Source organism: Neomonachus schauinslandi, chromosome 12 (assembly GCF_002201575.2).
Source record: "Neomonachus schauinslandi chromosome 12, ASM220157v2, whole genome shotgun sequence".
NCBI classification, from domain to species: Eukaryota; Metazoa; Chordata; class Mammalia; order Carnivora; family Phocidae; genus Neomonachus; species Neomonachus schauinslandi.
In genome coordinates this window covers 102,941,880-103,200,932 of record NC_058414.1, presented here as the reverse complement: position 1 = coordinate 103,200,932, position 259,053 = coordinate 102,941,880, and the positions used below count along the sequence as shown (strand labels likewise).

The window sequence follows — 259,053 nt, the reverse complement described above, 5'->3', positions numbered from 1 at the left end:
CCCCAGCACCCAGCACCCAGCGCCCAGCACCCAGGCCCCAGCCTCCAGCCCCCAGCGCCCAGTGCCCAGCACCCAGCACCCAGCGCCCAGGCCCCAGCGCCCAGCGCCCAGGCCCCAGCCCCCAGCCCCCAGCCCCCAGCACCCAGCCCCCATGCCCCAGCGCCCAGCGCCCAGCACCCAGCACCCAGCGCCCAGGCCCCAGCGCCCAGCGACCAGCGCCCAGGCCCCAGCCCCCAGCCCCCAGCCCCCAGCCCCCAGCCCCCAGTGCCCAGCACCCAGCACCCAGCCAACACTACTGGCTGTGCGCCCAGCCCTTCCCCCGTCGGGTTTCCAGCTCCGTGGCCGGCCACTCCGCGGTCCGCGCCGAGGGCCTGGGGAAGCTCCCCGGGCAGGCGGCTCCAGCCCTCGCGGGCAGTGCCCCTGGCAGCCTCCCGCGTCCCTGGCGCTGTCCCTGATCGCGTCAGGCTGAGTCTAAGAGGAGGCCGGGAGCAGAGGGGGTCGGGGAGATACGGGGTGCTGGGCCAGCGCGGCACGCCGCCTGGGGCGCGGGCCCTTCAAGGTCCCTCAAGTGCCCCCAGCATCAGCGCGCGGCCGCCGGGCTGGAAGAACCTGCCCTGAGTGGAGTCCGAGCGCCCTCTGCTGGTCGCCGTGCGCAGAGGCGGGCGCTGGCACCTGCGCGGGCGGCCGGGGCCGCTAAGGCGGTGGACGGTGACCAGCCGGGGGGCTCATCAGAACAAATCCCCAAGTGTCCTCTAACAGTGAGCGAGGGACAGCAGGTCAGGCCCCAGGGAGGAGGGTCAAGGAGACGTGAGGGCTCCGGTTGGAGTGGGCGGCGCGGGCCGTCCGGTGCAGGCCGAGCGGCCTGCCCCCCTCCTGCCCTCCGTGACCCAAATTAAAGCTCAGCGGGCCCAGCCGGCCCAGCGGATCCGCCTGGGTCGTGGGTGGGCACGCTCCCGCGGGACTTTATTCTTGAACACCAGTGGTCAGAAGGGACGAGCAAAGAGGACTCCTGTCTGGGGACCCAGGAAGGCAGTTACTTCTCTGCCGGGTCCCGGAGCAACAGTTCTCCCCACTCTGTCTTAAGTGAGGTTGAGCGCCCCCCCTTTCTGGGCACCAGGCCCTGCAGAGGGACGGGCGGCTGCGGCCGTTTCCAGAGCTGAGGGGTTGGGCAGGCCCTCCTGTGGGCCGTCTGGGCGCCTGGAAGGGGCGGCCGCTGGGTGTGTGGTGCCTCGCTGGGCTGCGCGGCTGGGACCAGGCCCCTGGTCTCCACAGCCCTCGGCTCCCCTCGCCGGACACAGCTTCGCACGCCTTGGGGTAAGTGGGCGACCCGAGGGGGGGTTTACGGGAAGCACGGGGCCACACAGGGGCACAGTGGTCGTAGGGGCCCCTCTGAGAAGCCCTGGGCGCCGTAGCCAGGCTCCTCTGTGTGGACTCAGCCTCACCGAGAGGGAGCCAGGGACTGGGGACCACTGCGGCCCCACCACTGACCGCCCTTGGGTTTGGGAGGGCCGTGGACACTGCTGGGCCTCCGCCCGCTCACAGGGAGGTGAGGCGGCAGACCCACGGTCCCTTGCAACCCAGAAATGCTCCCGCTTGAAGGCCAGCCGGTTGCTACAGCCAATAGGCTCCACCTGGATCCAGGTGAGGCTGAACAAGTCTGTCTACACCCAGAGAAAACACAACACTGGGGAGATGAAAGTACTCGGATTCTCTGAACAGACCCTCGAGGTCGCCCTCAGTGGGGTCGCTGCCGTTGGACACCGGCTGTGGCCGCGCGGGGCTGGCTGCCGCGGGCGGACACAGAACAACAAGGTGATGAAGCGCGACTTCCTTCTAGGGTGACCCACGTGGAGGGGACCGTGCGACCTCAACAGGAAAGAGAAGGCGGCCTTCCGCCAGCATGGGTGTCCCGCCGGGTCGGTCGGGGGCCAGTGTGGCTGTAAGGAAGATCCCGCCCGCTGCAGTCCAGGCCCGGCGGGGGCCTGAGCAGGGCTGGATGTTGGATGCGGTGTGGCTGGGGACGGAGGGCTCTCTCCCTCTCCAGGCTACTTCCTTCCAGAAAGCACTTTCCTCCCGGGTGCCCCTGATTAGAGCCCAAGGGTCACTTCAATGCGGACCCAAGGCCACGGCGAATCTCTGGGCGGCCTCCAGGGCTGGGGTCAGGAAAAGCATCCCCCTCAAGGTGTTCTCCCTTTTAAGGAAGAAGTTTGAGGAACAACAGAACATCTAACAGACCAGCGCTCATCAGATGTCCAGAACCTTCCGTGCCGGAGTTGGCTGTAACTCTGCGCTACGCCTGACCTCATCTGAACCCCACTGCGAGAAGCACGTCCCTGGAGCGCAGCCCCCTCCTTCCCGCCCGCATGAACTCTGACATCTGCCATGCTTCCTATCCAGACCAGGCCACGGGCTGATGTCGGGGCCTGCCCACGGGTTTGGGGAGCAGCTAAGGTCACCGCTCTGCATCCCCCCGGAGCCATATCGGGGGTGAGAGAAGGAAGCCGGGGGGCACCGAGCAGTGCGCCCCTGTCCTCGTGGGGCGGCCCGGAGGCTCTACCCCTCCGTCCCATCTCCGTTTAGCTCCCGGTGAAGACCCCTGGTGCGCACCCCTGCGAGAGGCCTGGGCTGTCCCACGGACCCCTTGCACCCCGCGCCCCACAGCAGCTCTTCCTTCCTTCCCTCAAGGGAATTCCCCTTCTCCCCTAGGCCGAGGCCGGAGGGGCCAGGAGGAGGTGAGCCCCCAGTATGGGGCCAGCACCAACAGGGAAACTGAGCCAGCCACGCCCGGCGCCTGGGGAGTTCCGCAGGCGGGACAGAGAGAACTGGCCTCAGCTGAGAGAGCACCGTGCATCATCGGGCAGGACTGACTTACCACTGTGGGAAAATACAAGTAAAACCCAGAGCTCCGAGGCAGCTCATCACAGAGGTGGGAGCAGAGCCGGGGATGCGCGGCCCCCCTGGGCCCTGGCCGTTTCCGAGACGAAGCGGCTTTGGGGGGTTAGCTGGGATTTGAGGGACTTCAGGTAGGTGCAGATTTGATACATTTTCTGTATTTTCCTAGTTCAGTGTAAGGAGCCCACTTCCCTTGCTCAGAAGAAGAAACTTGTTGTTAAATTCGGGGGCTCAGGTCCTGCCCTGTCATCATGTGGCTGCAGTTGGCGGTCCGGGCCCACCGCCCCCCTCCCCAGCCGCCGGCAGCCCCTCACCTCTGCAGGCCGAGATGCCCACGGCCGTCCGTGCCTCCCCTGAGGGGGCAGGACGGGCAGCAGCGGGGGGGCCCCGGGGGCGACCGGCACCGGTCCACGACGAGCCCCAGCCCACGTCCTGCCGTTGAGAACAAGCCAGTGCAGCGCCCCCCCCTCGCCAGGACGCCCCGCGCCCGGCCCCCCGACACCTGCAGAGGCCGGAGCTGCCTCCCCAGCTGGAGCGCTGGGCTATTTATAGGCAGTGCTCCCATGTCGGTCCTAACGACTAGGTGTTCAGTCAAAAAAGAGCCTTTTTAGGTCAGGGAAATGAGCTTAAAAATACTTTTGTCTGCCTGCGGGTATACCCGGCAGAGGGCCCCAGCTCTGCCGTCTCGAGCAACCAAGGGCTGGGTCTTCCAGGTGGGCGCGCTCCGGCAGCCCCGAGCCCCGGCTCCTAGAGGCTGGGGCCTCCCCACCTGGCCGCACCCGCCCTCCGGCCCCCGTGACCTCTGCTCTCCTCGGGGGGGCGCGGGGGGCCCGGGCGGGGTCCGCAGAGGCGGGGCCCCCGCTGCTTCCCTTCGCGTGCACACCTGGAGAGGGTCTCCCAGCGCGGCTGTGTGTGCCCGTGCATGTTAAGTGTTCTGTGCGTGTGAGCGCGCGTGTGAGGTGAGTGTGTGTGTGGACGAACTGAGAGTGAGTGTGCAAGCACGTGTGGGTGAACTGTGGGTGTGCGTGGGTGTGCGTCAGTTGTGTGTGTGTGAGTGTGCAAGAGGCAGGCAGTGGGCAATGGGAGAGTCTGGGACGGGGGTCTCTCTTGCCTGCCGCGCAGTGAGGAGCGGCCTTCCTCCGAGTTGGGCATCCCGCCCGCCAGACGTCAAGGGCACCGAAGGTCAGCGAGCAGGGGCAAGCTGCCTTCTTCCCGCAAGGAGAGCTAGCTTAGACTATCAGTGCTAAAGCCCTGGGGAATCAGACACTGAAGTCACTTCTTAAATATCAAATCCTTCTCTGAGAACAGGTTTTGAGAGGAATGGGACGGGGAGGGTGACCGCCCTGGGACAGGCATCGCGGGGCCGGGGGGACAGCGGAGAGGCGGGGGCAGGCGGGGGGTGCGGGCAGCCCGGGCCGCGGGCTCCCATGGGCGAATGCTTTCCCTTCCTGCCCTCGTGTGAGAGGCAGAGAAAATGGGGCACAGAGGGAGACAAAGGGGATTCTGGATTTTTTGGTTTTGGTCAGTAAGTTGGTCAGTAGGTATCTTAGGAATTTATAAGGCTATTCTAGGGGCTAAGGAAGATCTTAAAGAATTCATGCACTCGGGGCACCGGGGCGGGGGGCTCAGTCGGTTAAGCATCTGCTGTTGGCTCGGGTCATGATCCCGGGGTCCCGGGGTCGAGCCCCGCATCGGGCTCCCTGCTCGGTGGGGAGTCAGCTTCTCCCTCTCCCTCTGCCGCTCCCCCTGCTTGTGCGCTCTCTGACAAATACATAAATCTTAAAAAAAAAATTCACGCACTCTTCAAATTTCCTAGCAGGAATGGAAAAAGCCCACATTATTACCCGTGAAACGCCCAGAGAGTGGTTTTTCTTCCCATCTTGATCACCAGTAAGGGACAGCAGCTCTGCACGAGGCTTTCATCCTTCTACGGCTCGGACACTGCTCTTCCCTTCACTTCACAGATGAGAAGAGTAACCTGCAGGAAAGCAAGTGGTTTCTCCCAGATTGCCCAGCTAAGGGAAGGGGCTGGGATTCGAACATTCGGCTTTGGAGCTTCTTCAGTCTACCCACTGCAGGGAGGGAAGGAGGAGACCCGCGCCGTCACCCTCCCCGGGCCCCTCCTCCCAGCTCCTCTGGGCCTGGCCTGCCTCCCCCTTCCCACCTCTTTAAACTCTGCCTGACGCTCAGCCCCCAGTTCCGCAGAGTAAATGGTGGGAGAAGTGGGAAGCGGAAGAGATTTTAACACATGGCATATGTAGGGTTGGCCCGGGATTGGGGTAGGACGGCCGTGGGGATTAATGTCACCACGGCAGCACTTGGCAGCAAGTCACCGAAGCCTGGGAATTCTGCGTCCGTTGGCTCAGCATTTCTGCTGTTGGAACTGACACCAAGGAAACAACCAGATTTGCATATGCTCAGGGTCCTGTCATGCTTCCGCCGTGGAGTCCGTAGCCTGCAAATCTGGGCAGCAGCTTCCGTGTCCAACACTACGGAATTAGTTCGGTAAACTCGGGAGCGTCATACAACATACTCAACTTCATGAGGAAATATTTACAACACATCATACGGTGAAAAACAGCCGGTTCCAAAACATTATGCACACTTCGGTCCCACCTCCGTGTGTGTGTGTGTGCACGCGCGTGTGTGTTTTCTTAGAAAAACGTTTGGATACACGCTGAAATCTCACCAATGACTGTCTCTGGAATGGCAAGTGACCTCATTTCTCCCTTTCGCTTATCTGTATTTTCCACATTTGTCTCAATGACAATTTAGTACTATGTAAGCAAAAACAAAGTATTTTAGCTTGAAAACGTTGAAGAAATTCTTCGTTCTGTTTCCTACCTCTAAATCCATCCTAGTGACCCCGGGGGTCACCAGTAAATCCCGGAACAGCCGCCAAAATGCCACCCAAGGGGAAGTCCTAGAGATCTAGGCGCCTGTGCATTTGCTATTGCTTCTAGAATGTTCTAAATGACCAGGAGTCAGCGCCTTGTTGAGTTTGGGATGGAAATAAGTAAGGTCACATGCGTCCATGAAGTGGTGAGGCGCATTTTACCAGGCTCAAAGCCAGCGCCCAAACGCATTGCCCAAATGTGCTCACTGGTGGAAAAAGGGCTTTTCCCCCAGGCCTGGGGCCTCCCCGCGGAGGAGCACCGGGGACGGGAGAGCGCGCTCTGCTGTCAGCCCCGCACAGCCCCGCGCGGACCCCACAAGCCACGGCCGCGCCCACGTGGTCTCCGACCCGCCGCCTCGGTGCCCGGGCAGCTCCGGGCCTGCGGCTCACGCGCACGGGGGCAGCGCGGGGACGCTCTTGCGCGAGGCTCTGACCTCGGTGGCCGGCACGGCGGGGAGGCCGTAAACACTGAACGAATGAGTGGGCGAGCCCACCGATGAAGACGGCCGGGGCCGCATCTGCGCCGCCCGCCCCGGGGGGAGAGCGCCATCTGCCGGGGAGCCGGGAAAGGCGGCCCTTTGCGGGCAAGCGGAGCCGGCAGCTTCTGGAGGAGCCTGCACCCCGCGCCCCCGCAGCACCCGGCGCCCCCGTGAGCACCCGGGGCCCACCACCTGCGGGAGACACTACTGCAAGCACCCCCGACCCAGATAAGCCCGGCAGAGGATGGGTGGCACAGGAGACTCGCCCCTGAGGTGGGAAGACCCCCCGGAAACAGCCCCCCCAGAGATGCCGGGTGTGGAGATGTGCACACGCGAGAGCGTCCCCCGTTAATATAATGTCCCATTTTCAAAAGTAAAGGGGGGTCCAGAACATGGAAGTCACTAGGCATTGCCTTCATGCCCAAGACCACAAAGCCACAGCCCCGCTGTGTGTGGCTCGAGCGGCTGCCGCCCCGGGGCTTAGGGACACGAAGGACATCGGTGCCCACGCCTCACAGCGCCATCGCGGCGTTCTCCGTCGGCTTGGTGTCGCCCTGCGGCAAAACCAGCCAAGTGTGGCCTTGCCCGCGACAGGCTGAGGAGCTGCCGTGTGGATGGGGGGCCGCCACGGGCAGCACCGGGGGACCCTTCGGGACGCCGAGGGGCAGGGTAGAGGAAGGAAGGGTGTGGCTCCGGCCGCAGCAGTCGGATGGGGAGAAGTGGGGTTGACGCTGAGCAGAGTCCCTGGCCCACCCTCCTCTTGGGTCCCGTGGGGAAGTGAGGGAGGAGGAGCCTTGACTTTCTCTCTGCTTCCAAGCTTTGCTTTTCTGTCTGCAGAGGGGGAGGGTTGTTCTCAAGACTGCAGGTTTCCAAGCGCTCGTCCTGGGCCCCCCCGTGCTGGGCGTCCCTCCGTGATTAGGAAACCCGTCTAACCCGTGGGACAGAGCTGGGTGGCTTCCGCTGGGGCGCTAGCTGTGGGGCCAAGGGAAGGGCTGAGGCCCCAGACACTCCTGGCGACCGCGCTGGCCCAGTAACGGGCCGTGTGTTAGACAAGGAGAGAAGGCACGCTGACCCCAAAGCTTGGGGCCTGAGCGTCCTTAAGAAAGGAGCTGCCACCTACTGCGATGGGGGGACCAGGCGAAAGATCAAAGCTCCGCGTACTGAGTTTGAAACCCCTGCTGAACATCTAAGCGGAAAGGGAGGTCTGATTGCCTGGGGTCACACAGGGAGAAGGGGGGGAGGTCCGGGGGCTCCCCCCTTTGGCAGACAGGAAGACAGAGCACCAGGAGGACACAACCAGGAGACCAGGAGGCGGATCACAGCGAGGCAAGACGGAAGAGGTGTTGTTCTGGAGGCCACGGGAGGAACGGGGCCAATTTTCCTAAACTGAAGGGTCGACATGCGTCCTGAGGCGCTTCTGCCTCTGGCAATATGGGGCCCCTTAGAATTCTCGGCAAAGAAGATGCGGGGAAGTGTTGGGTTGACGAGCCAGGTCGGTGTGGATTCAAGAGGGAATTTTAGGGAGAAAATGCAGACAGCAAGAAAAGAAAGCCAACCTTGTCGGGCGAAGCGAGGGGGGTCTGTTTGCTAGTGGGAGACAAGGAGCTGTGGGCCGAGAGGAGACTCGGCAGGTGCGAGGTCTTCAACAGCGGGGCGGAAGGGGGTGCAGCACAGGTCGGGGGCTGGCCCGCACAGGAGCCGGGACAGCGGGCGGGGGGGCCCTGCGGGCAGGCTGGCGAAGCTGGTGGCCGGCGCGGCGGGCAAGCTCCTGGTGAGGCCACCTGAGAAAGAGCAGGGACGACGTTGTGCGCGGTGCAGGGTGGGAGCAGAGAGGAAAGACGCCCCCATGGCTGTGACGGGAACTGGGGAGGACTTCCCTGGAGCCCCCGGGGCCCCAGCTGGGACGCAAGGCTGGAATCACGGAATCCGAGTCCTCCAGACGAGCACCACGAGCCCCAGTTCCGGGAGAAAAGACAACGCAAAGCAGCGAAGGGTGCTCGAGGAGGCGGTGATGGAGGACAGCCCGCAAACCGACGCGGGGTGAGAGCGAGACCTGCCATTTCGCCCCTCTCAGGACAGCACCGGGAGCCGCCTCCAGCCCAGACCCGGTGCCTCCCGCGCTGGCCCTTCTCGGAGCCACACTCCCTACGCACTGCACTTCTCCTCGAGAACTCACTCTCCACTTTCTCCCTTCAGACTCACCTGTAAATCACCTCCTCCAAAATACGGAAACGTGCGTTCTGGTAAGAGCGCCTGTCGGAGGCGGCGGACAGAACCTGCCGGGGGTGCGGACCCCTGCCGCCTTTCCTGGGCAGCGATGGGGCAGCCCTCCCAAGCGCCTGCCTGCCTGCCTGCCTGCCTGCCTGCCCGCACGCACGCACGCACGCACGCACGCAGACCCCTCCCCAACCGCCGGGGTGCAGCCCTGTGCGGGGACCAAGCGTGGAGAGAGAAACCCCTGAAGGAGCCCCCTTCCACCTAGTATGTCCCACTCGCTACCTGACACCGAGAGGCATTTTCAGCCCCATCTTCCGCAGAGATCCCATCACTCAAAGCCAAGGCCAGGTTTTAGACAAAGAACAACTTACCCATGGATTAAAACGGAAGAAACATGGTTTTGGCTTTCTTTAGTCACTAGCCATCTTCAGATTCTGATTTAGGGTTAAAAATTCCATTAGGTCGGATCTGAGAAATTAATCCAACCGCACAGACCTCTGATAAGCATCACTTCCTGCTCAGCTTTCCCCCCAATTAGCCTCTTCTCTTGCCTCCTCTCCTCCCCTCTCGCCTCACGCCGGGAGAAGAGCGGTGGAGTGTACCATGGGAGGTCTTCAGCAGAACAGTGAGGCCCTGGCGGGTGCTTGGAGCAGAGCCAAGGCCCTCCCGCTGCCCGGCCTCCTGCTCGCGGGGGCACCATGGTCATCCCCTCCGTGTTGGCCTTTGTCACTAGGATTCAAGTAGCCCACACAGAGGTCAAACGAGAGAAGGGACCTCGGCCTTGAGTCCGGCCACAGGGGCCGGGGTGGAGAGTGACGGTCACTCCTAAGCTAGAACACGGGTGGTTCTCTTTCATGCCACGAAGGGCACGGAGACCTCAGTCAAGTGAGCCCCTATCACCCACACAACTCGAGGGACTGCCGGGGCCGGCACGGGGTCACAGGTTACCAACACTGTTTCGCTTGATCGTCACAAGATACGCCCCCTTCCCACAGGTGAGAAAGGCGGGTTTCGGGAGGTGAGGAGAGGTGCAGCCACTAAGCGCCTCCCGCCTGAAACCCGTCCCAGCACAGGGGTGTGCACGCCAACACCTGGGTCTCCTCAAAGATTTCCTGCAACGGCTGGGGCGGGGTGGCGGGTTATTTTCAAAAGACTTTGTTTTCAGGACAGACCGGACATTAGGAGCGATCTGTAGCAACATGGAGAGCACGGATGACGCAGGAAATGGGATACGGACACCCAGCAGGGCGCACCGTGCGACTTCCCGAACGGAAACCGGGCATCACACGCAGCGGCGGCACGTGGGCGTGACATTACGGATGACCGTTCTCCGGCTTCAGTGTACAAACGTCCCTTGAAGAGTTTAACAATTATTTGTAATGCCTTAAAAAATATAAAAAGAAAATATAACTCGCCCACTTCCAACAAAAGAAACATACTGTCAGCTGAGACTTTGCAGACCGTGGAACGTGGCTGAAGACGAGCGGTCGCTCTGACCTTACTGCGGGTCCACTAATTAGAGACCATCCCCAAGCCGATGCCTACAGCAGAGGGGGCACATCTGCGGGCCTGGGGACAACCCCCCACTCCTCAGGGGAAACACCACCCGGTCTCCCACGGGGCGGTCGCAGTGCTGTCTGTCCACGTGGCTAAGACGAGGGACTGACCGCGTCTGAGTGGCGAGATCAAAGAAAAGCTACAGAACAAAAGCAGGAACTGCGAAGTATTTTATTAACACATCTTCCAAATTACAGTACAGTTCGAGACACGTCTTGGTATGGAATCACACAAACGATACACACACAATACATTTTTTCCAACCATGTCACTACTGTTCTTCACATATATTCCTTATAAAGCTGTCACAGCCATCAGGGCACAGTGAAAACTGGGGCAGAGCAAGGCAATGCCATCTCCCACAACGGTAAGTGTAGTGTTTGGTAGAGAACATGAAGGAGACCAACCCAGAGGAAAGCAATTCAGTCCTCTGGTGGTTTCTGAACTCTCAGTGCACTCCCAATAAACACAGCGTCAGACTCCACCTCGGAGCCGGCAGAGACCGGCTCGGCAGCGCGTGCGCATTACGGTTAGGAAGGATCACAGCGAGAGCAGTAACAAAGGGTCAAACAGGCCGCCACTTCCAGCGGAAAAATAGGCGCACCACAACTAACACTGAACTCATGCACAAGAGGTCCTGCAGAAGTAGAGGGTGAAAACAAGGGGGAGATTAATCACACGCTCCCCGCAAGCGGCACGACGCCGGCGGCTGGGGGGCCACACACTCCTACAAGTCAAACTGCAAAATAATAGAATTCAGACGTTATTCTCTCCAACAGAGACCTGGGGGAACAAAGCATGAGTAAAAACCTGTCAAAGCAAAGGATAAGATGCAATCGATTTTAAACACCGTGCAAAAATATCCACAACATTCTCGTAACCACCCCCCCACCCCCGCCCCGAGAGGAATTCTAAATGTTAAGACGGGACAGAGGAGCAAGAAAGAATGTAGCACCGTCGGCAAATGGAGAAGTCCATCACCAAAGGCAGGTGGGGAGGAGAAGAAGGACATCCAAAGATGAGGAAGTCAAAGAAAGTGATTTTCCAGAAGGGGAAAGGAGCCCTCAGTGGTGGCTGGTAGACGGGTTTTGGGAAGGAAAGTGCAAGAGAACAGGAAGGGGGGGGGGGGCACGCGGGCCCCCAGAGGATGGAGGCGCCCAACACGGAGAAGCAGCTGGGAATGGAAAGATTTCAGGCTTCGCTGCTGTTGAACCTGGAAATTAAAGTGTAGAATTAAAGACGAAGACGGAGAGTGAAAATCCTCACAGAGGAAAAGCGATTCTGGATCCCATGCCTGTGAAAAGCAAAGATGGATTATCAACATGAAGTCTCACTCGCCCTTCAGTTCAGAGTATAAATGTGTGTTGCTGATTCAAAGACCTACGTTAGACAGTCTAAGGTAATACTGCAGGGCATAAAACTGAAACAGTCCCTTAAAAATCAGCTTCCACTATGTGTGCCCTTACGAAGAAAACTAATTTTAAAGGAAAATCATGCTAAAAGAATGTCAGGGTCTACTTTCTAGAGTATATTCTAAATACAGAATATATTAAAATAGTACATCTGTCCACTCTGTGCAATGTATTAAAAATTTTAAACTACATTGTTTCTTTTTAAAGGGCCTGTATTTTTCTACATACGTTTTAAAATTAGCAAAATAAAACAGAGCAAAACACCAACATGATCTTTTTACAATTTAGTTGGTTAGAAATAAAAGGGAAAAGCAACTTCTCACTAAAGAAAGATACCTGCTCTACCTGCCCATCTTAATGAAAAGATTTCCTACCACAACACGGCACAGAAAAGAGAGAGTTAAGAGTTTTAAAAACATCCTCTAGAAAAGGCAGGTTACAACGTGTAAAACCAATGATCCTTCCCAACCATACGCTACCAGAAGAAGGTATACCTGGGATCCAATATGAATCAGTGAGTTTTGCTTTGGTTCTAGGACACAAAACCATGGGCGCTTTAAATGATGACAATTAAATAGGTTGCAAAAAAACCTTACACAAAATCCTTAGGATTTACTAGTGATTCAAGGCCAAATGCCTTTGGAGAGTTCATATTTACGAATGTCCAAAATAACACTTCATTTACAAGTTTTAAAAATAGTTGAAAAGGTTAATCGAAATGCTCATGAAACACAGTAAAATATCTAAACTTTACCCTACATGATCTAAGCCCCTGTGGCTCCCGTGGGGGGGGGGGGGGGGGGGGAGACGGACAAGTGGCTCCTGGCCCCGTCTCTATCACCCGCCCCCTCCTGCCGTTCAGGAAATTCCCTTTTAGAATGATGTCACTTAAAAACTTGTAAAGAACCAAGGGCTACCTCTCAGAAGCCCCCCCCCCAACTCCAAATAAATAAATAAAAAAGGTGGGGGGGGTGGGACTCTACCTGACTAAAGGAAGTAAAATTAGGTCTACCAGTGAATATGTGAAACCAGAACAGTCCTCCAAGCAGGAAGGGAGGAAAAATTCAAAATGACCCCGAGAAGGGCAGTGTGCCAGTCAGGGAGCCCAGAGCCATCTGCTGAGGGCAGCGCAGGCTGACGGGGGATGCAAGTCCTGTCGGCGGGGCGCGGGGGCTCTCTGAGGAACTGCGAGGGACAAGGAGGCTCGAGGGCGCTCCAGGCACTGGGCACGCAGGCCTCTACCAAAACCCGACCGTCCACAACAGGGTCCCTGTCAGTCCAGCGGTCTACCAGCATGGTGAGCTTACCTTCAATTAAATAACAAAGAAATTAATTAAAAAAAACAACAACAACAAAATAAACAGAACAAAACAGAAAACCACAAGCCAAAAAAAAAAACAAAGAAAGAAAGAAAGAAAAAAAGAACGGAAATGATAGGTTCTCAAAACCAACCCTCTGAGCAAGGCCCTGCCTCCGTGTATCTCTACCCGATGGGAGCCAGTCCAGCCTCCTCCTGAGGAAGAAGAGCTCAAGGCCCAGGCAAGGAAGGGTGGCTATCCCTGACGGGTGGACACCCTCCCGTCCCCCAGCGACAGCCGCCTGCGAGCCCACTCTCCCGTCTCCCAACATGACTGGCTGACTCCTCTTAAAAGAGTCTGTGTGTCCAAAGTTCATTATAATACTCATTACAACTCCTCATTCTGCAAAGCTCTCCTCCCCACCCTCTCCACCATTCCTCACTCCGTCCACCCTGGACAGCTCTCCCAATCTCCTTCCACGGGCAACAAAGTCTTCTGTTTGCAAACTGAGGAAAATGCTCTTTGAAAAAAGACCCCTGGGTGCAGGATCTAAGCTGTCACAATTCAGAAATGCTACAGAACCAAGCGCCAACAATCGTTTATCCAGGACCATTACAAATCAAAAGAATGACCCAAGAAAAGTAGTTCTTATGAAGCCCCCCCAACCCCTCCAGTCCCCCCTGGGGCAAGGATACCGGCACCTACTTATGATGCTGCCTGCCCAGAAAGGGGGGGGAACCCCTCAACATTTCCTTTGGGGAAAAAACAGGATTTCTCCTTTAGAAAAGTATCAGTAGAAGGACTTAACAAAGTGGCCGGACCAATGGTAATGCAAGGTTATGCTCAGATAAGCGGCTACGTGATCTTATATTACAGCACAAAATCAAAACAAGACAATGCAAAAAGAAAAAGTAACTTGGCTCCACATAATCACCTATTACGTTTACTTTATGCGATATATTGATATTTACTGACTTTAAGCTTCTTGAACTTGGGAACAAATAATACACAGGTCAGGATAAATGTATTGACTTACTACCATCTTTATAAAAATCGAATATACACACAAACACATCAACAGTTATGGAACTGTATCCATGTAACTCTGATAAGACAACACAAAAGAACTAACAAAGAGCTAAGATTGTTGCTGAATTGAAAGCATTTCCAATAACATTTTAATTTTAAAAGGTCCGTATTTACATAGTATGTTAAATGCTTCTGCATCTCATTTTAAATGCATGATAAATAAAGAACAAAGATAATGGTTGCAACAGATCTTCCAAGAGGGTTCAGCTGATGGTGGCCTGATTTCCCTGCGGAAAGCGCACCGACCACGGCAATAACGTTCCTTTCTAATTCTGCTTCTTTCCTTTTCCACAGTCCCCTTCCAGGAAACTAAGCCTTTGCTCCAGGGCCGGGGCGGGGGCGGGGGCACCGCCGGGGGCCGTGCCCGATGGCTGGGCGCACGGAGGCGGTGGCGCTGAGCCTTCTAACCCCCTGGCCCAAGGCCTTCAAGACCGTCACAACAAGAGAAAGCTTCCGTGTGTGCAGACAGTTACGGACACACACGTCCCGGACACCCGTGTCCCACTAGACAATGCCAGAAGCAGACCTGAGAGGAGCCACAGGTCTGTCTTTGACAGCGGTGCCCACGTAGGACCGATTAATTTATCGGCACTAACTAGAAGAGAGCGTGTTTCTGTGCCTACTTTCCGGACACCACGTGCAGCTTTTTGGTGTCAAGACCACAGCACAGACTACCCCATCTTAGGCATCAGTTGGTCCTCAGTGATAAAGGAAGTCCATCAACTGAAAGCCTGCGCACCGCCCCGCATGGGGAAGTGCTCTGAGCTCTCGCAAGGAGAGCTTCCAGGCTGCCAAGCTCTTCACTTCAGTGCAGCTCTTGGCGGACTGAACCAGATAAACTACGCTTGTAAATCCATGAGCACATCCATATCTACTTGTGACAAGAGCGGGCAGGACAGCCCGTGGCAGCCGGCTGCGGGCAGGCGCGCGGCCCTGACTGTGGACCCTCCACTGGGGCGGCAAGGCAGCCCTGGCGCGTGACACCGCCTTCCGCAGCTTCGTCGGGGCCTTCGGGAACCAGCGGGGCCGGGCGCCTCGGCTGGAGGCTGTTCTAGCGTAGCCTAGGAGTGCCTATTTGTTCCTGGCCCCAACATCTTCTGAAAAGCAGCCATCTACAACCACTTCATCTTCCGGGCTCTTACCACAGGACCAACGCTGCAGCAAGCCTCACGGGGTCTGAACACGCCCCTCCCGTTCAGGTAACTTCAACTGAAAAGACACTAGAAAATGTCACCTTTGGGAACAAGGCAACACAGGTTCCCAGGGCCTGTATCCCAGCCCCCCCAGAAGGCGGAGAGGCGGGGGACGCCTGGCCGCGGGGGCTTCGGGGTCTACGGCGGGTCTGCGCTGGGCTACCCGGAGGCATTAGGTGGCAGCGGGCTACTGCTTCCTCTAATTCTACTATTAAACCTGACAGGAAATCTTAGGTATAAAATACAGCTAAAAAGTCAGAGTATGCCCTAGTATCTAATACTTGCTCAAAGAGCTCAGGTCCACATTAGTATAAATCCACAACAGTGAAATCTCCTTCGTGAGCAGAAATACTTAATAAGGCACTTTTTTAAACATTTGCCCAGAATGCATTTTACTAAAGGGTTGCTTTATGGGGAACAAGTGTCTCACCTAAAGGAACCTACCCAGAACTCCTCAACCGGGCTCACTGGCGCTACGAACCCATGTCATTTCCACGCCGGGCTTGGCGGTCCCTCAGGCCACACTCCACGAGGGGGGACCTGCTCCTAGTCTGCAAAAGGACGGTGCAGCCCTGCTCCAAAAGCCTTCCAAAACAAGGAGTTAATCGAAGCAATGATAACCAGGTTCCGAAAGAATGTCCTATGTCGCCGAGCCAGGGACATAAATAAGCCCCTTTGGGCTGCATTTAAAAAGAGGGGAAAAAACCCCACACAGGTCTGTTCAAGCTCCGGGCCGTCCCTCCACCTCGCGCGGCAGATATGTGGTGTCGCCCGCCCGGCAGGGGACTCCGGAAGGGCTGCAAGGTGGCAGCGCTCCGGGCACCTTCTCTAGGGCCGGGGAGGCGGGGCGGGCCTGCCAGTACTGCTGCCTGATTCGGGAAGGGTGCAAAGGGGTGGGGGTCCCGTCTGGAGCTGGGGGCACACAGTCGGTGCTTTTGGAGTATTCACAAGAAGCAGAATCTGCCACACTGGCACCGCTCCCAACCACCCTCATACCCTGCTTTCCAGGGTATGCAACTGTCAATCATAATCACCCACATTTTCATCTACGTTTTTCCAAGAGCCTTTTGAGGGCTTTCTGAGAAGACAGCGCAAGTTACGCTTGGCTGGGAAAACAATTGTCTAGCCTGCACTGAAGATAAGTGCAACCATTATCAAGTATTCTTTGTTGTGAAAAACTACTTAGAATTTGTGACGTTAATGTTCCTTCCTGAATCTAAGTCACTGTGATCGATCACACAGTACGATCACGAAGAACGATGTCTACATGCATTGTGAGCACTTTGAAAACAAAAGAAAACGAAAACTGTAGTTCTCTGTGGTGACAACAGAACGTGAAGCAGTCTAACAGCAAACCCCAGTCCGCCGTGTCCCCAAGTCCAGCTCTGCTGGAATCAACACTGGGCCGTGCGGCGCTCCACACAGCAGTTACGCAAGACTGCGGACGGAGAGGCCTACGCTTGTGGGGATCCTATGCTGCAGCTCCCTCGAAGAAATCCCACAGTGCGTGCAGCGTCAGGTCAGCGTCTCCTGCTAGAAATCACTCAACAATCAGGGCCACATTTATGTGGGACAAATCTATCATGTGCCTGTGGAAATGCAAACAAACAGTCAACATCAACTGAACTCCACACATCAGCAGTCAACTTAGCAAGGTACAAGAAAACTAAAGTGGTGGGTCCGGATTAACGAAATTATATAAAAATGCAGACAGACAGAGAAGATCAATACAGAAACGGGGGGCTGATGACCCACATTACAGAAGGGTGCACCGTGTGCGCTCTTTCCTACAGCAGCAGGTGGGCACACGCACGCGGGCCAGACCACAGCTGCTTTGGCGGAGAGGCTCCCACCCACTTCCACAGCACCCTAACCACGGAATACACCGGCTACCTGTGGAATTTCTGTTGAAATGCTAACGCATGAGCTGGTTCCTTGAACTTAGCTATGGCTTTCCGTTGCTGGGGAAGCATCTGTAAACTCTAGAGGAAGAAAACAGAAATGTTTTAATATCATGTTGTACCATGCTTAAAAAAAAACCCAAACACCCAACATATTTATACATTAGCTTTAACACAAAATTCAAGTCCAGGCTGACACTTGGATCACTGAGGAAAATTCTATCTCCCTAGCAATTTTTCTTATCCAGATAATCTATCCCAGAACGGTCATTCCCATGAATGGCATGGGAGGATTCCCAGCCTGGTGTTTGTCCGGCCATGTGAGCCACTCAGTCTTCTCCCTCAACCTTCTTTGTGAGGCCCGGTGGCAGACACTCTTGGAGAGTCACTTCCTGTCCACATGCCTTCCTGCCAGGCAATTCTCTGCAGGGCCCTCACTCAACTTTTTAAAAGAGCAATACTCATCACACAGGAGGAAACTGCTGTTTAGCAACGGGACCCCACAATTACCACTGGGGTAAAATGAGGCTCTTCTACATCTAGCTAGGTCCCAACGAGGCACAGCTTCGCCAGTGGTGGCTGTTGGCACAATCTGCTCACATTTTGTACTGACAAGATGATTACTAAGTGACACTGCAAATTAAATCTTCAGGAGCTAAAGCAACCATTCCAGAGGACACTACTCTCTGCAGCAAAAACCAAGTTAGTTTGTGAAGACGACAGGCGGAAAGAAATGATCCAACAAGTGAAGAGAATCTTACTCGTCTGAAAGGCAAGCACTGGACAGAGGTATCTCATGCCTGGTCCTCACACCTGCCCGGAGGAGGACCCATGGCTCTGAGTTTTCCCTGAGGCCTTGCGGTTTAGGATCCGAGGATTCCGCAGGAGCAGGTCAAAGGTGGAGACCTGTGTGATCTCTCAGCCATTCCCACTCTCAAGAGCCTGATGTTTCCCAAGTATCCTGGTGACGGAGCCAGCCCAGCACGTGTATCTGGGGCACCGTGCAGGCTCTAGCCTCCGCAAAGGGCAGGGCACACGGCAGCTGAGGCGGGACCCTTGCTCACCCCAGGACACACTGCCCCAGGGAGAGCACAGGACTCGATGCCTCAGTGTCTGGGCTTCTGTCTAGTGAAGTAGGGCAGCCAGAAAAAAAACCTGATGGTAACACATGACCTTTAAAGTGTTGACCTATGAGACTATTTAATTTTAAAGCATGTGTCAAAGATCTACAGTGGAAACACAGGGCTAAAAATACCAAGTACTCTTCATTTTTGTAACCACAGAACGTCTATCAGTTAACACAACTAGGGGAGCTCTAAAAAAGTAGCCACCTTCCCCAAAGTCACCTTTTGGTGTTTCACAAAGAAATAAACCGTTTCAAGTCTGCCAACTACATGGCGCTAAGCTGTGCACACAGACCCCTGGAGGACGAGCAGTCAGCCTGGGGGCTGGGGACACTGCCCCGACCTGACCACGGACCAGGAGCGTGGACGCGCAGGCAGTGGGGGCGGCCCCTTGGGCAGTGATGAGCTGGGTCCACCCGCCCACTGTGCTGAAGCAAGCTTAGCAGAACACTAGATTCCTCCTCTTCTTTGGGATATAAAAACCGGAAGACGAATTTTCTTGACGATTTCACTTATCATTAAATTAACAGCACACCTAAAGCGCCATAAGGTGGTCTTTAATGATGTCACCGACGCCTCCTTCTGGGCTACACCCTCGGCAACGCAGCTTCCCTGGCCTCGGACGCACGCCTCGAGTACCGGACAGAGGCCCGCTTTCTCTTCCAAGCCGCCTGCCTCACCTCGCTGCTCACGCCGTCCATGCCTCAGCCCTGAATGAGTTCCGGTTGTTGCAGCTGGAGCTCGGTCATCGGGTGGGGCGGGGACACTATGGGCGAAGAACCGAGCCTCGGTTCGCGGCAGAGCCAGCTGCAAATCCCACCTTGCCCCTGAGCACCCGCACAGGGCCCGCTGCTAGGCCCTTCTTTCTGGTCCTGTGTGCCTTTGGCCTGCTCTCCTTCCCCTCCGGCCACAGTGTCGCAGGCGCCGAGGGCCAAGAGCGGCGCCCCCACGGTGACTGCGGCCAGCGCTGGGACAGACCTCATGCACGCGTCAGAAGACTTACCTAAAGTCACCTCTAAACCTTGAAGAACTGTATTAGGAACAGACAGGAAAAACTAATTTCTTACTGGCATGCAGGGGGAAAGCACACCAACCTTCATCCTGACTTCTCATTTTCAGATGTGAGACCACTTCACTTCCTGAGAACAACTGTGCTTCTCTAAGGAGCAAAATGCACGATGAAACTTCGGCTGGCAGCTGCAGCTGCCTGCCACCCCCACGGGGCCGGTCCACTCCGCCTGACACGCAACAAGGCAAGCAGTGACAGGCTCTCCAGCCTGCGGCTGGATTCCAGAAGATGTCCATGTCGCTCAGAACCCCGGCCTCTTTCCCCAATTAGGAAAAGTTCCTTGTCTTTCTAGGAAGTGCCTGTGTGTGTGCATACGGTCAGATAAATGTCACAGAGACACTAACAGGGTTCTGCAGCTCTGAAAATCTGTTTAGACTCCTTCCCCTCCGGGGACGCCTGGCTGGCTCAGTCAGTTACGCATCTGCCTTTAGCTCAGGTTACGATCTTGGGGTCCTGGGATCAAGCCCCACACCCCCCTGTGGCCCTCCCCCCCAACCCCTGCTCTCTCTCTCTCAAATAAACAAAATCTTAGAAAAATAAATAAATAAGCTTCTTCCCCTAGCACCTTCAGTGATTAAGCCAAGAATTGTATCAGTTGCTTTAAACACAAGTGAAACTGCTTGAGAGCAGCCCCACTGCAGCCCTGACCTAGACGCCCGCGGGTGGGCGCCCCTCTGAGGCCAGCCAAGAGCCACGGAGAGCGCAGAAGCCCCCCCGCTCCCGGCCAGTGCCGCCGACCTGTTCTCCTCCATGCCCGGCAGGCCCGTGTCCCCACGCGGCGGCACGCAGCACCGATGGCAGCAAGTGTGCCCCACACGGCGGGCAGCCCACGGGCTCCTACGCCTCCCAACGCACACCTGCCGCTGCAGCAGGCGTGGTCCGGTTCCGTCTGCTCCAGTGCCCAGCCGGCGTCGTTCCCAAAGTCCCAGGGCTCCGGCTTGCCCACCTGTGGCTCCGCGTCCTGACGCCGCTCGTGCTGATCCTGATGGTCCCCTGCCTCTCCCCTCGCTGCTGTTCCAGCCTCCTTCCGCTGCACACCCCTACCCTTCAGAACCCATGCAAGCTCTTGGAAGAGCTCTCGTGCTGTCACACTGGCTCCTGAAAATCCGTTCTTCTTTTCAGTTCCTGACGGTGTTTTCAGGACTTTTTTCTTCCCCAGTGCAGGTTCAGATCATGTGTCCACATCTCTGTTTTCTTTACACCTCGTGGCGTGGGTCTGTCGTCCGTCTACGCTGACCATACCTAGTGCTTTCTTTCCCAGATGTCCTCAACTACAAAATGACTGAACTGCTTTCACTCGAGATTCACACCTTTTCTATTTCACCGACCAGACCTCCTTGGTGGGTCAGAACGAGATGCATCTTCAGAGCAGGTCAGACTCCCCCGACGTGAGCCTACCTCGCAGAAGCGCCCAGAGGGGCCCCACCTCGCTGCGCAGGCTGAGATGCGCTCCAGAATGAGACACACGGGAACTGCAGTGTCAGGAGGCAGTGGGCAGACTCCGTGGGTCCCGGAGGGCTGTTCAGGAGCACGCACCATCTGGGCCGGCAGCCCCACTCCGAGAGCACACGCAGACGCTGGGCGCGCCCGCACCTGCAGCTCGTCTCGTCCTGTCTCGCTCGCTGCCCCTCCAGGGCGACATGGAGGCTGCCGTCTCTTCCATCCCCCGGGGTTTGCCAGGGCATGACAGAGAGCTACGAAGGAGCAGGGTGAGTTCTCATGTGGGTGACGAGAGTCTGACGGGAGGAGAAGCGCTCTGTCCGAGAATTACACACCAAGAACCGGCAAAATCGGGACTTGCCCCGAAGCCTCGTCTCGGAGCCGGCTGCGCCCCCGGCTGCAGGGTGAGGGCCCCGTGCAGCGCCAACAACAAGCAGCGTCCACCTCTACTCTCGTCCCAGCTCAGGAACGACTCACAGGACTGCCGGGAGAAGCGACCACAGAGGGCGGCGGAGAGGACGTGCACGGCACGGCTGCCCCGCTTATGTGGGCGATGACCACCACGGGGAACTGGCCGCAGAGTCCCATTAAGTGATTTCAAACATCCTGCTTTTGTGAGGAAACCACTTTATTTTTACACCATGACATTTCACTGATTCATAGGACAACAAGTTTTCTTCTTGGCACCATTTTAGGCATAACCTAGCAAACGGGGAAATAAAGACAAGCAACAAAGCCACAGGTGTGCTAACCAGCTTACTTCCTGACCCGAAGAGCTCCGTTGGCTTCTGCGTTTCGGGACGGAGCAGGAGGTCAGGGTCACTCCTGCGGGAAGCCAGGCAGGTCACCAGGGGGCAGATGCCTCCCGCTGGGTCTGGGGACCGAGGCACGGCCTTCTCGCAGACTCAGACTCGCACCATGGCTGCTACCGAGTGCCGCGCGGCCCTCTCCCCTGCAACTCTGAACACGCTCCGGTACTCTTCCCGCCGTGGCTACCTCCTGCTTGTAACGTGTCTACAAAATCCTTCCGTCTTTCCTTACTCTGTGAAGACTGAGTCCATACAGGACTTTAACATGGACTTTCTCGAGAGGTCTCTGAGTACCGTTTAAGGGGATAGCGCACTAATCTGAGAAACGTGGCCAGCTCGTCACAGTGCACTGTCACCCTCAGAAAGCCTCCCAGATTTCACAGTTCAAGAAGCGGAGCTCACACGCTGTGATTTTACAAAGGGCTAGACACCACCGGCTATTACACCAAGTGGACGCGAGGTGGCGCCAGAGTCCAGCGCACACAGAAGCTCCACACAAACCTACCTCCTGTCAGGACCGCAGAAGGTTTGGGTTACCAAGCGCCATCCTTTCTCCAAGTCTATTTATACTTAAACCGTAAGTGAGTCTTGTTAAAATGTGTAATCAATATCACTCTTTAGCTATCTAACACTCGCAGGGACGTGTTACGTTGTTTTATTTTTTTTTTTTTAATTAAGAAACTTGACATTCTGTGAACGCGGTGTTTAAAAATTTATAAACTCCCCCTCAAAACAATCCCACGGGACTAAGACTGGCAAGACGCGAGCACTCTGCTTTGTTCCCGCCAGGGTGGAAGAACAGGCCCTTATCTAAGTGCTAAATTCATCATTCCACAGGGGTTTCTCCAGGGGCAGATGGAAGCTCACCTTCCACCCCATCTTAAGGGTAACTGATGGAACCTAGAAAATTCATTCTCCACCTCCTATAAGGCATTAAATAATCCAACACTGTTTTTGTTTGGCTTTAGGTTCCCTCAATCAAACTTTATTTATAACATACTGATCTCTAATACTTTTCAGAACAAAAAAAGATAGGCCCCAAACGCAAAATTCAAAATTCAAGTTTTAAGGTGGGTTAAGACCAGAGTTAGGTGGCTTAGCAATGGCTCCAAGCAGCCCATGACCCTGCACCGCTATTCAGACACGGACCCTGAAAACCACATCCTGGCTGAGGACGCTCAGAATTATCAAGACTATGTGTGAGGAAGCAAAGCCACGACCACCAGCGGATCACGTGTGGAGGGCGACCAAGCTGTCACCCCCCAGCGCACATGGAAAGAGACTGCCCGCGAGCCCTCACAGAGAACACCAGTCCTCAGAACTCCTGGAGTAGGCTCTGGTCTGCTAGTCCGGACTCACTGTGAACTGCAGCCCAGATTCTCCACCACCACGTGTGGGAGTCTCAGGCCAGGATGAGCACGCGTTAATGCACCTACAACACTCCAGTGTTGCCCTGCTCCTGCAAGTCTGTCCCCATCGCGGTGACCCGCGGGAAGGGGCTGCTGGCCCCACGTAACCGGCACTGGTCTCTGCCGCACCACCGCGCGATCGACTGCACTGAACACGGAAGCCCAAGTGTTAACTTTCTGTTATGACACACAAATAGAAACTGACCCTCACCATCTCCCTAGGAATCCGGAAATGAAGAACAGGGTGGGTTTGGGAAGGGCTTTCATGCACTCCTCACATTTAGAGACTCTCAACAGTAGACAGATTTCAAACATGTTAAAAATTATTTGTCTCAACTCTAGTCTGATGTTTCCCCATTCACTCATGCAGCAAGAGGCTAGAAAATTCCCTGAAAGGAAAGCACGCAGAAATCTGATATTCACACTCCACGTCTCGCCCACGTGGGACCTGACCCAGAGAGACGAGAGGCTCAAGGAAAACCAGGTCAATCCGCTTCTCTGCTGGTTGACCTACAGGACTCAAGAAGATGCAGAGACCAGGGGTCTGAGTGGAGAATTCTGTTTACTGCAGAACTGGAGACAATCTGCAGCCAGCTCAGCAGAGACTGTTGAGCATTCAGAAATAACCCGTTGTAAAATAAAGAGATCAAACTATAGTCTACGTTATTTCATGTTTGTAAAATCTAAACCAAGTTTCATAGTTGTTAACATGTGAGCTATTTCTGGAAATTATGGTTAAGAAGGCTAAATGCTTTAAAAGTTTTAAGTTACTACAAACAAAAGTGTGTGACAACAAAAAGTATGTATGTACAGATGCCTATGTAAACTTGAGGAGAATAGGAGGACTAGGCAAAATCATTTCATAAGTCTCGTAATTGAGCACCTGAAAATTTCCAAATAATCTAACTCTAAGGCAAAGTTCTGATAGGGCATGCCCAGGAAATAAAATATGTCTTTCTTCTCGAATGTACTATTTTAACATGAAGTAACCAACACAGAGGGAATTTAAACCGAGACCTGAGTCTTGCGGAAGGGCCTCAGGTGACGCACCTGAATGGGGCCCACTGACATCAGTAGGTTCTTCAGCTGGACATCAGTGGTGGACGAAGAAAGGCCTTCAACAGACACGACACAGGGCTGAGGCTTACACTCCACCACTCGGAGGTTCTGCTTGTTTGGCATCAGGCGTCCCCGGCCCATCGCTCCTGCCACACCTCGGCCTCTCCCGTGCATGAGGACCTGGCAACAGCAAAGTATGATTTGACTTTTAAGCTTTGGATTTTCTTCCCACAGCTGCTAAGATTATACAAGTGGGCAACGCAACTCAGAATCCATTACAATATACCACGAGCTCCAGGATCCTCTGTACTTTTCATCCACTACCAGAGCAAGGTTTAATGTTGAAGTGAAACCACCCCAGCAAGTCTGGGTGGAGGCAAATGAGGGAAAGAGAAGAGCTAGGTGTGACTCTAGGTCCATACCAAGTGCAATACGGGTAGGCACTTGCAGTGTAACCACTGTTGGCAGATGAAGCAGCAGGATCAGAGGGGCTGAGAAACTTGTCTGGGTCTCGTCCTAACAGCCCCACAGCCCAAATTTCTCCCGGCGTACTCCAGGCCACATCCATGGGGACTGGTTCCACCACAAGCCCCAACATTATGGACCCAAGTCTCCTCCTGACTCTGTGAGGCTGGCACCCTGAGAAATCTGAAAGGCAGGTTCTGTAGCTGGGGTCACCTCGCAGCTGCTGCACGTCACCATGCCGCACATCACAGAGCTTTAACAACACCAACAAAATCCAAGCCACAACAATGCCCGTGTTCCCCTCCCCACCACACAGCGATGATGTCCCTGGTCTAAAGCAGGGCCCAGACCTCAGGAGATTTTTAAGTCGTCCAGGGGTTCAAAACCAGTCTTTTAAAGAAGAGGAGACAGCTGAATCTTTCTGGTATTTTCTAATTAGAAAATCAGATAAAGCACCAAGTGCCAAATGCTTTCTCTAAAACAAAACTCCTCCTCTGCAGGTCAGTGGTGAAATGCAGGAGGCAGGTGGAACTGAACAGCACCAGGGCTTCCAGACATCCTAACCCAAATTCTGCCCTAGAACCTGGGTACAAAGGGACAAAAATGACCCCCTGTTCATCACAGAAAAAGGCAGAGAGGAAGGTAAATGGAAATCAGAACGGAACCTTTGCACATGAACGGGCACCAAACAAAGGGAAATGCATACAAAACATTTAACACTCCCCAGAAGGCAACAAAACTCCGCCTGGGAAGTGAGTTTCTGAAAAGTGCAAAAGGGTATTTCAAGAGAAGTCACATTGGAAAACACATCAAAAGGTGCACGTAAATCACATCAATAAGATAAAAACCATATGATCATTTCAACAGATGCAGAAAAAGCATCTGACAAAGTATAATGTCCATTCATGGTAAAAACCAACAAAACAGGTCTAGAGGGAACATACCTCAACATGATAAAAGTTACATATGAAAAACCCACAGCCAACATCATACTCAATGGGAAAAACTGAGAGCTTTTCTCCAAAGATGGGGAACAAGAAAGGGATATCCACCCTCACCGCTTTTATTCAACACAGGACTGGAAGTCCTAGCTACAGCAATCAGAAAAGAAAAAGAAATAAAAGGCATCTAAATTGGTAAGGAAGAAGTAAAACCTTCACTATTTGCAGATCGCATGATACCACATACAAAGAACCCTAAGACTCCACCAAAAAACCACTAGAACTGATGAATTCAGTAAAGTTGCAGAATAAAAAAAATCAATGTACAGAAATCTGTTCATGAAACAACATAAAGAGAAATTGAGAAAACAATCCCATTTACAGTCACACCAAAAATAAGATACCTAGGAATAAACCTAACCAAGAGGGGAAAGACCTGTTCTCTGAAAACTATACAACACTGGTGAAAGAAACTGAAGATGACACAAAGAAATGGAGAGACATTCCATGCTCATGGCTTGAAGAACAAATTATGTTAAAATGTCTATAATACCCCAAAGCAATCCACACATTTAATGCAATCCCTATCAAAATACCAACAGCATTTTTCACAGAACTAGAACAATCCTAAACTTTGTATGGAACTACGAAAGACCCCCAAATAGCCAAAGCAATCTTGAAAGGGGAAAGCAAAGCTGGAGGCGTCACAATTCCAGACTTCAAATTATATTACAGAGCTGTAGTGATCAAGAGTATGGTATTGGCACAAAAACAAGACACCTAGATTAAGGGAACTGAATAGAAAACAGAGAAATAAACCCACAACTATATGGTCAATTAATCTTTGACAAAGGAGGCAAGAATACGCAATGGGAAAAAGAAAGTCTCTTCAACAAGTGGTCTTGCGAAAACTGAAAAACCACATGCAGAAGAATGAAACTGTACCACTTCTTACACCATACACAAAAATAAAGTCAAAATGGATTAAGGACCTAAATGTGTGACCTAAAACCATAAAAATCCTAGAAGAGATCACAAGGCAGTAATTTCTCTGATATTGGTCATAGTGACATTTTCCTAGATATGTCTCCTGAAGCAAGGGAAGCAAAAGCAAAGATAAACTACTGGGACTACATCAAAATAAAAAGCTTCTACACAGCGAAGGAAACAATCAACAAAACTAAAAGGCAACCTACGGAATGGGAGAAGATATTTGCAAATGACATATCTGATAAAGGCCTAGTATCCAAAATACATAAAGAACTGATATAACTCAACATCCCAAAACCAAACAATCCAATTAAAAAATGGGCAGAAGACATGGCCAACAGACATATGAAAAGACGCTCAACATCATGAATCATCATGAAAATGCTAATCAAAACAACAGTGAGATAATCACCTCACACCTGTCAGAATGGCTAAAATCATAAACACGAAGCAGCCCAAGTGTCCATCGAAAGATGGAGAAAAAATACGTGCTGTATGCATATGTGTGTGTACACATGTGTGTGTGTATATATATATATATTACACACACATACACACACACACGGAATAGTACTCAGCCATCAAAAAGAATGAAATCTTGCCATTTGCAATGATGTGGATGGAGATAGAGAGTATTATTCTAAGTGAAATAAGTCAAAGAAAGACAAACACCATGATTTCATTCTTATGTGGAATTTAAGAAAACAAATGTACAAAGAAAAAAAGAAGCAAACCCAGAAACAGACTTAACTCTAGAGAACACACTTGTCAACAGGGGGGAGTGGGTGGGCGGATGGGTGAGACAGGTGACAGGGTGAAGAGCACTCTTAGCACAATGAGCACCGGGTCATGTATGGAATTTTGCTGAATCACTATATTGTACACCTGAAACTAATATAACACCGATGTTAACTACAATGGAATTAGGAAAAAAGAAGTTGCAAGTAAAACTGGCTGGAAACCAGCAGTAAATATTCTTATGTTCTAGCTATAATGTCAGAATATTAATAACAATATTATTATTAATGTGTATTATTTATCATGTATTATTATTAAGGTGTATTCCTTATACACCAGGGACCATGCTTTTTATATGCATCTTCTTATGAAATCCTCCCAAGAGCCCACATGAGCTAGGAAACATTGCTGTCCTCACTTCATAGGAGAGTAGACGAAGGTTTCAGATGCACACAGCTGTACGGGGAAGGGGGCCTCTAATGTCTCTCTCCTCATGTATCGGGGGACAGCCCCTGACTGAAGCTGGTTTAGACCTGAGCAACCTTCAAAGACTGAAGTTAAGATTTAATGTCTGTCTTCTGTTGCAAAAGGGGAATAATTTTGTTTGTTCCTGCATCATCAAGTGCTTATAATACAGACAAAGTCATTTAAATACTTCAAAGACTCAGAATGGCCTTCATATTAATACTATTACTACTTAGTATCAGTAGAAGGACAAGCAGATAGGAAGAGCTAGTAGACTGCAGAGCTTTCTAGAAGAAACTCAAAAGCAGGTGTTGCCGCCCTGCTTCCTCCCTTGCATAATTCCACCAGACAAGGGGCATCTGACTTATACACCAAAAGGAGACTCTACTGTCAGGCAGAGAGGTGAAGGCTTTGGGGAAGCAACAGAGACAGCTCCCCTACCAGCTGAGGGGAAGGGCGCCCTACTACGGGGACATAACGGGAGAAAGTGGACACTCCTCTCCTAGGGAAGGTTTTAAATTCAGTGCGCAAAAGGAGAACATGCACCTCCACGGAAGGCGTTCTGGATGCCCCTGTCTCTTATCACACAGTCAGAGTCAGAACCCCTTCAATCCCCTGGGCGAAGGAAGGAGGAAAGAATCAGAGTCAGGGCCACTTTCTTCAGACAGGTCCTTCACCCCCAAAGGCCTCGCTTGCCCACTTGTGAACTGGGGTAACAGCAAAGAAGTGGCTGAGCAAACGTCTCCGACGGGGATCTAGGAGCACAAGGTTGTCTCCAGGGCACGGGGCAGAGCTGCAGAGAACAGCCACACCCCCGGTTGTGCGGTCTTTGCCCAACTTCTCCCATTACAAAGTCACGAGAGGAAAGTCCTTTTGTGAACACATGAGCTTTCGAAGCCAGAACAAAGGGGATTACTGTTCATTTATAAACTGACTTGAGCCCTCCTACTGTGCACTGTAGGCACTCCTGAGAACCGTCCAAATGCCGACCGCTGTTAGGAGAGCTAGGAGAGCATCTACTCGTTCGCGGCGCTCGGCCGAGGTAACAGGCAGTACCTTCTTGGCCAGATGGACTCCCTGGATGCTCTTGATGCCCGGAGGGCCGGCCGAGTGCACGTGGGACGCCACCGGTGCGTGCTGGGGCTGCTGAAGGGCCCCCTTGGTCAGCGTCACCTTGCGGGCGGGCTGCTGCCTCACTTCTGGGGGCTGCGGGAGCCGCTGGGGCTGGCCCTCAGGATGAAAAAAGCCGTCGCTCTCTCCTCCCTGCTGAAACAAGGCAGCGTGCTGGTCAGTACCTGCTTGGCCGGGCGGCCGTCCCCGGCATCGGGGAGTCCGCCTCGGTTAGTGCTCAACCGAGAGCAAAACTATTTCAAACAAGTGAAAAACCAAACCTGTCATTTCACTAGAGCCACTAAGGAAATTTCTCATCTGACACTGTTTGGGTTTTAATCATATTTTTGAAATTTAAAACATGAAGATCTTTAATTACTGTATCCACTCAAGAGGTCTGTGATTAAAGTGCTGTTTAGCCCAGTGAAATACTGCTTAACTTTAAAAATACTTCACACTCAACATGCATTTGCCACTTTCAAGAGTGTTCTTGTTAAAATCTGACCGTTTGCACGGGCAGGGGTTTTAAACTTTTAACCCGTCTTCAAACCTAACGCTAAGTGGACTGTCCTCAGGACGCATCTCACTGGCTGTGGCCATAGGCCCTGGGGACATAGCAATGACCCCTAGTCCTCTCCCGCCCCCACCCCGCCTCCCGCTGAGACACAAATGCCTCACCCTCTCAAGTCAGTGATTCAGGACAGACTCGTGGGCCCTATTACAGGCTTTGCAAGGATCAGAAATCTAACCTTTTGAGTTTTACTAACAATCCCTTGTTTCTTGACCTTAAAAATTGTTGAATTTCTTAAAAGGAAAACCACAGGCCCAAAATGGTGTCACTTCGAGCTCCCAAACTGGGGCTCACGGAATAATCAACCTCCCCCAGAAACATGGTCTTCGTTGGTCAGTCAGGAAGTTTTCAATCAGCACTAAAGAGCAGGCCACAGGGGCCCTGTCTCATCTGCATAAGACAAGCACTTTCCCCCTAAGGGAGAGCCACCTGCCTGAAACCATGCTTTTCTTCTGCCAATAACTTTCTTGCCCTCTCCTCCTTCTATAAAAATCTCCCATTCTGTACACCTCCTGGGAGCCTCCGCTGCTTGCTGGATGGGATGCTGCCCAATTCACAAATCGTTTAATAAGCCAATTAGATCTTTAAAATGTTCTCAAATGTTTGCTACTGAACATACTCAAGCTGTACTATTTATGTTTATGATACCACCAGGCAGCATAAAACACCTCTCCGGATGGTGCTTGTTCAGTTAAGTGCAGCGTCTCTCCAAGAGAGTAGTGGGTGACCAAGAAAGTGTGGACAGCAAGAAAATCCTATCTTGCCCTGCTAAGTTACATAATCTGAGCAGAAATGGATGCCTGCAAGTGGACAGTAAGATTCTGATCTGGACAGCACGAGGCTCCACTCCTCACGCCCACAGGAGCTCCGGTGAGCGGTCAGTGAGCCCCAGCCTGCGGCCTGCTGGGCTGCACCAGTGTTTCCAAAAGGAGCTGGCTGAATCAGCTCAGCAGCAGCCTGTGGATTCTGTGCCTCGCTCCCCTCTATACTTATCTTTTAGAGACAGTTTAATGGAATGAAGTGAAGGGACAGGGGCTGGAGCAAGATAGGTGTAGATAAGATTTGTGTAAAAACTGCCCAAAGTAATTGGGACCCAAGAGAAATGGGATGAAAACTGTCACCTGTGGCAGGGCTTCTGGCTACGGCAGCATGAAGGGGATGGCAAATCCCCCTCCCTCCCCCCCTGCAAATAAATATCTGACAAAACCATCCAGAACAAGCACTTCAGGTCTCTGGGAGTCAACGAAAGTGAAAAGAATCAAGGACCAGCACCTACTCCTGAGACCTGGCGTGCAGGGCCGCAGCTCGGGCCGCCACGGATGGCAGGCCTGAGAAGCCTCAGAAGCAAACTTGGGGGGAAGGGAATGGGGAACGCCCACCAACCTGTCAGCCCGGGGCCTTTCTGGAACAATAGCAGACCAGCCAGTAATCGGAAAACCACGATGGGAAATCCTGGAAATCAAAGAGCTCCAAAAGGCCTAGGTAAGTGCCAGGGAGCCAGGGAAGCTCACACGGGTAGGGAGTGGGTAGGGAGGACGAGCAGAGGGGGGCTCTGAGGGCCAGTGCCCACCCCCCCCACAAACCACTGGCCAATCTCTTCCTGAATGACTGTCTGGCCAACCAACAAGCTATGTAGCAACAGGGTCAACCCCTAGGAAGCCAGCTAAGAAATGGAATAATAAAAAAACTCATCAAAAAATATTCTGAACTGAATAAAAATACAACAAATCAAAATCTAGGGGATGCAACTAAAGAGTTATGTCAGAAAGGAAAAAAAAACTTGAAATCAATAACCTGAGCTTTCATCTCAAGAAGCTAGGGGAAAAAAAGGAAATCAAACCCAAAATACGAGGCAGGAAACGATAAGATCACAGCAAAGAGCAATGACACAGGTAAGAGAAAAATGAGAGAAAAATCAATGAAACCAAAAGTTGCATTTTTGAGATCAACAAAACTGATGACCTCTAACTAAACTGATCAAGAAAAAGGGAGAGACAGGGCACAAATGACCAGAATCAGAAACAAGAGAGCAGAGGTCATCACGACAGGCCCCACCAAAATGAAAAAGGACGTCATGAACAACTTTATACCAACAAGTCAGGCCACTGAGGTGAAACAGACAGACTGCAAAAGAAATGCAAAACACCAAGACAGATTCAAGAATGAGGAGAAAATCTGAAAATCTGAGAAGACACTGAATTGGTAATGAAATTACCAATTTCATTCACTGTTTCAGGAAGAAGACAGGAGGAGGAAGAACCTTCCCACTCATCCTCTGAGGCCGGCACGACCCGGAGAGAAACGCTGAAGACCTCACAGGAGAGGAAAGCCGCCAAAGCACACCCTCACAAACGTACGTGAAGAAAGGTCCCTACCAAAATATCAGCAACCTGACGCATCCACACAGAAAAGGGACCGCGCCCCCTGCCCTAGCAACACTGACCCCAGGAATGCAAGGCTGGCTGGACACTGCAAAACCAATGAATGTTACCGAGCCACATGATCACCTGCACTCGTGTAGGAAAAGCATGCCTGATTAAACCTCTCCACAAACGAGGGACAGAAGGAACCTCTGTCAACCCAGAAAGGGCATCTACTACAAATGGGCAGGTCACATCATGCTTGGTGAAGACGAATGAGTGCTTTCTCCTAAGGACCACTTGTATTCTCATTGCCCCGACTGGTCAGGGACACTCAGTTTACCTATCAGTCACCTGGGGAGAGTTCTAATCTGAGCCATCCTGGGCTTTAATCCAGAATCCATCCAATAAGACCCCGTGGAGCTGGGACGCAGAAAGGAACGTATTTTAAAGGCTCTGTGGGTGATGGCTGTCCAGCGAAGGCTGCGGATGGCTGAACCAGACAGGGGTCCCCCGTGCTCGGACTCTGTGCCTCCATCAAGTGCATTACCACCGCCAGCTGACAGTCACTCCGACCTCACAGAGGAAGACCCCCAAATGACAACGGAAGCGCTGTGGGAAGATCACCATCCACAGAAACGTTTAAGATGCTAGTCTGTGTTTCTGAAAGCTGTCCCACAGCTCTTCCACCCAAGGTGTGAGCTGGTGCCCGAGCCAGGCAGGGGCCGCCTACTCTAGCTGCATAATGTTTCAAAGTCTTTACCTTAAAAAGCTACGTGACCTCTATTTTTGGATATGCTTGAATTCTTTTCTTTGGGGAGGGTATAGGGAGGGACAGAGGGAGAGGAGTGAGAGGGAGAGAGAGGGAGAGAGAGAGAATCTCAAGCAGACTCCACACCCACTGCAGAGCCCGACACAGGGCTTGAGCCCATGACCCTGAGAACATGACCTGAGTGGAAATCAGGAAATCAGACACGTAATCGACTGAGCCACCCGGGCACCCCTTGCATTTTTCTAGGCCATAAAGTTGAAATATTTAAGGACATATACCACATATCCTCACCTTTCTCAAGAGCCAGTGATCCATCATTTATTAATTCATCTAAAATCCTGAAATTCTGTTAGTACAGGATTCACAGATCTCCTATGCATATGTTGAGTCAGGCAGTCCTTAGTAACACTCCTCTTTTTCCTGTGAGCTGACACTTCACACTAAGCCCCAGGCCCCCCAAGAGGCTGGGTGTTAGGTACAGGCAGGCCCAGCTCAGCTACACAAGAGTCTACCGACTGACTCTCCAACTTCCACCCTGTTCACCCATGTGAATGAATGAACTGGCTAGGTTCTGGTTAGCTCTATGGGAAAGCCTTCCATTGTAGGGACTTCAGGGGTCTAAATAAACTCCCTGGGAGCCTACCCGACGAGGTAAAAGTTCGAGGATCCCTAGAGCATACACTATCCTGCAAGCATCCACAGAAACCAGAGGTTGAGACCCTATCATCCTGTTTTGCTCACCAAACCAAAATTTCTTGTATACATCAAAGGTACTGAGGTTATCTACTGAATGAATCAATAAATAGTGCATCAGACTTTTAAAAACTGAGTAGTTCTCAATGTGCTAGAAAAAAGATGATAGTATCAGGAACTCTAGGTTACAGCCACCGCCAATTAGTACACCGGTATTTACTCAATGTCACCATGATACTAAAGAGGCCAGCTTCCAAGGCCACAGCACTGTCTTGTGCATCAGAAACGATTATGCCACATTGCAGAACAGATAATTAGCCGGTATGAACAGCCTAAAAGGGATGATGTCCATATATATCATAGACAAAAAGAACAAATATTGTCATCATGTTTTTCTTTAGTAAGCCAAAGCTAAAAACATGATCTAGATAGTGAACTTTAATTTAAAAAGAAGAGCTTGCACCGAAAGTTAAGATATTATAACTTGATGGGGCGCCTGGGTGGCTCAGTCGTTAAGCGTCTGCCTTTGGCTCAGGTCATGATCCCAGGGTCCTGGGATCGAGCCCCGCGTCGGGCTCCCTGCTCGGCCAGGAGCCTGCTTCTCCCTCTCCTGCTCCCCCTGCTTGTGTTCCCTCTCTAGCTGTCTCTCTCCCTGTGTCAAATAAATAAATAAAATCTTTAAAAAAAAAAAAAAAAAGATACTATAACTTGACTATTTTGAGGGAGACAATGTGTATACCTATTTGGATGACAAATATACAACACTGGAGATTTGATGGTTTTTAAACTGCAAAGTGAATTGAGAATATAAACATTTAGCCAAGAAACACTCCAAATAATAAAAATTCTCTTCACTGTTATATTGGGCAAGAGACTGGTGGTAATTTACTGTAAGAGGAGACGCTAATGTCAGATAAAAACCCTGAAAAACAAAGTTCTGAACTTTCATTTCCTTTCAAGAAAAGTTTACTTTTTAAAGTAGGCTTGATCCCCAAAGTTTAGGAAAAACAGGTACCACAAAAGCCTCTCCTTTCCTCATTTGTGAAGAGAAAAACTTAACTTTCCTTATGTAGAGTGGAGTATGAAAGCTTGTGACACCAAGAAAGGGTCCCAGTCATGGTGTAAAGGCCTCTTTCAGGGTTTTCTAAGAAATCACCTGAAAAGACACAGTGATGACACCATTTCTGTGGATCTGCACCTCATCTCCTACCGCTCTGGCCCCAGGGCACAATCTCTGGGCTATGGGGTCTCTGTCCTCCTCCCCCCTGCCTGGTCTGCATCCTCAGAGGCCCCCACAGCACTCTCCTCCCCTGGGGCTCCCAGGCCAGGAAGCGCTTTGTGCTTCTTCATACAGTAATCGCCACTGCTGTTCTGCTCCCGTTAGCCAGCAGGGGACCCCTGGGAGGCACTGCTCCCCACAGCATCCTCAGGAGAACAGAACAGAGCAGGTGGATGACAAACACTTGTTGAGTTAACGACGCACACAGAAAGGGGGATGTTTCAGGCAGGGATTATGACGGCTGCCCAGCTTTCAGGGAAAAAAATTCCTATCAGCTGTTTATTGGAAAGTGGGAGGAAGCCCTAGGTAAGCTCTGGAGTTGCTCATATTCGAGGCAATTTTTTATACCTTCTACAGCTGTAAATGACATAATAACTCTATTAACATAAATTTCCAAGGCACTCCTAGGACCCTGATCACAAGAGTTTTGGTATGATTAACACATCCCACTGTCGAGAGGGTGGGAGGAGCTAATGTTTCTGGAATGTCTGCAATGTGACAAGCAGTGTACTGTACAGACATCATTTTCTTTCAATCCTCCCTTCAAGGTAAATACTATTATCCTCATTTTGCAAATGAGAAACCGGAGGCCCTTGGTCACAGGGTACCTGCCGGAACTTCCTGTGTCCGTGGTCCGACGCTACTTCCTAAGGGAAGGACTACACCTGAACAGAACTGTTTTCAGCAGAAGTTGAAACAAAAAAAGACTAGCCCTCCTGCAACTGCAGGAAGGGTCACTATGATGCTGTGCGTTTGTTTTTCTAAACCACACAGCTGAGCACTCAAGGCTTAAATAGAAGTTATTCCATTTTGTAAGAAAAGTGGAGAGATTTCCTTTTTTCAACGGACAGAAAAATTATTCTCTTTCAAATCAGCACGACGAAAAGCTAATTCTTACATTCCAGAATTATTCCAGTTACCATGTGGAAAACCATCAGTGCATTCCTGACTAGGTTCTGGGCAGGAACGTACTGCTAAGACCCTCACACTCACACAGACCCAGACAGCGGTCAAGGAGAAGCAAACTGAATGCACCCATGCATCTGCAATCTTCTGCAACTTATACAAACAGTTCCGGCACTGAAACAGGTCCTGAAATGATTAGTACTTCGGTATATACATTTGAAAATACTGTTGAACTCAAATTAGGAATTTCAGAAACCTGCCAACATTTACATAGGAAATAACTGGTCGTTTGTGGACGGCAAATGACGTCCTCTTCAAAAAAAGGTCAGTTCACTTTGAAAGTGCATCTCTCTAGGTGGCCCCGCTCTCTTTCACGCTCCTTGCACAGCAGTGTGTGTAGATGCGATTGTAAGGATCTGCCACTTCCTCTAAACACAGATGAGGTGAAAAAAGTTTAGCCTATCTTAGAGCCAAACCAGAAATATTTTGTTGGTTGTCTTCACAAATGATTCTCTTTTAATGAATACTGTAAAAATGTCTTTTCGGAGTCGTTTTTCTTTTTTAAATACAAGAGGTACTACCTGAATTAAGTAAGCCTAGGGAACACTTTATATCAGCTTAATCATTACCAAAAAATGAGGTTTGTAGCCACCAACATTAGCAGGACAAATTTATTTATAACAAATGGTTTAAATGTATAGATAAAAATGCCCATTGACACTGTCAGGGCTTCCTGCAATTTGACAGATCAAATCTTATTTTCATTCTTAAACCCCATGAAGAAGTGGTATCACTGACTTGCATTCACTAGTGAGCAAATTGATTAATCCCTCTCTATAGAAATCTCAACTCTTGATTACACCTATCAGACGTTAAGCAGCATTATTCTAGAGTGACAACACTTGACAAATTCCCCAACCATTTTTCTCAGCTTTTGTGGCCCTGCTAGCTTGTATTAACCCTGATGAAAAATTAATTTCCCTTATCTTCTTCTAAACCCCAAAATCCAAATCCGCCAAACTGGCAACTCTTTCTGTAAAGGTATTATGAAAACCTCTAAAAGATTAATTGCATGTCTTCAGGTGACATTAAATTAATTTCTGTACTCACGACAGACATTTGATACTCCGTACTGAGAGGACAGATAACATTGTCAGGACACACACAAGGACAGTGGTTAGGGTCCCAGGGCAGCCTCTTATGAATTCTCCTTCCGATAAGGCCCACTTCACTGTCATGGCAATGCTGCTGATCTCACAGCCCACAGACCTCACGAAACAGGTTTCTATTAACTGCAACAATGCTGGGCCTAGCCCTGTAATCTTTAGAAAGCTCACTCAGAATCTGGACAATAAACGATATGCATGCTACGTGAAGTTTCTAAATATAAATACATTTAAGGCTCTATTTTCTTTGAAGACTACTCTTTAAAGGAGAAAAAGTAAAATAAAATAAACAGGCTAACATTTTTTTTCCAGGTTCCTAGGTCAATTCTCTAATGAAACTGTTACAAAAGAACAGGAGGTGAGATTATTTTATATTTGTTGATTCTCTGCCATCAATTATCCTTACATGTAGCAAGCATGCAAAACATGTACACAACTTAAGTCTACAGTGCTTCCCATAGAATTTCAGTAATGGGCCCACATGGGTTGAAGTGAAGCAACATCTCTCAGGTTAAAGAGACCAGGGCACACAGACCCTGTAAGTGCCCGGGCTTCCTGCGACGAAAGGACCTGACTGGCACATATGCTGGACTCTACGGTATGGTACTGACAAGGCACAGGGGCCCGCGAGTGCCCGCCCGCCTTCTCTCACCAGCCTACCTTTCGGAGATGAGTCAGGTTTGGGGAAATCTTTTAAAAAATACAACTGACTGGCCCTTGGGGGAACAAAACAAAGCCCTGAGCCTGGGGCGGTGGGGGCCTCCTGCCCAGGACTCTCCAACCTCTCTCGCACGAATGGACCCCTCTTGAAAGGAAAGGGCAGCTGAGGGTGAGACAGCGGGGCTGCTGCACGCTCAGGCTCTCCAGGCAGCAGGGCTCCTGTGAACTCGGGCTCTTCCAGCTGAGCCTCCCACTTGGGTGGGGCTCCCAGCCGGGGAGAGAAGCTTCCAGCTTGCCCTGGATGAGCAGCTTGGAAGGAGCTACTTCCCTGAGGAGGTAACATGGCTCCTATTCTTGGCAGTTGTTGCAAGTCAGGAGAGGGAATTTACCCAAGACACTGGAGACAGATTTCCTCCTCTGCTGGGGAGAATGAGTTACCACATCCTGATTCCTAGTATACATGAATTATTTCTGATTTAAGCATTTATTTACTCCCCAACATCATACCCCTAAAAAACCCCAAAAATGAACGTAGAGAGATTGATTCTAATGAACGATTGCTGATCTTGCCCAAATTTAGAAGCCACATGTTTAAGAATGCTTTAAAAAGTCCTTTCTCCGAAAGTTATTAATTCTGCCACTAAAGCATTTCAAAGCTCTTAAAAACAACTATTTATATACAATAGCTTCTGCTCCAAAAAGAAGTTTTTGGAATATACATATTCTCCAAGACGTGACTAATCAGGATTTATGCCCCAAGTCTCTTCCTCTTTTCCGCGAGTTGCCTTCGGGCCCTTCTACTGCTTATGAGCACCTGTCACAGGGAAAGGACCTCGCAACCAAAGAGGCCCACCTCCACCCCATCATCAGACTCCCCCCTACCAGAGAGGGATGGAGCCTGCAAGGCAAAGGTCTGGGCTCACCCTCGCCTCCGGCCCCCAGCCCTCCTGGCTCCCCGACCTGGGTTAAAGCAGCTTCTCTTACACTCAGTTTCCCCGACCATCTGGTCTTCCCAGAACCCTCCTATGCCAAGTCCACAGCAGCTCTGTCCTTTCGTACCTCACTTCCAACTCATTTCCACCTGACTCACTTCTTCCTGATCCTCAAGCGTGGTCTCAGCTCCCAGAGACTGCCTGACACAGCGTTAAGCTTCTGCCAGAAATCAAGCGAGTCAAGAGGGCCGTGAGGCAGCTGAGCACAGTTCACGGGGTGACCTCCACAGCGTGGGACACGCTCCGCCTTGGCCCGGGTCTCCGCACGAGAAGTCCTCACGCATACCCGCCACTCAGCACAACCCAAAAAGCGCCAAACTGTTATGTACAACATAATCCCATTTAGTACACTGAATAAAGAAGGGGTTTGCAAGGGAACCATAAATGTTAGTGTGAAAAGACAACCAGAAGAATTAATAACAAGAATTAATGCTATTTTTTCCCCATTTTGCTAACTGGTGCCGTCCAAATGTCTGCAACAAACAGCTATTACTTTTACAACCAGAAGTATTCATGGAAAAAACACTGTTCTAATTCCTTCTTCGGTATTTCATTAAAGAAACCATACACAATGTCCAGATTTTTAAAGGGAGAAGATACTTTCTCAATTATTTCAACAAATGTCTTCTTAAATATTTATAACGTTCTTGAAACCGTCCGTAATCCTGGACACAACAAGTGAACAGAAGCGCAAGACCAGCCTCAGTCAGCAGCAGTAACCAGGAAACAGCTCCGCAAGCCCGCGGCCGCGGCAGGAGCGAGCGCAGGGCAGGTAGCCGGCGGGCCAGAGGCGGAAACAGGCCACATCCGGAGAGCGGGAGGCAGTGAAGGAGACCAATCCCAGTCCTACCTTCTGTGCGTAGGAGCTGCAACTCCTCAAAGCAGGAGTCCCCAAAGGGTGACAGATGGCTCCAGGATGAACACTTCGGTCTCTAAGTCCAGTGCTCAGGAGCTGTGCCTAGGACTCTCTGAGTATTAACACTAAAGGTACAGCCTCAGAAAAAAACAGCAAGTAAGCACTAGCTTAGAAATATACTTTTAAAAAAAACAAGGTTCAAATACTAGTCCATTATCTGTCTGCTAAAACTTTCCAGTGGCCCTCACTGCTTTCTAATGATCAAGATCCGAGACCTAAAACATAAAACAGCCTATAAAGCCCGTCTCCAGACTTGTGTTCTGCACTCTGGTCAGGCTGGCCTTCCTACAGCTAGAAAACTGGCCATGACTTCCCTGCCACAGGACCTCATCAGTGCTCTCCCCCATCTGCCTAGAAGGCTCTTTCCTTTTCACCCTGCCCTCCCTGCTGCACCCAGGTAGCTGCTCCTCTTCACCCAGAGTCACTTCATCAGGTCTCCCTATCCTGCCCTCACCACGCCCGTCAGGGGCTGCTTCACCTGCAGTCAGGACCTCTGCCCACACAGCACCTGGGCTGCTGAGCAGCTCCTACTCTCCTGATGCAGCTGAAGTAGCTGTTACTGCACACAGGGCTCCTCAGCCCCAAGTCACATCTGCTGGACACGCTCTATCAGCAGCTGCCCTGCTCATGAACGCCGGCACCAAGGTGGGACCCCCACCCCAAAGGTGACTGAGGAAGTGACAGCGCCCCCTACAGCTGCCGAAAGCCGTGCAGACATGCACAACAGAACAAAATGCAGAACTACAACTTCGGACCCCTGCACATGCCAAGTCCACCGGGCCCCTGCCATGGAGGGGGGGAGCCCTCAGACACCCTCCCTCTTTGTACTGTGCACCTCAGGCACTGCCAAAAGAACATGCCTTGGCTAGCCTCCTTGTCCATCAAGACCCTCATTTTTAACATTTAAATAGTGACGTTACATTGTCTCGGAACTGCCACACAAGAACAATCCAAAAGATAAACTCAACACAGCAAAAAGTCTATTTTATTCATGTCAATGACCTGTTTCAAGAAATGTAACATACAATAGAATCTCTTTTTGATTCATTCATCTGTCTTTGTAACTCACCGTGGAAGTCTGGGCATGCACGGACAGGGCCCGGAGCAATGGTGCTCAGCAAACATACCCAGCGCCGTCTCTCCACTACACAGAGGCGGGACTGACCAAGGAGCTGAGCAGAGAACGTCCAGCATGAGCCTCATCATCTCCTTGCACCAGATTTCAGGATGTGTTCAAAAAGTGATGGAGACACATCAACGAACACAGAGCCAGCCTGAAGGGGCTGTCACTGGCCCATCTGGGACAATTCAAACCTCAAAACCAACAATGGTGTAACAGTTTACTGGATAAAGTAAGAATCCGTAAGCCCATATTGCTGTAAATAAATGAACCAGTAAGTAAGCGAGAGAAAAGAGGAAGCTGTCACAGTAAGCACAGAGTGCTAACATTATAAAAACATCAGGGCTTACTAAAAACAGTGAAAATCTGACAAGAAATGCGACATTTCCATAGTCTCGAAGTATCTTTCCATAAATTAGTTATCAATTACAAAGAGTGGGACCGTAACCCTAGGGAGAGAGATTTGGCAAACACTACCTGGCTCAAGTGATCCGAGTTGCCAACACTGGACAAATGTGTCAGGGGCCTCCCGACAGGACCCACCGAGCACACGATGTCCTTCTGTGGGGTTCCTGCCGAAAGCACATAACCTGAAACAGCACGAGGGAAAGTAAGACAAACCCAAATTAAAGGATATTTGACAAGATCATGAGCCTCCCAAGGGCAAAACACACAAAGGCCAAGGTGTCCCAGAGTCCTGGGGACAACAACACAACACACGCCCCTGCACCCGGCCGGGACTCTGGTGCCGGGCTGGGAGAGGTGCGCTGTGTCGATGCTGCACCTCCTGAGTTCTGATGATGTGGGCCTGTGGTTGTGCAAGAGGACAGCCCACTGCTGAGGAGACACGTGGCGTGGCTCCAACGTGCTCCCCAGCGGCGAGAGAGGTGTGTGAGTGTGGGGAGGGCGGAGAGAAAAAGCGGCAATGCAACGGGGCAAAACATAAACTGGTGAATCTGATAAAGGGGGCGGCGCAGGAGTTCCTTATACCATTTTTGCAACTTCTCTTAAATTGTAATTACATCAACATAAAATGTCCTCCACCAAACACAGAAAAATCAGGTACGTACGTGTTACCTCTTCTACCACCTTCCTAAAGAAAATCTGAGAATAACTTCTGAGCGGGGGAGGGAGGGAAGGAACCGACAAATACAGTCCAACCCCCAAAAGCAAGCTCACATATGCAAATAAATTGGGACCTTTTGCAAGCAGCATTTGACAGCCTTTTAAAAATAAAATGCGTCTACTCTACCAACCAGTAGCTGGGTGGCCCTGGGCTCCCAACGCAACCTCTCTGAGACTTTTATTTTTAAAAATAAAAAGAGTATCACAATTGGACAGCTGGCTTTCCTGCTGAGGCATTCGGGCTTCTCCCATTTTTCTGTGTGGCCAGCAGAACAAAGGACTGTTTACTTAATTTGCTGCCAAATTCTTAAAATTTTAATTACCTCAATTAGAATAAAGCTGCTGAATTCAGAGTTTGCTTTCATTTTCCTTACAGAGCACTAGAAACTGCCGCTCTGACTCAGCCACTGCCCCTCCCTGGGGCTGCAAGGAAAGGGTGGTGGGTCGGCCTCCATGAGCGGCTCCCACGCACTCGGGTACCTGGTGGCTCCTCGCACCCGCCCTTGCCTTGAACGCTCCCAGCCAGCCTGGGGGAGCACGCCGCATTTTCCTGAGGAGACCGGGACCCACTGGGGCCACGAACCAAGGTCACCTGAAACTAGGACCCAACGCGTCCTACCTGGACACAGAGCTGCAACCCTGATGAAAGTCCTTAACAAGGAAGCACCATGTGGCACATAGCTTGTTCTAATTCTCTTTTTCTGGTGTGTGATCAAAAAGGATGGCTGGATGACGACAGTAAGTTTACACTGAGTTAAACACTTTACATTTTTGTATTTGCTCTGATATTCCCTGAATAGTTTTCCGGGACTATGTATTGGTTATGAACAAAATTATGACTTAAAAAGATTGCTCTTTTGGTTTCTGAAAATTAAATACTTAAGTAGCTTTCTGAGAAATGAGCAAATGAATTTTTCCATATTTGAAGTAATAAAAAAGAACCATTCCATCAAATACAGCTCTTTAGGTAGATTACTTACATATAAGTAACCCTCAGGGAGGCATACGAAATTCTGGAAATATTCAACAATATCCAACACTCTTCATAAACCACCACTCTACACACACTTACTTCTTTTGTAATCTCACCTAGCAAAGCCAGACCACAAAACAGGAAAACTAAAATCCACAGATACATTGGTGAGCCTCACAACACAGGTCTCTTTAAATAGCCAATTCCCCTAGTTTTCACCCCAGTGTTTTATATACAAAATGCGACCTACTTTGACTAACACAGAAATGTTCAAAGGTTCATTTAGAGCACATGGCAAGTTACAGCTGCACAGAGCCAGGATACCCCGTCCCTCACTCCACCGGGCCAGGGGTCTTGTGCTTACACACACGTCAAAGTGCTAGAACAGGAAGGATGGAAACCCGGCCACTCTCCAGTCCTGGATCCACATGACTGCTGCTATGCACCCATCATGACACTCTCCTCCTACTTCGGAATCCTTCTCAACACTCTCCAGTCAGTCACTACCACTTGGGGTTGGCAAGTGAAACCTAACCATCACCCTCATTCGAGAAGCCCCCACTAAAACTTTTCTGAATCAATTCTGCTACATACTCACTGGAAACAGAATATCATACCTGATCGAGAATTAAGGAACACTCTGGAACAAGGCAGCAGCAAAAAACAACCGTTGTAAGTACAAATACTAAGAACCTTAGCTCTGTCAACCCGTAGCTGGGTGGCCCTGGGCTCCCAACACAACCTCTCTGAGACTAAATCTAGTCACCTGTACCATGGGAATCCAAGTATCTCCCTCATAAAGGTGCTCTGAATACATGCTAAGCACTGATGTGTGGTCAGCACTACTACTATAAGGCATGAAATCAGACTGCATTCCTGGAGAGGGCCTTAGGAGCAGCCCAAAAAGAAAGCAGACATTCATGGAGTGCCTTCCACATGCTAGAAGGATCATTTACTCATTCCCACAACCACTTTATAACCCGGTCCACAGCCTGGAGACTGGGGCTCAGAGAAACGGACTGACACACCCCCATGCAAACGCGGGTCCTCCTCATGCAGAGCCACACTGTTTCCACCACGTCACCCCACCACGGACGGATGGACAGACGGAAGCGCTCTGTCCTGGCAAGGGAGGGCTTCGACCGCTACCTTTCGCGAAAGGGAACTTCACAGCGACCAAGGACCAAGAAGATGCCAACAGAGAGCCCCCCATGAAAGTGAAGAACCACTCTTCGAGCTTTACCATGCCGCTGGTTGCCATGACTGTGAGAACCAATACCAATGAAGAATTTTTATTAAATTCTTTTTGAAAACGCTTCCTATGCCCGTGATGCATTAGCCGTAACAAAGAGAAACGATACAAAAGGACGAGAAATTCTCTTATGACGATTAAGGTGAATTAAAACCGCTTTAAAAATAAAATAATAAAAAGGAAGATTTAAAAAACAACTACTGTCTTAAGCCTCTGTTCTTTCACATATGAAAAAATCCAATTTAATAAAACCCAAAGATAAATTATTTGATTATAAATAATGAAATACGGAAGTAACAAAAGAGAACTCTATTGATTCACAAGGTAAAAATACACCTAGAAAATCCAAATTAAGTTCTAAGGTATTTCCAATTTTTTTTTTTTTTTAAGATTTTATTTATTTATTTGACAGAGAGAGAGAGCGAGAGCAGGAACACAAGCAGGGGGAGTGGGAGAGGGAAGCAGGCTTCCCGCGGAGCAGGGAGCCCGATGCAGGGCTGATTCCAGAACCCTGGGATCATGACCTGTGCCGAAGGCAGATGCTTAACGAATGAGCCACCCAGGCGCCCCAAGGTGTTTCCAATTTGTATGTCGGAATAAGAGTCCCAAGACATTTCTGCTTTCCTAACCATCCAAGGGACAGCGATCTGAACTTTGATTCTCCACCGGGCCACTTTCTAGCATGACGCTATGCACTGCCTTGGTCCCATGTCCTCTCTAGAGACCAAAGAGTAAAACTAGAGGAGGCCAATGAATGGAAAGAATGATTTATTTTTTAAAGATTTTATTTATTTATTTGACAGAGAGCGAGAGAGAGAGATCACAAGCAGCCAGACAGGCAGGCAGAGGGAAAAGGGAGAAGCAGGCTCTCCGTTGAGGAGGGACCCCAATGCAGGGGGCTCGATCCCAGGACCCTGAGACCATGACCTGAGCCGAAGGCAGATGCTTAACCGACTGAGCCACCCTGGCACCCCTGGAAAGAATAATTTAATGGCATATATTTGATGCCAGTTTAGGCTAGAAAAAAGTAGAGGAAACAAAACTGACTCTCTCCAGAGTAAATCTCACTAGGAAAACTCATAAATACAACATACTGTGCCTTTGTACTAACAGGATGTATAGAAGTCCAAGGCTCACAACAAAATACAAGAACATGAACAGACAACGAGATGCTTTTATTCCATAAGTAATTATAAACCTGAAATGCATAAATACGATTCTGCGTGGGTGTGATGGGCTAAGCCTGTCAGAGCCTTCCCGGGGTGCTGGCTGAGCCCCTGGCATTAACGCCACAGCCCACAGAGGAAAGAGCGAGGGCCAGCAGGGCCAGAAACAACAGTCAGGAGAAATGTGAGCTCACCCAGCACCCAACAAAACAGTTTCCTCTTTGCATTACCTGCACAATTATGAACATGTTCTCTTAAGAATAGTTCCTACCCACACAAAAAAACCCAAGGCCTCCAGGAAAATACGATTTTTTCTGGTTCAGAGAGAGACACAAGGGTGATCCTGTGATAAGTTGAAAGTTGCCAACATGCTACTGCAGGACTTGTTGGAAAAAATCCCAAGATACAGAACATGTTGGTTAGATAACTTAAAACTTAAGAATTAAAAAGAGAGGTGCGCCTGGGTGGCTCATTCATTAAGCGTCTGCTTTTGGCTCAGGTCATGATCCCACAGTCCTGGGATCGAGCCCCGCCATCGGGCTCCCTGCTCAGCGGGAAGCCTGCTTCTCCTTCTCCCACTCCCCCTGCTTGTGTTCCCTCTCTCACTGTGTCTCTCTCTGTCAAATAAATAAATAAAATCTTTAAAAAAAAAAGAATTAAAAAGAGAGCTAAAAAGTTGTTCCCAATTTTGGTAAGCAGCTGTTTTCACACAGCATTCCTCTGTTGTTTCTCTGTGTATTAGAAAATTATACAGCATGATTCTGGAATAGTCTTATAAAAAATACATTTTTCCCCAGTGGAGAAAAAAACAACAAAAATTTTAGTAGCTAAGTTATTTTAAAGGAGAGATGTTCATTAGTTTGAAAGCTGCTCTCTGAGAGCAGAGCAGTGAACTGCACCTCCCAGCCCGTGAGAAGCCCTTACTTTACACCAGCCACACCACACGCACCACCAACCATGAATGCCACGGGAAAAGGTCTGCTCCCAACCGTGGCTCCATGGCCCCACGGCCCCTCCTCGTAAGTTTTTAACTCAAGTAAAAAAATGAGACATTGACAAAATCTGCCTAAACAAGACTTTGACAAAGTCAGCCTGAAACAAGGTCAAAACAGAAGATCACAGATACCATGAAGCTGCTTAATGCTTGGGTTCTCGCCTGAAGAAAACAAATTCATACAATGATAAAACAAGCTAATGTGATAGAGGCCATCTGCTTATCCACACTCTGAATCACAATGAACGGAGATGAGAAAAAACAGATTTGAAAAAAGAGCACAGCCTCTGTTGAAGATGGAATTTCCAATTCATATTATTCTCTCAAAATTTTTCTTACCGCCCATGAAAAAGTCACTTTTAGTCTACAGACCTAGAAATGAAATAAAACTCAACTCCTTAAACAACCAGCGACGAGCTGTTCCCCAGCCAGCTCAGCCGCGCCCGGCCACATCCTTCCCAGCCGCACGGAGAGCGATGGCTGTCCGTCCGCTTGGGTCTCGCTGGCCCGCTCGAACAGCCTGCGTGGGCCGTTCCTCCCGGCTTCCTCGACGCACAGGACACACGGCACGTGCGGGGGAGCGCCGCCCACCCTGACGCACGTGCAGGGCCGCGAGCGGGTCAAGAGCACGCGGCACGGCGAGGAGGTATGCGTGCTGACAGAGCATCTCCCACGGGGGCATCCGCCTGCGGCAACGGCGTTACCGAGCCGAGTACAGAACTCCTCCAAACCCCAACGCCTGGGCCTCACTAAAACTGCTTTAGAAGGGGCAGCGCCGTCCAAAAGGAAAGAAAGCAACGAGGCGCGCCCCGCTTCTGAAAGCATGTGGTTAAGATCATGCCTTATTTCCCTTCAGAATTCTGTTGGTCCTTTTGTTTTTTTACAAGTACGGGGGAGATGAGCGTGGAAAGGGAAGACCAGAAACAGCCTCCCAAACAATGCTGCTTAAAAGGAGCCACTCAATATTTTAGTAGCTAAGCCCCCCACCCACAGGTGCTCACTGAATCTAAAGCTACACATAAAAGATTACTTGTTTTGTGGTAAAGGAAATTTTATTTTTAAAACAAACTTGATGGTTCTATCACAAATTCCCTACAAAAATAAGCTAAAACTGAGAAACACCTAGTTTGGGGACTGTCACGCTGGTCTTCCGTGAAGACTCCAGACAGACAACACGGGTCTCAGTCGGAAGGAGAATCGAAATGACAACTCTCGTCACCGACCGCAAGTGCGGACGGGCTGGACCACATGACTGTGACAGAAGCGGTTCTGACTTCCCTTTCTTCAAAACCCTTCTCTGGGAATTAGGACATTCTGAGTGAAGCACAGATTCCAAGAGGTACCAGTTACCTCGTCAACTTACCCCGCCTGACAACTTAATCACCCTGACCTTGGAGCTGACGTGCGGCCCATCTCCGCCACCGCTGTTTGCCCGGTGCATGACAGTCCTTTTCGCGCCGGGCTTGGCGTCCGGGGGCCGGCCCTGGAGGGACGCCACTCGAGCGGTCTGTGAGGGGGGTGGCGGCCCCTCCCCGTCCGCAGGTTTTACCTGCAGGACTTTGTGCTGAGCTGGACTCTGAGGTACGGTTCTGGCCTGTCTCAAAGGTTTCAACGGTTTCATCAGTTGTCCTTGATACTGCATGTTAGCACCAGATGGCACAAAATTTGATGTTTTGGGCGGAACATTGGAAAGAGTGACATCTTGGTTTTTCACGAGAAGTCTGTTTTTCACGTTTTGTCTGACCTGTGCACCTGGGAAGGGTAACAGTGGGTTTCCATTGGTGGGCGACGGGGAGGCCGCCGGCTGCTCCGGCTCTGCCGAGGCCGGGGGCAGGTGGAGCTGCTGCTGGGCCAGCCGCTCGAGCAGCTCCTTCTTCCGCGCGCCCGCCTGCTGCTGCCGGCGCAGCTCCTTCTGCTTGAGGATCTCTTCTCGGAGGCGCTTCTGTTCTTCGATCTTCAAGCGATACAGCCTTGTTTCCTCGTCTTCGTCAGGAAACTGCAAGAGAACACAGGCCTGCTTCAGCGCGGAGGACGAGGCGAGGGGGGCCGACCCGGTCTAGCGCAACAGACTGAGAAAATGCACCTTCCAAAAACGATCCATTCAGGATCGGAAAGAAGCCATTCAAACTCTGCTTGTAGACTTTAAGTTTAACTCCTCCCTCTGGGGAGGGGAAAAAATTACACACAGCTCAAGCTAATTTGGCAAATCTTATCAGAATATTAAAAACTATTGAAGTAATGTAAATTTCCACTCATTTACAAGTTTGAAACCAATTAAACTGTTCATTTAAGATATCAAAATATATTTCGAATGGAAAGGCAGCGGTAGGGAGACCATGCTGTCACAGAGGTTTTATCTGGCTCTTCTCTGACGAACCAACAAAAGGTGGGTGTAAATGACCTGAAAGGGCCTGATTAGAACTATTGATTTTTCGTACAGAATTTTCAGCCTGATCTCAAACTCATTTGTCACAGAATAATTGGTTATAATGAACAGCACAAGTCAATCTCTCTGACCTTGAACTCATGCACTCTCCACAGAATCAAAATGCTGCCAATTGCAGTATTGGAATATTAATGGTACATAAGGAATGCTTTTAATATGCCAGCCCCAAACCACTCTGAAAGTCTACCCAAAAAATCTTTGAGAAAGTTCAGTAACTTTCATAAAAAGCATCCCATGAGGAAAGTTTATTAAAAGTTAAGCATTTATTAAGAATTACAATTTTCTTTTAAAAAATCGCAAATAACCCTAATCCAGAGATCCTTTACAAAAGAACATAATAGGATTTAATCTCGCTACAATTCAGCTAATAACAAATAAACCTTAAGAATTAGGAATTAAGACCAAAAGGCAGCTGAGGAGTCCGTGGGTGCTCCTAGAACCCACGCAATGACCTACAGGACAGAGTCGGGCGTCATGAGGACTTGCCGGGCATTTCAGAAGCCATTCCAACCACCTTGGTTATCTACTTTCAAAGTCTAAGACAGAGCTGAAACAGCAAATCTGAAGGCAGATAAGGGCTCAGGGAGGCATCCAGAGCAAGACACGACGTTAAGAGAAGACAAACAGGAGGATGTGGACAACAGCTCAAAGCGGGGCCGTGGCTTTCAGGGAGAGGCAGACTGCTGGGGGAAGTGGCAGGTCCAGAGCACTGCTGTTTCAACACGGGAATAATTCACATTCTCCAAGGATTCTCCCCAAACAATCAAGGAAGAATTAATGTACGTTCAGGTACATAGGAGGAAATACCTGTACATAGATCTGTGCTTTATTATATCATTACCAATTGGGTGAACGTAAGAAAATAAACCACGTTTACCCAAGCCAAACAAATACAAGACCTCTTAAAAAGTAAAACGCTCTCACTCTTGGTCCCACTGCATGTGTCCACAAAATGACAAGCGAATACATTAAGACGTAAAACTTAGGGGCGCCTGGGTGGCTCAGTCATTAAGCGTCTGCCTTCGGCTCAGGTCATGATCCGGGGGTCCTGGGATCGAGTCCCGCATCGGGCTCCCTGCTCAGTGGGAAGCCCGCTTCTCCCTCTCCCTCTCCCCCTGCTTGTGTTCCTGCTCTTGCTATCCCCGTGAAATAAATAAATAAAATCTTAAAAAAAGACATCCAACTTACGCTACGGCTCCCTGCAAGTCTCGCTTCACATACAAAGCACCTGCTGGGTTCTACAGAAAACTTCCCCAGAAGCCCGCTCCAATCAACTGCTGTCACGAGAAAAGCCCGAAGTGGCCAGTGGTTTGCCTAAAGCTCATTTCGCTCATTTTATTCAGCCACTGTTACTAGAAAAATAAAGTGTCACGAGACTTAATTTTTCTGAGCCAAATCAGGTTACCTATACAAGGAGCTAGCTATTAGGACTATAAGCAAGATAAAATTTTTAGCAAAAATTTCTTTTTATAAACTACCCTGACCCACTTTATAAATCTACCTAATTTTTTCATATACTGATCTTAAAATAAAAAAACTCACCCCCCTTCTTCTAATATGATCTTAGTAAATACTAACACTGTATTTTGACTTTGTGTTTACGTCCTCATGTGGTAGCATTACATTACCACTGCTGCAAGAATTTATTAGGAAAACCTGGGCACTTGAGTGGTGTAGTCGGTTACATACCCGACTTTTTTTTTTTAAAAGATTTTATTTATTCATTTGAGACACAGAGATAGAGAGAGAGCATGAGCAGAGGAAGAAAGAGGCAGAGGGAGAGGGAGAAGCGGGCTCCCCACTGAGCCGGGAGCCCGATGTGGGGCTTGGTCCCAGGACCCTATGATCATGACCTGAGCCCAAGGCAGACGCTTAACCATCTGAGCCACCCAGGCGCCCCTAAACATCCGACTCTTGATTTTGGCTCAGGTTGTGCTATCAGGGTCGTAAGATCAAGCCCCGAGTGAGGCTCTGCACTCAGCAAGGAGTCTGCTTGGGATTCTCTCTCCCTCTCCCTCTGCCCCTCCCCTCCACATGCTCGCTCTCTAAAACATAAATAATAAATCTTAAAAAAAATTTTTATTAGGAAAATCTGACCCCACCCCCAAATTTCAATGGAAAGGTAACTGATGAAGAAAACGTGACTTACTCTTTCACACCTATATTACCTAAGGAAATTCTTCACGCTGATATCTATATTATGTTAATAAGTGATACTAACTTATTACTATATACGTTCTACATGGTTTTTAAAAATATTGGTGTAACTTCCACATACTGATCTTTTCCCACGTCCCAGACACAAAGGTCACTGCTAGCAACAGTGGACCCTTCCCTGGGTGTGTTACTAACCTACGGACAGCAGACTCCCATGCTTGGTTAGGACCTACGTCTCACAGATTCTGCTCAAGTGCTGCATCTGTATTTCTAGGGAGCAGCCTGGGACTGAATGCCCATCGCACGGAAGCATCAGGCAAACAGATTCAATAATTTGCTGCTCCCCCCACCCCAGGAGGTAACATGTTCTACAGCATCAACTACAACTACACAAATACAGAAACACTGCCTAACATCATAAGGATGTGAGGATGAGAGTGTGTCCCACATGGACAAGGCTGTAAGGTTCAAAGAAGGATGTGGTTGGACAAAAGTGAAGGTTTTATGAAAAACTCGCTGGACGAGAGTACACTAATAGGTACAAGCTGATTATAAGGCTTCAAGTATTTTTTAATGAAAACGGTCTTACCTCTGGTTCTGTTTTTGCCTCCTCTTTGGGCTGAACCACAGGGCTGACTGGCTTGACTCGGGCTTCAGTCTTGCCCTGTGAGCTCCTGGGCCCAGCCCCCGGCCTCGCGGGCGGGGACGTGCTGGCGATCGGCTTCCCAGGAGCTGCAGGTGTGGAAGAGCAGCGGCTGCTACTCATTTCCATCACGTGCGACGGTGCTATGGGCAACTCGCGCAGATTACTGTTTCTCGGAGCGGTTGGCTGCATCTGCTGCATTGGCCGTTTGCTTACATTCTGAGTTGTATTCTACCACAAGAAGGAAGAAATGTGAATTACAACTGGATAGTTGGAGAAAGAACATAAAAAGGAACATTATTAGATAAAAATATTGTAAAAACCATTTTAGTAAGCGACTTCTCCTTCTGGGGTGCGGATCACTTTTCCACGGTGAACCCTTTCTTCCATGCGTAACGTTCCCGCTCTACGGGGCAGCACACACTACTGCTGAGGGTCAGGGCTGGTCCAGGTTACCCTACTGGTCTACAGATAGGCTCCTCCTGAACAGAAATTTTACACCAGGGGACTGCAGCTGGTGCCTGAGGATGGGGACTGACATTTTTAACAAAGGACTGCTGGCACCACTTTTACTGGGCCCCTAAATTTAAGGTGGAAGAAGAAAAGAATCAAGCAGTAAGTCAGTATCCTAAGAAAACTACACCCTGCAGAAGAAACACGCTCAAAAGTTTTACCCGAGAGGAAATTCTTAGTCATGCTCATCCCCTGGATTCTTAACAGAGAGCCAACAGCTAGAGGAGCGTACAGGTAGGAGGGACGGCTGGGAGAGGACTGAGCTCTGAGAGCACCAGGTCAGTGTTTACGGGTACAAGGCAGGGGTGTATCTGCCACTGCTGTAATAAAATGAAGCCTCAGTTACAAGGCACCTCTCCGAAAGTCCTTCCTCATTTCTGCTATCATGTTAGTCTCAATACTACTTTAAGAAAGAAAGAGGCTGGTATGAGAAAAATTGAAATTAAAAGTAGCTAAGTGACATGCTTGAAGCTGCAGGTCAAAGGGACAATACTAAAAGGAAAACCCAACTACCTCCCCTTGGCCCAACACTCTTAACCATTCGCCTCTTTACGGAGTTATTTAATGGAGAACAAGGCAACAGCAATGACTACTGTCTTGTGTTTACGGAGCAATCAAGCACGTTTCCTAGTTTCCTTCAATGCGAGACGAGTCACACCCTAGCTGATGGTACCTGAGCCTCTACCCTCATAACTACATGCACTGTTAATCTCCCACCATTAAATACAGGCTTCATGGAGGCAGGAAACTGCTCTCTTTTGTTCACTGGTGCGTTCCCAGGAACTGGAATGGTGCCTAGCAACAGAGGCTAGTCAGACAATTCTTCCTGAATTCATTTACTTATTTATTCAGAGCCCAAGGAGATAGAGACAATCTCACCATCAAAAGTAGGCTACCGGCAAAGGCAGAGTGCCCATCGCCCACAAGTATTTGCCAAAATTATGTGTCTACGAATAATACCGTCTATCACTATGAAAATATCTCCATACACAAAGTAAGATGAGGAAGTACAGAGTAACAATGCAGTCTTTCAGGCACAAACGGGACATCATTAATTTCTGTAGTCAAAAAAATCCCGTTTCCTAAGCAGTTTGTGAAACATACACTCACTTTAGAGAAACGTACTACACGTGTTCAGTAATTAAATCAGAACTGGAAAACAGGCCAGCTCCCGGGTTCTGCCCCCGGGAAGACACTCACATGCCGCAGCCCCTGGCGCTGGGGGCACTGCATCCGGCCGCTGCTGGGCGGAGGCTGGGCCGTCTGGACGTGAGGCCTAAACTGGGGCTGCGACATGGGCATGAGCGGCGGAGGCGGGACGGAGAGGTGGTGGTGGTGCTGGTGCTGCGGCTGGTGAGGTGGCTGTGGGGGCGGCTGGTGCTGCGGGGGCGGCTGCAGCGGAGGCTGGTGCTGCGGCTGGAGCGGGGGCTGCTGCTGGGGCTGGGGCTGCGGCTGGTGCGGAGGGGGCAGAGGGGGGTGCAGAGGCCCCTTCCATGCCAAAAGAAAGAGAAACAACGGCTTGTAAATGTGTATACTAGTGACGTTCCAATTCGGCCATCCCCTTAAAACCCCCAACCAGAAACCTGAAGTGGTGCTGAAATTTCATTTTAGAATTTGTGGATAGAGGTAATATGATCTTAAATGCAGTATAAAGCCAAAAGCTATGCTCGTGCATTTTGCATTTGCCCTAAGTCCTCTTAACCCCAAAATTCCAGGTATTTGTTCTAAGGAAACAACTAAGGATGCAAACAAACACAATGTTAAGGGTGGTGCCCGCAGCACTGTTTCTAATACCAAAGTACTGAAACCAGTAAACAGGTCCAAAGAGTAGTGGCCGCCATGAAATGTAAACTCGTGCAGCATTTTTTAAGTGATGCAGTGAGAGCTAATTCACGAACAGGAGATCCTGCTCCTGTGTTAACAAGGGCACGGTGACAGGATGCACTAGGACAACCCGGGAAACCACAAGCACCAAATGCTGGTGGTGACTGTTCCTAGACGATGGGATTTCTCAATTTCCTTTTTAAATACTCAAATATTCCTGCAACAGAGCTGTACTCATATTTTTTCATCATATTTTTTAATAAAAGGAGAAAGGAAGAAACATTTTATCCTACTTTAACACATGAAATAATAATTTTTTTTCCCTTAATTTCGATAGTCTATGTGTTTCTAAATAGTTGATTCAAGTATCATCGTTCTGTATCTTAACAGTAAGCTTAAATCTGAGCAGAATCATACGGGGCAAGAAGGATCTCACAGAAACTCCCAGCCCCCCATGAAACACAACCTACAGCAGAGGGCACTCAAATCTTTCAAACAACGGGGGAACAGCAACTCCGTTTTCCCCTCCATGCAAAGAATCTTTCTACTACATTTTGCAGGCACATAATTTGACAAAGAACTTTATTTCCATTGGTGAACCTTTCAGGAATCTTGCAATGATGAGCCAAAGTATTATCCAAACATGTCCTAACTTTATTAGCAGTACCACCTTTAAAAAATCTGAATACTGAATTTTTTCATTTCCCCCAAAATGACAATCACTTTTTTCCATTTCTCCTACTATTAGGGAAAAAAACAATATTGTTAAGAAAGTTGCCTTTAATAAGTAGCACGTTGAAGACTAAACCTTTATTCTTTACATCATCTCCACATTCTAGAAGACTCAGATAGCAACAGGAAACTTCCATTTTATGAAACACAAAGATCCAAAGCTCCAGGTGCACCCCTCTTCCATGCAGCCTGCCAAGATCCATACCTGCAGGTTAGGCTGTGCGTGGGTGGGCAGAAATGGCTGTCCCGGGCCAGGCAGGAAGGGCTGCCGAGGAGGGATGAAAGGCCGCGTGGCCGCTGAGCCTGGCTGGCTAAAGTGAAGGATCCCCACTGGACCTGGTGGCTGGAGAGTCGGCCTGACGGGCCTCTCTCTGGGGAACACGGGCTGCTGTCCCTGCTGATTAAATGCTGGTCCAGGCTGAGTGAACGGTAAGGGACTAGGGGTGGGCACCGGGTGAGTGCTGCTAAGAAGCGTGGGGGGCGGTGGCGGCGGAGGGGGGCTTCGCTGTTCCAGAAAAAGATGACTCGGGAACCTTGGTTCACCTGAAACTGAACGGTGGTGCAACATTACCCTCGGCTTGTACACAACACGCCTGTCACACAACAGCAGTTTTATGTACCATCTTACTGAGAACAAAAATTACAAGTGGTGGGTAGGAGGTAGATGCTACATTTTACAACTTATTTCTAGATTACTTCATTACTCCTTTTCTATAGAGGACTGCCTCCTTTGTATGAGATTCTCACATTGTAGATACCAACAATGTCCAATTTTAGCATCTGAAATGACAGGAAGTGCTCTGGTACAAAAATCTGACAATCTTCACAAAAATCTCCTACTGGAAGCTCAATTCAGTTTAAAACATGAATGTGTTCAGGCACATCATCACCCAGTACGACTTTGTTCTGTGAGCCTGCACAGTCCTTTACCTCCTAAGAAGAAAGGGTCTCGCTCCTGTGGCGGGGGCGGGGCCCTCCACTGGTCCTGGAGGGGAAGTCGTGGGGGCTGGCTGAAATTGCTGGGTACAGGCCCAGGTGCGTGCTGCGGGAACTCTGGAGGGCCCTACGGAACAAAGGGAAAACAAGATGAGAGGCAGGAAAATAGTCGGCCATTTCCAGAAATGAATACATACGTGGTTCCAACCTGAAAACATCCAGTAACTGCCTCCTGTAGCCCCCCATATATAACTAGATGTTATGAAGTGATCCTACCGTTAATGAAACAGTCAAACATCAAAATGCAGCACTGAAACATGAATTCCATGTTCCAGTATCACTATAGCAGAAAAAGAACATTATCTTTAAGCTTACTGAAACCTATGCGATTACTGACCCTTCTTGCCCATTAATCTAAAAGGCTAAATGTCTACCTCCATCGTCCTTGGCACTGATCTTCTTGAACATGCTATAATTTGCTGCCTTTTGAACACAACCATAAACTACAGTTATGAAGCCGCTTTATTTCTAAAGAAGAAAAAGACCCTGAATGTGTACCATAATAAACATCAGCAAGCTCTGATGTAACAGGACAATGTGAAATATTTAAGAAACCGTACCATATATGTATTGCTACAAAAGACATGTTTCAAAGTCGGATTCCACTGGATAAGACACTTTGAACTCGTACAGATTAACATTCTTCCACTAGAACTCTAGAGAGAAACTAAATGACTTCATTTTTTAGTTGGCCTTTTAAGTATTCATAGAGATCTTTAAAAGCACCACATTTGCATTCTTTTTTTTTTAAAGATTTTATTTATTTATTTGAGCGAGAGAATGAGAGACAGAGAGCACGAGAGGGAAGAGGGTCAGAGGGAGAAGCAGACCCCCCGCTGAGCAGGGAGCCCGATGTGGGACTTGATCCCGGGACTCCAGGATCATGACCTGAGCCGAAGGCAGTCGCTTAACCAACTGAGCCACCCAGGCGCCCTCACATTTGCATTCTTTCTTTGTTTTTTTTGGGGGGGGGGTTGAGGCATTTAAAGAAAGCCTCACCAATTTTTTTCACTTCCCCAGAAAGAATTCATTAATTATACAGATCATCAAAATAACTGTCATTTAAAAACATCTTTGAAACTCAGCATTTCTAAACTTTTAAAAATCATGCTCCTTTCTCATAAACTTGAAATTCTAACTCCTTTTCTGTCATCTTATTACTAATACATTTAGCTGTTGCCTCTAAATGTGACAGCATCTTACAACATTGAAAATGTTTTTGCAAACTACATTTACCTTCCCTCTCTCCTTAAAAGTCTGTTCTCCCTGTGGCATTGTAAGAACAATGCACAGTAAACGGAATAGCACCCATGAAAAGCTCCAGAAAAGCCCATCAGGCACGGCAATGGCCCATCGGCAAGAGGACTGTCACCACTGGGAGAGTCCAAGAGAACCATCCTGGAGAACAGTGGGATCCAAGTCAACTCTTGGGAACACTGGGTCTGTCCAAGTTCTGAGAATCACGTAACAAGTTTAAAGACCAAGTCATAACACCTGGACTAGTGCTAGAGCGACCTGCGAGGGAACCTGTGGGTCTGCCTGCATGCAGGGCGTGGGGGCAGCAACGGGACGGGCCCTGGTGAGGGAGACTCGGGAAATGGACTGGTGAAGTGCTGGGTCTGGAAATGGGTGGGCTACCTGGATTCAATGCCAATTCTCTTGTTCCTCTGGCTGGTCTTGCAGCCCAGGGGAAGCCAGGTCAGGAGCCCAGAGAACTGAGCCAGAGCCCAGGGCAGGGTGTGAACCAAGGCTAAGGTCTAGTTACTAGCAAGCCACAACGGGAGACACTTCTGCTTTGCACAGACGCCCAGCCTCCGTACACGTGAGCCAACGCTCCGGACACAGCCCCTACGGCACAGTGACCAACGACTGCAGCGATCTGCCCAGGATTTCAATAAACCACCTTGGTAAAGCCAACGTGAGCCAGTCGAGGATTGATACTGTATGAGCACCGACTTCAGAGTAAGGGCCAATGGGCACTGGGGGCCCTGAGTCCCTCGGCACAATGGCCACAGTGGTCACTGGTGCCTTACATACTCCACACCAAGCTCTGTGCAGAGCCCCGACCACCTGAGCTCACGAACTCAAAGCACAGCAGGAGCGCAAGACCCATTTCACAGCCAAGGAAACGGAAACTCAGGACATTAAATAATTTGCCCACGATGACATCATTCTATTTTCTTTTAAATTTTATTTATTTTATGATTATCATTTTTTAAGTAGGCTCCACGCCCAGCGTGAAGCCCAGTGTGGGGCCTGAACTCACGACCCTGAGATCAAGACCTGAGCCCAGGGCAAGAGTTGGACACCCAACCGACTGAGCCACCCAGGCGCTATTTTTTTTTTTTTTAAATCAGAGATTTCAATACTCAAGAAAAACAAGTTAAAAGCTCCCAAAGGGTTCATTTTTTTCTTAACATGAAAATGAAACACAGGAAGTTTCAACCCATATGATATAAATCTTATCAAAATTACTAAATTTGGGGATTTTAAAAAAATCAGATTTTCTCTTGACTCAGACATGAAAACAATAGCCTACAGTCAACAGAACTGTGAATTCTGGAAACCATCACGTCATACAAAAACTTCCATATTTCATACCTCATCCCCGTCTTTGGAAAATTTTCACTCTACCCGCTATCTCAGCCAAAATGCAAAATCTCTACAGAGAAGGGCTTCTCCGGTAAGTCCTCTGTACAGGCACTCCATTTTCTCCTGCCCTACTTTCCTCTCTTGCAGCTCCGTCTGGCCGGCTCACGATTTCAGGAGATCTGCCCTGCACATGGCCCATGGACCATGTACCCACCCACATGTCCCACTTCTCCACACACCACTGAGTGCTGCTGGATAAAGCTGGAATCACTAAGAGTGTGGATTTCACTTTAATTGGCCTATCAATGTCCCTCGGCAGTTTCTCACCTACTGCCCAGGATACTCTGCCATCTCAGAGCATCTCCTGGTCCCTCCGCCCTCACGGCTCTGTCTTCCCTAATGCTCCTACCACGTAAGGTGCTTCCTCCTCTGGGCTGATAGGGACTCCCAGTCCTCTCACCCTGCAATGCTCTCTGCATCCTGTGTCCTATCTGCTTTCATTCCTCTCCATCTACATAGAACATTCTAGCATGAATAATGTGCTTGCTGCTAACGTTCACTCTATGATGACACTGCTCAGATTTTTCATTAAAAAGTAGGAACGGTACGCTAAATTATGACCAGGGTTGAAAGTATTACACTACTGATTTGTTGGCAAGCTTTCATCCTGAATTTGAGTCAGCACAATTCAGGGCTCGTAACTCATGCACTGCATCAGTTGAGGAGCTGAAAAAACACAGACGCAGGGACACAGTTCAGAGAAGAGGACAGACAGAATAAAACGTACTTTCTTAGAAAGAGGGGGAGTCCTAGGGTTATTTCCACTCAGCCCTGAGGTCCTGTGTTGTACCAAGAGCTGGAAAGCAGCGGCATTCATTGTGGGAACTTCTTACAAACGTACCAACTGTTTCACCCACTCCAACAAAGGGGAGAGCAAAGTGTCATTTCTCCACGGTCCCGAGCCACTCCCGGACCAGCACTGCTGTTGCCTGCCCCAGGCAAGCCCCACCGGCACTCCTTTCCCGTGAGTGCCCTACAGGACCCAGTGTGCACAGCGTCTCCATCCGTGTCACCCACGCCTCGGATCGGAGGCACAAGTCGGGCCCAGGCAACTGCCTCTGGAGCTGGCACTCCTTCACACGGGGACCAGCAGTTTCTCCTCACCTTCCATCCTGACTCTACTCATAATTACGGGAAGCGGAAAGAGGCTCCTGACTTTTCTGTCTTGACTAAAAACCATGGCTTTCTTCGTGATTTAGTAGGTGAAGGCCCAATACTTCCTGCTAGTTTTCGCGCCGGGCTTACATCATGCAGGGTTTACAGAGAACTGGAAAATACTCGGTTTCTTCTAAAATCTGTTGGAAGCGATAAATTCCACGACTGCGTTATACTGCCCCACGTCCCTCCCCTGCTGAGGAAGTCCCAGACAGGACTGGCCACATGGCTGCGACAACAGGGCTCTTCACAGCCTTCGTTTTCTCCTTCCATTAGAGAGTTAATTTCAAGGCCTCCAAAAGATAGGTTTTCTCATTATAGATAAGGCAAAATGTAACTGGAAAAGTAGACTGGCTTCCCTTCCATTATAAGCAGAAGGTCTGCTAAGTTTTGATTTTGACTTTGCTACAGGTTGAGATCAGGGAAAGTATTCTCAACCCCCTTCATCCGTTTCTAAAAGGAAGCAGTTACTGAATTATGAGAATGAACTCAAAGAGAAACCAATGTGGTTAGTTTTCAACATTCCTGGGAGATTATTTTAAATATTCATAACTAGTTCTAAAGACATTTTTGTATTAAACTGAAATACACTGGGATCATAAATCTTGCCCCCTTTAGAATTCTAATATTGTGATTTTCTTCTCTTTCCAGACCTTCTTTCCTTTTACTAATTATCTACGTGCTGCCTGACTGCATTTAGACACAAGCATTCAAAGGTGAGCAATACGTAACGAGGCCCTCCCATACCCTTTCTTCATCAGTCCCTGTTCAGCCAGAACCGGTCTTCCAGCTGGTCGTCTCTCCGAAAGGCGCTGGCTGGCAGAGGCTGAGTGAGCAGGTGGCAGCACCCGCCCTCCCATCACCTAGCACAGCCCTGAGGACGCAACCGAGCCTCTCTGGGCCTCCGTTCTCTTATCTAGAAAAGGCAGGGATACTGATGGGACCCGCTTCTCAGGGGAGGAGATGAGAGAACACATTCAAAGTGCCTAGGACAGTACCCGGTGAGTAAGAGAAGTTCACAATGCCCGCCGCTACTGTCATCCATACGTGACGTTTCTGCAGACAGCATTCCATACCGTAAGCCTAACACAGAGCTGCTGACGAGCGCCATGTCTCCTCATACAGCGCAAAACAGACCAGCGCAGGCCCCCTTCCTGCAGTCTCACCCGAGTCACAGAAGGAGGCTTCGCAGCGGAGCCGCCAACACCCCAGCAGGCCCACGCCTGTCGCACACCCACTCCACTGCTCTCTGCCCTTCGACTGACAGGCCCGGGAGGGATGAGACCATGGTCTCTTTTATTCACCAATGCATTTTCATGCTTGGCACAGGGCCTGGTACACGACGTTTACAGGTATTTAACAAATGAATAAACCGCCTATTTCTAATAGCAAGGAAATCCCAGCCCCACATTTGAATCTAAAACACTACAGTGGGTTAAACCCTGGCTGCCCACAGAGCACACAGACAGTAGATGGCTGAGTGCTCTAGGACGGACATAAGGGAGGCTGAAATAGACCGATGAGGCACTGGGCAGCGAGCCCCGGAGGCTCTTGGGCCGAGCAGACTGAGAACATACACAGCGCACCAGGACCAAAGAGAAGCCAACATCAACAGAATCCAGTTCTCTGACTTAACTATAGGATAGAAATCATTTTAACTTGCTCTACTGTGATGTAAAATAGAGGAAAAGTGAGATGAACAGGGACTCCTCCATCCTGCAACCATCCCATTTTCAGAGAACAGAAAATGAAGAATGAAAATTAGACGGACGGTCTGTGGGCTATCCTTCCAACGCTGCTGTTTTAAGGAGCACAGCCCAGGCCAGTTTCCTTCTGGGCTGCAGACTGAACTTAAGAATCATACACCCGTGGGGCGCCTGGGTGGCTCAGTCATTAAGCGTCTGCCTTCAGCTCAGGTCATGATCCCAGGGTCCTGGGATCGAGCCCAGTGTCAGGCTCCCTGCTCAGCGGGGGGAGCTTGCTTCTCCCTCTGCCTCTGCCCCTCTCTCATGCTCTCTCTCTCAAATAAATAAATCTTAAAAAAAAAAAATCATACACCTATAAGATGCAGGATACTCATATAAACCACACAGAAGAACCAGAGTAAAATGAAAAGTAAGTAAATAAATAACCACTTCATTTTACCCAAATGGTAGTACTTAGCAATAATCGTGCACCACACATATGATAACAAGGCATTTTTACAGGGTCAATCCTAAAAGTAAATACAGATCGACAAGTTAGAACTATACTCCTTCAGCCAGAAAATACTCAAGGAAGAGTAAAATAAAACATGGTGGGAGCAAGTCTGCATAATGGCAAACCTGACCATAACTACCCTAACAGCATGATAAATGTATCCATAAATAAAATGTAAATATGTAAAAATAAAAAGCCATTTGTAAAACGTAAAAAACTAAACCAAAAATTATATAATATAAAAATAAATGCCATTTCTAGAACTGAGACAAATCTGGATAGATCTATATGGCAATTTGTCCAAGTTCAAAGAAGTCAATAAGAAAAAGTGAATGTAATTATCTTGTTAATGTCGCAGGATGCTCATGAAATACAAATCCGTTATTTATGAGGCTATTTGGCTTTATATAAAAATTAGCCGCCTTCCTCCCCGCCAAGGACACAGACCCCTGATGTTCCCGTCTGTGCCCACATCTTCTTCCTGAGCACCAGCCAGGCTACCTTTCCCAGCCAGTCCTGCAAGGCAATGTGGCTGGCCACGTGACCATGCCTCAGCCGACAGCATGTGAGCAGAAGTGATGCAGGCCAGTTCCAGACCTGGCCAGTTACAAACAAACTCCCAGGACTGACCCTCACCCTTTCCCCACCATGCAGAGGCCTGTGGGGCCCAGAGGAAGGAGCCCAGAGGGCAAGGTGAGTGAGAAGAACACTTCGCAGTACCGAGCCCGTACAGGCTCAGGGCTGGTCAGTCACTGCACTCCAGCTGATCCTCCTGTGCTGGACACTCTGGGGCCATCACCAGGTCCCCTTTGCATGCAGGCGCCACAGGCCCCAACTGTTGCAAATGCTGTCCTGGCCAATGGGTGCTGCTCCTCCAAGACCTGCCTGTGACAGTCCATGGCCCACTGCCCCAGAGTGGACAACTCTGAGGGAGGGCTTATGCTCCAGAGGCCCCCCTCCCACTCGACCCCCCAAGGATCAGGCCAGGGCCAGAATCTTTGACCTGAAACTACATAGTAGCCCAGTTCCACCCCCTTCCATCCCCAGCGCCCTTACCTAATCCTGTGCCCCCAAATCCCCATCTTGGGCTCTGCTCCTGCTGACCCAAGGTTACCGCCCACCCTATATACTGCTGCTAGCTAACTCTGCAGGGGACTCCTCTGCTATCTCCTTCAGTCCCTAGAATGCCCTATGAGGTAGGGATTCTGCTCACAGAATCTTGTGAGCATTTCAATATCTCACACCCAGTACACGGCTAGAAAGTGGCAGAGCCTGGGCTCACTCCCGGGTCACCCATCTCCACAGCACACGTATTCACCCACTGTGCTTGTTAGGAACAGTTATTTCATGTTCCGTCGTCTGTCTCGCTGTTTCATTATCACATATGTATATGTAATTGTGTGAGAGTATGTGAGTGCTGTGGAGTCAAAAAAAACCAATAAATACTAAATCAAGTCTAGAGTCAGACAGCCATGGAAATTCCACGGCTGGCCTGAATGGTAAGAGAAATTAGCAGTTCTTATCTGATCAACCTATGAGAAACTGATAAAGGAGGCAGGACCAGAGATGTTATCTACAATTTAGAAGAAAGTGCTGACTCAAGTTGAGTAAACAAGGAAATTTCTGGCTTTGGTATTTTGTCCAACAGAATAAGAATGGAAGAAGAGGGTTTTGCCAGAATAACCTTGAAACCACAGGCTGACACCAGCCAGCTGTGATAACCTGGGGCAGCCAGGCGGAGGGCAGTGAGCACCAGGCAGGCCTGATTAAGGCGCGTCGACCAGGCCCAACGACACTGGCAGGGGGAGAAAGAGCTTTATTGACACCTGCATCAAATCCGACCAGAAAGAAGCCCATTTCCAAGACGTCAAATGCCTGCGTAAGGGCCAGAAGGTAGGAAGATTAGAAAAAAGGGGCAGATAATTCCAAGATATTATTCAGAAAGAAAGTCAGTGGCTGATACATGAAATGAAGCAGAGTGACAAATAGTTACTTCTCCAGAGGTAGCAGATCACGACAGACACAAGGGAGAAATCATCTGGGGAAGACACCGCAGGCCCCTCACTGCGTCCACTGGCCTCAACGGATAACAGAACCTGAGAATTTGAATACTTACATGAACTTTAAAATTTTTAAGCTTGAAGATCCTAAAAGCTTCTTATTGACTATCATCAGTACTGCCTTTTTGAAATAGAAATTAAACAATTAGCAGGTATCATGAAGCTCACGGTGCCATTTTCCTCACTGGTTTCTATTTCACTTTGAACAGAGGTCACTTTTTTTCCCTTTATTTACATGAATTCCGGCCGTAAGTTTTAGCCATGTGGAAATGACTGCTAATTGCTTACCACCTAGTATAAATTCTCACTCCTTCCTAAGTAATAAAAGGGCTGCACTGCCCACCTAAAAATCCTTGAACTTGTCACAAGGGTAGCCGTGTGACTAGGTTCTGACCAACAAGACTTCGCTGGCATTGTGGGATGGGGGCCCTCGGGAGGCTCCTTAGGGGCTCGCCTCAGGGGGTACACACCTTTCGTCCCCATCCTTCCTCCTCTTTTGGCCTGGAATTTGGGTAGAAAAATATATGGGTCCCTGTAACATCACAGAATTGCTATACCAACCCAGAACTTTCTCGTTTTTATGCAAAAAGTAAAGACACTTGGTTTAAGTCATTGTTAAGTGAGTTTTCTGTCATGTGCAGCCTCATTCACACCCTGACCCGGAACCAGTCAAGTACAACACCGTATCTTTCACAAACACGGTGCCAAGAAACAGGCACAACAAACAACTTTCCCTTTAAGGGATGAAGAAACTCAGGTTTAGAGAGTTAAAAGTGGATTAGCCCACATTCCACTGTCCACACATAACTCAGGACACGAAGGCCCATTTTCGGACTCTTGCTTTATGAAGTGCTCTTTCTGCTGTCACACACTGCTTTCGTCCGTGACCAATGTGTCTTCAGGTAATGCTGAATAAGCCATGGTTCCAGGCTGGCATTCCCCACCTTGGAGGCTCTCCTGATGGGAGCATTCATTTAAGAACTTCTATCATTTCACGGGTATAAAAGATAATAAATTACCAATTCCCTCTACCAAATGCACAATTATTTTAAGACTGTTAGTGAACTGTGAATACATCATTTAACAGAACTTTCAGTACTAATTCGTCTGCCTTTTGAAAGAAAAGGCTACCTTAATCCTTTCAACTAATTGCTCTATTTTGCTTTTCTTTATATCCCTTTAAGAGTCTAAGGTAAAAAAATTATCATTCTCATATAATTCTTATACAAACCGCACTCTCACGTGTTCCGCATCTCTTGTTAATTACATGATGTTATCTGTGTTAATCCTACTCAGGAAGAACTGACAACTTCAACCACAAAAAAAAAAGATGAGAACTCTGCATAAATTGCTTAGCCCAAAGTTAATCGTATAATGCAGAGAATAAAGAGGCTCTAACAGCTATTGTATGACTTATCAGCTTCCCTAACAGGGTCACTTGGTATATTTTAATAAGACTAATTAAATACCTTAACAATGTCATTGAAACTTCATGAATCTTTCAATGAATTACAACCTTTCCTTTACAGCATGTTTTCATTTATTAATCTCACTTAAAATGCAAAGAACTATATAAGAGACCAACAGACACTTAAGAACGCCTCTCAGTTAATTCTGATTAAATGTGGGTTAAATGCAGAGAATAAAGACCACTAGTGACCCCTGACATAATTAAAATTATGCTCTTCTATCACAATATTAATCCTCTTATTTTAGTATTTTCATAGATCTTTTTTCTTTCACATTGTGCCTTGCTTAATACCTATTTTTGTATTGGGAGATGCTTTCTAAACATTCTGAAGAAGCACATACCCAGGGCTGAGCACCAGCCTTCACAGACGGGGGGCAGACCCCACATGGACTTAAATACATGAAGATAATGGTATTGCCTCAAGCAGTGAAGCCAGAGCACGTAGTACACATTATAACATCTTTAACTTAGTACAAAATCCTGCTCTTGATGAACACACTGAAGCCTATTTGTTTCTTATTTCATACAATGAAAAGCCCTTTATCCCTGCACCTTACCCCGCCTGTTGTCCTCCCCAAACAATCCCACCCAAGCACAGTACCAGCCCTCCCAGCTCTTACTGACAGTCACAATCTTTTTTTTTTTAGATTTGAATTGCATTTATTTTATTATGTTATGTTAATCACCACACATTACATCATTAGTTTTTGATGTAGTGATCCAAGATTCACTGTTTTCATATAACACCCAGTGCTCCATGCAGAACGTGCCCTCCTTAATACCCATCACCAGGCTAACCCACTCCCCCACCCCCTCCCCTCTAGAACCCTCAGTTTGTTTGTCAGAGTCCATAGTCTCTCATGGTTCGTCTCCCCCTCCGAATCCCCCCCCTTCATTTTTCCCTTCCTGCTACCTTTTTTTTTTTTTTTTAACATACAATGTATTATTTGTTTCAGAGGTACAGGTCTGTGATAATTCACAGCGCTCACCAAAGCACAAACTTAAATACAGTTCGGATCCAATCTGCCAGTTTACTCATGTGCATTTTAATACTCAGAGAGAAATGGGCAGGTACACCATGACTAAGAGACTCGGACTGGCACGCCTGCAACCCCATCTCCTGCACCCAGTTATGTGAACTTGAGCAACTGAATCTTTCCAAGACTCAGTTTCCCCATCAGTTAACTGGAGAAAATGTTCCCTTCACATGGCTGTTGAACACAAGCTCCGAGCAAACTCTACGACACAGTAAGCACTCAGTAATTGTTTCCTTTCCCAATGATTTTCAACAGTACATGCTCGAAGAAGACTATTTCCTCACTCAAAAAAGGATGGAGCAGCAGCTCTACCAACTAAGAGCATAGTCTGTTTAAAAATTCTCATCTGTGGGGCGCCTGGGTGGCTCAGTTGGTTAAGCGACTGCCTTCAGCTCAGGTCATGATCCCAGGGACCTGGGATCGAGTCCCGCATCGGGCTCCCTGCTCTGCGGGGAGCCTGCTTCTCCCTCTCCCACTCCCCCTGCTTGTGTTCCCTCTCTCGCTGTGTCTCTCTCTGTCAAATAAATAAATAAAATCTTTAAAAAAAAAAAAAAATTCTCATCTGTGAATACACCCACCACATGACCCACAATCCCCACTCCTAGCTATTTACCGACAACTACATTCACACAGAAAACGATGCACACGTTTATACCAACTTTATTCATAAGAACCAAAGACTAGAAATAACCCAAACGTCCACATGGTGAATGGATAAACAGACTGTGGTACATCCATACGGTAGAATAATACTTGCCAATAAAAAAAGACGAGCCACTTACAGGTGCAACATACTGGATGAAAGAATCTCAACAGCACTGTGGCAAAGGAAAGAAGCCAGACTCAAACCAAACATGCCACGGGAGTCCACGACACGATTTCAGGGACAAGAAACAGATCTGGATGCCAGGGGCTGCGATGGGGAGAGGAGTGACCACAGAAGGGCAGCATGAGGAAGCCCTTCGGGAGACAGGACCGCTCTCAACATCTTAATTGTAGTGATTACACAACTGTATGTACTTGTGAATTTTCACAGGCTTGTGCATCAAAAGGACCAAATCGTAAAAAAGTTTTTTAAGTTTCTAATCTTTTGGAAGAAGTGCTTCCTAGTCCTTTATAATAAAATAGGACCTCTTTCAAAGTATCTTAAAAATGTATTTTAACAGACCTATAGGTCTTCAGAAACGCCAGAGAAAGTAAGTATTAAAGATAAAAATTGGTGTGCTTTGCAGGATCCATCAGTAAAAACAGGCCATAAAGATTTTCTTGGCACACACAGGAGGTTCTGAGAGTTTGACAATCTGTATTATCGTCAATCCCGCACTGGCTGGATTGTTACATTACAGATTAGGGTAAACTGCACTCAAGAGTTTTAGTCTACTATTTATGAAAGGATGCATGAAAGGTTTTCATTTCAACATTAACAGTTTTACTTAGCCAAAGACTCAACATGACAGTTTAGCACACACTTTTAGAAGGTAGCTTTTATAATGTGGCCTACTGGCTCACTTACTGTACAAGAAACCCACTTCATGTAATTTCAGTCAGGAGTCCCAGGGCTCGGAGTTATGTGTGCAGACGCCCACCCAGCCGATCTCTACCCGGCACACACAATGTGCACTGGCAGGACGGCAAGTCAAGTCAACGGGGCGCTGAATCTCATAACCACCACACTTAATAGCTGTTACCACAGTGTTTAGCTGTTCCTGTTCCTGCTGCAGATGGGAATTCATTGATATGATTAAATTTGATGGTATGATAATATATGGTAATCATGATTAATCAGAAACCCACTAGCAAATGGAGGATGTTGGGTATTATGTCACCTGCATTTTAAACTGCATTCTCTCCCCGCAAGCCTGACAATGTTTGACAGCTGGAAGGCTCTCGTCCTGTACTCGCCGGCTACTACTGGTAGATCTGATAAGAGAAAATGCCCATCATTCCTTCCCGATCTTAAGTGCTAATAATTACAAGGCATTGCAGGCAAGTTGTAAAAACAGTTAGGGGTTCAAAAGAAAGGCTGGAATAAAGTCTAGATTCACATCTGCAAGGGCTCTAATCAGAAAGAAACGGAATTTGAGGCGGCAGTCTCATCAAACATGATTTGCATGAAATGCCACATAAAACACACCCAGGACGTGTCCATCACCACCACCTGATACCCTGCACCCGCTCCACGGAAGCAGAGTACACGCAGACCTACCCGTGAGGTGCAACAGCCCCACGGGAAACACAAATGGAAATCTTACTGGGTTAGCCTAAGTAATAATGTAATTGCTAGGAAGACTAATTTAAACTTACTAGTAGTCTTTTTTTTAATGTAATTTTTAGTTTTAATTCCAACAAAAATCACTCAGAAATTATTCAGCAGCCAAAGTACTTGGTATTTAACTGGCTACCCTGAAATACCAGCTTTTACCCAGTACATCAATTCAAAATCAATGACTGAACAGGTTTTTAAAATACCCTAGGTCAAGAATCTTCACAACCTGAGTTACTCAGGATTTACCCATATGCTTAAAAATAGCAATTACACCAACACTTAAATTAGGTTAGCAAAATCTCAAAGCAACACTTTAAAATATTACTAACCAACATTTTAGTGTTACCTTTTTATGTGGGCAAACTTTAAAAACAATAAACACCTCTTTGAGGATAAATAACGTAACTGGAAAATATACTTACGGATAAAAACAAGACTTCAAACTTCACGTTAGTGACAAAAACATCAGGGACAGCCTTAATGGAAAAGGAATCCTATCGGACTAACACGTAAAACAAAGAGCATTTGGAAATGAAAACAGAATTCAAACTGACACAAAGAGAACAACTCATGTGCAGAAAGGTAAATGAGCCTGCCCACCTCACTCCCCCACAAAAACAAAACAACAAAGAAAACCACAAGTGTTCTGTGAAACTACATTCAAAGGTCTTAACATGAGTGAGAATGCTTCATGAGAGCATGAGGGACGGCAGGTGGTAGATGGCAAGACCGGACGGAGCGTACAGAGCGGACACGGAGGGAGGGACGGGCCCTCACACAGCACTTAAGGGCAGACGCTTACTTCCTGTGCCCATCAGCTCCTGTGAGGACTCACTGTTTAGAGAGCTGAGACATATTTTACATTTGGCAGAGTAATAATGTGATATTAAAAGGAGTATGAAAAGAATTCATTCTCTGATAACGCTATCAATTGTGATACATTTTTGTATTTCAAAGAAAGATTCATAACTCAGACTTGAAAAAATAAAACACCCTGGGAATTAAAGTTTGTGATGAGAAATGTTTTAAAGTACAGCACTAAGAGCTGTATCCACAGTGAAAATTAAATACACGGATCTAATTCTTAGATGCAAACCTAAATCACAAAGCACTTCACCAAATTCCGGGGGGGGGGGGGGGGGGAAGCTCAATGCCAAGAGCTAAAGCAGTATTTTCCAAAAACATCAAACATAAGGATACTTTTCTTATGATATTTACTACTTTGACATTCAAATCTTTGTCTTAAAAACTGTTTATTCAATTCTCTCAATAAAATTCACCAATAGGAAATAAAAATATTAGTTCTCCTACTATATCACGCATAGCCTAGAATACCATATTTTCATCTAAGATTTGAATTTTTCAAACAATCTTAAGTAATTCTATGAAAAACAGGTTTAATATTAGGTTGCCTAAGACTTCTCTGATTTTTAACTAAAAAACTGGAGGCATTTCCACCTAATACAATTTCCAGGTGTACTAGTTCTAAATTAAGAATTTCTGAAGTTTTCATAAAATTATCAAACAAAATGGATTTTTAAGAAAGTAAAGCTTACCACTGTTGGGGAAGAGCAGGAAGAACCTTAGCATTAATACCAACTAGATACTAATTCCTTAAAATTTGGAAATTTAGTGGTACTTGTACTGACTGCCTTTTTTACTCTTTAGTCAGATGGGTAGAGCTGAATTTCTGTACACTTAAGTGAGCGTGATGTAATTCTCCAGAGCAAATTCACATATGTATCATTGAAAACAACAAGTAAAAAACTAAATTACATACCCCTTCTCCAAACTATTCATTTTATATAGGGTTCATCATGGAGTCTGAGTCAGTAGATGTCCTTGGCACACAAAAGGATGTGAATTACAGAAATGTACTAAGCAAAGTGAAGTTCACTGCAATCCTGTCTTTCCCTGGCTTAAGCTCCTTTAATGAATCCCCACTTCTCCTAGGACAGGTGGAGTTCTTGCTGACAGCTTCAGGAGTCCCTGATCTATGTCTGCAGATCAGCTTCTGTACAGAGTCCTACTCGCCCTGTGCCCAAGAGAGATGGCCTAGCCCTGGGCCTTGTGCACACGAAGTGCAGATAAATAGCGGTTAAATAAGTGACACAGAAAATTAATACTGAGAGATCTTGCTCCAAGACTGCAGTGAACTTCACTTTGCTCAACAGATCAGTGTAATTCACATCTGTTTGTGTGCCAAGGAAGACTACTGATTCGTACAGACTCCATGATGATTCCAAAATTAGGCTTCCTAACGTGAATGTTTTATCAGTCTGGGGGTCATCTTACAAAGCAAAATTCAGTTTAGCGAAAGTAACAGGCAGACCCCAGGGCAAACTGCCATCAGTAAGAAATCTCCAAGGGTCTTTGTTAAAACACAGCAATACTATCCCCACTAGTTTTATAATTTTACTCGGCCAAAACTGGCTTCACTGAACTATGCTAGTCTGTTTTATGGTTTAGGACCAGCACTAGGGCAGAAGCACTTGGCATGAAGGAGAAACTCACATGCTCACAAAACTACATTTACACTGACAGCAACCAAGTTCAACCTAGTAGAAAAGGAAAAAACAATAATAAAGATCTGGTCTATGTAAAATAACAGGAGATGGCCCAGAGTTGGTCCCCCTTCTTAACGATATTTTAGTGCACTTTTTAAAACATACTACCTCTTGTGTGTTTTTAAAAAAAAGAAATCTTTTTACATCATCTCTACGCCCAACGTGGGGCTCCAACTCACAACCCCAAGAGCAAAAGCTGCATGCTCCACTGCCTGAGCCAGCCGGGTGCCCCCAGCTCGCGTCTGTTCTTTAAAAATAGATTCCACATCTGATCACCTTCTTTAAGGAAGACCGAGTACAGAAATAAGTAGAGCACTGCACTTTTAAGACCACAGGTACACTGTAACCACAGGTTAAGATCCAGTATTTGGGACTTAACAAAAGGTACAAGACATGTAAGACACCAATAGACAAGCGAGCTAAAGAGAGTCTCCTACCGTAGCACAAACGTAACTCCTGTGTAGCCCAGCCACTTCCTGCCACCCATACATATTGCCCATCTCAAAAATAACAACAAAACCAGACATCACACCTTGCAGAAAACTTTTCCAAAAGCAGTTCAACAGTATTTACTATCCCCAGAGTACTACAGAACTTAAAAATAAGTTCACAATTTCAGGGTGCGTGGCTGGCTCCATCAGTGGAGTGTGTAACTTGGTCTCAGAGTTGTGCGTTCGAGCCCCACGCTGTGGGTAGAGACTACTTAAACATAAAATTAAAAGGGAAAAAAAAAAAAAAACAGCAGCAAGTTCAATTTCTCAAAGAAATATTCTTTTAGGGGCGCCAGGGTGGCTCAGCAAGTTAAGCATCTGACTCTGGATTTCAGCTAAGGTTATGATCTCAGGGTCGTGGGATTGAGCCCCTGGGTCAGACTCTGTGCTCAGTGGAGAGTCTGCTTACTTTCTCTCTCTCTCCCCCTTTGCCCACCCTGCTCATGCTAAAATAAATAAATCTTTAAAAAAAAAGAGAGAAAGAAAGAAAAGAAATTTTCTTTTATGATCCCCTTATCCTCCAGTATTATGCAGTTTGCTTCTTCTAGAATTAGATAAAATTGTATTTGCAGAATGGAAAAATAGAAGTAGATGAAAATTACAAATGATTATCTAATTTTATATTAGTAAACACATTTTTATAAAAATATCAAGTACATACAACACTGCTTTGTTTTTCTTAAACTACAATTGGTTTTCACATCAAATTTTATCTCTATAATGCAAACAAAACACAAAAACATGGGCGCCTGGGTGGCTCAGTTGGTTAAGCGACTGCCTTCGGCTCAGGTCATGATCCTGGAGTTCCGGGATCGAGTCCCGCATCAGGCTCCCTGCTCAGCAGGGGGTCTGCTTCTCCCTCTGACCCTCTCCCCTCTCGTGCTCTCTGTCTCTCATTCTCTCTCTCAAATAAATAAATAAAATCTTTAAAAAAAAAAAACACAAAAACAAGTCTAATAATGATTATAACACAGCTGCTTACATTTCTGAAAAACAGCAAAAAGTACTTAAAATATTAGAACTTTATAGTAACTAGCAGTTAAACTACTTCACCAGAAAAAACGTATCTAACAACTAAATCACGTGTGCTTATCACTGGACCATGCAATTAATAAACCCTCACTATTATAACAAGTGCTTTGAACAGAGAACTGTACTCAATAAATACCACTTAATTTAAAAAACCTAGTTTTTAGTACTTCGTAAGTAATTTAAAGGAAAAATTAGTCAATATGGGGGAATAAAACCATTAAGAATCAGTTTTAGAAAACATAATTCATAAATAACTACAAATCAAAGACGTTTCTAAAAAATATTCTGAACTTTAAATCCAATACTGATTTTATTTTTAAATAATCTTCTGACTATACACCTAGAGCCTTCATTAAAACTTTTTTGCTAAACGCCTTATAATAAATAAGCTATCTACTTAAGTGTCAAAGCTAGGGTCAAATAGTCTTTTAGATATTTCCTGAAATCAGAGATTATTCAGTCTCAACAAAACTTTATCTGTTTTACATAAAAATGATACTAAAATTTTATGATCTGGTCCATTTTTTTTCAACACTATAAAAAGAACATGTCCTCAGTGATTTAACGAAACCAAGAACTAGTAACAAATCCAACCCAAAACTCAAAAAAAAAAAAAAAAATTTATTTAAACAGATACAATTATTTAACAGACATTTTTCTTCTAGTTAAAATGTATTAGAAGAATGGATAAACTTAAGGAAAGCATACCAAAGTATGGAGGGGGGAGAATCTGTACTTTCTTATAAAGATACTTTAAAGAGAAAACCTTCATTTTAAACTATAAAACCATTAGCTCATTAAGACTTTTGAGGTTTGTTTTAAGCAAGTAGAGATCACTTTTTTTTTTTTTAAAAGATTTATTTACTTATTTGAGAGAGAGCATGCATGAGCAGCGGGGGGGGGGGGAAAGGGAGAAAGAATCCTAAGGCTGAGTGCAGAGCCCAATACAGGGGCTCAATCCCAGGACCCGGAGATCATGACCTGAGCTGAAACCAAGAGTCGGAGGCTTAACCGACTGTGCCACCCGGGCACCCCAAGAATTCATTATTATTCCCTAGAATTTCACACACATACCCACACGTACACAAATTCACATGTGCATGCGTGCACGCACACATGATAATAAAGCAAGGCCCTTTCTCACTTAACGTACGGCAATAATGAAATCAAAATTCATACTCTTTAAGATGAAAGGCACTGTATGATGATCCTGATTCAACACTTTCACAGTTAAACAAAATTAATTCCATTCTCAAAAATCCATTGACCTTAAGCTTTTAACAAACATTTTCCACTGCAAAAATTATTGTCAATATTTACAAATCTTTAAACTTATATTTAGTTGGAACCACTTGTATTTGCTGTATTAATATTTCTTAGTAAATGTATGCTCATCCCTATCAGAGCAGAAGGAGCAGCTGCTACTCACTGGGAATCTCTGAGGCCCCACAGCAGGTCTCGGCTGGCTCGGGACTGGCAGCAAGGGCACTAGGAAGAAAACACCTCTGGTTACCAACACCGTTTACTTCACAAACAAACCCACTGAGAAAGGAATACAGTATGTTAAGTTTAATAAAAAATATATACCCTGTGTAAAATACATGTAATATATTAAGTTTACACTTAACCTAAATCCCATACAAGGGAAGGGGAGAGCAGAAGGCTTGCCAGCATACAACGGCATATGCAGAAGCTGGAATTTCAGCAGGGAATTCCTATTTAGAACTAAAATGTTTTGCAATAAAAAAAGAGCTTACTCCTCTAAAATAAAAAATGGCCTTGTGTTTCACATCCATCACCCAGTTATCCAGACTATCTACTCCAGTTACGGTTTCTGACTCCAATCAAATACAAATGTAAATCTAAATCCTCTAGAATCATGGGGGGTGGGGGAGAGGAAAACACACATACCCATGGTAGTGTTACAAAGAACAATCTACTATGCCAAGACTTTCAGTTTGGTTTTGTTGTTTTTAAACAAGCAGAACTCCAACCCATCTACCAGAAGAACACGAAATCATAATTTTATTATTTTTTTTTTAAGATTTTATTTATTTATTTGACAGAGAGATAGTACAAGTAGGCAGAGAGGCAGGCAGAGGGAGAGGGAGAAGCAGGCTTCCCGCTGAGCAGGGAGCCCGACGTGGGGCTCGATCCCAGAACCCTGGGATCATGATCTGAGCCGAAGGCAGCCGCTTAACCGACTGAGCCACCCAGGCGCCCCAGAACACAAAATCATAATTTTAAAAAACAGACATTTTATAGTAAGGAAGAAGCCACATGTTAGTTTTATACCCTGGGGCTAAATAAGGTATGCTCAAGCTACTTAAAACATATGCATTGTACTGATCTAGATTTTGGAGGAAAAAAAAAACAACAAAAACAAACCACCACCCACCTAGGGACTGCTACACGGTGCTGCGTGGTTATCTTTCATTAAAATGTGCTGCCAGATGCATGTAGTAAGCTCTCAGGTGGTCAGGTGTTACAGGCTGAACTGAAGCCCCCTCCCAAATGTGTATGCTGAAGTCCCAACCCCCAGTCCCTCAGAACAGGACTGGATTTGGGCTATGGACCTTCAAAGAGGTGATTACAGTAAAATGAGGTCATGTGGGTGGGCCCTGATCCATTGAGACTGGTGTCCTTATAAGAGATTAGAACACAGACATGCAGAGAACAACCAGCCATATGATGCAGAGAAAATAAAAAAATAACAATATCACATACCAACTTTTTAATTTAAAAAATGTCTGCTGAATAAGAAATAGATAAAGGTCAAAATTACTTTAAAAACAGAACACTAAGATAAATTTTATTTACTACAGGTACTCAAGGAACTCTAGACATCAAGCCTTATAATGAGGGTCAAACTTCCTCAGGTTCAATTTAAAGTGATAGTGTTGTTGGAGCAGACTCACGACCCATCAAACACAAAGTGTGGCTAAAAGAAACTTACCTGGATAAAATGTAAAATGGCAGAAATCCTGAGAGAGAGAGAGAGAGAGAGAGAGAGAGAGAGAGAGAGAGAGGAAGGGAGGGAGAGCGAGCCTAATCCAATAAGTCGAAATTTCAGAATGAGGTCAATTTGAGAGACTTTACATAGAACAGGATCCAGCCCCCAGATCTATACAGCCTCCTAAAAGGCACTGGGGGAGGGGGAGGAGTTCATCAATTTATCTGAAGCAAAACAGTAGATTGTGAAGTGGAGAAAGAAACAATTAGAGTATCTCTGACCTCAAAAGATTATAACGAAAGCGAAAGAGAAATAAACTACATATTAAACAATATAAAGGTGATGGTTTTTAAATTAAGTACCAAATATAAAGTACCCAAACCTTCAAGACTATGTGCCACTAATTTTTAAACTTGGCATTTAAACATCAATTCCTGTCAGAAACCTCGAATACAACAAAAAGATTAAAAAAAAAAAAATAGGTCTCTTTAACTGGGGGGAATGAGAACAAGAAAGCTAGGAGCGATCTCTGGGAAGGAATCTGATTATAATTAACAGATTTCTTACACAGAAGCCTCTGGTTAGTTGGCCTGCTTTTCTTTCTTTTCTTTTTTAAAGTAAACTGTAAAAAGCAACAAAAAAGAAAAGAAGGGAAAAAGAACGAAAGTTGACAAACGAGAGCACCTAAGGACAGTGTGAGAGGGGCAGATCAGAAATCCAGCCGGGAGAGAGGGCCTCGGTCAGACTGCCAAGGCCTCTGCCAAGTGTCCCTCGGGAACTCTGCAGTCTCCCGGGCTCGTGAGCAGGGGACACTTCCAACTAGCTGCCTTCCTCTGTGCCGTGACCAGAAGAATCTGATACTTGTAACACACCATTCTAGCTGAACTCTGTACTCGGAATATTTGATATTTAACATTTATCTTTCTGTTGCTCCGTGTACTTAATGGACTAAACTGAGTAAGTTTTTAACTCATTACAACAGTTTAATAGGGAAAAATCTAGAAAACAAGTTAAATTTCCATCAAAACTGGTTAATTATAATATGATGGAACCCTCTTCATCCCTGAAAATGTGTGCCATCGAGAAGAGATGTGCTTACGCTGCTACTTTTTTAAAAACATTTTCATGTACCTTTCAATGGCCTTGTAGCTCTGAGACCCTGGGGTCTCAGATGCCCTATGCACAGGAGACACGCAGACACCGGCAGCCTCCCTCAAGAAGAGCTCGCTCGTTTACTACGGACACTCGACTCTTTAATGGCGCCCTGCGTGTGTGCCCAGCCAGGACAGGACTGCGCTCTCTCCCCTCATCAGCCTAGCTCAAGATCAAAGGTACGCTAACGAGAAGGAATGGGGGCTCTATAGCAGCCAGCTTCATGGTGCAAAATCATTTAGCAGGTTCGAAGAGTGTAAAAACTACCGTCAGAAAGCTGATCTTACATTTACTGAACGATGAGCTTTGTGGCGCAAGGCCTGCATTCTGTATCTGTCAGGCTGCTGACTTTTTGGCAAGGCACACTGTTTTCGTATCTAGAAGACGTCCTGGGGTTTCCTTGGAGCTTTCCCACTCCGGACTTCTAATACTGTTTGTTTGTATTAGGCTGCAGGAAGTCTGCGCGCCCTCCCAACTGCCAGTTTTCCACTCAGTGTTTATGAGGAAATACCCAGTAACAGATGCTGACCTCAGTAAAATTCCTCTGAAAACCGACACCGACTGCAGGTGCCTGTCCTGGGAAGCCGCCGTGGCAAGGGCCCCTCTAATGTGGGGGTTCGTGCATCCCGCAGCTGCTGCCGGAGACACAGGCCAGGCGCCAGTCACAGGACGACGGCAGGGAGCGCGGCAGCCGCACCGCGAGCCTCAGGAGCGCAGAGCCCCGGCAGAGGACGAGGCCAGCAAGAGAGTCCAGTAGGAGGTGGGGACAGGCGGAGCCTGCCGGGGGGTCGGGACCCGCTCTGACTCTGCCTCCCAGGTGTGTAAAACAGGAGCGGTCTCCCGGAACACGCCCGAGGCCAGCCTGCCGCCATCACCCTCACAGCTGTGCTCCAAGGGCAAAGCACAGTCTCAGAGGGCCTCTGCCCACACTTCAAGTCCCATCTCCGGCTTCTCCCCAACTTCTGCAACTACGGGATTCCAGGTTCAGTGTCAGCGGAGCCCATGGGGGCCTCAGCCACCCCCTTCTTGCTCAAAGGGAAACCGAATGCTCCCAAAGATGAGGCTGTTTTCCTCCTGCCGGCTCTGCAGGTGGGGCGGAGGCCCTCAGGGCTGTCAGTGCTGTTTCAGACCCCAGCTCCGGCTCTCGCGTCACCCGATGGGTCACACCTACCCCCAGCGGCTGTCCGGCTACTGGCCCAACTGCGGCTCTCGCGCCCCAGAGTTCAGCTCCTGTCTGACCACTGTCTCCAGCCCTGTCTTTTAGCCTTGACAGAGACCATGCTTCCCGAACCCGGCCTCCTGGGTCCCCGACTACCGTCCTCCATCCCTCTGCGGCCACATCCAAGACCTGGTCGTCGTCAGTGACCCACGTTTCCGCAATCTCTACGCAGCTCCCTTCGACCTCACCACCTCACTCTCTCCCAGTGACCGCTCCTCCTTTTCACCCGTGACAAGCAACGCCATCCTCTATTGCTGTCAACACCTGGATTCTGGCAAATGCAAAACTGTGTCCATGCCACATACCCACGCTGTGATCTGATGCCAAGTTCACCACCACACAGCTCAAGGGGGCTTCAACACAGCCTACTGTCCCCCGCCAGCCCATCCACTCCTCTACTCCCCTAGACAGAGACTCCTTAAACACACACTGCTTAAACTCCTCCAGTCACACCCCATTTTGCTCAGAGGAAAAGCCACGGCTCTTAGAAGGGCTTGAGGTCTTACGTGACGCGGGTCCCATGGTTCCTCTCTGCTCTTATCATTCCACTTATGTCACGTCATCTCTTTTTGGTTTCTGGAACACCCAAGGCATGGTCTCACTGTCTCTTGCTGATCCCTCTGCCTGGGATCCTCTCCCCTGAAACAGTGACATCCCTGGCTCTGCAACCTCCTTCAACTCTGACATCTGCACCAAGTCCCACCCTCGTGTCCCAAGTTACACAGCCGACCCCAGGCCCTTGCTCTGCTCTCTCTCTGTCCGCTAACAGGCTGCACACATTCTTCCCGTGACGTCTCCTGCTCACTGCCCGTCTCTGCCAGAAAGCAAGGTCACCACTGCAGAAAGCTTATCTGTTGTTTTTCAGCAATATCTCTCAAACGTCAGAGATAGAGAAGTATCTCAATCAACGTGTGTTCAACAGCTGCATGAAGATATGCTCCATACCCACTGCTCCAAAGCGGCCTGCTGGCTTCGGCAACATGTGTCCGTAGTAACACCGGCGGTCATACACTGAAAATGACAACTAGCACACACTGAGTGGGATGCACTCAGTGTGGAAATATTCCCACTAGAGAACGTATGAAGAATACCAACTCAGGCACTTGCACAATGACCTCTGCTGCCCTTGAAATTTAGAAGCTGCTCAGTGCTTTCCACCACATCATAAGAGGTACAAATTCTTGAGTAACTGAGCTCGGCCCATCGAGTGGGCGCGTGTCTGGGGGGTGGGGCGCAGCAGAGAAGCCAAGCCGTCCTTACAGACCTGCTCGTGAGCACGGCCTGGCCACGGGAGCCCGCGGCCTTCCGACAGCAGAAGAGACACGTACCTTGGACGGGCGTCACCACCGCCCCTTTGAAGTGGGGGTTGATGTGTATGTTCTTAGGCTGCTGCGGGGTCACGGGGGGCGGGGTCAGCATCCCCCTCGGGGCCTCCATCTGGGGCGGCACGTGCACCCCCGGGGGCGGCGAGGCGTGGTGCGGGTGCTGCAGGGGGAGCAGGGGCTGCAGCTGCTGCTGCTGGAACAGACTTCGGATGGGCTGCTGCTGCGCGGGCGGAGGCGGCGGCGGCGGCGGCGGCTGAGGCTGCGGAGGGGGCATCAGTCTTGGAGAGTGCGTCTGAAAACCACGAAAAAAGAGAGACAAATTCACAGAAATCAACATTCAGAAGAAGAGTAAGGGAAGGCTACCGCCTTTACAGACTCACGCTGGCTCGAGAGTACGCGTACGGCTGAGAAGTACGTTCCCAGCGACAGCCTGGACGAAACCGCGGGGCCGGTAAGCCGCACTGCCCGTTCCCAGCAAGCACCACCGCCTCACACTGGGACCCAGCCTCAGGGCAGAGAGGGAAAAATCGTGGCCTCGAAATAATGCGCATGGATGCCAAAGGTTTAAAAACTCCCGGTTCAGTCAACCAACCCGCCCAAAGCAAGCCAAGCACCGCGCTGCAGGCAGAGCCCAAGCTGCCCTCGGCCCCCCTGCAGCCAGGCCTGCTTCTCCTCCTCGGAAAACCAGGGAAGAAAGCCGGGATGGGCACAAGCAGCCGTGCCCGACACCAGGCCTCCGGGAAGAGCCTAGCTCTCCCCCGAGGGGGTGGGAGAGGAGGTGGGAAAGGGGCAGAGACACACCTGCTGGGGAAAGCAGGACAGCAGGTGGCCACAGCCATGGAGACAGAAGACGGGCGGAGGCAAGGGTGTGAAAACAGACACTCGAAGCCGTCAGGGGTCCTGGGGTGGTCCGGTCAGACAACATTCCCGAGGGGAGGGAGGCGGCCACAAGCGCAGCGCCCGCCGAGCGCAGGGCCACCCCGTGTCGTTAAGCACCCATCGCATGGTCCGAGTGCAAAGTAACTGGCTTCCCCCTGACAGTGCGCTGAAGGGGGTCCTCGTGACGACCCTGCTTTTACAAATCAGGCAGCTGGTAAGCAGAAGCCCTGGGAGTAGAACGCAGACCACCTGATTCCACTAGTCCCGCTCACGGCCGCGCCTGAGACCGGCCGCACTAAGCAGCAGAGGCGGGGCCGCACGACAGACCACGTGGTCCAACGCGCAGGCCACCTTCCCTGCCAGAGCGCCAAACGACAGAGGCTTCCCAACTCCAGGGCCGCCGCAGGACCCGTCACTCCGGCACACAGCACGGGTACGAAGAGGACTTACGGCCGGTGACGTGGCGGACAGAGTTGGCAGCGACTGAGACAGACCACTCAGCAGACTGCGGCAAGAGCTGAATGGAAGAAACGGCCAAGGCTGGACCAAGAGCAACAGGGAAAGAGACATTTCAGAGACACAAAGAGAATTCTGAAAGCAAACCGTCTATGGCCTTGGTCTCAGAGAGGACTTTTCCAGAGATTCCAGTGTCAGCCTACATCCACGGCTACGTGTGCTCCGAGAACCCAGTGTGTTCCCTCTTCTAACTCGTGGCAGGTGAAACGTGCACCTCTGCATAGGACAGTTAGGGATCCTGTCTTATCACCACGAACAGAGGGTCATCTGAGTCAGATCTGAATTGAACTTACAGTGAACACAATGCAGGGTCATCCACTCAAGAACACAAAGGCGTTTTAAGGGAATCCCGTGTTTGAAACAAGTGAGGTTAGGGGCTGTAGACCACCCGTGTGGAGAGGCACGGGACAGCCAGAAAGCACATGGGGAACGCAGAGCTGGCAAGAGGTGAGGGCTGGAGACTCAGACTTGCACAGAGAGGGCCGGAGGCAGGAAGGCGATGCCCCCGCCGCAGGAGCTCTAACCCAAAGGAGGGCTGACAAGAAGGCAGCTGAAGGAGACAGAGGAAGGAGAGCACAGCGCAGCCCTACGTAGGAGAGGCTCAGGGCGCAGGAGGTCAGGGTGCCCGAGGCGCCCGAGCGCGGCAGGAAGGACCAGCACAGGGGAGGCAGCGATTCTCAGAGCACCCTCAGGAAGAAGTGAAGGGAGCGGAGCCCAGGCAGCAAGGGACCAACCTAGGAGAATATACACTGACGCAAGGACGTAAGAATATTGTTCCCAGAACTCTGGAGAGTCGAGCAGACAGGCAGCTCTTGGGTGGGGAGTAACCAGGATCAAGAGCATTTGTGGTCTGAGGGCAGACACAGGTGGGAGCAAGGTTAAGTTCATCTCCGACAGCTTTGGTCCTCCCAGTAAAGTGAAACTGTAAAACACCACGACTAGCAAAGGTGGGCACAGAGCTTACAGCCCAGAGCACCAGGGGGCCGAGCAGGTCATGCCACAGGCTTATCCCCAGTTCACAGTGACCTGCAGAGCCCACCTCGGCCGGCAAACCGTCTATGGCCCAGGCCATCTTCCACTTGGCTAACAATGTTGAAGCGCTCACAGTTCCTCTCAGCCCAGCCTCTCTTGCAGGGGGCTGGCTGGGCACACCTCCTCTCTTTGTGGATAAGAAAAGTTACCCTTCCAGGATCACAGAGACACAATTACACAAAAACAGGTCCCCCTGTGTGGCTGCACCCCTCTCCTCCAAGGCCAAAATAACCAAATTGGCTGCTTAATACATGGCAAGCGGAGGTTAGGGGTGAGGGTATGGAGCAGGGAAGAAAAAGAAGAAACGAAAGGTCCCGCCTTTCTGCTATGTGAGAAGCTTAAGAATGAAAACAGTTGCTCTACCTTATTTCACAAGTGAATGCATCCTACCATTGAATATTTCTACAAAGAGGCAAAGTGTGACTTTCCCCTAAATTCAGATAAAAATGTAGGAGGGACATGTGGTAGATGGAGACTGACTTCTAAAGGAAAAAGCCATAAAATCCCAAAGCTAACCAGAAGAACATAAAAATCACTACAATTCCTTTCTTTGCTTCTGCGCTATCTCACCTTTGAAAGGCACGGGAAATGCAAATTGAGCTGAAATTCCAAGTAGATGATTATGGACAGGACAGGACAGGACAGCTACTCTACGAGAAACCGCTATACTTGAAAAACCGCTGGTAAACAGTATAAAGGAAAGACTATTTTGAAAAAACACACACCACCGCCTGGATTCTACATGTGACACAGCCACCGTTTTGAGTAGGGGTGCCCAGGAACAGCAGTCCGCTCCAAGAAGGGAGAGGACAGAAGCCAGGCTCCTCTGTGGTTCTTGTCACTTGAAGACTTAAGCCTCTTGTTACTCCCTTCTCCGTAAGTAGCTGTGTACGGAATTCTTCTTGTACTACTCGAATACCAGGAGGAATGAATTTATAAGACCACTGGTGAGATTGCATTATAAAGAAACTTTCGCCATTATTCCTACTACGAAACCTTCATTTCAGACTAGGAGACACACACCAAGTACGAAACCCACAAAGGCACATTTTCATTTGTTTCATTTGTCCTAAAGTCTCGGACTATCACAATAAAACTAGACATTACCATGCCAGGAGGCTGCGTCGGGAGCAGGGCAGGTCTGTGATCTTTTATTCTCACTCGCTCGCTGTTCTCTCTCCTCTGGTCTCCCATTCCACGACACACCACAGAGCCTCCTCTCCTTCCTCCCCGCCTCGAACCATAGCGCCCCTGCTTATGCTGTCGCTCTCTTTCTTCAAATTCAAGCAATGCAGCTTTGGCTTCCGCTGAAAGCTCTATTTGAAAAGATGCATATATGTTAGATACCTTCAAATAGCCTAAACTAGATTTACAGGGAAAAACAGGGAAGATACACATGACCAGACAACCCAAAACAGCAAGTGCCTCACCCCCGGGGAGAAAACTAGACTGGCGGCAGCAAGCAAGGTCCAGCCAGCGACACTCACAGCCCGTTACATGAACACCTGTTAAATGAAGACATGCCCCTCCCGTGTACCGTGTAGTGAGGCACAGGAGCCACGGTATTTTCACTTGAAAGCACAAAAATGTGCAGAGGGAAGCTAAAAGGAAGGGGCCGGGGCCCGACTTCACACAGCCCTCAAGCTGCTGCGATCCCTTCCGCACGGCCGGCAGGCTGCGTGGCAGAGGAGCGGGCTCGGCCAGGCCCACGCCACGCCAGCACAACGGCCACATGAGACCAGCACAAGCAGGACGGGTGCGCGGCAGCACACAGACTCCAAATGAAGAAATAAAACACATTCCTGCTTGTTCTGACGTAAACAAACTATTAATGAAAACACTCGGAAATCAATTTCCCACAATGGAAAACTCATTATCACTTCAGATTTATCAAAAAAGACCTTTACTCTGTGAAAAAAGACTTCTATCCATGCAGTCTGATATGGAAGTTATATCGGATGAGAGCAAAGTCACAGAAGAAAAAACTCATTAATGCAAATGCTTGTGGGACACCCATGAAATGCTCACCTCTCTGACCAATGCTTTAAGGTCACAAAAAAACACGGACTCTGGCCCTAAAAAACCTCACTTGGCACATTATTCTTAATTCCTAAAAGAGAAAAGCTGACTTATTCATATACGGTTCCTTTATTTTAAAATATCTGAACTGTGATATCTTACATTAACAAATATACACCTTCTAAAGGTTTCACTGAATCCCGAAAGACATTCTTACACCTTCTTCCACAGTGAAGGGCAAATTTTAAACATTACCAGTTCATCTCCTACCTTGGATTCCCTAATCATCTCCAAACTCTTCCAAAATCTCTAAGCCACATCTCATTTTCTTGATATTGTTTCTATGGTATTCCCCTCCCCTTCAAATAAATCTAGACCCCATTCAAAAGAAAATTTAATCTCCTCTTAACAAGCACAGACTTTTACTCTAATCTTGACTACATGATTGGTTCACATACACATTTTATGCGGTGAATCAGCAATTATTTTTCTAGTGGTTCTAAGTGTCAAGATTAATTTCACTATCCCCAGTAATAAAATGGTTTCAAATGACATCTTTAATCAGCAAGTAAAAATGCTTTCCTCCAATTGAGACAAGCTGTCACAAAAGGTCACCAAAATATGACAGGATGGAAATTACATTTGTAACTTCAACTGAAATGTCAATTTCCTCTTAAGTGTTTTCTGAACTATGTCCATATTCTAAAGTAAAAAGATATAGCTCAATGTAACAAAGTTTTACACTGTATTGTCCTTTTCTAAAACGTGCTTAAGAAAAACATTTGCATACAAATAATTTTTATAATAGCTGGACTAATAATGAATAAATATTTGGAGAATACACAGCTTATTTGGCAAAATAAAAATAACAAATGATAGTCTGAATTTTTTTTTTAACAAGAGAATGTGAATCAAGCAATTTGTAAAAAACCTTGCTCGTAATACAAGCACCACTGCGTAAACTGAAGGCAGGATCCGACTGCTGCCACTACCAATCTTGAACTGTTTATTACTAGATGAAGATATTCTTCCCACAGATCCTTGGCCTTAAAAACAAAAGTAACTAAGGGTGTTATGTGGACATGATAAGAATGTTCTTTAGGTTAAAGCAGTAAAATACAACTTAACATATGACATGGGCCAATGAAATTTAGAGTATTGCAAAATCTAGATGCCTACTCATAGACTAATGCATAAAAAAGGCCTAACTAACATGAATGTAGTCTTTCGGGTACTGCACGCACTCCTCTCAAAGAGAATCTCAGGTCCACCTCCGAGGGCCAAAGAACCCACAGCTCTGAACTTCTGTGCTGAGACTTTAGAAAAACCAGTCACTGACACCCACTTTTTAGAGATGGCTTTTGACATTTCCATTCAAAATACATCACTCCCTTACACAAATCAGTTCTAGAAACCCTTCTCAGCTGGGTCCCACAGGAGAGTTAAGCCCTTAAACCCCAAGGCATCCCCTGAACAGAAAGAACGAATCTATCTGCTAAGCATGTGGTTTTGTACCACCCCCAGGGAAACTGAGAAAAAGTCACATTTTCTGAAAGGCTTAGTTCCCAGAATGCTGGTTGAGCTCCTTACTTAAGATCTTAACCTACATGAAAGCCCAAAATTCTACCTGAATTCAAAATACACATCAGTGACTGTGTACCAGGTTCTGTAGCTGTATACAAATCCGTGGTCGGCCCACTGAAGGACAGCGTCCCCAATGTGAATTTGGGAACACCTAAGAGAGACCCAACAACACTCTTGTAGGTTCTGAAGGGAACTCACTACCCACATGCAGACCAAAGGGTCAGGAACGGGGGATGCCAGAGCATGATTTCAGTCTTCTTTTTAAAGAGTGGAAGGTTCTCAACATTAATCGATGATATAACAAAACCAAAAATTTTTATTTGTATTCAAAATGTTAAAAGACATCATTTGTCAAGAAATACATAATATATGAGACGACGTAGGGACTCTGGTAGCAAGATATTTTAATCCCATTACAAAAAGCGGGTAAACAGCTTTATACAGTCAAATAAATCTAAGTATTTCTATACAGAACCTGAAACTGATATCTCTATCACCAGGAGCATACAAATAAACTGATGGGTAAAACTTATGCAGATTTCTAGTTTACCAAATACTGTAGCAGCTTCTCTTTCTCAATCAATATTTTCTTATATGTAAAACTAACCTTTTGTTGGTGGGTGGGAGTGGGATCAGGGTAATAAGAGTGCACTGTTTTAGGAAACCAATCTGTAAATGGACAGAAAAATCCTTTTTGTACTGGGAATAAGCCTAACTTTGAGTTACTAGAAAACTCATGTTTCAAACACTAAGCTTGCTTATGTCAGGGCTCACTCATACGGAGCAGAGGAAGACACATTTAAGCACCATTTCCACTTGCCCTATTACCTGGCCAAATCTGCACGAATGCATTATTTCTTAATGTTTAAAAGAATGGCAAATGTCCAAACTGTTTATGCTTACAGCCCCTCTGCCTCCAGACTCTCTTCCCTTGTATTTAAAGGCTCCGGCTTGCCTACCACTAACCCCTTCCAACCTCTTCTCTCAGAAGGTACAAATGACCCTGAAAAGAGCAAAATGAGGCAAAGGTCCTGAGATGTAGGAATGGAAGCAACACGGATGATAAACACAAGCAGGAGGGACACCTCAAGATGTGCTGTCAGTGCCTGGGGCAAGTACAATGCACAGAGAGAGATGACCCCAGCTCAGGACAGGAGGTGGGCAGAGGCCTCGAGGTTCAGGGGAAAGTGACCCCCACCCTGGCCTAGAGGGAGCTGGCTACAGAAGGGAGAAGCCCTTCTTGGTGTTTGCCAAGTGATTTCACATCCTTAGAACCTGTAGCTACCCCAGTTATTATGGTTTGATATATCAAGTTCCCCAACTTATGTAGCAATGCCACAGCCAGGACAAAACCACCCGAAAAGTGATGAATTCATCCCCAGCCCCAACCCTGTGCCGCTTCTCTAGTAAGATACTGCCCGCTGCCCTCCGCCGTTCAGCCAGGGGCACCCACTCTCCCTTGTTAATCTTACTCCAGCCCAAGCCTGAGAGGTCTGCTCCAGTATGTAATGTTACCAATTCCTCCCGCCAGAAGATACATTTTTGTTTTTTTCCCCTCCTCCTGTTTTCCCAAGGCCAACTTCAGATCCTCTTTCTTAGAAACTTATGTTGTCCTGCTTCAGACCAACAGGCAACTTTACAGCATAACTTGACTGAAAAGTCCAGGGAATTCTTGGGTCAAAAGCTAGAGGAGGAGGAAATCAGAGGGCAAAGAAGTAGACCGCCAAGAGTCTAACAATCTCTCCATAAATCTCACTTAGTAAAGTAACATGGTAAGTAAGACTGGCTCACTACTGTTAATTTGTACACACTGGGAGCTTGGCGTCCTCAGGAAGAATTCACATCTGCCACTTACAGATCCGTGCTCATATTTCCAAATGAAAAGGGCCAAAATAATGGTTTAAGAAGTAGTAAATGTAGTGACTGTTGGGTAGTTTCTTGATTTTTATTTTGACCAACACCCGAAAGCAGGTAAACGTTGTCCTCTCACCCACCCACCCACCCTCCTCCTCAGAATACAGTACAATATCCCCGTAGTTCTTAAAGTACAGGTTCCAGAGCAGAGGAGCAGCATCACCTGGCAGATCATCAGAAACGCAACTTCCGTGGGTACCACCCTAAACCTACTAAATCAGAAGAGCTGGGAGTGGGTCCAGGAATCTGTTTTAACAAGCCTTCTAGGCGATTCTGTTTGAGAACCACCGCTTTATGCTTTGCAATGGACGCTGGAAAAAAGAAACCACTGGGGGTAGGGTAGGGTGAATTGTGAAAAAGGCTCTCTGCTGATCAGCAACAGCCTGCTGTAGATCTTTAAAAGCAGGGTTTGCTCAGAATGATGTTCAATTGATTATGTCTATAAACAAGTCACCTTATCTCATAAAACATGGAGAGGAAATGACATCGAGAAAAAGAAAATAGAAAAACGATGGTTATGACGACACTCACAGGTACAAAATACAAATAGTCTGGTCCAGAATTAGCCCTCCAGAGGGATCAAATGGCTCTGCACCATCCCTACACCACCTTTCCAGAGCCAGCCAAGACCTGCATGGTATGCATGAGAGTAGGTCCAGGCCATCAGCTCCAAAAGAAAAAGCTATTAAAAAAAAATAAGCAATCAAATATTTTATTCAAACATTTTTAATCCAGAAGACAGTCATTTTTATAGAATTTATAGAATTACTTTTACAGCACCGTAACTCAGCTCTAACTTCACACAGACCATCCACTCTCTAGATGGCACAATAATCTATGAAGTCGAACTGTTTCTACCTATTTGATTCATCGTAATAGCACTATGGAGGAAGCTGAAATGGGAGTGAAGAAGGATGGGAGACAGGCAAAAAAAAGTTACCCAAAGTTTCTGGAATGTTCCTTCTCTCTCTAGTTACATCTGAGAGCCTAATAATTGTTCCTTCTTTCCTTTCAGTTTTGAAACGTAATCGTCCAGATTCTTCATCATCATCATCTTCTTCATCTGATTCTTCTTTTATGTCCTTCTGTAGTTCCAAAGTTTCCATACCTCCCTACAATGCAGACATACAAAACAAAAAGGGAGGGAGACTGAGTTCACATTCTTTTGATTTAAATACGGAAGCGTGATTTTATATATACATATATAAAATCACATATATATAAAGGATCTTTATATTTAAGATGTAAAGATATTGTAAAATGTTGCATGACAAGGCCATGTAAAACATTAAACTGATTCTAGGAACAAATAATCTCAAACATTAAAAAAAAAGTTAGAAAAAGTTCAATTCCTGCTTGTAATTAATATACAATATATACTGTTGTTACTTATACTTCTGAGAGAAGAAACATGAATTTCTTTTTTTTTTCCTATTTAAAAAAAATTTTTTTTTAAAGTAGGCTCCATGCCCAACTTAGGGCTCAAACTTACCACCTCGAGATCAAGAGTCGTATGCTCTACCAACTGAGCCAGCCAGGGGGCCCAAGAAACATGAATTCCAAAAAGGCCCTGCTGGCCTCAAGTCTGATCCAGATTCCAGCAAAATTCAATATATTCATTAAACTAACACTGGAGTTCCATGAGTTATATAACTTATATTTGATGAGAGCATACTCCTTCCTGTCACATACGCCCAACACTTCCAGAAACTCCTGACCTCATCTACCATGATTTTTATTCTAGACACACACCAAACCTGCTGTTAGGTTGGTTGGTTTCTTCAGACTCCAAAATCTTTCCTCACTCACTCTTACCCTCTCCTTTATTCCACTGTCCAGAGTTCATGCCATCGCTGCCTCTGGCTAAGAATACTGCAACAGCAAACTATTCTTTTTCAGTCACACTAAAACCAGCTTTTATCTTTTATTTTATTATGTCAGCATTCCTACAAAAATAATGCCTAATCTTGTCCCAACTAAAAGTAATTTCTTCATCAACAGTTCTTACTTTACCCCTGATGTTCCCTTTGATACTGACCACTTTTCCCCTTGTACTAGGTCTTAGTGGCCTCCTGCGAGATAAGACAGGGACTTACGAGTGCCAAGTTCATTTAAATACTTTTTGTACATGTAAAGAAAACAGAATTTGCCCCTTTATTCTCGTAATTCATAATTTTAAATGTCCTTTACTCTTTAGAGAAACAAAGATGAACTACTTTATTAAAAAATGCACAAGAAAAAATTTAACATAAACCAAAGATACAACTGTTTTGTATTCTTTTCCCAACATTTTCTGTGCAAAAAGATCAACTACAAATGCACACACTCATTGCTATAAATACTTCAAGTCTCTCACATCTTCAGGGGTTCAAATGCCTGAAGATAAAATGATGAATGTAAACTAGATTTTAAGCCTAATAACTATGATACCACCGCCTTTCAGTATTCTGACATTTAGTCTACCACAGAATTTTACAGTACCAAAGTCTTGGCATTTTGTTGGTTTGAGATCATTGCTTCTGTCTTACTGAATATCTGAAACCAAAATGAGTAACATATATGATGGACCCAGCTAGGTTCATGCTGTACTACACTCAAACAAAGGTAAACTCCTTTACAAAGTACTCTTCCCCACTTCCATAATGCTCCAAAGCAGTGCTTCTCAAATTTAATGTTCATACCCATCACTGGGAATCCTGTTAAAATACAGATTGTGATTCTACAGGTCCATGGTAGGGCCTGAGACTCAGCATTTCTAACACGCTGGTCCAGAGACCACATGTTTGAGTAGCAAGACCACAGAGGAAGAAAAGAAATGGCTACCAATAAAGCAAAGATTCTACTTCCTACAACGGTCATTTCTAATTCAACCATTAACAATAATTTCAGTTCAAAGTCCTTCCAAGCAAGTTTAACGTGAAACATGAAAGGCTGAAATTAATAAAGCTTATTTTGCATCCAAATCTCCATTTAAGAAATCTAAAGAGGACGAGTTGAAAATTGTTTCTTTGAAACAAATACTACAACCCACCAGAGACAAACAAATCCAGTCTATGACTCAGCAATCGATTGCATTCCTAGATATTTACCCAAGAGAAATGATCATTTATGTTCATGTAAAAAACCTGTAGGAAAATATTTACTGCTCTCTTTTGGATCACCAAAACTGGACCAACAATAAGTGAATGGACACATAAACTGGATCCATCCAGTGCTGATGAGCAATAACACAGAATGAGCCATTGATACACACATGGGATGAAATGGCAAATGCCATGTGGGATGAGAGAAGTCAATCACAACACACTGCCAAGAGTCCATTCACAGGACGTTCTCCAAGAGAAAACATCATACTGGTTGCCAGTGATTAGAAATGGAGGGAAGGCAGGACTGCAAAAGGACGGCATAAGGTAGTTTTTTGAACAATTCAATTCCTGGAATGCAAGCTTCCGGTCTAAGTCTCAGAGTCCAGTTAAGCCTTGAACTACACGAACGACTACACAAGCCCAGAACTCACACCAAAGCAGGGCCCGGCCTCGCTTGCCTCAACTACAGCCTACTACTTGACAACCTTCACTGAGCCAGACTCACGCCTTCAGGCACTGATTACTAAACACTGGGCTCAAAAAAAAAAAGCATCTCTTTTGGCCATATGATTTACAGAATCAAATAACCTATCTGCCAAACTGCTGACTTTCTCCACAGTTTTTAACAAGTACTAGCTAGTATTCTATTCACAAATAAAGCTCCAATGAAGGGCAGTGTCAGTGACATAAAAATCAAATTATTCTATTTTGTAAGAAGTTAAGTATGTGTGTATATCCGTGATCTCATTATTAGGCTTTGCCAAAAATACTCAAAGGCTTGATTTTTAACTACTTAATTATCTAGAAAACTTGAAGATGTAATTGTAATTCTTAACAGAGGGTACACATGAAAACCATCATGAAAGTTCCTTAAAAATGGACAACTCTATCAAAATCTTCTCACATACAGCTGGACCCTTGAACGCAGGTTGGAAATGCACAGGTCCACTTATATGTGATTTTTTGGGGGGGTAAATACAGTACTGTAAATGTATTTTCTTTATGATTTTCTTAATAACATTTTCTTTCCTCTAGCTTACTTTATTGTAAGAATACAGCATATAATACATATAACATACAAAATAGGTATTAATCGACTATTTCTATTATCAGTAAAGCTCCCGGTCAACAGTAAGCTCTTAGTAGTTAAATTCTGGGGAGTTAAAAGTTACACGCAGATTTTCAACTGAGCAGGGACCAGTGCCCCTAACCCCAGCATTGTTCATGGGTTAAAGGTATACATAAAGAATTAGAAAGTCTAAGGTGAAGCAAGACCCAGACCTGCACATATTAAGTTCTCCAGATAATTCTGAAATGAACCTGTGATTTCAGCGTTTTAAATGAAAATTCAATATTCTTTCCCAAACCCAAGGGGAAAAAAACAGGTAGTTCTCTGAAACGGGGGGGGGGGGGGATAGAGAACAGTTTTAAAAAACTTCCCAAAAATTTTTAATGCTTACAGAATATTTAATAGAGAATAATTCTTTATTATACCATGAAATACAAATCAAATACAAACATTAATTCTACCAATAGTGAAAATTTAGGGGCACCTGGGTGGCCCAGTCTGTTAAGCATCTGACTCTTGATTTCGGCCCAGGTCATGATCTCAAGAGTCCTGAGATTAAGCCCTGCATGAGGCTCCGCACACATCAGGGAATCTGCTTGAGATTCTCTCTCTCCTTCTCCCTCTGCCCCCTCCCCACTGCTTGCTCACTCACACTCTCCCCGCTCTCTCTCTCCAAAATAAATAAATCTTTTTTTTTAAATAGTGAAAATTTACAAGTTTGAAAGATGGAGCAATCAAATTGCACAAAAATTCTAAGAAAATTACAGACCATTATTCTTCATAAATACAGACACAAAATTCCTTTAAAAAATAAAAGCACATGTAATCCAGCAAAACATAAAAAGGAAATATATCACAACCAAGTGAGGTTTAGCCAGAAGCACAAAGTTGATTTAAGATTCAAAAAAAAAAAAAATCGCTCTTTCTGCCCTCTTTCCATGCCGCCATAATGGTGCACATGAATGTCCTGGCAGATGCTCTCAAGAGCATTTCTCTGTGTGTGTGGCAGTTTTAAGTTATTAGTTTTTAAAATCAGTACTTTTTAATGGAAACAACTTGACCAAAAATCTGTCACAGAATTTTGAGACCCATTAAAACAAAAGTTTAATGAGAAAAAAAACAATGCTGAGAAAAGAGGCAAACGCCAGGTTCTTATTAGTCTGTGCTCCAAAGCCATCGTCCGGTTTCTCACTGTGATGATGAAGCATGGTTACACTGGCGAATTTGAAATCACTGATGATCACAGAGAGGGGAAAATTGTTGTGAACCTCACGGGCAGGTTAAAGTGTGGAGTGATCAGCCCCAGATTTGATGTACAACTGAAAGATCTAGAAAAATGGCAGAATAACCTGCTCCCATCCTGCCAGTTTGTTTTCACTGTACTGACAACCTCAGCTGGCATCATGGACCATGAAGAAGCAAGACGAAAACACACAGGAGGGAAAATCCTGGGATTCTTTTTCTAGGGATGTAACAGGCAGGAAACTTTGTGCGGTGTTACTGTGAGCACCTCCAGCTGTATTAGTGCCACTGGAATAATAAATTTGATATGGTAGTGGAAAAAAAAAATAAGGTTCAAAAAATCAATTTAACTTTCTTACAGAAAAATTCCAAATACATGTAGATTGCACCCCTGCCCCCAAACCCTCCTCCAGAGGTGAAAGTCCAGTCCTTCCCCCCTTGCTTTAACAGCAGACTACTAGGGACTTGCTTCTAGGGAATAGAGCACAGAAAAGGAAAGACCACACTTTACAGACCTACTACCTGTAATTGGCAAACAGGACACGACCACATCATCAAGAACATTGCCAGGGAGGTTCTATACCCAGTGGTATGATGGATGAGAAGGGCACCGAACCTCTGTGGCGTTCCAAAACCCATAACCCCAGTGTAATCATGAGGAAAGTATCAGACAAGCCCAGACTGAAAGACATTCTATAGGATACGTGGCCAGTGCACCTCTAGACCAGTATGGTTGTGAAACGCAGGCAGACTGACAAACTGGCACAGACCAGAGGAGACACAACAGTGTGGGCCCCTAGACTGGATCCCAAAACAGTAAGAAGACATAAAAAATGTCTCGTTAAAAGGATATGAAGTCTGGAGTATAGTTAGTAGTTTTTAAAAAGTCAGTTTAATTCACATTAATAAAAGAAAGGATAAAAGCCACAGGAGTATCTCAAAAGATGCAGAAAAAGCACTGACAAAATTCAACACCCATTTCTCACTTAAAAAAAAAAATCTCAACAAACTAGATAGAGAAAAGAGCTTCAATCTGATCAAACAAACACAAACCTCCAGTGAGCTCCTATTACTTACTTGATGAAACACTGAGCACTTCCCCTACCATCAAGAACCAGGTAAGAATGAATGCCTTCAGTATTTCTAGTCTTTCAAAGAGGTCAAAGAAATGAAAGCACAGATAGAAAATGAGGAATTAAAGTGTGTTTACTAACAGGCAACATGATTATTAAGGTATTAGTTTTCCCCCAGTTTGATGGAAAGATAACAATGTGTTCTCTATCAAAACCCCCATCAGATTTTTAGTAGATATTGACAAATCAGTTACAGAATTTATATGGAAATTCAAAGTACCTAGAATAGCCAAAACAATCTTGAAAAGAAAGACAAAACTGATTGATTTATACTACCTGCTTTCATGCCACAGTAATCAAGACAGTGTAATATTGGCAAGGGAAAAAAAGAGGTTCCAGAAAGAGACCCAAACTTAAATGGTCAATTAAGTCTCAACATAAGGACTAAGGCAATTCAATGGGAAAGGGAAGGTTTACAACAAATAATGGCGCAACAATCAGATAAACATACAGAAAAAACTGGAACTCATACACACAACACATAAATATATTAGTTGAGAGAGATCACAAACCTAAACTACAAATAGTTAATACTACAAAGCTTCCAGAAGAAAACATAGGCTAATATCTTTGCAACTCTGGGACAGTCAAAGATTTCTTGGGTCACAGAATTACCTGGTCTTCATCAAAGTAAAATTTTCTGCTCATGAAATACATCTTTAAGAAAATTAAAACACAAGCCACAGGCTCAGAGAAAATATTCACTATACATATAAACATCTATCTGTCTATAAACATCTACCTGTCTACCTAGGGGCACCTGGGTGGCTAAGTCAATTAAGCGTCTGACTCTTGGTTTCAGATCAGGTCACAATCTTGCAACTGTGGGATCAAGTCCATGTCGGGACTCTGTGCTCAGTGGGGAGTCTGCTTCAGATTCTCTCTCCCTTTCCCTCTTGTGCTCTCTCTCAAATAAATAAATCAATCTTGAAAAAATTTATCTAGAATACAGTCGATATAGATATATAATATATTCTGTGCAGAACATATACACACAATACATATTCTCTATGTGGCGTATATACACTATGTATAAGACGTATGGACAAAGATTAAAAAGAACCCTCATTTTTTAAAAAAGACTAAAAATGGACACAAGGAAGATCTGGAAGTGGAATCAGCACATGGAATGGTGATCAATATCATTAGTTATCAAAGGAACACACAGTAAAACCATAATGACACACCAAGTCAAAGGACTACATGGAAACGACTTACACTATCAAGTGATGGAGAATGGAGATTCTCGGGCAGGACCACGGGGAATACAAAATGATACAACCACTCTGGTTGTTTCTTACAGAATTAACTTCTACTCTGTCTCTCGGTAATTCCATTTGTAGTTAATACGAAGGAAAACAAAAAGATACATCCATTAAAAGATATATAAAATAATCTTTATAGCTAATTATTCATGACTTTAAAAAAAAAAAAAGGAAACCCGGGTGCCTGGGTGGCTCAGTCAGTTAAGCATCTGCCTTCAGCTCAGGTCATGATCTCAGGGTCCTGGGATCGAGCCCCGCATCGGGCTCCCTACTCCGCGGGAAGCCTGCTTCTCCCTCTCCCACTCCCCCTGTTTGTGGTCCCTCTCTCACTGTGTCTCTCTCTGTCAAATAAATAAAATCTTAAAAAAAATAAAATAAATAAAAATAAAAAAATAAAAAAAGAGCAAGGGCGCCTGGGTGGCTCAGTCATTAAGCGTCTGCCTTCAGCTCAGGTCATGATCTCAGGGTCCTGGGACTGAGCCCCACATCAGGCTCCCTGCTCAGCGGGAAGTCTGCTTCTCCCTCTACCTCTGCTCCTGCTTGTGCTCTCTCTCTCAGATACCTTTTTAAAAAATATTTTATTTATTTATTTGCCAGAGAGAGAGAAAGCACAAGCAGGGAGAGCAGCAGGCAGAGGGAGAAGCAGGCTCCCCCCTGAGCAAGGAGCCCGATGCGGGACTGGATTCCAGGACCCTGGAATCATGACTTGAGAGCCAAAGGCAGATGCTTAACTGAATGAGTCAACCAGGTGTCCCATAAATAAAGATCTTTAATTAAAAAAAAAAAAAAAAAAAGGAAACCCAAATATCTATTATCAGGAGAATGAACACGAATGGTATATCCCTAAAATGGAGTGAACTACTCACATACACAACTACTTGGATGAGTCTCAAAAACATTATGTTGAACAAAAAAAGTTAGACACAGAGTAATAATTACATACTACATGATTAGGAAAGACTAGTATCAGGTGACAAATAAGAACACTTTCTACCTCTGAGAAGTCAGGACTGATGAAAAAGAAAGAAGGAACGTGCTGGGGTCACAGAACTGCTTCTGACCAGAAGAAGGGCAGTAACTTGAACAAACACTGAACTGTACACTTCAGATCTGTGCCTATCACTGACTGTAAACGGCACCACAATTTAGAAAGTAAATATTTTAAATAGTGCACAGATTTCTTTTCACTTCTCTCAGTACTCCTCCTATACATGAAGAAAGTATCTAATGTAGGAAGCCTGTTTAAACCACGTGTGAAGACAACAAGCACAACTGGCCCTGGGCATCTTTGTAATTACATCCTTCTCATCTGTGGCGAGTACAGTGATTTCTTTGTTCTAACCAAGCAAGAGCATTAATTAAGTAAGAGGAGTCACCTCAAGTAGGGTTTCCAATTGAAATGACTCCTTGGCTGCATTGTTCCGATGCTGCTAATATGGACTCAGAGCTCCTAGAATGAGGTCATCTGAAGAACCGCACCGTGCACCGTGCCTCCTTCCTCAGCTCTAAGTGCACCCCGGAGCCATGTCCCCTCCAAAAACAGCTCTCTCTCCAGAAGATACTTGATAATGGAAGGCAAGATTACCATTTTTTTAAATAATAACCCACTTGTGCTTTAATATTTTAATGAATACAGTTCAGAGATCAAAGTGTGAAATACCTAGATCTACAAGTCAGACCCAGAGGGCACTTCCAGAAGGCACCCAGGCAAGGGTAACACTGCTTTTCTTTGACTGCTTCACACAAAAAAGAGTTTGTATCTCCAGAGATCACTGGACCTTTTCTCATTCTAAAGTAGCCTATAAACACAGCATTATCAAAGGGTAAAGAGACTATTACCTAAAATACTGGAAGAATAAATTACAGACAAATACCAATGAAATTAATTTTCCAAACTCCAAATCCCACAAACTAATAAGCAGGACACGGACTGGGTTTCCCTGTCAGCTGTTCACCACTGGGAACGATCTCGGCAAGGCCCAATCCGTACCTTCCCCTTCTCTGCTTTCATGGCTTCTTAAGGGTTCTTTCTTGGATGTCTTCTGCCTGAATCAGCCTCTCACAGGTCTGACCTAGATGTGCTCCAGGCCCTGGAGCAGGCAGGACGCAACCTGCACGCAGCTCTGGTTTCCCCGAACCTGGGGGCAGCAGCTGCTCGGGGCAGTGGTTCGTGACACAGAGCAGTCACGACGAGAGGAACCATCTCTAATTTAACATCTTCTTCAGCTCTGTCTTGGTTCCTTGTCCTGGTTCCTTCTACAACTGGAGAATCTGGGTAAAGAATTCTCTGTACTATTCTTCTATATTATTCTTCTATCTTTTCTCTAAGTTTCAAATTATTTCAAACTAGTAAGAGACAGAAAGCACAAAAAGAAAAATCAAATTTAGCTTGTTAGGGAGGAGAAAGGGTATGTCCTGGAAAGTGCGCACAGCGTACATGCTCAAATACTCTGCGTCACAGCACTGTGTTAGGAAAAAGTTAAGAGTAAATAAAATGTTCTGTATACTGAGTTTCTAAAGCACTGGCAAAGGTACCTAAGCCACTGAAATACCACTTTTCATGATCTTTTTGGAATAAAGAGGGGGGAAAGTTATTACGGAAAATAACTGAGAAAAGAAACATTAATAAGAAAAAACAGTTTTTAGGGGCGCCTGCGTGGCTCAGGTCATGATCCCAGGGCCCTGGGATGGAGCCCCGCATGGGGCTCCCTGCTTGGCGGGAAGCCTGCTTCTCCCTCTCCCTGCCGCTCTGCCTACTTGTGCTCTCTCTCGGTCTGTCAAATAAGTAAAAAATCTTTAAAAAAAAAAAAAAAAAGAAAGAAAGAAAGAAAGTTTTTAAACCAACAAATCCTAAAGCTATAGAATGATTTTATGGCTTACATGCTTGGCCCACCAGACAAGTTCTAAGGTTGGAAAACTGAATTTATTAAGCCCTATGCCTCGTACCACCTCCATTCATCCAAACGACATCTAATTTCCAGACCAGCCCACAGGTCACCTCTTCCACAAAGCCTCAACGTCTTCCCACCCACTTTCCCTAATGGGCTCTGAGACCCACTCCCAACCGGATGGCCCCTCCGTGAGCCCCTGAAGCAGGGATTGGAGCCTCTGCTGGCAAGCTTCACTTCCAGGCTTATGTCACAGGGGGCCAAGCTTCTCAACCACCCTCCTTTAACACCTAAGACAGCACCTAAATACAGGAACCTGGAAGTATTTTTGTAATGATGATCATAACTAACAAACAGTAACTAATTTAAAATGATCACAGCACTCCTTTCAAAGCACTAACACATACATCACATTTTTTAAAGATTTCTACCCACGCCCCCATAAAACACTGAAGACATTCTAACACTTAAAGGGCAAACAGCTATGTGGAAATCACAGCTCACCAGAACTCACTGCCCAAAGACTCTAGAAAGCTCAGGCTTTTTACTGCACTCATAGTACAAAGAAGAGATGTTATCAACTTTTCACTAATGCTAAAAAAAAAAAAAAATGCTCATTTTAAATCTGGAAGGAAAAAAAAAAACCACCAAAATTTTGGACTCTTTTTAAAAGACGAACAAATACCTCTTCAGTTTCAGGAGCAACCTGGGGGTCAGTAATCTCATCTAATTCATCTTCAGCAACACAGTCTTCCTGCTCTTGCAGCCCTTGTTGCCCACAAGCCTGCAAGTATTCTTCATCCTAACAGCCATTAAAGAGAAAATAAGTCTTCCTCATATAGCTTTGGGTTTTTGAAAGCACTTTTCATCTTCACGACTCATGCTTCATTATTTTAGCAAATTTGACTATGGCAATTACCCAACGAAGCAGAAAGCATGAAGCACGCGCATCGAATGTGGCCTCCCCTATGTTAATGAGGACAGAGTGCAGTATGCTGGCCCCATCGCTAAGGTTAGTGACACAGCTCTGCTTCAGCCCCCAAGCGCCCTGATAAATAGCTCTTCTTATAATCAGCACTGAGGAAAAGCAATCTTCAAACGAATGTGCGTGTGCTCGCATAGTGCAGCTCAGCAGCAGGAAGGGAGCTGAAATCACACCCAACGTGCACCATTTTTACAGCAATAGAAAGTAACAAAAGTATAAGCCATTCAACTCAACACAGGAGCTTTATTAAAAATCACGTTAGAATTTGCTTCTCCATCAGCCCATCCCTGAATTAGAGGGGTGATTCCAGGTTTGTATGAAATGTAAGGGGCATGTCAGCAGGCACACAGCCCCTGAAGGGCATATGGGAGGAAGCAGACAAGGTGGCTAGAAACAACTTCAAGAGAAGGAAGGGCTCCTACAGATACTACTATCAAGTAACAAGAACATCGGGTCCTACGCGGGGGAGCTGAGCTTGCCAGCAAACCCGCTCACGGGCTGAAACAAACACTGGTTGGTTACAAGACAAACAACCAAGAGTGAGCACGTACACAACCTGAGCAAACTACTGTGGGGGACACTGAAGCCACACCTACAACCCCCAAAGAAACCAGCTGTATTCAAGGTGACAAACTATCGTAGGTCCCACAAATGTCTCTCAAGGCTATGTGAACACACTGTATCTCACTCTCCAGAAGAAACCACCCCATCAAAAAGAGAAACTATCACTACCCACAATTCACTGACAGCAGAACTGCCGGATTTCAAATAAGGCCAGACGATGCTAATCAAAATTTTCAGCTAATATACAATGGAGAATAGTCTATGCCACTGGATCCTCCCCAAGAAACAAAAATCTGCTACCCTTTACATAAGTTACCCATCTGAAATTGTTTTTACAGAACAATCTTTTATGAAATCTCAATTTCCGGTAATTTTTAAAACCCCGAAAAGATTGTGCTTAAAAGTATACATCACCCAACAATTTTCTCGTATTTTGCCAAATAATAAGGATCATCTCTTAATATAAAAGTACAAGTTTTTAAATCAAATCCCAATTCACTCTCAAGAACAGGACTGGCAAAATTCACAAAACCCAAGGAAGGTCTTACTTTTGAGTATAACAGGAAAGAACATGGAGTTCTACTACCAACTTCTAAATGTGGACCTCAGCTTCTTCATATGCAGAAATGTCCCTTCCAATTGTAAAATTCAGTGGCTTTATGACTCCATTCTTAGTTATATGCAAAATCCATCCATGGGATTTTAATAGTGAGCCCCAATTGACAGAATGTGCTCATGCTCCAGCATGTCACCGAGCTGGATTCTAGCTTTAGAGGACAAGTTAACAATTCCCAACTAGGACATGAAACACAGTGAAATAAACCATCTGATAAACTAAAATGCCACTGGGACACACGGGCACACAATCCACTGGTTCGCCTGGTTGGCTACTCATGAATAATTCCCTCATGGTGCACCAGGGGCAGCCTGCGAAGGCAGGGAGCCTCCCTGGCTCCGGAGCTGGAGCCGGGTGCCAGACGAAGGCCAGCTCTCTCCTCCGTCCAAAGAAAAGGTAATGGCACACTCCACCATGCTAACTATGAAGAAACCAACAACCCGAAAGAAACAAGGAAGAGAGAAAAGAGTGGCCATGGCTATGAAGCTACACGTGCTGAGGTGAGCGGACACGGCTCACAGGACACTCGCCTCACCTTTCAAGTTTACAGCTCCCTGTGAAAAATATCAGGGCACTTTCAGAAATTCTAAGCAAAACTGTTTTAAGACTTCTTCTTAATTTTGAAAAAAAAAATTCATTCTGATGTGGAAAAGTACTGTAAGTATACTGAACTGCCACACTGTTTTTCTTTTTGATACTGGACTCTGATCTGAGACCATAAGATGTCAGATAACTAAGTTGGATTTTTTACAAGCAGGAGCCTAAATGTAACCTCTACTTTGACCACGGAACACAAGAGAGGGAAAGTCCTGACTTAGGAGAATTCTCTCAACAAATTCGGCCAGAAGGCCACAGTGAGAAACACGTCCTATGCGGCACCCTAGTGCTGTCAAGCAAGCACTTTGCACACTTATCTGTTCCACTACAGAAGGCAGGGGCCATGCCTCATGTCTCATGTTTTAGCAAAACTGGTGCCCCTGGTGCCTGGACAACAGTAAAGATGTGCTGATGAATTTACAAGGGAAATGGACCCACATACGATTAACCAATCATCTTCTCTTACCGATGAACGAGAGAAATAATAAAATGCTCTAACCAGGGAATAACTAGGTACATTTTTAAAAGATCTTGGCTTAATCTTTAAGAAAATTTTAAATTTATAATATCCCACTTTCAGATAGTATACAAACACACCAGTAAACCAGCAGAGAACCTGTCCACACCAGTGAAGGATTTACTACCAAAACAAAATTACCATTATCAAATGAACAAGTAGCCATGATGCCTTTTACATGATTCTACTTACCAAAACGACACACATTTTTCATTACTGTATCTACTAAAGAGAAAACATTCAAAACGAATCAAATCTGAAAAATAACTACTGAGATAAACACAATTATGATTAGAACTAAATATTCTAAGGTTCCTCATAAACGATCCCTTTCAAAATTACTCCCATTTATATGTATGTATGACCAATGACCAAAATTCAGACTTTGAATTTTTTTCTCAAAAGCAAGCTTCCTCTGAATAAAAACATTAAGAGATTAAAGGCAAAGCTAAGAGCCCCAACTCTGCACGCCTCCACCCAGCCCTGGAGGGCCAGCTGACAATGCACCCCAGTGGAGCGACAGTATCATGAAAACCCTAAGATTCTACTGACGAATATCATGTCCTTCACACACAAATTTCATTAAGTGCTTATTTTAAAAACAAGTATCTTCTAATGATGAATCAGTAAGACAAATGAGCAATCTTTCACTAGTACCTTTTGCTTTCTTGACAGTTCAACTTTAAAAATAGCTACCTATCAAAACCATCTTTCTGAAACAGAAATCAGCACAATCTTTGCTTCCTGATTACAGATAACAAATTATGTGTGACATTTCCAAAACTAACTTCCAATCTCTTTATTCATGTTTAGACAGTTCTCGGTTACAAAAAAGGATGAATGAACAGGACATCAATCACTCTGGAATATTAGCACCTTAAAGATGTCTTTAGCAGGTCAATAATCTTTTCACCTTGGAAGGACTTTATCAGATCTTGTCTAAAGCCTGGATAAAAGCTCTGCATTAAGTACTTCTAACAATTGACAGTGTATCTCCACCACACAAAGCTGTTTTCTTCCTTAAGGTGCAATCCTCAAGGTCACGATTCTGTGCAGCCTTCCAGAATGACAAAGGGGCATTACCTCCAGCCAAACAAGCTGTCAACACAAACTTTGTCATAGCTCAGATAAAGAAACTGGCAGACAGTGATAATAAGGTCTAATTTCCCTCCCTCCCGAGGGAGGGAAATAGATTTCAAATCAGTCTAGAAACCTATGCCCAGGCAGCCATGTTATCTTCGGCCATACAAAGGAAAAGACTCACTGTGAACTCATCTAAAGGCTCATTGATCTCGATGTCTAACACTTCATCATTGTACAGCTGCTCCTCCTCGGGCTCCTCCACATACTCCATGTGGTCCTCTGTCAGCTCAGCATCGTGGCCTTCATACTGTCCTTCTTCTGGGTACTCGTGAGCATACAATTCAGATCCGTCGGATTTGTGATAAACAAGTTCATCCTCTCCTTGTTCATACTCAGATTCCTGTTCTCCGGATTGGTCATTAGTGTTGTCAGACAGTTCAAATGATGTGACCATGCCAGATGTGGTATTTAAACTAATTGTGACACCCTGAGAACTAAAGAGAACAAAAATACAAAGAAAGGTGCCCAATTAGAATCAAGCTCGAAATTAAATCACTACCTAAATAACTGTTACAAAGATGTAGACCACGACGGGTGAAAAGTTGTTCCAATGACTAATAAACACACATTACTCCACTGGTGACCGAGAGCAGAGCTCAGCGTGCCATACTGAGCCTGCACCCCACACTCCTAACGCAGACAGCACCCGCACTGTCATCAGATGCAGGTTATTTGCCCAAAAGAATCAGATCAACGAGATGGGGAAACAAGTCTGACTGGCAAAACTCCAGGACTGAAAACAGACAGACTATATTTCATTCTAACTTCCAGAACGAAAAGGGTGGTATCTGTTTTCCAAGATTCCAAAGTAAAAACAGGTGTATTATTCCATAAACAGAAAATCAGAGATCGAATTTTAGAACAATTCGTTCTTTTTAAATCTATGATGCAAATTATAAACTCCTTTTTAAAAAAATCAAAATATTAAAAATGTGTGTGAAAAGACATTTCAATATTCAAATAAATAAAATTTGTACTAATCACCAATTTCAAAAAAATTAGTTTATAATTTCTGAGTAAAATACCAAAGAGGGTTTTAAAACCGCAAAAAAAAAAAAAAAAAAATTTATTCCACCTACTGAATCACAACAGCTACACACCAAACAGTAAACTGCAAGATAACAACACTTACAGTGCAAGATTTTGTAGAAAAACCTTAAGTGCGCACATATCAATTAGGTTATCTAATCCTAACAAGAAACCTGAATACACCACACAGATTTGAAGACATTACTTGGCTAAAAACTCCAAATTGCCTTATTTTGAGGGCAAACAACTCAAAAGATCAAAATATAATAATGATGTCAAAGAATGGAACTGGGAAACTTAAATAACTGGGAGAAAAAACTAACTTAAAGCTGTATTTCTATCCATAAAAATTACTTTAAGTTAGAACACGTGTTCAATAATAAATGGCTTATATTTATTAACCTCATTTATAACCGAGAGAGGTCTCTCTGAATTTTCACTTTAGGTTTCCTCATAACATTGAAAAAATTACTCCACCTACCAGAGTGTACTAAATACCTCTTCCTCTTACAATGGAGCTTACTAGTCAACAACAAAAAGACATTCATGACTGCTGCGGACTGGATATTTGTGTCCCCCAAAAGTCATCCTGTTGAATCCATAACACACCCAGTGTGATGGTGCCCAGAGGTGGGACCTTTGGGAGATGACTGTAAAGGTCATAATGCTGGAGTCCCATTGATGGGATTAGTGCCTTTACAGAGAGGGCCCCAGAGAGCTCCCTCACCCTTCAACCCTGTGAAGACCTAGCAAGACAGCGCCATCTATGAACTAGAAAGGAGAAACTGACCATGCTGATGCCTTAACCTTGGACTTCCTAGCCCCAAGAACTGCGACAAATAAATTTCTGTTATGAACTACCCAGTTCATAATGTTTTGTTAAAACAGCTGAAAAAGACTAAAGTAACTATGTTCACTAAACAATTACATTCAGATAGTCAACTCGAGTCTAAGGTACAGTCCAGGGGCGCCTGGGTGGCTCAGTCGGTTAAGCGTCTGTGTTCGGCTCAGGTCATGATCTCAAGGGTCCTGGGATCAAGCCCCGCGTAGGGCTCCCTGCTCAGCAGGGAGTCTGCTTCTCCTTCTGCCTCTTCACCCCCACCCCTCAGGCTCACTTTCTCTCTCAAATAAATAAATAAAATCTTAAAAAAATAAAAATTAAGTACAGTCCAAAGGAATTTCCAAAATGGCAATTCACTAAACCGATTACATATCAATAAAAAGTCTAAAGTAAAAACAAAAGCAGCAACATCAAACTGCAGCCGACAGTAATAAGAGCCTAAGGCCATTGCCCCCATCCAAATAAAGGAATTCTTCAAAAGAGCAATACATACCTTTACTGAGTTTTCATAACCTGCATTCAACAGAACTTAGAGAGGTCATCAAATGCAAGAGCAATACCTATTTACACAAAAATATATATGGCTTCCACATAAGAGAGTTATATTAATATCCTGTTCAAAATAAAATCATGTTGAAGAAATAACATCACATTATCAATTATATTCCATTGTAATTATAAATTACAGTTACTAACAATTTAAAGAAAATTTTTAATGAATAATGAATACCTGAAATTTTCTTCATCCTCATTATCACTCTGTAAAAGATCATCATTCAGCTCTTCATCTGACAAATCCGACTGATTCTAATTAAAATAAGAGATCTAATTAATGCATGCCACTTCCACAAAAAGACTTGTTACAAATGTGCAAAATTACGTTGACTGAATTATTTCTAACCTTGTTATTAAAGCATGTGCCATTCAGTAAGCTATCTCACTTTGATATGACCAGTTGACAATTGAGAAATTCCACATATGGTGTACTTGTGACCCCAGAAATTTTCAGATGCAGAGTCAAGTAGTAAGTATAGAAACAACAGGCTTAATGATCACATTTATTCTAAATCTAACAAAAAAGGAAAAAGGAAGAGTCCTTTAGCAGTATCCTACGAACATTTTTCCCTATCATACACAAAAAAAAGAATGGTATCCTTAAGATTTGACTAAATTTGATTTCACTCATATGTGGAATTTAAGAAACAGAGTAGGAAAAATGAAAAAAATAAGAGGCAAATCAAGAAAGAGACTCTTCACTCTAGAGAACAAACTGACACTTACCAGAGGGGGAGGGGGGGGATGGGTGAGATGGGTGATGGGGGTTAAGGAGGGCACTTCTTATGATGAGCACTGGGTGGTGTAAGGAAGTGATGAATCACTACATTGTACACCTGGAACTAACATTACACCGTATGTTAACTAACAGGAATTAAAATAAAAACTTAAAAAAAAAGATTTGACTAATTTTAACACTGTTAGTATCCAAAATCTGAAGACTTTTTAAACAAAAAAAGAAGAATTTTCTAAATAAGCAGATTTTAGCGGCGCCCAGGTGGCTCAGTCCATCAAGCATCTGCCTCCGGCTCAGGTCATGATCCGAGGGTCCTTGGGATTGAGCCCCACATCAGGTTCCCTGCTCAGTGGGGAGTCTGCTTCTCCCTCTGCCCTCTGTTCCTCCTTCCCGCTCATGCTCTCTATCTTGTGGTGCTCTCTCTCTCTCTCAAATAAATAGACAAATAAAATCTTAAAAAAAAAAAAAAAAAGGAAAAAGCAGATTTTAGATAAGTGGATCACCAAATTGAAATGGTAAGGGACTAAAACAAAACTTGAGTTTATTAATAGAGATGACACATGAAAATAAACATGCCTAGCTCAGGCCCTCACCCCTGCTCTCAACAGGCCTGTGCATTCATCGCACCAGTAGGCAGAGGAAGCCTAGTGATTTTGTCAACTGCTCAACTTTCCACAGTTCCAGGTTTTGTTAAATTAAATATATACAAGTATTGTACACTTACACGGGGGGGGGGGGCCTTCACATTTTCCTCCCCTATTCAAATTTTTTTCATGGTATACATAAATTACCACACCCCCTCCAAAAGAGGCCCCATGAACACACACATATTAGGAAAAAAGTAAAGATAGAAAAAGGAAAAAGAGAAAGATTTTATTTTCTACTTAAAGATGAAACAAACAAGCAGTCTTTTCCTGGCATTTTATAGCTTATAAAAATAGGTTTCTCAAACTTATCTATTCATTCTTCATTATAGTATTTTTGATACAAGCCAAAAAATATGAACCTTATTAGTTCTTACTGGTCTCAAGGGTCTCTACTTAATGGCTGACAGTATAAGATAAAAATAAAATAACATGGGGTGCCTGGGTGACTCAGCCAGTTAAGCATCCGACTCTTGATCTCAGCTCAGGTCTTGATCTCAGGGTCACTGAGTTCAAGCCCCAAAACTAGTAATAATAATAACATAACATAACACAGACCATGTAGTTTTCTTGAAGAAGGGAGAACAGATCTGTATGAAAAAGAAACAGACTGCTTAATAGGGCCAAAATAAAGTTTTGCTTAGTTGCCCGCATAATCTGTCCTCTACTAAAGGAGATGAGCCAGGCCTGCCTAAATTTAGCTGTCCAATTTATTAAATAAAACCACAGGAAATCTTTAAAAATCTTTAAAAATTAACAATTCAATGAAAGCCAAATTTCATTAGAGGCTGCTTGAGTTTTAAATTTTTAAGTATTTGTCAAAAATTAGTGAGCAAATAAATAAATTACCAAACAAACAGAAAGGAATGTATGTTGTGTTGCGCCCTTATGGTAATCAGATCCTACTTCTGCATTCTAAAGATTCAACTTCCCATATGGACTCTGAATGTGATGAGTAATATACACAGGAGGCAACTGATCAAGATACCCACTTAGCTGATAAAGCGGAGGTGGAGGGCTAGACTCAATCTCTGAGACAAAAACTGATTTTCAACCACATCCCAAAGAACTGAAGTGAACTGTTTCCTCAGGTAAGGGTGGAGTCACTAGGGAGGATCCTGTTCTGGGTGGTCTGCAGGAAAGTAGAGCAAGCACAACCCCAGAGAGGAAGAGAAAGTGGCAATGAATGCTAGCAAAATCCTTTCTCCCAACCTTACCAGAGGAAGAGGTCATTCCTCTCCTGGGGAGAGAGACAAGTATGAAAGAAAAAGAATGCTTCCCCGGGACTCCCCAGAAGATGGACCAGCTATGGGAACATCTGGAACTGGCGTAGCACAGAGCACCTGTCCGACACTAGCTGCTGAAGTCAAACAGAGAAACTGAAGGGGGGGTCACGTGCTGGCAGGCGACCAGCACCTCAGGCTTCCCCCAATTTCTCAAGGCTCTGGCTGGGTCACCAGCATGCTTCATCTTGAGTTTGCAACCTCTCATTTTTAACCTATATTTAAACATTTCCCCCTCACAACCTCCCTTCTTGACCCGACGACCGTGTCCTTGACTGCCCCGTTGGTCTGATGATGTCACCATACCCAGTGCGTGGCTGTGCAGCCCTCTGGCCCACCAGCCTAGGAGCCTCTCTCCAGACAAAGCTGCGTCTCCGTACATTTCGGGGGACACAAGTAGGGGAAAGACAGTGGGCAGGCAAGAGTACCCATAAGAATAAATTAGCTAGTAAATACACGACAAAATATTCAATCTCACTAGAAGCCAAATAAGTACAAGGTAAACTAACCAAAAATCATTTTTCATCTATCTCACTGACAAAGATTTTTAAAAGAGAAGTGGTCTCAAACCTGGGGGACTGGGAAGGTGAAAGACTTGGTTCATACACCTGCTGCTCAACTGATAAAATACTGCTGGAAAGCAACTGGACAACAGGAGACAAGAGTCATTTAAATGTTTACACCCTTAGGCCAGAAATTCTCCTTCATGGAAATTTGCTAAGAAAAGAATTTCAAAAGCATAATAACATTTGTACATTAAAATAGCATCATAATGTCTGAAATTCACTTCAAAATACTTCAGGAAGAGGAGTGGGCAGAGATAAAGCAAAACTGCCTTTAACTGAAAGCTGCTGAAGCAGAGTGACAAATGCATGAGGGTGACAGTCACTCTGCTCTCTTCTTTTATATATGCTTAAAATTTTCCGTAAGAAGTTCTTTTAAAAAAAAAAAGTTACAGCACAGGGACCTGGGTGGCTCAGGCAGTTAAGTGTCTGACTCTTGATCTCAGCTTGGGTCCTGATCTCAGGGATATGAGTTCAAGCCCCTCATCATCCACGCTGGGCATGGAGCCTACTTTAAAAAAAAAATTTTTTTTTTTTTTTTTAAATAAAAAAATAAAAATAAGTCATAGCAATGAGCTGGATACAACCTCAGTAAATACAGGAATGGCTAGGTATACTATAATATATACAAACTGAAATATTATGTAGCCATTATAAAATATCTTAAGAAACATTTCATGAGGGGCGGCTAGGTGGCTCACTCCGTTAAGCGTCTGCCTTCAGCTCAGGTCATGATCCCAGGGTCCTGGGATCGAGCCCCGTGTCGGGCTCCCTGCTCAGCGGGGAGTCTGCTTCTCTCTCTGTTTCTGCCTGCCGCGCCCCCTGCTTGTGCTCGCCCGCTCTCTCTCAGTCTGACAAATAAATAAAATCTTAAAAATAAAAAAAAAGAATATTTCATGACAACAGGAAAATGCGAACAATACAATGCTAAATTAAAAAGCAGTGTTTTTTATATGTAACATTTAAATTATACTCTAAAACATATGAAAAAAGAATATAAGGATATATGGTAAAATGTCAGTCATGAGGGCTTATATCTGTTTTTTTCATTATTTCTCTTTTGATATATCTGAGCTCTTTGATTCCTATAAGGTATAGCGTTAGGAAAGAAGAGAAGAGGAAAGGGGGGGGGGTATATACACTGTTCCCAAGCAGACAAATTTCCCAACTGGCCAAGGTGGGTGAGGGCCCTGCCACCAAGACAGAGGCAGCAGGCTGCTGCGCTCCCGTCCCATGGGAAAGGAGGCCAAGTCACACCAATCAACTAGTCCAATAAGAGAAAGTGACACTACACCCCCAGAAGAGTCAGCATTACTATCCAAACCAAACTGTGCTTTTCCATCTTTATTGGTAAGAGACCTGACCAAAGCTTTCACAAGATGGGGACAAATGTCTAGGGACATTTCACAAGATGGGGACACCAGTCTAGTCCACTAGGACTGGTGGAACATCCTGATAGAGACACGGGGCAAACTATGCTGCCCCAGGCTTGCCCAAGGATAGAAATCCAACTTACATAAAAAATATCTTACTACATTTAAACATTTTAACATCTAACTGGTATTCTTCACTAAAGTATCTTAAATAATTCCAAAGGAAAAAAACGTGTTTACATTAAGAGTAGTGAACTCCCAGGTACAGTGAGAGCACCTAAAGGATGTGCAAAGTAATTATCACTGAGTCACCAAGAAACCAGTACCACTTTCCCCCTGTGACCATGACACAGGAAGGACTAGCCCTGCACCCCAATCACATGACACATGCAGGGCACCCTGAAGCCAGAGAGTGAGCCCCTCAAACAAGGAAAGGCTGAGGGGCCATCTCGCAGGTTTTTCACTTTCAGTATTTTGCTGTTTCCCCATGTACTTACATGAGATCAAGTGGATCTACAGGGAACTAAATTAATTCTTACTGAGAGTTACAGGTGATGAGAGCCACTTAAAGGAGGAAAGGCTGAGGCAGGCTGAAGCCAGGCCACCCGAGGGCCAGTGATGCAGTAAGAAACAAGACAGAGAAAGGAAAGTGGCTTCAAAAGAATCCTATAACAAATTCATATATTAGCAAAAAAGCTAATAATGCAACAGAGTAAGTTACAAGAAAATGGCAACACTGGTACTTCTCCCACTACAAGATCTTCATTAGCTTTATTATAAATGATATTAAAAGGAAAATATAATCAGGTCTAATAAATCAGACAAGTGATGTGACCTTATCACCTGAAAGTATAATGAGCTTATATATAGTAACTGTGGACAGTAAGAAGCCACCACAATCTTAAGACTTTAAAAAACTAAGCATAAAAAAACTACCTTGATATTTAGTAAGAACAGCAAGTGTTTTTAAACTGTTAATAAATAAAAATTCACTATTTCACTTTAATCTTTGGATTTGTATTTCTATTTTTCGTGTATGTTTTATAATGTTATTGGTAGAGTAACATAAACATACACATACATTATATATAGATATACACATATCAGAGTTAATTACTGCAAAGTTTTGTTTAATCAAAAAGGTTTAGAGAAACCTATATTAGGGTTTAGACTAGTATTCTCACTTATCTGAATGTGTGTTACATTTGAGTATAGCTATCTCTGAGCTTATCTCCAGACTTTCAAAAAGGGAATGCAAACTATTAGCCTCCAAATGTTAGTTTTCTTGTGAGTGGCGGTTTTATGTTACTGCTTTCACAAACTCAGCACCTGCTGGAGTGCATCGGACTGAGTGAGAACTAAAATATTTGCATCAAAGGACTGATCACTTGAGGTAGAAGTTACTGGAGAACTTATTAACAGACTAAACAGTCAGCTCTCTGTGCATTTAAAAGATAATTCAATTCACAACATTGCAATCTGCACCCAAACTTCCAGTACCACATCCCATTCATGAGATATATTCCTGTATGTTCAGTACAATGAAGCAGCTGGAGGGTGGTTTCAGGAAGACCTCAATTTCTTACCTTTTTGCCAGACAGCAAATCTTCTCCAAGTAAGTCATCTTCAAGTTCACTGGGGATAAAGAAAAAGAGGCATGCCAATGCATTATTCCTACAACACTGGAAAGCCTGCAGATCACTGGGAAATCTCCCCCGGACTTCAGGGTTTGGCTACTTTCCTGTTTAGTTTGCTATGCTTCCCTTTTTCTTTATTAATAATGAGAATGTAGTCAACGATATAGGGAATATGTGGTCTTTTAAGTGTGGGAGGCTCTGTGAGAGGAGGTGGTTCTCACTAGACTTCTGATCTCAGTTTTCCACCTCAATATGAGATCTTTATTTCTTTGGACCTGTTCAGTAATCATTAAAAGAAGAAACTACAATAGGTAACATCTATGCTTTCTCCTGCCTTGAAAAACCTATCATGAAATAGGAAAAGATGTCCAACATCATTAACTAGGAAAGTTAAAACTAAAACCACTGAGAGACCATTTGACACTCATCAAAATGCAAAACCTGAAAAGATGAAAAACACAAGGCTGATGAGAGCACCCAAGTAAATCATCGTGACTAAGAGAATTATCTTTGTAAAAGATGGAAGTCCTAGCAGTCTGAAATTTTTTTTGTCAGCATGCTTATGTTCTGAAGTGATCAGGAGCAGATTATGTCACAATTAAATTCAAAACCTTTACCAGATCAAAAAGCTAAAGAAATTTCCCGCTGTGTGTATGTGTGTGTGTGTATATACATACATATATATATATATATATATATTTTATTTTTTTTTTTTTTTTTGGTTGATGAAGATGGCTACCACTGAATTATATTCTTAGCTCTGGGGAACCCAATGTCTTAAGAACAAATGTCTTTTAAGGACAACATCTAGAAGGAGAAAATAATCAGATTGTGCTTCCAGGTGCAAATGCACCAATATTCTTATTAGGGCTGTTACTCTATTTATAAGCACTCTGGTTACAAATTTCTGTAGGTTTTGGGCACAACTTTATCCAAAAACCATGTTTACTTGTAGAGTGTGCTACTTTGCAGAATACCAGAATATACAGGAATGCCTACTGGAGTTATAAAAGAAATGACTGTTTCTATACACCACCTTTTAGAACTAGAAATAATTCAACAAATCTTTTCATTCATGCACTGAACACCTTTTTGTTATCTTGTTACCCTATATAAATCCTATACCCTCATTTTATAGATAAAGAAAACAAGGATAAGAGATTAAATAATTGGCCCAAAGTCACACAGCATGGACAGACCCAGGACAAGAGGTTACCCATGGGGTAAATCTTTCACAGACTTGTATGAGTAAGACAGCTAGCTATCAGAGAATAACATGTAACTTCTTCCAACATTTCCACAAATCACCTAATCAGCTGTCAAGATACAATGTCTGCATCTTCCGTGTTAAAATCATCCTCTATGGGTGAGGAAAAAAGGATCTAGTCACCATACGGACAGGAACTCCATTTGAGAACTGATTCTAGATGACCAAAACAGACACTCGCCCCTTTGAAGACAAGCACCCATGCTAGGCCATCATCACTCTAACTGAAAATGAAAGGTAACACCACCTGCTCAGGGGATACTGAGAACTCTTAAAACCAGAATACAGAAAGGCGTTGGTAAATATACAAGCAAAAATCTAGAAACTATCTGTACTATTTGCTAACAAAGGATGTATACAAAAGAAATCAGTCTTTGATGACTACCTATTTTTCCTAAACAAAAGCATTTTTTAAAAGAAGATAAGGAAAGCTAACAGTTATAAATGAGTGGAGTGTACCGAGATGGAGAATAGTTGCTTCCATGACTAACAAAGACAACAGCATGAAATAAGCAAGCAGGATGGGGAGACAGAGGGATTAGGTCCATACAACCACAACAGACATAAATTATAGCTCAAGAAATCGTGAGCATCCATTCAGTGTATTATGTGCCAGGAACCATTCTAAGTGTTTCACACGTATTAGCTTTTTTGTCGACATGACAACCCCATTATGTAGATATTTACATCATCCCCCTTTTTTTAAAACGTGAAAACCAAGACACGGAGATGTTAAATAATTGGCTCAAGGTCACCCAGCTAGGAAGTGGCAAAGTCAACAGGCGAACCCCGAGATGCTCTAGCTCCGGGGTCCAAACCCTAACTATTATGCACAAACCCCACACAGAAAGTAAATGTACTTCCCTACTGTCATCACCAAGCTGGATCCTTACAAAAGGTGTACACAGAAGGGAAGAAATTTATGAAATATAAAACACACCAAGGCCACTGAAAACAAGACGACAATGAGCTCCTGGGAGCGACCAACCCAATCAGGTCCTCTCAAAGAGCTGCGGCACAGCACCCCCGCCCGTAAAGGCAGCTGGGCCTGTGGGCCCGGAAAGGAGAGCAGCACAGGGCGACTGAGGCGCTTCCTGGGTGCAAATGCACGGCTCCCTCAGGCTCTCACCGTCACCACCACTACAGAGTGGCAAGAACCACCTCTCTGGCCGCTGTTCTCATCCAAGACGAGAGACAATCAGCTCTTTTAGAGCAAGTGTACTTTTACTAGTAAACAGGTGTACACTGAAAGACACTTCCAGGAAACAAGTATTCTATAGTCAGCCACATGGCTGCAGCCTTTCAAAACCACAAGGGTAAGTGACAACACAACCTGCACTCAGTCCGTTTCCTCGGTGTGCCTCCCCTCCCCTCTCCAGGACACCCTCCTCCGATCTCTGCCAACTCTGTTTCCGGGAAGCTTTCTCTGGGAAGACTCGCGCAGGCTCTCCTGGCCTTTGCTTCTGGATGGCCTTGGCCCATGGGATGACCCAATGGGTCATTACAGAGCAGGAAGAGAGAGACTGCCCCTCCCTGCTACCTGCACAGTCCAGTCCCACCCGCTGCTACCACCGCAACCCCCACTGGGCTCTAGGATGCACTTCTTCCCCCTAGGGTCTGCCGCTATGCCCTGGACACGGCACCAGCTCTTACTGCTTCTTTATTGACCCTCTCCTGTAAATAGCTCCATCATCCAATGACTTCCGTTTAGAGCCGTGAGTATGCCGTCCTTCTCCTGCATGGATACAGATACAAGCACGTCCTTCGGAAAAAACACTCCAGGGGTTAGTTCAACAATAGCACCAGGTTCTTCCAAATGCAAGAGCTGGTCATAACAATTTCTGACTCCCTCTTCTCCTTAGCTTTCAAATTTCTCCCTCTATTATCCAGTACATGGAAGAGACGGTCTTATGCTTTTAAAATATCAAAGAAACACACATGATACAGAACCTCCATATGCAACATGCACTGAAGACGAATGAAGAAAGGAGGCGCTTGTTGGTAAATAATGCTGGGACAGCTGCCATTCACGCCGGGGAGACGAGAAAAACTGGAGCCCTGCCTCACATCATCACCAAACCCAATTTCCATGAGAGCAGAAAGCCAACTAACTTCTTGACAACTGAAAGTCCCACTGAAAGGCTACTGGAATGGTTCAAATATTAATAAAAATAACAACTGCAATGAAAATACACATGCAGTATTTAAATCTATGAGTTGGAAAGGATTCAAAAACAAAACTCACCTTTGGAGGATGCTAAGGAACTGACCCATTATTTTGAAAACTGGTAAATAAAAGTAAAGAATCAAGCACTTATTTAGTACCTCAGAGGAGCCAAGCAGTTTGTTAAGGAGCCAAGAAGTTAACTTGGATCATCCATCCTCCTGCCCATTTTCAAACCTAAGCCTAATCAACATCTAGACCTATTAATTTACAGAAAATGCAAGAGATGAAAGGGCATACTGACACTCCAGGGGTGACAATCAGCAAAAGAAGAAATTCCACAAGACAAACCACCTTGTGTCTTCAAAAAGTTGCAGAGAACTTAAAAAAAAAAAAAAAAAAAGATGCAAAAAAACCTACAGATGAAACAACACTTGGAAAATCTACCTATCAGTTGCAATCTAGGGATCTAATGTGGACTCCACAAACTATAAAACAGCATACAAGACCCATATCCACACTGTGTCGTGTGTGTGATACACTGATATTTACATGAGACAATCAGTAATAAGACATTAACATTCAGGGAGTTTTTCAAAATATAACTCTATTGTGGTTGTCTTTGTAAATCCTCTATTTTTTAGAGAGATACAATCTGAAATATTTTCAGATGAACTTATGTATGTCTGTAATATGAGGAGGGTTGCAAATTACAGATAAAAACAAGACTGACTTTATACCAGTAACTGTTGAAGCTGATGGTACACTGGGTACACTGTACTATTCTATTTTCACATTTTCTTCAAATCCTCAATAAGTTAAAAATCAATCAATTTAATCAATTTCAGGCAAATTATATATCTTAACTATAAAAAAATAAATAAAAACACTTCACAGTTTTCAGAGGAACATGCAAAACATACCAGAACACAAGGCAGGGAAGAATTTCCTAATGACAAAAAGTAGAAAGCACCCTGACCACACACCTCCGTAAGTGATGCCCTCGGGAAGGCCACAGCATTGCCAACGAGTATTCCTGACCAAATACACAACCTAAATCTAGTTCTGAAGAGACACCTGCAAATCCATGCTAAGGGTGAGTCTACAAAATAAAGAGCCTGTCCTCTTCAAAACTGTCAAAGTCGTAAGAAACAAGGATACATAATTCTTCCAGATGAATATAAGGGGGGACAAAATGCACTGTATGATCCTAAACTGAAACTTGAACCAGAAAAAAAGAAACTCATTTTTGGCTATAAAGCACACTCAGGAGAACTGTCAAAACTTGAATAACCGCTGTAGATTAAAAAACACAATTCTGTGTTAGTTAACTTCATGATTTTGAAATGATCCAGTGGCTATGTAAGTGAATGCCCCTGCCCTTGAGAAGCTCACCAGGAAAACTACATGCTGAGGCACATGGGAAGCACACAGCCTGGTGCCCTCAGACCACTGTGAAGAGGAGCGGGGGAAGGGGGGCCTCGGTGAGCGGGTGTGCAGAGGGCACAGAGGACAATGGACATGGCAGGAAGCAACTGTGAGTCTGGGGGCCCAGGAGAGTGTCTGTGACACTCTTGCAACTTTCCTCCAAGCCTGAAAATGATTCCAAAGTACACTGTGTTCATATTTTAATAAAAAAGGAAACAAAAGCCATACAGGAAAAGATTATACATTTGATTACATTATTTATAAAAATCGACCTGAAGGCTGCTGTTTAAAGGAACGCATGTCACAGACTGGGAGGAGATATCTCCAAGCACAAAAAATAAATTGCAGAAAGTATAAAGAATCCCTAAAATCAATAAGAAAAAGACAAACCGTTAAGAAAAATACACAGAGATATGAACAGACAACTGACAGAAGAGAAAATCCATATGGTGAGTGAACTACTAAAATACACGTTTTTATTCCGCTCCCCATCATAATCTTTGAAACAGAACTACGTACCAATACAGATTACGTACCAATACCTCTGGGGAGGCCATTTCTCTTACAGGAGATTTTGTTGTAGGCTCTAAGTAATTTTTCATAGACTGCCTAAGAACTGCTAAAGAGTAATCATCTTTATGTAGGCTCTAAGTTTGTAATGTATATAGTTTTTAATGTAGATTATTCTGTAAAACTCCTGGGGCATCAGTTTTCAAATGGCAATCAGGTAATTCTTTTTACTGAAGATCACTGTTGTTCTTTATTCAGACCTATTTACCTTTATTATTAAATTTTCTGACTGCAACTACAAGGTAATTTTTTACCTTTTCAACACAGTATTTAAGATCTTAAGAAATACGTAGAGGTGCCTGGGTGGCGCAGTCGGTTAAGCGTCCGACTCTTGGTTTCTATGCTAAGGTTGTGATCTCAGGGTTATGAGATTGAACCCTGTGTAGGGCCTGTGCTGAGCCTGGAGCCTGCTGAAGCTTCTCTCTCTCCCTCTTCCTCTGCCCCTCCCCCAAGCTCTCTAAAATAAATAAATGTTAAAAAATATATATATATGTAAAGAAGAATCCTCATTTGAGAACCCCACCACCCAGACTATGCCCTCATGAACTTCTCCCAGTACACATCCCTCTAACTTCTACTAGAGCTGCTCACCAGAAGTAATCACTACACAGAACTGACATTTATCACTACTATGAACATTTTTAACACCTTTAGTGCATGTGTGATATTTTCACCTTCACTAGTAATCAGAGAAATAAAAATTTAAATTACAGTGAGATACTATTACACACATATTAAATTGGCAAAAATTTTAAAGTCTAGCCAAATATTGGGTAGACTAAACAAAAGAACTCTGGCAATGACAGCTCTGGGGATCCACCATATCAATACCACCATTGTGAAAAACACAGACAGAACGGACAATCAGGGCCCTATAGACAATACAGGCCTGGAACTGGAGCCCACCAGAAAGCCTTCTACCTGGAAGGCCTGCCCTTGCCCTCACTTCAGCCCAGCAGGGACAGGCCCACTTGGGAAAGAGCATCAGGTAGCCAACATACTGCTCTCAGTAAAGACCTCTGCAGAGCCGGGATGCCTTGCTGGCTCAGTCAGTAGAGCATGCAACACTTGATCCTGGGGTTTTGAGTCTGAGCCCCACACTGGGTGTGGAGATTACTTAAAAATGAAATCTTAAAAAAAAAATCTCTGCAGAGCCAAGTGGCAGAATCAGAGAAATCAGCACAGACTACAAGTAACCAGGTGTTCTATACCTGTCCCAGTCCTCGTCTGCAGCTCTTCTTCTCCAAGATCGCTCTGCACCAGGCTTATCAAACTGGTCAAAGTCATCATCTGTGAAGGAGAGGCCATGAAAGTCAGTCTTACTAAATTAAAACAGACACAGATATTCAAATACTGACGGCCCCTGACTTACAATGGTTTAACCTATGATTTTCAACTTTACAATGCTGCAAAAGCAATATGCATTCAGTAAAAACCATACTTCATATTTGAATGTGGGTCTTTTCCCAAGCTAGTGACATGCGATACAATTCTTTCTCGTGATGCCAGGCAATGAGCAACAGCCAGAGCTCCCTGTAGCCAAGGGATCATGAGGGTAAACAACGAATACACTGACAACCATCTGTACCCACACAACCATTGTTTGTCACTTTCAGTACAGTATTCAATATGTTACATAACATAGTCAACACTTCATCATAAAATAGGCTTTGTGTTACAGGATTCTGCCTTAAAGTAGGCCAGGCTAAGCTATAATATAATGTTCAGCAGGTTAGGTCTATGCATTTTCAGTTACAGTATTTTCAATTTACAACAGGCTTACCAGGACATAACCCCATAAGCTAAGGAAGAGCTGTACTGAAACAACCAGTTTCTTCTAAGGATTCCTGACGTAACATTTTAAAACGTAAAGGTTCTGGCTCTCTGCTCCTCCCCTCTTCTTGCGCAGTACCAGCTTCACCCGAGACACAGTGCTGAAGGTCTACATGTTCCAGTATGATCCCACCAGGGCAAATTCAATGGCCCTATCAAGGCTGAGAACAGGAAACTCATCAATGGAAAGCCCATCTCCACCTTCCAGGAGCGAGATCCCACCACCAAATGGGGTGATGCTGGTGCTGAGCAGGTTGTGAAGTCCGCTGGGGACATGGAGAAGGCTGGCGCTCACTTGAAGGGTGGAGCCGAGAGGGTCATCATCTCTACCACTTTTGCTGAAGCCCCCATGTTTGTGATGGGTGGGCATGAATCATGAGAAGTATGACAACTCCCTCAAGATGGTCGGCAATGCCTCCTGCACCACCAACTGCTTGGCCACTCTGGCCAAGGTTATCCATGACCATGGATAGCCCCTCTGGGAACGTGTGGTCTTTTAAGTGTGGGAGGCTCTGCTAGAGGATTTTTACAGAATCCTGGAGGTCAGGCTAACGTCAAGCTAAGGCTGCCTTTTGCCTCTAGCAAAGTATTAATGCTGAGGCAGCCGAGCTCCTTGAAGAAGGTCACCCTGCCTGTCCCAAGAACTTGCCAATGTGCTGCAAAGGAGATTTAATTTTTTCTATATTTCTTTTGCCTTTGTTCTCACATCAAGAGATTATGTTCATGAGTCAAGACTCATTATTACTGAAATGTCAATCTCTCCCCAAACTGATCTATAGATTCAACATAATCCCAATCAAAATCCTAGCAACTTTTCTGTAGAAATTCAAAAAGTGATTCTAAAATTCATATTGAAATACAAAGGACCTAAAATAACCAAAACAATTCTGAAAAAAGAGCATGTTGGAAAACTAACATTGTCTGATTTTAAGAATTATTAGAAAGCTATAATAATGAAAACTGTGGTGTTGGTATAAAAATAGACAAACAGACCAATGGAACAGAACAGCCTATCGAGAACATACGTGGACAACTGATATTTTACAAAGACTCAAAGAAAAGTCTTTTCAAATGGTACTAGAAGAACTGGATCACCATATGGAAAAAAAAAAAGGGGGGTGGGGTGGAGAAAGAGAGAAGGGAAAAAAGTGAACCTGGATCCATTCCTTATTAAAACACAGAAAAAACTCTTTGTGGTCCCTGGGTTAGGCAAGGACATACTGGTGACAGCAAAAGCCCAATCAATAAAAGAACAAAACGAGAATCTGGACTGCAACAAAATTTTAAAACTTCTATCCTCCAGAAGTTATCATTAAGAAAGTGAAGACAAGGGCGCCTGGGTGGCTCAGTTGGTTAAGCGACTGCCTTCGGCTCAGGTCATGATCCTGGAGTCCCTGGATCGAGTCCCGCATCGGGCTCCCTGCTCAGTGGGGAGTCTGCTTCTCCCTCTGACCCTCCCCCCTCTCATGTGCTCTCTCTCTCTCATTCTCTCTCTCTCTCTCAAATAAATAAATAAAATCTTAAAAAAAAAAAAAAAAAGAAAGTGAAGACAAGCCAAACTAATAGTAAGTGTGCGCAAAGTACATATCTATTAAAAAAGGACCTGCATACAGAAAATATTAAAAACTCTCAAACTGAACAATAAAAACTCAACTTTTTCTAAAGAGAAAATTTTTTTTTTTTTAAGATTTTATTTATTTTAGAGAGAGAGAGCCGCAAGCAAGGGGAGGAGCAGAGGAGGAGGGAGAAAGAAGGGGAAAGAATCTTAAGCTGACTCCGAGAGGAGCCTGGACACAGGGACCCATCAACCCTGAGATCATGACCTGAGCCGAAACCAAGATTCAGATGTGTAACTGAGTGAGCTGCTCAGGCGTCCTTAAGGGGAAAAATATTTAAATAGAGACTTCACCAAAAAAAACATGTATGTATGACAAAGAGCATATGAAAAGATTCTCAACATTACACTGTCATTAGGGAAATGTAAATTAAAGCCACAACAATACAGCACGACATATCTATGAGAATGAGTAAAATTCAAGACCTACTATACCAAGTGTTGTCAAGAATGTGGAGCAACTGAACTCATATTCTGCTGACAGGAATGTGAAGTGATACAACCACTTAATAAAATAGTTTGGCAGTTTTGTTTTTTTTTTAAGATTTTATTTATTTGGGAGAGAGAGCACAAACAGGGGCGAGTGGAAGAGGGAGACACAGGCTCTCCGCTAAGCAGGGAGCCCGATGCAGGACTTAATCCCAGGACCCTGGGATCATGACCCGAGCCGAAGGCAGACACTTAACCAACTGAGCCACCCAGGTGCCCCAGTCTGGCAGTTTCTTAAGTTAAATATACCCCTACCACATGATCCAGCCATTCCACTCCTTTGTAACTACCCAAGAGAAAAAAAATATATAAATCCATGCAAAGGCTTGTACACAAATGTTCATAGGCACAATATTGGTAAAAGCCCAAAAGTGGAAACAACCCAAATGTCCATCAACAGGCAAACAGATCAACAAATTGTGGACTATCTGTAAGTACAAGTCTACTCAGCAATAAAGGAGAATTAAATACTGGTACACTCAACAACACGGATGACCTTCAAAATAATTATGCTGAGAGAAGCCAGACAAAAAAAAGAACACATACTCTCAGATTCCTTTTTATAAAATGGTACTGTTACAACAGTAACAGAATCAGCATTTGCTCAGGGACAGCAGGGCAGGAAGCAGGAATTAAAAAGGACACGAAGACACTTCTGACGATGACACATTCATTACCCTGACTGTGGCTGTGGTTTCATGGATGTATACATATACCCAAACTTATCAAATTGTATGTTTCAAAGATACGCAATCTCCTGTATGTCAATTACACTTCAATGGAATCAGTTTTTTTTAAAAAGATAATTAAGAAACTCTGGTCAGGGATGAAAAACTCAAATGTCTACAGGAAGTACACAGGGGAATATAAATGAGCAAAGCAGACTAGGTGGGAATTACATCAAATTAGCAGGACTTTACCTTGTTTACAGACAGGAGCATTACCACCTATTACAGGGAACGCACACCCAGTGAAGGCAGATTCCAACTTTTCAAGAGAAGACAAATATATGGATTGTTCCTTAGTTTTTAAATGTAAGCAACTAATTCAGGTTTCTGGGGGCACCTGCGCGGCTCAGTGGGTTAACCATCTGCCTTCGGCTCAGGTCATGATCCCAGGGTCCTGAGATCAAGCCCCAAGTCGGGCTCCCTGCTCAGCAGAGAGCCCTGCTTCTCCCTCTCCCTCTACCCCGCCCTGCCACTCGTGCTCTCTCTTGCTCTCGCAATCTCTATCTCAAATAAATAAAAATCTTTAAAAATAAATAAACAAAACAATTCAAGTTTCTGTGTTAATTTTCCTTCCTCCCCCAGATTACATACTTCATGAAAACAGAGTATTCCCCAGCTATGACAACGTGAACAAAGTCCCAACATTTTATAAGCAAAAAGGTTTGTTCATGGCCTTTTTCACATCAGTTCACAGGGAAGGTATTAATGGTCACAATCACCCCTGGCAGATAATGCTAATTACAACACCCAATTCTGCTGAGGACAGAAAACCTTTATGCCAAGGTAACAATCACCTAGAAACCTTAAAAATTATACAATCCCTGACCCCACCCTGAATCTGATTCAGTGGGCTCTATTTTTTGTTTTTTAAAGCTTCTCAGTAATTGTAATGACAGCTAGAGCTGAGAATCCCTGCCCCCAGTTGACCACAATCCATCAGAGAAGATACTCCAGAAGAAAATTTAACTGTCATCTTGCTATATATATATACATATATATATATATATACACACATACATATATATATATATGTATATATAACTGCTTCCTGCAGTTAAATCCACAAAAGTCAAAATTAGAAGCCTGGATTATGCAAAAATAGTTAAATAGATACTTCTCCAAAGGAGAGACCCCCATAAAACGTCCAAGAAAATTAAGGATTAGTGCAAGTTAAGCAGAAACTATGAACAGAACTAAGATCACGAAACCCGATTCCTTCAACAATTATTTGAGCACCTAATGTATGCCCGGCATTGTTCTAAACACCTGACATACAGGGGTGTACAGGATAAAAATTTCCACCATGTGCAGGTTACAGTCTAACAGGTACAGACAAACAAAATCCCACAAACAAATATATATGGAAAACAAGGAGGAGGGGAGTGGGAGGTGCTAACCAGGCTGATTACAATTTTAAAGAGAATGATCAGTGTAAAATGCATTTAAAATGGACATGGGAAGCACTGCCAATATAATTGATGATACAGTAACAGCACTGTATGGTGACAGATGGGAGCTAAACTTGTGAGCACAGCAAAAGGTACAGAGCTGTCAAATCACTATGTTGTAACCTTGAAACATGTAACATTTTATTGATTATACTAAAATTTTTTAAATTTAAAAACAAAATGTACATGAGCTGTATCTTTCAATATTTACTGTATTAGAAATTAAAACCAAGGCATTTTAAAAATATTTTATTCACAAATTGGTGTAAAAGAAATAAACCCATTACACGTTAACGTAACATATTCTTAATGAAAACTGTATTTATTTATTTATTTATTTTAAAGATTTTATTTATTTGACAGAGAGAGAGACAGCGAGAGAGGGAACACAAGCAGGGGGAGTGGGAGAGGGAGAAGCAGGCTTCCCGCAGAGCAGGGAGCCCGATGCAGGGCTCGATCCCAGGACCCTGGGATCATGACCTGAGCCGAAGGCAGACGCTTAACGACTGAGCCACCCAGGCGCCCCGTTAATGAAAACTGTATTTAAAAAAAGAAAGATTTTTGTTTTGCAAAACTCTTTAATGTCTCTCTGTAGAAGACAGCTTGATTTTTACATCTGCTTCTGCATTCGATCTCTTGCAATATATTGTTCTGACTGAAGTGCATGAAAGAAATCCAACTCCAAATGTATGTGAAGTTGTAAGAGGGCATTAAGTGTTTTCAGGTAATTTCAGATATTCTTGATACTATACCAATACTCGATAAGTGGCGGTTTCTCAAAGGCTATTTGCAATGAAGAATCTGAAGCCTTATCAATGAACATTTCATACTCTCACCTGTTAAAATGCAATGGTATGTCTTGCATTGTTAATACATCTTTTAACATGAGTGATTATGTAACATCTTGAAAATACACATTCACTGAATTTTGCTGCTCTTTCAAGTGTGGACACCTTTCATTATTCAATATCAAAAATTAATTTGTTAATAGCACCACCAATCTCATCAGAAAAGTATTCAAATATTGGGACGTCTTCAAGTTCACCATAGCAAATACAACTTTTCCAAAATTCTAATTCTAATTTGGAAGCTTGGATTTTCTCATTGGCAATCAATACTGTCAGTTGATCCCTTGAACAGAGGCTCACTTCATTTGCAAGAAAACATCTGCCAAATACTAAAGTCTGAATAATTCTAGTTTGGTCAGTTGTCTTTTCAAGTAAAACTGGTGTTCTATGAAAAAAACAACACACAGCAAATTCAGCTCTCCACTCAATCAGAAAAGTACTTTTCCTAGAGGCCACAGGTGGTAGTAACAGAAACACCTTATGCATACTTCCCATTTTGTCATAAACCTTTTCTTTTTTTAAGAGGGAGGGAGATGGGGAGGGGCAGAGGAGAGAGAGAGAATCTTAAGCAGGCTCCACGCCCAGCACAGAGCCCAAGAAGCAGTGCTTAATCTCACAACCCTGAGATCATGACCTGAGCTGAAATCAAGAGTTGGACACTTAACCAAATGAGCCACCCAGGCCACCCAGGTGCCCCAAACTATATTATTTTTTTTAAATGTACTTCAGGGTCAAGATTTAATAAAATTAATAACTTTTACTGCTTCATCAAGGATCTTCCTAAAAAAACTGTTGTGTTTTTTTTCTCTGCGTGGCCTGACTTCTAACAATTTATGGCCACTGCCTGGACTCATGCTAAGGAAACAAAATGACTCACCATTACTTTTGCAACAATGGTGCAAATGTAACCACAGTAAAAAAGACACATCAGGTCTTAGTACTCTTACGAAAATAGTCTTGGGGACTCTTTAAGACTTTGAAAGCTGTTGTCGTCCAATCAGTGAACATAGATAGTATGGACAAGGATGCTTACCAGGAATGTTTTATCAAGAGGGGAAAAGTGGAAATCAAGCAAATACCCAACAAAAGACGACAAAGCAGAGAGGTAAAATTAAAATACAGTCTTGCAATTATATACTAGGCAGCAGTAAGAACTATCAGTAGTATTGCTGTATTTCTGACACGGAAAAACGTCCTCAATAATATATCATATATCAATATATCATCATATATCATTTCCTATATCATAGGAAAACATCCCACAATATCATGCAGTATAATGGACTTTATATGTAAAATGTATACATGTATGTGTGTCTGGAAGCATGTAAGTAAAACCACTAATGGCAGTTATCTTTCTGTATGGAATTAATTACAGACTGTCTTCTGTTATTTGTCCTTACATTTTTACAGAACCTATTTTCTTTCTTAGGATAACAACTGTCCTTACTAAAATAATATGCAACTATAACAACTTCGTGCAATACCTAGAAGGTATAAAGATGGTATTGAAATCACCCCAAATCTCTCTGATCAGAAATAACAGGGCACCTGGGTGGGTCAGGTGGTTAAGCATCTGACTCCTAATTTCTGCTCAGGTCATGATCTCAGGGTCAGATCAAACCCCACATTGGGCTCTGCGGTGGGGCATGGAGACTACTTAAGAGTCTCTCTCTCTCCCTCTCCCCCATCCTCGGCTAGAGCCGGCTCTCAACAGAAAAAAAGAATAACAGTCATAACATCAAACAAACATCATTCTAAATGTTTATGCACACATTTGAACATATAATGTGCGAACTTTAAACAGGACGGCACAATGTTCTTAATGAAGTATGAAATTTCATACCATTTAAATTTATCAGCATAAAAAGCCACTGAAAGAGTGCCTGGATGGCTCAGTCAGTTAAGCATACGACTCCTGATCTCAGCGCAGGCCTTGATCTCAGGGTCAGGAGTTCAAGCCCTGCACGGGGCTCCATGCTGGGCATGCAGCCTACTTAAATATATCTTAAAAAAAAAAAAAAAAAAACCACCTGAAGAAAAAAAAAAAAAGGAAATAATAAAATTAAAAAAAAATTTTTTTAAACCCAAAGGGTTTTTTGGGGTTAATTTTCCGAAAAAAAAAAAAAAAAAAACCATACAGCATAACAGGGGCTGGGGAAAGTAAAGTTTGGTTTTACAGTAAGAGTTAGGAAGGCTGAGCAATGACTAGATTTTTGAAAAGCAGATGGGCATAGAGGGAAGACAGCAGAGAGGGTGAAAAGTGCTGTATAAGCCCAGAAGACTGTGAATAGTTCGGTAGGTTTGAAACAGCCATTCACTGACAGAAGCAACAGGAAAAATAAATGCTGAAAAGGTAGATTTGGGACATTACTGAAGAATCAGTGTGAGAAATCTACACTTAATATGCAACATAATTGCAGTTTAGAAAAATTATCTAGCAGCAAAAAGCAGCAATAACTGAACTGATAACAGATAAAACAATGGTCTGAACAACAAAGAACTACAAACCAAGTAATAAGGAAAAAAAAAAATCCTGGCTAGCATCACAGTAAATAGGTGGGAAAATAAGACAATGGATCAGAATCTATTTTTTTAAGATTTATTTATTTATTTTAGAGAAGCAGAGAGAGAAGCATGAGCAGGGGGAGGGGCAGAGGGAGAGAGAGAAACTCCAGCGGACTCCCCACTGAGCACAGAACCCAACTCAGGGCTCATTCCCACAACCCTGAGACCATGACCTGAGCTGAAATCAAGTGCCCCATTAACTGTCCATTTAGAAACTCCAAGTCATGTCAACTAAATGACATGGATGAAAGAGAAGTCAAAGAAAACATCAGTATTTTGAATCTGGAATATTAACAGGATGTGAATTGACTGATAAATGTGCTGGTTTATTTTGGGGTTGGGGTTGGGGATGGGTAGAAGGTAATGAGTTTGGTTTTTAAAATGATGCATGGGTCTTATTACACACCAGTCATCTTTTGTTAATACTAAAAGCAAGTCTGACTTGCTGACTGTGCAGGACTGAATAGTCTCTGATTTTCAGACACTAGGCAGATGTTGAACAATTACATTCCATTCTGACCCTCATAATCCGGAGTTAGCAGAGAGGTTAAGGGCTCAGTCTCACGAGACTGCCCCACTTCAGATAGTCAGCTTCAAACTGGGTGCCCTGGCTACCCATACTTCTACTGGCCAACTACAAATTCAGGGGTTCCCACAATCACCCTTCCCCCAGGTTAAATAATTCAATTGAACAACTTACAGAACCCCTCACAGAACCCAGGAAAACATGATACTATGACAGTTTACTATAAAGGATAAAAATGAAGAGCCAGATATAAGTAGGACGAAGCTGGGAAGGGTCCAAGTGCAAAAGCCTCTGTCCCCATGGTAACGGTATGCCACCCTCCCAATACAGGGATGTGGGAAGCTATCCCAAATCCCTTCACTGAGGGATTTTTATGGAGGTCTCATTAGATAAGCATGACTGCTAAACCACTGACCAAAGATGACAGAACTCAATCTCCAGCCCATCGCCTACCTCCCAGGAAATAAGGTTGAGGCCGAAAATTCTAACCCTTTAAACATGTGGTTGGTTTTTCAGGCAACTGCTCCCCATCCTGAAGCTATCTAGGTTACCCCCCCAAACAGTGAGTCATTCATTAGCATACAAAAGACAATAAACTCAAAGGATTTTAGGAGCTCTGTGCCAGGAACCTGTTCACCAGAACCTCACAATGTGACCTTATTCAGAAATAGGATCATTACAGATATAATTGTTAAGATGAGGTCATACTGGATTAGGATGGGCTCTAAATCCAATGACTGCTGTGGCAATTCCACTTCTGAGTATACTTACAAAAGAACTGAAAACACAGGTTTGAAGAGGTATTTATACACCCATCTTCATGGCAGCATTATTCACAATAACCAAAAGGTGGAAGCAACCCAAGTGTCCACCAATGCACAAATGGATAAATAAAATGTGGTCTAGCCATACTACTGGATATTACTTAGCCTTGGAAATGGTGACATTTCCATGTCACCAATGGCTACAACATGCATGAACTTTGACGACATTATGTTACGTGAAATAAGCCATTGACAAAAAGACAAATGTCGAATGACTGCTCTTACACAAGGTCCCAAGAGTAGTAGAAATCATAAAGACAGAAAGCAGACTGGTGGGTGCCAAAGAACGGGGGAAGGGGAATGGGAAGTTTTATGGGGACAGGAGTAAGAAGGTGGAATACAGATGAAATACGACTGACCGTGATTTCATATTGCTATAACTAGATGATGGACATACGGAACTATGCAATTATTGTTAAGTTGAAATTTTTCCCACAATAGGTCTTTTTTTAAATAAGAGATATTTTAAAGTGAACTATGAATAATTTTCTACTTCTGACGAAGACTCAAAACATCTGACTGTATACTGTTGATGAGAGTGTGGGGGCACAGGCATTCTTTGACTAGTGGTGGCCGTGCAAAATGGCACAAATCCTACACAGAACTGTGTCTGACAATATCTGGCAAAAATCTACATGCCTTTCTCTCTTTTTCCTCACTCTGACTAGTCTAAACCAAAGACACACTGGCAAAGATACACAGTGACCTACACACAGACTAACCTTCATGGCATAAAATAAATATTATGTACCGGTTACGAATACATATACGTAGATGTATTTCTTAATTTAACATCTTGACAAATATACATTGGAAATACACCAAATTCCTGATAATGTGAGACTCCGGAAGAAGAGGATCACGCAAAGCATAATGGGGACCTTATCTGTAATACTGTCCCCTTCATTTAAAAAACAAACCTGATGCAAATGTGACCAAAGGTTAAATGCTAATTCCAGCTGTGAGGTTAATAGGTTCGTCATGCTACTCTTTACAGTTTATTTTATTGAATGATTTCTCCCGCCACACAGGTCAACAGGAAGTGAGAGGGACCCAGACAAGTACTGCTTTATACAGGTTAGATATCCTCTCAAGCTCTGGCCACAAGGTACGAACGTGGAACAGATGCTTGAAGGCAACCATTTATGATAGAGAAAAAGGGTTTTTTAGTTGTTGTTTTTTTTTTAATGTAGGAACAAGCTCATCATGTGTAGGTGTCTGTATGGAAGGGAAAAGTGATCAAACATGAGGGTGAAGCAAAGGAGGGAAAATGACTCGTAGTGAGGTCCCAAAGGGAAAACTGCTGAGAATCCCAGCGCAAGTGTAAATTCATGCAAGCTTGGGGGAAAAAAGTTTGGGCTGAAAAGGCTTTTTCTGAAGAAAGCAATCTCATCTACTGACACCAAAGAAATAAAAAAAATTTTTTTTAAGTAACGCAGTGAGATACAGCTACAGCAACATGGGAGCAGAAGACAACTAGTAATTCCCAAAAGGAAGTAAGAATGACTCTCAACATGGGTGAACCTGTTTTTGGACAAAGACCACACCTAATGAGGCAGAAAGCAAGAGCTTATTTTCTTCCTCCTGGAATATGGAATACAAAAATGGAGATGGTAAGAACCATGACTTGAAATTCTAGGAAATAGGGGCGCCTGGGTGGCTCAGTTGGTTAAGCGACTGCCTTCGGCTCAGGTCATGATCCTGGAGTCCCAGGATCGAGTCCCGCATCGGGCTGCCTGCTCGGCAGGGAGTCTGCTTCTCCCTGTGACCCTCCCCCCCCCCGGTGCTCTCTCTTTCTCATTCTCTCTCCCAAATAAATAAAATCTTTAAAAAAAAAAAAAAGAAAGAAAGAAATTCTAGGAAATAAACTAAGACAAGAACTCCTGGCCCATTTTTAGTACTCTTACATCTCCTACAGTCATTTTCCTTCTGTTCACCTTTAGAATACGGACAAATCCTTTTTGTAAAGTTGCAGTTTGTATCTGTCACACTGAGCAGAACCAAGAGAACAAAAGGTGTCCACATAGTCCAGCTGAAGCAAGAACAATGCATCCCTGAAGTCCAAGGGGAAGATTAGCTTAGCAGGACAAGCGTGGTCGATGCCCCCACCCGTGGACTCTCCCTGGAAGGCCAAATGTGGTGCTAGACAGTCATTCTATTTCCATAAGGGAGCAGGTTTCCTTAGAGCAAGATTACAGGTATCTCCTGGAATTTTTACACCTTTCAATTACACAGCAACCGATGTCTATAACTAACCCAACTCTCTTACTTAGCATTCTCACTATTTCTTCTTTTCCAGGAACCTGAAACTTGGATTAGAAACAATATAAAACATTAGCTTGAACAGGGTTCTAGTCAACTGCCTAGTCCAAGGGCCAGCAAATTACAGTCCACAGGCCAAGTAGGGTCTGCCACCCATTTCTGTCCAAATTGGGCTACTACCTGTTTATGTAAGTAAGCTTTTATTGGAACACTGTATGCCAATTCAATTACATATTGTTCATAGCTGCTTTCAACCTCCAAGGGCAAAACAGTAATTGCAACAGAAACCATGTGATCTGCAAAGCCGAAAATATTTACTATTTGGCCCTTTACACATAAAATTTGCCAATCTTTGCTGTAGTCTAAAGGTTCTCAACCTTCTTCTTTTTACCTCAACATCATTCTCATGTTGATACGCTCACATGCTGAATCACTAACAGTCAAATTTCCGTATTTTATAGGCGAGTAAATCTAGACCCTTTATTTAAACCGTAACTAGAAAAAACAATCAGGGTAATGTTCGAGACCTCTGAAAGTGAGCATATTAGCCCTACAGAGTAAAACTACCAAACTGAGGAACCAAGCAAAATATTCAGAGAGAGGCCCTACGCCAGGTTGTCTGGAAAATAATTTGTAGTCATTGTTTTAACAATCTCTCACATGGGGTGCCTGGGTGGCTCAGTCTATTAAGCTTTGGACTCTTGATTTCAGCCATGGAGCCTGCTTGAGATCCTCCTACTCTCTCTCCCTTTCCCTCTGTCCCACCCCCAAAATAATAAATAATCTCTCACGTATATGGGCCCCTGGACAGGTTCTCCCTAAAATGAACTCTGTATTTTGTTTAGGAAGTGTAGGGCACATTGACCATTTGCCCTATCTTACAACTGAATTTCTCCTTCCTGTCTTTGGATATCAATCATAGTATGAGTCCTAACAGAAGACAGGGCTCTGCCTCCCAATATGGAAACTATAAAAGGTAGATCCTTGATTCTCTATCATCCTGGGCAGCCTGGAAGAGGACAAGTGGTCTGAGCTCAGCCAACCGAATGTTCCCATCATGACTTAGAATCAGAGGAAATGATACCCCATTTCTTTCCCAAGAATCTCGACCCTCTTTTAAAAAAGTAAAACCTTCAAAAATAAAAATAAATAAGTGAAACTTTCTAAACTGGTGAAGATCAGTTGCTAAATAGGTGAAATTTAGGGGAAGAAACGTCAAAGAAAAGGAGAAAGTCCACTCACCAATCCCTCTTTTGCCTTCCACAGACATATGTAACAGTTGTGCTGACTGAGGTCACCATACTCACCGCAATGGTGCAGAGGAAATGCAGGAATACGTTTCTTTGTGGGGCTCTGAGTTAGACTGCGTGAGGCAAGGCAAGACACTCGCAGAAGGTTTGAGTCCCAATTATCATTACAGTTATTCTCAGGTGGCAAAGGCAGCACATACACACACAGGGCAGGAGGCCGTCTGGGAGGTGGGAGGGAGCTCCAGAAAACCATGTTGCTGTACCTGAGTTTGCAGGAGCTGTACCTGAGAGTCAGTGGTGACTTCTTGAGAATTGATAGGGTCAAAAGTCAACACCTGCAGTGCCGCAGACCAAGAAGGCCGTGAGATTCCCCAAGAGTCTTCAGGGTCACAGGACTTCCAGGCAAACTCCAGACAACCGGGCTGAGATTATCAGAGAAAGTTTTCCTGACCGTTGTACCTCCACCTTTCTAAGGATTATGTAAGCCTCTAATTCCTGTATTAAAATCGCTTCATACTTGAAATGCATAGCATGGCTTCTGTTCTGACTGAAACACAGACTGACTGATAAAACTCAAATAATCCGAGCACTATTGAAGATCTTAACAGAGACTTCATTTTACTTCAACAAGCTATCATTTTTACATTGGTTTTCTCCTTTAATCCAACTCCAAGTCTTCCTTTTTTTTTTTTTTTTTTACAGATGTGAAAACCAAGACTAACGAAAGTTTTTACTAAAAAAACCAGATTTAAACTCAGGCCTACCAAACACCAAGTACAGCACTCTTACATTTATTTAGGAAGCAACTGTAGTAACATACCCTCTGATTTCCTATATAAAATATTAGAGGGCAACCATGACTTCGTTGATGATTAGGTAAGAAGATCACTTATTCATGGCACCTACTAAATCATGCAGGCAGAATCACTAAGTATAGGTTGCAATCTGGGGGTGTACAAGGCACATACTCTCACTGAATTACACTGTCTTAATTGACTTAGTTAACATTTTTAAAATGGTGTTATATATAAGTATTAGAGTTCCATCTTTCAAAAAAGAGGAGAAAATATCAAAAGATCAAGGATAGAGGACACATTTCGCCATAGCTAAAACAGCTAAAGATAAACAGCATTTGACCAGAGAGGAACAAAATCCCTCCTACTGAAGGAGTGGCAGCCTCAGAGCATCCCTGGAGCACAGCTCCACCAGCAGCTGGGGGCCTGCCCGAGGCCCCAGAGCAGCCCCGAATGCTGCGCTTCTCCAGCCTTACTCAGTTACATAATCTCTTACTTCCCTCTATGAACTACCGCAGTGCCTATCTTCCCAAAAGCATCTTAACGAACTGTCTCTTTATTCTTATGAGGAATAACTGAAGCATCAGAAACCAATAATAAGAGTTTCAGAAGGCGTGAACAGAGGAAATGAAAGGGAGAAAAATACAAGAAAATCTCCCAGAACTGAAGATGCATATTTCCACACTAAAGTGTCCACCAAATGCAAAGCACAATAAAAAGACCTAGGCTAATGAAATTTTAGAACACTGAGGAGGAATTGTTAAAATCCTCCAGGGAGCGGAAAAGGTCACATACAAAGGAATCAGAATGCCATCAGACTTTTCAACAGTAGAACTGGAAGCCAGAAAAACAACACAACACCACCACCAAAAATCTAAGGAAAATGAATTCAAGTCTAGAATTCTAGGCCCAACCAAATCATCAATCAAGTATAAGAATAAAGAATTTGTTCACACACACGAGCCTCAAAAAAATTTACCTTTAACACACTAGAAATGGTAGTGTTGAGCCGTACATTAATTCAAAAATATAAACATAAAAAATTATTTTTCCAGGGGCGCCTGGGTGACTCAGTCGTTAGGCGTCTGCCTTCGGCTCAGGTCATGATCTCAGGGTCCTAGGATCCAGCCCCGCATCAGGCTCCCTGCTCCGCGGGAAGCCTGCTTCTCCCTCTCCCACTCCCCCTGCCTGTGTTCTTTCTCTCACTGTCTCTCTCTGTCAAATAAATAAAATCTTTAAAAAAAAAAATTATTTTTCCAGAAAAATTTATCAAAACTGACCCACAGAGGGGCGCCTGCCTGGCTCAGTCAGAAAAGCATGCAACTCTTGATCTCGGGGTCATGAGTTCAAGCCCCATTTTGGGTGTAGAGATTAAACAAACTTAAAAAAAAATTACCCAGAGATTTCTAAAAAGCTAAATAGACCAATAATGGTAGAAGAAACTGAAAAATAAAGAGCAACCAGACCCAATGGCTTTGCAGACAAAAGTTCTTCCAACTTAGATTTAATACAGAGATTTTTTACACTGTCCCAGAAAACTTCACAACTCATTCTAGGAAGCCAGCATTTCATTAAAAAAAAAAAAAAAAAAAAAACCAGGATAGCACACATGCACACACAAGTACAAAGGAAAAAAACTATAATCTGATCTTTCTTAGGATCACAGATAAATCCTAAAATGAAATTCAATAATGTATTAAAAAGAACAAAGCATGAAGAAGGTTTTGAGACCCAGAATGCAAGGTTGGTTCAGCACTAGAAATCTATCAATACAATACATTAAGAGATTAAAGAAGGGGTCTCATAGATCACCTCAACAGATGCAGAAAAAACCTTTGATAAAATAAAAAACCCAAATCAAAAAACAATTTTCCTTGCTAAAAAGCAGTAACTATCAGAAACCTATAGCAAACACCGTATTTAATGGCAAAACATTAAAAGAACACTCGTTAAAACTCAGAACAAGATGACAAGATACAGATGCCTTTCGCCACCCCTATTCTTCAACATCATACTGGAGGACTTGACAGTGAAAGCCTCCGAGACAAGTAGAAAAAAAAGAAATGAGAACTATAAATACCAGAACAGAAGACTCTGCAGGTGTGACTAACCAGAAAATCTAAAGTACCAAACTATTAAAACAATGTTCAAAAAACCAGCTATATATAATTCAATTATATTTTTAAAAAGCTTTTCTATAATAGACCAATAACAAATGTGAGAATGTAGTAAGATAAAAAACTATGCCATCTACAGTGACAAATATAAAATATTTAAGAATAAAACAAAAAACTACATAAAGAAAATTTTACTGGGGCGCCTGGGTGGCTCAGTTGGTTAAGCGTCTGAGCTCTTGATTTCAGCTCAGGTCATGATCTCAGGGTCTGGAGATGGAGCCCTGCATGGAGCTACCCCTCCCAACCTCCCTGGGGCACAGGCTCTCTCTCTGAAATAAATAAATCCTTAAAAAAAAAAAAAAAATTTACTTAATGTAAGTTCCATAAGGGTACGGATCTCTAGTATATTCACTATGTACCCCAGCCTCTTAGATTAGTGCCCAGCACAGAACAGGTACTCAATGAACACTTGGTAGAGATGACTGACAAAAAAGAAAAGCTTGACAGGATTAACTCCTGTTAATATTGTAAAAATATCAAACACTCTCAAATTATGTAAATAAACTCAATGCAATCTCAATAAAATTCCAGTAGAATTCTTTATAGAACGTGACTGATGATTCTGAAGTACACTTTTTTAAACACACAGACTAATCAAGAAACTTCTGAAAAAGAACATGCCATCATATATACATAACATATGCCCCTACATACCCGCATATATATGTACACACACTATGAAATAGTAATTCTAAAAAACTGTTAATGGGAACTTAATATATTACGAAGATGGAAAAGACGGGAGAATTCAATAAGTCGTATTAGAACTGTTATAGGTCCCAGAAGCACACAACACCCAAAACAAAACTCCATATGGAATTAAAGCTAGATATAAAAAAGCACAGAATCATAAAATGTTAAAAGCACAGAGGAACTCTTGACATAGAGACACCATTACAAAAAGAAAAAAAAAACTTACAAAAAGAAGTGACATATTTCAGAGTAAAAATTTTAAACTTCCTTATAGTGAAAAGTTTAAAACAAAGTTATTTATAGGACAAGCACAATTTTTAAAAAGGGGTTAATAATCCTGATAAAATATACAAAGAATGAAAAATATATAAATAATGACAAAGAGATCAACCACCCAATAAAAAAAAGCCAAATGATATAAACATGCAATTCACAGACAATATATGAAAAAATGCCTAATTTCTCTGTAGATCAGGAAAATATAGCAACATTATGGCCATTCTGTCCCAAGATGAACAAAAATTAAAAAGATTCTTAGAAAGGGCATGGGAAATGGGGTACTCCCACACACTACTGAGGGAGGATAAAGTGGTACCAACTTTTTTTTAAGGACAACTCTCAATAGCTATCAAAATGTTAAATATATGTAACTTGCAACACAGTATTTCCACTTCTAGAGGTATGTATCCTCCAGGAAACTGCATAAGCACACTAACTTGTGTCGACAGCTGTTTAGCACAGTATTTTCCACAGTAGTTTAAAAGCAGAAATAACTGAAATGGCCATCAATAAAAACATGATTAGGGCGCCTGGGTGGCTCAGTTGGTTAAGCGACTGCCTTCAGCTCAGGTCATGATCCCAGGGTCCTGGGATCGAGTCCCGCATCGGGCTCCCTGCTCCGCGGGGAGCCTGCTTCTCCCTCTCCCACTCCCCCTGCTTGTGTTCCCTCTCTCGCTGTGTCTCTCTCTGTCAAATAAATAAATAAAATCTTTAAAAAAAAAAAAAAAACATGATTAAATGCTCAACAGCAGACCCATAAAACTCTCACCTATTGACATGGAAGATCCCCAGGACCTACTTTTTTTTAAGGTTTTATTTATTTATTTGAAAGAGAGAGAACGAGAGCACGCGCACAGGGGGCGGAGCAGAGGGAGAGGGAGAAGCAGACTCCCCGCCGAGCAGGGAGCCCCATGCGGAGCTCGATCCCGAGGCCCTGAGATCATGACCTGAGCCGAAGTCAAATGCTTAACTGAATGAGCCACCCAGGTGCCCCCCCCCAACCCTCAGGACCTACTTTTAAGTGAACAAGGCGAACTGCAGAACACTACATGATTCTGTTGGTACCATAAAAGTCCACAAAGCTAAAAATGTTCAATTTACATATGCACAGGAAAGGGTACAAAAGGATTCATAAGGAAAATATTTCATACTTTAACTCACTCATTTGTCAGATTACTTGTTGAACGTATGCAATGTGCCAGGAACTTGGAATAAGTGGCAAGTAAAACGGGCAGCAATCCTGTCTTCATGGGGCTTACAGACTAGGGGGAAGATTTTTTTTAAGAAAAAAGAAGCAAATAAAATAAAATTACAAGCTGGGATAAATGTTCTGAAGAAAACAAGGCAGAACAAAAGGGACAACAACAGGAGGTGGACAAGCCTTAGACGAGAAGGCCTCCTGGGGCGCCTGAGGCCCCGCGAAGGAGCGGCCAGCCCCCACCGGAGGGCGGGAACAGGGCTCCCAGAGCAGAGCAGGGGACAGTGTGTTCGGTGAGGCCCCAGGAGCCGGGTCACACAGAACGCACAAACCTTGCGAGGATTTTGGCTTGGGTCTAAGAGCCAGGGAACCAGGTGCCTGCGAGGAAACGGCAGGGAAACCTCCAAAACATCAAGGATAAAGCCTACCTAATCGTCTACAACAGCAGTCCTCAAACTTTCTGGACTCAAATTCACCAAGGACACCGAAACGCTTTTCCTGAGGTGAGCCGTATTCGCGGACATTTACCGTCTTACAAATGAGAAACTAGTAGCTTGAAAGGACACGCCAGCAGCCATCCGTGTAACGTCCTCACGTCCCACAGCCCGTGGAATCGCCACCGCACGCGGTGTCTGCCCTAACGAAGACAGCCTTGGGCCGGGAGCTCCCGGACCACACGACTCTGACCCCAGAAAGTACCGAGTCGGGTGCACCGTGCATTTTCAGTTTTTACCTAGAAAGCCTCCCCTCGACCAAGCGAAAAAATCACCCGACAGAAAGGCGGGGGGGAGCAAACCGTACTGCCCAAAGTGACATTTCTGCGCTTAGTCTCTGCGGTTTCTTCCACTTTGCCAGAGAAACGTTGTAACATTCAGACCACAGTTCTGCGCAGGGCGACTGCAACGTATTCCCAAGGAAGCGTGACTCAAGACGACCTCGAGAGCGGACACTGGAATGATGCTTCGCTAGTGCCTACCAAATGCTCTGGTCGACGATACTTTGCCATCCAAGGGGCTCCTTTACCAGAGCTGCCGCGCAACCATCAAAGTCACTTTCAAGCATTCTTCCGTATTTAAGATAAAAAAAAACACAAAACCCACCTCAATCGACAAAATGTAATCTCACCAGTGATTTTTACCCGGAATTTGTTAGGTGCCCCGTCAAAATCACTGATGCTTGCGAAACCAGAAGAAACCACGCAAGGGAACGGACTCAGTACCTAAAGGTATCTTGCCCCGTTCGGTCTCTGCGAACCGCTGATGAAGCACCAACAGACGTTCACCGGACCAGTGAGGGGTTCACGTAGCAGCAGACCCACGACTGGGGGCTCTTCCCTAAGGATTCCTACTTTCCGAAATGCCGCACTGCCCCACACTCCTGCACAATGGGGCTCGCTCCCCCAGCGGCGTTTCTGCCTCGGGCCGGGAGCCCACCTAAGCTGGTCAGAGGACCCTCCCACAAACCCCGCTCGCCCGCACGACCGGTCTGAGCGGGTCGCGGCCCCGCAGGCCACAGCCTCGCCGCCCGGGGCCCGCCGCCGTGCCGAGGGGCCCACGGCTACATGCAGGCGTGCCCCGGCACCGAGGCTCGCGGGCCACCGCGCCGCGGAGACCGACGCGGGAGGCAGGACGACGCGAGCCGAGGGAGCCCCGGCCCGTCCCCCCGCGCGGGGCGGCTCACGTACCTCCGGCGCCGGCTCCTCCGCCCGCTCCCAGGGCGGCCGCCATGGTGCTCGCGGGCCCGGCCTTCAGGGTCGCCCCGCCAAGCCGGCCGGTGGGCCGCCGGCCGGCCGGAGCCCGGGAACGCGCGGCGGAGGACGGGGGGCTGGGGGCCGGGACCGGGAACAGGGGGGAGGCGGCCGGCGTTCTCGGGCACTCCGGCCCGGCTCCTCCGCAGGAAGAAAACAACAGACTATCGCAACATGGCCGCCGGCCCGCCCGCCGCCGCGGTGCACGCCGGGATGATGGCGACCGGCAGGGCGGGCGCGGACCGCCTCCGCGGCGCGGCGGCTCCGGGCCGCCTCCAGGGACGCAGGGCAAGCGCGGAGGGCGAGCAGGCGCGCAGCCGCCGCGCTCGACTCCGGCAGCCGCAGGGTCTGCAGCGGTGTCGGGAGCGGTTGCCGGCCGTAGTCCGGTCCCGGGTCCTGTCGTACGGCGCTTTGCGGCAGTTGGCGCCGCGCTTTCCGGCCGGCGGCCTGCGGGGCGGTGGGCGGGGCCGGCGCCGCCGCCAGGGCCGGGGCGGGGCGTACTCCGAGAGGCGAGGCCCGCGTCGGGAGACGGGCTGTAGGTGCTGAGCCGCGCAGCGCCGAAGTCAGTGGGAGTTTGCACTTCTGAGCAGCGAGAAAGGCCAGAAAACGAGGTGCTAGTGAGTGACGTCAAGGAAAGGACACGGGGCTTGGGGAGCCTTGTGTGCTTGTTGGCAGTTGGGGTGTGGGGGCTGTGGATGCAGTGGGGTCGTAGAGTACACACGAGCTGCAAACCTGGACTCAGTGACAGCGAAGGTGGGGCCTTACGGGGGAAGGAAAGAAAGGGCCGTCGGGGTAGAAAGAGGAGGCTGAGCAGAGACTCCGAGACGTCAGAGGACTTCCTAGGGACCGAGAACTGCCAGCAGAGCGTACTGGAGGAGGAAGGAGGAAGTAAGCCGTGAGCTGCAAAGGGGACAGGGGCCAGATGCATCCAGGAATTTGGGGCATTTTCCTGAAGCTGTAGGGCGTATGAGAAGGCTCTAACAACAGAAGTTACATGATAAAATTTGTGTTTTAGGAAGACGGCTCCGACAGCAGGAGAGCCGATGGGCAGCATGGAGAGGTAAGACACCCTTAGGAAACGGCCGCCGCAGTCCAGGCAGCAGGTGGCTTCCTGCATGGGAAGGTGGACATGTGACAAAACCTTAGTGGTAGACTACATGAACTATAAAATTCTTTGAACTTTTACATACGTTTGAAGTTTTTCATAATAAAATGTTTGAAAAAAATAAGCTTTCCTGGATTAATAACTAATGTAAGTAATTCTCATCTAAAAGATAAAAACCAAAGAACAATTTTAAAAGTTATTTTGATTCACCTGCATGTAATCACTGCAAAAAATAATAACCATAAGCTTGGTAAGCACCCGGCATAACTAAGTCTCCGTCAGAAAGCACATCAGCACATCCGGATTTCAAATGGCTTGAAGCTCTAATCACCTTGCATTACTTTTTGAACTGTGGAGGATGGAATTCCTAACTCAGAAAATGTTTTTCAGGTTGGTTTCACTGGTGATCTAATACTCCACACACACACATCCTGGTGATCTTGAGAAGGATGATTCAAAAAACCAAATACCCAAAGATGAAACAATCTCATAGATACTTTGTAGCCAGGTTATAATTGAGGAAAGACCTCCATCTCAGTTATGAATGACCTAAAAATGAATTTCTCTAGGACACACATCTCTACATTTTTTCATAAGACACCCACTGGAAAAACTTGAACATGGACACCGAATATTTGAAGATGTTGATAAATTACTGTGAGTAAAGGTTTAACAAACCCCTTTTCTTCTCAACAGACAGATTTCACTTTGGGTTGACTTTTTAGCTTGTCCTAGAAACCTAATGGAGTCAGAATGTCAGCTGCATTATAAAACATCATTGGTCCTGTTAAAGATGCACTCTGGCTGGTACACTTTTTCTGGCTGAAGAAAACAGAATGATCTTTAAACATCTGTCAGGAAGCCAGACCTTTAGGCTCTGTTTTAACTGAGTTTGGGGCTCTAAAAGATAAACTCAGGTAACTATTATGAGATGTATCACTTCCCACGGTCTGAGACTGCTGAGCCAGGGCCACTCCTACTCCATCTTACCCTGAGTGACAGCTGGGGAGTCACGAGCAGCTCTGCCAGGAGCTCATGCATGCCTATATGGACTGCAGGGAGGAGCACCTGATAATGCCCTGCCCCCAACATGTTTCTTCTCTATCCTCTTAAATGAAGCTGCTGCCAGGTGTGGCATTACAGGAGTGTAAATGGTTAAACCTAAGAAGACCTCCTAGTGGGCACTTACAATTTCATACATCTCCCACTGAAAATCTTACAAGTTCAGCTTTGTTTTTAGTTAAAAGTGAATATAGAAGCTTTCCTCTTATGTTAATAGGGACTGAAAAGTCGAGGGCCCCTCCCTCCTGCTCTAAAACAGATTTTGCAGAAAAAAATTTGTTGGGTTGCTGGATTTTAGAAATTAAATCTCCAGGGGATCAAAAGAGAAGGGTGGGGGGGAGGAGAAAAGGCCTAAGCTGTAAGTCGTGAGCATATAAGAAAGGTTAGGTTTCTCCGAGGGAAGGTACCCTGTTGGCACTGCTAATAAGAAATAAGTTCTTAGTCCTCTGGTGGGGTGAAAGAGTATGAACATGAGGCTCCCAGATTAAGCCAGAGATCCTGGAAAGGCTTCCTCAAATTATGCTTCCATGTTTTTCACGGTTTAAGATCAACCAACTGTGAACTTACAATCAGAGATCACGAAATACAAGGGAAGAAACCACTGTAATTGAGAGTTGGAAAAATAAAAACTGTAGATTGTACTTCCAAGGACCTCAGATATTAAAATTAACAGGAACAAAAAATATAAACTGTTTAAAGAAATGAGTGAAAGTGAGAAACCAAGAGGAGACCCCACAGTGACCACAGAGCCGTGTGGCTGTCCTTTTCCTCCCAGCCTTCTCCTCAAACAGTCTTGTCCTGAAGCCATTAGGTGACACTGGTGGTGACATGGCAGGGGCGGGGGAGGTGGAGACAGCCGTGCTGACCCAGATCTGAGTATCAGACCCCATGCCCCATGAGAGGGCTGCCCAGCATGGGAAGTGAGATCAAAAGGGTGAAGAGTATGTCCTTGTTTATTGGCAGGCCAGGGTAAGGAGTCACCTGAGCAGAATAAGGAGGGCCTCGGCCCATGGGACTAGTGCAACACGGAGAGTCCCAGCCTGGGCAGGATACCAGGACATCACCCTGCGTGGGCCCATAGAATTTACTCTATGTTAAACTTTTCTATGAGTTTTGTATTGCTTTGAAACAAACAAACAAAAAACATTAAAAAACAGGAAAGGACCAAAGAGAGCATTGTTTAAAAATGTACTTGCTGAATTGTGGTGATGGTCATGGTATCACAGGTGTGCACATGTCCAAACTCATCCAGTCGTGTACATTGAATATGTGCAAGTTTTTGTGTATCAATCATACCTCCATAAAACTATGACAAAATGAACTGTTGGAGTAAAATCCCAACAGAAAGGTTAAATAGGTGAGACCCAGTTGAGGGAATTTTAGAGTTGAGGACAGGCAGGAATGGATTGCCCAGAATGGACCGCAAAGAGGAAAGGCATGGAACAGTGTGACTGAGGCGTTTTGCAACCGGGAGGGCAGAACAAGAATGTCAGACTGGAGGTGCACAGAAGAGAACAAAGACCATGGAAGAGAGGCAGTATCTGTGAAGATGACTCCTGAGAATTTTCAAGAACCAATGAAAGACATCAGTCCACAAATACAGGAAGCATGATGAACATCAGGTAAGCAAAGTTAAGAGAAATCTACACCTAGATGCATGTGATGCAACTAAAAAATATGTCCAAGAAAGAGAAGACCTTAGAAGCAACGAAAAAGAACCTGCCACATCTGGTCATGCCGGAGCAGCTGGGGCAGACTCCCTGCACATGTTACAGCAGGAAAGCTGGACAAATGTGAAACGCGCTGTTTTCTGGCATTGGACAAACGCAGTGCTGGACCGCGGTCACCAAGACAGAGGAAACCACCACAGCGGGCCTTACCGTCCAGCTTTCTCCCGGGAAGCACTTTCTGGACCTTGGAGGAGGAGGGGAAACTCAAGTAAAACCCAACGATCACAATGACTTGAGAGATCAGAGTTTCGAGGGGCTGATGGGGGCATTTGTGGGGCTCAGTGCTGGAGGTGATGGAGCTACATCGAGAAGGAGCCCCAGAAATCTGCATGGGGTCACTTGGAATGTCGTTCCAGGTGAAACCCCATGAGGATGGGAAAAGTACAAGAAGAGTCAGCTGTAAGTGGAAAAATTCGCAGAGTTCACACCACTGTCCGCATGACCTCCACGGACGTGTTCAGAGCTCCTGAGGTATGTGCATCCCACTTTAGATATGGCTGCTTCTCCAGTCCCTAGGCCAGCATTTCTCAAGGCACCATCAAGCTTAGAAATTCGCTTTAAAATCACTTTTGGGGGGTGCCTGGGTGGCTCAGTCCGTTAAGCGTCTGCCTTCGGCTCAGGTCATGGTCTTAGGATTGAGTCCCAAATCGGGCTCCCTGCTCCACAGGGAGCCTGCTTGTCTCTCTTCCTCTGCCACTCCCCCTGCTCATGCTCGCTCTCTCTCTCTCTCTGTCAAATAAGTAGATAAAAATCTTTAAAATAAGTAAAATCACGTTTGGGTCCTTGTTAAAAGGCAGATTCCTAGGTTTCGTGCCAGTTTTATCAAGTTTTGATTTCTGGAAGTTGGGTCAGGAAATCACTTCCCAGGTGCCTTGTATAATCACCAGAGTATACAACCACCTCCGTGGATGTTTCAAGTTGTGAAATGTTAGCTTATCCGAATTAGCTTTCTCTTGCAGCTCCTATTGTGGAACTCTATAACGAATTCCCGTTTTCCAGGGGAGGAGCTTTGTGCTTCCTTGATTTTACAGTTTCAAGCTCAGGAATCTGGGGGGATGAGGTCTTTAGGAATATTCTGCTCTGTGGCAACCCCAGGGTGGGTGTCAGTGCTAAGGGCATGAGTGGCATGGGGGCGGGTGCGGGAAGGAGGCTCTCCAGGCGTAGCTGTGGAGCACGCGGTGAGGTCTAGCCTTGCATGTGTGTAGTCAGGTGTGTACCTAGCTGGCTGTGGTACCAGGCACTGCTGAGCCCCCGGAGAGTCCCTCAGAACACAGACTGCTTCAGGCCAAGGCAGAAAAGCTGAGGAGCCACACTTTGTATTTAAATAGCCCTGTTTCCCCAGGAGCTCAGAATCCCCCTTTATCCCCACACACCACCTATGGGGAGGCAGTGAAGTAGCCTCACCTTGCCAGTGAGAAAGCTAGCTGGCCCAGATCACATGATGCCGTCCCCTCTGTGAGAGCCCGCCCTCCCCACCCTGCTGGGTGCCCTGTGGTAGCAGTGGGGTAGGGCCCTGCCTCTCCCGGGACCTCAGTACAACAGGACAAACCCATCTTTCCCCACGAGTGCACCTGCACATGCACCCAGCCACCCCCCCACACACACTTTGGCCTAAACCCTCACAAGCTCAGGCATCCCCAAGGTGGTCCTTTTGAGGGATTAATCGCTGAGACTTACATATTCACCCGGTCCTTCTCAGTTATTACTTTCTGTAATCGTTCTTTTTATGGTGCTTTCTTTTCTTAGCCTGTTTTTCTCTCATTATTAAGAACATTTGCTTTACAAAGGTATTAGAAGGATGTCATCCTAAGGTGCCCTAAAAGTAAAATATCCTATATGAGTTGGAGGATTTTAGATGTAAAGAGGTTACATAATGCATTTAGTGCTGACAAGTGGGATAACCAGCGAGACGTCAAAGACACACCTGCACAATCTACCGTGGGGTGGTGCGTGAACCCAAGGTCCCGAGCCTCATCACTTGCTTAAATTTCAGGGGCATCGAAGTATAAGCATAAGATGGAAACCGATAAGTTGATGACAGAGCAACAGTAAGTTTGATTCTCATTTCTAGCATAGGATCAGAGCTCCACATCAGAGACAGCCCCACTTCTTGAGTACAAGTGTGCGAAGGAAACCTCCAGCACCCCAGGATGTTTCTTTTGCTAACAGTGACTTACCGTGTGACACTTGAGGTCCCTGGTATTAACTCCGGTAAGATACTTTTTGCAATCGTGTTTCAGAAGTATGTCAACCTAATCCAGTCAAGAAATGGGCAGAAGACATGAACAGACATTTTTCCAAAGAAGACATATGAATGGCCAACAGACACATGAAAAAATGTTCCATGTCACTCAGCATCAGGGAAATACAAATCAAAACCACAGTGAGATACGACCTCTCACCAGTCAGAATGGCTAAAATTAACAAGTCAGGAAACAACAGATGTTGGCGGGGATGCAGAGAAAGGGGAACCCTCCTACACCGTTGGTGGGAATGCAAGCTGGTGCAGCCACTCTGGAAAACAGTATGGTGGTTCCTTAAGAAGTTAAAAATAGAACTACCCTACGACCCAGCAATCACACTATTAGGTATTTACCCAAAGGATACAAACGTAGTGAGTGATTCAAAGGGGCACCTGCATCCCAGTGTTCATAGCAGCAATGTCCACAATAGCCAAACTATGGAAAGAGCCTGGATGTCCACCGACGACAGATGAATCAATAAAGAAGATGTGGTACACACACACACACACACACACACACAATGGAATACTACTCAGACATCAAAAAGAATGAAATCTTACCATTTGCAATGACATGGATGGAACTAGAGGGTATTATGCTAAGCAAAATAAGTCAATCAGAGAAAGAATTATATGATTTCAATCATATGTGGAATTTAAGAAACAAAACAGAGGATCACGGGGTAAGGAAAGAAAAATACAATAAGATGAAATCAGAGAGGGAGACAAACCATAAGAGACTCTTAACTCTGGCAGCTGCCCTGCAAGCTTCTTGCCTTTTCCCTTTGCTGTTTTACAAATGGGAAGCAGGGAGAGGAACCGTCACGGATGTGCCAAGGACAGAGAACAAGGCAAAGCTCCTCACTTCGTGTGCAGTCCGCCCAGGGGATAGCTCCTGTCTGATCACTTCTGGGTTTTGGAGAGTCATGTGAAATCCCTGCATAATACTAATAGCAATGCTGGGAATTGTGTAAAAGCAAATAAAATTGTACTTCTGAAAGCAGCAACGTTAAATCATCTTTTATATCTTCTGTCCGCTTGGGAATATAACTGATCTTTCATTGTTTGTCTGTTGCACATTTGCTCCTAATGAGTTCAAGCGCCCACCTTCTCCTTGCTAGCATTGTTTTATTTTTCTGAGTCCAAATTATTTGGGCTATCCAGACACTCCTGATTCGTACTTCACTCTCCATTATGCCGGCTCACAAGTAGTTACTCATGTGGCCCTCCTTGCCTTTGGTTGCTTTCCCTCAGGATCAATATGTCACATCCCAAAGCTGACTCTGTTGCTCTAATAACCATAAATTTAATTCTTCAAGTATCGACTATTTATTAGATAAAGAAATCTGGCCATCGATTATTGCAACTAAACATTAAGCTGTTGTTTGTCATCTTGACTAATGACAAATCTCATGAGGCCATGCCTCCACGGAGCCCGGAACGTTTTTTGGGAGCCTTCTATGGTGTCTAGCCCCACGGCAGTCACTTTCATGTCTGGACCTTAGCTTCCTTATTTATGGGTGAAGGGCAGGGGCTAATGTGTCCTAAGGCATTTAGCTATGTACCAGGGGCTCATAAGTACACTGTGGAGTTCCTGTAGCTTCGAAAACTTGAGGAAGGATCAATGTCATACAGAGGTTTTAAAAGGAGAAATCCTTTGCGCTATTCCTTCTACAATACTAGGATTGTGGTACAAAGTGCAAGATGGGCTGAAACGGAGGCCATGTGAAAATCAAGGACTTGACCAAGGTCACAGAAACTACAAGGATCTGAGCCAGGACTGATACCCTGTGTGGTAGACATTTATTCTAACGAGTTGGGGAGAATCACCTTCCTCTTTGGGGAATTGATCTCTCCCACCCCTACCCCAATCTGTGGCTAGTGGGGGCCCTGGGGTGCTGTCTCCCAGCCTTAGTAGTTGGCTGGGGAATGGCCTGAGCCCATGGTAGAATCTGTTCAGCACACTCCCTCCCACTACCCCCATCTTCTGAGACTGCACAGAGAGATGGACATGTAACCTAAGCCAGGGGTCCTCAGGACACTGTGCACCACAGCTGGGGGAAGGGGCTTCCTTTCAGGCAGTGAGGTTGGGAGAGTGGGGCCTGAAAGGTACCAGTGGGCCATGCCCCTCCTCCAGGAGAACGCTGGGCTCAGAAGATGAGAACGAAGAGGCAACAATGAGAGAGTCTGAAAATAACCTCTTGCAACTTCAAAGGATGGAACTTTCACCAGCAGAAAATGAAAGGAAGGTGGGTCGCTGGTTTCTGAGTGGTAGATAAATACTTACCAGCTGTATGAAGTCTAAACAATCCTGTCCAAAGGCATTCACCAAATGTCTTTTCAACTTTTCATTTAACCACCTGCCATTTTAACATGCTACACAAAGTGCTGGGGATGATAACAGTCTAAGCCATCTCTGGCCAGAGGACTTTTAACGGGGCTTAAGTGATGAGGTAGGGCCGAATACGGAGCACCAGCAAGCAACAGAAGTAGCTGGAGGAGGGGGAGGCATTTTGAGAATAACGGCCTAGACAGATCGATCGGAGCAGGGTCCGAGTTTGTGGTGTAATCCACATCAAAGGGCATACAATTAAGCCATTGTTAATTTTCAAGTCCTCAATACTGAACCAGATGTCTGGGCAGTTCAAAGGTCTCCTTTTTAAAAAAGATCACGTATATATCAACTATTTCACTTGAACTGAAAACCATTTGTACAAACTTTTGCTGCTAGAGTTAGTGTTAACATTTTAAATAATTGGAACAGTGATTACTGAGATACCAAAGTTCTTATGCTGGGAAAGCCACTAGTAAATCTCATTGACCTATGTTGGAACTTGGGAAAAAATATCAATGTTTTGATAAGCATTTGCCTAATAGAATTATATCAATTCAGTGAGTAAGGAAAGATTAAAAAAAAAAAAGACTAAGAAGAAAACAGCATAAAGGCAGAGATTGATCAATTTGAGCTCATTAAAATTTGAAACTGCTCTGTATCTAAAGATACCATTGAAATGTGAGAAGGCAGGCCATAAACTAGGTAAAGATATTTGCACTTCTTAGGACTAACAGAGGATTAGTGTCCAGAATATACATGTATCTCTTACTAATCAATAATTATAAAACTCAATAAATAGTCCAATAGAAAAATGGGCAAAGGGTATAAATGCAGAGATTAAAGATGAAGAAACTCTGATAGGTAAGAATAGGAGAAGCTGCTAACCCTCACCTTGTGTAAGCGGTGCACAGACTGAAAGAAATTCACAGCTCTCTGATTGGTAGAAATTTAAAAACTGGACAATAGCAAATCTGGGGAGGATATGATAATGGTTGTAGCAAAAAACAGAACAAGAGGGGCGCCTGGGTGGCTCAGTCGGTTAAGCGACTGCCTTCGGCTCAGGTCATGATCCTGGAGTCCCGGGATCGAGTCCCGCATCGGGCTCCCTGCTCGGCGGGGAGCCTGCTTCTCCCTCTGACCCTCCCCCCTCTGATGTGCTCTCTCTCTCTCTCATTCTCTCTGTCTCAAATAAATAAATAAAATCTTAAAAAAAAAAAAACAGAACAAGCATTTTGGAGAGTAAGTTGGCAATATCTGATGAAGTTGAAGAGGAACATTCTCTTCTACCCAGTAATTGTACTGCTGGTTACATACCCTAAAGAAATTCTTACAGGGCGCCTGGGTGGCTCAGTCGGCTGAGCGTCTGACTCTTGGTTTAGGCTCAGGTCATGATCTCAGGGCCATGAGATGGAGCCTCGAGTTGGGCTCCATGCTGGGCATGGGGCCTGCTTAAGATTCTCTCTCTCCCTCTGCCCCCCTTTCTAAAAAAAAAAGGAAAGAAATAAAGAAATTATTGCACGTGTGCAATAAGATGTGAACCAGAATGCTCCTGCCGTATTATTATCACAAAAACAAACAAAATCCCCCGAACACAAAAACATAAAACAAGCACAATATCTAAATGCACAACAGTGGCAAAGAATGGATAGATTGTGATATATTCACAAGGTGAATTGGTGAACTAGAGCATGTGTTCCAAAATGGAGTGATCTCAAAACAGAGTTAAAAAAAAAAAAGATTCAAATATGACCACATCAAGCTAAAAAGCATCTGCACAGCAAAGGAAACCATCAACAAAATGAAAGGACAACTTACCAAATGGGAAAAAACAATTGCAAATCATATATCTGATAAAGGACTAATACCTAAAATATATAAACAACTATAACTCAATAGCAGAGAGAGAAAAAAAAAGAAAAAAGAAACCCACAAGTAATCTCATTAAAAGTGGGCAGAAGACATGAACAGACATTTCTCCAAAGAAGACATCCAGATGGCAACAGACACATGAAAAGATGCTCAAAATCACTCATCATCAGGGAAATACAAATCAAAGCTACAATGAGATACCACCTCACACCTGTCAGAATGGCTAATACCAAAAACACAAGAAACAGCAGGTGTTGGCAATGACACAGAGACAAGGGACCCCTCGTGCTCTGTTGGTGGGAATGCAAACCAGTGCAGCCTCTGTGGAAAACAGTATGGAGGTTCCTCAAGAAGTTAAAAACAGAACTTCCATGTGATCCAATAATTCCACTACTGGGTATTTATCTGAAGAAAATGAAAACACTAACTCAAAAAGGTATCAGCACCCCCATCAGCATTATTCACAATAGCCAAGATATGAAAACACACACACACACACACACACACACACAAAGAATGGAATATTATTTAGCTACAGAAAAGAATAAAATCTTTCCATTTGAGACAACATGGACAGACCTCAAAGGGGTCTATGCTCAGTGAAATAAGTGAGACAGAGAAAGACAAATACCATATGATCTCTTCTACAGTATCTTTTAAAACAGCAACAACAAGCTCATGGATACAGAGAACACATGGGTGGTTGCCAGGGGTGGGGGTGGAACATGGGAGAACTGGGTGAACTGTTGTGGGTTTGGTTTGGGTTTTTTTAGTTTAAATAAATTGAATAAATTTTTTAAAAGGTTAAAATATGTTTATGGAGTAAACTGTCATATAAAGCCAAAGTATAAAGGAGATACAAAAGCATGACAAATATTCTGGGTAGGGTACATCATGGCGAGGGACTGCATGGTGGATCACGAGGGAATTCCATGTTTTGTGCTAGGTTTGTTTCTAAAACAGCCTTTAAAACTTATTGTACATCTGAAAGATTACATAATAAATCAGGCTTCTCTGCATCTGTATTTGGTCATAGAATCATCATAGAATCCTCTGAGTTCTGTGGATTCCTTCCTATCACCGTATCTTAATTTCCACTGAGCAATTTTATTGGTAAATATTTGTCATTATAAACACTAAAAGCATCAAATTTATTAGTCTGAAATTTTTAACACTTGAAAATCAAAGAGGAATATTCTATTAAAAGTTGGGGTTTTTTAATTAAACATGGGAACAGAATGGAGACAACTCATCACACTGTTGATTTATCAGCTGGATGCTGATTTTTAAGATTAATTTGAGATGTATCTCCTCAAAAAAGAGATTTCATTGAATTAAAACTTCCTAAGAACATTCTTTAGGTTGGTTCGAGTTTTGCAGGAAGGTTGTCTTGTCCAGCTTACTTTTTAAATGAAAGATCCATGAAATCACCTTCCAAATCAAAAGTAACCCCAAACAGGAAATTAAGGTTTTTCTCTTGGGGAAACTGATCAAGAAAACATTGTCTTTAAAAAAAAAAAAAATTATGGCCCCGCACATCTACTGAGCAAGTGCTCCCGTGCCAAACACCTGCATAGGTATAAAAATGGAAAGTCAAAGAAGAACTTTTACGCCATCTAGAAGCCCCAAGTGCATGTGAAGACAAACAGCAGACAGATGAAGAAACGGCATGTCAGAGTTACGAGGGGCGTGTTGCAGAGCTCGGTGGAGCATGAGGGAGGCACCAACCCAACCATGACTCTCAGGGACAGCGGCAGGGGAACGGAGCTTTGCAGAAATTTCTAAGCACCTGGGGGGAGGGCAGGGCATTCCAGGGCGGTGTAAAGGTACAGTGGACAAAGTCATCATTTCTTAGCTCTGTGATTCAAGATTTTTTTCAATGCTTAAAAATAATGTATTGAAAGGAGGAACTGAGGTCTGCATGGTGGGGGTGTGAAAGTGATCACTCAGCCTCTCCTCCAGCGTTTTGAGCAACACCCCCCCCACACACGCCCCTCCCCCACATATACACATGCACATGCGTCTCGATGGAACCAAGTGTTGGGGTCTGCCTTCCTTAGGCTTCTGGGTCAGGGAGGAAGAGGCTTGGAGTATTTTTCTATCAGATAGTATACCTCCCGAATGGAATTCTAGTAAACCTAGTACTTGCCATCCTTTACATTTCTAGTGGACTTTTATGTGTGTGTGTCTCATACAGATTGACACCGCAAGAAACTGCCCGGCTGGTCTACCCTTAGAGGCATGGTCTACCAGATTTCTCCACTGTACAATATTTTTCCCTTTGTAATTAATAAGTATCTTGTGGGGAGATACTTTGAGACTATGTAAATAGTCTGTTTCTAATCAAACATCATCCACTAGTTTAGTGTTCATGATTTTTGCCTGAATTGATGATTATTATGTTGGGTGCCGGATGATGCTTTTATAACTTCATAATTCTACATGTATTACTTGTAATGCTACCATAAGGAAGAGCTTGCACTGCTTCCTGTTTATTTATTCAGTTATTTATTTGTGTCCAGATGGACTTGTGAATTTTTATTTTTTTCCCATAGACTATCACCTATTATTATCATTATTTCTTATGTTCAAATTGTCACAGATTTGCATATGGAAAACCCTTCTAGTTGGATCTGGTACCCTTTCGCCTTTAGCTTTAGAGCATGTTATGGAGCAAATTGTCCCCCCTCCACCCCTCCAAACTCATATGTTGAAACCCTAACCCCCAATGTGACAGTATTAGCAGATGGGCCTTTAGGAGCTGATTAGATTTAGATGAAGTCACGAGTTGGAGCCCGAGTGATGGGATTAATGCCCTTAGCAGAAGAGACTTGCTCTCCACGTGAACACACAAGAAGACGGCTGTCTGTAAGCCAGAAGAGGGCCCTCCCCAAGAACTGATCTGCCGGCTACTTCATCTCAAACTTCCAGCCTCCAGCCAGAACTGCGAGAAATGAGTGTTTGTTTTTCAAGCAGCGCCAGTAGGTGCTACCTTGTTATCAGAGCCCAAACTAAGAGTATATAGTCAAATTAGTGGTTCCCAAAATTACAAGGTCTTTTCTTGTCCACCCCCTTCCATGTTATGATGTTATATATTTGTAATACAGTTAGGTTCATTTGTTTCCGTCTGTATCTCATTAGAGTTCTTCCTCGGTTCCTATTGACTGACTGGCTTATGGGAAACATTCATTTGGTTCTGCAGCCAGAACTGTGCAAGGGGCATATTCAGGGAGATGTCCCTCCCACCCTGGCCCTCTGCTCCCACGACCCTTGCAAGTAACCCGGTTCTTTCGGCTCTGATTCCTCCTTCCTGGATTTAGTTTTTACACAAATGAGCAGATAATACATGTTTTCTTATTCTTATTTCTTACATGAAAGGAACTGCAACAACTAGACACACACAGGTTGTTTCATTCTTGTTTAAGATTTATTTATTTGAGAGAGAGAGAGAAAGAAAGAGAGAGAGCGCAAGCAGCAGTGGGGGGGAGCGGAGGGAGAGAAGCAAGACTCCCCACTGGGCAACGCGGGACTCGCTCCCAGGGCCCTGAGAATCACGACCTGAGCTGAAATCAAGAGTCAGATGCTCCACCACCTGAGCCACCCAGATGCCCCTCATTCTTTCTCTTTTGCTGGTGTCCTGTTATTTGGCGTCTGGGGCCTGTCAGCAGTGGCCTTCGTCCTCCTCGGGGAGGAGGAGGCCCCTGGGTCTGCTCCCTCAGCTCTGTTCACTGGCAGCGCCCGTTGGGAGCACAGAGGACCCTCGGAGACCTGAGGCTGCACTGAGCCATCCCTGGCCGGGCTCCTTTGCGTATGGATGCTCCAGACAGTAGAGTAAATACTGCAGAATAAATCCCATTATCTCGGAAGCTGTCCTGCAGAATGATAGAAACAGATGGTTATTAGGCAGTGCCAGGGAGGCCCTGCTTCTCAGCCTGGTCTGGACACACGTCTCCACAATCCCATGCTGTCGACATGGCATGTGGCCCGCAGGCATGCGCCCCACTTAAATGTGAAACCGCAGTGAAGTGTTCAAGGGAGGGCTGAAGGGAGTTGGTTATTGGAATCGTGATAAGCGCTTTTGAGGGGGCTCTTGGCGAAGTCCAAGTCCCCAGGGATGGGGTCAGGAGCGCAGAGCAAGGCCGGAGGCCCACTGGGCAGCACTAGGGCCAGCCGCCGCATGGGGAGTTTCCGTGCCATGCCGGAGGGGCTGGGCCCGTGCGGCGGCTGGGCTCCCAGGTGGTGCTAAGGTGCATCCTGGTAGGGTCCGTTGTCAGGCCTGAAGCCCAGGTGCTGACTCACCTAGTGGCAGGGAGCTGAAGCAACCTGCAGTCTCCCAGAAAGCCACAGCTGGTCTGGCCACGGGGTCCCTCCCCAGGCCCTGACGGCCCAGCAAGATGGAGAGCATGGGGTTCATCCTCTCTGCTGGGCCTGGACCATCACAGAGGAGAGGAGGAAGGGTCAGGCAATCCCAAGCCTCCTCTCAAGCATTAAGGGGAAATTTATAAAAACCGATCCTCTTTGACTCATTCCTACTTGATTTTATTTGACCTCATTGTAGATTTTCTTTTGTATAATAAATGAGAAAAATAAGATTTTTAAAAAATTTCTGTTTTAAAGTAATAGCAGTTAGAATCACACCGAAGGCAGTGAGATAGGAGAGTCAGGAAACCAGACCGGCCACAACTGTGGGGCCCTTAACAAGGCCTGTCCGTCCTCTGTGTCTCCCTGTGCTCGTGTGTAGGGTCCATAGACAGGACTGAGTGAGTTAATGCACTTAGACGGTCCCTGGCATTGGGTAAGTGTTGATCAGTGCTAGCAGTTTGATGGCTCCTCCCATCAGCAGACCAACCACACCCCCATCACCACTAACAGGAACACGGCTACCATCACCATCACCCCCACCACCATCATCACCACCCAGCTGTTGCTAGCTGAGTGTAGACACTCTGAATTAGTCTGGCAGCGTTCAGATGACAATGAAGTCCAAACAGCTGGTTAATACCAGGTAATGGATCCGAATCCGGGTCTGACTCAAGTGCTCTCTCCGTGGTACCGGTGATTCCCTTGGGGTGGGAGCTGGGGCTGATTTAAAATACAAACTCTTGGGCCCTGCTAGCAGACCCTACCTCAGTAAGTCTGGGGTGGTGTCCAGGAATCTGTATATTTAATAAGCACAACAAGTGATTCTGCCGCAGGTTCCTCAGGCCCACACTTTGAGAATCATCGTGCCACCCCAAACCTTGGGCTGGGGGATATGGGTGAGACCCCAGAACCATGTCCCAAGCTCCTCCCCCCTTACCAGATACAGTGTAAAGCTTGTCACTCATTAATTCTAATTTATAGAAAATAGATAAGAAATGAGCCCCTCCATCCATTCCTTGACCCGACATTCCATTTCTACCCTTAAATGTCTGCTGGACGATGCTCTGTCCCAGCTGGAATACATCAGGGAAGAAGAGGCAAGGATCCTTGCTCATGGAGTTCTAGTCTTAGTGGGAGAAACAGAAAATAAGCAAAACGTAATAAATTAACTGAATAGTCTGCCAGGTGGTGAAGGTGCCCTAAATGGTAATAGAAGTGTGCCGGTTACTGACGGTGTGGCTGGAGCTGACTCCGGCAGCCAAGGTGGGCCTTACTGAGAGCGTGACATCGGAACAGGAACTTGGAGGAGACAAGGGCCTAGTCACAGTATATCTGGGGAAGGCTGCAGGCAGAAGGAAGAACCGGTGCAAAGGCCCTGGGGCAGGATGGTGCCTGGAGGCCTGAGAACAGCGAGGTCAGCCGTGGGACGGGTCGCAGGACTAGGCAATGAGGCCTGAGTGGTAAGGACTCTATTTTTAAATCAGCTTTTAATTTTTAAAAATATTCAGTTCCCAAACAGTTGAACAGTGTCTGTGTATTCTTGAGTCTTTCCCCTCTGAAAGTTGCCAATGAGACATTCAGGTGGCGAGCCAGGCCCCCCGGGCTTGTTTTTCAAATTGTGGGTCACTACTCACGGGTGGGCGACACAGTCAATTAGTGCATCATGATGAGCATTCCAGACAAGTGAGACAGTACTGGGGTGCCTGGGCAGCTCAGTCGGTTAAGCGTACGACTCTTGATCTCAGCTCAGGTCTTGATCGCAGGGTTGCGAGTTCGAGCCCCGCATTGGGCTCCACGCTGGGCATGGAGCCTACTTATGTATGTAGATATATGGACACACACATACACACATATATGAAATGGTATAGAACAGAATAAAAACTATCAAAGAGCATAGCCCTAGCTACAGTGTTATTACATGAAAACTTTTGTTTCCTGTGTGTAACAGAAAATTAATGGAACAGAAGCGTAGGCTTAAAGTGAACTTTGAATCTTACAGAATCAAACCCTGAATGAAATTAATTAGTGACCAAACTGGCCTTGTTTCCAAAGTCCTCACAGAGCTTCAGACAACCCCTCTGCTCTCCAATGAGGCTGACCTATGTTGCATCTGCGGCAAAGCGATACGAGAGATACAGTTGCTTTGAGTCCTTGTCGGCACTTGGTGTTTGTGTTTTGTTTTGTTTTTAACGGAGCCCTCCTCAGAGATGTGCTGTGGTGTCACATTATGGTTTTGTTGGCATTCCCCAACATGACCTGGGATGCTGAACAGCTTTTCATGTGCTTCTTGGCCACCCATCTCTCCTCTTCAAAACGGTTGCCCATTTTTAAATTAGGCTGTTTGTTTCTTATTATCAAGTTTTGAGGATTCTTTTTATATGATGGATGCAAGTCTTTATCACATGTGTTCTTTGCCAGTATTCTGGTCGCCGACTTTGAGTTTTCCTATCAGTATGAGATGTCAGCCAGTTTCTTTCCAAGAACAGAAGTTTTTAAATCTAATGAAGTCTGATTTATCCATTTTTTCTTTTACGGGTTGTGGTTTTGGTGTCCTAAGTAATCTTTGCCTAACCCAAAGTTGCAAAGATTTTCTTCTGGAAGTTTTATGATTTTAGGTTTTACATTGAAGCCTATGGTCCATTTTGAGTTCATTTTTACTATGGTGCAAGTTATGGGTCAGGGTTCATTGTTTTCATTAAAATTCTTTTTTCTGATACTGAAAGAAATGTATGCCCATTGTGAAAAACTGAAAATAGAAACAAGAATAAAATTACTCATAGCTTAGTCATAACGTGATAACCACTTTCAGCCTCATGTGTCTCCTTCCTTCATGCATGTGATCTTACACAGGTTAGCTAATACCGTGTATAATATTTATACCCTCCTCTCATCCACTTACTATTTCAGCACAAGCATTTGCTCATACACTCTTAGTTAATATTTTTTTAGATTTTTAAAAGATTTTATTTTTCTATTTTTTATTTTTTTTAAAGATTTATTTATGGGGGGGAGAGAGAGTGCAGTGGGGGAGGGGCAGTGGGGGAGGGAGAGAGAGAATCTCAAGCCGACTCCGCACTGAGCATGGAGTCTGATGCGGGACTCGATTTCATGACCATGAGATCATGACCTGAGCCGAAACCAAGAGTTGGACACTTAACCGACTGAGCCCCCCAGGCGCCCTTAAGATTTTATTTTTAACTAATCTCTATACCCAACATGGGGCTCAAACTCCCAACCCCAAGATCAAGAGTCACATGCTCCATTGACTGAGCCAGGCAGACACCCCAGTAAATTTATTTCTTATATGAAATGTCTTTTTAGAGTTTTCCTTATTACTAAGTAAACATGATTATTGCATAAAACTAAAAAAAGTAGGTAAACAAAATAATAGTGTGAAAAATACCCTTAACCATACTATTTAAAAATGATTTGCCTACATCCTTTCAGATGCTTATCTCTGGAAGTGTGTATAGGTATCATTCTATTGACTAAATATATATAATCACATGACTGTTATAACTTAGTTAACTATTTTATTGGCCATATTTAGAATGTGCCCTGTGTTTTTCTCTTGTATGTACTGCTGGGATAAATGACCTCATCCATGTATCTTTGGATTTAAGATTTTTTTCTTGGGTAAGAGTCCCAATAGGGCCACTAATGAGTCAGAAGCTATAACATTTTTAATGCTCCTGAATCCCTGTCTACATTTCCCCTGCCCCCCAAGAAAGATTGGATCGATGTATCATCTCTCATGCACTTCTTGTGATTAATACATTTTTTGTCTGTCATAATTCGACTGGTGGATCATAACATCTCAGTTGGGGTTTCCTTTGTACTTGATTGCTCCTGAGGTTAAACATGCTTTCCAATGTCCACGGTCCTTCATAATGACCTCTTTCATGATTTGTCTGTTAGTCCTCTTACCTATAAGGTAGTATGTCTGTTAGTAGGCATACTAAGGCAATTCACCTTTAGATAGAAAACATCATGAAGTCCTGTCAACTTGACATCTTTTCCTGTTTAGTATAATGTGCAACAAGAGACAAGGAAAATGTATTTCTATCAATCTTAATGTTGTTGGCCTCTTGAGTTCTTGAAAAATAAGAAAAACAAAGTAGAATTTCTGACCTTTGAATTTTCACTTCCCATGCCACGCTTTCAAGACAATTAAGATATAACTATTCTTTATATAGGACCTTGTCCCTCTTAATCCATGATGGATGCTTTATGTTGAAGTAGCTCAGTGGCATATGAAAGAATCCTCTCAGAGAATGCAAATGTTCATAAACGATGGGTCATCAAACATGTTTGGAAAGAAAACAGTGAAGAGAACACATAGTTTGCCTTTCTTGGATGTCCTGACAGTATCACGGTAGGCTCCTGACACCACTCGAATTCCCCTCTTGGTGACTGTCATGTCACCCCCACTGGTGGCGGGCAGCACTGCATGGACTGCTCCCCAAGAAAGGACCCGTTTTGGAACGTGGTTTGAGGAGGTAGGCCTGTTTCGTATTTTGACTAATATGTAATGCATTTTATAAACAGAAATTATTCAAGATCATCTGTTAGTTGGATTAACAATTGAATACAGATGGTCTCAGACCTAACCATGGTCCCACTTATGCTGTTTTTCGACCTCACGATGGGGCAAAAGCGATCCACACTCAGCAGAAACCGTGCTCCGAGTTCTGAATGTGGATCTCTTCCCGGGCCAGCGATACGCGGTCCGATCCTCCCCCCATGATGCCGGGCGGGGGCCGCAGCTCCCAGCTGCCACGCGATCACGAGGGGCCACGGCTGATACAACGACAGCCATCTGCACCCACACAGCCGTGCCGTCCGTCACTTTCAGGACAGCGTGCCGTGTATTCCAGGAGATATTCGACACTTTACTGTCAAACAGGCTTCGTGTTACATGACTTCGCCCAACTGTGGGCTAATGTGAGTGCTCTGAGCACACTTAAAGTGGGCTGGGCTACGCTGTGACGTTTGCTAGGTTAGGTGTGTGAAATGCATTGTCTACTTACCATATTTTCAACCTACAGTGTGTTTACCAGAACATGACTGCATTGTAAGTGGAAGAAGATCTGTAAATGTTCCAAAACCAGCCAAGTCCACAATTTGAATCTCTAGTCTTGTTTCTGAACATTGTAACCACTTTGATGAAGAGGAGGAAGGACAAGTAGAGATCTTGTCATACAAAGGGTTGAATAACACCATTATTCTAATCCTTTTGAGAATGTCGAGAAATTTGGACTTTTCCAGAAGTGGTTGTATTCACTGTTATGCACTTTCTCTCCGTTCCATTTATTCAGAGGGAAGACGGGTGGGAGCAGATGAGTTCAAACCATTCTGTGCAGGATATTCTGCTTAAGGAAAGCAAGATCTCTAAAAATCCAAATTGGTGAGCTGGATAATTTAAAGTCAGAATTTGTTTGATTGCATTACAAAGGAATTTTTCAGTTTAGAAAAACATACTTTATATTTCTTGTAAATATCTACTCTTTTCATTCATTTAAAATACCTGAGTTGAGGGGCGCCTGGCTGGCTCTGTGGGTAGAGCGTGAAACTCTTGGTCTCAGGGCTGTGAGTTGGAGCCCCACGTTGGGTATAGAGATTACTTAAAAATAAGATGTTTACAAAAATAAAATAACTGAGTTGACAGATTTTTTTCATAATATTCTTCTTCTTTTTTTTTTTTAGTGCTCCAAAGCAGTATCTTCAAACTAGTATGAAATGAAAAATCTTATTAACCTCGTATTCTCCTTTATTCTCACATACAGTTTCCATGAGTTATGTAGGGACAGTAGACCAAACAGGGACACACATTATAAGTCCCTTTCTAACTGAAATGTGACTCGTCAGATATTTATCTTTCATTATTTGGTGAAAGATGTATTTTTTTTTCCTTTCCAGTAAGAATGATTTTTGGGTTTTTTTTGCAATAAATTTCCTGCTGGGAGAGCATTAGGGCTGATCTACAGGAGCAGAGCAAACCCATTTAGGCCTCTTAAACAATGCAATGTGCTTGTCACAGCTAGTCTGTGAACCAGTGAATGATTTGCAATTTAGAAAGATATGCCTGTTTGGACACCCAACTTCTCAACTTAATCATTTATTCCGTCAAGGCTGCTCTTCTCGGGAGCTCCCAGTACATCAGTGAGTGTTAAAACGAAATGGAAATGAGCTTTGGGGACCCGAGAATCAACACGAGCCCGTGTGTTATCCTGTTTCTGCATCTTCAGTGCACGAGGAGCCCTTCTGGTCAGACGTGGCCACCAGTTAGGTTGGCGGGACCCTGAGACTCAGGCTGATCAGCACAGACACACCCGGCTGCTCGGGGCTGATGGGCATTCGTGGGTCCGCTGCTAGGTTCTGAAGAGCCCCGTGTGTGTGACCGCCAAGCGCTCCATCTCACCCCGAGTGGGGGCTTATTCCCGGGGCTGGGGGGCATGTAGCCTTTCAGGCAGAGTTTTGTAATTAAGGAGTATTCATGACATATGAGCCCATCCCAGAATCTTGCCCACTTTGTGCAGCAAAAAGAACATCTCCCACCTTCTGGGGAAGGAGGCCTTGACTGATGTAAACGGAAGGGAAAAGCTGTGATCTCTTCAGAAGCCATCATTTCAGGGCTTTGAAGATAAATGAGTATGTACATATTTCGACGTGCAAAACACTGCCCCGTAACTTTAGAAGAATCCAGCATCTCCTTGCCTTTTGAAGCTCCCACAGATACAAAACGCAGTCATTTTCCTAGGTACCCATTAGTTTATTGATCTAGTTGGACAAAAAAGAGCAGAACTATGAAAAATTACTCCGGCGAACATTCCTTTCATCTTCCGGCGGTGAGGCATGTTTAAAATCTGATTAAAACACTCTGAAACAAATGAAATGGCTTTCGGTTTAACAGCAGCGGGAAATCCAGGGATCTCTCCCGTGTCTCTTAGCTTCGGGAGCTCATGTTGGAGCCAGAAAACCGTAGTCTCAAACCTCAAGCCTGCATTCTTGACTATGTTTTCCTCCATCGCCCTTTTGCAACCACCGTTGTGATGTATATAATTTATTTCCAGAAACTGTCTCCTGTCTCTCCTCCTACGTTCTGTGCAATCTGGGGACCAGGCACAGGTTGCTCCAAGGGTCCCCGCCTCCCTGCAATCAAGGAAATGGGCTCAGATTGTGGGAGTGGCCGGGGCAGGGGCGGGACATGCCCAGGTGAGGAGGGGTGCGAGTGGTGATCACCTGAGTCAGCCGCTCACCGGACTCTGCTCGCCCCTCCCACCTCCCCTTTGGAGGCCTCCTGAATGTTAATTTTAACCTGATGTCACTGATGTCATGTGTTCTGAGAATTTCTTCTACAAAGGCATGCCCTAGGACTCATGGGAGTGGCTTGAAGGCAGAGGAACAGCCAGTGAGCCCGTCCATGCTCCCTGGTGGCAAATGAGCCTGGATACTTTTGAAGAACTCTCTATTCCATATTGTGTGGGCTGCACTTTTTGGGGAGGGAAGGAAGGCCCAAGCATCTGTGTTCTGCCAAGTTTCCGACAGGGAATTGAGTCCCCTGTCCCCAGCTCCCCTGCCCCTTCCCCCAGAACCAGTGACGTCCCTCCTTGGATTTACAAAGCTGTCTGCGGACATCTGTATTCATTAACTCTTCTGGTAACGTGGAGGACAAGGGGGCATGCCACGGTCATCGGGGCGCTCCGGCAAGTCAAGTGCCGAGTCTCCGGCGGAGGATCCCGAGGAGCAGGAGTAAAACCCACCGCTCGCCCAGCCTTCCCGTGAGAAGGGCAGGAAATAAGCTAGAAAAGACTGCTTGGGATGGGCCAAATTATTGGTCAAAAGTCAATAGTTCCCATAGCTCAGATTCGTGGAACACTAGTAATAAGGTGACAGATCCTGATCCTAGGAACTCTCACAAATCAGTGAGAATTTGGGGCTCCTGGGTGGCTCAGTCGTTAAGCGTCTGCCTTCGGCTCAGGTCGTGATCCCAGGACCCTGGGATCGAGCCCCACATCGGGCTCCCTGCTCTGCGCGGAAGCCTGCTTCTCCCTCTCCTACTCCCCCTGCTTGTGTTCCCTCTCTCGCTATGTCTCTCTCTGTCAAATAAATAAATAAAATCTTAAAAAAAAAAAAAAATCAGTGAGAATTTATTTCTTACAAAATTAACACTTTTTCTCATTAGATGTTGGGGTTTTATACTTCTTCTTCCCCTCGGAGGTTGTTCACCATTTGTTTTTAAGAGGAGTTTGAGTTTAGGGGCACCTGGGAGGCTCAGTCGGTTAAGCTCAGGTCATGATCCCAGGGTCCTGGGATCAAGTCCTGCTTCGGGCTCCCTGCTCAGGGGGCGTCTGCTTCTCCCTCTGCTCCTACCCCAGCTTGTGCTCTCTCTCTTGTTCTTTCTCTCTCTCTCTCAAATAAATAAATAAAATTTTTAAAAAGTAAAAAAGAAGAGCTTGAGTTTAGAATTATAAATATCATTTCTTTAAAACGTTTTTTAATGGAATGCATTGTAAAGCTCATGAGATTTTACCATAAAAGTGATGTGTCAGATTTCTAAATCAACTCGACTTCCTAGCGTGAACTGCATGTTAGTGACTGAACACGGCGATTCAAACACAGCGCAGCCTCTCACACCTGAGGGCACCCTAGCACGGTATAAAACAGGCTGGAGACATCTGAGCCTCCAGCAGGAAGCGGGCAGCGTCCCAGCTACTGCGGAGGTGGGGAGGGAATGGGGCCCATCAACGTGAGAGAAGAGCTGCAAAGTAAAATGTGTGCAAACAACTCGTCGGGGATGGGGCTCCAAATATAAACGTGGCTAAATATGGGTTATGTGCAGCCAGGAAATGCCAAGTCCGAAAATAATTCTCAAGAAGTTCAGCCGTAGTTGATTGTTTGGAGCTTTAAATGACTGTTTCCGAGGGAAAACAATGCCAAAGGCTGGGCGGCTCCTGGCGGCCTACTGCAGCGGGCAGCCAGCCTCTGGACGGCTTGGCTCGTCGGGAAAGCTCGCGGGAAGGCTCCAGAGGCCTGGTGGCTAAGCCTTGCTCCGTCGCTTTGGAAGTAAAAGAAGGTCCAAGGGAGAGAAGCAGAGGCTGCTGGCTCAGAGCCGGCTGGAGCGCAGGCTCTGCGGCCGTCGTGCGTGCTCGGTGAGGACGCAGAGACAGGCACGGGGTGGGACAGCCTCACGGTGGAAAAGGGGGTCAGGGGCGCCCCACCGGGGGCCGTGGGCGTGGGGACCCTGGGATGGCTAACTGGAAGCAGGATCCTACAGGACTGGTCGGGGGAGTGGATCTGGCTTTCCCATTGGCCCTCAGCTGGAGGTGGGGCGGGGGGGGGTGCAGCTGGCTCTTATTGATCAAGTCTGGCCGTTTTGGCCCAACTGATATGGGGCTTCCCGAACTGGCTGCTGGGGACAGAGTTCTGACATCCTGCAAGCCGGGCTGGCTCCTGGGCTGGTCGCTGGGCGCTGGGATGCTTTCCAGGCCTGGCTGTTGTGGGTTGTGGTGTTTCATTCTGCTCTGGCGGTGGTCCTGGGCCTGTCCAGTCTCTCCGCACCGACCACTTCTCTAGCCTCTCACAAGCCACAGGGCCTACTGGGCCCTCCGTTTTCTCATACAGAAAAATCAAGGGTTTAGAGTGCACAATCGCTGAGACTCCGACTCCAAACAAAGAAAAAAGTCTCAAGAATGACAATTTCCTGTCCATTGAGGGCCTGCACGCACACCTACCCCCAGCGGACCCTGAAGACTCGCCCCACCCGTGTGGAGCCGGCCCGCCAGGGGCTGGGAGGGTCGTTGGAGGCTGTCCAGCCCCGGACCCCCAAGGTCCAGGGTGGGGAGGGCCTTTCCCAGCTGTGTGACTCCAAGCCCAGGACAGACCGGCTTGTGGGGCAGAAGCTCCTTCACTAGGCGTTTCCAGCAGACCCCAGGAGGTGCCAGACCTGGAGCTCTGAGGCCCAGAGCAGCCCGCGGGTTCTGCAGCGGGGAGGGGAGGAGCAGATCGCTCTTCCCAGAGACGAGTGTTCCGATGGAGCCGGGGACCCACCAGGAAGCTGCTGGGGCCGCTGTGTGGGGTGAGACCGGCGGGGCATCCATGTGCAGGCGGAGCCCAGGGCCGCGGTGGACGTCAGAGGGGGCGGGATGGGAGCTGCGCGGCTCAGGTCCGGGTCGCCCGAGCATTTGGCCTTTTAAACCCTCTACATGTGCTGCTTTGATCCACGTTAACATCCCCCCAGAATAATTCAGTGTGGACACATGCAACCCGGGGCGCAGCCAAGAGAGAAGGCGAGGCCGGCGGCTGAAGGGAGAGGCAAGCTGGTCCCCTCCCGCGGGGCGGCCCTGCTCTCAGCCTCCGCACAGCCCCCGGGGCACTGGGTTCTCACCAGCCCGCCTCTCCCTTCAGACGGCTTTCCTCCCCAGGTGCTCCCCAGCACACCCACAGCAGGCACGGCCTGTTTCCGGGAAGGACCATCCCCACCCGTACAGCCTTGATTATTTCCAGCGGAAACGGGGAAATATGCAAAATGCAAATACAGTATTATGACCCATTCGCACGTATTTCCCTAGCGTGAGTCTGTTAAACCAGCCCTCTGGTGCCTCAGGCAAGCGGGCACATATGTTCCCAAACCCCTACAACAGCGAGCGCGGAGTGGTAGCCTGCCTGCTGCTGGGGAAGTTTCCTGATAGCTGGAGACTTGCGGCCCCCCCCCCCCCCCCCCCCGCGGGTTTGGCCAAGGTCACAGTCGGGGCGGGACCCACCGAGGGCAGCCAATGAGAACAGCGGCCTCTCATGCCAAGTTCTGCTTCCCGTGGCTTTTAGTTCAAGGACAATTGATGAAATGTTCAAGCTGGAAATGCTCTTGGAGTTCACTTAATAATATCCTCCTTTTTATCGTTGGAAAGATGGAGCCCTGCAGACACAGTGAGCTGCTCAGGTCCGGCCATCACGGGTGCGTTCAGAAGCTCTGGACCAGTGTCCACGGCCCAGCCCCTGGTCTCCTCCCAGCAGACAGATTGGCAGGGGCCATCACAGTGCGGACGGAAGGGGGCGCTCTGACAGAGACACTGGGCACAGCCCTGGGGGCACCGCAGCCAGACCCAACCTCGGATGGGAGGGCAGGCAAGTGTTCAGGGAAGGCTTCCTGGAGGAGGTGACACTTGAGTCAAATCTTGAAGGGCCAGGAGCAGTTGGACGAATAAGGAAAGGTCTGGGAAAGGAGGACCAGCCTGAGGGGACACTGTAAACGAGGTGCACAGGTCTGAAGAAAGATGATAGGGAACATAAACCCAGTGGCAGAGAGAGAGGCCGGCGGCCGGACTTTCACACCAGCGCTAAGGACATTGCATTTTACCCTCAGGGCAGGGGGGCTGCCACTTGGGTATTGGGTCTGAGTTGCCATTGTGTTGGTAACTTTGGAGCAACTTGGAGCCAGCCTGGAGGAGGGGGTGTGGGAGGAGCCATGAGCTGAGCTGTGTAATCCAGACGGGGAGGAGGGGGGACGGCAGGGTACAGAGGGGATAAGAGACATCCAAACACTCAGTGCGTTGTTTAGCTGGGCAGGAAGGGTTCAACCCCAGGCCTCCGTGCAGGACCTCTCCTCTGCCCTCCCCAGCCCTCCCGAGCCCTGGAGACCCACCCACTGGGGCCTCCCTCGGCTCCAAGCCCTCCAGGGCCAGCGCAGCGGCCCGGGGCTGGAGCACACAGGCCCACTCCTAGCGGGTTGGCAAGGGGGGCGCGCGTCCCTCACTGAAGGCCACGTTTTGTGAAGTCAGCTTTGTTACAACTGTCCTCTCCGAACTCCGGTCGTCCTTCTGGGCTCAGAGTTGTTGAGGGTCCCAGGGACGGCACTGTCCTTCCCACTTTGCTTCAAGCGGCCAGGCCCGTTAGTAAACTCTCCTGAAATCACAGAGTTTGGACCTGTTTGCTCTCCGCAATGCCTGGCTCGGGGGCCTGGGGACGACAAGCAGCTCGAGGTCAGAGCCATGTGGCCCAGGCCTCAGTGTGACCACTGGCTCCAGCCCCGGGCCCTGGTCCCCAGTGGGGCTGCTTGTCCAGGTGTCCGTGTGGCTCCCTGTCCCAGCTCCCAGGCAGCCCACGCACTGGGGCGTCAGCTCGGGGCAGGGGGGTGGGGCCGTGGGGAGGCAGGTCCTGAAAGGTTCCCATAGCCGCAGTATTTCTCCCAGAAAACACAGACCCTGATTCTGTCAGGCATATACGTTGAAGAGAGGAAGGTGAGCTGAGAGAAAGGGAGCAGATTCTCAGATTCTCAGCTCATTTCCTTTCCTCTTTCTAGGGTTCCTTTGCGGCAGCTTAGGGAAAAGCTTTTCCTGGCCAGTCTCCTCACCCAGAGGAGGGAGCTCCCTCCTTTGCTCGTCAGCTGGGTGAATTGTCCAGCACTCTGGGGCTCCAGGGGTCCCTGCCACCAGTAAGGACGACGCTTTTTAGAAACAAAAGCTCGTGCGCGTGCAGGGCATAGAGGGGGCGTCCCCAGCCCCCGGTGGGCCCCGGCACCCACTTTGTCTGAGGACACCGTGGAGAAGGGCTCACTTCTTGTCTGCACCGGGAAGGAACCCTGAGCCGGAGGGGGGGTGGGGGGGTCACTCTTCCTCTCAGACGTCTGTGAATCTCTTCAGATATTCAGGCAATGACGTGTGCTTCTTTAACGTTAGTGGTTATTGTTGCTTATGCTTAGGGCCAGAGGGTCACGCAGGCCGTGCCCAGGAGGTTTCCAGTCTAAGTAAAAGAGACAAAACAATTCAATGAAAGAAAAATACCTCTCCCAGTAAATGAGATGGTGCTTTAAACCTCAGAGGGGTGAGGTTATTGGCTTTTTCTCTTATTCATTCTTTCTTGCCTTGAGGGTCAACTCAGCACTACCTTGCCACAAAACCTTTAAATGTGAAATGCTATGTTAATACACGTTGATGGCATCCAGTTAAAATGGAATACAATGATTTTATTTATTTTTTAAAGATGTATTTATTTATTTATTTGAAAGAGAGAGAGAGAGAAAGTGCAATCTCCAGCAGACTCCCCACTGAGCACAGAGCCCAATGTGAGGCTTGATCTCAAGACCCTGAGATCATGACCTGAGCCAAAACCAAGAGTCGACTGAGCCACCCAGACGCCCCAGAATACACTGATTTTAAATAGAAATGGCCGTGTGGCACTTCAGCTGGTTTTCTCTCAAGAGTCTCAGGCTTGGGGCGCCTGGGTGGCTCAGTCGGTGAAGCGTCTGCCTTCGGCTCAGGTCATGATCCTCGGGTCCTGGGATCGAGCCCCGCATCGGGCTCCCTGCTCAGCAGGGAGTCTGCTTTTCCCTCGGCTCCCGCTGCTTGTGCTCTCTCGCTCTGTCAAATGAATAAATAAAATCCTAAGAAAAAAAAAAGAGTCTCAAGCTCCTGGCAGCTTCGGGGGCAAGGAGGAGGCAGGGCAGCTGTGGGGTCTGTCCCTGGCACCTGCTGGCTTTTCTAGCATTGCCCACCCACCTTGGTACCTATGGGGGGAGGTGGAGGGGAGGGGAGGGGTGGGGTTAGGGAGATTGGGGAGGGGAGGGAGGATGAGGGTAGGGGGGCTGTGAATCCCCCCCCTTGCAGGCTGGGGCAGCAAACTCTATGCCTGGGAAAATTCCAGCCCACCCTCTCTTGGGGCTTCCCAGCAGCACCAGAAGGTTCTATTCCCAGCGAAGGTGACTGTCAGAGGATGACCCCAGGCTTCCCTTCCCGTCACGTGACGCCCACAGGGTGGGCTTGAGCAGACCCTCTTCCGTGCAGCAGATTGCACCTGCAGGGTTACGTGAACAGCACGTTATTCCTACAGAGTAACAGGAGCGTACAGGTGTCCCTCACGTTTCGAAAGCTCGAGTTAAGCCACCTCGCTTTTACGAAAGACTAGTACACATTTCCTCAATGTCGCAAAGTAGAGCATATCAGAGAGGGCTCACCGTGAAACAAACACTCAGTGCTATTTTTGCTCTTCAGATTTCTTTTACTTAGCGAAAATGGGCACTACTGTAGGTCTTCTGTAAGAGCAAAGTGTTACCACACCACAGAGGCTGCTAGGAGAACGCCGTCCTTCCTGAGAGGTCCTCTGCATCCACACAGCCTGGTTGCTTCCTGGGTTGTTTGGTTCCAGCCACAGTGGAGGAAAGCAAACCCTAAAGGCATCTTGTTGAAAGCTCTTCAGAAGTGAGGGAGCAGAAGAGTTTTCCTTCTTCCCTTCTAGGTTCTTTGGCTGGTCTCATAATTAAATTGACATAAGACAGATTAGCAGGAGAAAAATTTTGAACATATAGAAGCCCCCAAAATATGAGACCCAAAGGGCAGCCAGGTGATTGAGGCTTATATAACATGCTGAGCAGAAGGAAGGGGTGGGGTCCAGGGCCGCACGGGGGAGGAAGGCCAGGCAGAGGTGTCTGGAAAACACAGGGTGCCCCGTGATGCAGGTAAGTTTCCTAGGTAGGGAGGAATCTCTGGCAAGAGCTTCTTTCCTGGTCCAGGTCCCCTTCCCAGTGTAAATTCAGGCAGCTGAGGGGAAAGTGAAGAGCTTTTCCTGAATCTGCAGTTTCTTAAAAATAATCAACCTAGAATGATCGTTATGCCAAAGAGGCATAATCTGGGGTGACAAGGTCTGCTCCCCATCAGTAGCACGTGACATTAGACACATGGTTTGGAACCTTTTTTTTTTTTTAACTTAGAAATACATTTTGGGGACGATCCCATAGCAGTACGTGAAAATAATTACTTCCTTTTCCTGACGGCGGCTCGTCACACCGTACCGCACTGTTGCCCGCTGGCGGGTGGTTTACTTCCGTCCACGGCTGTTACAACGGTCTGTCGTGCATGACCCTGAACCGTCTGTCCCGTGCAAGTGGACGTGTGGCACAGATTCTAGAAGTGGAATCCGGGGGTCACCCCGTACGCGTATTTGTCACGTGAGGGACTGTTTGGACACCACCAGATCGCCTTCCACGGAGGCCACCCCCGTTCACGACGTAGGAGGATGACGTTTTGTCACGCCAGTACCAACTTGCGGTGTTACCAGGTCTTTCATTTTGCTAGTCTTTCCATTCAAACCCTTACTCGGTTTTCAAGTGGGTTGTTAGATTTTAAGGCATTTTGTTTTGAGTGGCCTATATATTTTAGGGCAGTTTTTGAGCAGAATTACTGACTTTCCACATACCCTGTGCACCGCCCCCCATGGCCGGTCTCATTATCAACACACCCCCATTTGTTGCATTTGTGACAGTTGGTGAGTCCACACTGACATGTCATCATCACGTGGAGTCCATAGTTTATGTTAGGGTCTGAGCCTACAGGCTTGCACAAGTGTATACCGACTTGTATCCACAGTAACAGTATCACACAGAACATTATCACTGCCGTAAAAGTCCTCTGTGCTCTGCCTATTGGTTTCATTTTATTTTTTAAATAATTATAGGAGTTGGGGCACCTGGCTGGCTCAGTCTGTAGAGTGTGCAACTCTTGATCTCGGGGTCATGAGTTCGAGCCCCACATTGGGCATAGAGATTACTGAAAAAGAAATGATTATAGGAGTGTTCTCTTTCTTTTGTGTTATGGATTTTTTTTTTTTCTGTTTTGGTACTAGTTTAAAAGTCCTGCCCCATTCTATTGCAATTGCAATTATATAAAAAATGTTCTTCCGTAACTCATTCTAGTACTTTTATGGTTTTGTTTCTTAATGCATCTGGAGTTTGCTTGGTGTAACGTACACTCCAAGACCACTTACTGAATAGCCCCCTTTACTGGAAACACCACCTTCATTGCATCCTAAGGCCTGTTTGAGAAAAGCTCCCTCTGGCGGCATAGGGGGTATAGTGGGATGGGCCAAGGGGCTCAGGCGCACTGCTCAGGACCGGCTGTGGCTCCACATGGAGCAGATGGTGGTGGCGGAGATGGAGAGAAACAGACCCATTCCAGAAATATTTAGAAGACAAAATCAAGAAGGTTGGTCAGGCATTAGGTGTGGGGCCCAGGGCGGGGGGTTGCTAGGGAAGACTTCCAGGTTTGTAGACTGTGTAATAGGTGGATGGTGGTCCTGCAGATAGGAGAAAACAGGTGCTTATGAAAGGTCCAGAGACCCCCCAGAGCTGAGGAAGGAAAGCCAGACTGCATGGTGTCTAGAAGGCTCTCACTCACCCCCCTCTGGCTCCTTTGCTCTCTCTGGGGTTGCATGGGACCCCACCCCATGCTGCATTTTCCTCTTCCTCCTGGCTCTTCAGCAAGGTCCTTGGGTCTCACCTCCAACAACTACACTGGCCCAGCCCAGCTTACTGACTGGCTCCTCTGGAATGGGGTGCTGCCCCCCCAACCCGCTGGGCCAAGAGGCTGGGGTTCACTGGGGCTCCCACTTCTGCACTACAGACTAAATAGACTCTGACGGGAGGGGGACGATCACCTCTCTGCTTCCTTCGGTTAGGAATTTCATTCAGCTTCCAGCAACATACACCAACAAGAACAATGGCTTAAACCTACAGGGATTTACGTTTTTCCTTATATGAAAAGAAGGCCAAAAGTTGACAGTTAAGGGCTGGTATGGAATCGGCACAGAGGCCTCAGGATCCAGGCTCCTGGGTTCTCTGCGTCTGCTCTCTGCTTTCCAGCCTCAAGCCAGCCTCAGGGTCTGGGACGCCTGCCGGAGTTCTAGCCATCAGATCCACATTCCAGGGAGGAAGCAGAAAGAACAAAGGAAAGGCAAGAAGGACCCATTGCAGCCACCTTCCTGATGTGGAGAACAAAAGCAAAAGAAACGTAGAAAAAATTAAATCTCCTTAAAACTTGCAGCCCATTGGCAAGTCCTTGGGACAGGCAGAGTGACCAACCTCCAGGAACTCATCGGCCTTGAAGTTAATACCTCGCTAGAGGCAAAAGGCAACATTAGCCCGACCTCCAGGATCCTGTAAAAATCCCTTTAGAAATTTCCTTTATCTCTGCCCCCTCAAGATACATGTTAGCAATCATCCTCCAAGCATATGGCCCACCCGTACACATCTGAAGGGTCTCATGTCTATGATTTTACTAGATAGTAGTAAATGACCTTTTTCTAACAATAGGTAACCCCTCGAGGGTAGCCCCTGGAAACCTTGCTTCCAAATTCCTTAGAGACTTACGTGGTTCCTAACCCCCTCCCGACTGGAAAGTATATAATGGGCCACTCTTCACAACCCCAGGGCAGGTCTTTCTGCCCACAGGTCCTGTCGCCCTGCTTTAATAAAACCACACCTTTTGCGCTGAAGACATCTCAAGAATTCCTTCTTGACCATTCGCTCCCAGGCCCCGCTTCACATCACATCATTCCCACTTTTAATGAGCTTTTCCGAAGTCCCACCCAGCTCCTTCTGCTTACAACTCAGCACCCAAACTTCGTCTGGTGACCATCCCTGATCGCCTGGTGGCCATCCCTGATCACCTGGTGGCCATCCCTGATCGCCTGGTGGCCATCCCCGATCACCTGGTGGCCATCCCCAATCGCCTGGTGGCCATCCCCGATCGCCTGGTGGCCATCCCTGACCGGGAGCACCGCTGCCCTGATGAAAGATAATGTCCTGGCCCCCAGCACGCAAGCAGGAGTGAATGGCTAACTGCGGAGGCTTGGGGGCGTTTGCAGGGAAATGAAAAGAAACACTGGCAAAAACGGGGGCCAGCTTTCATGCTGCTGGAGAAGGGACAGTGTCGGAAAGGGAGGTCAGGAAGAATCTGAGGTGTGCTGGATCGGGCTTGGAGGTCTTGTGTCAATTCGGGCCTCGAGATGTGTGTGGTAGGTGAGTGTGTGCCTGCTGGCCCATACACACATTTCTTCCACTGAAAGAGCCTGGGAACAGTGACATCCCAGTAACAATAAACAGTGAGCCCCCCAAACTTGGCTTCCAAATACTCTTCTCCACTAAACGGTACCAAGGTACCTAGAAGAACAGCCAGTCGGGGCTGGGGCAGAAGTTACAAGTAATCTTGAGACATCCCTCCCTCCTTCCTTCCCTCCCTTCTTCTCTCCCTCCTTTTCTCTTCCCTTTTTTCCCCTTTCTTTCTTTCATCTCTCCCCTCCATTTCCGCCCAGATGCACCCCCACTTGCATCTTCAATGAGCTAGCATTGTCTTACTAGCAAGGGGACAAGCATTCACAACCCGACTAGACAGAGTTAGCACCTGCTGCATACCCAGAAAACGGACATCAGGTGAATTTGGGGAAATTACTCGCCCAAAAATACTTACCTGCTTTCTCCACCTAAACCTCGCCCCTGCAGCCTGCAGCTGGGTGGGAAGAGTTGGCCCTGGAGAGCGAGGAATGTGTGGGTGGGGACCCAGGAATAGGAAGAGGCTGGTACTTCGCTGCTTTTCATATCGGGATTTCCATGAGACCCATTTGAATAAAAAGATGCCCTGCTGATTTATCAAAGCAGTGTCCTGTTAAAATATAAATGTGATACTAAATGCATCACTCTTTTCCCTGCACCTGGCTCTGGGGTGGGCGGCATAAGGTAGGAAGGAACAGGACCTTCGGAAGGGTACAGGGGACACTGGAGAACGGGGTGGGGGGACAGGGCAAGTTTCCCCACGGGAACCTGGAGAGGAGGCCCGTGGGGGACGCCACCATTACTAGGCTCTTCTCAGAGCCCCCAGGAGGACATTTCCTCCGCCTCCGTAGCGGTACCGAGAACAAGGCCCAGAGGCTCCAAGTGACCAGTGTGAACGCACACCTTCACCTGCAGGGTGAGGATCTGCACTCAGGAGTGTGTGCACCGGAGCCTGGGGCCAGCTCTAGCTCCCAGGGGCCGACCCGCAGAGCTGAACCAGCTGATGCAGCAGGGCCGGGGGTGAGGGGACCTGGGATGGAGGCGGGGGGGCGAGGTATGGGCAGGGATGGGGCCAAGGGGGCAGTGACCAGCTGAGCCGAGGCCAGCTGCCGGCACCTGGTCACGGACGCAGGCATGGCCGCTGCAGGGCGGGCACGGTGTCCAGGTGACAGGTGACATGTGCCGCTCCCTGCGGGCGCTCAGCAGCAGGCCAGCTTCGGAGGACTGCCGCTGTGAAGCATGGGGTCAGTGCTGCTGATCGTGGTCCTGCTGGCCCTGCTGGCGTGGCCGGCGCGGGCCCTGGGTGCTCAGGACCCCGACGTGCTCTGCGGAGGTGAGTGCGGCTGCTGGGCAGCCCTCTCCTCGGCCCCGGGGCACCCGACCGGGAAGTCCTCGGGGCTCAGCGAGGCCCAGGCGTGGGTCCTGCTTTAGAGCCGGCTGAGCCTCCCGGGCCTGCCGTGGCTCTGTGGCTTGGGGCAGCCCCTTCGCCTCTTAGCCTCCCTTCCGGGGTGGGCGTGGGGGTGCGGGGTCAGCTGTGGGGGTCAGGCCGGCACACCCACCCTGGAGTGCTGGGGTGACATCTCTTATGACTGATTTCAGCGGATGCCCTTGCTGGTGTTCTGGCTGGGACTTTGGTCCCCAGACTCTAGAATCCATAGCGGGGTTTAAGTTTCCTCCTCATTAGGAGAACAAAAGGCAGAAGGGGCATTCTTTCCGTCTTGCAAGGTACTGGCTGTGAGAAGCAGGGGACAGAACAGAGAATGGCAGTCCTGTGATGGTGGGGACGGGACCCTTGTAACAGAGAGGCCTCCGGTGCTGGGACAGAAGCCTGGAGGCTTCCGGATAGCTCTGGATTCACGGCTGCATCTAGATCTGCAGTTGACTTCTTGATGCTCTGTGGCCCCGTCGCGTGGCCCCTGGGTCTCTGGGTAGAGGAAGGACGCGCCTACCTGTCCAAGCTCTACCCTGACCTGGTCTGGCTTCCCTGGCCTGGCTCTGGGACCGGGGTGTGGGAGTCTTGCCGGTGCCCCGTGTGGCCAGGAGCTGGGGGCGGGGGAGGCGGGGCGGGGCTGGGAGCCCACAAGCCGGTGTGAGCAAGGCTGGAGAGGTGACCTGAGCTGGGGACCGAGGAGTGAGTGCTGGGGGAGTGGCACAGGGGAGGTGTGTGTGGCCGGCACTCTGCTCAGAGCACCCATCACCTCCCCTTTCCCATGTAGCCTCAGACGTGGTCCCCTCCCCACCCCACACAGAATCGGCAGGCACCCCTGCGTCGTCCTTTGTCTGGACCCAATCCCTGACGTCACTTCTTTACTCAAATGCATCCTCTCCAGAAAGTTCCTGCTCAAATGCAAACAGGTAACTGAGCCTGGGAGGAGCCGCGTGCCGCACGGAGACAAAGATAACTTCCCAGATGATCCAGGGCAGCAGGAGGAGGCACGGGATGAGAGAACTCTGACAAAAGAAAGGTGTCTGGACCCGTCGACAACTGTGGTTTCCAAAAGTCTTTTTAGCAGTGAAGTTGTCACAGACGCAGACTGTGGCCCCCAGATAACGCAGGGCCACCTGGCCGGTCCAGGGTCTCCAGACTGAGGCGGGTGCGCGGAGAGAAGGTGCAGAGCCCCAGGGGGCCGGGAAGGACATATTAGCCCTTCTACTTACGTATATTTTATCTTAAAACAATACCTGGTACATTTCGAAGGCATCTTCGAGCCTATGTTTAAAGCTTTGAATAGACATATATTGGGGTGCTCACAATTCCTTACTTATTGATGTGCCTCGGACCCACCCGTGCAGGGCTTGGGGTCCCCAGGTAGCTGCAGAAGCAACAGCTCTGACAAGCGGGGCGGAGAGCGAGGAAGTCTGTCTCGAGACCCTGGGCATCGCTGTGGGAGCTGGAGAGAAACTGAGGCACCAAGGAGGGGCTGAGGGTGGCTCTCTGTAGGTGTCCCTGGCTCCCCCAGGCCAGCCCCAGCTCCACTCGGGAAATCCTCCCCGATGGCTTTGTCTCTTTTTTTTCTCTCTCACTCTGTTTTGCTCTTTGAAAATCTCGTTCAGCATTTCCTTCCATTTGAAGCCAGCTCACTGAGGGAGACTTGGGAGGGGAAGTCCCCTTCCACCCAGTTGAACCCCGTCTCTCTCGCACAAATGGCCCTGAACACTGACAGTTGATGCAACTTGCCTGCTCCGTGCCCCGAAGCTATTCTCCTAGTTCTGCCGTGGAAAGAAGTAGAATACAGAAAACTTTCCCCAGCGGGGCAGAGGAGGCAACCTGCCTGCCCTCGTTCTAGGAGTAATATTAGCAATAAAATGCACGAAATCAGCATTCTTTGCCACTCTCCCCCTAATCCTTGTCCTATTTGCCGAGAGTGGCTGTTGGCAGAGCAGGCTGCTCTGGACTTGGTTCCTCGCCTGGAGCCCTGGGATGGGTGACCTTCCCTCTGAGACCCTTCTGTGGACTTCGGCTGCTCTTGGCAGGCTCTGTGCAAGAGACCAGTAGGATTGAGAACTGAAATTTTGTGTCCAGCATGTACATCATGCCAGCAAAGTTCGGCGCCGTTTGCCTTCCTCAGACCTGTCACAGCCCCATGAGCTGGCGGAGCCGCCGACCTATGGGCGGTTTCCTCTTCAGGGCCCTCGGCACCTGCACCTGCAACAAAGAAAGCATGCAAACAATTGGGCATCGCCGTGTTCAAATAAAGCTTTATTTTTTTTAAGATTCTATTTATTTGAGGGGTGCCTGGGTGGCTCAGTCGTTAGGCGTCTGCCTTCGGCTCAGGTCATGGTCCCAGGACCCTGGGATCGAGCCCCACATCGGGCTCCCTGCTCCGCGGGGAAGCCTGCTTCTCCCTCTCCCACTCCCCCTGCTTGTGTTCCCTCTCTTGCTGTGTCTCTCTCTGTCAAATAAATAAATACAATCTTAAATAAAAAATAAGATTCTATTTATCTGAGAGAGAGAGGGAGAGAAAGAGTGCAGGGGGAGGGGCAGAGGGAGAGGGACAAGCAGATTCCACGCTGAGTTCAGAGCCTGACACGGGACTGGATCCAACAATCCCATAACCCTGAGATCACGACCTGAGCCAAAATCAAGAGTCGGACGCTTCACCGACTAAGCCGCCCAGGTGCCCCCGCATGAAGCTTTATTTATAAGATCAGGTGGCAGTCTGGATTTGGTGTGTGGCTGGAGAGCAGCTCTGCTCTCTACAGTGTCCTGGGGTCTCAAAGGATTGAGCCCCTGTGCCCACCTTGATGCATCCTCTGCTCTCTGCCCTTACTCCTTTGTTGGGGGGCGGGGGGACTCAGCTGAACACTGGGAGATGGAATTATTACCCTCATTTGACAGATGAGGAAACTGAAGCAGAACCCAAGTTTTTTTGCCCGAGGTCGGGCGCTGGGAGGGCAGAGCTTGGGTCCGATCCTGGCAGGCTGGCTCTGTAGGCCCTCCTTAGGCGCCATGCTCTCTCGCATCGCTGCAGGATTCAGGCAGCCAGCAGACATCAGTACATCTGGGCACTGCTGGGTACCATAGAGATAGAGACTGTGGATCGTGGTGGGGAGAAGCTGTAGCCAGAACGAGGTGCACGGACGCACTGGCAAGCATCAGAGGAAAGGACTGAGTTCACAGGCGGCCCAAATCCGTGCCTCCCCTGCGGCTCCCGGCTCCCGTGTTGCCAAATCCAGCAGAGCATCTGCCTCTCAGCTGGGCTGGCGAGCGCGCAGCTCTGCGCTTGCGCTCTCCGGGTCTTTGCTGTCATGCTCTCCTGGTTTCCTTGTGAACCCCTCCTCCACCTTGCTCTGGAGGCTCCCTCCTCTGCCCACGTCTGAGTGCTGGGGGCTCAGGCTTACCCCACCCATGAATTTCTCGGTTCTCCACTGTCCTGGTAAGTGCCCTGGTGAGATATTCCCCCTCTTGGTGCCTTGCCCTCTGGAAGCAGAAGCCCATTGGAGATGTGACCACTTCGTGGGCCAGACAGCCCCCTAGAGCAGCTGAAGCCCGTGGGCCTTAGCTGTAAAACTGGCTGATGTGATTTCATTGTCCTACAGCAGCAGGAGACGTGTTTTTTAAATACCTGGTGCTGACTATTAGGCTGCGGGCTCCAAGCCCTGAACGTCGGGCCACCATCAGTGAGCTTGGGCAGCCTGACCCAGAACGTCCCATCTCCCTCGATGTGATTAGGTTGCCTGCCCCCGTTGCTTGGCCACTGAGGATAAAAGGCAAAGACACCAGCTGGCCCCATGGTGGGTGGAAGGATGGTGGCGCCAGTGGCCTCTGTCTGGGGCAGCCTGGGGCAGCAGAACCCACGGTCGGCCCGTGCCAAGTGGACCTGCTAGGAAGGTCTCTGTGCCCTTCTGCGGTTGTCAGTCCCACAGCTCCCCACCCTTTCTCCAGAACCGGCAAGGGGTGAGCCCCTGCTTAGATGGTAGGAAACGAATCCTGAGTCAGCCCCTTCCTTCCCTGGCAGGCCCAGGCAGGAGGCCCCTGGTCTGCTCAGCCTGTCTGTAGATGACGCCTTTCCTAGAGGAGGAAGAGCCCACTCTGCTCTTCCCTGGAACCAGGAGTCCTTTTTCCATTAGGTGAATCCATCCACATACTCGATTTCGGTGATCCCAGCCAGGGTCTCGGCATCGTTCATCACGCCACGCCAATAGCTCCAAAGTCCCTCTCCACACAGTGGTTTTCCTTGAGTTCACGGTCGTGTGCACGAACGCCCGCTGGTATTCCACCGGGACGTCCCACCCTCACACGTCCACAGTGGACGTCTGCACTTGGCTCCCCGCCTGTCACGGCGCTGAATTCTCCATGTCCCTGGTACTCTTTCAGGGGATTCATGTGCATTTTCCAGGTGCCATCTGCAAGTGATTGTCGATTTGCTTATGTCTTACCAATGGTTCAAACTTTCTAGCTCACTCTACTTCTCCAGATGGACCTTTTCCCACTCAGACTGGGACCCCAGACCTTCACACCCTCATCTGCCCATTTCTATGGGGCCAGAGCTCCCGGGGTCCCCAGACTCACCCACAGACACCCACCCTGCCGCGCTCCGACCCCATGGTCTTCCGTGCTTCTGCCCCAACAGTATCCATGATGAACTTGTTCCCATCCCAGATTCTGCCCACAGGGTGTGTGCACTTGTGGAGGTGTGCCTATGTGTGCGTGGATGGATATATGTGGTCTTAACCCTCCTGGATACTGGCGTCCTGAATACCTTGATCTCTCCATCTAGACCAGCTCCCCTCTCTGAGTAACAGACGTCCTCTTAGAAAGCTGAAAACATCAGCTGGACCCAGCTTGAGCGTTGCTGAAACCCACTTCCTTCTCGGTGGGTGTGTTGGCTGCTGCCGGGGGGTCTGTCCTGGGGGAGCAGAGCCCCACGAACGCTGGTGCTTATCCCCGGGACCACCCTGGGTACCCGCTCCAGGATTTCTTTCTGCTCCTACTTCCCCCGACTCCTTCGGTCTATTTGGCTCATTTGGAGAAGAGACAAAGATGGAGCGAGCGGTGACTCCTGCCGGGTGTGAACACTGCAGACATGAGAGAAACACTGCACTGGTCCGCACGAGTCATCTGTGCAAATGCTTTTCTTACCGAAGCACCAGCATCATTGTCCCGCTGTTCTCAGGACGCCCGCCACACCAAGACAGGACCTCTGTCCCCTTCTCGGGGGCTCCGAACGGCGGACAGAGCAGATTTTTATCTCTCCTGCCCTCAGCGCGACCGCTCTGGAGAGGGCACGGGCGGTCCCCCGCGTTGTGAGCAGAACTTGCCGCGTGTCCGTCAGCATGATGGCCGACACAGGCTATTGATTTAATGACAACTATCACCGCGAGGAATTGATCTCATGTTTTCATTACACTAAAAATGCTTTAACAAGTTCATTCAGGGTCGGGCGATGGTAAAGATCCTCTTGGTCCCAATGGGGTCCCCGAGGAAGGGTGACTCGTAGGCGACCTTCTGAGAGAAGAGCTGCCCCTTGTGCAGTAACACAGCTTCACGCCATGTGGCCACCTTCTCCGAAGAGACCAGGCACCTCACTGTCTCTGCAAGGCCTCCCTGCTTAGAAATACTCAGGATGGCTTCTGCAGCAGGAGCTCCCTGTGCTCGGGGCCCTGCCTCTTCCTTGCCTCCCCGGCACGGGGTCCTTCCTGTCCCTGCCCTTGAAAAGCCCTTGAAGATGCTGCCTGCTGTCTGGTCTGCACGTGGGGAGGTCAACTTACCCGCCTGGTTTCCCCGGCGTGGAGGGCGCCTCCACCGTGTGTGGCCCTCTTTGAGTCCCAACTGCATCCGAGCCACGGGACCCTGTGCCTCATGGCCCCAGACAGAACTGTGGGTGAGCGGCACCCAAGGGGCGCAGTCGGCGAAGTGCCTGACTCTTGATTTTGGCTCAGGTCATGATCTCAGGATGGGGAGATCCAGCCTCACGTCGGGCTCTACACTCAGTGGGGAGTCTGCTTGAGATTCTCTCTCTCTCTCCCTCTCCCTCTGACCCTCCCCGAACTCGCATTCTCTCTCTCTCTCAAATAAATGAATAAACCTTAAAGAAAGAAAGGACAGAACTGTGGGTGAGAGCACCTGTTCTTAGGGAGGTCACAGCATTCAGTCTGAGGCTGCTGGGGGCCATCTGTCCCACCGGCCTGGCCGGCACCCTGGGCTGCAGGACCCCCAGCTAGCTGGCGGGTCTAACCACTGCGGGCATCCCAGAGCCGCGGCTCCTGCCTCACCTGGCCCCAGTGCCCTTCTCCTGAGCGCAGGTGCCCAGCCTGGCCTCATGCAGAGGGCTGGCTTTCTGCTTTGACCACTGGTCTGAGCCGGCGGTCACTTATGGGTCACTTGGTCCCCATGACGGGACCCTCTGTATCATTTTCGAGGCCCCGTGTGAAATGGGGATGCACAAATCAGTAAAAATTCCCAGACAGCAATGCAGCGTGCTCACAGAGCACAGGCGGGGTCTGCCCCCGAGCCCCCCCCCCCACCCCGCCAGCCCGTGTCCCAGGAACTGGGGTCATAGCCACTTTGGGGCGGGGGTCACCTGCCCAGAAGCCTTAGCAACAGGCTACTTCTTGGCCCCTTCCTTATGCTTTCTATTTGCCCGGACAGGGCCCCTGGTTCCGGATCGTGGGCTCTGCCTCCCTGGGGGTCCCTTCAGTAGGGCAGGCCCGCGATCAGACCCACAGGTGGACCCGCTATGGTTGCATACCACAGGGAGCCCCGAGGCAGGCGATTCCTTCCTTTGTGGGGATTTTTGCTTTTTCCCTCAAAAATGTGGTTCTCATCTTTTTTCACACAGCAGGCGAAATCCATGTGTCTCGGGTGAGGGGGTGGGAGGGGGCTAACAAATGACCCCCAAGCCCCATGTGTGCGCCAAACAGCACACGGCAGCCCTGGGGTTGCGGGCGCTTGGACCTCGGCAGGTCCTGGCCAGAACATAGGCCCGGACCCGGAGCAGCACCCACACCTGCGTTCCCTGTCTGCGGGCCGGGACGAGGGCTTTGGCACCACCCAGAGCCATGGAGCAGGGAGGCCACCTTCCCATTGCCCAGGGAAATGAGGGGCGTTCACCCTGCCGCATCTCCGAAGAGGGGCCGGGTCCAAGTGCGGTTCCTGGATCCCAGCGTGAGTCAGTGGTATTGCTGGGGAGGCCAACATAGACCCAGCCCATTTGCATCTTCCCCGTGCCGTGCAATAGGCTCCTGGACCTGAAAAACAGACAAGTAGCAGAAAAACCCAGCATCCACCCCCAGCCTCTAGGTTCTCAATTCTTAATTGATTTGGACATACATTTCAAAGGAGCTCTTTTCCAAATGTGACTGATGAAATGTCCACACTTATGGGGTGCAGATGAGAGTGTGAGATAAGTGCATAAACCAATTCGCTTTCATAACCTGATTTCCCATTCCTCGTCCCCAGTTCACACACTTGTCTCAACACTGTGTCAGTCAGCTATTGCTGGGTAACAAGCAACAACAGAGTCTCAATGGCATCCTTCTCATTCTTCTCACAAGCCTGCCAGTTGGCAGGGGGTCAGCAGGCAGCTCAAAGGGGTAGGGCAGGTCCACATATGTGCCAGATGGGACTCTTCCTCTGACCACGGGCTGCTCGGGACCCATTCTTCTCCAGCAAGGGTATCGGTGCCCCAGGGCAAGTGGAGATAGATGACGGCTCGGGGCCACAGGCTCAGAACTGACTGTTGGCACTTCTACCACAGTCCATTGGCACATGAGCTGTCTGAGCCCAGAGGTCAGGTGTGGGCTAGCAAGCCCTGCAGACCTATACAGCTAACAGCAGGGACAGAGGGCTGAAAGAATGGGGACAATAACCCGATGTGCTACACGACTTGCCTCCTTGTCTAAATATCCTTCACAATCCCTCCCCTGACTTTAGCTTTAGCCTAATCTTTCTCTGGAAGTTAAACCAGGGCTTCACCAACCGAGGACCGTGTTCTGCCTGTTGTCCACTGCTCAGCTCTGCCCCTTCCCCTGCAGCCGTAGCTCACTCCCTCCCTAAGGAAAACGAGATACTGGTTTGCGTTTACTTGGCACGTCCCTTAATTAATACGAGGGCAATCCTGGTCGTGGTGGCAACAATTGGTGTGTTTTTCTCCGAGTGCTCAGGACTCAACTTAAAAATATAAGCCTGTTTTGGCACAGGTTTGCCCGTGCGATACAGAAAAGCCACAAAATGCCTGCTTTTAAAGTCTTTCTTTCTCCTCCAATATAAATCTGCACTAAAGGCATATAGATGGCATTTTATTTATTTTTCTTTTTTTATTTTTTATTCTTATGTTAATCCCCATACATAGATGGCATTTTAAAAGCGGAGACATGCTAACAGTTATTCACCCTGGTTAGAAAAACAGAACTGCGGGGCATCTGGGCATCTCAGTTGGTGGACTGCCTGCCTTCGGCTCAGGTCAGGATCCCGGGGTCCTGGGATCGAGTCCCAATCAGGCTCCCTGCTCGGCGGGAAGCCTGCTTCTCCCTCTCCCTCTGCAGTACTCACTTTCTCTCTCTCTCCGTCAAATGAATAGATGAAATTTTAAAAAGAAACAAACCTGCATGATATCTGTTTTGTTTCGTTCTCAGAAATGGTTGATGGTGGCGGTGGGGATGTTCCGTAAGGTTCTTGATCTAAATGGAATGTGTCGTAAACGGCTGGTTGGGCCAGTGAAGCCAGAACAGGCTTGTCCGTGCCCACCGGCCCTCACTAGCCGCCTGGGTCCTGCCTCCCTCCCTCTGCCCTGCCGTACCCAAGTGGGCCAGTTTCTAGATATCAGTTGAGGAAGGCTTTGGGCTGTCCCGGGACTTGGCTCGCAGTGTGGCTTCTTGGCCGGACACTGTGGCTGGGGCCCGTGGATTCGGAACCTCTTTAGCAACGCTCACATAAGAGTTGGCGGGGTAGAGAGTGGTTTGACCGCCAGGCACGGGACACGGTGACTCCCAGCCTCGCCTGTGTGTCCATGACAGGGCGTGTAACATGTGCGGTGCTTTAGAGCCCGAGGCCCCACCACGGGGGGCTCAGACAGCGGGGATTTGGTGGGTCTTCTCCCTCTGCACACTACAGGGCGTCTGTGTCCACAGAGGAGGTCACGCCTGAGCCTTCGAAGAGCCGTTGATGCCCCTGCTCTGGGAACGCCAGCTTGGTAACAGCCAGGCACCTCACTGCCTGCAAAATGCCGCCGGCAAAATGCTCCCCGGCTTCCCCCGTGGAGCCAGAGGCCCCCTCAGACAGGAGAGCCGTGGCCTTATTGGAACCGACGTGGACATCTTTCCAGTTTATTGGGAAATTGCTTTCTTCCTAGGAAAAGCAGGTGCCTTTCAGAGGAGACATGTAGGTAAGGTTCCTCTTGGCAGGACTGGGGGGGCCCCCATGATGGACGAGCACACCGGCCCAGGTGATTAGGCTTGCAGCCCACAGGATGACGTCAGCCTGGGTGGTTCCGCAGTCAACATAGCAGAACTCACGCGACATCCTACATTTCGGCTTCTTCCTACGACTAAGGCTTTGCAATGAAAATGATGAAGCTCAGTGAGGGTCTTTGCAGAGCCCTCATGAGATGACGTGGTTGCTTAAGCATGCTCTCGCCGTTGTTCTTGGAAGGCGCCCTGCATGCCCGCACTCGCCCATCCCCACGGGCATTAATGTCTCTCCACACAGAAGGCATTTGAGAGCAATGAGGGTGAATTCTGGAGATGCACCTGCCTTTGAGTCTTGGCTCTGCAGCCATGTGTGCCCAGCAGTCCCTGATGAAAGTCGTCATCTCCTTGCAGGGAATTCTCCACCTCCCCCACGGAGAGCTCCAGAGCCAACTATCCCTGGGGATTCCTGGTCACACTGTGCATGGTTTTAACGGACAGGGACCCAAAGGCGGGAGCCCTGCTCAAATGGCTGTGCTCTAGGTCTTGAGAAAATAGCTACGTGACCAATTTTCCAGACTTTTCTTAACATTATCAGGTCTTACAGAAGAAAAATTTAGTACTGAAGAAATGAACAATAAAGAATTTCTAAGAGCAATCAAAGGAGAATTGCCTGAATAAAAGAAAGCGGTGTCTAGTGGGTGTTCTGGTTCGGTGGATTTCTGGTTTCCGATGGCTGATCAGATACCCGTGTTTTGCTGATTCCAGAAATCTTTCAGCTGTGTGTTCCAACACAGTTTTCCCAGAGTAAACAGCATTTGCTGATCTTAATTATCTCTTCCCTTGGTGACTAAAGGCCATTATCCTGAACATCAAGGATGACTGAATGAGACTAGAGGTAAATAGAATTATAGCGAAACCAGAACATTCCCTGGAAAACAAACACCACCAATAACAAATTCTAATATTGCTTCTTTTTCTTAAAATCCTATAGATAGAAAATGCCTGTGGTTTGGATTCTGAGTAAAATATTATATGATTTTTCTCTTCTGCCATTCATGTCTCATCTTCGCCTCCTGTCCAGAGCATCTTAAAGTTGTTAAAATGAGTTCTCCTTCTCACAGTGACTCTGATTTTAGGCCTGGAAAATATAATTTGGGTTAAAACTCGATGGGGAGTCGCTCACACGGATGGGTTGCCGTGGTGATGCGTTGGAGAGGGGAGCTGAATGGCCAGCGGTATTTGCAAGAGCCTCGGGTCGGGCTTTGTCTCTGCACCAGCTGGTGGGCCTCCTCTTTCCAGCACCCCTCCCCACCTGCTGCCTCCCTGAATCACTGCCCAGCACTGAGACTATCACGGAGTAGGGCATTTCCTGGGGTCTCCGGGCAGGGCATGTCCTTGCTAACAGATCCCTGGTTTTGTTCAGCTATAGAGTGGCCAAGTGCTTCCTAGGACAGCTTGAGCTCTTCCTAGCCACAGAGGATGCGTCTCTGCTGGTTTAAGCTAAACATAGTAATTTCATTTCCACACCAGTAACTGGGTTGGGCCAGGCCTTAGGACAGTTCTGGCCAGGGAGAGTAGGAGGAAGACTGCTGGGGGCATCTGGGAACACTTTCCCTGCAAACGGAAGTGGACGGGTGAGGATGCTTGTCTGTGACCCTAGGCGTAGGAGTCTGAGGATCGGAGGCCTGGAGCTGCAGACAACATCTCACCACCGTGCAGGGGAGGCTGAGAGCATCACAAAGCGGGAGACGCAGAGTCGGGATGTCTTTGAGGTGCTGAGCTCACCAGTGCTGAAGCTACCGACCTGGGGCCATCCTGACCGGTGGAAAGAAGCTTTGGACCTTATTGCCGAGATGTGTGCCCCCCAAATTCGTATGCTGCAGTCCTCACCCCCTGTACCTCAGAATGGAACCATTGGAGACAAGGTCTTTAAAGAGGTAATTAAGTTAAAATGAGGTCTTTAGAGACCATAACCCTAATGAGGATTAGGTTATAATTAACAACCAATGGATTAGAATCAATAACTCACAATGCAATATGACTGGTCTTATAAGAAGAGGGACTTTAGACAGAGACATGGGCAACGCACGGAGGGAGGACTGTGTGAAGACACAGGGGGAAGACGGACATGGACGAGCCCAGGAGAGAGGCCTCGGACGAACCCACCCTGCTGACACCTCGATCTTGGACTTCAGCCTTTAGAACCGTGAGGGAAAGGTGTCTTTCATGTAAGTCCCTACCTGTGGTACGGAGTTATGGCCGCCCTAGGAGACCCAGACAGGCTTACGAAGCAAGCCGGCAACATTCAACCCCGACTCAAAGTGGCTTCAGCAACGAGGACAAGGTCAGCTGAGTCACATGCGAGAAGTGGGAAGTAAAGCAGCCCATGGTGGTCTCCGAGGGCCATTAGACACCGGGCTCTTCCATCTTCCCGCTTGCTCGCCTTGTGGGCTGGCTCCAAGGGATGGCCGCCACATTCCCAGCTCCCTCCCGTGCAGAGGCAGGGATGAGGTTCCTACACATCTCTGTTTTGTCAAAGAGTCCTTGTGTCTCACTGGCCAGGATTCCAACATACATGCATCCCAAACCAAGAACTGGCAATGTGCACGGGATTACTGTGGCTAGAGTGAACTAGGAAGGAGCCAGTTTTCAGCTACGAAGGACTGCCAGTAACCAAATATGAGCGGTGCTTTACTAATACAGAGGAAGAAAGTAAAACGGAAATGGTGGTTGGGAGGCAACCAGCAGGGTCCACCCAGCCCGCACATCCAATCACCGCCAAACCTACTGATTTTACCTCCTAAGGAGCTCTTGGATTCATCAACCTCTCTGCATCTCCGCTACCATTACTGTAACCCAAGCCACAGTCATCTCTTGCTGGGACTTCTGCAGTAGCCTATCAGCTGGCTTACCTGCGCACACCCTGGTCCCCTCTGTCTCTTCTAACGATAGCCTAAATGATTTTTGAAGAATACAAATCACATCAAATCTCACCTTACTCAAAATTCCACAGTGGTCCCACATGGCATAGAATAAAGGCACACCTCCTTACCTCTGCCTGTAAGGCTCTGCCGGGTCTGGTCCCTGCCCACCCCTGCAGCCTCGTCACGGGCCACAGGCGTCTCGGACACTCCTCCTCAGGAACAGGGCTGTTTTGTTTTATTGTTCCTCAAATTCACATTGTGCTTTTTCACTGTGCTGTTTGAGTCTGTGCTGTTCCATCCCCCGAGAACCCTGTCCCCTCTACTCTTCCCCAGCTGGATGCCTACTCATCCCTCAGGCCTTCCTGGCCCCCTTCTGGGGGAAACCTCCCATCTTCTCTGACAAAGGCCAGCCCACGACCGTATGACCACTCCACACTCAGAGGCCTAAAGGTGAACTGGTTATTCTCACAGGTTGAAGAGGCTCAGTCTCCTCCTGGCCTCCCCCGGGCCCACCCACGCAGCTCCCTCCCACACCTGGGGCCTTAGTGCCTCTCTTGCCTTGATTCCATTCCCACGTGGCCTGTCCTCAGCCAGAGGTGTGGTCTGCGTGCAAGGAGTGAAAGCCGGAGGCCCCGGGAGCTTCTGCAGAGCCTCTCCCTCCCACTGACGGGTGGGTGCAGATCCTGGGCACCCCAAACTCACGATGTGGCTGCTGCGTTCTCTAACCCAGGCCCGTGGAAGAGGACCTTGGAGCATGGGAGCGCTCCTTCCCTGAGCTTGGTGGCACTCTCCTCTCGTGTGGGAACCCCAGGAGTTGCCGTGGCCAGGACGTGGCTCCCCTCACTCTCTACTGTGTCTCCTGCGACCTGGCTCGGGGCTAGGAAGGGAGTCAGGACGTAGATACTGTGTTGAATGGCGGAGCCTACAGGCGGCTCCAGCTTAACTGTGAAAGGCAGCTGGGGACAACCTCATATGCACAGAGGGCAAAGTTAGGGACATTACGGTACATCTGCTTGAGGGGGTCTCATGCAACCGTTTAAAACATCATCAGAGGGGCGCCTGGGTGGCTCAGATGGTTGAGCGTCTGCCTTCGGCTCAGGTCATGATCCCGGGATCCTGGGATCGAGCCCCGCATCAGGCTCCCTACTCAAGTGGGGAGCCTGCTTTTCCCTCTCCCTCTGCCATTCTCTCCACTTGTGCTCTCTGGCTCTATCTGTCAAATAAATAAATAAAATCTTAAAAAAAAATAAAATAAAATAAAAATAAAACATCATCACAGCTACACCGCAAGTAGAGAAGATACTTAGGACATACTGTTGGATTACAAACAACGAGAGGAAGAGGACATCTTTTTGTAATGAAGTCTTCCATCGCTCAAACACGTCCTCTCCAGCTCACTTCCCCCCAGGGCGGACACCGGCCCCTCTGGGTCCCAGCCTGGCGTGTCCTCAGGGCGTCTCTCCAAGACCCGAGCCAGCGGGTGTCCTGTGAGCCTCCCTGACCGGCTCTGTGGCGCTCTTGGTGTCAGGCCGTCTTCCCAGCTGGAGTGCAAGCCCCTGCGGGCCCACTGTCCGCTCCTGGCCGTGTCTCTGTCACCTGGCAGAATGCTAGGGGAACCCAGTGACTTCCCTCTGGGTGGCCAGGTGGCCTAATACCTGCTGGGTCCTGCAGCCCAGGGTCTGAAGTCCAAGCGTCGGCCGGGCCGCGACCCCTCTGAAACAGGGGTCTTCCTCACCTGTCCCAGCGTCTGGATCATTGGCTTACAGCCCCTCCCTGCCTCTGTTGTCACAGGGGCTCTGCCCACCTGTCTCTGCGTCTCTCCTGTCACAAGGACGCCAGTCATGCTAGATCAAGGCCCCCAGCTTAGCCTGATCGTCTGCAAAGACCCTATCTCCAGCTGAGTCACATTCATGGGTACTGGGGGCTAGGTTGGGGTCGTATCCTTCTCCCAGACACGATTCCACCTGCGGCAGTGAGGAAGAGAGGGGGGAAGGAAGGAAGGGAAGTGAGACTGGCCCCCCAGGCCCGGGCTGCTTCCTGCCCCTCCCGGGGGACACCTCCCCCTCTGTCGGAGGCTCCTGTCTGCTCCCACAAGCTCAGCCCCCAAGGAGGCACAGGGCCGAGCTCCAGGTCATTGTTCCAACACAGGTATGGCTCGCCTGTGGGTCTCTCGGCTAATGTCTCTCCAGCTCCCTCCTAGCATTGCTCAACTTTGGGATGCCTAGTGCCCACAGTGTTTCAGCCCATAGCAAGATCCCTGCTTGAAGGAGAATGAGTGTTTCTTGATGGGCGGAGCGTGGGGTGGTGTTACCTTCTCCGGGACGTGTCCCCCACCCCGGGGATCAGGGCTTCATCTCCCCTAAAGAAGGTGGGCTCCACTAAGCAGGACACAGGTATTTTGGGTAGTGGATGAGTAGCATCCTGTGACCGCAGGTGCTTGTCCCAGATGCAGACAGAGCCCAGGCCACACCCAGACCAGGGACCAGGAAGCCTCAGGGCTATGCCCTGGGGTCTGTGTCTTGGCATTTTCCGGGAGAGTCGGGTTCAGCTGCGTGTGCGGCGGGGGGGCTGGTCATTGCTGGTGGCTCTGCTTGGCTTGGGCTCCCGCACCCTCTGCGCTGTCCTGGCTCCTTTTGACATCGGTGCCCCTCACCGACCCCAGTCAAATGCGAGTTCCTCTGAGGGCCTGGGCTGGGACGTACACTCTGTTCCTTCCTTGTACTTTGCTCGTGCTCTTGAAGACGGCAGCTGCTCAAATGCTGGTGGAGACAGGAGCGTCTAGGGCAGGTGCGGAGCAGGGGCCCGTAGGAGGGCAGCCCTGATTCACTGCGGTCGCTGGTCCCGTGTGTAAATGCTTGCACCCCGTGGCGGCTCTCGGGCCACCCATGTGATGTCACTCACGAACTGCAGGGCTGGGAAGATGTGAGTCCGTTCCCGAGGGCTCCAGCACCTGAGGCCCCCAGGGTCCCCTGAATCTACCGGGACATCCTCCACCACCTCCTTACCATTTCCAAATCTCACTCCAAGAAAGAGAGCGAGAGCAAGGGCGGGAGAAGGGAGGAGGCAGACCAACAGAAGGGGTTGGCAGGCCCGGCTGGGAGGAGGGCTCGCCCTCTGGCAGGCAACGTGACCCACCAACCCCCCCATGAGGCTCCACTCCCGCCGCCTGCTCTAATAAACTTGAAACTCCAGTGACTTAAGTGAAGATTTCAGATTAACATTTAAATTAACACCGGACTGGAAATCTGGAGGCCCAGGTCGCTGATGTGACTCTGTTAACTTGTTCTGTGACCTGGGGCAGAAATTTAAAATGATCTTTTCTCATCGAGCCGCCCCTCCATGGGGAGGTCAGGGATGGCAGACCTGGAGGACTCCCTCCCTGCCAGCCTGTCCTAGAAGCTAGAGCCTTCCATGCAGGTGGGGATCCCCTTTGACCCTGAGATGCTCTGCTTGACCGGTGAGTGTGGACCCTCCCCACCCCGGGGGTCTGGGACTCCAGGCAGTGGGGGACACAGGCCAGAAAGGCAGGAGTCATGGTCCTCCCTGACCACCAAGGCTTGGGGATGACCAGTGGCCCCGCCATCAGCTCAGGCCCTCTGGGGGTCCCTCTTCACAAGCCCTCCTTTACAGGGCCTGTCTTGGTGCCCCCGAATCCCGAGTGGAAGGGAACAGGTGTTAACATATGACCAGAGGGCCCCAGGGGCCAGACAGCTCCAGCCTTGTGGGCTCTCAAGAGCCAAGACTATCCCAGATCAGGCTGGAGTCTGAAACGTGGTTCTGCAACACAGAGCAGTGAGACCTTGGGGCTCTGGGATCCCAGGCGGTCACCAGGTCTGGTTGGGGATTCCAAGAGTCTGGACCCTTCTAGAGGGTGGGGGAAGGGGCCCGCCTTGCGCATGCCTGACACTTTACAGATGCTGTAATCCTCGGCCTAGGATGAGGGAACTAACCGTAAGTCGGGTTTGTCCGGGCGTACGGTAAGCTGGGAACAGCAGTGGTTGGGCAGTGTGTCCTGGAGGACGGGGCATCGCTGTCCCCGTCAGCGGGAGGCCGAGTCCTGCAGCAATTCCCCGGCTGCATCTCTGCACCCCCTGGTCCCGGGGGCTCTGGCTGAGCTCATCGGGGCTCCTGCTGTGGGCTGGGAGGGGCAACACCAGGGCGGAGGGCGAGTGCCCCCTCTCTCTTCAGGAAGATCCTAGAACAGGGTCCAGAGCCAGGCCTAGCTGTCAGGGACAGGGACAGGAAGTGTGTGTTCTCTGTGGCCGAGCGTGTGGCTATGCGTTCCCTCGCTGGGGATGGAGGGACACCCGCGGCGGGAGGAGACAGTGCCGAGGGGACAGCCCAGGCGGTGACTGATGCTGCTGGCAAGAGGCTGACGAGTCTTCCGTCTCCTGCTGGTGGTGGCCTTGGAGAGACAGGCTGTTTTGTTCGGGGCACATTATGCCCAGAGACCGAGCTTGTCTTTGCTGATAATTTATTTAACACAGGTTCACTGCGGGAATGATAATACTAATACCTCACAAGCCAGTAGCAGACAGGATAATGTCTCTCTTTTTTAAATTAATTTATTTTTTTAATTATGTTACGTTAATCACCATACATTACATCATTAGTTTTTGATGTAGTGTTCCATGATTCATTGTTTACGTATAATACCCAGTGCTTCACGCAGAACGTGCCCTCTTGAATACCCATCACCAGGCTAACCCACTCCCCCACCCCCTCCCCTCTAGAACCCTCAGTTTGTTTCTCAGAGTCCACAGTCTCTCATGGTTCGTCTCCCCCTCGAATTCCCCCCCTTCATTTTTCCCTTCCTGCTATCTTCTTCTTTTTTTTTTTTTTTTTAAAGATTTTATTTATTTATTTGACAGAGAGAGACAGCAAGAGAGGGAACACAAGCAGGGGGAGTGGGAGAGAGAGAAGCAGGCTTCCCGCTGAGCAGGGAGTCCGATGCGGGGCTCGATCCCAGGACGCCGAGATCATGACCTGAGCCGAAGGCAGACGCCCAACGACTGAGCCACCCAGGTGCCCCTATCTTCTTCTTTTTTTAAACATATAATGTATTATTTGTTTCAGAGGTACAGGTCTGTGATTCAACAGTCTTGCACAATTCACAGCGCTCACCGTAGCACATACCCTCCCAATGTCTCTTAATAAGCCAACAAAGAAATAGCACACTCTGAACCAATGATGATAGATTAATTGCACCATTGTTCCAGGCAAAGGTGAGATGAAAGAAACAAAGCCCAGGTGTAGCCGAGGTGGACTTCTCTATCACTTGTTCCTCAGCCGAGTCGCTCCTTCCAGCCGAATGCTGGGTGCCAGTTGCCTGGCAGGTCCCTCGCTGCTGGGCACCGCACCGGTGTGGGCAGGGAAGGCGGGCTGTTCCCGAGCGTCTCTCTCCAGGGACCACTGCGCACCTGCAGCGGCGCCCACCAGCACAAGCCTGGCCACGGCGGGAACAGGCGTCTCGAGATCTTCCGAGAGCTACTGAGATGAGTAAGGAGTAGACTTGCCCAGACAGAACACTCTTTGGAAGGCCTCACGCGTTCTCGGTATTTAAGCGCTAAGTGAGATCACGTGACAACAGCTGCTCGGTACGTTCCTACTGAAAAGCACTCAGTAGCTCAGCGATTTTTTTTTTTTAAAGATTTTATTTATTTATTTGACAGAGAGAGACACAGTGAGAGCAGGATCACAAGCAGGGGGAGAGTTAGAGCGAGAAGCGGGCTTCCTGCCGAGCAGGGAGCCCGATGCGGGGCTCGATCCCAGGACCCTGGGATCCTGACCTGAGCCGAAGGCAGACACTTAACGACTGAGCCACCCAGGCGCCCCAGCTCAGCGATTTTGATGACATCATCCTGACACGGCCTCCCCAGTGTCAGCAGTTTCTTTCTGGGATCAAAACAAGTTATTCAAAACAGGTTCAAACCACATACAACTCTGTCCGAAACAAGCTTGCAAAACAATTTGAAATCCCCACCATGAGACGCGTGTGGTCCTGGGGACACAGACAGGACTTATCGTTCCATAATAGGTAATCAAAGTGGTCTAGGGCTGCTCACAAGGGCTGAGAGTCACCTGGCCAGGAGGGATGGAGGCGGGACGGCGCCCGGGCTGGCCCACGCGCCCCAGCGACTCAGGAGTGAATCCTGGGGAAAGGTGCTTGATCTCCCGGTCCCGGCCGAGAGATGGGGGTGGTCCTGGGGTCGCTCTCACGGGGCTGTGTGCGTGTGGAAGGCACGCCACGTGGGAGCACAGCTTAGTCCACACCTGGAAGGCAGGGAGCAGACAAGGGTGTTAGCGGCCGGCAGGATTCTGGTTGGCTTTGTTCTCATCGGTGCGGGCTGAGCCCTCAGCCGTCCCGTTCCAATGTCTGATCAGGAGATAGCACTAAAGTGGTGGGGTCTCCGGTGCCAGAATTCACATTCCGGGCATTTAAAGGTTATGCTGTTCTAACAAAGGGACTGAAATGTTTGAGTAAGAACGTGCTCATGCCTCCTTCTACACCAGAGCAGTCCTGAATGGTGGGGGCCTCGCTTGGGAGGAGGGGGTCGTTCAGAAAGCCAGGTTCCTCCAACACCCCTCATCCACGGTCGGGGCAAAGACAGCAAGTCCAGAATCAGTTTCCTGTTGAGCAAATGAGGCTGATGTTGGAGGCATCATTTCATTTACTTGTTAATGGTGACAATTCTCAGCTGGGCAGGAGGTACCTAGAAAGAAGGGCTAAATTGGCCATATAGCCCATTAGAGGTAAGTTTCAGAGGCTCCCTGAGGTTTTAAATCCAGCAAAAATGTGTCATTGGGAGCAGGGCCCAGTTTGGGGCAAACCTTTCCCATAATTCAGAGGTTCCCTGAGTGTAATTAATGCGGCCCAGTGGGGCTTGGGGATCTCTGACAGGCTAGGAGCAAGGGTCTCTCTATTCTTTAAAAAAGTATATTTTAAATGAAAAAGTCAACTGTATGTGGTTTAAAAAAAGACACTGTACGAAAGAGTATACAAAGAAAACTAGTCTCAGTCGACTGTCTTTGAAAACTCTGCACATTTCTTTTTTTTTTTTTTTTAAGATTTTATTTATTTGTGAGAGAGAGAATGAGAGACAGCATGAGAGGGAGGAGGTCAGAGGGAGAAGCAGACTCCCTGCTCAGCAGGGAGCCCGATGCGGGACTCGATCCCGGGACTCGAGGATCATGACCTGAGCCGAAGGCAGTCGCTTAACCAACTGAGCCACCCAGGCGCCCAACTCTGCACATTTCTGCTTGTGGAGAAGCAGTCAGAGGACGAGAACCATTCCCTGTTTCTGGAAAGTGTGTACTTGCTGAGGGTCCAGCTAGAGAAGGGCTCGGAGGGGGCCTTCCTCTGCCCCTTCCAGAGGTAACAGATGCTTTGTGCCTTGTTTAGCATGCAGGGCCCTGATGGACGAGGTGGAGTATGACGTCACCAAGGCTCGGCAGAAGACCAAGGTGGGCTCCTTCCGAATAAATCCTGACGGGACGCAGGAGAGGAGAAAGGTAGCGGAAAAGAAATCATGAGCCAATGTATAATTGCGGATGTGGGCAATTACCAACCATTTATCCAAACAGCAGTTGGTCTTAATCTTGTAACCTTCCTCTTGTTCAGGGTATCAGCTCTAAATTGCTTCTGAGTCCTGGGGGACCCAAAGTAATCTTTAAGCTTGAAATTGAAGTCTCTCTCCCAGCACCTAAATTTTGTGTCTTGTCATGTTGGAAGACATTGCAGCACTGTTGTTCATCAAGATAAAAATAGCACTTCCATGGTTCTTGGCGAGGCCAGCAGGGGTCCCAGAGCGGCTTCGGGGGCTGACTGGAGCCACTAGAAAGCTGAGCACCCTCCCCAGGCTCCCACCCCTCCCTCCAAGGTCTACAGAGATTGCTAGTGGGGTGGGAAGGTAAGACCCATCTCCGGGACAGACGCCGGCACTTGTCTGAAGGGAAAGAAGGATGTGCTTCCTCGCAGAGACCCTCTGGCGGCTCTGACAGTGGGTCTGAGAAGCTGGGAGGGTTGGGTGGGGCCACTGTGAGCGCTGGCTCGTCTCCTCCCCAGCCTGGCACTAAGGTCCTAATGCTCCAAACACGGAAGCCGACTGTAATGCCATCCTAAACAAAATATAATCGGAGAAGTTATTCTACAGCATCACTTAATTCACTCCGAGCTAAACAGAAACAAGTTTGGGGTTTCTTGCTCTTTAGTCCAATGCACTGCACTCTATTTTAGAGCAAATAATCGAAGAGGGCTGTCTGCTTTTTCCCCGTCTTCTGGGATTGCACGCCCATCAGAGAGGAAGGCAGGAGGGGAGGACAAGGTCCAGCAGAGGACGCCATGAGGTGTTGCACTGCGTGAACGTGACAGCCTTTAGGGAGGGCCTCCGTGTGATGTTTGCCTCAGTCAGGAGGGCGGGACGCTCTCCTCCAAGTCAGCGCATCTGCGAGGGCGGGTGCTCAGGTCTTTCTTGGATTGGTTGTGTCTTGAAGTCATAGCCAAGGACGGACCCCGAAAGTTCAGATCATGTCACCAAAAGGATCATGCTAACTGCAGGCTGAAGGCCCTGCTTATCCCCAGGTACCCCCTGGCCCCACGGGGTCACAGCAGACTGCGGAGGAGCAGCCCGGGGCCCTGGCGCCTGCCGCAGCAGACCCCCACGGTCAGGCAGGGCAGGGAGGATGCTTGTGGACAGGCCAACACAGCTTCGGAAATGAATGGGGTGTTAATATCAGAGTAGGTTAAAATGTGGGCTATCTGATGCACTGTTAGCGCACCTAGGCCACGAGAAAGGAAGACATCTGTCTTTAAAGAGTAACAGGGCAAAGGGGAGGGTCCCAGGCAGAGGGAACGCGGCAGGTACGCAGAGCTCTGGGCCCGCGGTGGGTGGAGGGCCGCAGGGGCTCACGGGGGCACACCCGGCCCTCCCCCGTCCTGGCTCAGGTCCCTCCCAACAGAGTCTTATGTTCACCTGGAGAATATAGGCCTGCTCTCCCCTTCCTCCTGTTGCCAAGGACATTCCACTTTGAGTCAATCGGGTTGAAATAACTTGTTCAATTTTGCCGCAAACACTCGGTCTACAGGGCATTTGAAAGCCATCCTTCCACCGCGTTCATCGGTTTGACCAGGGTGACCTCACAGTCCCGGCTACCGGAAGTGGGTGCTACCCTGGGTCGTGCTCCGCTTGGAGCTGCCACCGGCCCCAGAGCAGGGCTTCCCCCCAGCAGGTGTGTGGGTGGGTCTGCAGTGCCCCGAGAAGGCGGGTCTTTAAAGCCCCCCTGTTTGGGAACCATGTGGTTTTGGGGTCAGGGTGGAGGTCAGTTTTCCTGCCTCTGGCCAACTCACAGCAGAAGGACCCCAACGGCCCCCATTGTTTAAAGAGCCCTGCAATCTTCCCCAGGAAGCTACTGGAGCGTCTTGCATCCTCCAACTCAGAAAACTCTCCCCTGCCGTGATTCAAAACCCTGTGGCGTTGTTTTCTTCAGCCAGCAGGCTGCTTGGCCAAACTTGAAATGCAGGGGAGCCTCGCGGCATGAAGTCAGGCCCTTCAAATGCCCATCTTGGATGGGAGCCAGGTGGTTCTTGCTGGTGTGGATCCAGAGGCATTTCTCTGTCCTTCTGCTGTGAGCTTGCAGGATGTGTGTGCTCAGCTTGGCATTCAGCAAGGAACAAAAGAAGCGCCTAGCAGGACACTGAAGGAGGGAGGGTTCGCACCAGCCGCCCAGGCTGGGAGAGGCTTCGGATGCCAGGGTCCCCTCCTGGGCCTCAGGGACGTGGCTGGCCAGACGGGCGACACCACACACCTTCCTGCATTTTTCTGCTTTTTCTCTCCCCTTCTCATTCTGTGTTTCTCCAAGGATAAAAGGAAATGTGCATGCTGTGTCCTCAGAGCAGAGTGGGTCCTTGGAAAGCCTCCCCTTCCTCAGAGCACGAGTGGGAGCGCCCCCTGAGAGAGTCCAGTTTCTGAGGGGACAGAGGATGAAGCGACGTGAGTTGGCCTTCCGAGCACAGCGTGGATAATAAATGCACAAGATGGCCCGCGTCCATGCAGGGCTTTCATTCTGTGTCTGGCCTGGTGCTGGGGCTGGTCTGGGGAGGGCAGCGTGGACGGGAGGCACGTGTGCCCCAGCTGCTCTGGGCCAGGTCTCACTTGGTGAGAAGATTCGAGGGGGCATATTCTACCCCCAGAGGGCGGCCAGGGAGAAAGCAGTCCTGAGCTGTGGCCACAGATGCCCTGCCCCTGCGTGCCTGCCGGGCCGCCGCCGCCTTGCTGGCCCCACTGTGTTCTGGTGGGCCGTGCCATCTCCCTGTCCCTTGCTGGCTCTGAGCTGGCCTTGTGTTGAGCCCTTGCTTCGGTCTTTCCTCCCTCGGCATCGTTCACACACAAGCAAGGGCTTGCCTGCCCCTGGGGTCACTCGCTAGAGCCACAGACTCCCAGACGTGGCCACCCACGTGGCCACCAGCAGGATGCTGGGAGGTGGGGACGCTGCAAGAGCTGTCCCTTGGAGGACTGGGTGGGGCCCCGGTGGTCGGGGACAGGGCTAGGGGAGTGGGGGCGCCATGGCAGGTGCAGAGACTCCCAGTTCCCTGGGGCTGCAGCTGACTTCCTGCAAGACCTTCCCTCTGCCTGACCGTTTTTCCCGGCTGAGCAAGAAGGGAATAACCCCCCAGGGAGCAGCCCCAGGAATGGGGCTTTCAACCCTTCTTGGGATCTTCAGAGTACTTCTCAAGTGTGCTGGGCACAGCTTCTGGAAAGTCCCCAGTGGAATTAGGCCCGAGCTCCTCCCGGAGAGCACGCCTCTACTGGGCCCCCACTTCCCATAGCTCTGCCCCTTCCGCTCCCAAGCCTGGGGGACCCCAAGCACACGGTCACTGAAGGCCCCCTTCAGGCACGCCGCCGCTCCGTGGGCCTCCACGTTTCCTTTGAGTTATGCTCACAGATCTGAGCGTGAAAGTGTGGGTGCTCCCGGCCGGAGGCGGGAGCCCCCGCCAGCTCTCTACCCAGCATGGGGGCGGTGGCCAGACCCTGGGGGAGGATGCCCCCAAATCTCCGAGTTGTGATGAGGCCAGGCCAACACGCAGCTGCTGCACAGATTCAGCGGGCTGCAGGGGTCCGAGGGCCCCCCCCCACCTGAGCAGGCTGCAAGGGGATGGCACGTGGGGCAGGGGGCTGAGAACCGTCTCCTTTGCTTTGATTGACATCATCTTCCAGGTAGCTTGGAGGCCTTCGGTGTCCGGTGTTAGGGTCCGTACCGGTCCCGGGGAGGGACGCGCAGCACGCGGGCCACCATCCCCAGAGACTTACGGGGCTGTGCTGGGAATGTTCTCCCTGCTCCTCGTTCTAAATGGAGACACTGAGTTCACACACAGCCACGTTTTGTCTGACGTTGTTAAGGAGACGCCCGCGCCTGTCCTCCTCTTGTGGTGTCCCTGCAGGCGAGCGGGGCAGAGGGTGCACCGAGCCCTCCCCCGGTGCCCGGTGCCGCACGAGCGGCCTGTGCGGCCAACACCTCCCCTGCTCCGTGACAATGCCAAGCCCATGTGGCAAGGGGCAGTGCCATGGGCTCCTAGGTCACGTCTTCCTTGTTTTCAACAACTGGGTGGACGGCAGGTGTTGCCACACAGTGAGCGACACAGCACAATCCAACCCGGAGGCAGTTAGGTTTTGTTTGCTTGCTCAGCAAGCGTGTATCCTGCTCTCCTAAAAACTACAACAGCCAGACCTGCAGGAGTGGGGTGGAAGTGAACCTGTGCTCTCGTGGTGGAGACCGGAGTCAGCGGTTTGCGGACCTACAGTCCGTCCACTGGACACAGGACCTCCAGTCCTATGCGCTCCTGCCTGGCGGGGCCCCGGACACGTCTGTGTCGGGTACGAGCAGGAGATGCAAATGCAGAGCCTGAAGGCCGGCTTTGCCTCGGCTGACGGAGAATATGCCAAGTTCTCTAAACTTGGAAAGTTCAAACAGCAAATCCCATCAATCGATAACGATGATGGTGTAGACTAGAAGGTAATGCCTTTTTTGGTAGATTCTTTTAACACGTCTGGAAGGTAAATAAGGCCACTTTAATTGGCTTCATTTTCTTTTTTTTTTTTTCAAGTAATTTCCACGCCCAACATGGGGCTCGAACTCACAACCCCAAGATCAAGAGTTGCATGTTCTACTGATGGGGCCAGCCAGGCACCTCTAATTGGCTTCATTTTAGAAATACAGTTGAGGCTCAGAAAGCTTTAGTGACTCCCTAAATTTTGGCAAATTGGTATTAATTTAATTTGCTGGTAAGTCAATTTAGACAGATTCCACATCATTTGCTATCAATAGAGCTACCACATCCTGTTACATCCTGTATAACACCGGATTCCTACGGCATCTTGGAGTTGTGCAGTGCACAACTTGCAAAACTGTATGTGGGGCCCTGTTTGCTATTGTGAGGAGAGGCATGGGCTTTTGTAATAGACCAGCTAGGAAGCAGAGGGAAATTTAGTCCCTTGGTGATTTTCAGACTGTAGTCTGCCACCTGCCAGTGGGCCATAAAATCGGTGTGGTAGGGGGAAACCAGCATGTGAAAATATACATAAAGTGTCAGAATGCATCTTATAGCAAAGGAAACTGCTATCTCATGACACCGTGTAACGAGCTGCGATGCAAAAAGTGGGTCATGTCCAAAAAACTGAAAGCCACCATAGCAGATGGCTGTTCTCAGCATGGGACAGTAGCCTAAAGATACTTCATTTGGGAAGATCGTTAATACCCAAACAGTGCTGCAGTAATTCCTGACTCCCTCTGCAGAAACCGCCAGGACTTGTCTGAGACCATACACCATGGCAGACATAGCTGGGAGTTTGGTGGTCTATGCAGTTCCTAGGCCAAGGATGCAGGGCAGCGGTGGGGGCTGATGTCTTCCCAGCGCAGCGGTGGCCCCAGCGGCCTGGCTCCTGCAGTCTCAGCGGCTGTGCCCGCGCTGTGGCCTCTCTGCCTCAGGATCCAGGTGCAAGTTCAGCCCGTGCTAAGTGTGGTGTAGACAAGACGAGTCCTCACCCGGAAGGAGCGATACCCTGACCGCCGTGAACACCACAAGTGATAACCATAAGACCTGCTCCTGGCACAGAGCTCCTGGAACCCGGGTAGTGTCCTGAGTGAAAGGGATGAGAGCTGACGCTAATGAAGTGACCCTTGGGGTTGAACTCTCAACCCCACCCAGGCCCCTGGGGAGGGGAGGGGGCTGGAGGCAAAGTTCAATCACCAATAGCCGATGATTCAATCAACCACACCTACGAAATGAAAGCTCCATCACAACACTCAAGAGTATGAAAGGGAAAGCTTTGTATCATGTTCCTCTTTTAACACGTGGGAGATTTGGGGCAACCCTCTTGGTTCCCCTCCCCCCTTGGGAGCTTCGTACTATCACTTTGCTATATCGCTCAATAACCTTGCTTTGCTGCCCACCAAAAAAAAAAAAAACTGGGGGGGGCGCACCTGGGTGGCTCAGTTGGTTAAGCATCTGACTTTAGCTCAGGTCGTGATCTCGGGGTCCTGGGATGGAGTACCCACCGTGCTGGCTCCCTGCTCAGAAGGGAGCCTGTTTCTCCCTCTCCTTCTGACCCTCCCCCCCATGCTCTCTCTCTCAAATAAATAAATAAAATATTAAAAAAAAAACACATGGGAAATTTGTCCTGAAGCCCCAGCCCCACCCCAGCCCCAAAGCACTTCTCTCCTAGGTCAGGGCCAGGAGAGCTTTAAAGACCCACGGCTAAACCCCTCTCTGGGCAAGGGAACCAGCCCACTGATGGTCTCTACTGATGGAGACCCCGACTCGGGTCTCCTGGAGGTGCCTGCTTGAACACAGGAAGGGGGTGGCAGGAGCAGGGTCCGTTCATGGGAGGCTGGAGGGCGGCTCTTGACCGTTCAGCATCTGGTGCTAAGTGTGGAGTGCTCGGGGAGTCGGGGGGACAAGCAGCTGGTGGGAACCCCAGTGTGGTGGGGGAGCCTGGAGATGGTGGTGGGGACCAGTCAGGCATCCTTCCTTGCATTTTCTGGTCAGCAAGAGGAGGAGATGGTGTGTGGATGGATTGTAGGGCTGGGAACTCTACCGAGCAAGCAGGAATTTGGGGGATCACCCCTAAGTTGGTCTGTGGACATTGTCAGCCCACAGATAACATTGTAATAAATGTTACTTTGATAATAGTTGTGAATAAAATTATGTCTCCAGGAAACTGTAGTTCACCAACAGAAAAAAAAAAAAACAAACCAAAAAACAAGCCAGAAAGTTGTTTTCCAGTTTTTAAGTGCAAAAAAAGAGGTTATTTGCCAGTGCGTACAGACTACCCTATGTGTACACATACGTTGTGGGCAGAAAGCTTCCAGAATACACATCACAGTGGTGGTCACGGTTATCTTTGGGTATTACTGTGACTGTCTTCTCTTTTTGCTTGTCTTTTACATTTTTTTCCATAGTGAACACATTATCACTATAATTTAAAAACACAAAGTGTGCATTCATTTTTTTTTTTTGAGAAATCAAATGAATTCCATGTCATTTCAAGAATTCCCCAATGCTTAAATGTAGCACTGTTCTTGTTGGAAAGCCACACATGGACTCATGATTTTCTTTTTTACAAAATACTTGACATAAAGCTATACTGTGGCTTTCTCCTGATTTGCTCAGTGCCCATTCCTGGGCTCATACTGGCGTATGAGTAAGTCAGCACGCACTTGTCCTCTGGACGTTGTGAGAGTCTCAGGAAGATGGTGTCGGACTGGGTGGCTCTTCAGCTCTGTCTCTGGTCAGGCGCTGTCTTCTCCCTGTAGCCCTTGCTGGCCAAGAACCTCCCCTGGGACTCAGGTCTCGTCTCTCCCAACCTCCTACTAGGAAATGAACAGGTGTTAGTGTGTTCAGTCCGAAACACTGACTGGTCTGCTCACGCTCTTCATCTTGCTTTCCTCCCAAGGAAGAGCAAGCGGAGTGAAACCTAGTCCTCAAGACCATAACACTTGGGGTTCTTTCTGTGCACTTGTGAGGAAAATGTGTTTGGTGACTTTTATTGTGTATCGTCTTTTATTTTCCTTCTCTAGATTCTTTAAAAAGAGAAATATTACTACTCAAGCTTTCACTGAAAGTGCAGCATAATCCTTTAGTGTCCCATGGTGGGAGCCAAGTCCTTGCTCACGCGGGGGTCCCGTGTGGGTCTGCAGGGAGTCTGCTCCACCCGGACTCCTCGTCACCGTCCTTAGAGTCCTGGTCATGAGCAGGATGGTGGGGGAGGGAGGATTCCTTGGGAAGGTTTTCTGGGCAGACCTAATGAAAAGTGGGATGCCTTACTTCTGCCCACATGCCATGGAAACGGCTGAGCTGTGTGTCCAGGAGAAGAAAGGGACAGTACGGTGACCATTTTGCAGTTGTGCCCGGTGACACGGCGTGCATCCCGGGGCTCCGTGTGTGCGCGAAGTTTCCGCAGAGGCATTAACAGAGCTCGAGTTCGGAGCAGCCTGAAGCTCGTCAGCCTCCCAGGGCAGGTGCAAACACCGGCTCGCCCCACAGGGCTTGCCTGTTACCAGGTGAGACCAGCCCCGCCCGTACTCTGACCCCCGAGGGTTTCTTGCCTGTGGCCAATTCTTCTAGCAAACGCTAGCAGTCAGGGCTCTACGGAGAATAAGAATCCCTCCGACTATTTGAAACAGAAAGGAATTTGATCGAGGCTTTTAGATGCTTCCACACAGCACATCCAGACCACCAGGGAGCTGCCCGCTGGAGAAGGGAGAGTCCAGAGGCCACGGTCGAGCGGCCCACCTGGATTCAGGGGAACTGTTGTGAGCTGGGACTCAGGGCCCAGCAAGTGACTGTGGCCGCTGACCTTGCAGCCGGGACCTGCCTGCTGGGTCCGCTGCCACAGAAGGAAGAAAATGGAAGCCCTCACCCCCAGCCCCGTCCTACTACTATGGTTCCCACGCTGGGGTGCTGGGAACCGCTCGGGAAGCCCGGGGTGGGGGGTGCAGACATGCTGGCCGGAGCCGGACCGCGCAAGCCGCGGGTAGATGGCCTCCCCTCCCCCATCTTCCCAGTCACATGGGAATGCATCCATTGGCAAGACCTCAGTCCCAGAAAGAACCCCAGCTGCCAAGAGGGCCGAGGCGTCCGGCCCCCCTGTGCCCGGTGGAGGCGGCGGGCTGGGGGCCGCATGCCAGCTTCCCCATCCGCCCGGCCCGCCGGCTTCCGGAGCAGAGTGGCGGCCTGTCCGTGGGGCGGCGGCCCTCAGCACTGTGATCCAGGTGTGTGCGCTGCGTATCCGCGGCTTCTATGTCCTCCAGTGACACCTGCTCGTCTTAGTCCCAAGGGTTCCGTGAAGCCCAAAGTTCCTTCTTGGACCCAGGGTACCTTTGTGGTTACTGTGACCGTGGACCTAGGCTCGGGCCTCTCCCGGTCTTTGGAACACTCCCTCTGGTGCTCTGCTCTCCCCTGCCGGGAAGCCCCACGCTGGCCGAGGGGGGCTGACCCTGGGTCTTGGCCCCGCAGCACTCACCTCCCTGGAGGCAGGAGCAGGAAGGGCAGGCAGGGCGCCGACAAGGGGCAGAAAACACGCAGATGCACCTGGATGACGCCTGGTGGCGCCAACATGGGTCCGTCCCAGAGCGTCAGCAGGGGGTTTGCACATGACAGCCGGGACTCTGTGGGTGCGGAATCTGCATTAGGGAACTGGGGCCGGCCCCTGGTTTTGTCTGCTTGTTCTGGGGTGGGAGGAGCCTTCCTCGTGCTCTCTACCTCCCCTCACACATCCCACCACCTCTTCTGCTCCTACTCAGCCCAGATGCTCCTCATTAGCCAGGTAGCCTCCAGCTACCTTCGCCCCCTTCCGGAGAATATTCCTGACCCAGAAAGTACCCACCTCCTCCACCACAGGCCTTTTTCAACCGCATCCATCCCGGAAAGGTGACAGGCTCCACCTTCCCTTGCCTGCCAGACGCCGAGCGCTGAGCGAGGGCTGAAGGTTCCTGATCCTTCGCCCTGTTTGTGTGACCTGCTGGGCTGCCCAGCCCTTGCTCACTCCGTGTCTGGGAACCCTCTGCTGCACATGCAGCTGCAGGCCTTCTGGGTCCTGCGGGACCGCTGAGTCCTCCTTCACCCACTTTCCCGTCTCACGCAGCCCCTCTGCGCCCCCACCTCTGAATCGCCCAGGACCTGTCCCGGGGCTGCCTCTGGGTCAGGGCCATTGGCCACCCCCCAGACTGAAACCACCCCTGCCCACAAACCGCCTCCTTCTCAGCCTGTGAGGTCTCCAGGGGGGCCGGGGTGAGAATGCAGGCCCGAGGACGGGAGCAAACGCACTAGCTTGGGGCTACCTGTCACAGAACAGAGAGTGCGAGACTCAGTCTCATGACCCAGGAGGGTTGGCAGGCCTGGCTGGGACCCAAGGGGGGCCCTCAGGCAGCGGGACTGTTTGTGGCCCCGGGTGGGGCGAAGGCACCTTTCCCCCGCCCAACTGTTTGCCCCAGCGTGGGGGTGCTAGTGCTCTTCCTGGAGGGGCCAGCAGGGGGACCACAGGGCTTCCCATCCTCGCCACGGCCTTCCCCGCCCCAACCGCGGATCAAACAGTCCTGCGTCCCCAGGGAAGGGGGGCGGCGGGGGATGAAAATTAAAAGGGGAAGAGATTATTTTAATCCTCTTGGTGGGTGCTGCAGCAACTAGGGGCAGAGGAGCGGACCATTTGCCCCGTTCGGCTGGCGCTTGAAGGTCAGCCGCCAAGACCGGTCTGCTCACAGACTTCCACAGTGACAGGATGGCCTGCAGCCCAGACTGCTTCTCCCGAGCAGGCTCAGATCTTCCTACACCTGGTATTGCAGGCGGGTGGGATTCAGGCTCGATGCCCTCTTGCGCCTCCCCGGGGTTTCGAACCGGGCAAGGACTGTGGGGAGTGAGCCGTGGGAATCCCCAGGACTCCCTGACGCCGGGTGGGTACACGGGGTCTTCTCTTCATTCTCGTGCCGGGCCTCTCTAGCCTGCTGTGACCCGGGTGATCTGCGGCCTCCTCCAGCCTCTCTCTTGGCCACAAACTGGAAAAAACACAAAAAGGGAACTCGAACATTAAGTTGCTTTGAGAATCTTTGGGGTGTCTTTCTGATTTGCGAGACGGACTTTGTAGCAATGTTCCCCAGGGGCTGGAGATGCCCGTGGGCAGGAGAAGCCACGGCCCTGGCCTGTGGCCAGGCTGAAAGGTACTCCATCCACGTGGCAAGCTTTTCATTCTTGGGATATGGGATAATTTAGTAAGGGTATAGTGGGAATTTTCAATGCAAGTTCTTCTCCTTTGGGTTTAAGAAAAATTTCCGGCAATATTTCTAGGAGGAGATGGTAGGCAACGTAAAATAAAGCAATGGTACATAAAGGTTTCCTGGTTCCAAAATGGCGAAGAATTACTGTCAAAGAATTATATAAAAAGACAATGACCGTGGGAAAGAGATAGCCTCAGGACTGTCTACAGATATGTCTCTTGGGCAAGCAGAAAAGACAGAAACCTTCACTGTTAACATATTGGCTTGAAAAATCAGGCTGAACTTTCCGAACGAATTTTTTTCCTCTCTAAATGTCACTATCGGGGCACCTGGGTGGCTCAGTCGGTTAAGTGCCCTACTCTCGATTTGAGCTCACGTCTTGATCTCAGTCGGGGTTATGAGTTCCAGCCCCACATTGGGCTCCATGCTGGGTGCGGAGCCTGCTATAAATAAACAAACAAGCAAATATCAATATCACTTTTACCTATGGAGTATCCTACTAGCCATCGATCTAAGTAAACTCCTATTTATTATTTTGAGCCAGTATTTGCACAGATTCTGTTTTATGCACTCAAACTGTCATCTGGAATCCAAGCTGACCTGGTTGTCACACTTTAATGCAAAATGTGCAGTGGGGGTTAGGATAATTTACAGCAAGGAGGGGACCCCTTTTCGCTGAGGTCCCTTCTAATGCTTCTGGACATCCTAGGTTGATGGTGTTCAGGGGCTCAAGACTTAGACGTCTAGGCAACAGACGAGGCGCAATCCCCCTTCCCCGTTTCCGAGGCATTTCCCCGGAACTCTATCCCTTCAGCCGTCACCACTTGGCCTGACGCCCTGCCTGGGGTTTCCTGTGGTTGGACTGTGTGAGGCTGAAGGCAGCCAGAGCTCCCCAACTCTCAGCTAAGCAGCTCTCAGGAAACAGAAATACCAAGAAGGAATGATCCCATTTCTGAGTGTGGGCTGTGTGTCTTCGGGCACACCTCCGTCTGACAAGGAGATGCCCGGGTCCTGACCTGCAGGGAGGGTGAGCCGAGCAGGATGGCCCGCCCAGTGGAAGGCTGCCACCACCCCAACCCCGCTGTGTGCTCGGCAGGCCCTTGCTGCACCACACACTGTGTGGACTTGCTCAGTGTTCTCTGAACCTCCCAGTTTTAAATGCCATGACCAGTGTAATGACCTACATGCGAGAGTCACACAGTGTTGAGGGAAAGAAATCCTGTCGTTTAGCTTAGTGTTAAGCAACAGAGCCGAGTGCCAAATATGGACAGTGTTCTTTGAATTTCAATTTTAAAAAATAAACACTGAACGTAGAAGGCAGAGATTAATGGTCAAGGATTTGGCATACTATGACCCAATTTTTTCTTTTGCAAAGAGCCGCTCTACAACAAGAAGTCTACGAACAAGTAAACAGTCCCACATTTCACAGCGCGGGCGGGCTGCAGAGGCCTGTCCGGCGGGCATGCGCACTGAGGGCCAGCAGGTGGGACTGGCCTGGGCTTAACGGCCAAGGATGCCAAGACTAAGCACCCTGGAGTTCAGCCGGGATGCCACTCCGTGGGAGCCCAGGGCAGTGACTCGGAGGCCTGATGAGCCCCTGCAGACACGTACAGCCTGGGGAGAGGAATTGCTCCTGGCCTCTAGTGGGTAGAGCTGGGGTGTTGTTAGACGTCCTGCAAGCGCAGGAGAGGCCCCACAGCAGAGGATTCTCCGGTCTTAAATGTCAGCAGTGCTTAGGGGGAGAAGCCCTGTTCTGCGGAGATCAGGAGTTTTCTTTCCTCAGATGGGGAATTCCAGTGTTTGGGGAAAGTCATGGCTCTAACTACAGAGACGCCCCGCTCGAGGTGCATCGCTCTCTTAGGATTGAAGAACGCTTGCTGCCCGCTCTGGACCTGGACTGTGGTCAGATCCGGCTGGGAGAGGGGGACGCGTCAGGAGGACACTGAGGAGTTGGGGTACCCAAGTCTGATGAGGCAGTGCACTGGGGCGACAGTGCCCCCCAAATTCACGTCCACCCGGAACCTCAGAATGTGACCTTATCTTTCAATAGGATCTTCACAGATGTTCTTAGTTAAGACGGGGTCATCCTGGATTGAGGTAAGCCCTAATCCAAGGACTGCAGTCCTTCCCAGAAGGCCAGCAGAGACACTTACGCGGAGGGGAGGTCGCCTCAGGAAGAGAGGCAGGGATCGGAGGGTGCCGCTGCAAGCCAGGGTCCCCGAGGAGGGCCGGGACCCCGGCAGCTGGAGCCGGGCCCGGAAGGATGCTCCCTGGAGCCTTCAGAGGGAGCGAGGCCCTGCCGACACCTCAGTGTCACACTCTGGCCTCCAGAAGGGCGAGAGCAGAGTTCTGCTGTTTTAAGCCACCGTGTGCAGAAGCAAGCAAGGCCGGAGCATGGCAGGGGTGAAGCGCGAGGTCCCGCAGGGGAGAGAGATTGGAGGCTCGGGCACATCCAGTCCTCACAACGTGAAAACCAAAACAAGACCTGGAGCCAACAGTCATGTATGGAAGACTTCCTACCAACAGTCGTGTGTCTGGTTTCTCTGGGTGATCTGGAGACCGGCCCCTGGGCCTCGGTCATCCCTCCGCCCAGCATGTCCTCTGTGGTGTCCACCGCCCTCCGGTGGCCTCCCAGGCCGCCAAGCCAGTGCTCACCGCTGGGGCGCAGTGCTTTCTGTACAGGTGGATGGTCCAGGTCCACAACCAGGTCTCTAACAACAGAGGCACCTTTTAAAAGACCAAGATGCCACGTGTTTGGAGAAAAATGGGAGCCTCGGGATGTCCTGTGGAAGGAAGTACAGACAAGCTCCCCGTCTTTGGGGTTTGGCTCTAGACGAGAGGCTGCCTGGCACAGCACAGAGGGTCTAATTCAGTGCCCAACCTGAACATCCTTATCTCCGGTCTCCACGTGACCGGCACGTTGGGGACAGTAGCCCATCCCTCCCACAGAGCTTCATGTGGGACAGGGAAGGGGAGGTGAGCTGTGACCAGGGCCAGCGTCGCCCAGCGGCCTGAGACCTGGCAGCCCCTCAGCCGTCCCACGCTGGGAAGAGGAGTGGAAATCTGTGAAGGGAAGTGTTGGGGTGGGCAAAGCTCTGATTGAGAGACTTTAAATTTTAGATTAAGAAGGTCTTATTCTCCTGCCCATTGTTTAAGTCAAGTGAAAAAATAATTAGGCTCTTTGGGCCCTTCTCATGTCTTTCTCTGTGAACTTTCTGGAAACATGAGAGGGAGAGAGTCTCTCCAGCCATGATGAACTGTTGGAGTCTGGGCCCGTCTGGAGAGCTCTACTCTCCCTTCCGTATGAAAATGTAGAATTAGGGTCATCTCTAATATGGTAGAGGCTAGATTTCACTAACAAGATCATCTGTTTAGCCAGGTAGCTCTCGGGCTGTCCTGAAGGCACCGAGTTCTGATGGAGGGGGTCAGGCGATGCCGCCCGGAGGCTGGGTCTCTGTGGGTTCCCGGGGGCTGGGGGCTCCTGCTGGGCTGTGAGTGGCTCTCGGGTGGGAGGAAGTCGGAACAGGGACACTTTAGTCTGATGACTCCACTTTGGGCTTTCTAAATTTTTTTTTCATTAAAAATTTTACATTACCCAAGTAACACACAGTGATCTTAGCTGGAGGTATGCAGACGCTTGTGTAACCCACCTTCCCACCCACTCGGATGGTCAGCAGTCAGAGAGCCCCCACCAGCTTTCCCCATGTTCACCCGAACTCCCACAAACATCCACACATTCAGTATTTTTTCTGATTTTGTCTTTTTGTCAGTTTAAAGTAATACTAAAATCATGCTCTATATATCCCTCTGAAGAATGCGGAAATGTTAAATAAAATAAACTCAAATGTGCAGTTTCCATGCTTTCCCCATTCTCTAGACTGCATTGCACCCCACCCCATCCGTATGTCTAAGCACTAGCCCCCCACGTGAGCACATTGGACATGGGGCTTTTAGGGAGGTGAGTCAGGTTCAAGGAGGCCACAAGGCTGGGGCCCCGATCCGATGGGACTGGGGTCCTCATGGGAAGAGAAGGAGGCTCCAAAGCTCAGTCTCTGCCATGTGAGGACAGAGCAAGCCAGCAGGACAGTCCTCACCGGGAACAGAACCCGCTGGCGCCGCCATCCTGGGCTCCCAGCCTCCAGAACCAGGAGAAGTCCATTCCTGTTGCCTAAGCCCCTGGACAGTGCAGCCTGAGCAGACTAGGACACCCCCCTAATGAAGATGCGTCAGAACCCCTCCAGCCCAATGGACAGAGACCCCACCCATTTCGGTCAATGTCTGCCCCCCGCCGACCGTCCTGCCGAGCGGCGTGTCCCGTGTGCTGCAGGACCCAGCAGTGTTGCAGTCAGACCCTGGCGGCATGTCCTCCTGCATGGTGAGCGCGCTTCCCACAGCGCGGACGCCCCGAGGGGCAGGGGTCCCACCATGTGTGCGCTTTCGATTGAGCCGCGTTGCCCGATTATTCTCCCCTGAGGCTTGCGGCATTTGATGCCCCCGCCCGAGGAGGATGAGAGCTTTCTTGCATTTTCTCCTGCTCTGGATTACATCATTCTTTATTTTTGGTATTCTAATCAACGAAAGGTGGTATTTCACTCGTCTCAATTTTGCTTTCATTGGTTCCGAATGAAGTGATGCATTTTTTCAGCAGCACACCATGGGGTTAGATTTCCTGTGTTTCCAGGTGTGTGTGTGTGTGTGTTCTTTACCCGTTGTCTGTTGGCTTGGGTCTTACATCATGATTATTTCACAACTCAGCGGACAGGGACAGGACCTCTCGTCCGCCCTCCCCGCTGCGCCCGCGTGTCCCTGGTCACGGTGTGTGGGTGGCCTTGCCCCTTTTGGCTCATGCACAGCCTTGACTCTCGACAGCTGGGGGTTTCTCCTCTTGTTGAAGGAGGCCTCCCCACTCTGTCATACTAACAGTTTTCTGAATTTTCTCCCAGGAGTTTGTGCTCTTAGGTGTAAGTGTTGCATCTGCGCGGAGCGCGGCTTTGGACGTGGCGTGCGGTGCGGTCCAGCTTCCCCTCCCTGACGGTGGAAGTCCCGGTTAGGAAGCGAGCCATGCCCCCCCTCCCGGGGCTCGGATGACACCTTGTCAGCTCTTTATGAAGATGAGTTTGTCAGAGACTGAAACACAAACTTTCCCTCACATTTTCCTAACACCAGAAGTATTTCTGTGGCTTCTTTAGAGCGTGTGTTATTTTCCAGTTGGTACACTGTCCTACGTCTGTTCCGAACCGCATCTTCTCCTTGCACCCCCGCTCCCTGCACCTCACAGCAGAGGATCTGCTTCCCGTGTGTTCTCAATGTCTGTGAAATGAAAGGATAAAAGAATAAGCCTCTGCCCGTGGAGGTGCCACTTCTCTATTGGTTCTGTGACGTGTTTGGGGACGATTTGCGCTGTTTTGTGAAGACTCTAGGAAAGCGATAGAATGTCAAGGAAAAAAGAGGATCCGTCACCTGTTAGCCCCCTGAGCAGTTAACTTGAGGATACGTGTCTGTGGTCGAGGTGTGTGCTGACCAAGCCGGGCACAGTAGGGAAACAGTCTCTAGATGAGGTTGGCATTTCTAGGCAAGACTTGGGAGCTGCGGCTTTGTGCTCTGGTCAGTCCTGCTTCCCCGGAGGGCAGCTTCCCACCGCGAGCCTCTGGTCCAGGAGGTGAGCCTGTGACAGGTCCCTGCGTCCCCGGTGCCGCCTTCTTCCCTGCGCTTGTGCACGCACTCTGCCCGGGACGGGCTTGAGAGTTGGCCACGCTCTGTCACGGGGGCAGAGGCACCGTGTTCCCATGAACCAGAATATTCTAGCCAAGGGAGAAAAGAGCAGCTTTAGCATTTGGGCATGTAGATGGATTAAATGCTATACCATCCTCAGGGAGAAGAAATAAAACAGATGATTCAACACCCCTGAACAGATTAAAAAGAATAATTATCAGAGGGCATAAAGTGATGGGAGAGAATGAAGGATTGTAGTAGCTTGGCACAGAAGAGGGTTAATTAACCAGATGCTGGCCGTGCAGGCTTCTTTGCATCAGTACAAACAAAAAGTGTGCTGGGATGTGCCACTCCCCGAGGACCTAAGTCATCCCCTGGGCCCTGGAGAGGATGGAAAACCTTCCTCTGGCCATGCCTGTCCTGGGGGTGCGTCCACAGCTCCACCTCTAGCTCAGAGGGGCAGGCCCATTGGATCCCCCATCAGTTCTTTGTGCCTGACACCGGACTGGCATGTCTCCCGGGACTGCCGTGAAGGAATACCACGGACGGGGTGGCTGAAACAGAAACCAGATTTTCTCACCGGTCAGGAGGCCCGAAGTCCAAACCAGGGTGTCGGCAGGCTTGGTTCTCTCTTGAGCGCTCAGGAAACACGGATTCCCTGTCCCGCCTAGCTTCTGCTGGTGGCTGTACCCCGCCCCTCATCTCTGCCTCTGTGGGACACGGAGGTCCCCTCTCTGAGTGTCCGTGTCTTCTCCAGGTCTTATAAGGACACCAGCCATGTCGGGTTAAAACCCATCCTAAATGACTACGACCTCGTCTGAGCTAATTATACCTGCAAAGACCCTGTTGACAAATAAGGCTGCATTCACAGGTACCAAGGGTTTGGATGGAAGCATGTCGTTTCTGGGGGGACACAGTGTGACCCACAACAGGCTTCAGAGTTGATGACCTGGGGCCTTCCTGCTGTCTCTCTGATTCCATGAGGCTGAGTGGGTTTCTCCTCTCTACCCAGTCATCTGCTAGGCTGTCTCAGGCGATGGGGATGCTGGAAGGGTGGGGTGACGTCCCCTCTGCCACCCCTCTTCTTGTTGGCAGGCTGCTAGGCTGCTGGTGGAGGGCCGCCTGGCTGGGGCTGGCACGACCCCCCCCCCCCGTATACCCCTGTAGCGGGCACCGCGCCCTCTCCCTGCAGATCACTAAGAGAGGTGTTAAGGGAAACGAACCCTAACATTGACCTCCACGGCCCTTCAGGAAACACCGCTCCCTTCCCCCGCCCCTCCCGACCCCCATCTGGGTGTGCGGCTGGATGCCATTTACCCTTTGTCTCTGATGTTTGAGTTCATTTCCGGTACATGAGACTGTTCTCATCCAGGCTGGTTCAGCCCATTTGGCAAGAATAATTTCACAAGCCTGGTATTAGACGCTGCACAAAAGTCTAAATACATAATGCATTTCGTAATTCTGTCACACTCAAACCAAGCTGTCAAAACTGTCTGCATGACTTATCCTTAATAAATCCCTAGTCCTGTTAATTGCTCCTTATTCCTCTGAATACGGGTTGTTGGAATCCTCAAATCGGGTAAAGAATGGAGGGATAATGGGGACGCATTTAGAGGATTGCCACTGTTTTTCCCCCAGGACAAAGGGGGCGAGACCTGACGGTGGGCGCCGAGCAGCCCGCGAGCAGGGAGGCCGGGTCTCCTGGGCTGCGGCTGAGCCTGAGGTGTTAGCACGTTCTTTCCCTGGAAACTTCGGAGGGAAAGGGAGGCTTTGAGAGCCGTTGACAAAGATCACCAGACGGGAGATGAGTTCCGGGACACTAATTCTCCTAGGCACGGTGACCTTGGGGGCACCTCCTCGGTGCTGCTCGGGGGCGGGCACAGAAGTAGAGATCCGTGTGGGGGGCTCTCGGGAGGACTGCCGAGATCCCCAGCTGGGAGGGGTCGCTCCCTCTGGCCCCTGACACGCGGAGAAGGACTCGAGCATCAGGTAGACCCGGTCGTCTTCTGGCTTCGGCATAGACACTGGTTTGTGACCTTGAGCAAGAGCCCTCCCTTTTGGGGCTGCCAACGGAGATGGATGGGCAGGAGCAGGGCTGGGCAAGTGGCTTCTGGAAAGAACCAGACGGTGGATGGTTTAGGATCTGTGGGCCTCTCTGCCACCGAAGCTGGGCGGCAGCTGTGGGTGGACAGGATGCGTGTGGACAGATGTGGCTGCCTCCCATGAAGCTTTATTGTGGACACCGGTATTTGAATTTCATATCATTTTCACGTGTCACAAAATATGATTCTTTTAATTTTTTCAGCCACTCTAAAATGTAAAAACCAGGGGCGCCTGGGTGGCTCAGTCGTTAAGCGTCTGCCTTCGGCTCAGGTCATGATCCCGGGGTCCTGGGATCGAGCCCCGCATCGGGCTCCCTGCTCTGCGGGGAGCCTGCTTCTCCCTCTCCCGCTCCCCCTGCTTGTGTTCCCTCTCTTGCTGTGTCTCTCTCTGTCAAATAAATAGATACAATCTTAAAAAAAAAATGTAAAAACCAGTCTTGGCTCACAGGCTGCACACACACAGGTGGTGGCCTGGGGGACCCCGGCACCAAGGGGGGGCTCCACCCAAGGCCAATATGGTCCCTGCGTGACTTCCGGTGGGGGCCCTGACCACCAGTGCCCCCAGGCTGGGAGGACAAGGACCACCTGAATTTTGTTCGCTGCCGTCTCCTCGTGTCTAGCACAAGTTAGCACGCAGCAGATGGTCAACAGGCAGTGGCCACGTGACCAAACATCACCGTGTGGGTTGTGAGCCGTCCTGGACTCTCTCTCCTATAGGTGCTGCCTCGACCTGCCTTCTTGCCTGGCCCGTTAGAACAGACCACTTGTCCTGGACATCTGGTCCCCAGCACGGCACGCAGTGGACCGATCTTAGAGAATGTGCTCGGCCTCCACCATCGGAGGGCCCAGCTGCCAACCTCCCTGGAAGGCTGGTCACACCCTCAACCAAGGGTCCCAGGACCTGCAAGGATGGTGGACCAGGATTTCTTCTCTTTAGGAGCTATACAGGGAGTCTTTCTTACGCTCGATTTAGAAATGTAACCTCCTAAGGTCTGGGTACTAACTAGCAGAAAGATAGTATTTATCTAAATACACAGAGTCAGGAAGGAACAGATTTAACATTATCTCTTGGGATTAATAATTTTTAAATAGTGAAAAAATAATTCAGTTCCAACGGAGCAAAATAATCTCATATCTATCTACTTCCGAACACCTCGGCAGAGGCCACAGTGACATTGAGCGCCGAGAAGGAGTACAGAGGCTGGTGGTCACCACCAGAACGGCACTGAGACCGGCCTCCAGGTGGTGGAGGCGCCTCGTGCCGCCATGATGGATCTGAGCGATGGGTCCTTCCACCATCTGCTCTCAAGCTGGAATGAAGAGGAGAAAGACCTAGGGTATCTGAGGAGCCTCGGGACCCGGGCAGCCTGTGGTGTTGGTTCTCCTTATGGAAGCCATTGGAGAAATTCAGTGATTTGGCTAATGGTTTATTTTTAGAGATGTCTTTCTGTTATTAGCCTGCATAGGTTTAATGGGCTGACCGGAGAGAGTCAAGTCGCAAAAAAAAAAAACGCACGTGGAAGTGTGTATCAAGAATGACTTCGTTACCCCACGCTTAGGACCACAGCCCGAGAAAATAATCCAACAGAAGAAACGCTGCATATACAACAATGCACAGAGCGGGGTTATTTTTTAAACGTTGGTGATACCCTAGATGTCCCAAAGTCAGGGAGCTGCGAGATGGGTTCTAAATTCTCACGGAGCGCTCTGCTACCCGCGAAGGTGGACACCAGACCGTGACGCCAGAGGGCGGGTCTGCGGTTGGTGCCACGGTGTGCACGGTTCCACGGGGCTGGAAGCTGGAAGGGGACGCTGCTGGGTGGCCACGTGCCAGTCCGTTGCTCCAGTAGAAGCAGCATTAGGTTGCACACTTAGCCTGTGAGCATACTGATTTATGAAGACTCGGCATCCCTAAATGAGGAAAACCAAACCAAGCCAAACAAAAACACGTTCTTTAACAGGAACAAAGTTGATTTATTCATAGTCTCTTTGCTACAGACGTGGGTTGGGTTTGGTCTCTGTCAGTTCTCACGTTTGCACCCGGTCTTCCCAGGCCAGAGGAGATGGTCCCAGCATCGTTGGGGCAGCAAAGACACAGAGGGACAGTGTCCTCTGGCCCCCTCAAACACTTTGAGAGTTTCCTAATGACCCCCCCCTTGGCAGCTAAGCTATAGCGCACGGTCACCCCCCATGACTGGCTGCTCAGAATTGGGTGTTTCTGGGACAGAGAGCCTGCTGAGGCAGGCGGAGAGGCAGCGTCCCCGTGTGAAGTGGCAGAGCCGCTTCCAAGCCGCCTGGATTTGGTGCAGCAGAGAAAACGCCACCTTCTCCCCCTGCCCATCTTACTGCGGGGCTCTGGAGCAGAGGGCATGCATTTCCATGGAGCTTCCAGCCCCGCACAGCAAAGTCGCACTTGGCACCCACTCACCCGCCTGCTGTGGGTCCACAGAATGGGGGGACGGTCAGAAATGCACACGAGAAATAATGCCACAGAGAAGGAGCTAAGCAATGGCTTTGAGCATGTTCAGCCGTGGGATACAGTAAAAGATCTTCCTCGTAAGCCAGGTGCCGAGGAGCTGCCAGGCACCCTTTATTGTCCTTCGCTTCTCTCAGTTTTCTCTGAGTGTCGATAAAAGATCTCGGTCTGGGGGCGCCTGGGTGGCTCAGTTGGTTAAGCGACTGCCTTCGGCTCAGGTCATGATCCCAAAGTCCCGGGATCGAGTCCCGCATCGGGCTCCCTGCTCGGCAGGGAGTCTGCTTCTCCCTCTGACCCTCCTCCCTCTCATGCTCTCTGTCTCTCATTCTCTCTGTCTCAAATAAATAAATAAAATCTTAAAAAAAAAAAAAAGATCTCGGTCTGGAAGCGTGTTCTCTAACAGCAATACGGTGTCTCACTGCACTCAGCCCTCGTCAAGAAAATGGGAGCATCTGGCTCTCCCAAATGTGTTGTCTGCTTGCCATTTGGGTCTGAGGATGGAGGCATCTTTTTCAAGCCATCACACACCGTGTTTCTAAAGACAAGCCTTTCAGCCAGATCTCTCACTATATGGCCCTTGTCTTGTCTCTGTTGACGGGCTTCTTCTAGACGGAGCTCAGCAGCTTGGGCAGCTACACGCTTGTCTCCACCACACACTTCATCCTCAGGACTCTGAGCCGCATGGCCCAAGCTTCCCTGTGCACACAGGCCGCCTGAGCGCCTTGATAACGTCTGGGGGTGGCCAGGGCTCTGGACTGCAATGCTGCTGGTCCGGGACACACTTGGAGTGCCAAGGGCCTAGATGCCCATCCTGGCAGCTCTCGGTTCTGAGCAGACAGGAAGGGGAAAGGGGAGGCAAGGAGAGCCGCCAGTGTGTCCTACTTCTCGGACACGTGAAGGACGGCAGCTCCTCTCCCTCCAGCCCATCAGGAAGGAGAGCACAGAAATCAGTCTATGCTCCTTAAACTGGCGTCACTTGAAGGACATCGACAAACTAAAACAGCATCCAGCAAAGTGAAAGTAATAATGGCACTTTCCATTGATTTGTCGGGCTCAAGAAGGATTTCCTATCAGTTACTTGGCCGATCTGATGCAGCACAGTGGTGTTATTTTGAGGACCATAGACGGAAGGGCAGGCCGGCAGCTGGCTGGGCCACGACAGACCAGAATGGAGGCGTCTGGAGGCTCTCCCCACCCAGCACGGCGGCGGGACAAACGCTGAAGTTGGGGTCCCTGCACGCGCACCAGGACGGACCCGTGTGCACCTCGTGCTGTTCAGCATTCATGGCTCGGCCAGGCCAGTATCTCCTCGTGATGTGCAGCTTGTCCCGCAGCTCGACCATCTCCGTAAATATTTGGTTTGATGGGCTTGAGCCATGGCTAGCAAGGCTTCAGGCTGGGAGCCTCAGGGTCTGTGGCTGTATTTGCAGCTTGGGCTGCCACCAAAAAGTACCCAAGAGCGGCGGCGGGGCTTAAACACCAGAAACCTAGTCTCATGGTTCTAGAGGCGGGGAGTCCGCAATCCAGGCGTGCACAGGGCTGACTCCTCCTGAGGCCTCCCTCCCCGGTGTGTGGGCGCCGCCTTCTTACCGCCGCACACGGTCGTCCCCCTGCGTGTCTGTGTCCTGACCTCCTCTTCATATAAGGACAACTGTACTATTGGATCAGGGCCCACCCTAGCGACCTCAGTTTACCTTCATGACCTCTGTAAAGGCCCTATGTCCACATGAGGCCACATTCTGAGGTCCCGAGGCTTAGGGTTTCAACATAGGAACTTGGGGGACACAATTCAGCCCCAGAGTGCCCCTTCCTGGTCACTTGGTGGGGGCGTGGCATGCGGCTAGGGCTGAAGGTGGTTAGGAAACAGCCTGCCCCCGAGGACTGGGGGGGGGGACGAGAGCGATGGCCTTGCTGTGACAGCCACCACCCCCAGCAGGCCCTTCAACACTCGGCTCCTCACCCAGGAAATGGGGGCAAAAACGCTCCCCTTGTCCCACGCAAAACTAGTGTCTGGGGTTAGGATAAGGTAAGACTCATCAAAAAATGGATTTTTAACAAATACTCCGGGGATTTGCCACCACTCACGACAGTCAGCAGCTCCTCTTTTGAACCTGCACTCGGGTGTGCGGCGCCTTTGACTCATTCTCCCACGGGAATGGGTTTCCGATTTGACATCTCCACAGTGAGTGTGCCTCCGTCCAGGGACCGCTCAGGGACGGACGTGGCTGAGCCCCCTTGTCACCAGGTGAGGAAGGGCACAGCAGACCGTGTGTGCACTCTGCTCTAGTCCATGTGCAAAGAGGACAAGGGACACTCCCAAATGCACATACACAGTCACGTGTATGCACACAGAGTCACGTGTATACACACACAGGGTCACAGGTACGCACACAGAGTCACGTGTCTTGTATACACATATGGTCACGTGTATTATATGCACACACACGGTCACATGTATATGTACGCACACACGGTCACGTGTATTGTGTGTACACACATGGTCACATGTATATGTACGTACACACAGGGTCATGTGTATGTGTATACACACACAGGGTCACAGGTACACACACACTGTCACGTGTATTGTATGCACACACATGGTCACATATATGCACACACAGGGTCATGTGTATTGTATGCACACACACGGTCACATGTATATGTATGCACACACAGGATCACGTGTATGTGTATACACACACAGGGTCACAGGTACGCACACACTGTCACGTGTCTTGTATACACACATGGTCACGTGTATGCACACACAGGGTCACGTGTATACACATACAGGGTCACAGGTACACACACACTGTCATGTGTCTTGTATACACACACATGGTCACATATATGCACACACAGGGTCACATGTATTGTATGCACACACATGGTCACATGTATATGTACGCATACACACGGTCACGTGTATGTGTATACACACACACAGGGTCACAGGTACACACAGAGTCACGTGTATTGTATGCACACATGGTCACGTGTATGTGTATGCACACACACAGGGTCACAGGTACACACACACTGTCACGTGTCTTGTATACACACATGGTCATGTGTATGCAACACAGGGTCACATGTATTGTATGTACACACATGGTCACATGTATATGTACGTACACACACGGTCACGTGTATGTGTATGCACACACACAGGGTCACAGGTACACATACAGTCACGTGTATTGTATGCACACACATGGTCACGTGTATATGTATGTACACACAGGGTCACGTGTATGCACACACATGGTCACGTGTGCACATGCAGACACACATGTATGGATGTGCATGTGGAAGGTTTCTGGCTGGAGGAGAACGGGGGTGCTTAGGGTCTGGGGTATCAGCCTCACTTTTGACTCTGCCCTTTTGTTCCTTTTGGATTTTTTTTTCAATCAAGTAAATGTGTTACTCTTTCTATAAAAAAAAAAAAAGCACTGTGTTTCTAGTCCGAGGAAACCAGTGTGTGTTACACATTTCCACATCTGTGGAGAAGGAACAACATGGGCTTTCAGGATCCCGGGTATCTGTCCCTCTTCCTCTGAGCCACCCGCGTTTTCTAAGGAAATCTTACCATTTGCCCCCCAACTTGGGAAATGCCACAATAGATTCCACAAACCTGAGTTTTCACCTTTTCCGTTTGGGGAAAGTGTTCTGCGGAGCTGGTTAGAAACAAATAGCCCCTTGATTCAGTCATGTTTTCGGCAACTAGATGGTGAAGGATACGCAGATTTGGGAAGAGGGCAGGAACCTGTTAGTTAAGGAGACAGATACTGAATTAATGAGACCTTTAGCTCCACCGACGGACAAGGAGCCACATTATCGTTCATCAGCATTTGCTGGACCTCTACCAGACCCTTCTTCTTCCAGTATCTTAATTTTTATTCAGCATCACAGAGGAGTCCCCTTCCAAACCACCTGAACGATCTGTCTGACACATAATGGAGTTCAATAAGTATGTGTTGAATGAATGGACAGAGTCACATCTCACTCTGTGAACAGTGCCGAACCACTGCCTCTGCCCTTTTATGCTCTTTTCTAGACACTTTCTCTCCTTGAATCTGCAAAATGCTTCTGGGGTATGCCAGAGGAGGGCACAGCTCAGGAACACACCACGGGAAGGGCGCCCAGAGCCCTTGCTTCGGGTGATTCTTTTAAAAGATTGAAAAACTGTGACATTTTCATGGGGATAAATGCATTTTTTCCCATTTTACCTAAAATGCATGAATATTAAGGGTTTTCTTGAAGATGAACAGAATACTTTTTAGAATGGGGAAATCAAATGTGAGTGCCAAGTTTGCATTTGATAATGGAAATTTTTTTAAACTTTAGGGAAAAGTCAAATGGAGTTCAATGAGCCCATTTGGAGTTCATCAATGATGACCCATTACGCAATTTTTCTCTGATTCTGTTTATCACTGTGAAGTTGGAAATAGGCTCGAGAATAAAAAAAAAAAAAAGTGATTGAAACGTTCACAGTTTGAATTCTAGGAAAATTTCCCCCCAAATCACATTATTCTTTTTCCTTATTTCTGTTTTCCTAACAACCTGAGCATATACTTTGTTATAACCTAAGATGTCCAAGAATAAGAATAGGAGACACTTGTAAAATGTTTTATTTTAAATGATAAGAATGACTCTTTTCATTATTCAAATTAAAGAAAGCAAGATGTTGATGTTATTTTCATGAATTTACTGTGTCTTTGTGGCAAATCATGCTGAAATCTTTGTATTTTTGTCCCCAACGTTTTATTTATTGATTGCAGAAATTCACCTGTTTTAACATGGAATTGATGGTAACTGGAAAAACTGATATTAATTCTGTTATCTGTTGGTTGGCTTTAGTTCCCTAAACAAAGGCTACTTAAAATCCCTGTTATTGATTAAGTCCAGATGGAATTCACTTCTTCTGATACACAGAACACGGGCAGATTTGTCAGGCTGTGTTATTCCTCATCGAAATGAGCTCCTTTAGCCTTCTAATTATATTGTCTAATAAAACTAAACAGTCAATGCTATTTGCATATTATATGAAGAAGTGTCATACAACAAACTCATAACAGTCAATTAACATAAAAGCTAATTATATATCTCATCATCTTACAAGTTTCTGAATTCACGCTTCCCCTGTTGTAGCCTAGAGCAAAGGAGGCTTGAGTTTTCACTTCTAAATATTGACTTTTAACTAATATCAGAAGTGATTGCAATATTTTTATGGATGAAGAGTTAGTGATGAAGCTAGATGCAATATTTGCTATAATGCAATTAACATTTCTCCATTAACTAAACCTCTACAAAGAGAATCTCTGCAACAATACGAAATCAATTATCAGTCACTAAGCAGGTTAAGTACTGGTTTCATATCTGAGGAAAAAGATAAGTGAGATTTATTTGAGATTGCCAGACTGGTATGCAAAAGACAGAGCTACCACAAGGACGTTTCCACGTCCAATTGTACACTGTAACGTAATTGTATTCCTGCCTAATTGTGATAGCTATCAAGCAAGAAATTCGCTACAAGATGAACAGAGACACAGTAATGAACGCTCAGGCCAGGCTCTCTGTAGCCGACTGTCAGGAAGGTGTGTCTGAATAAACCCCTCTCTCCAGCTTTCTAGAGAACCCAGAGCCAAAACTTCCAGCTACTTTTTTTTCCCCCGCTTTCAAGTATGGGTACGTCCTTCCACCCCCATTTCATTGCTCGCAGAACAAGCACATGGTCAGAAGAAGCCTGAAGGAAAACAGAAACAGACACTATGTATACCAAGTAGGATTCAGAGTTGTAGGTAGGTTTCGGAACGCCAAAGTTAGGATCTACTTCGTGTACAATGAAGTCATAACGGATCGCTTCTGGATGTATAACTCATACCAATGAGTGCATGTGGAAAAGTAAGGGTGATAAGAAAACTGCCAGTGAATCGGGTTTTCTCGGGATACAATGATGGCGGCCGTTGCCATTCATATTGTAATGAGGCCGGTATCTCAGAGACAGTCCTTCCAGGGTGGAGACAACCCTCCCCTAAGATTACAATAGGAGTTGCTTTATTGACAAGTACTATTCAAAACCTTCATAGTACAGAAAGAAAGACTTTGTTTTATTCCACTTGTCTCAATATTTACTGCAGTCTTATAATCAAAACACTTTGAGGGGAGAAAAGGGCCCAATTATTCTATGAACAGTCTTTAAATTTCCCCAAGGCGGTTCGGCTAAGTGGACTCATTTCAAACTCCAATCGTGTGTGTGTTTTAACAAACGTGGAAAGAGCTGCGATGCTTAAGCATCTTTTTCTTTAGCGTTTTCTCATAAAATTGGATGCTTTGATTGAGATTTTTAAAATCTATTTTTTTAAAATCTTCTAAAAACAGCCTCCAGTAATCTCCTGTTGGGTGTTTTTCCTTTCTTGTTTTTAGTGGCGATCGTAATGAAGCATTTTCTGAGCTATCTGCTGGCAAACATTTTCTACTATTCGAGAATGCTTACACAAAAGAGCCAGCTAATGACATTTTTAAAAGCCCGTTTGCCTTCAGACTCATAAAACCAACAAAATTCACGTGTTGATCTCTTGCTGCAACATATTTGTGTTAAAATAGGCCCCATACTCGTATATTCAAACATGTAAATTTACACCTCAAAATTGAAAAAAAAAATCCCGTTTTGTGTCAAGTTTTAATGTGGGGACTGTTTTAAAAATCCCCAGCCCTGGAAACAAACAAAAAGCCTCTCAAAAGTCAGTTGTGGCGGCCTTGCACTCATTAGCCTCTGATCTGCTTACATCTGAGATGCTCGGGGATTTCTGCACCCAGCTCAGGACGTCAGGCCAATTTTGAAAAACATTTTCGAGAGTGGTTTCAAGTCAACGTGAAATACTGGGATGTATTAGGATGGCGCTGAGGGTTCCCCAAGCTCTTCCAGGCTCAGACCCCTGCCCTCCTGAGATTACCACCCCCACCCTGTTTACTTTTCCGATTGGGGAAGGAGGGGGGAGGAAGAGGAGGGAGAATGGGTGTCTCCGACGTCGCAGTCAGATTTTTTAGGTGAGTCTGCTCATCACTGGGAAGTAAAATGCTGTTTTGCTGACATGGACAAAGTACCCCGAACGGATCTGAAACGTATCAGCGAAGGAGATACACTGAAGGCACACACCTGGCAGGAAAAAACCCTCATAATTCTGCTAATGATCTGCTTGATTAACTGTAATTAAGAATTTACCTCTGTGTTTTACAACTTGCAGACCCAATACAAATTTAATCCTTAGCTCCTGTAAGTTAATAAAACAGATTTTCGGTTTTCTTTTTTACCCATTTATTATCCGGTTTTTGTTTTTTTTTTTTTTTTTACAACTTACAGTGCTCGATTGGCATCATTAAAAGTGTAAGTTAAACGCAATTTGTATTCGGAATGCACTTTAAGCCACTTCCTTTAGGGTCTTTTGACTGAGACATTAAACACACACATACACACTTGGGAGTTTTTAAAAACTTGATGGTTTAGTGAACAAATAAATGTGGTGGCATATTCCAGTTTAATAAACGATCTAACTGCGAAAAGTGAGTGCATGGGCCTTGAAAGAGTCAACCTCAAATCAAGTTTTGGGAGATGGGGGGGCGTCATTACCGTGCACATGGTGGGGGCAGCGGGAAGTTAATCAGTGGTGTTTTTCTTTGGCTTTTTCCTCGTCCACGTTTTCTTTAAGCCTGTTTTTCACAGAGTCGACTCCTCCCTGAGAGTGGGGGCTGAAGGCGGTGACACCGGAGCGGCCTCCCCCGGGAGCGGCGGTCCGAAGGCGCAGGCAGGGCCACCGCGCCGGGCGCTGCGCTCGCCCGGGAACCCGCGGCCAGATGGCGGGAGGCGCGGGGACCCTTTGTGCGCCCGGAGCGCGCGCCTCAAAGCCGCGCGGTCGCCGGCACCGGAAGGGTTCACACTGCGTCTGAAAGGGGACAATGGAGTCTGGATAGATCAACATCGCAGAAATCGAGTTCATTTGTGATTCAGCCCCTTTCACCATGGTTGTCATGCAAACTTCCTACTTTGATCAGCAGAGGGTGGAGGGGGAAAAGGCCCGCAGAGGCCCGGCCGCGGCGCGTCCGCGGCGCCCTTGGCGGGTCCCCGCCCCCTTCCGGAAGGAGCCGCGGGGACGCAGCATCCTGCACCTTGACCTGTCTAGACGGGCCCCGAGTTTTTGTGTCGGTTACCAAGGGCGAGGGGTGCTCTTTGACCCCCGCGCGGGGCGGAGGTGGTGGCCAGAGGGTCCTCTGAATCCTCGCCGGATTCCGGAGGGAGCCGGGCGCGCGGAGACGGGCACCAGCTGTCCCCAGAGCCCGCGGCCGCGCCCGGGGCCGCCCTGCCCGCCCCTCTACCCCGGCGCCCGCGGGCGTCAGCGCGGCGGCCGGGGACCCGCGCCCAGGACCCGCGCCCCAGGGCGCAACTGTTGGCTCGGCCGAACTTGTCCGGAATGGAGGGGCGCGCTGCCTCGCTGGGTCTCCATCCCTCCCTGTCCCCGTCTTGTCCTGTCCAGGTTCCAGGTTTCCCTCGCTCTCTGCCTCTCTCTGCCTCTCTCTCTCTCTCCCTCCCTCTCCCTCTCTATTGCAAGTAAATAATCACAGCCATTTTCTGTCCTCAGTGCCTTAGTCTGCATGTTCGGGGACTTTTAGAAATGATTACCTGTATAAGTGTACTTTCTAGTTTGAATATAGTTTTTTTTTCTGTCCACTTTCAAACATCCGCACTTTTTCAAAAGCACCATTTAAGCTAACTTCTTAAATTCTGTAAGTAGTACAATTGCGTACATATTATATTAGGAGACTAATGCATGTTGGCGTTCATGGGGGTGGCGGGTGTTTCCATATGCCCTCATCGCGAGCTCTCTCGAACCCTGTGCACAGAAAGACAGCTTCCCTGCCCGTGTTGTCTTCACAGATCCCCTTAGCCCACTCGGAGGCTTTCCTAGCAGACCTGTTGGATGGAGTGTGTGAGCCGATGAACGACTACAAGCTGGAAGACGACCCCGTGACCAAGGAGAAGGCATTTAAGAGACTTGCCCCAAGGAAAGGAGACAAAATATACAAAGAATTTTAAAAATTCTATTTTTATTCTGATGCTTACAGACCTTTGAAATTCGCGGTAAGCTCTCTTCCTGGCAGGTGAATCCTGGGCGCCATGAATACACTCTGGTTACTCTTTTTCGCTATTTGCTTGGGTTGTTGAGTTTCTAGACACTGAACATTAAAATGTTATCTGTTTGCTTTGTTGTCTGTCCTGCTTTTTCAGTGTTGACCAGGCATTTAGGAACTCGCCAGTGAGACATCTAACGGGGCTCTTGAGACAGGAGACATTTTCCAGAAAGTGCTGTTGCAGCTCCCAGGGACTTTGAGACACAGTTTGCATGTTTCTGTGCGGTGGGGCTCGGGGAGGGGTCCCTGTGGGTCCCCGTGGGTCCCCTGGCTGAGGCAGGTCTCTTCCAGGTTCCCACAGAAATAATCAGGGGTCATGGCTCCTAGGTTAAAATCCAAATTAAAATGAATGTCACTTTCAAATATTTATTGCCAAATGATGGAGGAAGAGTGACACACATCATCCTCACCACCCCCCCCCCCCCCCCCAGGCTTCATAGAAGAGAGAGAATTTCTTTCCTGAGTTAATTCAAGTATTTTAGCACAAACTAAGTTAAACAAAGGCTTAGGTATGATAGCTGGCTTAATGCCAAACTTCCGTCCAGTATAGTGTTTATTTTAGATGAAGGCTGGCCTCTGGCTTGCTAGAATGTGCTTGGCAAAATATATTCCAATATATTTCACTTTACTTAACGCTGTTGAATCAGACAAACTGATGGGAAAGCCTGTTTAAAAAATGTATTAAGTTCACACACTGGCCAAAATGTCAGGCATGCTAAAACCCTGAAGTAAGGGCTTTACCTGACTTTTGAAGATTTCATTTTAATTAAAAAGTAAAGGCAATAATTCCAGGTTAAAAGCACCGTGGAAGAGAAATTGCAATGAGTGAGTGCGCTTGCATTTCACAGGTTTTAAATAAACACATTATAGTGGAATTTAAATATTTTTAAATGCCATTTAAAATTTTTAAAGTCTTGCTTAATGAACTTGGAAAATGATTTGCAAGTCTCCAGCGAATGCCCTTCTGCAGCTTCCCAGTTCCTGAAACTGTAACCCTGTGGGTCTCTAACACAGACCCATACTTCACTTAGAATTTAAGATATTTTTTTTAATGCCTGGGCAAATTTGGGCTGCCTCTTCTCTGAAAAGTTAGATTTGGGGGTAGAAGCAGAGTGAAATTATGAATGGATCTCTAAATGGTCTGAAAGGAAACTTGCTTAAGTAACTGTCAAGCATGTTATCCACAGTGTAATTGAGGATGCGTTTGTTTTTGATTGCTGAGAAAGCTTAATTGTTTTCACACTTCAGACTCTGTTTTAAAACCACAACATGGATTATTATGTTAAATCTGAGGGAACCGGGTTTAACCATTTCAAGGAGCTGTGTTCTTTAAAGGGTTCTAAAAAAAAACAAAAACAGAAAGCTAAGACTTTTCAGCTCCACCTAGGAGACCCATTTCTTCCTAGTCCTCGCGTTCCAATTTAAGGAAAAGGAACAAATACAAAGAACTAGTTTCCTTCCTTACCCTCGTCTTTCAACACGACTAATCAGTTGGTTAGGTCCCAGGAAAATGATGCAGTTAACCTTCTGGGGAGAGGGTTGATCCAATGCCACCGAGTCTTAAACCAAAGGGGCTAATAAAAACGGGCCACCTTGGCAACACGATTTTCTATTTTCAGCTAAGAAAACGTTGGTAAGTGCTTCTAACCAGACGTCCGGTGCGTGCGTATCTTTCCACCTATGCTGTGATTCTGTTTCCACAGTGCAAAGCCATAATAGAAGAGCATGAAGACGAAATATTCTCACTTATCGCCCAGGAAGCACACCACCTCGCTGACAAGCTGTGCAGTAAAAAGGCAGGTACTGTGTCTGATGTAACATGTGTCCTCCGCGCGCCCACCCCCTCTCCCTCTGCACTGCACCAGCTTTTTTTTCAAACCGCGCCTTGCTGTCTCCCTGCCACCAACAGCTCTCCACTGACTCAGAAAGACACCAAGTGAGAGAAAACAAACAAACAGAACCACAGGGCTACCGGGCTCTCGGGTGGCACTTCCTTTCCTCTGCATTGTCGAGGAAGTCTAAAGGACTCGATTTCCAGATGTTAAGGAGCACATGCTCATCAGATTTGGATGGATCCAAAGCACTTTCTCTTTCTAAACTCCGAGAGCTGGGATTCTCCATCCTGGATCAGGAAGGAGAATCTCTTTATGACTTGCCTACACTGACAGAAGGTGGGACCTTTATTTAGTACGGGATTTTGAAAGTTGTTTTTCTTGTTTGTTTGCTGATTTGCGAGGGTGCTGGGTTTTTTTTTTTCAAGTTTATTTCCCAGAAATCCACTTCTTCTTAAAAAAAATTTTCTTTTCTGGTAGAGGGTAGAAAATGATATTTGAGTCATATTCTTACACACACTCACACACACACACACACACTCAGAAACTAGAAAAAATTACCAGAACTTGATTTATACAAAGTTGAAACATGTTACCACCACTGGCCTTTCCACCTGTTTGGTGGAGTATGAAACTTCTAGGGGAGTGTCACTGTAATGCTTATTTAATACACTTACTAGAATGTAGCGCAAGTTGTGCAGTCTTTTCAGATATCTTTGAGCAAATGAATGATATGTATGAAGACTGATTGAAAGTCCTGGGAATACTTTTATGCCCTTGCAGAAGCTTGAGACATTTAGCAGTTGTTTATAATAAAGTATAATATACCTGCATCCACAGTATCAAATTTTTAGTGCCGAAGTCCTTAAAATAATAGTTACTGCCCATTTGTAGATAAATATTCATGTCATCAAGGTTATTAAACAAGAAAGTTATAAATCCACATTAACAGGAAAAAGTTTTCTTACTCTGAGTAGATAATGGGGTTGTTTTCTGCTTAAAATCCAGTTTGAAAAATAATAATAAAATCCAGTTTGGTTGGGAGTTTGAAGAAGAGTACAGTGGAATGATACAGTCAGGATTGTTCAGGAGTTTGAGAGCTTTTTCATGGAGTTCAGCTACGTAATGTTGCAATTTTGTGAAATTCACATCAATAAGTGCATAGCCACGATTTTCCGAAGAAAGTATTTTTGAAGTTTTTCAAACAATTCGGAGATATATGTATGCTTGAAGATACAAGCAAAAATATGATGACCGATCCTGAAAATACCTGTTTTCCTATTTTTTCCTCACAAAGGGTTTGGACTCATCATAATCATCTCTGTATGGCAAATGCAACTAATTTGCTCTCTAGACACCTGTTCAGACCTTACAGAAGGGCCTGAGAAAGTTTCACCAAGTCTTCACAACAGCCCTTGACCCAAATAATAAGTTCCTGGGGGGAAAGATTCTGTTCCTAAATGCAGCAGTTTGACTTAAGTTCAATAATATTGTCTTTTCACTCCTTTTGCGTATTTATAATTGGAGATAAAAATTAACGTGAACCCCGGGAAAACGCGAACATAAGGGGGAAACCTAAGCTACATGCAGGACTGCTGGTGTAGAATAAAACATTAGACAATTAATTCTTAATAGCATTTGATTGCTTAAAAACTGGTTAAGTACTTATACTATAAACATAAACATCAGTGCCTCAGAACTCTTGAGAATGCAAGCCAGCCACCCCAGAGGGTAACCACAGTGCAGTGGAGAGTTTTTCCAGGCTGTGTTTCTCTGTGAAACCTATTTATGGATGTTCTAAACCACTCATAAATTAAAAACTGTGAGTACATTAATCCTAAAAAGAGGCTAGACTCGTCCCCCCACCGAGTCCCTACTGTTGAAATAAGGTAACACCCCATAACAATTTTTCAATAGTTTTTTCAAACTTAAAAATTATTGCCAGAAAAGCCTAAAGCACTACATCAATGAGAAAAATTGCACGCAATGACCACGGCAACAAAGAAGCAGTGTGTATGGGGATGGTTTCAGATTACCGTGTAAAAGGTGAGACGCTCACATTGTAGAAAAACTCGGGCGCTTTCCAACGTAATGTATATACAAGGATAGCAGGTGTCCTGTGAGAGCATGGCGTCCGTGCTCTGTTTCATCGAGGTAATACTTTATCTTGTTCTGTTGTCCAGCGACTTTGCTATGATTGATCTCCACGATTTAAAGATGTTTTGAAGATACAGCCGTGTGTGTGTGTGCGCGCACGCGTGTGTGTGTGTGTCCTGGAGGCTCTGAACCCGCATTAACCAGTAACGCATTACCCAATGTCTACTGTGTGCAAGACACTCTACTGAGGTCTGCTAAATGCTTTTAGGGAGATAACTTCTTTTAAATAGGTATTTCTAGAACTAGAGTCTTAATTGGAAAGTTAGTCCCTTTTTATACTTTATGTATATGTGTGTGTACGTGTGTGCATGTTCTATGTTATATGTGTCTATATATGAATTCTGCTTTTTTCTCTTTACTGTAGATCATTTCAGTTTATTTTTTAATAATTACATAAGGGCAGATGAGGGCACATTCACAGACTTTAAAAATTCAGCTTTTTTGAGGTATAATTGACATAAAATTGTAAGGTGTATAAAGTGTACAACGTGGTGATTTGATATGTGTGTTTGTTGTGAAAGAAGCCTCCCATCTACTTAATTAACACTGGACTCTTTAAGTATTAGGATTCTACAGTGTACCCCTTACCCATAAACATATAAATGGGGAGTGATGGAGAAAACATCTGTTACACTCAAGATGACCGTTTGGATTTAAAAATAACACATCAGTGGGATTTTCACGAACATTATGTGCCACCTTTTGAATCAGTAAAGAAAACCTCAGTGAAAGACGATAGGATTGCAGATGGGTCTGTGGATGTCCCTGCAGCTTTATTCACTGCATAAAATAAAAGTTTATCAAATACATCCTGTTCTTGGGGTGTGAGACAGAGTAATAGGGCTACCCCCTACGTAATCTGTTGTTGTTTTTTTTTTCCCTAGGCAAAAAAAAGAAAAGTGAGCTCATTAGATTTTCCTGATGGAATATTTTGTGGCACATGACCCAGGCTTTGCCAGATTGTCATTTTAATGTCTTGAAATCAAAATGATGTTTTAAAATCTTAATAAGATACCAGGTCGTGATAAAAAGTGTAGCTATATTCCACTGATGGTAGAGAACATAACACTCTAGATCATGGATGAATGGATGTTCTGAGGTCTGTGGGGGTATTCATTAGCTAGAGTGTGAGGGTACAGATGGAAAGACAGAAATGTCTTCTGGATACACGTCACTTCTGCTTTGATAGTAAATCTTCACATTTAAACCATTAGACTGATGAATCTGTCACATGATCATTTTGAATGCAACACAGGGAATAAGGTACCAAGTATCTTGAAATGTTTAGCCTGCATTTAAAGGAAAAGCATTTTTACCTTTTTGTGTAGCCTTCCCAACACTAATGGTGGTATTGAATTCTCATATGCCAAATGGTTACTTTCAAAGGCTGGTATATTTCCTGTTTCAAATAAACGATGTACTTAAAAGAACCCGTAGCCTTGCTAAAGAGAGCTGGCATTCATTGCTTCTAGTTGGAAAAGTAGTGCGCGTCAGAGCATCCCCTTGCCTCTCTGCTCCTTGGATTAGATGCCAAGCGTGCTGTGCCCTCATTTAAAGCGTTTCTTAAATACTCCCAAGGCCATGGGCAAAATGGTACGATCCCTGGGCTTTGGTTTTTAAGTATTCCAGGAAAAAATGCTGGAGGATGGAACAAGAATAGCAGAGCACTGACAGGTGTTGAGGCCAGGTTTGGGGTCAAGGGGAGTAGATTATACCCTTTTTTTCTGCTTTTGTGTGTATTTGAAAATTTCCACAGTGAAAAAGGTTTTAGAATGTGTTTCCATAAAAATGTGTTTTTTTGCAGAAAGTTAGTGACTCACACGCTGTAATTAAATGTGAGTGTGATGCCGTATAACTTTTTTCCCCAGATCTCTGTGAAACCTCTGCTAAGCAAACTGAGCTCTAGGATACCGGTGTTACCAGGTAGTGGGGAGGAGAGCCACGGCCCACAGGTCAACGTCTGCGCTCATATCTTTATGTTTCTTCACGAAAAGAAAGGCTATGTCTCTCGTTTATACCCTGTTGTCTCATGTAGGACATTTTATTGAAAATCTGTTGTTTGGCATCATGACAAACCTGGTTCTTTCTACAGGGGAGGCTGAGGAGTGCATAAGACAAATTACCTTTGTGGATTTTGGTACAGACAGGGCTGGGAGTAAAGCATTTAATTTGGTAATAAGAAAAAAGTGAAACCATTTTAAGGATTTGATAATGCATACTGTATATTTTATGCATGTCTACAAGTATCCTGTTCTATTTGATAAGAACTTGATTTGATTTCTTAAATACTTGATTGGTCATGAAATTAAGAAAATATGTTGCCACAAATTCCAGATTATGTCTCTGGGATATATATGGTGATCAATAAAAGAAACAAACTTACTTTAGATCAGGAATGAAAATCAAATTTCCAGCTTTAAACCCTAAGTTTAAAAACTTTTTAATCTCTAAAATGTAATTTAATGTGTAAAAAATAATGAATATTTTTATAGCGAGCAATACAGTGGCCTTCTCCCGCAGACCTTCTGAACTGAGATGATTCAGAGAGTCGATTTTTTATTACATTGTGTATTCTTCAAAGATGATACCAATGACCATGTTTTGTTTTGCTGCAAGCTCTATTGTGTGTGTGTGTTTTTTGAAAGACTTCAGCTAACAGCATGTATATTTTGCTACTAACTAACCTATTATTCTCCCAATTTGGGTGTTTTCATTGGTGTGGAGATGAAGGGGAGGTGGGACCCTATGAGAAATTACCTATTGACCACACTTAATACCAGAACGTAGTAATCATATTGCTCTTGGATATTTCATTGTCTCTGTTAAATTTACATTCAGTGGAATCTGACTTTAATTATTTAACATGTCAGGGCATATTCTACACACTTCTCTTTAAAAAGAAATGCTTGTTGGTGGTGGTGAGAATTTACTAGCTAGGATGAGATAAATTCTGCCCCCAAAGAGCAAAAACCATCTTTTTTTTTATTTATTTTTTTATTTTTTTAAAGATTTTATTTATTTATTTGACAGAGAGAGAGAGCACAAGCAGGGGGAGTGGCAGGCAGAGGCAGAGAGAGAAGCAGGTTCCCCGCAGAGCAAAGGAAGCCTGATGTGGGACTCGATCCCAGGACCCCAGGATCATAACCTTAGCCGAAGGCAGTCGCTTAACCAACTGAGCCACCCAGGCACCCCGAGCAAAAACCATCTTGCCATGTGTTCCATCATTTCCTAGAAAACACTGAGCTGAGGCTTCAGGGAGGAGATAGTTCTGAAACTTAGGAACATTTACCAAAATTAAGAGGAAGCAGTTTCCACTTTTCTCCTTCCACCCCGCTTCTTACTGGAATTCAGATTTTTAAATTCATGTCACTTGTTTATTTAGGGAAACGGAAAGGCACGTGATGTTTGGACACATCTATAGTTGGGTAACGAGGACAGACCCTATGTACTATAGCCCAGGAAACCTGCACTGATAGAAGATGGAAATAGGATTTCAGAATAATTAGCACCATTTTTCAGTCAGGTAGTAAAGTTGTGATTTACAACACAGTCCCTACATCTTTATGTAAACCTGTCTATCTAAGATGAGTTCAGCATTTCGAATAACGCCGAGTCATGAACCTCTCCAGAACTTGGGCTTCCTCCCTGCGTGCGCTGCCCAGGAACCTGATTCCTTCACGAGAACATGGCCGAGGCCGTGGCTGGCAGGTGCCCCTGGAGCTGGACATCTGTGACTGTGGAAGTGTGACCTCAGGCTTCCCAGATTCTCACTGGTAACTGTTACAAATTCTCAGATGCGGACACTGCTAATGCTGAGGACACTGTACAAGAATGTGGGCTCCTGCTTAACAACCTAAGTGAACATGAGGACTCCGCCTTCCTTCCCCCATGGAAGTTTCTCACGGATGGTGATGCACTTGCTTTGACTGGAGCGAACCACACGTCTTGCCTCTAATAGTGAATATCGAAGGTTTCGCCGAATATGGCTTTTCAGTTGTTTCTTATTTCCCAGGAAAAATAGTCTTGTCTCTTCCAAGATTTTTGGTAGCTCATGACTTATTGACTTTTTCTTTCCAGGAATTTGTTTCCAGCGCAAACTTGTTAAACTCATGTAAATATTGCAGCTTACTGAGTTGCTGATTAAATGTGTGTTTGAGGGATAGACACAAACCACTGCATTTCTTATGGCTGCAAATATTCGGGAGTTTCCCTGTAGGGCACAGTCAGGCTGTGCACTTTTGCTAATGAGCAATAATGAGACAGAGTAGTTGCTCGCTTTAGCGTCCCTCTGAGTCACGGTCCTGCCTTCTTAATGACGTTTATCGACCAAAACCAAAACAAAGCAAAAAGCCTGGGAAAAATTAAAAAGGCAGCACCCAGAGTATGGCACAAAAGTTTCTCAGAGTCAATGAAAAGCAACCTAATTCTGTGTCAGAAAATTCCTTGGAGGTAAAAAGCGGGGGGTGTGATGCTCATTAAAATAACGGGGAGAGTAGACACGTTTGAGGCAGTGGTTTCAAGTTGTGCTTTTATGAGACAGGTTCTTTGGATCTCCCTGGAAGACTCTGGGAACCTGTTCTTATAAAAAGAAACCAAATTAGCTGAGATGCACTGTTTATATTTTGTTATGTGGATTACTACTTGCTAAGAATAAGCCAAGACCAATGAATCCATTTCACCGAGGAGTGGAAAGTGGAATTGAGCCAAAGTCCCAAATGGGAGAGATCAATACTTTATTTACTAAGACAAGCCCTAAAAAAATAGAGTCAATAGCTGGTTATATTTGTTCTACCTATTTCTCTGCTTGGGTTGATATTTATTCATATATGTAATGGCTTTATCTAAATAAAAAATTTTAAACTATCACTCTTAAAATTCAGATTATAATGGAATATGAGAAAAAGCCATTCTTTGATGTGATTTTGTGGCCTGTTTTAAGATTTGATACAAATTTTTGAGCTAATCTTAAATGAGTTAATCTTAAATCTTGAAGCCCACACAATAGCATATTGCACAGTTTTATACCAAAATGCAATTAGCAATGATATTAAATTGTCACAATACCTGTTAGATACAAGTGTGTGTTTTATTATGATTTTCTGCCTATAACTTACTGCCCCTTTATACATTTCCTAAATTCCTCAGATTATTTGCCTATATTTATAGCAAGGAACTAAATAGATAAAAGACCAAATGAAATAAGTGAAATTAAAATATGGAATCATAGACATTCATTGCCCTTAAGTTACCTAGGATAAGATGCAGCAGATGACAATGTCCTCTTCCTAGTACTTGCTGCCCCTGGCCCTGAATGTGTATTTGCTGAGGGGGAACAGCCCACTGGTTTTATCCATTTTCAGGACCTGCCCTTCTTGGAGATGGTGATTAAATTTAATGTACTATGAGCTCATTTGTCTGTAAGGACATTACCTGAAAAATCCGGTTTGGCTTCCTAAGGACAGTTTATGACGTGGAGTCTGAGCCATCAGAAAGAGTTCTCCGCCTTTCTGGGTTCTCGGAGAGCTCAGGAGACGGGTGGGAGGATGGGAACACAGGTGCACACACACAAACCCACACCCATAGATAGAAACGCAGTCTGGACACAGGGAAGTCAGCTGAAGCTGGGATTGCTCCAAGGTGGAGATCTTAGAGGAAAACGTGTCTGGAAATTTCTGTAATTCCTTAAGGAAAAAAAAAATGCTCCTTAATCTTGATTTTCAAGATTTTCAAGAAAGAAAAAAAAAAATACCCTAAATTATAACACATAGAGAAAATAGTCTACCTCACAACAGCAAGACATTTATAAAACATATTCCATCTGTTAAGAAGTTCTTGGAGGGGCGCCTGGGTGGCTCAGTCGGTTGAGCGTCTGCCTTCGGCTCGGGTCATGATCCCAGGGTCCTGGGATCGAGTCCCGCACCGGGCTCCCTGCTCGGCAGGGAGCCTGCTTCTCCCTCTCCCACTCTCCCTGCTTGTGTTCCCTCTCTCGCTGTGTCTCTCTCTGTCAAATAAATAAACAAAATCTTAAAAAAAAAAAAAGAATTAAAAAAAAGAAGAAGTTCTTGGAAAACAACAAGCTTTGAGACTGTGCTGGAAATATATCAGAATTATATTGTGATATGGCTCATTATTATGGAACACAGATTTTATTTGACCAGCCATGGGTCAAAACGGTATCCCCCAAAACATAATGGCACAAAGTAGAAGCCAATACAGTGAGGTGAGCAATTAAATAGGCCAGAGAGTGCTGAGTTCCCTCAAACCACAGTGTAGGCGAGAGCTGCCTGCACACTTGGCTGAGCCATGATACACCTCGGATGCGCACATCCCTTCCCTTGGAACAGACAGAGGCTCCAGGAACTTCCTCCTCCTTTCGGGGATGTTAATAAACCAGTATCTAAGGAATGCAAGTTACATAAAGGAACGTTGGATGCCCAATGTCAGCTAATTAAGCATGGCCGAGACTCGGAAAGATCCTGTAAGTGATAAGTTAAAATATTAATACCAATTTCAAACTTCATGAATAGCGAGGTTGGCACTTGAAGAGTTAGAATGTACTCCTGACATTTTATATTAAGGGTTTGCCTCAAAGCTGCTTTCTGAACAAGTGGGAATTTCTCTACAGCATATTCTCTGATATTAGCCGAGAAAGGCTGATGATAATCCTTGAGGTGACACCATTGTCAACAGAGAGAGAGAAGATTTCAATCAGGTGATTTTCATTGTCTGATAGAAATGATCTTTATGGCTTTGTTGTTCTTCATCAAAGGGCGCTGATTAAGCACCTTCATGCCCTGTGGTTTATAGAAGAAAGCAGAGAACCAAAAAATAGACTATTTGGCCCCCATTAAAAATGGACCCTATTTAAAGCAACATGGTATTAAAACAGAGCCAAGTCTAATACAAATGCAGATTCAATAAGTGTTATTAAATTATTAGACCTTGAGGTGAAAATATACCCTTGAACTGCCTTTATATGCAATCAGAGCTGTGATTAAATTTTAATGCCCTAAGATTAAATGGCCACTTGAGTGGGGGTTTTTTGTGTTTCGTTTTTTGGGGTTTGTTTCTTTGTTGTTGTTATTTTGTTTTGCTTTTTAGCAATACCCCAAATGGTGAACAGGAGATGTTGTGAATTTGCTCCATTTTGTATACTTGGTGGATTCTGAAGCCTGGACCAGTTTCCAGCGTGAAAACCTCCAGGCTCTGGCCCGGCCATGCGTGGCTGCCGTGGAGTGGCCGTTCACCCTCTGCAAGCCACAGGAAGCCCCGTGGTCCCGTGTCCAGGCACCAGTGGTGCTGTGGGGGCCTTCTGCAGAAAGCCAAGCCTCGTCGGGCAGCCCCAGTGTGAGAACAAACAGGGTAAACAAGGCCAGAGAGAGGCAGCTGACTCTCCACCTATTGGGTGTGGCGCTTTGAACCTTAAAAAAAGAATACTTTCTTTCTTTCTTTTCTTCTTTTTTTTTTTTTTAGAAATGCTCTTCCTTCTACCTGGTGACTGAGTGTCAAACCCAGCAAAGCCTTTGTTCTGGTTCGTACGGCATATTCCCAAAGATGGAAGTGTTCCCTTATGCACTAACCACACGGTGACCCGGAGACCCCCATAGCCCCCCTGGGGAGTGCCGCTGCGTGACCCCGAGCCCCTCGGGCAGCGGGCCCAGGTGGGCAGCCCTTTGTCCGGCGCTGGCCTGCCACCTTGCTCTGAGCAGCCTGAGCATGCCCTTGAGCCCGGCTGTCCTTGCCCTGGGTCCCAGAGGAGCAAACGACACGGTCAGCCCGCCAGCCTCAAACAAAGCGCTGGCTCCCTTCCATTTGTTCTCTACTCCATGGGAGCCCCGCTCCCCGCTCTGCTCTCAGGCTGGGCGCTGAATCCGGGCTTCATATTCAGCTCAGAGCGAGCCACGGGCCCGAACTGGAGAACCTTCTCACCCGAGGCCCTCGTCCTACCTGGCGGACAAGCTCACACAGACTTGCTGCTGCCTGCCTGGGGCTGGGGTGCCCGGCAGCCTGCACCCCCGCAGTAACGGTCCCCCTTTACGGCGACTCTTGCTGACCCCCACGTTTCACCAGACACCTGTCTGTGCCTTAAGACCCCACAGTGAAAAGCAGAGGGGTGGTGGGCCGGGCCCCCTCCACATTCAGACGGGAAGTTGGGGTTGTCCGTGGGGAGGGGAGCCGTGGGGAGACCTCGCCGGAGGCCTCGACGTGAATGCTGGTGCCCTCCACATGCTGGACAAGGACGGGGTCCTCGTCTTCGTTCTCGAGAAGGCCACCGCCTCCCAGGCCACCACAGTTTTTGAGATCAGTAGTGGGAAAAGCAGACCCGGAAAAGACCCCCGCTGGTAGTGGGAAGAAACCCTAACTAGACCCCCTGCGATGAGAGGTGGGGGCTGGAAGTGTGTTCCCTGCTCAGGGGCCGTTGGTGGGAGCAAGGGGAGGAATCTAACGGGGTGAGGAGCTCACACAGACCCCCAGTGTCTCCTGCCCTGAGAGGGAAGAGGCAGAGACCATGGGGGTTTGGGGGCAGAGTGGCTGGGTGGTCTTTCCTCTGCGCCCCTGGCAGGCACCTTGCAGGGGTATCTCCCACATCGCCTGTGATCCCAGCGCAGACAGAGACGGACCTGACGTGGGGCTGCTGTCGGTCTTGCAGACGGACAGGCAAGAACGCTGGGCCTGCGCCTCCCCGAGGGCCGTCACCATACACAGCCTGGGCAGCACCTGCAGCCGACGTCCCCTGGACTTGCCTTCCCTGGTCGCCCGCAGGGGTAGGTTTGGGGCATGCATGTTACTTCAAGCTGAACACAAACTCAGATTGTAAATATATTTCTTCTCCTCTTGTTATTTTTCAGTAGAGTAGAAAACACATAATTTTTCTTTGCAGTTAGGCTCCCACAGTGCGAGGGGTGCTCAGGGTGGAGGAGAGCAGATGGAATTGCTTGGACCCCTCTGGAGTTTTTATTTATCTATTTGATTAAGTGCCTGTGACCAGTTTGCATCCTGGTCATCTTCCCTCTGAAAGCCTGGCATCAGGAGAGTCTCCAACCTGAGCTAGGAACCGAGGGACCCACTGACCCCGTGGCCTTCTGATCCCTGGTTTGTCTGCCCGCCTGACCTGGTCCGTCTTGAGCCCACTGAGCGGACCCTGCTGGTCTTTCTCCCCCATCCTCCTGGGAAGACCACATCCAAGATCGCCAAGTGCCTCCTGGCGCTGCCCCTCCTGGAGGCAGCAGGGCAAGTCGGGGTCCCCAGGGGCCACGCTGTGGGAACCCTTGGTCCCCCAAACACTTGGGAGGTACCAGTCCCACCAGGGCTTGCTGTGCACTGGAGGGGTGGCGGCCAGTGCCCCGAGCAGGAGGACTGCCGAGGAGGCACCTCACTCTCTGCAGCCTGAGTCTCCTTTAAAACCAGACAAAACAAAAGGAAAATCACACACACACACACAAACCCTACATTTTTTCTTATAAGCAAAAAAGAAATACATGTATTTAGAGAAATGTAGCTTTTGCGAGTGCGCATGTGTGCACACGAGCTTGTGGATCAGGTGTGTGCCCAGGTGCTCTCTGGCCCAGCCCTCCACTCCGAGTGCTCGGAGTCTCTTCTCGTGCTCGATACTCTCCTACAAGTTCCATTGGGGTGCGTCACCTCTAGTTAGCTGGTCTCCCATGTCACTTAGGTTATTTCCAATCTTTTATTGTGAACAAGGTGGAGATGACTTTTGGTAGCTGAATCTTTAGCAAATTCAGAAAGGCTTCCCTTGGGAGGAGATTGCAGATCTGGAAGCCTGAGTCTGAGCAGACGGGAAACTGGCGTGGGTGTGGAGTATGAGTCGCTCACGACGCTCCCACGGACCTCGTTGGGGTCTCTTGCTGCTTCGGCAGGGCCTCTGACAGCCTCGGACCCATAGGACCAGTGATGCCATCAGAGTCTAGAACGGCACCTACCCTCCTGATTTGGCACCCCTGTACGTGAGGAGTCCAAAAAGTCTTCTCCCATTTGGGAAATGCCCTGTCTTCAGTCCCAGGACAACCCGAGCCCTCCCGGGGTCCGGTGGTGGCGCGGAGCCCCTGCTGGGTCATCTGGGCCCCCCGGGGGCACGCCATTGCTCCAGTGATGGGCCCCAGTATGCATTATCTGGGCCCTCCCGCGGGCACCCCTTCTTGTTGCCCTCACACAACCTTGTGCAGAAATAACAATTCTCATCTCCGCCTTGCAGATGAAGAAACCAGGGTCTGGAGAGACATGAGTGGCCAGGTTCAAGGGTCCTGGTGTCCTGACTGCAGCACCAGCAGGGGGGCCCTCCGATGCAGTAAAGGTGGGCCCCTGAAACGGACTGGTTGGACAGGACAGTCTCCAAGGTGCTCTGGGTTCTGATGTGAGGGCATGACGCGGGAGGACTGGGCGTCTGGGCTCGGCGTCTCCAGAGCCCCCAGGAGACCTGTGCACAGAGCACCGGAGTGAAGTCTGCTGCACAGAGAGCAGGACTCTAGGGCCAGCGCTGCAGCTGCTGGGACGTGGGCTTGTCCATGGTGCCATCTCCCCTAAAGACCATGCAGGAAGGTATGTGTCAAGGGGAGGCAGAGGGCACAGCCCTCACGTTGGGGGCTGAGCTCGGGGATGGGGGCGACCGAGTCCACCTGCAGCGTCACGGAGGCTGGGCTCGGCCAGGCGGTGGCGGCTGACACGGTGCCCACGTCCAAGGGCACAACCAGACTCGGGAGCAGGGGCCCAAAAACCATCCTGAGGGACTGGCTGCTCTGAATATTAATAATTTAGGGTCAGCCCTCCGCTCCTCTGAGCTACTTCATTGATTGTTCTCCATTGTAATGACACTGTTCTTTGAACTTCCTTTTCTCTCCTTTCTACCCTAGAGAGCTGCTGGTCCTTTAGTAAACGTGCATTTCGCCTCTCAACATCCCTTCTAAAGCAGAGCTTTGTAACCTCTTTTAATGCCATAGAGCCTCCCGGCAGCCTTGGGAAGCCCGTGGCCATGCCCTCCTCTGACGGATACATATGCACGCATAAAATAACACGTACACGATCATGAGAAACCCAATTAGATTAAAATACTTATAAAATATATTTTAATCGTGTTGTGTTTCTTTACTAACATATTAGATAAGATGTGCTCATCAATGATTTTGAAGTAGAGACAAGCAGAGATGACCTTCCACCATCATCTGCAGCAACTGTAGCGGGATATGAAAGTGTCTGTGGTTTCAACTGGCAACAGGGGAGCGGGAGAGTATCAAGCTAAGGGAAATACGGCAGAGAAAGACAAATACCATATGATCTCACTCATAGGTGGGATCTAAGACACAGAACAAATGAGCAAAGGGGAAAAAAAAAGAGAAACAGAGACAAACCCAGAAACAGACTCTTACCTACAGAGAACACACTGCTGGTCACCGGAGGGGAGGGGTGGGGGACGGGGGAAACAGGGGATGGGGACGAAGGAGCGCACCTGTCCTGCTGAGCACCGGCTGGTGCGCGGACGGGCTGCATCACTACATTGCACACCTGAAACTAACATTACCCTGCATGTGAACTAACGGGAATTTAAATAAAAACTTAAAGGAATTTGGCAACAGGGTCACAGGCAAGGCTGAATCCTCCCGTGGTATCATTAGGTCTTTTTCATAATGAAAAGAACTGGTAAATTGCTGGTAGACATAGGTTAGTGAGAACAGGATGCATTTTCCCTGCCCGAGTTCACAGAATCTCGACGAAGAACTCCTGCCCTAAAGTAAACAGAAAGAAGTCAACTTGTGCGGAGAAGAGACTGAGGCACAGAGAGGCGCCTGTTTGGTCTAAGGCAACGCAGCAGGTCAGAGCCCCACACGGGACCTTCTGCTGAAGGCAAGGACCGGTCACTGATGGCTCAGATGTCCTCTTCCCCATTAGTGCCCCAGAGAGTTCAGCCTGACACACTTCCACAAAGATCACTGGACCACATTTACTAATCACTAAAGAAGACCATTGACAAAAGCCTAAGATGTTGAAAAAAGCATTTTAGGAAATAGGAAAAGAGTTACTGATAATATAAAACCCAAACCTGAGCCACACGTGCAGAATTGCTCAAACAGGGGGAATTACAAGATTTATTTTATCAGAGAAAATCTCAAAAATTCAATCCATAGTGCTCATTTTGGGGAGCACTATAAAATTAGTAATAAGATTAGTAATAAGACTGCCTAAAGAAATCCTTCAAACCAAGTTCAGATTTAAAAGAAATAAATATTTACAGGCATATTAACTGTAAGCTTCACTTATCATATTTGATTACAACGGAGGATGTGGCCATTGGGTCCTCAGGTCCCGCGTTGCCAAAATTCTGTACAAGATAAAGCGCTCTGGGGGCAGGTAGCCTCCCAAAAATACAGACAAATTTCATATGTTTCCAGAAGTATATACCCCAAAGAATAGAACAGTACATGATTATTTATTCATTGAACAAATACTCCAAATGAAAAGTGGGCAACTGGACTCTTCCACCGTTTCTGTAAATCAAAGGTGTAACTCCCCCTAAATCTCTCCCTTCCTCTCACTTGTTTTCACAACCCCACGAGGTCAGGATTCCTGTGCTAAGCACACAGGGTCATCGCTCCCTTACCAAAGATGCTCTACGGCAGCCATAGAGAGATTTCACAGGAGGAAGTGAACCCGCACTCCCTCCGGGGCTGTCTTGCTCTCTCCTGTTTCCCTGGTGGCTGCATCCCCACTGCACTGCTTTCCACCTTACTACCCCCACCCCAAATCAGCCACCTCTTCCGTCTGTTCCTGCTCCAGGCTCAGCTGGGTGCCATGGACCGAGATGGTACCTGATGCTCCTCCTGCAGCTCCCCCTCCTCCGGCAGCTCCTCCTCCTCCAGCTGCTCCCCCTCCTCCTCCAGCTCCCCCTCCCCCCGCCGCCCCCCCCCCTCCCGCCGCCCCCCCCCCTCCAGCTGCTCCCCCTCCTCCAGCAGCTCTTCCTCCTCCAGCTGCTCCCCCTCCTCCAGCAGCTGCTCCTCCTCCAGCAGCTGCTCCTCCTCCAGCAGCTCCCCCTCCTCCAGCAGCTCCCCCTCCTCCAGCAGCTCCTCCTCCAGCTGCTCCCCCTCCTCCAGCTCCTCCTCCAGCTGCTCCTCCTGCTCCCCCAGCTGCCCCCCTGCTCCTCCATCAGCTCCCTCTCCTCCAGCCGCTCCCACCCTGTGCCTCCTTGCCCTGCGCCCTTGCAGTCCTCACAGCCTGCCCTCAAGCCTGGCCCTCTTGCTTCCTGTCCGATTGCTTCTTCCCTCCGTCTCAACATCATTCTTGCTCCTTCCAGGTTTCTGTATCCCAGAACTCTAGCATGACCGCGTGTTTAAAAGGCAGGCTGGATATATAGCAAAGCCACACCACCGTAAGTCTAGTTAACATCCGTCACCTTACACAGTTACCAACTTATCTGTGTGTGATGAGAACTTTTAAGATGTACTCTCTTAGCGACTTTCCAATATGCACTACCACCCACAGCGGCCATGCTGCCCATCACACCGTTTCACGGTAGATACAAGTATCGAATCATTGTGCCCTACACCTGAGTGCCTGTAAGGTTATACGTCCCTTGTCCCTCAATAAAAAGCAAGGAAGGAAGGAAGGAAGGGAGGGCAAGTAATGAACAGCAGGCCGAGTGGTGCCCGGGAAAAAGCCTGCAACAGAGGGACGCAGGAGACCTGGCGGTGTGACCTTGGGCCATCCGCTCACCCTTGGCTCAGTTTCTGGGCTCCCCTGGGACAGAAAGGGCGAAGCTCGTTTGATTCCTCCCCGATTGTGTGGCATTGCAGTCATGCTCTGCTTAGTGATGCGCACGTAGATATTTTGCAGTTGCCGTCCGTCTTCCTCGACTGCTCCCGTCCACGTGTTTCGGTCCCGCTTCCGTTCCCCATGTCCGCCCCTCCTGTCCTCAGGAGCCCCTCAGATGCTCTGCGCCCTCTCCTCTCCCTGGCTGTCCCTGGTGCTGGGGTGACACCTGACACTTCCACCCTGCCCCTCACCCCCCTGCCCCGCTCCTCCCATGAGCCTCATCTCAGGGCTGAGTCTGGCTTTGCTCCGCGCCCTTTGTTGCTTTGTCTTCCCTTCTTTTCCTTTTGTTTCTGTGGGGCTCACTAAACTGTTTGCACACTTTTAGAAAAATTTCCGTCTTCCCCATGGGCCCATTCTCTCCTGCCCGATCGAGTCCCACCACCGTGTTTCCTGGAGCCCCCGCGGATGCCTGGAGCTAACCATGGCAACAGCCAGAGGTGCAGCCGGCCTCCGGGATCTGCGCGCCCGGCTGCACCGTCCTCATGCAGAAAGGATCTCGGGGCATAAAGAGAGAAGGTTCTGGACACCTAGCCCTGAGTCCAGGTATTTAGATGGCTCCGGCCTCATGTGTCTCGAGGCTGAGCCACGGGCTAGGCATGAGGGCAGCTCAGTGGAGAAAGAGCTCCTTGCTCATCAGTGTCATGTGTCGCTAAGAACTATCAGGTAATTTTAAGTGTCTAAGAACCTTAACGTCAAGATGGAAGAGAACGCCATCCTGTAGCAATCCCCGCGCTGGGGAGGACGTTCAGCTTTGCCGAGGGGGCCCCTCTGTGCTGCACGTTAAAACTTCCTGACCCTTTTCCTCCTGGGAAAGCCCGGCACCCTGAAGTCAAGCCCATCCCTGACTCTCTGCCCGAGCTGCCCCACAGCCATGCCTCCTGGCCTCATTGTCCCCACACCAAGCCCTGCCCATCCTGGCCTGGCTCCTGATTAGAAATGTAAAAGAGTGTGGGGAGAGCAGATGCCCCATCACTTCCTGAGATGGTCCTCCTTTTCTCTTTGGGCCTCAGCTCTTCCCACTTTTAAAGACGCCCGGCACACAGAAAACGCAGCCGTGCATGCAGCCCGGCACAGCCCCTTCCAGGCTCTGGCGGAGTCTGCGAACGGCCGCCATTCACCCTTTCCTTCTGGTGGCTTCTGAACCATGAAGTCCTGGTCAGTGGTGCTCAGGACAATCCCTGGGAGCAAGGGGCAGGCCAGGGGCCGGGGCCCTGGGAGGGGCTCCCCCAGGAGAATGTTTCCTGTTGTAAGGATCCCTCCTTCTCGGCTGACCCAGGGTTGGGATGGGGAGCACCCAATGAGAACACCCAAGGACACTTAGCAAAGCAGTTGCTGCCCTGAGCCTCGGTCGCCCCAGGCTGTGCTGGGTGGAAGGGATGGGGGTGCCTGGACGGGGCCCCGCTCTCCCCTGACCAAGCAGAAGGGAGTCTGGGCCCAGCGGGGGCAGATGCAGGCCTCAGTGGGAGCAAGCCTGCCCTGCCAGCCGCCAGCACCACGTTGCCCGCCTGCCTCGGCCGCCTCTCTCGGCCTCCGTTTCTTGGGATTCACCACGATGCCTCCATGCCCAGCGCAGGCCCTCAGCCCTTCTCTCTGGCCCTCCGTCCAACGCCCTTTCTCTGCCCCCAGAAACGCCTCCGGCAGCTGAGTCTGACCACAGCGCCCTCCTCGGCCTGCTCCGGCTCCTCAGGCCATCCACGGAGACGAGCTCCTTGCTGCTGTTCAGCCTCTATGTTCTCTGCATCCTCTCTGGGCCCAGCCAGGCCGCCAGGGAGGGGTTCTGACCTCCCTCAGGCAGGCCTCCCCCCACCCCAAACCCCACTAGACCTGCTAGCATTTGTGCCCCGCTCCCTGCACACAGACTTTCACCCAGCCGCTGTGTCTCAGTCCCAGTGGCCACCAGGACCCTTCCCTGCTGTCGGGCACTCGTCCAGGAGCGGGACAGGATGCGACTCTAGAGAAGCATCTACCTGAGCCTGGATCCTGGTCCCCAACGGAGCATCCCACCCAGGACCGCATGCATTCCTGTTTAGTGACCGCAGGAGAGGTCTGCCCATCCGCTGGTGCTCTCCTTTGGGAAGGAAACTGCTCAGCCTTAAATTCCCAGCTCTACCCTCTGAGCCTCAGTTTCTCTGCCTGTAGCACAGGCGGGGGACAGTTTCAACAGCACAGAGCAGTAGAGGGGCTAACTGTAAAGTGTGTGTGTACACAGTCATGCTGCTTGTAAGGCAGAATCTGTCGTCCAGCTTGAGACACTGGAATAGGGAGGGCTGGGAGCAGCCGGTCAGGGCCCCGGCGTGAGCAGAGCACCCTGGAGGCGTGGGCCTCCAGTTCCTACTGGTGCAGAAACGATCAGCAAATATTTATGGACTAGTAAAGTTTGAAATGGTCAGATTTCCTGTTAGACAAAGTGGGGAATGCAGGGGGCGTCCCAGCATCCCTCTGTGTGAAGGGAGGGTTGGACGCTGGGCTTTATTAGAGGGAAGAGGACTTAGGAGAGGTCGTCGGGCCGAGTTTGCTCCTCAGGGAGGGCGGATGGTCCCTCTCAGGGCTGCCGGGGAGATGGAATGAGCTAAGACCCATCCAGGTCCTTTGACAATGAAGTGGGGGGCTCTCGGGCTGCTCTGAGTCTGGGGCTGGGATGAGGTGTCTCAAGGGCTACAGGGGCCAGTTCCCAGAGCAGCTGGGCCCCAAGGGGCAGGGAGCCCTGTCCAAGCGGATCACAGAAGGATCAGCGACAGGCAGGGGGGCACGCAGCTCAGGATGGGCTCCGGTGTCAGATGAGGAAGGACTGAGTGGGAGCCGAGCGAGGTGGGGGGCCCACCTCTAGTCAAGGACTCCTGGGTGTGCAGTGACTGCCAAGGGCCTTGCAAGCCCCTAGTCTCACCAGTGAGTTCTACATACAGGATAAATAACACGTATCAAGTTTAGGTGGCACGACTCAGACAACTGTCCTCCAGTACCCCCCGTCTCTGCACCGCAACTTGGCGCATCCCCACTGCAGCTGCCTGGTCAGTCCCTTGCCCGGTTCCTTGCCTTGAGGAGTGGCCCTGGACTGATTCTCTAGGACAATGTGAGCAGACACAGTGCTCCCCTCCCCCTGGGCCTGCCCCCTCCGAGCAGGGTCTCCCGCCTGGGCCCCGGCAGGGCTGGGGTGGAGTCATGCTGTCCCGTGCCGTGGCCACCTGGTGCCCACCAGCCCCGTGGGCAGCTAATTTAAATGAGCTAAGGTTAAATAAAACTGAAATTCCGTTTCTCAGTGGCGCCAGCCACACTGCGAATGCCCAGTGGCCACGCGAGCTAGTGGCTACTGTGCTGGACAGGGCACACGCAGAATGTTCCCGTCATCATGGAGAGTCCTGTTGGACAGCAGCGGGGAGGAACGTGGGTTTCCAAATGATCCCTTGGACCAAAGCTGGCCCACTGTCCACGTCCCCTTCCCTGCAGAAGCATGTCATCAGAGAAAAGTAAACTTCTGTATTCTTTGCAGAATACATTGTATTTTGGGGCCTCTTTGTTATAGCAACCTACCGTTACATATGTATTTGTAGGTGTATATGTTTATGTATACATTTGTGGATGTATATGTTTATGTATATATTTATACATATATATGTGTAGGTGTATATATTATATACATACATATATATTTGTGGTTATCTATGTTGATACAAAGATACATTTATGGGTGTATGTATTTTTGAATGCACATATTTGTGTGTATACATATGAACACATATATAAATTGTGCCTCAAATACGTGTGGGTACTAATGTGATCGACAAATGCTAAGGTTTTTTGGTTTTGTCTCTTTTCTCAGAAAGTACTAAAACGATAACTACCATCAGGTTATAGACCTCAGAGTCCGTATTTGGATGTTAAAAAGAGACGCTTTTACTTGAAAAGGTGGAGAATCATTGCAACAGACGAGACCTAAGCCTGGCTCGAGAGGAGGACGCGGGGCTCGGAGACGGACAGCTGCCAGGCCTGAGGTCTGCACTCTGCTGTGAGGAGGTTGTGTGGGCACTGGGGGCTTTGACCACTCACCCTCTGTTGCAAGCCTGGACCTCGGCTCTCGGAGCAGATGACTTGGAGTAGGCAAGGCAAACAGGAGTGCCCAGGTGTCTGGCCTGCGGGGGTACAGGTGATCGTCCTACAGCCTAATGAGGAAAGCATTAGAGATAGGGAAACTGAGGCACAGACAGGCTGAAAGACTTTCTCGGATTCACACAGCTGGGCAGTGGTTGATTGGAGATCTAAACCTGGAGTCCTGTTCTCCGCCACCCTGTGGTGCGTCCTCCCCAAAGGCAGCTGGTGATGGCACAGTGTGGGGGTACGTGGGGGACACCCTCGTCACCTCCCCTCCTTCAGGTCTCACCATCCTCCCACTGGCCTGTGTTCAGGCTGTCACATTACAGGCAACTGTGCGAATACACCCCCTGGGAATTTACACGACCGCCAGGAAATTAATTTTGTACAGGTCACCCAACACTTTCTGCTGATGACGACAATCCTCAGTTCCTCCCTGTGCCTCAGAGAGGGGGACACTGAGGGCAGAACCCACGTTTGCTCGGTGTGATGTCACAAAGGCGTCTCCCCTCCCGCAGCCTTGAAAGCCTCTTTGGGTCAGAGGGCCTGGTGGGCGACCTGTAGCTCAAGGAATTCTCCCCGGGAAGACCCCTGCTGGAGCCCATCCAGCCTGACCCCTGACCAAGCGGAGAGTGGCCTGGGAGGCTCCGCGGGAAGCGCCCTGGTGGGAGAGGGAGCCCACGAATGTGGTGGGGCCAGGCCACAGGGACAGTGTGAGAGCAGGGCCGGAGACGAGTCGGGAAGAATCCCGGAAGTGTGCTCACAGGGACCAGCTGGCCACGGGGACAGGGAGGCATGGGTGGCTTCCTAAAGCCAAGGAAGGCCCTGTCCGACTCCGAGGATGGAGCTCTGATCAAAGAAACCTCACCAGCCTGCATGTTTTCATTGTATCTGTGCCCAGAGGCAGGTGTGGGGTAGGTGGTCACCTGGAGCCCAGACGGCAAAGGGGCTGTTCTCTTCCTGGGATGAAAATGGGGTCTTAGGGACAATGACTCCTGGAGTCACGGCTCCAGAAGGAGCTGGTGGTTGGACAAACGGACAGCAAAGACCCTGAAAGTCACTGTCGGGCCAATACGGAGCAGAAGCCAGCAGTGCCCAAATGCACACCCGGTCATGACTTGGAGCAGGAGATGCTCAGGCCTTGCACGGACCCCAAGTGTGGGCCCACAGTGGACATGGTGGGAAGGGGCAGGCCAGAGTTGAAAGGATGAGGAGCAGAAGCCCCGGAGGAGTCATTAGGAGACTAACATGTCCTAAGGGGGGAAGAGCTGACCCGTCTCAGTCCAGGGTTGGAGCAGAGCTGCCACCAGAACCAAGAGGTCTGGAAAGTGGCGGACCCTGCCCCTAGGGCAGGTGGCCTTAACCAGTATGCGCTCCCCAGGGTGGGGCGAGGTCCACTTACAGAGCACGCCTGCAGGTCTCCCACCTTCGGTGGGCCCCATCCTGTGCCACCCCGACACTCTTCCTTCCACACAGGACCAGGGTTTTCCATGGAAGGATTGGCCCCGCCCCCAAACCCTGGGAGGGCCCTGACTGGGTGGGTCAGTCAGCTCTTCACCTGATCATTGGCTCAGGGAAATCACATGACCCAATTTAAGCCAGTGAAGAGTGGAGAAATGCTCGCTGGGAGCCTTTGGGAAGGATCTCTCTGAGGATGGGACCTGGGGCTAGGGGTTGCTTTCCCTCTGGATGTGAACTAGGAAGCTCATGACCTGCGTTTTTGCAGGAAGCCAACTTGTATCCATGCAGGGAAGAAGGTTTAGAATGAAGCTGACACCATGGCAGGCAAAGGGAAATACAAAGGAAACCAGCCCTCCTGACTTTCGCAAGCCTTGGTCAAGCCTGATCTGATGCCATCCAGCTGAACCGCGGGGCTTTTCTATGCCAGGTTGATTTGGCTTTTACTGTTCCTTGTGATTGAAAGCATCCTAAATGACACAACTGTTAATCCATTTTATGTTAAGCAATTCTGACAGGCTGGATAAATGAAGTGTTTCATGTTTATACAAGTTGGTATCTGCAGATGCCGTTGTGATCAGTGCATCTAAAAGCATTTCTTAATTCATCATTATGTTTTCTCATTGTGCAGTTTCTCAGTGTGCAGATAGTAAAGGACAGCGGGCCCTGTGCTGCGTCCCTCGTGTTTTGGATGTTTAAAAAGGCCTCCTGCTGATGGGAATCAACCAGACCAAGAAAGACAATTCGAGTTTGTGTAGGAGTAAAAATGGAACTCTTCCTATTTTTCAAGATTGTTTCCAGATTGCTTTCTTCTTTCCTTCGCAAAATTGGACGCCTCGTGGGCACAGCTGGGGGTGGGTCTGCGGATTCTCCTGCAGCGTCACGTGCCCCCTTCCAGGCCCATAGGCAGGGGCACCAGCCTGGCAAGTGTGCACTGGGTGTTCTCAAGATGCCTGGGTCCCTGTTAGCGATCCTGATGCCCCCAGTCCCAGCCCTGCTGGCTGAGGCTCATCCATCCCAACTAGGAACAGGGTACTCCTGACATCCAACTGACCCCGGGGATCTAACCTGTGTGCAGAGCAGTTGCCCGATTAGTCCCCAAAATCTAGTGGGAAAAGAGGTTCTGTCCTCCTGTTGACTACATCATGGTTTGACTTCAGGTCCCAAGGCAATTAGCATTTGATGACAAATACAATAACAAGTAGAAACCTGCCCTCATAGATACCTTACTCATCTGACACACAGATGTGCATGCACACACGAATGCACACGTGCACATGCACATATGCAGATGTGTACACTCACCATGCGCACACAGGTGGGTGTGCACACACATGTGGGCACACACATGCACACACACGCAGGCATGCACACTCATGCACACACACACGGCTGCACACATCACACATGGTCATGCACAGACATCACACAGACATGCACATGCACACACAGGTGGGTGTGCACACACGTGGGCACACACATGCACACACGTAGGCATGCACACTCATGCACACACACACACGGCTGCACACATCACACATGGTCATGCACAGACATCACAGACATGCACATGCACCTGCACACACAGGCGGGTGTGCACACACGTGTGGGCACACTCATGCACACAAGGCTGCACACATCACACATGGTCATGCACAGGCATCACATACATGCACACTTGCCCGCACACTCAGGTGGGTGTGCACAAACATGTGGGCACACACATGCACACACACATGCAGGCACGCACATTCATGCACACACACACAGCTGCACACATCACACATAGTCATGAACACACATCACACAGACATGCACACTCACCTGCACACATGCACACCTACTCCCCAGGTCAACTTCCAGAGATGGCTTCCCGAGAACGTGAGCTTTCCCGGGGCAGATGGGTGGTCCTCTCCTACTGCTGCGCTCACCAGAGGCCTAAGATGCTGGGGAAATGGGCCTTGCCTGCCCACCCAGGCCACAGGGCCTGGGCCTCCCTCACTCCGCTCTGGGGATCCTCAGCTCATCTGGCTCCTTCGGTCAGGGGCCCTACCTCCACTGGCAGGCTAAGGCTGTCCTGCTTGGTTGGGCCTGCTCAGCCCCTCGGCTGGGATCTGTCCTCAGCCCTCTCACCCCTGCCTGCCCCCTCCCTGGCCTGGTCCTGTAAGGTGCACCTTGGGCACATCCGTTGTGGATCTCAGTGAGCTGTCCCTGCAGTTCAGTGGTCAGTGGTTAGGAATGCCATCTCTTTGGGCCTGTTCACGATGCGACTTGAAGTCGGCCTCCACATCCCCATCCCTGCATGAACTAGCATCTGATGGGCATGCCTGCACGATCTCCCACCATCCCACCCCGACCTCGGATAGTCAGGCAACAGCCTCTTTCATGGCCACCCACGGACCTCCATCCCCCAGGATGTGGCCCGAAGGCCTGAGCCCCATTTACCTGCCCCTCCAGTAGAAAAGCTTCAGGCTGGTTCCAGCCCTCTGGTCTGGGAGAGGGGGCATCTGCGTCCTGCACACCCCTCCCCACTTCCTCCCACCCCTGAGATAGTAGGGATCCTGGGGCCCTGTTCCAAACTGCTGGCTCAGACACAGATCATGCTTTCCCCATTGCCCCCCCCCCACACACATACACCCTTCACCCTGAACAAGGTCTGAGGGACCCACAGTGGGCCCAGTGGTTCTGGACCACTTCGGTCTCTATACTAGCAAATAATAGGAAACTCCAATGTAGATCAGCGGATGCTCTCTGAAAAGCAAGGAAAAAACCCACTCACTGCTTTCAGTTTTCGGTGGTGTATAAGTGCTATATTTTTGGGTGGAGGGGTCATACGAGACATACAACCAATAACACGTGGTTAAACATATGGTTTTCTCCTACTAAGGTAAATAGAGATGAAAATGTAAATTTATCTGAGTTAGACAAGTGTCACCCAGAATCATCAGAAAAGAGGGTTGGATGTAGGAATAATAAAACATGTTAGCCTTGAATTTTTATCATCCCAAGCAGATTACCAGAATGTGGCAAACACCAACACATCCCATCACATTACGGGGGGGCCCCGGGCAGCAGGAGGGCGTGTGGCATGCCCAAGGGCTTCACACGCAGCCGCAGACACACACGCCCTCATGGAAGATGCCACATCCTCCTGAACCCTGCTCTTTCCTCCGCAGCAAATGCCCCTGCATAATTATGCAGTAAGTGCATATGACAATGGAAACGATTTGGGCACAGTGTGTGAGCCTCAGTCTGCCTCTGCGTTCTGGATCTAGATGCCTGGAGGTGCAAATGGGGAGAGGAGGAGAGTGAAGACACGGAGCTGGAGGGTCAAGGGCAGGGAGACTGTCTGCCTCCCTCAGGACAGGCTGGTCCCAGAGTCCTATTGTGAGGTACAGGGTTCAGAAGGCCACTCTGTGGCCAGGGCCGGCTGACAAGTCCGTGTATCTCATGGTCTGCTGAGTCTACCACCACATGTCCAAAATGGGTTGGCGGCTCTGCTCCATGCAGCCATTTAGGAACCCAGGCAGACGTGGGCCTCAGTGCTCCGTGACATCATCATCTAACCCTGGTGTCCAGAGCTGTGAAGGCAGGAAAGAAAGAACATGGGGAATTCATACCTGCTTTTAGTAACCTCAGAGCCAAGGGTGCCAGGGGGCCACTTTGCCCCAAGATCATTGGTCAGTGCTAATCTGGTGTCCCCACCTAACTGTCAGGGAGGCTGGGAAACCCACAGGTGCACATGGAATGTTTGGGGAGCATCACGTCTCTGCCACAGTTCCCTACCCAACATATGTCCTGACGCCGAGCATCCATCCTGGCAAGGTACTCCTTGGGATTAGCCAAGCATCTGCCTGAAAGGAAATCTCAGGTCTGGCAGGTCCCAGGGTGGTGGCTTTTGGAAGTCCTGTACTCTCCCTGGGCCTTGCTAGGACCTTGCTAGTAATAGGGCTCACCCACCGGAGGTGAGCTAGTCTGTGCAGGCTTTGCGTGGCACCTAGCACTCAGAAATGTTCAGTGAATGCTCGCGGTTCCTGTTGTCAGTGGTCAGGGTCAGAGCTTGGCAGGCCCTGAGGTGGCCAGAGATGGAAGACAGGCAGAGCCTACGACCAGGGGTGTGCTTGCCTTGCACAGCTGATGAGCTTGCTGCTGGGCCTCTGAGAAAGAGCAGACGCGGGTCTCCACCTAACGTTTCTCTTTCTGTTCCCCTCCGCCTGAAATAGAATCTCTAGCTGCAGGGTGTCTGCTTGGGCACCTAAGGACAGGCTCCACTGTCTGCCCTGCAGAGTGCACCAGCTTCCGGCCTGAGACACGCAGTCCCACACTCCCCTGGTCTGCTCTGTGGGAACGAGACGCACCCCCACGGGAAGCTAGTGAGACAGGGACGACCCAGGCACCCAGCAATAAGCGTTCTGAGGGCGCAGGGTGTGCTCGAGAGGGGCCACGGGAGGGCCAGCCTCGGCCCCCGCCTCGGCCAGAGCACCAGGGGCCTCTGTGGGGAGGCCCACATGTGCAGAATGCCAACCACCCTCTGAGGGGGGTAGAATTCTGTTTTGAAGAAAGCAGGGTCCGGAGCACACAAGGGACTTGGCCGGGGACACCTGAGTTCACAGACAGGTCTGGCTGGTCCCCAAGCTCAGGTTCCTCGGCATCTGCTGCTTGCAGAGCCGGGGAGGGTGGAGGAGGGGGTGAGGCGTACCTGAAACTGAGGAACCCAGAGGGCAGCACACAGGAGTTATAATTCCACACTTTCACAACTAAAGCATCCTAGGTGACCTTGGCAAAGAGGAGCATCAGAGCTGACGCCTACCCAGAGCGTGACCACCCCGTGCCAGGCCCGATCCCGTGTGCCTAACACTAAGCCACCAGCGAGCGCACGTAGGACCCTCTATCATATGCTCTCTCTGTTTCAGGGGAGGAAAACAAGGCACAGAGGGGGAAAGGGTTGTGACAACCTAGCAACCTTGTGCTCCGCATCTGACGAAGCCAGTTCATGTGAACTGAGTCACGGGAGGGACGATGTCTCTCTGGGTCACACGGACGCGGGCTGGCCAGGCCCCACCTGTCAGAGGTGGTGTCAGCAAGAACCCAGCCCAGCAGAGGAAGCTGAAAGGCTGTGTCACACGGAGAACAAAGGCATGCTCAGACCCAGCCACGGAGACCGCTGCACGCTCGCCCTCCAGGAGGAGCTCACTTCTAGAGGCTGCACCCCGAAACCCAAGGTAAGAACAGAATCCACGGTGTGGGGCTTGATACCAGAGGAGTTTAAGACAGTCTACACTGCATGCCAAGTCCTGGCTGTCCTGGCTGCAGTTGCGTGCCCCCAAATCCAGGACCATGCGTGAACCTGGGAATGTGGCCGTATTTGGGAACAAAGTCTTTCCAGAGGGAATCAAGTGAAGGGTGGGCCCTCAGTTCAATGTAACTGGTGTCTTAGGAAAAGGAGAAATTGGGACGCAGACACACACAGAGGGAGCAGGCCTGTGAAGACAGAGGAAGGGACCGCCAAGCATGGATGACCAGGGGGGGGGGGGGGGGGGGGGGGGGGCAGCGCCACCCTCGGAGCCCCAGAAGGAACCCATGTGGCTGGCGCCTTGGTTCCTGACTTCCGGTCTCCAGAGCTGAGACGACAACCTTCTATGTTTTAAGTCCCCAGTGTGTGGCTCTTTGTTACCCCGGCCTTAGGAAACAGATATGTGGGCGCATAGTAGGGACTCCGTCCGAGTTAGGCCATGTTCTTCTTTAAGACAGAAGGGCAGGGGCGCCTGGGTGGCTCAGATGGTTAAGCATCTGCCTTCGGCTCAGGTCGTGATCCCAGGGTCTTGGGATCGAGACCCACGTCCGGCTCCTGGCTCAGCGGGGAGCCTGCTTCTCCCTCTGCTTCTCCCCCTGCTCATGCTCTCTCTCTCTATCTCTGTGTCTCGAATGAATAAATAAAATCTTTAAAAAAAAAAATTAAAAAAAAAAAAAAAAGAAGGGCATAACAGCCCGGATGTCCACGAGCCGGGGGGGCTGGGACGAGAAGCACAAAGGAAGGACTAGAACGTGTTCTAAGGTAACCACCAGCCAAAGGACAAAACCCGAAAGGCATGGAGCCGAGAGCATCCCAGGACTGTTCTCTGTCTGGGGCCGAGAAGCCCCCGGGGCCTGGCTTCCCCGGCTGGCGGAACCCACCACGGACCAGCTGCGTGGGCACCATAATCACAGTGCCTGCCAGCCACTTCATAACTTGAGGGAGGCTTGAGAGGATTAGGGCAGAGGGACATTCCCAAGTCCTGGAAACGGGGACGCGCCAGGCCGGGGCCAGGGGCGGCTGGGGGCTGCCCCTCCCCCACTGGCCCGCCCGCAGCCTTCCTGGGGACCGGGGTGGGCCAAGCTGCAGGGCGGGTCTTTGGAACGCAGGGATGTGCGGCTGGCTTGAGTGGGAGTCAGGTTTTATGCCCGAGGCAGAGGGAGTTCTAACACACACTGGAGCAGCAAGACAGAAATTACCTTTTAGATGGCTGCCATCAGCAATATGCAGCGGGCAGGTCTACGGGGCAGTTTAACCTTCTGTAACCTTACGGCTAAGTGGGCGCACACGCTCCCTCTCACGATCGCTCTCTGTCTCACACACACACACACACACACACACTGATGTACAGATACATCTGCAATTACATATAATATTTTACCATAATGGTTTACAGACTGAGCTTTTCTCCCTCTCTGTGTAACTAATTACCCTCCATATGCATACACGCCCGACTTACGTATTCACATCTAATAGGAACTGAAACTCAGAGTCGCAAGAACCTGCAAGCTTCTTGCTAATCAGGGCAATCCTGAATATACAGTTGGAGTTCAGCAAGTAATTAATAGTAATGAAAATTGACATTGTAAAAATTAAAGTGAGGGGGCTGATAGAAAGGAATTGGTTTGGTTGTCAAACCTCAGGCCTAAAGGGAAACAGATTGCTTTGGAGAATCTTTTCATTAATTTCAGAGTTTCCCTGTTTCTTCTCCTGCCAAATGAGCGGAGTTTCCTTCTTGGCCATCAGGATCCTGTGCAGAGAGAGGGAGGCATGAAGAGAGATGAATTGTGTCAGGGGTCATCCCATCCTGGGAGCCTCCCGAACCCCACCTCACAGCAAAGCAAGGGCTAGGTGAGGGGGACGCAGCCCAAAGAGGGGTTCGGTCTGTACATTTACTACCTATGAATAAACCAGGAGGTCTACCTCATTCATAGCTAAAATAAAAATGGATCTCTACCGTCTGACCAAGTTCAGCCACTGAGCTGCAGCATTAACTTGTATTCTAACAAGATTAAAATATATTTGTCCTGGGGATTAGCATACTTAAGTCTCCTCTTGCCTTTTGAGCAGTGGCAGGACACTTTGATCTGCCTTGCGTGGCAAGAGCGCGGCTTGGGCCCAGCTATCCGACTGCCAAGTGTGAAATCGGCCTGATGTCATCCTCATTCTTCATCTTTTACATCTTTCACCAGTTTAATTATATTTCCGCCACAAAGCCCTGGCGCCTCATTGCATATTCAAGTTAGACCAGGAAGCATTTAGAAAAAAAAAAAAAAAGGTGCGAATGAGATACCCCTGTAGGGGGAAGGGAGGGGGCTGCAAATCTCGCGGTGCAAGGCGAGGGGCCGGCCCTCGGTGTGTGGGGAGGGGGCCCCCTCACCCTGAGATGCTCCTACCTGCGTGGAAACCTGAGCCCGACGCCGGCCGGCTCTGCGCTGTGCCCAGCTACCCCATTCGGTGCCGGGCACAAAGGCCATCGTCACGCCCGCCTTGGGTTTGGGGCTGTTTGGCTTGTGACTCCAGGGGTTTGTATTTTGTTCCTCCTGTTCTGTGTCCTTAGGACTCGGAACCTACAGGGCACGCTCCCGTGGCTACATAAAGTCTGCCTTCCTCCCTGCCAGGTGACGAGTCACCAGCGAATCGCCCACTTTGAGGCAATGTGCAGGCGGCCAGAATAAATTCTGGGGCTCACCCGGTGTCCAAAGGGAATGTGTCTGGCTGACCTTTGATCACCTCACAAGAATCAGACAATTTCACTCTCCACCCAGACCCGATATTCTGACCCTCCAGCCCTTTGCAGATTCCCCGGAACCGCTCAGAAAGGCCAGCTTGCCAACAGAATGGGCCTTGACTCAATCCCAGTGGGGCACCTCTTAAACTGCCTCACCTCCCACACCACCAGAGCTTCCTCCACCATGGCTTAGGGGTGGGGGAAGGAAGGGAGGGAGGAGGGAGGGGAGCCAGTGACAGCCAGTCCTGGTCCCGCGGGGTTCCTGGGGCACCCCTCGGAGGGCACTAGTGTTTGGGAGAGGAAATGAACCACCTGCAGGGGTGGCTGGGGTCTGACCTTCACCTCAGCCCCCAGCCCCCAGCCCCAGGCTCCAGGCTCCATTCACTCCCAGCTAGAGTGTCTCGGAGACAGGACATTCTGGGGGGGGGGTGCTCTCTGTCAGGGACCTTGGGTGTTACTTCCACATACAAGCTGGACAGAATAGAAATGCAGATGGGCTTCCTTAGCATTTGAGAGCAGGTCAGCACTGGGAAATGCTCTGCTCAGATGGAGGGCCCTCTTTGTCTGAGGCTTTCCACCGTTTTCCACTTTCTTGGTGGGAGTGTGTGCAGGTAAAGGGACAATAGGTAGGCTGAGTTGATATTCACGTTTGCCATTTGGGGAAAACGAAGAGACAGCCCTGATAGGTCTTTTAAAAGGTCCAGATTTATGACCATTTTTATTTTGAATCATCATCACTCTTGTGAAAATTAGGAGGTTAACAACACATTGCTTCTTAAATTGAATGATATAATTATAAAATTATCTCCACATAATTAACTCAGGATTATGTTTCAGTCTGGTTAGCATGTAATCAAAGCCTGTTATGCTTTTAGCTATAGGAACAGCAATTAATTTAAAAGGGTTACTTAGATCCTTCGCTATTTAGACCAAATAGTTCATCAGGCCATCAGGATTGCCCACTCGCTCTTGAAGGAAGCGGGGTGGGGGGGGGAAGGGCAGACAGCAAGATGCGTGAACACAGGCTGGGACCCACGTGTAAGGTGTAGCTTGGCTTCCGGCCTCACTGTCCAGTAGGACGTCTGCGTCCTGTGCTTGGAGTCAAATCGGGTTCGGGGCAATGGGATGATGCTGCCAAGCGCAGTGACTATGGATGGGAACAGGAAATGGAGCGGTGTGTGATGTTACTGGGCTTCTGTGGAAACCCCAGGTGCAGCATCTTATTTATATTGTGGTCAAGAACAATGTGGGGGGAAATCCTGAGGTGAGGATGCATGCATCATGTCCGAGCCCTGCCATGACAAAGCACGCACAGCAGTGATTGTCTCTCCTAGTCACGATTTCCTCTTTTCCTTTCCCTAAACTCTATAGAGGCCGCTTTAGGGGGTGGGAGCCAGGAAGGCTAAGTGCTCTACCAGAAGCTGGTACCAGGTTTGTGGCCTCCACAGCCCGAGTCCAGCACAGGTCATTGCCAAGTGGAAAGGTAACCTCTCACTTGCCGAGCCCTGTTCTGGGCCAGGCGCTTTAGGCTCATTTTCCCTCATGAAAAACTCTATGGGGAAGCCCATTAGGTAGGTTTTCTTGCTATTGGAGAGATGAATGGCTGAGTTGGGATGGGGGCAGTTACAAAACTGTACCTTTACTGTAGGGCTCTACTTTCTGTGCTGGGCGACGTTATGTGACTGCATGAAAAAAACAACAACAACCCTGAAACCTGAGCTGACCGAGCTCCAGTGTGGAAGCACAGACCTCAGGGCACCTGACAGCAAGCTCAGCCCACTGCTTCTTTGCCGGCTCCAGCCTTTCCCGGAAGGAACAGATGTTTGGAAGCCAGCATATTCATCATTCATTTGACAGATTGAGATTTTCCCAACTTTCATCCAGATGTTTTAGCATGGGAAGGTATAATCTGAGACTTCTGAGTTGTAATGTAAGTGGTTTATTGGGGGCACCTTACTTGTAGTAATAGAAAAGGGGTACTGGCCTGGGAGCTTCATGATTCTGCCATGTCCCCCGCTACTGCTTGAATCCAAAGAAATGCCAGCTTCCAGGACTCACATTTTGTTGCTAGGAGTGGGAGACTAAAGCTACCAAAAACCTCAGGACAAAGTTTTGGCCTAAAGGGAAAAGTCCGATGCAGCGTCCCTGGCCACTAAGTGACGCCAGAGGGCAGGGGCCGGGGGTCCCGGCGAGGCTGGGGGGAAGCGGCCAGTCTGCTGCTGGGAGGGGCCGCAGACACAGAAACGGGGCAGCAACTCCTCGCAGTGCGCTTGGCAGCTGGAGCCTGTGATTACCCATCCAAGGAGGAGAGAAAAGCGAAGGGAAGAAAGGGCAGTTAGCGGAGGGGGTAGAGGTTGGGGGAAGGAGGAGGCAAACCACGGCCGAGCTGACAGTCCCCTTCCAGACAAAGGACTTGGCGGGAGGAGAGAACCCCGAAGGCGCGGCTGAAAGGCTCTGGGCGGCCCCTTCCGCAGGCAGCGCGCGCGCGGACCGCACGGCCAAGTTTCGCAGCCAGGCAGATGGGGATGAGCGGCGGCCCTCCCCGATTCTTCCAGACGGTCCGTGCACGCAGTGATCCCCACCATTCCTCGGCCCCACGGAGCACCCCTCCGTGCCAGGGTCCCTCCCGCCCGCGCGCCCCACCCCGACCCCCTCTGCGCAGGAGGAGGCGCGCAGGCCGAGCAGCGGCGCAACCCACTGGGCCCGCAGCTCTTCTTCCCTCTGGGTCTCCGGGGGATGGGACAGGGGCCTCTCTGGGATGCCTTCCAGGCCGAGGGGACGAAGAGGCGGCCCAGGAGGCAGATCCGGCTACTCTTTGTTTCTGCTCCGAGCAAAGCGCGGGGCTCAGCCCTGAAAGGGGGCCAGCCAATAGAGGGGGGAGGTGTCCCGGGCTCTGGACCCAAGGTTCCCTATCCCAGAAAACCGGCCCTGGCGTCTCTCGGGGACATAGAGGGCCTAGGAGTCTGGGGAGCCCCTACCTCCGCCCGGAGTTGTTGCTCAGGCCTTGCACGGGCCTGGGACTGGGTCGACAAGGGCAGTAAACTTGGACCACACCTGTTCCCCGGGACTCCGGAGTCGTTCCGCCCCCCTTCCTCCATCTTGCGGCTCCCCAAATCCCCAAACTGAAGAAGTGGCCGGCACTCTGGCGCCTGAGTACCGGGCTACCAACAACAACAACAACAGCAGCAGCAACAACAACAACAAACAATAACAGTAACGCCGTCATCGTCGGCCTCACCAGCCGGAGCCAAGCAGCAGCGGATCACGCTTGATTAAATCTCATAATTAGGAGCCACTTTTTAAATGAATATTATTACATTTCAGGCGATTTCAAGAATGGCCTTTTATTTTCTGCGGGCGGGCAGCAGTTTGAAATTAATAACAACACGAATGGTGTATCCAGGGCTCACGCGGCCCGGCCGCCGGGCGCACCCTCCAGGGTCACGCACAGGCGCGCGGGAGCTCCGGGCCGCCGCACCCACGCGCGCGCCTGTCTCCGCGGGCGCGGGGCCTCCCCGGCCTGCCAGCCCGCGGGGTCCGGAGGACGCAAGGCTCGGGCCCGCCTGTGGCCCGCCCGCTCCACGCCACCCCACCCGCCTCTACCGCGAGGCCTACAGAAGGCCTCGCCCTCGGCCCCGCGGGCTGGAGAAGCGCGGAAAGGGGGCCCCGCCGCGAGGCATGGCGCGGGGGCTGCCGAGCGAGTGTGGGGCGGTGTCGGGGTGCGGCTGTGGAGTGGAGAGAGCAGTCGGCATTGCGCGCTGGCCCTTGGGCGCCAGTCTGTATGCACCTCCCAGCCGCCGCAGCTCCTCCTGGCCGGCGGCAGGTTTCGGGACGTCCTGGGGACGCTGGGGGAGCTGTCGGGGCAGGCAGAGACCGCGGAGGTCGGATATTAAATCAGCGGGAGACAGAATGACTTGTCGCCGAGCGAGAGCGAGCGAACGCGGCCTCCCCGCCAGCGCTGGGCGGCCAGCGAGCGTATTTGCATATATAGTGGCCGGTGTTTGTCGTGAGCTGAGCGCTGTGCGCCCGGCACATCTGTGCCAGGAGGTCTAGAAGCCCCCATCGACTTAACCTGTTCACGCAAGGAAAAAAAAAGTTGGAGTCCTCTAGGAGATTACACTGATTCACCCGCGTGGCTCCTTCCTTGTTTCCCCTAAAGAAAGCACATGGCGGGTCCACACTGGGTGACCCTCAGGCCTGTGTTGACCCTCGGATTCTGACTCCGGCCTGACGTTTGGACCCTCCTTCTCTGACCACTTTTTGGGCAGCGGAAGAGGAAAGCTCTCTGAACCCCAAGGGGCCCTGCTAGGCCTCTCTGTCCGGTGTCTGGCACCCCCGCAGGAGTCGCTGCTCAAGCAGGCCCCGCGGCAATCCGCATCGATACTCCCCCACCCGGGCTCCCAGGCCCCGCCTAGATTTCGCTGGGCTATGGAGGACGGGGACACAGACAGGCCTGGGCGGTGGCAGCCCTCTGGCCGGAAGGAGCAAGGGCCTCCTTTATAAACGGGCTTTCCTCTGAAGAACATGTATGAAACTGGCCTTCTGGAGGGGCAGCAGTCTGGCGGGTCCGGCCCGAGGCTCCACCAGCTCTCGGTGCTACAGTCCTGGTCCAGATCCGAGGCACCTTAAGTTAAGCCGAGAGTCCAGGCTCTGGATTCAGAAAGGACACTTGCCTCCCCTGCAGGCCTGGCTCTGGTCTCCACTTGCCACTAAGAGAGAGGGGGCTGGCTGGTGCACCAGTGGCTCTTCATGAGTCTCAAACTTAGATTGTATGCGGAATTTAAAAATGTAATAAACATAGAAGCAAAACCAGAATCTTAGCGTTTTGAGGGTCTGGGGGTTCATTCAGTCCAATCCCCTATTAGAGACAAAAAAGAAAAACTCCTTATGCTACTGCAGGCTTAATGTTTGCTTGCACTCTTCCAAGGACGGGGAACTCATTACCTCACAAAACTGTACACAGCCCCTCAACAATGTTACGATTTGTGAATAGATTAAAAAATAAGAATGATTGCTTAATGTTGCCATACTGTCTTTTTATTAAAAAGAGAGAGTGGCCAATCAGGTAATAGAAGTTGTCCCTGTCCTTTTTGTTTAGTGTTTACTCTAAAGAATCCTCAGAATTGTGCAGGGGGAGGGAAGAGACACTGGGATTGCCTGAATGATCACACCCCAGTTGCGATGACCCTGGGGCACTCCTGAGACCAGGCAGCTCGGGCTCCAGAGCCTCCGTGGTGAGACCCCAGCTCTCTCTCCATCAATGCATCTTTGCAAATCCTGGGAGTAGCCCCTCTCCTGCCCCAAGACCCAGCTTCCACTTGGGAAGCCGATGTAGTACTGAAAACACCAGCCTCCTTTGGCAGCAGGTGATCCTCATTAGTCTCTGAGTTTCTTTTACTGGGAGAAGAATCTTTTCCAAGCCAGGGAAGGTTGGACATAGATCAGCTGGGCACACTGGGTGCGCTCAGCTATCCTGCCTGGACACATTGGCCATCACCACCCTCTCCAAAACACTACCTGGATGGATGCTTCTGGTCACCTGGTCAGCTCGGGCAAAGTCTGTCCTTTCCCCACCTCTGTCTCTGGATGTGTCCATGTCCTTTGCTTTGGGGGGTAAAAACAAAACATAAAAGAGAGCCCTTCCCAAGGGAACAGCATCTCTCACTCTCCCATAGGAACAGTAGGGAGGCCAGAGACCTGTTGCATTCTGTAGGATTTTTCTACAATTATGCAATGAAATAGCACAATACTTTTGAACACTTCCTTCTGGTAAAGAAATGTACTTAAATTATTTTGGTTGTTCTGTGCTCACACAGGAGATATTCAAAGTGTCTTATTTTGTTTTGTTTTTTTTAATTTGTACCTCTGGCTGCAAAGGTAAACAGTTGCACCCCTGCTCTGATTGAGGCAAAGGCCAGGAGCACCTGCACCACAGGGAAGATGCCCAGAGCAGTTGGGCTGGACTTAGAAACACGCTTAGAAAAACTAGTCATGGCACCTTGGACATTCAATATTTTACAATAAAGCGTTTTTTTTTTTTTATTTAATGTAACTTTCAAGAATTTAAACACACAAAAAATGCAAGGGGAATGTTCACAATGTTGATAACCACAGTTGTAAATAGAAACATTCATTTCTCATAAGATTATAAATATTTGATACTGGAACTGTAAAATGCACATGTTTTATAAACTAAAAAAAATAAAATAAAAAAATAAAAACCAAAAAACTTTGCTTCCTGCTAAAAAGGCATATCATTTCATTGAGTTTCCTAAGCAGCAGATGGTTCTTCACAGAATTTTAAATTACAACTTTTCTTTTTATAGTTTCCTTTTTAAAAAGGTTTGCACTAGTATGTACAAAGTGAAACTATTATCGCAGTGAAATAAAGAGGTTTAAGGCAAAGAGAAACGTTCACCCTTAGTCCTCAGGGGTTTAGCCATGGGTCTGGCTCAGCCACAGGCCCACCCCTGGGCTGTCCCGGCTGCAGATGGACATTTGGACACGATTCTTTTTCCATACACTAACCAGAAGACAGTGCAGAGTTATATATATAGATAATGTGTTTGTTTATATATGTACTTGGTGGGGATATATTGAATATATTTAATTTACACTGTACCACACCTTCAAAAAATAAAATGTATATAAAAAAAAAAACAAGAAAAGACAAAAAGTGGTAAGAAATGATTATTTACACGTTTTCTTCCTTCCTCTCGATCCTGGAGGATTCTGAGTTCCTCCAGAAGTCAAGGTAGCCACGTGTGGGGGAACTGTGGACTCACACACGTCTGCGCGTGTCTGTACACGCACTACACAGATATGTACACACAC

General features: G+C 48.2%; 3 protein-coding genes across 3 annotated transcripts; 2 read left to right on the top strand and 1 right to left on the bottom strand.

The window, feature by feature from the left end:
- Positions 1–15,765: 15,765 nt before the first annotated feature.
- RBM33 (RNA binding motif protein 33) lies at positions 15,766–136,990 on the bottom strand. The gene is made up of 19 exons (XM_021693026.1): positions 136,744–136,990; positions 116,739–116,817; positions 110,048–110,096; positions 104,038–104,114; positions 101,559–101,871; positions 97,701–97,817; positions 87,273–87,444; positions 81,923–82,131; positions 78,392–78,680; positions 73,169–73,227; positions 54,744–54,876; positions 54,019–54,362; positions 52,458–52,745; positions 50,691–50,975; positions 46,862–47,494; positions 28,500–28,709; positions 23,836–24,024; positions 16,927–17,015; positions 15,766–16,622 (listed from the first exon to the last, which is right to left on the bottom strand). Exons 1-19 carry the CDS (start codon positions 136,784–136,786, stop codon positions 16,574–16,576), a joined length of 3,627 nt encoding a protein of 1,208 aa, XP_021548701.1. The 5' UTR covers positions 136,787–136,990; the 3' UTR covers positions 15,766–16,573.
- On the top strand, positions 91,434–91,953 carry LOC110582980 (40S ribosomal protein S15a-like). Its single transcript, XM_021693029.1, has 2 exons — positions 91,434–91,487; positions 91,600–91,953. Exons 1-2 carry the CDS (start codon positions 91,437–91,439, stop codon positions 91,951–91,953), a joined length of 405 nt encoding a protein of 134 aa, XP_021548704.1. The 5' UTR covers positions 91,434–91,436.
- Positions 136,991–190,517: 53,527 nt separating the features above from the next.
- On the top strand, positions 190,518–226,739 carry CNPY1 (canopy FGF signaling regulator 1). The gene is given in 4 exon segments (XM_021693009.2): positions 190,518–190,613; positions 220,591–220,794; positions 222,548–222,644; positions 226,702–226,739. Coding segments are annotated over 4 exon segments (435 nt in total).
- Positions 226,740–259,053: the final 32,314 nt, after the last annotated feature.

What these genes read in the sequence shown, in the direction of transcription:
- LOC110582980 (XM_021693029.1), top strand. Translation starts at nt 91,437, where the DNA reads ATGGTGCACATGAATGTCCTGGCAGATGCTCTCAAGAGCATTTCTCTG. An exon ending in TCAAGAGCATTTCTCTGTGT is followed by an intron (nt 91,488 to 91,599) that starts GTGTGGCAGTTT and finishes AAGTTTAATGAG; the next exon opens with AAAAAAAACAATGCTGAGAA.
- RBM33 (XM_021693026.1), bottom strand. Translation starts at nt 136,786, where the DNA reads ATGGCGGCCGCCCTGGGAGCGGGCGGAGGAGCCGGCGCCGGAG. An exon ending in GGTGGTGACGCCCGTCCAAG is followed by an intron (nt 73,228 to 78,391) that starts GTACGTGTCTCT and finishes TTTTCTTCCTAG; the next exon opens with TGCCCTTGCTGCCAGTCCCG. An exon ending in AGCGCCAGGGGCTGCGGCAT is followed by an intron (nt 50,976 to 52,457) that starts GTGAGTGTCTTC and finishes TTCTTGTGGTAG; the next exon opens with AATACAACTCAGAATGTAAG.